Source organism: Ochotona princeps, chromosome 10, assembly GCF_030435755.1.
Source record: "Ochotona princeps isolate mOchPri1 chromosome 10, mOchPri1.hap1, whole genome shotgun sequence".
NCBI classification, from domain to species: domain Eukaryota; kingdom Metazoa; phylum Chordata; class Mammalia; order Lagomorpha; family Ochotonidae; genus Ochotona; species Ochotona princeps.
In genome coordinates this window covers 68,529,605-68,817,962 of record NC_080841.1, presented here as the reverse complement: position 1 = coordinate 68,817,962, position 288,358 = coordinate 68,529,605, and the positions used below count along the sequence as shown (strand labels likewise).

At 43.7% G+C, this 288,358-nt stretch overlaps 2 protein-coding genes, 1 non-coding gene and 1 pseudogene across 6 annotated transcripts; 2 read left to right on the top strand and 2 right to left on the bottom strand.

Annotated features, from left to right (window-relative positions):
• The first annotated feature begins 16,414 nt into the window (after window positions 1–16,414).
• On the top strand, window positions 16,415–60,509 carry KIF5B (kinesin family member 5B). Its single transcript, XM_004588452.3, has 26 exons — window positions 16,415–16,990; window positions 23,068–23,155; window positions 32,731–32,804; window positions 33,959–34,063; window positions 34,567–34,615; window positions 36,069–36,124; window positions 36,213–36,300; window positions 36,477–36,601; window positions 37,605–37,709; window positions 37,970–38,115; window positions 39,349–39,497; window positions 40,206–40,399; window positions 41,363–41,431; window positions 44,554–44,760; window positions 46,243–46,386; window positions 49,358–49,546; window positions 50,482–50,599; window positions 51,150–51,211; window positions 51,292–51,401; window positions 52,636–52,737; window positions 53,367–53,427; window positions 53,528–53,599; window positions 53,687–53,791; window positions 55,440–55,656; window positions 56,423–56,561; window positions 58,456–60,509. Exons 1-25 carry the CDS (start codon window positions 16,865–16,867, stop codon window positions 56,548–56,550), a joined length of 2,889 nt encoding a protein of 962 aa, XP_004588509.1. The 5' UTR covers window positions 16,415–16,864; the 3' UTR covers window positions 56,551–56,561; window positions 58,456–60,509.
• Window positions 60,510–82,594: 22,085 nt separating this feature from the next.
• Window positions 82,595–83,105, bottom strand: LOC101521404 (histone deacetylase complex subunit SAP18-like; annotated as a pseudogene).
• A 30,132-nt stretch (window positions 83,106–113,237) lies between these two features.
• On the top strand, window positions 113,238–225,260 carry ARHGAP12 (Rho GTPase activating protein 12). 4 transcript variants are annotated; one of them, XM_058669570.1, is made up of 18 exons: window positions 113,239–113,429; window positions 140,320–141,079; window positions 182,388–182,645; window positions 189,611–189,751; window positions 190,868–190,948; window positions 195,638–195,763; window positions 198,238–198,312; window positions 201,204–201,265; window positions 206,319–206,400; window positions 211,280–211,381; window positions 214,298–214,396; window positions 217,623–217,725; window positions 219,414–219,530; window positions 220,908–221,006; window positions 222,266–222,343; window positions 222,445–222,579; window positions 222,793–222,895; window positions 223,708–225,260. In XM_058669570.1, the coding sequence occupies exons 2-18, from the start codon at window positions 140,399–140,401 to the stop codon at window positions 223,880–223,882; spliced, it is 2,517 nt and encodes an 838-aa protein (XP_058525553.1). In that variant the 5' UTR covers window positions 113,239–113,429; window positions 140,320–140,398; the 3' UTR covers window positions 223,883–225,260. The 4 variants fall into 4 exon arrangements, with proteins under 4 accessions (XP_058525555.1, XP_058525554.1, XP_058525556.1 ...); XM_058669572.1 differs by lacking the exon at window positions 189,611–189,751 and having other exon boundaries at window positions 113,238–113,429; XM_058669571.1 differs by lacking the exon at window positions 198,238–198,312 and having other exon boundaries at window positions 113,238–113,429.
• LOC118759155 (U6 spliceosomal RNA) lies at window positions 125,067–125,169 on the bottom strand. The gene has a single exon (XR_004996008.2). It is a non-coding gene; the product is annotated as a U6 spliceosomal RNA (small nuclear RNA).
• Window positions 225,261–288,358: the final 63,098 nt, after the last annotated feature.

Genomic DNA, 288,358 nt, shown 5'->3' with positions numbered 1-288,358 from the left:
CTTGCCCAGATCTTGTAGTCCAGCCAAGTTAAAACTTGAGTCCAGATTAGAATGCTAGTACTCCGGGTCAGATCCATCATTGTTATCTTTTTGGACTGAGTCTTTACAGTGAGAGAACTTTGAGGGGCAGCAAATGAGACAGAAAAAAAGACAAACTGAGAGGGAAGTAGGGGAGAAGAAATTCTGAATCCTCCCACACTTTCTGACAATCTTTTCCACCTTTCTGTATCCCGTTCAACACTTGCAGCCTTCCATTGTCCACCCACCTGCTTCTCAGGCAGGAATCCCTAATCTTGGCATCTACTGCTGTGCAAAATTAAATAACCTCAGTAATTAAGAGACACAGCTCTAAAGTTCTGTAATGCTCTCTAGCCCCAATATGTCTAATGCCTCTGCCTTATAGCACCCACTTCCCTTTATGCCAATCTTCAAATAGCCAAGCCTGCACCCCACAGGATACGTGGAAGTCTCCTACTTCTGTTAGGAAGAATGATTAACCTTTATTGAACACCTATTGTGTGCCAGGCCCTTTGATCCCAGTTTAAACAAAACACACAGAATGCACATATACCTCTGCAAGAACCAACTGCTTTCACGACCAGAGGGAAACAAACCTACACTTAAGAAAGAAAGAGTAATTTCCAGAACTGTAACTCTCATCATGAAGTCAAATACTTACAGTAGTGTGTAGAAGAGTATAGCTACTCATTTTCTCGAATCCTTTTATTATAAGATAGGATCCTTCATTGCAAAAAAAAAAAAAAAAAGTCAATGACCATGTTTTCCTAAAAGCTGGGAAACAAGTCTGTCCTAAGAGATAAATTCAGGCTTCTTCTCCAGGCACATACCTGAGTCTTTGAAGTTTCAAATGCCTCAGAGTTTTCAAGATTCCCAGACCCAGATACTGCGAGTATCTGCTCCCTTCCTGCCTACCAGGCTAGAAAGGCAAGTCTGGCTTTGAAAGGAACAAAAGCTGCATTTAGCTCTCACCAAGCAAGGTTTTCCAGCCCCTTTTGTCCCTCATTGTCCATGATCTTAGTAACAAATTACTGAAATATCAAAATATCTGAGCTTGGGCCGGCACTTTGGCTCAACTGCCTGATGATCCACCTCCAAGTACTGTATCCCATATGGTTGCCTGTTCATGTCCCGGCTGCTCCACTTCCACAGCTCCCTGCTTGTGGCCTGGGATAGCAGTGGAGGACGGCCCAAAGCCTTGGGATCCTTTATGCATGTAGGAGACACAGAGGAAGACTCTTTGGGCTCTTGGCTTTAGATTGGCTTAGCTGTGGCCGTTGCAGCCATTTGGGGAGTGAACCAACAGATGAAAGAGCTTTCTGTCTCTCCTTCTCCCTGGTAGTATGTCTTATGAATAAAAATAAATAAAGTTTTAAAAGAAAGAACCAATTCTTACCAAAAAAAAAAAAAAAAAAAGAAGAATTCTGAGCTCTATAAGGGTACTTCCATATGTTCCTTGAAGCTGAATTAAAGAATTACAGAAATTTAGGTTGATGCAGAAAAAATGTTTTGAAACTCATGCACAGTTTTCTCAGAACACACATTTTGTGTGAATGTTATAAAGACAGTCATTTATATGGATAACAAAAATTTTTTTGCACCAAAATAGGTTAATGTCATTTTACATGATCAGTTGGAAGCATTCTTTATAATTTGAAAATCTATTTATGATAAGAATGAAACTATAGGGGTTGCCATTGTGGTGTAATGGGTAAAACCGCCATCTCTGGCAGCAGCACTCCATCACCCCACATGGGTACTGGTTCCAGTCCTAGTTACTCCACTTCTGATCCAGTTCCCTGATAATGTGTCTGAGAAAACAGAGAAAGATGGCCACAGACTTGGGTACCTGTATCCATGCAGAAGACCCAGAATAAACTCAATGCTCCTGGCTTTAATCTAGCCTAGCCCTGGCTGCTACAGGCACTGGGAGAGTGACTAGCAGATGGAACTATGGAGGATATAACACATGTGTCTCTCCCTCTTCCTCTGTCTTCCAAATTAAAAACATAAATGCATAAAGTCTTTATAAAAGAATGAAGCTATACATTAATTATGAAAGTATATTAATTTTATAAGTGGGGTGTTATATTTGGGGAAAGTATATTAGTGCTTGAAATTTAATTGAAAGTGCACAAAAAAAGAAACTGAATCAATGGATACAGTGGTAGAAAGCCAGCTGGAAACATTATAAAACAGAGTGAAACTTTTAAAGCGATAAATTATTTGAAAGGCAGAGTGAAAGAGGGGTCTTCCTTCTGCTGATTTGCTCCTCAAACGCTCACCACAGCTGAGACTGACCCAGGCCAAAGCCAACAGCTTAGAATTCTGTTTCTTTTGTGTGGATGGCAGAGACAAAAGCACTTGGGCCATCACTCACTGCTTTCCCAGGTGCATTAGCAGAGTAGCCAGCACTTGAACTACCATTCAGCATCACCAGATTTCACCTGTTGTGCCACAATACCACCCCCAGGAAAATAAAATGCTAATTGTAGAATCTGTGCTAGGCATACAGGTGATCACTATAAAGTGATTTTGACTTTGTTGTAAGTTTTGAATTTTTTTAAAAGATTTATTTATTTTTATTGGACAGTCAGATATACAGAGAGGAGGAGACACAGAGAGGAAGATCTTCTGTCCGATGATTTACTCCCCAAGTAGCGACAATGGCCAGAGCTGAGCCGATCCAAAGGCAGGAGCCCGAAGCCTCTTCTGGGTCTCCCATGAGTGTGCAGAGTCCCAAGGCTTTGGGCTATCCTCCACAGCTTTCCCAGGTCATAAGCAGGGAGCTAGATGGGAAGGGGGTGCTGCTGGGATTAGAACCGGTGTCCATATGGGTCCTGGCACATTCAAGGCGAGGACTTTAGTCGCTAGGCTACCATGCTGGGCCTGTAAGTTTTCAATTTTATAAGAAGAAATATACAAGTCATCAATAGAGTTTTGCATCTGAGAGTACCCAGAAATAATCCCATAAATATGGGATATTGGTATATGGCAATAGCAGTATAAAATAATGGAGAATGGTAAATTAATAAACAGTGCTGGGAACAATATTCAAGAAATCATGGCATTCTGGTGCAGCAGGATGAACTTGGCTTGTCAAGGTGTCTAGGATGGAGTTCTGCCTCCATTTCCAGTCTAGCTTCCTGCTTCTGTATACTCTGGGAGGCACCAGGTAGTGGCTCAAGTACTTGGGTCTTGCTACTCACTTGAGAGACCTGGATAAAGTTCTGTCTATGAGCTTCAGTCTGGCCCAGCCCCAGGTGTTGAAGCCAATTGGGAAGTGAATCAGCAGAGAGAAGAAATTCTCTCTTGCTCGCTCTGACGCTCTATCTTAAAGATAAATAAGCTCTAATAAGTTCTATTTCTGCCTCAATTAACCTTATGGTCTTTTTCACTGAACTGTAGGTTCCTGGTGGGCAGGGTCTCAGTCTATTTTGCCCCATTCCACTGTAACCCACAGCCCTGGGCTTCCTAAAGTGTTAATGAATTTTTGTTGAGCAAAGAGAGTGGGAATGAAGACCTCAGGCCTGAAGGAGCTGCTGAGGGTTGTGTATGTCCTGTGATCAGGGCTGATGCCAAGGACTGCTGGGAAGAGCCAGGCAGCTGTGTCCTGACTCTACCGCCCTCCCTGCTCCCTGTCAGCTGAGCTAAAGCAACGGTCACAGTGGCTGTTGACTGCTGGAAGCAGACCCGGCGTTGAGTGCTAGGAGTCTGTTCTAGACTTCATTCAGTGGCTGACAGACAGACTTACTGGTAACCTTGGATGTGCAGGAACAACTCTATGGCTGATGGTACCTCCCAACGCTATAACAAATGGGATAGGGGAGGAATATTTTGGAGGGGAGAGAAATAATGACATAGAATTCAAAAAATTGACCTTAAGTTAGAGTATACAATTAGTCTTCAAAAAGATCATGGAAAACACCTACCATGAAAAAACCCATACATGGATTTAAAAAACAATTTGTACCCAAATAAATCAAAAACTAATATTTTCATTCCATTTCCATGAACTTTTTGAAGTACCCTCATCCAGTGTGATAAGTTATATATACATATGCATGTTAGACAAAAAATAGCGCAGATCTAACATTAGCCAGACCATTCATACATGTATATTTTTTCCTTAATGCCCTGAAAAAGGACAGCAAGTTATTTCATAATGAGTCAAATTTGGCAAGATACTTTGAACTACTTTCACATATTGATCTGAAGGTTTTGTAGTCAGGACACCCATTGTACTTCCATCCTGGGAAGCCTTGTGCTTAATTTCAGCATGCCAATGATGAAATGAAAATGTAGCACTTGAATTATAGATTTGCTCCATCTTAGGATAAACCTTGGGGTTTACAACTTAACTGAACAACTTACATGATCAAACTTTCTTTTAAATCAACTAAATCTTCAAAGTGATAAGCTAAATAAAATAGCTCTATAGCTCTTTAGCTTTCCTCAAGAACAGGTAAAGCACAAACTTGGAAAGTATTCCAAGTGTTACTATGTATTATGTAGACTATATCTTATGTAGATTACATATGTAGACCAACAGGAAATGTGTGTTTTCCGTATGCACACAAAAATAGCAGCCCATTTTGTCCTTGCTTGGGTAAACCTTATATATCATATAGAAATACTTCTTTTTAGTTCAATATGCAAATCCAACACCTTGCAAGGAAAATAAAAGATGAAGTGATGTCCATAAAAGACACACTTACAGAGTCCTCCCAACTAAAAGCTCCATTACCCTACAAACATTAGAACTACAGACTGCAGCTGTGCCAAGTACAAATCACTTCAGAAACATCAGTCACATCTATTTTAATATTGTGAACAAAATGGCTGGATGGTGAATAGGCTCCTCTAGCAAGCAAGGTATTATAACACAACTTTACTGCCAGTAATATTCAGTTATCACCCATAAATGATAAATTCACAGTTCCAGAATTTTGAAAAGGACCAGAAACCTTGTTTGGGTTTTTGCAATAATCCCATGTTTACATAGTTTGTTTTCTGTGGCTTCAGTTCCTGGGGTCAATCATGGTTTAAAAATATTAAATGGAAATTCTAAAAATAATACATTTTCAATGGTGCCCCCTTCTGAGTAGCATGATGAAATCTGGGAGGTGAATCATCTGTTTGTCCATGTATCCATGCTATAGTATACATAGGTTAAAAAAAACAGTTCATTGTACTGGATACTATTCAAAGCTATGAACATCTATTGGAGATCTTGCAATGTATCTCCCAGGGATAAGAAATGGCCATAGTGCATATCTCCCGCAGAAAATGACCCAATGATTCTTTGAATCTTCATAGAGCTGAACCAGAGTGAGGCTGCAGTTGCTCTGATGAAGGAAACATACTCTTGCTTAAGGTTTATCTAAAATAGACTTGTCACAACATGATTATGATTAGGATGCAGGAAATTTCACCTTCTTGAATTAAAGTCTCTTCTTTCAGTCATGTCTATAATCTAAGTTTTCCATGATAAAATATTAGACTATATTTTCATGTCACACTTTGGGGTCTCCAAAATGAGAGGAAAGTTCATTAGACAACAAAATAGACTTGCTCCTGGTTTGGCATGCTCTGAAGTGATGGTAATAAACAGAACTGTAAGGAGTGAGGAGTAGGCAGAATGACACACCAAGGTTCAAGGTTCTTCCATGTTAAGAAACACCAAGCAATTACTCTGCCTACTAGTTAGGAAGTCTGGAAGCACCCAGACTTTGGGAAGATGTTCACCAAAAATGAATTTCAAGTCCTCTGCCTTACAATTAAGCTATTTAACCACATGTTTTTCACCTTGTTTAGTTTTCAATAAAGAAAGGAGCAGCTGATTGGAGGGCACAGACTGACAGTTCTTACTATATGAAAAATCAAGCCTTTGCAGACTAAATACAGACTGCTACAGTGTCCTACAACAATAGCGTGGTGGCCACCTTGATGGGTCACCCCAGCTCCAAAATTGTCCAGTCACAGCTGAGGCTGGAGGTGGCCTCTAGCCTTCCCGGGAATGGCCTTCCACGGAAGAGAGCTGCTGCACCCAAAACTCCACCTCTTCCCCAGAGGCAGCCAACATTCCATCGCCAGCCCCATTTCAGAACCACTCAGATGGGTTTTCTTGCTCCACAGCTTCCCTGTAAGATCAGCTTAGGCCTTGCTTGCTCCAGCCTCATCACAGTCCATTTTCTCTGCTTAACTCTGCTTTCTGCATGCCTTTATAGGTAGCCTTGCTGACAGTTTCCAGTTAACTGCCTGCAGGCACATTTCTGCCTTAAAGAATTTTCCCCACCAAACCCAACCTAAGACACATGGGAAAATTATTTGGTTTGATGAAAGGTAACTGTCACCGTGGATTACTGCTGTACTGATTTGGTCTTGGTGAATGAACTGGTCACAAAACTTTGGCTTGTTGCATATGCATTAAACAAGCAATTATTCTCAAATGCATGCCAAATTTAATTTTGTTCTTTAAAAAAACTGAATTAGTACACTTGCCAAGTCATACTAAATACTTGAATAGACAGAAACATTTCAGTTTCCTATCTTCTCAATAATGTCCATCTCCTTTTATACTCTAGTTAATTAATAATACTGGGTGGTTTGCTAAATAGGAATTTAATTTTGATCCTTAAAGGTAGGAGGAAAGCTGTAATACCTGGCGAACGTATGAAACATCCAGTCTAAATCTGCAAATGAAGGGCAGATTTCATGAGAAAGTTTGACTGTCTTCCCTGATTTCCATTGCAAATTATCTAAAAGTTTCTACAAAACAGCCATTCTTAGTGATTTCATGATGTTTCTTTTATAAGACCAAATCCTATGATTTATGCTTTTTCTTTTTCTTTTTTTTTTAAAGATTTTATTATTATTGGAAAGCCGGATATACAGAGAGGAGGAGAGACAGAGAGGAAGATCTTCCATCCGATGTTTCACTCCCCAAGTGAGCCGCAACGGGCCGGTGCTGCGCCAATCCGATGCCGGGAACCAGGAACCTCTTCCGGGTCTCCCACGCAGGTGTAGGGTCCCAAAGCTTTGGGTCGTCCTCAACTGCTTTCCCAGGCCACAAACAGGGAGCTGGATGGGAAGTGGAGCTGCCGGGATTAGAACCGGCACCCATATGGGATCCCAGGGCATTCAAGGCGAGGACTTCAGCCGCTAGGCCACACCGCTGGGCCCGATTTATGCTTTTTCTAACTCCCCTATGAGACTAGGATTTCCTTAATGGGAAACCATTTGCAATCATACTCTTCCACCAAGTAACACAAGGTAATGAATATATTCTCCTTGGAACTCCCATTTTAATCAGTACAGAGGAATTATTAGCACTTCCAAGATCCTGAGCAATATAAACATTGTTGAAGTACATGAGTCACAGTTATTGCTCTCAAGGAGGTTTTTATAGTCTGGAAGTGATAACATATTCAAACAACTAAAGGACTAAGCCAAAGGGGCAGGCACTGGACAGTGGGTTACAGCTTAGCTTAGGATGCCTGTGTCCTAATTGGAGAGTCTGGGATCAAATCCCACCTATGAGGTCCTGTGTGGTAGCCTAGCGGCGAAAGTCCTTGCCTTGCATGCACGGGGATCCCATATGGGTGCTCATTCATGTCCTGGCAGCCCTGCTTCCCATCCAGCTCCCCGCTTGTGGCCTGGGAAAGCTGTAGAGGACAGCCAAAGCCTTGGGACCCTGCATCCTAAAAGAGGCTCATGGCTTTGGATTTGCTCTGCTCCAGATGTTGCGGCCCCTTGAGGAGTGAATCAATGGAAAGAAGATCTTCCTCTCTGTCTCTCCTCCTCTTTATATACCTGACTTTTCAATAAAAATAAAATAAATATTTTATTGAAAGTCTAAGGCATAGACTATGATCATTAAATATGGGATGTTGCATTTTCAGATTTATCTTTCATTTCCCCATGAAATTCCATGCAGTAACGGTGAAGAAATTCAGAAGTCGTTTTAAAGCCCCAAGGTTAGAAAATTGGAAGATTACCAGCAAACAGGACTTAAGCAAAATGCTAGAAATGCATAACTACTGGGCCTGGCGGCGTGGCCTAGCGGCTAAAGTCCTCACCTTGAACGCCCCGGGATCCCATATGGGCGCTGGTTCTAATCCCGGCGGTCCTATTTCCCATCCACCTCCCTGCTTGTGGCCTGGGAAAGCAGTCGAGCATGGCCCAGAGCATTGGGACCTTGCACCTGCGTGGGAGACCTAGAAGAGCTCGTGGCTCCTGGCTTTAGATCTGCGCGCACCGGCCATTGCGCTCACTTGGGGAGTGAATCATCAGACAGAAGATCTTCCTCTCTGTGTCTCCTCCTCTCTGTATATCTGACTTTGCAATAAAAATAAATAAATCTTTTTAAAAAATTTAAAAAAAGAAATGCATAACTACCTAGATGGTCTAAGGGAACTACCTGGATGCTTACAAGACAAAAGATTAAAAAGTAAGGTCCGGACCCAGTGCACAGGCTCAATGGCTAAATCCTCACCTTGCACATACTGGGTTTCCATACGTGCACTGGTTCCTGTCCTGGCTACTCCACTTCCTGTTCAGCTCCTTGCTAGGTAGCCTGGGACAGAAGTAGAGGATGGTACAAAGCCTTGGGCCCTGCATCCATGTGTCAGACCCAGAGGAAGCTCCTGGTCAGCTCAGCTCCAGCTTTTGCAGCCATTTGATGAGTGAACCAGTGAATGGAAGATCTTTCTCTCTGTCTCTCCTCCTCTCCATAAATCTGATGTCTTTTCAATAAAATATAAATAAATCTTTTCTTTTTTTAAAAAAAGAAAATCTATTCTCTACACAGAATACCATAGAGCCTCAGGAAAAAGATGCTAGGAGGTAGAAGGACAGAGCAAAACTGAAATTTAAAGTGTTGCATAAAAGTTCAGCAAGGGCTGCAAAGTGAAATCCCCAAACTTCCCCCCTTATCTGTGCAAGGAGAAGAAAGGAAGCTCAGTCTTTGGAAAAGTTGAACCAGAGGCTGTGGATTCAGTGACATCAGATAGAGCTAAAGAAAGGGAGACAGAGAAACTAAGTTTACATACAGAATGTTAGGTTGCCCAACCCCACTCACCTCACAGAAAATGGGTAGCTAAACTTACGATGACCTTGCAAGAAATTAAACTCCTCTCTGAGGAAACTAGACAGTGCAAAACAGACACTATTTAGATTCTATCCAAGTGACCTAAAAGTTTTGTGCAATCCTTTTCAAAATACCAAGGAAATTTCCTTACTGAACTGAGTAGGTCCTGCCGAATCACACTGTGTTAAAGACATCAATCATTAAATCCTACCAACATGCCCAGAGTTTCCAATAATTCATTCAAATGCCATGTTACAACATTAAGGCCCACTATACAGAATCTCTAACATAATGACAGATTGCAAAATAAACCACGAAGCAAAACTGAGAAACGGAGGACTGAAACAAAATGTATCTTTAGAAAGGATGAGGCTATCTTTCTGCCGCAGAGTCGGCTAAGCAGCCTCCTTCTGCCACAGCGGCACCTAGACACCCTCAGGCCACAGTGGTGCCTAGGTAACCTTGGGGAGACTTGGGCTGGGGGCCAGTGGAGCAGAGTGGGCCTGGGAACCCCCTCATGTTTGGGTCCGAGGAGGGTAGAAGGGGGGGATTGGGGGATTAGGGCCCCAGGCTGGCTTGCTGGCATGGTGTGCTGGTGGATTGGTTTGTGGACTCATTGACTCTAGCATAAACAAAAGACTGTATAAGACAGCATCATAATCATGATTACTGTTTTACTCTCAAATAACTACATTACTTAGAATTGGGCCTGGCTGAAGCCAGAGGCCTGGAGCTCCATCCATGTGGGCAGCAGCCTGGGCCATACTTGTTTTGATTTCCTGGATGCATTAGCAGGGAGCTGTATTGGAAGTAGAGCAGCTGGGACTGAACCTGGTGCTCAAATATGGGATGCCAGTATTGATGGCCCCATAAATAATGATTTCTTAAAATGTAAATATTATATATTGATTTAACTTATAAAAGTGATAGAAATAAATTGGGAAGATGAGGAAAATTAAATCAATGTGTTGATTCAGATGAGGCAGTATAAAGAAGCAATAACTTCATTTCACAACCATAATAATAAAACAAGAAGCAGAAGTAAAAGGAACTTGGAGTAAAAAGAAACATGAAGACAAATGCCAGAAGAAACTGCTAACAGAATCAAAGTAGTTGTCATAGAGTATAGACAGAGACTAGAGTGGGTACAACAAGCAGAGTGCCAGAGGAGTGGTGGGAGGATGAGAGAGATGAGAGAGAGAGCGAGACAGAGAAACACTTGTGTGTGCTGTCTTGCATTTACTGGTTCATTCCCTCAAATGTCTGCAACAGACAGGGTTGGCTGAAGCCAAAGCTAGTAGCCAAACTCCATCTGGGTCTCTCATGTAGGTGGCAGAAAGACCCAAGTACCTGAGCCATCCTCCCAGGCACATTAACAGGAAGCTGAGTGTTGAATAGTTGGGACTCTGATATGAGATTTAGATATCTCAAATGACACTTTAATTTGCTACCACAGTGTCCATACGGCAATAGCCTTGGGACTGGGCCATGCTGAAATCAGGAGTCAGCAACTCCATCTAGGTCTCCCATGTGGGTGTCCAAGAGGTGGGTTTGCTGTGCCACAATGTCAGCTTCTAATAAAATATTTTTTAAATTTATTTATTTTATTACAAAGTCAGATATACAGAGAGGAAAGACAGAGAGGAAGATCTTCCGTCCGATGATTCACTCCCCAAGTGAGCCGCAACGGCCGGTGCTGCACCAATCCGAAGCCGGGAACCAGGAACCTCCTCCTGGTCTCCCACGCGGGTGCAGGGTCCCAATGTATTGGGCTGTCCTCGGCCGCTTTCCCAGGCCACAAGCAGGGAGCTGGATGGGAAGTGGAGCTGCCGGGATTAGAACTGGCACCCATATGGGATCCTGGGGCATTCAAGGCGAGGACCTTAGCCGCTAGGCCATGCCGCCGGGCCCTCTAATAAAATATTTTAAGAAACATGTTCTAGGAGCCAGTATTGTGGTATAGCGAGTTAAACCGCCACTAAGGATACTAGCAGCATCTCATAAAGGAGTGCTGGTTTAGATCAAAAGTGAAGTGCCCACTTTTGGTCCAGCACCCTGCTAATGTGCTTGGGAAGGCAGTTATAGATAGTACCAAGTGCTTGAGTCCCTGCCCTGCAGAGAGTGAACCAGCAAATGGAAGATCTCTCTCTCTCTCTTTTTTGCTTTTACAAACAAGTGTTTAAATAATGGTGTAGGGGTTAGCCACCAGAGAATGGAGTATCTGTCTCTCTTGCTCTGTCAAATAAATCAATCAATGTTTTAAAAATATTTTCAGGCCCAGCGGCGTGGCCTAGTGGCTAAAGTCCTTTCCTTGAATGTGCCCTGGGATCCCATATGGGCGCCGGTTCTAATCCCGGCAGCTCTACTTCCCATCCAGCTCCCTGCTTGTGGCCTGGGAAGTAGTCGAGGACAGCCCAAAGCCTTAGGACTCTGCACCCATGTGGGAGACCTGGAAGAAGTTCCTGGATCCTGGCTTTGGATCAGCATAGCATCAGCCATTGCTCTCACTTGGGGAGTGAATCATCAGACGGAAGATCTTTCTCTCTGTGTCTCCTCCTCACTGTATATCTGACTTTTCAATAAAAACAAATAATTCTTTAAAAAATATTCTAAAGAAATCATAGTGTAGGGGCTATCTATCAGCAAATGGAAGATCTCTCTCCCTCTCTCTGGCTCTTTCAGACAAACAAATAAATAAAAGTTTAAAACTGTTCTAAACAAACTGTGAGTATAGGGGTTATCGACCAGATTCATGAAATATCTGCTGAAAACTACTTGTATAAGGTGGACTTGGAGAAAGATGGGGAGGATTTGGATGAGCACAAAGAGACACAGAGGGTGAGATCAGCCTAACTTTACAATGAGCAGTTACAAGATCGGGGAATTGTGAAAAAAGTAGTTTCCAGGAATTAGGAGAGCAAGTGCGAACCAGTGGGAAAAGCTTGTACAAAAGCACTTCAAAACGTTCATTGAAAATGGAACTGAAAGATAGATATTGGCACAAACATTTTTCAAAATTCATGCATGGCTATTTCATAACATAAATTTTCTAGGTAAATATACGTGATGGTAGACATGGGAATTCAAGCAGGGCCATCTGAATTTGAGTAGCAGAAAAAATTTGTTGTAGATCATTGGGCAATAAAGTGATGCCAACAAAAGCAGTATCTTAGGAAACTCAACAATAACGTTGCCTCTAAGGTGGACATGGGGTATACTGTTCAATATTTTCACCACTATTTCCCTTGCATCTGTCTCATATCCCAATATAGAAACTCAACCAACATTTGCTGAATGATTAAACAGGAAAGAAGCTGACCTCTGTCGTAGTAATCTGAGCATGAAGTGAAGCCCTCAACAAGGAAGAGGAAGTAAAAAAAGGAAAGGAACAGGTATCTTTTACACATTTCAAAAAAAGAGATGCTACATTTTTCTTTTCCAAAAGCCTATTTTTAAAAATTCATTTCATAAGAAAATTTATTTCATAAGAAATAGTCAGGTGCTGCATAAGGGTATTTCTGTCAATGATAGATCACATTTAGATTACAATGCATCTGACAACTTGCCATCTACAGTAGTATGAGAGCTATCAAAATATAACAAAACACATAATTCACATGTTTGTGGGATACTGGTGTAAACAATCCTATTTTGCTGCTAGTTTTAGAAATACAGCACAGGTGTTGGCTCAGTGGGATTGCATGCTGACTCTTTAGTCATGGTGTTGGCATATCATATGGGTTGTTCCCACCCATTCTACTTCTGACTCTGCTCCTTGTTAAAGGTCTGAGAAAGCACTGGAGGACGGTCCACATCCTTGGGCTCCTGTACTCACATCAGTTTCCAGCTTTGGACTGGCCCAGTTCTGCCATTTAGGACCATTTAGGGAGTGAACCAGGCGATGGAAGATTTCTGTCTTACCCTCTCTGTAACACTTCATTTCAAGTAAAATAAATCTTTTTTAAAAAGTATAGCACAGATATGCTGAGTACATAATGTTTGGAATGATAATAAGCTACTACATTACTGGTTTATGTATTTGCAACATCTTTTATAGTTGCTTTAGAGTATATGCCTACTTCTAGGAAAACAGTTCAACTAAAGCCTCAGGCAGGTCTTGCAGGAGGGAGACCAGAGACACTGCTATCATACAACAGGACAGCTCCTACAGGTTCTTTTTCCTGAAGAACTTACAGTGGGACAAGATGTGATGATAGAAGACAGTAAATTGAGGAACTTGACTTTGTGTAGACCTAGGCTAAGATGTATGTATTTCGATGTGTGCATTTTAAATAAAAATTTTCAACTTTATTTACATAAATAAATTTACTTAAATAATGTATGTATTTTAAATGCAATTTTATTTCAATTTTATTGCATTTTAATGTATGTATTTTAAATAAATTTTTTTCAAATATTGAAAACAAGGATCTATAAAGCAAAACACTCTTGGACAGCTATACAGTTTGTATCCATTTAAAATGTTATTACAAAAATGTCAAAACTTTATAAAAGAATAAAACTGCCAAAAAGCTGTTACTGAAGAAACATAAAAATAAATTTAAACACACACACACACACATATAAACATATACAAGCCTAATCGTACGGTGTTAGCAAAGGCCACAGTGATATATGCTTGTGCTAGACCTAAAAAAAATCACTTACTCACTCACTGATTTGCCCAGAGCACCTTCTGGTCCTGCTATTGGAAAGGCAGATCAGTTTACAGAAATATCTTCCAACTGCTGGTTTACTACAGAAATGGCTGCAATGGCCAGAGCTGTGCCAATCTGAAGCCAGGAGCTTCTTCCAGGTCTCCCATGAGCATGCAGGGTCCCAAGGCTTTGGGCCATCCTCTACTGCTTTCCCAGACCACATGCAAGGTGCTGGATGGGAAGTGGAACAACCAGGACTTGAACTGGCGTTGATATGGGATCCTGACACTTAAAAGAAGAATATTTAGCCATTGAACCATCGCTCTGACCCTTTACAAGCATACTTTTAAGTATTTTATATTATACTTTCTCTGTGTTTACAAAATCCTAATGAGTACCTACAGTATTCAGTGCATTGACATCCATACAAGATTGTAATCCAGAAGCCACAGGCTATGTGGTCTTGGTGTCTGCAAGGCCACGCTATCAGAAGTGTGTAAAGACAATATGAACCACTATGTAAATGTACATGACTAACTATTTTCTTTAGTACTAAAATCAGTATTGATTTTATCTTTGACAGAAGGCGAATAGTAAACTGAAAACAATAAAAGTATTTTAAAGACAGGGGATTTACATTTATGTTTCCTGTTTCCCTTCTGAGAAGCTGAGGGGAAAAAAATGATATAAGAAGATGGGATTGTGGCTAGGATCCAGGTTTTTTCCAATTACTTTCAGTGTGGATGAAGATGGAAAAAATTCAGGGTATAAATGAAAATTTAGTTTGAGAGAGAGAGCGCGCGCACATTTTTTAGTGATAATGATATAATCAGACATGATGGGGAAATATAATAGATCTGAAGTGTGAGAAAGTCACAATCTCCTCTTCATTCATCAGATCAGACTAGACTAAGAGGCACATAGAAGGCTAACTGCAAAGTCAGGACAGGAAACAAATATTTCTTTCAAGGACATGTTATATCCATAAAGTGTGATAACAACTTCCTTTTCATCAATTTTTTTGCTGAGAAATTTTGGTCTCTAAAACCACAGACTGTCACAAACCACTGCTTGAAATGCAATCAGCAAAAACAAGCATCTCACTCTGGTCTGAGGAAGCTAAGACCTAGAGAAGAAACCAGAGGTTTCCAGAAAAGGGGTTTTTGTTTATTAACTTGATATCACCCAAGGAACATCCTCTCCTCTACAGTTCAAATCTTTTGCTGATACTCTGACTCAAAATGCTGCTTTGTTTGGAGCCTCTTAAAACACGGATTTGAACTTCACCCCAAACTCCTCCAAAGCTTGTGATATCTCCATCTTACCTTGGCTGAGATGCTCCCAGGTTTCTGTGGTGTGAGTTCTCTCTCAGTGTAGTGGATCAATGAGGGTGAAACTATTGAACCTTGCATTCTTTTTTTCTTTTTTTCAGATTTACTTTATTGCTGGAAAGGAAGATATCTGAGCGAAGGAGACACAGAGATACAGAGAGACTAACATTTTCTATCCACTAGTTCACTCCCCAAGTGGCCGCAACTGTTGTAATTGAGCTGATCTGAAGCCAGGAGCCAGGGGTTTCTTTCTGGTATCCCACGCAGGTGCAATGGCCTTCCTCTATTGCTTTTCCACACACAAGCAGGGAGCTGGATGGCAAGCGGAGCAGCTGAGCTGGTTGGAAAGTGCAGTAGCTGGGATACGAACCGGAGCCCATATGGGATCTGGCGTATTTAAAGTTAAGATTTAGCCACTATGCAGTTGCGCCAGGCCCCGAACCATACATTCTTTTCTTAGGCTCACTTAATGAGCAATGGAGATTTTTGCAGACTAATTTTTCATCTCAACAACGAAAATGAGGGTGCAGAGGAAGAGTTGCTAATTGTTACGGCCGTATTCCTTCTGAAGGCCAGAAGAGACATTTCTTCAGAGATACTTCCACATGATGACCCTTTACATGGTCTCATCTTCCAGATCATCTTCGGCCTTGGTTTTCCTTCCCCCAGTTCCCTTAGCTCCCTTAGGCTTCTTCAGACCCTTAGAGTAACTACAGGGTTTTCTTTTCCACCCATGGCTACCGAGTCTGTAAATAAAGGTTTTCTCTTTCCACACGTGGATACTGAGTCTCTGGTGGTCAATGTCCATAACACATTTTAACATCTCGCATCCGTCCTTCCTAATTCCTCACGTTTTAATCACAGGCCCTGCGACCAAGTTTCTTCAGCTACCTTCTTCCTTCTCATGGGAAACGGCCTTTTCCTCTCAGTTGTGTCTGCTCAACTCACTGGGGAGAAGGGGTAAGGCACAACGACTTCAACCAGAGAGCCAAGTCCCACCCTTTTTTTCAAACCTGTTTTCAGAGCAACGTGTTCTAAAGGAGGACTGCCAGGGAACTTTCAATTGTCCTCCTCAGAACAAAAGTGAAAGGAAACGCTCCCTTAAAACGCTCATTGAAAACAAGCTATAGCAGTAAGACGGAGGTTAGCGCTGCGGGCCCGGAGCCGCCGCCCGGCGTCCCACAACCCTTTCGCGAAGCTTTCCAGTCAAACTTGAATCCGCGACCCCGCCGGCTGACGGCGCGGCCCCGGCCTCCAGCGCGCGCGCTGATTGGCCGACTGGGCCGCGGGGGCCCACCGCGCCTGCGCAGTCGCCGCCCGCGCCGCCCAGTTGCCCATTTGCGGCCTCTGGAGGTGATCGGGCCGCAGCCGGCGAACCGGTCAGCGGACGAACTAGTGGAAAGACGGGTGGGCCGGGCTGGTCTTTCTGAGGAAGCAGGCGGGGTCCGCTTTCCGGGGTCCTTCCAGCACCCCGACGTCTGCGCAGGCCGGCGAGGGAGACGGCTCCTGAGGAGCCGCGGACGCTGTCCCCGGCTGCCGCCATGGCTGCCATGACGGGTCGGAAGTGAACCTCAGGGCGAAGGCTGCCGGTGCTCGGAGCCCCAGCTTCTCCGGTCGCCGCCCCCCGTGACCGCCGACTCTCACGGCTCTCGGGACCCCAGGCGCTCCGCGGCGGCGCCCGCCCCGCGCCCCCGGCTTTTTCTTTTTGTTGCCGAGACTGAGCGGCGGGGAGTGGCCCCCGGCCTCGGGCCCCGGCTTCCACGAACATGGCGGACCCGGCCGAGTGCAACATCAAAGTAATGTGTCGCTTCAGACCACTCAACGAGGCTGAAGTGAACCGCGGCGACAAGTACGTCGCCAAGTTTCAGGGCGACGACACGGTCGTGATCGCGGTGAGTGAGGGACCCCCGTTTCCCCCCTGCCCGGCTGGGTGGGGAAGTGGCGGGGTGCAGACGGAACGAGAGAGCAAGGCTGGGGGGTCCCCAGCCTGCCGGGGTGCACTGGGTGAATTCCAGTCCCCGGGGCCCAGGGAGACTGGAGTGCCAGGGTCGCCCCTAAGCCGGGAGCAGGAAATCGCTCTATCCCAGCCCGGGACATCCCTACCATACTCCGACCTGGGGCGCCGGAGCACCTGAGCTTGCCTATGCTGAATTGGATGCTTGGATGCTCTTTGCGTTGGGGACTAATTACTAAACGTACGTTTCACCACAGCCCCTGAGAGTTCCCCAAAGTTGAGCCACAAAGTGATGGTCTACGAGACCAGTCCTTACCTGAAGTCTTTTACAGAGACAGAAAACCTGGATGTTGGAGCTTTCCTTGGCAGAGGAAGGAAGGAGAAGCTACAAGAGGTAGCTGAGTTGAATTGGGTCAAATAACATGCTCAGAAAGATCCAGAATCTCATTCTAACCAACTAGGAAAACAACGCATACAGCGTTAACTTGATATATCCAAGTATGGTGAAGGGAAAAAAAAGCTTATAAAAAAAAAATAAACCCTAAGGGGGCAGGACTGTGCCTCCTTAGGGTTTACCTATGCAGGTTTTGCAGAGTTCACTTTTACACCGTGAATGTGTGGCTGGGAAAAGCTGTGAGGTCACCAACAGCTTTGAGTGCTCCGATGTGAAGAGGTTGGGCCGGTTTTCTGGTAGTTCCCTGGAAACTCTCTCACTATAAATGACATCATGCGAGGTGGAGAAGTTAAGCGGGTGCTCGTTTTCCTGTAGCCTGTTGTGTTTTGCAGGGAATCAGGAGAAGCTTGCAAGGGCTGGATTAGTTGACAGAAGTTGAGGCCATTCGTTTCTTGTGGTTCAGTCAACCTCACCGGTGGTTGACCCGACAAAGCACCCTCCCTCCCTTCTACACGCTGTGTTAAGCCTCTCATTTCTCCAGATTTTTGTGTGTGTTTACACAAATCTCTTAAGTTTCACTATGGTTCTTTGTGCTGGACTGCCAAAATTTAGGATTCACAAACTGGATTAAGGTTGAATGGGAAGGGAACCTTCTGTTGTGCCCCAAATATAACTAAAATGCGAAGACAGCTATAAGAAAATGAAGCAATTACCACGGGACCCATGCATTTATTTTAGGTTGTTTCCTTTGGAAAAGTTAAATGTGCAAGTTTTGTTTTTGCTTCAGAATTTTCTCTAGTACTGTTGAGCACATTTACAAGATAGTAGAAATAATGGATAGGTGATTGATTTTTCAGCAATCAAAGGTTTGTGAACCTTTAGGTAAATTGGTAAGAGTTTAGTCTGGTGCTTTATAAACACAAATACGTTACTACTAAGTGACAGCTTTAAATATAAGGAAATATGTCTAGTTCATGATTTTCAGAAACTAGTTATGTATATAGCCAGGTTAGTGACATGCAAGTCTGATAAATGAATTAATTTTAAATGGTTGTTTGGGAATTCAAAGAGGCAGTTAGGAGGAGTGAAATTAGAAAATCATCTTTGTTTTGTTCTCTTATTGGATTCTGAGACTGAATTACTGCAATGCAGCTTTTAAAACTAATGATCTTAAACATGATTTCAGAACATTTTGTACAGTCTTCTGGTTTTAAAGTATTTTAGCTTACGCTGTTACTGAATTACAAGCATTATCAGTGCTCAAAGACTTTTGGTTTTCTTCTAATTTCAGTTCTTGATACTTCATTCAAACTTTTTCCTGTTAAGTGATGACATTACGTCTTTTTTTTCTCTGTATTGCATAGCTTTTAACTTATTTGTGATTGACGTGTTTGGTAAGTGCTAAAAATATCCCTTGAAATGAAGCAAATGAATATCCTGAGTACAAATATAGCTCACATATTTATTTTAAATTAGAAAACCTGGTATTCACAAGGCAGAGAAGATAAGGGAAACAACTCATGTAGTTCATATGAGCTTACTAGAAATTGCAAAAATCAGTTATTTATGTATATATGCATCATACAAGTAGTACTTGCGCATTTGACTTTTCAGTATCACTGCTAATCTTTAATCCTTATATGGCATACTGTAGTGGGACTGCTAGAACTAAAAACAGGCTCCTGTAATTCATTGATATTGGAAGGAAATAAAAACTAATTAGATCATCTTGCTCAGTTGCTTGCCCAAAGCAAAATGTGATTTCCCATGTCGGGTTGATATGGATTTTGCGTTGGAGTTATCATCTATAACTTTACAGTTGCAAAGAACTAGTCCACAATCAGTACTTAAGGAAGAAAAATTCTGACAAGACACAGTCTTGTGAAAAGATCACTATTTAGAATTTAGACAAAGATGTGTCCTTGCTGACAGGGTGTCCTTCATAGCCAAATTTGGTGTTGAGCTTGCTCTGTGCAAACTCAAATGCTATCACTTTGCTTGATAAATCTTAGGCATGGCTGCAGTTCAGATGAACTTCACTCCTGCTTGGTCTGTTGCCTTGAAGCCCAAGTGGGATGTGAATGCACGCAATTTGGAGTTTGTAAAATTGAAGTTGGAAACTGAGTGTTTTTGAAGATGCAGATAGTTAAAGAGACATAATGTACACTTCAAGGCTAAGAACAAGGCTTTTAAAACCAAGACACCCAGATACTGAGTTTTTGTTTGTTTATTTTTACAAAGTCTTTTTCAAGCAGTGTTGTAACCTGTAAAAATAGTCACTCATTTCCAGCTTATTTTGTTTGTGTTATCTTTTAATCATTGCCATGTTGTTATTTTGTTTTAGTAAGGGTGTGGTGATTGCTATATTTGCCATGAGGTGTTACTAAACAGCTATTTTTGAGGTGGCTATTGCCCATTATTTCAAGCACATCTCTTTGTAAATGGTTTAGAGGCACTATTTTTTAATTCGTGTAAAAATTAAAATGTGGCAACACTCAGTAGTGTTATTGTTCTTTCTATTTGTTTTTCATTAGTAAGATTTTTGCTTATTTTGGACACTTTGCATTGGTTCTCTTACTATTTTCTGTTGACTAAATTGTTTCTTGTAGACATAATTAGGATTGCCCGTTGTTTAACTTCTACTTTGATATTTTCTGCATGCCCGTTATTCAGTGTATATTCAGGCTAGTTGCCATCGCTTGACTTCTTTGCCAGGTTGTGAAGTCTTTAAGCCTAGATACCGCCTAATTGCAGTTCAGTTAACAGTACTTACCACTTCTAGGCCTTTTGGCTAAGATCAAGTGCAGTTAACAGTACTTGATGAGCTATATTGCATCCTACTATATTATAGCTTCTGAGCTTAGTCAACACTACCCAGCTTTTATCCTGTACTTACTTGTCAAGCCCTACAGTTTTCAGTATTCTTAAATTGCTTTGTTCATCTATAGTATCTGCTATCATACAGTAACGAAAGAAATGTTTGCAGGATGGATAAAGAGGGAAATTGCTTTCTCTTTGCATAGGAAAGCTGTTATTACCTTGGTTTACCTCTGGATGGTGATGGTTATTTTCATGTGTTTGCTTTCAGAATTTTTCACCATATGTAGGCCCTGAATAACCAATGAAACATAATCTTTTTTTTTAGCCACACTTGAATCTTAATGTCTCATAGTCTGTTAGCAAAAGAATACTTGTATGTATATCATAGCTAAAGAGTAATCTGTCATTGATGACAATTTAAATTGATGGTTAAGTGGGTCATCTTAGTATATTCATCAGAAATGTTTTCGACTGTAAAGGGAAAACAAGTAAGAACCTTGAATAAGAAGCTACTTTTCTCACATAACAAAAAACCCTGATTCTGTTACCCTGTGGTCCTTAGCGGAAGAAGCTGTTGACTTTTCATCATCATGTTTGCGGGATTAATGCAGCAGCTCTCCATAGCCACTGTAGGAGCAGAAAGGGCAGTTTCAGCTGAGACAGCCCCTTCCACTGGAAAAACAGCCCCATTCTCAGTGACCTCCCCACAGGCTCCGTGCTATCCAGAGCTGGGTGTTATGACCACTGGTTCCCAGGAGACTACCAACAGTGGGAGGCAGCAGGGGAGAGGGAATTTGGGCGATTATGAGTATTTGCTTCATACTTACCGTTATTCCAAGCTTTGGGGAGGGTAACTAAAGACTTCTGAAAAATATGTCTTCATCCCAGAGCTAGTGTTAAGGTTTTTCTTCCACCCCCAGTTTGTGTCTGTTTGATATTAGGCATGTATTGGTTTTCTGTCACTTCAAGTTGTTTGTGGAGAGGTTGATTTAGTTCACGGTTCTGTGAGGTTAGAGTCCAGACTGCAGAGTGCAGGCTTCCTGAGGTTCCCTCTTGGCAGCATCACCTCCCAGTGGATAGCAACTACAGGAGCAAGCCAGTTACGCCTGGATGCAGGAAGTAGAGAAAGGGGGAGGGGGGGAGTGTACAGACTTAGCTCTGTGTGTAACCAGCCTCTGGAGAGAACAAACTCTGGGGGAATCTCAGGAGAACTGCTCAGTGCTGATGACCTAATGCAACAGCATGTGTAATACGCCATCCTGAGGGACCATGCCCTCCACACAGGGACCCTAGGAAGACAGGATTGGTGTAATATTAGACTTGCTTTCCTTTAGAAGAAACTAAAAAAGTAGACAGAAGCTTAGAAATACTCAGACACCCCTTGCCTCTGGTTTTCTTCCGATGCTTCCTCTTGCCGTCCGATTATTAGATTGTCCTCGCCTGCATTTAAATTTACTAAGGTCTTGCCTATTTGTTTTTAGAAAATTTTAGACTTACAGCCAGATTTTCTTTTCTGCTTGGTTACCTCCCAGTCTTTTGTCAGGCCTTTGCAGTCTGACCTTTGTCATTGGATACTTTTCAGTTGTGTTCTGACCTCCTTAAAAATTCTTTTGGCTTCCATGGAAACTATTCTGATTTTTTCCTTTTTGCCTCTGGTTTCTTCTCACAATGTATCAGTATTTGTCTAAAGGTTGTCCCAGGATCCTTTTAGGGGGTCTGTGAGGTAAAAGCTATTTTCAAAATAAAGTACTATCTTTTTTACTGTGTTGATATTTGCATTTAATCTTTACTTTTTGGACTTGAAACTTAATTTCCTTTGATTTCTTGAATACTGCGAGCTCCTTTCTGCCTCATAATTTTCAGGTATCTTTTTTCTGATGCCTGTTTTTCCATGCAAAATCTCCTTCCTCCTCTTTAATACTGAAGGGCATGACAGAAATCTGAATGCTGTTACTCACGTTTTAAATTTTCCCTGAGCATCCCTCTGCAAGAGTGTTTTCCTGATACTGTTCTCTTCTCCCCTAGATTCTGTCTCATAGACTTGGCAGCGCTGTTTGGTCATACTCATTTGCGTGTGTCTGTTCTAATCAATTGTCTAATTTTGTCTCCACTTTTATTTAGCTTCACAAACGTAAACAGTGAATTTGTCATTCTAGCATTGTGTCTTACATCTGTAATATTTATGAAATGGAAGAAGGAAAACTTGTCAGAATCACCTGAAAAGTTCAGTGGACTAGCAGAAAGAGGCCTGAATTTGAAATTAATTTTACCATTAACAACATTTATGCCTTTCAGGATGCTAGTTTCTTATTGTGAAAATGACATTAGTATTGGAAAATCTCAGGGAACCTAATGGAAAATGAAATTAAATGACACTTTTTTAACCAAGAAAAAATTGAAATCACTGCATTGTGTTTTCATAATGCACATGTTTCATGAGCGTTTGAAGATGCCTTATAGAATCTCAGTGACTAACAGTGGATACTCATTTTAAAAAAGAATGCATTCTGCCATGTTTAAGTGGCTATTGCAGCAGTGTTCATTGTAATTGCTGTTGTAGGCCCTGGGAATATTGCAGAATAAACTAGATTTTCTTGTTTTTGTGCAATTTATCCTGCTGGACTTGTATATGGTGACCCTCAAAATTACATGCTCTCAAAAGAATCAGTCACATGAAGTGATGGTAGTCAATACACTCTTTCTTTTTGAAGATTTAATACCTGATAGTGTATTTTAGGGAGCTTAGAAATACTGGCTTATCTTTAATAATGTAGCTGAAACAATTTGGTTTTTTTTTTCAGTCCAAGCCTTATGCATTTGACCGGGTGTTCCAATCAACCACATCTCAAGAACAAGTATATAATGACTGTGCAAAGAAGATTGTTAAAGGTAAATATGTGTAACCTGTTGTCTCAACAGTAAATAGAATTTCATTAGTGATCTTCCTCCCTCAATAATTACCTTTTTCTCTTAATGTCCCATTCTTCTAAACTAGTTGCAAACCGAAGTTGTTTGAATTATTAAAAGGTCACCACTAGTAAGTGTTGCCCAAATTCAATGATTTGATTATATGTGGGGTCTACTAGAGGTGTTATAGGAATTACATTACTCATTTGTTCTTGAAAGATGCATTTCTGTTAGGTAATCCTAGGAGAGTTGTTAAGGTAGCAGTTGTAGAAATAGAACAGCGTGAAAAATGAAAATAAAATGTCTAGACAGCTTTCTGTGATATTGGAAATTGCCAGTCTATTATTTTTCCATTCTTTTTTATTTGTTCCCCTAAAAACTTTAAGTAAGCAGAGGAATCCTTGCAGAATTTAATAGAGGTTGCTAATGGTGAGAAGGATGCATTCCAGTTAATACTATTCACTTACTGGGATATTTTCTAAAACCTTATAACTCTAGAGCTGGAGAAAGTGTTAAGTAATTATCTGGAGGTGCTGCATAGTTACTACAGAGTTTTCTGTTATTAAAGGAATTTTAACATTTAAGTAGCTACTTATGATTTATTCCATTTTTTGACAGCTCTTGATGTTTAAACATGCTTTTTAGATTGAGGCAAAATCTGTCTTGTAGCAGTCAGTAGATTAGAGGAGTTGGAATTTAGTATAAAAGTATGAGTTAGGGTTAAGCAGGAGCACATCCTAGTAATAGGAGAGTTTCTGTTTGCTTGATATATGCAATGGAGGGTAAATGTAAATGTTCTATTCATGTTGATTACATACTGTCTGTGATACAGAAGAGATAGTCATCCCTGGGTCAGAAGCAGGAAGGAAATAATAGGAAAATATGTGAAATGACGAATTAGGATAACATAGCAGTGCTGTCAGGCAGCATTAAGGACCCACTTGAGGTTAGCTGTCAGAAGAATTGAATCTATCCATTTGGAGTCTTGTTAGGTGCATACAAGAAAGAGAAGGGCTGGAGAATTGAGGATATAATCGAGAGAGTGATTATAGTGGCAAACCTTGGAATCTGAGATGGCTAAGTTAGAAGAGGCATATGGGAGAGGCTGAAGGATTGGTGTTAGAGATTTCATTGGGTTCTTGTGTTGGTTGAAATTAGAGTACTAGAAAGGATTAGAGTATCAGAAGGAGTAATAGATTTACTTGTTATAGAGAATGAGGGACAGAGATGTTCTATCTGTTGGTTCACTCCCCAAATGGCCACAGTGGCTAGAGGTGGGTCAGATCAGATACAGGAGCCAGGCCATCCAAGTCTTCCATTTAGGTGCAGAGGCCCGAACACTTGGCCATCTTCTGTAGTCTTTCCAAACATATTGTCAAAGCTGGATTGAAAGTTGAGCAGCTGGGACTCAGAGTGCCAGTTTGGGATTCCAACATTATAGATAGTGGCTTAACACACTGCACTACAATGCAGGCCCAGAAGGTAAATACTTAAAGTCAGTTCTTCACATAGGAGTTCTAGAATTTAAAGTGTGGATTCTATTTCATTCATTTTAGCTCTTGATTGCATTTTGAGTTTTGTTTTTATAGTTATCTTATGATGGACCCATTAATTTGGGTGTCAGTTTATTTGATAAGTGTATTGTGGTGACAAAGACATTGAAGTGTTGTAAATATTGTTCTGAATCATTTTACAAAATGTTTAATGGGGTATGGTTCCTTTAGCATAATCTTCTAAAAGCTAAATGAGGCTATTGATAATTAATTAAAATCACATTGTCAGTCAACTTCAGGGTTGACTTTGTAGTTGTGTTGTTTGCATAAGTTTGTCAACATAACCACAAAAATAGGGTAAAAAGTTGGACTTTCTTGTGAATTTATGATGCGTGACTCAGATACACCCCCAAAACAGTCCAGTGACTAGCCAAGTAGGAAATGAAGCCATACTTTTGTCTTAGTGAAATTTTGCTATAGTTGTCTGTAGTTCTAGAATCTATAATTTTTCTCCTTTTGAAAATGAGTAGAACATTTGCAAGTCATATCTCTTTGCTTCCTTCAGTCTGTTTGGCTTTTAACAATTAGCTGTTATAACTAGAAATTTGGAGTCATTTAAAAACATATTTTCATTGTGATCCCGCTCGTATCAACTTTAAAGTTTCTTAACAGTATTTTTGTTTTGAAAATCGTGTATGTGGAAGATGGCAACGAAATAGCAATGTCTCAACTTAATATAATCATTTGATTGTCTTCTAGGCAGTGTAAATTTATTCTTTTTCTGAATATGGTTTGAAAGGATCTTTTAGGGCCTCAATTTCTATTTTAGTTTATTTAGCTTGGCTTTGCGATTTATCCTAGACTTTTATTTTCTTATTCTGGTACCTCTTTGGTTGGCTTAAAATAATTAGAAATAAAGAGAATATCCATTTGCTGACTCACTCCCTAAATGGCTGCAGTGGCTAGAATCGGGCTAGGCTGAAACCAGGAGCCTACCCTATCCAGGTCTCTTACAGGTGAAGAGGCCAGGTCCTCGTGCTCTCCACTGCTCTCCCAGGTGCTTTAGTAGGGAGCAGGACCTAAAATGGATCAGCCTGGCCTTGAAACAACACCTTATGGGATCTTGGCATTGCAGGTGGTGGCTTTAACATGCTGCTCAACACCAGTAGCCCCTATTTTGTGATTTTTATCTATCTGTTGTGCATCCTTCGTTAATAGTTTTTTAAATGTATGTTCGTCTCTATGTTTCTTACTTTTTGAAATAATTGTTACCCTGGTGTCTGGGTCCATGCAGCTACTATTTTTCTTCCTTTTTTAAAAAATTACTGTTTATAATTCTAAGATGGCATTTGTTTCCTGAAATTAATTCCCCCTTTTCTCAAAATTTCAGTCCCTTCTAGTTAGTTCATTCACATGTTCCTGCTTTACTGTTTGGAGCCAAGATCAGGATCAGAGTTCCCATCTATTGAATATTAGTTGAGGCCTTGGAATCAGGCAGGTCTACAGTGAAATACTGGCTCTGTTTCACTTTGGGTAAGTGACTTGGCCAGTCTGAGTCCTGTGTCTTCTGCAAAATAGGAAGCAGCCTGAGGATTTAAATGCACAGCAGATACCGGCTACCACCATTTGCTTTATGTGCTGTGGATAAGCTCTGTCTAAGGTATTCTTACGTATAACATTTGATTCCCATCAAATGTTAAAATGGGACATTTCAGTCCATTACCTCTTCCCAGCTTTGCAATTTATTGTAGGACAAGGTCATCTTTTGTCCTCACCCAAATGCTCTCTGCCATTTGAATGGAGCCTTGTGACACAGTTGCCTCTACAAACATAGATTTTTTTTTAAATTTTTTAAAGATTTATTTATTTTTTCTTTTAAAGATTTATTTATTTTTATTGGAAAGTCAGATATACAGAGAGGAAGAGAGGCAGAGACAGGAAGATCTTCCATTCGATGGTTCATTCCCCAAGCGGCTGCTACAGCTGGTGCTATGCGGATCTGAAGCCAGGAGCCAGGAACTTCCTTCCAGGTCTCTCACGTGGATGCAGGGTCCCAACGCCTTAGGCCGTTTTCGACTGCTTTCCCAGGCCACAAGCAGGGAGCTGGATGGGAAGCAGAGCCGCTGGGATTAGAACCAGCGACCATATGGGATCCCAGTGCATTCAAGGTGAGGGCTTTAACCACTATGCTATCACGCCGGGCCCAATTTATTTATTTTTATTGGAAGGGCAGATATATATATAGAGAAAGGAGGAGAAACAGTGAGGAGGATCTTCCATCTGATGGTTCACTCCTCAAGCAGCCTCTATGGCTGGAGCTACACTGATCTGAAACCAGGAGACAGGAGCCTCCTCTGGGTCTCCCACGTGGATGCAGGGACCCAAGTTCTTGGGCCATCCTTGACTGCCTTCCCAGGCCACAAGTAGGGAGCTGGATGGGAAGTGGGACCGTCAGGATTAGAACCGGCGCCCATATGGGATCCCAGTGTGTTCAAGGTGAGAAGTTTAGCCACAGAGCTATCACGCTGGGCCCCAGACATAGATTTAAAGAGAGAGATGGCATCACGGGTTGGTGCTAGGTGCCTAGTCAGGTGTGAGAATAGATGACCCCTGAAATACATTGTTGAAATAGGGGCAGTTGTTAGTCAACACATTAGACGAGTCCATGCTTAGAGACTGACATTGGATTTGATGTACACATTGCTAGAAAGCAAATAGTGTTTTCTGGACCCTTAGCAGTCAGCTGAGGTTGCTTTAGTTTACATATAGGGCTGTTGCTGTCCCCTTTTTGTAGATTCATTAGATCGAATTGTTTCTTTCAAGCAAGGTTCACTACCTGTGTTCTGTTTTGAACTCTTTGTGAGTGATTTCCGTAAGCTTGTTTGCACTGAATTAGTTTTGTCTTTTTTTCAGTGCCTTTCGCATACCAGCCATCCTACCATGCCCTGGTAGGTTCTATGGGTTGTTACATGGCTTCCTGACCTGCGCTGTCTTTCCCTGTATCTGCCTCTGATTTTTCCAGATGCAAGCTGCCATGTATTTATTTAAGGTCTTCTGTTCCTTTAGAATACGAGAGAACTTCAGTTATGGGAAGTGGAATTAAAAGTTTATTTTGCTGCAAACAAATTGAAATCCATGCAAATAGAGGTCTTCACAAAGTTTATGAAAAATGCTTGTGAGGGAAAAACTAAGGATGGACTTCAAAAAATTTTTAAATTTCACTATTTAATTTAGCATTTTTTGAAAAGATTTATTTTTTTATTGGAAAGTCAGATATACAGAGAGGAGGATCTTTCATTTACTGGTTCATTCCCAAAATGGCCACAACAGCCAAAACTGAGTAAATCTGAAGCCAAGAGCCAGGAGGCAGGAGCTTCTTCCAGGTCTCCCATGTGGATGCAGGGTCCCAAGGCTTTTGGTTGTCCTCTACTGCTTTCCCAGGCCACAAGCAGGGAGCTGGAAGGGAAGCAGGGCTGGTGGGACAGAAACTGATGCCTATATGATGTCTCGGTGCATGCAAGGCAAGGACTTTAGTTGTTAGGCTACCGTGCCAGACCCCAATGTTTTCTTTATTTTGTTTGTAGCTACAGTGCAGAGGCAGATAGCTTAATGTTTATCTGCTAGTTCATGCCTGCCCTGAATATTTGCGATAGCCAATGCTGAGCTAAGCCAAAACCAGTAGATTGGAATTCCACCTGGGTTTCTCACAGGCGAGGCAGAGATGCCAGTACAAGAGCCATCATTTGTTGTCTCCCAGGGTGTAGGTTAGCAGAAAGCTGGATTGGAGGTGGTGTCGCTGGGACTTGAAGTAGACACCCTGAAAAGGGGTGTGGGTGTCACAGTTAGTGGCCTGATTTGTTGCCGCACAATGACTGCTCCTCGAACATTTTTGACATCAAATCAAACTTGCTTGTGACATCTTTGTCTTAAGTACAGTGCTTAAGAGTGTGTCTCTGTAGTCAGCGCTTTGGGGTTTGTTCCAGCTCCACCTTATTAGGTGTGAAGCTATAGATCCCTCAGTGTCCTAGTTTGTAAAGTGGGACTCATGGTCAGACCTGGCATTCTGTGAAGATTAAATACATTAATAATAGGAAAGGGATTTGGTACCTGCACATTCGCCCTGCTCCTCACTCCCCTCCTCCTCGCTAGTTTATTTGAAAGGCTAGTTTATTTGAAAGGGCTAAGACCATTTACTGGGTCACTACCCAGATGCTTACAATAGCCAGGAGCCTGGGACTTTGAAAGTTCTCACATATTAGCAAAAATTTTATGTGACAACTTCTTCTTTGTAGTCTTTCCATAAACGTACGCTTTGCTGATGAGGACACTTAAGTTCAGAGACATTAAATGACTATTAAAAGATGACGTGCTCACCAGCTGTTTTGGGGGTTTCTTTCATTTATGTGTTCTGTTTATAAAATTTGAAATAAGTAATGATAAGCTTATAGTTGGCCATGTCTCACAGGAACTACTGAAGTGTGTATTAAGAGGGAAGGAGGTTTTAGGACTGTTCTGTGTTAGTGAAGGCTGTGACCGTGGAATGAGCACTGAGGTCCGTGAGTGCCAGGCTCCATGCTAAGGCTTAGAGACAGTCATGATCTCCAGTTACGGTGCTAAATGTTGTGAGTGAATGCAGAAACATAGAGGATGGAACTTGTTCCCAGGTTTATGTGGGCTGCTTGCTAAAGGGAGCAGCAAAACCTGAGCTAATCTTAAAAGGCCGCACAGAGTAGGATTTATCATTTCCACCATCAAAACAGCAACAATGAAGATAAAACAGTACCTGCTTAAGAGACTTGCATTTAATTATGTAACTTTTGTCTCAGGAAAAATGTCACATTTAGTTTCAGTTAATGATATTGTATGCATAGTGAAGTGTTTAGGTGAAAGTATAATAAAATGATAAAAAGTTAGTGGTAGAACCTTGGTGCTGATGAGCGTGATCACTTACAGTTCAGTTTTTCTGTACATTAGAAGTTTTTAAAGATTTATTTGAAAAGTAGAGACAGAGAATCTTCCATCTGCTGATTCACTTTCCAAATGGCCACAGCTGCCAGAACTGAGCCATTCTGAATCCTGAATCCAGGAGCCAGAATCTTTTATCTGCCATGTGGATGTAGGATCCCAAGGACTTGGGCCATTCTTCGTTGCTTTTCCAGACCATCGGCAGCAAGCTGGATTGGAAATGTAGCAGCCAGGAGACATAATGTACTGTGCCATGGCACCAACTCATGTACTTTCAAATTTTTTTATAATGTAGAGATGAAAACACCACAGAACACCATATGGAGGTGGGGGAAAGTGATTATAGTTGGATCTGTGTATCTAGGGTTCTGCATCTGTAAATATGTACAGTCAAAATACTCCAAAAATGCTTCAGTACTGAACAGGTAGTTTTATTTTAAATTTATTTGCCCTGTTCTTTTAATATTAACCATGGAATGCAATAGAACAAAGGCCACTGACGATCAAAATTAGTGTTTGCTTCTGGGAGCAGGAAGTAACTTTAAGCCAGAGATTGTGTTTCTCCTTGTCATTATTCCCTGAACAATACATTGTGTTCAGTTAAAATTATTTTTATTTGAAAGACAGATTTACAAAGAGTGGAAAGGCAGAGAGAGAGATCTGTCTGCTGATTCATTCTCCAAATGGCCTTACCGGCTAGAGCTGAGCCAATACAATGCCAGGAGCTTCACTGGGTATTCCATGTGGATGCAGGAGCCATCCTCCACTACTTTTCCTGGCCGTTAACAGGGAGTTGGATCAGAAGCGTAACAGCCAGGACTGGAACTGGCACCCATATGGGATGCTGGCTATGCCCCCCCAATCTCCTAGAGATGTATGAGAGATTGTATCTAGAGTGTGTCAATACTGAATAGAGAATCAGTGTATCCAAGGAATTTGATATCCTTAGGGCTTCTGAAACCAATCCCCTCGTGATACCAGAAGATGACCATGTTCCTAATGGATAAAAATGTTACTACTATAAGGATGGATAGTTTAACTAGAAATCAGCTTTCCTAGTTCTGTTTCCTGTACCCAGAGCTGAGCCTCTGTCTTAGTGGGTGTTCAGTAAACCTTTGAATGTTGACTATTGCATAATCTCTGTAAATATTAACGTTCTAAAGTTAGCCTTGAAGTATCACATATGAGCCTCTGTATATAATTTTATATAGCGCAAATATAGTTTGAGAACTTTTAACAAATATTTACTCAATATACCTATTGTAGTAGCAGATTGGGTCTTAGTGTGAATGGACCTTTTTTAAAAAAAATGAAGAGCCAGCTTGTTGGCAGGCTGATCCTTGGCCTGCAGCACCAACATCCCGTATGGTCACCAGTTCTAGTCTTAGCTCTCTTCACTTCTAATCCAGCTCCCTGCTTATGGCTTGGGAAGGCAACAGAGAATAGCCCAAGTCCTTGGGCCTCTGCACCCGTGTGGAAGACTTGGAACAAGCTCCTGGCTCCTGTCCTCTGGCTTTAGATTAGCTCAGCTCTGGCTGTTGTGAACCAGCAGATGGAATACTTCTTTCCATCTGTCTTCTCTGCAAAATCTACAATTCAAATGAAAATAAATAAATCTTGTTTGAAAAATCTAACAAAAATTCGCTTTTTTTATGTTTATATTTTCTGTGACTGATTAAACAATCTGAAGCAGAGAATATGTCTAATACTTTTTTTTTAAAAAGATATTTTTATTGGAAAGACAGATCAGATTTATGGAGAGAAGGAGAGAGAGATCTTCCATCTGCTGGCTCACTCCCCAAATGGCCACAATGGCTAGATCTGAGCTGATCTAAAGCCAGAAGCCAGGAATTTCTTCTGGGTCTCCCATGTTGAATGTAAGGTCCCAAGTCCTAGAGCTGTCCTGGACTACTTTCCCATGCTGCAGGCAGGGATCTGGATGGGAAGTAGAGCAACTTGGACACGAACCTGCAACCAGATAGGATGCTAGTGCTTGCAAGGTGAAGATTTAGCCATTGAGCCATGAGGCCTGGTCTTGCTTTTTTCCCCAGATGATTTCTTCTAAATTAGTGGAAGAACTTGGCCATCATTGTAGATGTGGTTTGTGCTTTTCTTCTTAAAATATTCCCAGGGAAGTTAAGTATCAGTGTCTTTTTCTGATAAGTAACTGTTTCTCTGGGAAATATGGTGTATAGTTAATTGTGGCCATATTGTATTCTCTCTCTTTTTTTTCTTTTATAAATGATAAAAATAGGAGCTAGTTTTCTCTCTGCTTTACTTTCTACTCCAGAGTCTGTTGCAACTCTTATTTTCATTCTTGTAACCTAAAAACGAAAAGCAAAGCAAATCCCCTAAAAGTGGAAATTAAAATGTCACCCTGTTTGGTTACTGTCTTTTTTTTTTTTTAAGGATCTTTTAAAATATATACCTAATGGCAAATCTTGGAACAATAAGTCAGGAAAGTTTAGCCTGCAAAAACTTTGTGAATGATTTGAGATAAGATTGAACATGTTAATATATTTTATGGGTGGGATTAGGAGGAAAGTAGTACAGGTTTATGAAGTTTAGCCAGTCATATCTGTGTGTTAAATTGGCAAAAGATTTTTTTCTTTTATATGCCATAAAGTTTTGAAGTATAAATATAATGACATTTGAGATGTCCTTGATAAGAGAGGGTTGATTATAAACCTTGGGATTTAATTTGCTTCTAAATTAACCACAGAAAGTAATCTGAGCCCAACAGAAAGTGATTGCTTAGATGGGTCATACGAAAATTACTGCTAAAAATACATTCTTTATTTTCTTTATTATCTTCATAAATCCTTTATGTACTAAATTTTGACAAACTGTTTCATTTTAGTATAAAAAAATGTGAATCTGTCCACAGATATTTTACTCAGATTTAAGTTGGCATGAATTAGGATCAGGATTGTGTGTGCGTGGGGGATGGAGGAGGGCAGGAGGATTCTTTTTAAGTTGCTAATGGTAATTGTGACATTTCCCTATAGGGAAATTTTATAAAATTCTTAGGTTATCTCATATGAAACTGTTACTTAGGGGAAAATTCCCTGTAGTATCAAATGTCTATTTGTTTTATAGATGTGCTTGAGGGATACAATGGAACAATATTTGCATATGGACAAACATCGTCTGGGAAGACGCACACAATGGAGGTAACATTTTGCAAACCATACTTCTGTGTGCCGTTTTTTTTTTTTTATTTTTGAAGACTACTAATTTGAAAGGCAGCGTTAGATATTGAAAAAGGGAGACAAAGACATCTTGCAAAAACTTGGTCGGTCTCTAAATGCCTATAACAGTTAGGGCTGGCCCAGGCCAAAGGCAGGGGCCCCAGCACTTGGGCCATCTTCTGCTGCTTTCCCAGGTGCATTAGCAGGGAGCTGGGTCCCAAACAGAGCAGACCTGGACTCTTACTCAGAGGATTCTGACATTGTGTGTGTGCCGTGACACCAGCACTGGGTTTATTACGTTTATACAAATGCTCATGCTTAGTGCTTGTATTTGCTGTTAATTGTTTTTTGTCATATAAATAATATGTAAGTAACTTCGTTATTGGAATCTGAATCTTAAGTTTGAATGCAGAGAGAAGGTATTTGAGAGCATATATTGCTTTATGTTGTTAACCACAAATGTGAACATTTTAAAATTAAATAGAAATGATATATTCCTTTTATTGGAAAGTTTGAATGCATGTCTGTGATTGATTCTATACAGAGTAAAAGATTTTTTCTTCTTGAGTTCTCTCCCCTTGAATGCTAGCCACACTTTGCTAAAAGAATGTTATTACGATGATCAGTTAATAATAGATGGGGAGCTGCTGTTCGGTTTGCTGGTAGAAAACAGCCTGCGATCTTCCACTGCTGCAGAGGTTCTGCTCCATCAGGGGTTTTGGTGTTGTTTTTAAAGTTGATGCTTATTTTGATGTGGCTCCTATTACTCTGTTCACAGAGAGTAAAGACACTCCTAGCAGTTTCCTGAGTTTTATTTGAAATAAAAGGAACAAAGAAAATTTATACAGAGAAAAACTAGAACTCTCAAAACTTACTGTTCCTTTTACATGCCTGGTTAATCCAAATGTAGTAATTAATTGAATAATTAGCAGCACTTGGAAGCCCCAGTGGTTGGCGTATATTGTATTATGTGAATAATGGTTGAATTGGTTCTTTTACATATTCATAGAGCTGTTTCCATGAAAAATAACAATTCCCATCTTCTATTGATGACTAAGTAGCTAGTAGAAATGCTTTGTTTTTACTTCATATTTTTAAAATTTGTTTAAAATTCAAAATTTTATTTTTTTATTCAGGGTAAACTTCATGATCCAGAAGGCATGGGAATTATTCCAAGAATAGTGCAAGATATTTTTAATTATATTTACTCCATGGATGAAAATTTGGAATTTCATATTAAGGTAAGAGTTGCCAGGACTTAAGCTGGCACCCCTGAAACGGATGTTGGCATCCCAAGCAGCAGCTTTACCTGCTGTGTCTCAGTTTTGCTCCTAAAATTATAGTTATGGACATGCATAGTTGGAAGATATTAGTGTTGGTAGACCTGGGTTCTCACTCAGCTACTACTAGTTGGCTAAGTCTCTCTTGTCCTTAACAGACTTTTTCCCAATAAAATGTAGCCGTTTGTTTTACCTCAGAACTAGAAGGTTCTTCCTACTCTGAATTAGTCTGATTGATTTTAGAGAAGCTATGTAACAGAACTACTTTTAATTTTAGTTATTTAAGCAGGTTAACCAATTATGTCCTACAACTGGAATGTGTGGAATGTGAGCTGTGGCTGATTGGTCACTAGCTCTGTCCTACTGGCATTCAAATGTCATAAATATTTAGTGATGAGTGAATAAGATGTTCTGTTATTTTAACTAGATGATCTTTTTTCTTTTTTTATTTGTTTGCCATTTAGGTTTCGTATTTTGAAATATATTTGGATAAGATAAGGGACCTATTAGATGGTAAGTTAAATTTATATTTTTTTATTATTTTATACAGTGCTTGCTACTTCCTTTTTTAAGTAATAGATATGAGATTCTTTCTAATAGCTTAGGTAAAACTGACTTAAACTTCATAGACATTAAATTTTTAAAAATTGCATACTTATTGATACATAAAATAATTTGTCTAAGGCGCATATTTATAACTGCTTGGTAAGAAGTAGTTGTATAAAGAAGGAGTTGGAGAACTCCTGAGCTTTTGCTTCCCCCTGAAGATCTAACTTATATCATTTGTCTGTTAGATACATTTTTCAGGCAAATCTTGGAACCACTCAAGCTTTTTTTTTTTTTTTATTCATTAATTACATTGTATTATGTGACACAGTTTCATAGGTACTGGGATTCTCCCAGCCCTCCCCAAACCCTCCCACCATGGTGGATTCCTCCACCTTGTTGCATAACCACAGTTCAAGTTCAGTTGAGATTCCCTCATTGCAAGCATATACCAAACATAGAGTCCAGCATCTTATTGTCCAGTCAAGTTCAACGGCTTCTTAGGTATACCCTCTCTGGTTTGAAGACAGAGCCAGCAGAGTATCATCCCGATGAATTAAAAGCTCCTACATACCATCAGCAAAAATTTACATCATTATGGAATTAATTGACATAGTAATGAGTAACCAATATGTTAAAAATAAATGCGAGTTCTTAACCACCTTCTGTGACCACCTCATTGACATTTCAGTTTTAGTTTATACACAACATATAATATACATAACATAACATGTTATACATAACATCATATCATCTTAAATTAAGGCAAACATGTAGTATTTAACCTTTTGGGATTGGCTCATTTCCTTTAGCATTATGGTTTCCAGTTGGGCCCATTTGGCCACAAAGAACTGCATTTTGGTTTTTTTTAATAGCTGAGTAGTATTCCATGGAGTAGATGAACCATAGCTTTCTTATCCAATCCTCTGTTGATGGGCATTTTGGGTGCTTCCATGTTTTTGCAATTACTGATTGTGCTGCTATGAACATAGGAGTGCATGTTGGTTTCTCATAAAACAAGTGTTCTGGATATATTCCTAGGAGTGTTATTGCTGGATCATACGGTATGTTGATTTTGAGTTGTTTGAATGTTCTCCATACTGATTTCCATAGAGGCTATACCAGCCTGCAGCCCCACCAGCAGTGGAGTAGGGAACTATTCAAGCTTAATGTTTGTTTACAGAATATAGGTGGCTGAAGGTGAAGGGGACCTAAAACTCTATTGTGCATTCATTGGTTTCTGTTTAAAACTACTAAGATGGTTACAAGGTCTTGCTTTAATAGTGGTGTTGGGTTTTTTTGTTTGCTTGTTTTTCCTGTTGACTTACTATTATTTGACTGCTTGGGGAAGCTTTCAGTTCAGTGTCATAACAAATGTTAAATTTTAGAAGGATTTGCTAATGTTATTTTTCTTTTTCAGTTTCAAAGACCAATCTTTCAGTTCATGAAGACAAAAACCGAGTCCCTTATGTAAAGGTACTTACAAAATAATGATGACTATTTGGAAAGCCCTATAAATATAATTTTTAAAGGATACTGACATGCTTTTTGAATTATTTCCCAGGGGTGCACAGAGCGTTTTGTATGTAGTCCAGATGAAGTTATGGATACTATAGATGAAGGAAAATCTAACAGACATGTAGCAGTTACAAGTAAGTATTGAGCATTTATTAAGATATAATGAAATGGCTTTATATTCTTAAAAGATAATAAAATAACTGGCTATCCTTATTTAGGATTAAGAATTTTACATAAAAAATTCTTTAGGGAAGTGATTGGTAGGGAAGAAGTCCTATTTTATTATACTTCCTGTGTCATTTCATTGCAGATATGAATGAACATAGCTCTAGGAGTCACAGTATATTTCTTATTAACGTGAAACAAGAGAACACACAAACGGAACAAAAGCTGAGTGGAAAACTTTATCTGGTTGATTTAGCTGGTAGTGAAAAGGTAAAATCTTCATATATTCTGATAAGAATATTTAGACATTTTTATAAGGTTACCTTGAATTGAGGTTTACATGTAATCTACAAAAATTTCTAATTAGATTTATCTAGCAGTTATAATTTGTCTGTGCTTTATGATTACATAAACAGAATTACCAACTCCTAATTATTTCTGTTGGCAATATTTGGTTCAACCACTAAGTGCTGCCTTTGACTTGAGATCTATGTTTTTAATTAAAACTTGTTCAGGATATTTGTTAAAACAGTATCTCTTTCCTAATATGTGGTATCTCTCTTAAAATTTATTTAATTATGTAAAAGTTTTTATCATGCTTTTACCATGCTTTACCAAAATGTAGAAGGTTCCTCTTTTCTAACATAGAGGGCCAACAAATTAATGAACTAAAATTTATTAGTAAATTGGCTGTCTTCAAAAGCACAACCAAAAAATAAAAAAACACTGAATGTCTCTAATCTTGTTCTTGTGTACCTGTGTACCTCCAACTATTTGATCAGATTCTTAGAAAAGTAGTACTTAAATGCCAGGGCCCAGTGTGGTAGCCTATTGGCTAAAGTCCTTGTCTTGTATGTTCTGGGATCCCATATAAACACTGGCTTGTTTCCCACTGCTCCACTTCCTGTCCAGTTCCCTGCCTGTGGCCTGGGAAAACAGTAGAGGAGGGCCCAAAGCCTTGGGCCCCTATACCCACATGAAAGACCTGGAAGCAACTCCTACCTCCGGGCTTTGAATCAGCTGTGGCCTTTGCAGCCACTTGGGGAGTGAATCAGCCGATGAGGATCTTTCTGTCTCCTGTCTGTAAATCTGACTTTCCAGTAACAATAAATCAATCTTTTTTTTTTTTTAAAGAGATACTAGTACCTAGAATAAATGCCTGGCAAATAACAACATGAAGCTTTTCATGTTCTTTTTATACTGGTTATTGATGGCCCATGGATCTTTTAGAAAAATGTAATTTTGCTTCATTCTTTTGAAAACCAATGTTTAGGTTAGTAAAACTGGAGCTGAAGGTGCCGTGCTGGATGAAGCTAAGAACATCAACAAGTCACTCTCAGCTCTTGGCAATGTCATTTCTGCTCTGGCTGAGGGCAGTGTGAGTATCCATGCCTTCTGCTTCCTTGTTCAGTGGGGAATTATGTGTGCATCACTGTGTGAAATGGAAGAGAGATTCACTTCGTTTCAGTTGATACATGTCAATTAGTTATCTTTTAGAGAATTTATTTCATTGTATTAGTGTATATGTATCCTGGTTCCCATATTAATAGTAAATAATAACTATAATTAAAGTAGTGTATATTATAAACTCTTATTATATGGAAACCCATTGGTGTTTTATTTGTTTTTTGTATGTAGACTTACGTTCCATATCGAGATAGTAAAATGACAAGAATTCTTCAAGATTCATTAGGTGGCAACTGTAGAACCACTATTGTAATTTGCTGCTCTCCTTCGTCATACAATGAGTCTGAAACAAAATCTACACTCCTGTTTGGTCAAAGGTTTGTTAACAAAATGCAAAGCCTAATATAGACATGCCTTTTGCTAGTTGATTTGTTGATGTCAGATAGTTGCAGTCAGTGCATATTGTTAGTGGATTAAGACACTTCTTTTTAAATGACAGATCGTACAAACTAGGTCCATTTTCTAGATGATTGGATGGTCAAGCATGTGAGAAGCTTTAACATGAAAGAAACAGCATTAGATCAGATGATAAAGCAAAAGCTCAACAAATTGCATCCTTTTTTTTTTTTTTTAAGATTTCTTTATTTTTATTGTAAAAGCAGATGGCAGATACACAGAGAGGAGGAGAGACAGAGAGGAAGATCGTCCATCCGATGGCTCACTCCCCAAGCAGCCGCAGCGGCTGGAGCTGAGCCAGTCCGAAGCCAGGAGCCTAGAGCTTCCTTCGGGTCTCCCACATAGTGTAGGGTCCCAAACTTTTGGGCCGTTTTCGACTGCTTTCCCAGGCCACAAGCAGGGAGTTGGATGGGAAGTGGAGCTGCCAGGATATGAACCGGCATCCACATGGGATCCTGGCACGTTCAAGGAGAGGACCTTAACTGCTACGCTATCTTGCCGAGCCCAAATTGCATTCTTTTTAAAGTCTGTTCACACATTAGAGATCGAAATAATCCATAAAATAGTGTAGGAAAGTAAACATAGTGGCTTTATTTTTGATATGCAATAATAACTTTTTAATTCAGCCTTGCAAATGAATTGGTAAACTATAGACTCTTTGTTTGTTTGTTTTTTAATGAGAAAAAAAGAGAGACAGACAGAGAACTCCTATCTTTTGTCTCTCCAAACACCCACCAGGGCTGGTCTGGGGCCATGCTCAGGCTTGGATTGGAAACTCAGACTGCTTTTCCCATGTGGGTGGCAGGAACGTAAGAACTTGAGCCATTTAACCAAAAGCTGGAAAACAAAGGGAGGCCAGGACTTAAAGCAGGCATTCTAGTGGGCTTTGTGATCACCCCAAGCCATGTCGTGCCTGCCTCAGGCTGTTTATCTTTGATGGATTATTGATCCTTTTTTTTTAGGCCACAGTTTGTGGGGACTAACTCAGATTTAGATGGGTTGTAAATAAGAACTTTGTAGTTTTTATTGTTGAGTCTGGAGACTGAATAACCATTGGCCAATTTAACTTTTAACTATATATACACATATTGCATAGAGGTACTGATGATTAATGGTTTTAGTCACATCCTTGTTTTCTTCCAATTATATCTCAGGGCCAAAACAATTAAGAATACAGTTTGTGTCAATGTAGAATTAACTGCAGAACAGTGGAAAAAGAAGTATGAAAAGGAAAAAGAAAAAAATAAGACCCTGCGGAATACTATTCAGTGGCTGGAAAATGAGCTCAACCGGTGGCGCAATGGTAATCATTCAAGAATTTTCCATCTTAGATTTGTTGAGTACAGACAGGGAGCTATTTTACAAATCTGTGGTTTTTCATATGAATCTACATGAAAACAAGGTACATCCATTTCCACTTTGTTAAGCAATTAGGGATCACCAAATAAAATGAATGAGTTCTTCTGTGGGAAATTTTGATTTTACCTGAATTAAGTATAGAAGCACAGAGGCCAAAAGGAAATCACAGCATGACTAAATGCCTGGCTTAGAGGGGAAGCAAGAAAAGGACAAACTACATTAGTGACTGGATCTAGAAGAATACCAGGGGAGATTAAAGGTAATTCCATCGTTCAAGTGTGAGATCCTGGGCAGGTAGGAAAGTTAATGACAGTTGGAGAAAAGGAGGTATATGAATTCAGAATAAATGTCAAAAGGAAGCTTAGCAAACTTTAACAGAATAACAAACATTTCAGTGAAAAAAGAAAACAGTGTTACCAAGATTAAAAATTTTAGTAGGAATGAAAGTTTTTTTTTAATTCTGAAGTTTATAAAGTACAAATACAATCAGCAAATGGAATTGATTGTATCAAAAACAGTTGATCAAGCAGAAAAAACTGAATGTAGAGTTATTTGGGAAAAGAAAAAAAACAGGAAAAGAGAGATAAAAAGAATAAAATTGAAACTGGGTTTTGACATGTAAGTTTCAGTTGGCTGTCTTATTTTGTTTCAGGGGAGACAGTGCCTGTGGATGAGCAGTTTGACAAAGAAAAAGCCAACTTGGAAGCTTTTGCAATAGATAAGGATGTTACTATTACCAACGATAAACCAGCAGCCACCATTGGAGTTACTGGAAACTTCACTGATGCCGAAAGACGAAAATGTGAAGAAGAAATTGCTAAACTATACAAACAACTTGATGATAAAGTAGGTATTATTTACATTCAGTCTGTTAGGTTTTGGAAGAGGGAGTGGTGACCATCTGAGTTGTGTACCTCATAGGCCTGGGAAATCATTTGGTCTGGTCTTGCCAAGGCAGCCACAGGCGGGTCTCAAAGTTCAGTGAGTTTAGAGAAGGCCAGCTTCAAAGTTGCTAATTGTGTCTGACCTGAGAATGATGTTCTCAATGTCCAGATGGCCCCTGGCGGGACAAAGGTTCCCCACAACTCATAGTATTGTCATGAATTCTTATTTTCGAGGTTTTCTGATTTCAATATTTTGGTTCGTTATGCTCCAAAAACATTTCTTTATTTCTCTTAACCTTTTAAAAATTATTGTTGTCACAAAAATTGTAAAAATCACACTTTGATTTTTCTTTGTGTAAATTGTATGTATGAGTTACCATCTCTTTTAAGCTAAGAGAATTTCTAGTTTATTAGAGAGCTCCTGAAAAAGGATTTGAAGAATCTGTAACTCAATGGATTAGAGGAAATAGAATATAGTGGAAATTATATCTACCTGCTTTGCTTATATCAGTAATGTCAGTAATGTGAAAAATCAAATTGTGACCTTAATAAGAAAGATTGACGTGGTCAACACCAATAAATAGATTAGAAGATAATTAAGCTGCCATTTTCTAAATGTGTTTTAACAGATTAGCAGGATTCAAGGGGTTCTGTAACAATTGTTTGCAGTAATAGCTTTTGAATATGTTATGGACACATAAAATATTTTATGAGTGGCTTTCATTAGACATAAGCCTGTTTTCCTTGTAAAATGACTAATTATAGTTCTGTTTCAACATATTCTTAAGAAAATATTAAAATAAGCTGAATTGAATTTGAAAAAGTAGTTTTTAAATATTTTGAGGAAATTGCTAATCTTAAATTTATAATGGGAAACAGAGCCAGTTGTGAATGTGTTATTAATACAATACTTTAAAAATTCTAGGATGAAGAAATTAACCAGCAGAGCCAACTGGTAGAGAAACTGAAGACACAAATGTTGGATCAGGAGGAGGTGAGTTAACGCTTTTGTTTACTGCTAGAAAAGCTTTATACTTTGTTATCCAGTCATTCAAATATGAAAAATTATGCAGTCAGCAGAACTCAATATATTCAGGTAGCGAAGCTGATATTTAAGCTTTCTGAGTATGTGTGACCTTCATTGTGGATGTCTTCTAAAATTGAAGTATCGTGTGGTTTAAGCAGAAGTAGACATTCTCTTCAGGTTTTGTTTTTGTTTTAAGGTTTGACATTTTATATCCTAGAAGAGAATTGGGAATTTTTAAAAAATATTCCGTAATGTCTGTTGAACTGTCCTACTGTCTTCGACTTCCTATACTTTCAAGAGCAGTGCTGTTATCACCTATTCTCAATATTTCTTACTGATCTGTGGGGGGAGCTTAGGTCATTGGGCTGCCCCCGGGGAGATAGCAGTTAAGACCCAGCTGAAGATGTCCTATCCACATGGCCATACTTGCGGTCGATAGCTGGCTCTTCCTCCCCGTTCCAGCTTCCTGCTTAGGGGACTGCTGGAAAGCATAAGCAGGTGAGTTCTGCCACTCACAGGGGAGATCTGGAGTAACTTCTGCCTCCCAGCTTTACCTTCATTGTAGACATTTGGGGAGTTAACCAGCAGACAAAATTCTTTTTTTTAAGATTTATTTATTTTTATTACAAAGTCAGATATACAGAGAGGAGGAGAAATAGAGAGGAAGATCTTCCATCCAATGATTCACTCCCCAAGTGAGCACAATGGCCGGAGCTGAGTCGATCCAAAGCCAGGATCCAGGAACCTCTTCCGGGTCTCCCACATGGGTGCAGGATCTCAAAGTATTAGGCCGTCCTCAACTGCTTTCCCAGGCCACGAGCAGGGAGCTGGATGGGAAGTGGAGCTGCCGGGATTAGAACCGGTACCCATATGGTATCCTGGTGCGTTCAAGGAAAGGATTTTAGCTGTTAGGCCACACCGCACTAGGCCCAGACAAAATTCTTGTTTGTTTGTCTCTCAAACAAAGATAGTGGGCTGAGTGGGTGTGGCAGAATAGCCTAAGTGGTTAAAGTCCTTGCCTTGCATGTGCCAGGATCCCATATGGGCACCAGTTCATAACCTGGCTGCTCTGCTTCCCATTCTGCTCCCTGTTTGTAAAAGACCTGGGAAAACACTCAAGGACGGCCCAAAGCCTTGGGACCTTGCAACCATGTGGGAGACCCGGAAGAAGTTCCTGGCTCCTGGTTTCAGATCAGCTCAGTTCTGTCCATTGTGGCCAGTTAGCGAGTGAACCAGCAGTTGGAAGATCTTCCTCTCTGTAAAATCTGACTTTCCAATAAAAAAAAAAATCTTTAAAAAGAAACAAAAGGGCTGAGTAGCCCACTGTTACTCGGACAGTAACAGAGTAAAAGACCCACAGAGTAGGCTCTGTCCACAGAGTATTTGCAATTGGATGTGAGGGAAGAAATATAAAAAGCACCACTTTATAATCACTTATTGACAGTCTAAAGGATTTTTAAAGAGATACAGGTTTCTGAATCCTATTATTTTGTCTTTAGTAATTATAGTTTTGAACATAGTTTTGTGAGAATGAGAACACCAATATCAGTAAAATCAATCCTGGTTGATTTTTTTGTTGTTTTTAAGAAATTTTTTTTGTTTTTGTGGTTTTTGTTTATGTTTTTGGTGTTTTGTTTTTTAAATATTTATTTTTATTGGAAAGGTGGATTTATGGAGAGAAGGGGAGACAGAAAAATCTTCCATCCACCGGTTCACTCCCCAAATAGCTGCAGTGGCTGGAGTTGAACCAATCAAAAGCCAGGAGCCAGGAGCCAGGAGCCAGGAGCGTGTTCTGGGTCTGCCATGTGGGTGCAGGGTCCCAATGCTTTGGGTCATCCTAGACTGCTTTCCCAGGCCACAGGTGGGAGCTAGATCGGAAGTGGAGCAGCCAGATCTTGAATTGGTGCCCATATGGGATGCTGGCACCACACATTAGAGAATTGGTTTGCCATAACACCATGCTTGCTCCTAGTTGTATCTTTTTTAAAATTAATCTTGGCTTATTGATTTTCATTTTGTTCGAAAGGTAAAGAAAGAAAAAAAGAGATCTTCCATCTGCTTGTTTGCTCCCCATCTGCTTGTTTAATCCCAGCAATAGCTGAGATTGGGGCTAGGCCAGGTCAAAGTCAGGAGCCAGGGACTAAGGCAGGTTTCCCAATGGGTAGCAAGAGCCCAGACACATGGGCCATCACTGTTTTACAGTGTTTGCTAATAGGAAGCTGAAACAGAAGCGGAGTGAGGACTCGAACCTCATCTCTCCAGTGCAGGATGGGCATCCTAAGCAGCATCTTAACTACCTTGCCCAACACCTGCCCCTTAGATTGATCATCTTTATACTTACCTCATTCATGGAACATGGTTTCTCAAAGGGCGCTGGTGACGTGATTCATTGTTGTTTTGTGTTCTGTAGATTTAGCATCCTTGACCCCTACTCTTAACTGCCATCTACCCTATTAGTTAACACAGCATTTCCAGAGGTTTCTGCCAGAAAACCACTGACCTGAATAATTGCAGTTTCTTCCCATCTGAGCTGTTGGCTTCCTCAAGTTCACATTGGATAATCTGATTCCAAGGTTTTCTAATTCTGCCTGTTGTTGACCAAAGCACATCTGAACTTCAGGCAGCTCTTCTAAACATCTGATTTCTTGTTTCTGTGTACATTATTCTTAGATCTAAAGTGTGTTTTTCTTATATTGCAGTAATTGGCACTTGACTACAACCCACCTATCCTTACCAGCTTCTGCATGCATACTTTCTAGGAATATACCTCTTCCCTGTGCTCCCAAGTACTGTGATCTGTCCCTTTTTGTTTCAAGGCTGTCGAATTCCATCTTGTGTTATCTTTATTTATGTGCCCGTCTTCTCTTGTACTAGATCCTCAAAGTCAGAGGCTTTGTTTGACAGTCTTCCCGTCTCTCACAGGGGGTAACACAAAGCCTGCACGAAGTAAACATTCAGCAAATCTGTGAAGTGGATGCATGTTGGTGTGCTCAATAACATCCACATTTTAAGTCTCTTTGGGTTAGTAAGTGGTGCAGCAAATAGATGAACTTTTAAACACCTGTATACTTTTGTGTTTGTTTATGTAGCTTCTGGCATCCACCAGAAGAGATCAAGACAATATGCAAGCCGAACTGAATCGCCTTCAAGCTGAAAATGACGCCTCTAAAGAAGAAGTAAAGGAGGTTCTACAGGCCCTGGAGGAGCTGGCTGTCAATTATGATCAGAAGTCTCAGGAAGTTGAAGATAAAACTAAGGAATATGAGTTGCTTAGTGATGAGCTGAATCAGAAATCAGTAAGTAAAGTTTGGTTTCTTCAGTGCAAGTATTCTTAGTTGCAGATTAGTTAAGTGACCTGTTTCTGTGGAAGTCAAGATTGATAGTGTCAGAAAGTTCCCTAGGTAATTTATTTGGTGTGTGTAGGAAGCTCTAGGAGGAATTGCCTGCTACTAACAGTGATGGAGGAGACAGTGGGTAGCTGTGATCCACTTCAGTATTTCTAGGGATGAATTATCTTCCGACAATTTTGTTAGTGATGCTGACTTCTTGTGCAGGAATCAGCACCTAGAGAGTTGTGTGTGTACTCGGTGGCTGCCGCTCGCTTTCCTCTGTTCACTTGTCTCAAAGAAAGCAGTCAGCACCAGGACAAAGGCTTCCTGCCCAGATGAATTCCTTTTTCCTTTCTCATTACATCCAGTGTTAGCAGCTTGAAGTTTCAACTTAATACCAAGACCCAAGATGTCATTGTAACTTTGTGTGGTTTTTATTGGTATCAAACCTGACTGCTGTATAGAGAAGCAAGTGTTTCTCACAGCTCAGAGAGATGGTCCTTGGCCTACTGATTGTGCTAATACAGATGTCTTTGTACACATGTGGAACTAAAATTACTGCCTTAGTTGGTGGGAGTTAGAAAACGTTAGTGTTTGGCATTTTTTAAAATCAGTGTTAACTGTTCAATTTGTAGACACAATGCAGAATTGTAGTACAGTTTGGAACTCACCAGGTAAAGATGATGTGTGTCATATTGTAGATTTAACTGAGTGAACATATCCCTCTGTGACATCCAAAAACTTCAGAAAATGCCCATTCACTAGGAGGCAACAGTTGAAATGACAACATATTTACTAAAAGATACTGGCTAAAAATTTGTAGGTTGCATTAAAAATGCAGTGTAATCTGTGATATCAAATAATTTTGAAGTGAGTAAAATTACGTATGACTTTTTGATTTTGATAACTAGGTACAATTTAAATTTCTGATTATACTTGTTAAATACAGATGGTAATATTCATGACTGCATTCTGGATAATTATGTATTTTCAAAGGTAGTAATAATATCATCAAGTGAATTTCTTTTCCATAAGTATAGAAAGAGAATACCAACCATGTAAAAAAACTAATGGTTCCATCCAGCACTGTTTTGGTAAGACTTGATTTCCAAACATAAATTGTAATGTAGTAATAAGTAATAAATCCAGTTTTGAAGTTTTTCAGGACAGAAACCATTATCCAGTCACAAAATGGCCATGAGATAATATAAGCCGCCTGCTCTTAACGCAATATAAAGCAGTTTCTTTACATAGTCCAGGAGGTCTCAGATATTTTTGAAGTTGTGAGCCGGGAGCCAGTCCAGACTTCAGGTTTTATTTCAAGAAAATGAAAATAGAATATATAAGGTTTTCTGAGTACTAGGTAAAAAACTTGAAGTACTTGTGAATATTTGGGCTTTTTTCTATGTCATAAATTTAATCATAGATTTTATTTTTGGACTCTGTTAGGCAACTTTAGCAAGTATAGATGCTGAACTTCAGAAACTTAAAGAAATGACTAACCATCAGAAAAAACGAGCAGCTGAAATGATGGCATCTTTACTAAAAGATCTTGCAGAAATAGGAATTGCTGTGGGGAATAATGATGTAAAGGTAAGTATAATCACAGTATTAAGAATAATGATCTATATGTAACTTGTGATTTTGTTTCATGTTTTTATTTTTATTCAAATTCATCTCCATAATAACCATGTGTGGCAGATGGTATTTCCTCTGCTCTAAGTCGATGAGGAAATAGGGATGGAATAAAGTAGAATTTCCTGGACCTCATGATTGGCTCTTTACTATGTAAAGATTTTGTATTTGGAGGCAGGTGTTTGATACAGCAGCTAGACACCAGCTGATACCCTCACATCCCCCATCAGAGTGCCTGGGTTCAAGTCCCAGCTCTGCTTTTGATTCTAGCTTCCTGCTGCTGTGCACTCTGGGAACCAGCAGCTGATGGCACAGGGACTTGGGTCCTGGCGTGCACCTGGTGGTTACCATTTCTGGAGTTTGTTATATGATTGGAACAGCAGTGAGGCTCAGAAGGAGATGCAAATGAATTGACCTGTGGTTGCTTTAAAACTAAAATAGCAAGACTGCTCAATTAACTCTTCTAAAAAAACTAATAAATTGTCTAACACACAGTATGGAACGATAAAGAACTCAAGGGTCATCACTATAATTTTGCAATATTTAGTTTAGCTGTGACTTTTTTCCCACCTCATAATCTTTCTAAGGATACTAATTCTGTTGTCACTAAACATCTAATGACCTGAAGGCTTAAAGACGCAAACCGAAAAAACAAATTAAGTCTCTTAACTATAAAATATGCACATGATATGAATATCTGTGTTATGGTACTATTTGTTTTGACGTAACCTTTTTTGATTAATAGTAACAAAGGTAACAAGCTTATATTTAAACTTATAGTGAGAGTCTGCTAAGAAGCCCTGTTGGAAATGAAAAATTGGAGAGCATTTCGCATTGTAGTTCACTCCTTGTGTTTCCTAGTTCTTTGGATTTTTAACACACACAAATCAACGGGTCTGACATTATAATCTGACATAGATTAGTTCCACCACCTTAACAAATTGCTGTGTGTTCCATATTCTTCCATCTCTGGAACCTCTGAACCCCACTGATATTTTTTATTTAGTATCTTTATAGTTTTGCTGCTTCCAAGATGTAGTGTAGTTAGAATTACCTAGTATGTAGCCTTCTCAAATTGGCTTCTTTTCACTTAGCAATATGCATTGAACATTCTTTTTTCACTGAATACTTTTCTATTTTATGAATGTGCCAATTTGTGTACCTCATTTACCTCCTCTTGGGAGTAGTTATTGCTATGCACGTTTTTATATGGAAATACATCCTCAGTTGACTTTGGTTAAAAAAAAGTTAGGGTGCTTGCTGCAGCACATGTTCAGATTGTTAGCTTTGAAAGGAACTCCCGTGCTGTCTTCCAAAGTAGCTGTGGCAGCCTGTGCTCCTGCCAGTAATGAATGAAAGTTGTGCTGCTTCGCATCTTCCTCAGCATTTGATGCTGTCAGTTTCCAGTTTGTGTGTTTTCATTCTTTTGACTTTTTTTTTGCTGAATAGAAGGCTTGTTTCTTAATTTTCTTAAGTTCAACTTAGCAGTTTTCTTTCATGAGTTGTGATTTTGATAATGTATTTTATAGCTTGCCAACAAACCCAAAGTCACGTACCTGGCATTATCTACTACATGAATTTTAGTTTTACTTTTACATTTACATTTTGTGATCTATTTGGAGTGAATTCTTCTGAGAGGTGTCAGGTCTGTGTCGGGATTCAGTGCCCAGTTGTTACAGACCATTTGTTGAACACTCTTCCCTTCTTCCTTGGTTTGCTTTCACACCTTTGCATGTTTTTGCGGGTCTGTATAGAGACTGTATGGTGCCTCCTTGTTAGTGGCAGTTTTTACTTTTTGGATTTAGTCAATTGTAGTCCAAAGGAATATGTCCAAAAATTACCAATTCATTTTTTAAGTACCTCTTGTAGAATAGTTTTGTTATTAATTTGTATTAATTTCTTGCTATATCTTAGACATCAAGCTTTATTATTCGTAGATATGTATATGGATGGATAGATGGATGGATAGGTAGGTAGGTAGATGGATGGATGGAGATAGATAGATAGATAGATAGATAGATAGATAGATAGATAGATAAAAAACACATCATGTAGGGTTTAGTTCTGTTCAGGGATTTAGGCTTCCTGGCAGTCTTGCCATGTGTCCCTGTGAAGAGGAGTAACTTGTTATTGTAGCTTTACAGTAAGTCTTAGATGTCAGCTTTCTGACTTTGTTCTTTAGAATTGTATTGTTGTTAAGGATCTTTTGACTCTCCATGTACTATTTAGAAGCAGTTTCTTGACACCCACAAAATGATTTACTGTAATTTTTCCTGGGACTTGTTCATTCGGCATATTGAGGAGTGACTGACTTTTATATAGTAACCTTACACTAGCAACCTTGCTATGATTTACTATTTATAGGGGCACTTTTGTTTGTTTTGAAAGCAATGATATCTACTGCAATAATTACTTCCTATCCAGGCTGCACTTCAGTTTGACACTGAGCATTGGAATTTTGTAATGAAGCCCATAAAAGTCAAGGAATGTGCACTGGCCACAGTTGTTCCTTGTGATGCTTGAAAGTCATCCTTTTCCTACTATCCCAAACATCCTATTACTTACTAAATTGTAAACAGCTCACTTATTGTTAACAAGGAATGTATTGAAGAGGTCTCATGAAATCTGAAAGTTGAAACAGGCAAAGTCGACCATTTTTTTTGTTTTATTTTATTAAGTTTCCATTCATCTTATTTTCTTGAAAGCCATACAGTAATTTTGTTATTAGACTGAAAAAGTAGAAAGAAAGAAACTCAACTTTGCTTAATTATCTCTTATAAACAACAATGAAAGAAAAGCACTCCACCCTTCCTATGAATATTGAATTATTTAACGGTTTCTAAAGCTTTGTTATGAGATGTTAGAACCTGATTTGGAAATCATACTGAACTTTTTTGGCTTTCCCTTTGTATTCTACTTTTTCTTACAGCAGCCTGAGGGAACTGGCATGATAGATGAAGAGTTCACTGTGGCAAGACTGTACATCAGCAAAATGAAGTCAGAGGTAAAAACCATGGTGAAACGCTGCAAACAGCTTGAAAGCACCCAGACTGAGAGCAACAAGAAAATGGAAGAAAATGAAAAGGAGTTAGCCGCATGCCAGCTTCGGATCTCCCAAGTATGTGTTACAGAACAAAGCTTCTTCATTTTTTTTTAAAGATTTATTTATTTTATTACAAAGTCAGATATACAGAGAGGAGGAGAGACAGAGAGAAAGATCTTCTGTCCGATGATTCACGTCCCAAGTGAGCCGCAACGGCTGGTGCTGTGCCGATCCAAAGCCGGGAACCAGGAACCTCCTCCAGGTCTCCCATGTGGATGCAGGGTCCCAAGGCTTTGGGCCATCCTCGACTGCTTTCCCAGGCCACAAGCAGGGAGCTGGATGGGAAGTGGAGCTGCCGGGATTAGAACCGGCGCCCAAATGGGATCCCAGGGCGCCCAAGGCGAGGACTTTAGCCACTAGGCCATGCCACCGGGCCCCATTTTTTTTTTTAACAGCCATGTACAAATAAACAAATCCATTGTATTATAAAAGCCTTCTGAAGAATAAGCCTCTAAAATGTTAGTTTTTCCTGGGCTAGCCAATGACACAACTGAATAAGTTGGATTATTTGTGACAATAGATGTGTACCCTATGTATGGAAATCACTAGAAATATGTGACTGAAATAACTGTAGAAGACTAGAATAACTCCAGAATGTTCACTACTGCAGAGGGCCAATTTCTAGCTTGGGCCACTGAGTGAGTGGGATCACTCACCAGATAGGCACAGTCCAAGCGGGAAGAAGATAATGACCATAAATGCAGAGAATTCTAAGCTTATTATCTCCTGCTCAGCCTTGTGTGCCTTAGTTTCTAAGTGGTTGAAGCTTCACAGATGATCAGTATATTGAAAAATTCTTCAGCATTTTAAAAATGTGATCTCTGAAAATAGTATCTGTGTTTATAATATATTTAGATATATCTGCAAAACTTGCTGTACTCCCAAATATCCTTAGCAAAAAAATGTGTTTGTAAGATTTTTTCTCTTTGTATCTATATTTTTTCCTAAAGCATGAAGCCAAAATCAAGTCATTGACTGAATACCTTCAAAATGTGGAGCAAAAGAAAAGACAGCTGGAAGAATCTGTTGATTCCCTCAGTGAAGAGCTAGTTCAGCTTCGAGCACAAGGTATTAGCTCCTTATTGTTTGCATTACATGTGTATTAATTCTTTCTAGCTTTTATATAATTGTAATAAACTTAAATTCACACTGATAGAGAACAGTAGAGAAATGGGTGACTTGGAATAGTAAACACGATACATTCTTAGTAACATTTCAAAATTTTTTAAAATTGTATTGAATATATAAATAGCTAATATAAGATTTTCCTGTAAGATTATGAAACTGTGTGTGTATATTTGAGGGAACTTAAACACCTCTTGTATATAAATCTTAAAATAGGTTTAAAAGCTAACTCCTTTCCCTGCCGTTCCCTTATCCCTCTGTTCTGGGATTAAGCGAAGAAAAAAAATACGTAATACCAGCCCTACTCAACAAGTTACAGTAAGCCTGGAGAACAAGATTTCCTTGGTGACATTTGGATAATTTAAGGTTGAGTGATCTAAAAACGTATTCCCCAAAAGATCCATTTGTCCTTCTGGCTTATGTGGTTGGTTTATATGAGCAATGTTAATGCTTGCTTTATTCTTCTGTTTTCTCTCCCTACCTAACTAAACAGAGAAAGTTCATGAGATGGAAAAGGAGCACTTAAATAAAGTTCAGACTGCAAATGAAGTTAAGGCAAGTTGGTTGTTACTTTAATCCGTTATTCCTGATTTGGTTAGCCTGATTTTAACATCATTTCCTTTCCAAAATTTTAGCAAGCTGTTGAACAGCAGATCCAGAGCCACAGAGAAACCCATCAGAAACAGATCAGCAGCTTGAGAGATGAAGTTGAGGCAAAGGAAAAGCTCATCACTGACCTTCAAGAGTAAGTGAACTTTTCTGTCTTGTATATGAAACTAACTACAAAAGGTTGGAAGGAACTGGTGGTCAGTATGCCCTTCCTTGAAACATGCTGTTTGAAAGTATGTTTTTTGACTTGGAAAATAAAGTATCTTCATTCTCTGAAGTATGATTTCTAAGTTCCAGATTAAAGTTTTCAAAGATTTGTTAGGTCTTTTGGACTTGCTTTTTAAAAAATTCTTAACTGAGAAGATTTTTATTAGAAATGGTGGCCTTCAGAGTGTTTCCAAACTGCTTTTTTAATAGCAGTCTTTGTGCCAATTGAGCTGGGAGGCATTTTTCTGTGCTTCTGTAACCATATCCGTGTAAACAGGCAGGATGCAATGATCTGAGCAGGCACCAAAAACAACAAAGTGGAAGAAGAAAGTGTGGGCCGTGGGTCTTACTAGTGCTTAGTGATCGGGAATAAGGATTCAGGGAAATGAAAGACATACATGAAGGAAATCAGACATTTTTACCTAAAATATGGAAAATACTGTGTGGCCTGATGTAGCTAGGTCCTATCCTTTTTTTTCACACCCATGCCAACTAGGGTAACAGGTATTTGAAAAATGAGATTATGGAGTTCAGAAAATTGGGACAAGCTTTAGCCTTAGCAATCAAGGCACCTTTGTGTCTTACATCATGAGAGTTCCTGGGCTTACTGCCCACCTTCAGTTCCTGGCATCCTATTCAAAGTCACCTAGACAGAAGCGATAATTCAGGATGGTTGGGTCCCTGCTGCCCCACTGGACATCTAGATTGAGTTCTCGGCTCCCAGCTTTAGCATGGCCCAGCCCTAGCCATTTGTGAGCATTTAGAGAATAAGCAAACGTATGCTCTTTCTCTATCTAATACATTTAAAAATTAAAAGTCATAGGGGCTGATGTGGAATAGCATAGCCACTGTCTGCAATGCCGGTTCATGTCCTGGCTGCTCCACTTCTGATTTGAACATCTGCCACCCATGTGGGAGACCTGGATGGAGCTCTGGGCTGCTGGCTTTGACCCTTGTCATTGAGGCCACATCAGAGTGAACTAGTTGGTTAGAATACCTTTCTGTGTCTCACCTCCCTAACTCGGACTTTCAAGTAAATCTTAGCCACCACCACCCCCGCCCCAAATGGATAGATATACAACTAGACCTTCAGAAATTTTTCTAATGACAGCCTTCAGAAAGCCATGATGCTGATGAACTGTTGTGTTGTTTTCTTTTGTCAGCCAAAACCAGAAAATGATGTTAGAACAGGAACGTCTTAGAGTAGAACACGAGAAGCTGAAAGCTACAGATCAGGAAAAGAGCAAAAAACTACATGAACTTACGTGAGTAGCTGCTTTAATTAAAACTTACAGATCAGAAGACCGTAGGCACTGCCTATGGATGTATCCAGTGGGCCTGTTTTACTTTCTGTGGACTAAAGTGTTTTTTTTTTTTTTTTTTTTTTTTTTTCAGAGAGTCTTTGAAGTTGTTTTCATTTATATCTAAAAACTTGGGATACTTGCTGTGTTTGAAAGGTTTACTTCAGGATGTATCTTTAAAATGAGCCTAAAGTAGGCCTTGGGTAAATGAGATGAGTTTCTGTCAGATTTGATCTTGCACAGGAGAACCTCATTGTTTTCAGTCTTGTCTTTGGACAGAGGTTTTTGTTGCTTTTTTTTCCCCCATTTGCTTTGGTTTTCAGTTTTCTAGAATCACAATAGGTAGAAAACTCATCATTTTTCGTATACTTTGACTCTGTAGGAGACAAACTACAAATGAGTTGCTGGCCTTAAAAGGGTTATACCCTCTAGACTGTTGAAGTAATTGTGTAGGCATTCTGCTGAGTTGTAGCCATCATTTTTTTTAGAATAAGAATTCTCCAGATGCAAGCATTGACTCAGTTCTTGTGCTGAAGATAAAATTTTATGCACACAAAGTTAAAAGTATGAATATATATATTCTCCCATATTAGGGTCATGCAGGACAGACGAGAACAAGCAAGACAAGACTTGAAGGGTTTGGAAGAGACAGTGGTAAGAAAATGTGAAGATAAATAGGGGTTGGAGTTTTCCACCTGGGTTATTGTAAACTTGAAGTCTGAATTCTAAAAATATTGACTGCTCTTAATTGCAGGCAAAAGAACTTCAGACTTTACACAACCTGCGTAAGCTCTTCGTTCAGGACCTGGCTACCAGAGTGAAGAAGGTAACAGAACGGTACTGCGGTGTGGGTAGGCACAGCTCACTGTATGTAATTCATGTTATAATTGTGATTTTCACCTCCTTTCTGCAGAGTGCCGAGATTGATTCTGATGACACTGGGGGCAGTGCTGCGCAAAAGCAGAAAATCTCCTTTCTTGAGAACAATCTTGAACAACTCACTAAAGTGCACAAGCAGGTAAGACAGGTTGTTATTCTCTGGTAGCCGCAACATTACAAAAATCAAAAATGGAAAAGTAGCAAGCCTTACTCTTTTCACTTGTAAGGAACATTTATTCCACAAGCCATTCCATTATTTTACCAAACAGTTAATGCTAGGGAGCCACTAGCAGCTTTTTTTTTTTTTAAACATTTGCTAAATACCGTAGTGTTTTTTTTAAAGATTTATTTTATTTTTATTACAAAGTCAGATATACTGAGAGGAGGAGAGATAGAGAGGAAGTGGAGCTGCCGGGATTAGAACCAGCGGCCATATGGGATCAAGGCGAGGACCTTAGCCACTAGGCCACGCTGCCGAGCCCCACTAGCAGCTTTTTAGAGAAGTTACTGTTTTAACAACCCTGTAAAGCAGACCAGTAGAAACATATATTTTTACTCCCTTTTTGGGATTTCATGGCTGTCAGTTGTCTTAACTTACTCATGGTGATTTTTTGATCTTTAGTGGACAAGTCTTTTGAATTTAAAATTTTTCTGTCCATACCCTCACCTATTTTATTTCTACATTTAGTGGCACGTTAATAGGCTATTGCGTAAAATGCATAATTTAGTGACACACTAACACTTTTTTTAATAGTGTTCTGCTTGTTTAGTATTGCTTATTTTAAAAAAAAATTTTTTAAGTTTGAAAAAAGTTACTGGGTATGGGGGAAGATCTGTCTTCTATCCGCAGGTTCACTCCCAGATGCCCACAGTGGCCTGGGCTAAGCCAGGCCATGGCCAGGCTACAGCCAACAACTTCCTCTGGATGTCACAGGAGGGTAGCAGGGGCCCAAACACTTGGACCATCTTCCCCTGTTTCTCCCACGTCATCAGTGGAGAGCTGGATGGAAAGTGGAGCAGCTGAGACATAAAGTGGCACCCGTATGGGATGCTGGGATGACAAGTGGTGGCTATGCCACAGTGCCAGCCTTAGTGTTGCTTATTTTTAGATTATGTCTTGATGAATGACTTAAGTTATTATGGGAAAACTAATATGCATGCTCAGTTTTTCTTTTTTAAGATTTATTTATTGTATTACAAAGTCAGATATACAAAGAGAAGGAAAGACAGAGAGGAAGATCTTCCGTCCGATGATTCACTCCCCAAGTGAGCGCAACGGGCCGGTGCTGCACCGATCCGAAGCCGGGAACCAGGAACCTCTTCCGGGTCTCCCACTCGGGTGCAGGGCCCCAATGCATTGGGCCGTCCTCAACTGCTTTCCCAGGCCACAAGCAGGGAGCTGGATGGGAAGTGGAGCTGCTGGGATTAGAACCGGTGCCCATATTTGATCCTGGCACGTTCAAGGCGAGGACTTTTAGCCGCTAGGCCACGCCACCGGGCCCGCATGCTCAGTTTTTTAAACTTTGTTACTGTAAACCTCATACTTGGCATCAGAATAAGATTTAAGACAATTTAGCTTTTCTTGTCTTCCATTAGTTTATGTTTACTTGTGTTCTTATTACTAACAGAATGTGTTCCTTGTCACCATAGTGGTTGCCTGATTGAAGAAAGTAACTGTGCCCTAGCACTGTATTGTGGGTTGTCTTTGCCTAGTTAAGGGGAAAGAACAATTTTCTTCACATTATGCAGTTAAAGTTAGAATCATAGTTATCTTTATGTTTCTCTAGTTGGTACGTGATAATGCAGATCTTCGCTGCGAACTTCCTAAGCTGGAAAAGCGACTGAGAGCTACAGCTGAGAGAGTGAAAGCCTTGGAGTCAGCACTGAAAGAAGCCAAAGAAAATGCCTCTCGGGATCGGAAACGCTATCAGCAAGAAGTAGACCGCATAAAGGAAGCAGTGAGGTCCAAGAACATGGCCAGGAGAGGGCATTCTGCCCAGATCGGTGCGTAGGACACGCTCAAACCTGTACACCTTGCTCTGCTTGAATGCTCCCACTTAGTTGAAGCATAATCCAAGTTTTATAAAGTATGATCTTGGTGGTTTTTGTGTAGGCTTTCTTTTTTTATTGGGAAGGCAGATCTACACAGAGAAGGAGAGACAGGGAAAAATCTTCCATCCACTAGTTTACTCCCCAAGTAGCCACAACAGCTGGAACTGAGCCAGCCCAAAGCCAGGAGCCTCTTCAGGGTCTCCCACACAAGTACAGGGTCCCAAGACTGTGGCCTGTCCTCTACTGCTTCCCTAGGCCACAAGCTGGCTGGGAAGTGGAGCAGCCGGGACACAACTGGCGCCCATATGGAATCCTGGCGCTTGGAGGGGAAGGATAAGCCAACTGAGCCTTCGTGCTGCGCCCTTGTTGTATGTTCTCTGCCTTACTAAAGAGTGGCGCTGTTAGGAAGAAAGGGAAATTGAGGGATAACCATATTAATAGGACAGGAAGAAAAATAACTGAAAAGCAAGCAGGAATGGCCAGAGGTAGGAGAAATTATATAGTACGGTGCTGTTTAGACCAAGAAAATTATCAGCTGTTGTTTCATATTTCAAAACAATTGTTGGTGCAAGAATAGGATTTCTAACCAGCTGTGGACTGTGAATATCTGGAAGTGAAGGATATAACCAAAAAGAGAAGAGAAAAAGAAGACATCTGGGAATTTCTTGTAGTCATGTGTTGGCTTTATTCTAAAGTCACTCTCTGTTTTTCCCATTAGCTAAACCCATCCGTCCCGGGCAGCATCCAGCAGCTTCTCCTACTCATCCAAGTGCAATTCGTGGAGGTGGCGCCTTTGTGCAGAACAGCCAACCTGTGGCGCTGCGAGGCGGCAGCAAGCAAGTGTGAACCTACCACCGGTGTGTGGCTGGCAGCTGTGGGCTTGTGGCTGTGTTGGGAGCATGCTGAGCTATATTATTTTTTTTTTCTTCTTAACATGATTATAAAAGTAACTTAATAGTTTCTTCTGTGTTCATGGTTCAAGTCAAATATATGTTCAAAATTATAGTATTTTAAAGATTTCTTAATTTTTATATGAAAGAATTACAAGGAGATTGAGAGAGCTCTTCATCTGCTGGCTCACTCCCCAAATAGCCTGAAAGGCTGGAGTTGGGCCAGTCTGAAGCCAGGAACCTGGGAAGAGGTGCCTCTTTCGGATCATCCGTGTCAGTTCAGGGGTCCATGCACTTAGACCATACTCTGCGGGTTTCCCAGGCCATTGGCAGGGAGCTGTATTGATGACTCAAAGCAGCGCCCATATGGAATGCCAGCACTGCAGGTAGAGGGTTAACTTAAAATGCCACAAATTTGTTTTTTAAACCTGACATACTATACTGATTCATTTTTACTAAATAGTTATCGGTGTTCTCAAAGGAATAGAACATTGTTTTAAGACTTCCGTTTTTATTAGACATGTAATCATATTAATTTCTCATATTTGAAAATTTTCAAAATATTAACCTTTAGATTAGAAAATGTTCTGTCTTTTTTATATTCCCTCAAACTATAGATTATTTGCCCAAGGTTCACAGTGAATTACAAAATATTAGGCTTTTCAAGGCTCCAAGTGAATATTAACACTTGGCTTTCTAGAAAAAATTGCAAAAAAAAAAAAATAGTCTGTGAATACAGCAAAATATTGCTATATTCTTGCTGGCTTTGAAAATTTTAATATTATGTATGTAATAGGCCAAAAGAATAGTATCTGTCTAGTTAATCAGTGAAGTTAAATTTTTTTTCTACCTATGTCTTTTTTTCCTTTTAAAAATTTTTTTCTTTTTTATTTTATGGGTTAACTCTGTTTACCTGTTTTGGATAATTTTTCTAAGTGATTTGTGGGTTTTACTTCTTTCACATTGTTAAAGTTATACCAGTTTCTTTTAGAGGGGTAAGGAATATCACAAAGCAGAGCATGAACATTCAGATACCCAGCCTGTTGACTGTGTCTGCCTTTCATACTCATGTTAAAATTTTTGAAAGTTTAGACTGTTGGTTTACCATTGAAAGAGCAACTTACTATACATACTCTGTTCTTGCTGCTTGGGATCTAATTTTCTGGAATTCTCTTTTATAATATGATGGTAAATTGGTGACTAATATGTCATCATATAGCAGAATCTTTTCAGGTCTTTAGGAAAGCTCATATACAGGTGCTTTGGAAATTAAAAATATTGGATTATTCTGAGAGGGTTAACTGTTACTGTTTCAACCAAATGCTAGAGCCAGTTTATTTACATAAGCTCTGCTTATGACTTCATGCAGAAAGATAAGGCATATTCTAGAATATTCACATTTCCAGCAATTTAATAGCATGTTTTATCCATGTGGTATAGCATTATTCAAAGAGAGTGTTGTAACTAAAAACATGGACTTAAAAATCCCATCTGAGTTTGAATTCTCACTTTTCTACTGTTAAAAACTTGGGGACTTTTTAAAAAACAGTCTCTCATTTTCACTTTTAAAAGGTATGCAGTGTTAAAGCTTTAGGATGAATTTGTGGCTTAACTATTAGTATTTTGAACATGTTGACTTTTTCTGAGTGTATAGGCTAGTAAGGTAAAGGAAGGACTGAATTCGTTTTAAACTATACTTCCTTTTGGGAAGGTGCATAAATGAAAAAGAAATCAAGTACTATAATATTGCTTCTTTGTTTTGGGAGAAAGTGGCCAAAGCCATTGTTGGAAATGTTGATGGTGATCCTATACTTGAGTTTTGTCAAACTAAAAACATTTTCTTGTTTTCTGCCATTTTCAGGTGTTGAAAATAATTGAAGTATGAAAAGGACATAGTATCCGAGTCTTTCAGTGACTATCACCTCTACCCCTGGGATTGTAGAATTAAAACTTTTTTCTAAAAAATGTATAAATGATCCCTGGCTTGTACAGCTGTTTCCTGCCCATTCTTCTTGTAAACTCTGCTGCTTCCCAACACAACCAGAGTGCAGTTCGGGCATCTTAGAGAGGAAAACACCAGTTTACAACTGTGGCCCTATTTATTACACAGTTTGTCTTTCGTGTCTTCGGTTTAGTCTTCACTGTGCCAAGTTAACTCTACCTGACAGGACTGTGCTTTGTGTGTATGCGTGTTGTATGTTTATTTTTTAATCTCAGTTTAAATTACCTAGCTGCTACTGCTTCTTGTTTTTCTATTAAAACGTCTTCCTTTTTATTTTTCTTAGGGAAAATGGAACATTTAGATTAAATGTCTTAAATTGTACCACTTACAACACTACATGCCCACAAAATGTATCAGGTCAGTACTATATTTGAAAAGCCCTTGAACTGATGATGCCTGGGCTACAGTTTCTTGTATCGTTTCTGAAGTTTGCGCACTGAAACTACACTGGCTAACTAGGCGTTTGAGATTGAACAAGGCCACTTTATTGTCATCTCATGAAATGCCTGTTGCTGAGTTTGGAAAGCAAAGTGTCTTCTTCCTGATTTTGTGCTTCTCTTGGTGGAATGAAAATACCTCATTTCATTCTGTTGAGCTTGCTAACTAATGCAAGAATTGGACAGTTACTAATTTGTCAATACAGTAAACTGAGTCAAAATAATTGTAAAAACAGCTTTATGTATTAAAAATTGCATTGATCTATATTCATAGCCTTTGGAAATTGAGGAACAATATTAATAGGACTGATACATGATGTGGATTAAGTATGTAGGTAAATTTTGGTCTGAAATCCCTCAAGTGTTTATAAGTCATACATGATGGTGTATGTTTTGTTTAGTCTAGAATTGTTTGTGAGTCACTAATCCTGGAATTTGGTTGGTCACAGCCCTTAATAATACTAAGTGTATATCTGTTGTTAACCAGTTCCTCCTCAAATGATTAAACTAAGTCAACAGTTTATTTTAGAAAACTATAGACGTAATAGAGATTTCAATATTTGCTTCATCAGTTGGGGGTGTGACTGCAACTATATTGGCAAAAAGTCACAGAGAGTGGGAATTTAAGGTTATTCATTCAGTAGAAGAGAAACTTGGAAAGTTCTGTGTTAGGATTTGGCAGACAGGATTAACTTTTTGAAAAAGTTTTATACATAGATATTTGTATTAATAAATTTGGAGCCATAGTTAGAAGATCTAGATGATAATTGGCTTATTTTTCTATTTCCTTAACTATTGTAATTTCCACTTTTATAATAATTTTGATTTAAAAATAAATTTATTTATTTATTTTTTTAACAGTCGGAAATCTTTGCGGTAGTCTTGAACCTTTAAAATGATTGTGTTGCTTTTCAAATTGATCACACACTCCAAAAACTGAGACGAAACCTTAATGTAGTTAATAATGTGCGATAGCCTCTGTGTGATATGGATCTCTAAGTGATGCAACACTTGGCTGCATTCACATTTATTTGTTTTCACATGAAAACTTGCTTCTTTAGCAATATTCTTAAATGCAGCGGAATTTTTGTTTTCTTTTATCTGAATGTGGTAGTTTGATGTATCCTGGGTATCGGTGCTGTGTAACAATGAATTGTAACTAGCATGTGGTTCCGAGTACACAATGTTAGGTTTTAAGTACCTTAATGGTTCTTTTCTATTCATAATTTCAAACTTTCATAAAGTATACCTTAAATTTCCTAAATTTGTTTTCCATGAACTGCTTTTTGTTGTAATAGGCATTAAACACAGCATTTACTTTTATACATGACAGTTTCTGATCATCTACAGTATCGACACTTCAATTTGCAGTGTCTTTTTTTTCTTTTGGTCTGGATATATTGACATTTATCTTAATAGTATTGGTAAATGGTTCAGAAGACAAACTCAAATAAAAGTAGTATTTATTCATGGTGATCAATTAAATTATTTGCCTAATTTAAGAAAACTAACTACTGTGCATCACTCTCGATCTGACATGAGATGACAGCAGAGAGTCTGGGTCTGCCTGTGGAAAATGTTGGTTTGTTTTCAGTGCTTAAAGATACATTCAAAGATACTGGTTTGGGAAGACACCATATAACTTTTAAGTTAACCTGCATGCTGTAAATTTGTTTTATGTTTAAATAAAGAAAAAAATGTTTTGAAATGTAGTGGCTTTCTTAAAACTTCCTCAAAATATTAGGTTGTGTTTGCACAGTGAATTGTAACCCTCTGTCTTGCTAGCACGGTCATTAATATGTTATCATTCACATAAATTTTGTTTCCTAGTGTGTTGCAGCCCTTGGACAGCAGGTGCTAAAATACATAGGCTGAAGGATTAAGAGGCAAAAAGGAGCCCTCCATCCCTCCTGTCTTGTTTCAGTGCGGTCTGTGTGTCTGCATGCCTGAGTCCGAGTGCTGTGTTGGTAGCCAGCGTGAGAGTAGAGATGGAGTTTGTGCTTCTGATGTCTCCTCAGTGACCGCTCAAGCTCAGTTGCAGACTCAAGACTGTCCCTAAGCCCGAGAGTAATTAGCTTGTTGTTTTAGTGTTTATCTACTTAAATTAGTGTGGGAGATTTTAATCTACATAAAAGCACATCCTGAACACAGCAGTACTCTTCACTGGGCTGCAGCAGGCACAGCTGATCTTGTTTTATCCGCAACGCAGCTCGTGCCACTCCTTGCTTTCTGAAGTAACCCAAGCACCATAGGTTGCTGCTTTCATAAATGTCTCGGTTGGGGTTTTTTAAACGTTTGGAATGCCTTATAACATGACAAATATCATTAAACCATAATCTAATCAAATTTTTAGTTTTTTTGAACTCTTTGAATCAAAATCTGATTAAAGCCCAGAGATTGCAGAGTTCCACAACTGGACTGTTTGCTAGGCTGTTTCCCAGCATTAGCCAATTCATTTTGGCACCTTCAAATACATTACCCTGCACGTTAGCTTTGGGTCCACAGACATCATCAGCTGCAGGTGCTGGTTTTGCTCTGCCAAGGACAGCATTGCCACAGTGGTGGCAGTGGTGGTTTTCCTAGTTGTACTTGGTTGGCAGTCAACACTAGTGATCCCTGCCTGGAACCATTGATGTGATAGGTCACAGAACACCCTATTCTCACTCTGTCGTGTCCTTCATTTGTCGGCTGCAGAGGCGAAAACCATCTTCTGTTACAGTGAGCCAGTGGTGCAGTTTGTAGGTGTTTGTTTCTTTCCCTTTGTTTGCAAGTGTGAGTTAATCTTCCAACAATAACCTGTTATGCATTTTTTTCTCTTTGTCTTTGGTTATCTTTTAATTGGCCTATGTGTCTTCAATTTTTCGAGATTACAAATGGAAACAAAAATTTGCCCGAATTAATAGATAGATACGGTAGATGTTGCAGTGCAGGAAGTTCAAGGTACTGCTTGGGACAGCTACACCCATTGTCAGAGCCTGGCTCATGTCGCCCACTCTTATTCCTTTTTTTTTTTTTTTTAAGGATGTAGTAGGCTGATTTACAGGGGGAACGAGATACAGAAAGATCTTCCATCCACTCCCCAAGTGATTGCAGTGGCCAAAGCTGAGCTGATCAGGAACCAGGAACCAGGTCTCCCATGCGGGTGCAGGGTCCCAAGACCTTGGACCATTCTCTGCTGCTTTTCTCAGGCCACAAGCAGGGAGCTGGATGGGAAGCAGAGCAATTGGGACAGAAACCAGCACCTATAAGGAATCCCGGCATATGAAAGGAGAGGTCTTAGCCACTGAGCCATCACACTGGGCCTCTTACTCTACTTCCGTTACAGCTTACTGGGTTTGGGTCCCTGCCACCCACATTGAAGCTGTGATGGAGTCAAGCTTCACAATGGCACCACACTGGCTGTTGTGTATACAGAAGGAATCAACCAGTAAATGGAAGAACTTGTGTTCTTTCACTCTGTCACTCAGACTTTCAAATATTTAAAAAAAAAAATGTGGAAAGAAAATAATTACCCTCTAAGGGATGGGTTGTGAAAGGACAGAAGGGAGTTAGGTGAGACCTGTGAGGATTTAGGTTCTTAGGCAGACAAGCTATTGTGGGCAGTGGATGTGAGTCCATCCATACAGCCCAAGAGCTTCAGTGTTGCTGGCTCCAGTGACGCATGGAGTAAAGGACTTTACCACATTTGAGATCACAAGTAATGAAAAAGCCAAACCTCCAGATTCACCTTTCATCAGAATGCTTGCCCAGTCAGTCCTCAGTCCAGCTGCAGATGGTACAGCTGTAGCCAAGAGAATTTTGTATCACTCTTTGGGCAAGGTCCAGGCCCTAAGTTAGTTGCTTCATGGTGGTTAAAATGGTATTTAGGCTAACAGTTTTAGTAGAAGGAGTACGCTGTAGTGAAAGAAGTAGAATATGGTAAACAAAACGGAACACAATCACTTGTTCTCCAGTGTTATGTACTATATGGAGTCATCAGTGCTCTACTCCTGTAACCATTGGCATCATAGATGTGTCGCTGTGCATGCTCCGATGTCAAGCTGGCTATATCACTAGGTAAGTCCACTGTAATGTTAGGGGACCTCTGTGATACATGGTGCCCATCGTTGTCCACAGGCCATTGTCCCACCGCCTACCTGCCTCTGTTTAACATTCCTCCTTCATGTTTGGCTTCCCAGAATGATGTTGACATCAGAAATGTTCTGATGCTTCTCCCCTGTAGGTAAAAAGTTAGAACCTAGGACATTTATTTAAAATATTCAAGAAATCCAGTCATTGTTTCACCCACTTAGTTCAAAGCCATTGGCAAGACAAAATCATGTAATTAAACTGCAGCCGGGGCCAATGAATGCTCATTGTTTCCCAGAGTGATAGACAAGACATCAGCAAATAGAAGCGACAGCAAACACCCACATGAACATCTTGGATAGATTCTTTCCTTTCTGAATAAAAAGCTGGACACGCAGCTTTTCTGTACAATCACTGCAATTGTACGCAAGCCCTTGCCACATTGCTTGGAGAAAGAACTTTTGTTTGATGCAGATGTAGGCGAATTAGAATGAACAAAGGCCCGTAGTTTTGGGCTGAGAACATCCAGCTGAAAATGCAAAAAGGAGTCTCCGGTTCTGTTAGGCGGGAACCCAGATGCAAGTGCTTGCAGCCGGCAGGAGAAGGCGGAACTAGGTGGGTCTCTGATCTGCAACAGAGCTGCTGACTGTCAGCGACTTCTCCCCGAATCCCTTGTGTCTCCTGGACACGGCCTCTGCCTGGTGTCTGGCCTGGCACCTGGGCAGAGGACTTCTTCCCACACTGGACTGCTGCAAGAGCCGGTGCATCCTAACTGCTTCATTTCTACTAGACCACTGGACTCGCAGAACTCTGTTGCCTAGCACTTTTCCCAGAACCCTCGCAGAGTGGCAGGACTGGAGATCCAACTTTGGAAGGGTCAAGGAAAAGGAAAGCTGAGATTCAGATCTCAGAGCCCGGACACACAGACAACTGTCAAAGACCTTCCCCATCACATTCTTCCCTTTCCCACCTCTGACGCCACACGCATCTCGAAAACTAATTTCACTCTGATGTCTGACAGCAGCTCCGTGGATCGCTTGGCCTGCAGAAAAACTGGTGGCTTCCCAGCCTGGCATCTTTGGCCACTTTCCTGGCACTGCATGTCTTCTGAAATATACTCTCATGGCTCGGTGTAATGATCACATATATGTGCTGTAGGAGCATAGTCACATGGTTGGCGTAGTAGCACAGCTGGTTAGGCTATCTTCTATGATGTCAACATCCCACGTAAGCACTCATTTCAGTCCTAGCAGTAGCATTTCTGATCCAGCTCTCTGTTAATGCTCCTGGGAAAGCAGCAGCAGATGGCGCAAGTGCTTGAGCCCCTGTCACCCATGTGGGAGACCGAGATTGGGTGCCTGATTCCTGGCTTCAGCCTGACCCAGCCATGACCTTTGCAAACATCTAGCGGAAAGAATCAGTATGTGGAAGACCTTTCTTTCTGTGTGTCATTCTACTTTTCAAGTAAAGAAATATTCAAACATCCACTGGTTTGAAACAAAAAGAAGCAGAAATAGGTAAGTAGAGATTTCCCATTGGCAGGCTCATTTTCAAAATGCCTGAAACAGCTGTGGATGAGCCACGCTGAAAACAAGAAGAAACAAACTCCATCCAGGTCTCCCCGGGGCTGTCAGGGACAGAAGCATTTGAACCGTTACTGACTGCTGCCTGGGTCTACATCAGCAGGAAGCTGGATCGCTTAAGGGCTATTGTAAGCTCCTGTGTTGGGGTTGACCTGTTGCACAGTAACAGGGACCCACAACACTTACTGAATCACTATCTGCATTTTAACCAGATCCTCAGTGTTAAAATAGGAAAAGTGTTGGAGTCAGACTCACATTCGCAGAGTATCTTCTCCAGGACAGAGAAAATTGGCAAATTATGAGGATGTGAGAAGGCTAAGGCATTGTAGAAACTGGTGCCCCTGGAGATGTTACCGGGATAGGGGCTGAGGGTGTGGGGCTAACATCCAGAATCAATGCATACCAAAGACAGTATCTTTTCTGGGCCAAAGTACGGCTCTGAAAACTAGTGGTGGAAGGCCCCAAAGTCAGACGGAGGTGAACACCTGCAGGCGTTTGCTATTGTTAGTGTGTAATGGCAGAGCTAAAATACAGGTGTCTCATCTAGGGTTATGATTTAAAAGGAAAAAGCTGGGAGTGGCTTTGTGGCATGATGGGTAGAGCATTGCACCCATACTGGTGCTAGGTTGTGTCTCTGAGGATACACTTCTGATCCAGCTCCCTGCTAATGCACCTGGGAAAGCAAGAGGATGGCCCAAGTGCTTGAGCTCCAGCCACCCATGTGGGAGACCCAGATGAAGTAACTCTGTCTTTCAAATAAATAAAATAAATATTTTTAATGCAATATTTAGAAACCAGATACTTTTTAAATCTGCTAGCTTGGCAAATATTCTCTGATGAATACAGGGTATGGGCTGAAGGTCTAGAAAATGGGTACTTTGGTGGATTTTCCTCTTTTTTTATATGTATTTATTTGAATGAGTTACACACAGAGAGGGATAGATAGGAGAGCGAGAGACAGAGATCTTCATACACTGATTCACTCCCTAAATGACTGCAATGGCTGAAACTGGGCCAGGCCAAAGTTAGGAGCCAGGAATTCCATCCTATTCTCCCATATGGGTGTTAGGGATTCAAATACATTAGCAGAGCAAGATTGGAAGTGGAGTAGCTGGGACTCAAACCAGGATTCATATGGGATGCTGACATCACAGGTGGTGGCTTAACCCACTGTGCCACAATGCTGGTCCCTAAACATTTATTTTGGGACACATGATTCACCTTCTGTGATTGCTCATTGTGTGTCCGGAGACTGGAAGCACTAAGTGGTTAGGGATGGACTGCATTTTGTTCACTGCTCTATTCCCAGTGCTGAATAAAATTGATAAAATGAGATAACTTTTCCTGAATAACTGAATGTATACGTGGCTGTGCCTAGCATTGTGCTCCACACATCACACAGATGATCTCACTGGGTCTTCGCAACACTTGGCCAGCTCAGCTGGTGTTAGTACCATGCATATGACCCCAAAAGACATCCCAACTGCCTCATTTCATACTCGGGTCTTGGGTTCAGCTGCTCTGAAGAAGAACTTTCCATCTCCTTTGATTTTCTTCATATAACACACGGCCTGGGTTGCAAATCAGATCACCCCCAGTACATGTCCAAATTTGGTGAAAATATGTCCGTTTGTTTCCCCACAATGTCGTAACAGAAAGAAACCTAATGTTGCTACAAGGCGTCTCAATGTTACGCTGCTCAAACAAAATCCTGTGGGTAGGGTAATGGATGAACAGATGTTTATTTGCACCATGGTTCTGGAGGCAAAAGGGACCACATCAGGTAAGGATCTTTTTGCGGCATCTTAATATACCCAAAGGCATCACACTGTGTGAGGGTCCAAGAGTGCTGAGAGGGTACAAATTTGCTTTTCTAACAAACCCACTCCTTGGTTGATAACATGAATACACTCACAATACAGACTTCCTAGCTCCACTGTTGTACTGGGGAGCAAGTTTCCAACAGAGGAACTTCAGGGAACACCTTCAAACCATAGCACAAAGCTCTTACCTTTTTATTTATTACTCAAAAGAAGCCTCTTTTTGTCTTAAGATTTATGTATTTTACTTGAAAAATCAGAGTTACACACACACAGAGGAGAGACAGAGAAATCTTCCATCTATTGGCTTACTCCCTAAAGGGCCACAAGAGCCAGAGCTGGGCAGCCAGGAGCTTCTCCTGGGGTGCTTATGTGGATGCAGAGGCACAAAGCCTTGGTCTATTCGCTACTTCTTTTCCAGGCACATAAGCAGAGTGCTGGATCGGAAGTGGAGTAGCTGGGACTCATATGGGCACCCATATCTGGGCAGTAGGCAGAATGTTATGCTACCACACCAGCCCCAGGAAGCTTCATTTGAAATATTAGCTTCGTGACTCTCTGATTGGGCCTTCAACACTTATACAATGATTTTCTGTACCTCAATAAGAAAAACATGAGGCTGTGCTGTCATTTTTGTTTTGTTTTAGACAATCTTGTGAGAACTTCAGTTCTCATGTCACAAGTCCTTCAAAGCTGACCTGAACATATACATTCTCCAGATTTTGGTAGTGTCCTACTCCTATTGGTAAAAATGCGAATAATTCTATCACCAAGCCTCAGGCCAGCTTAATTCTGGCAACAAGTGTATTACAGGATAGCCTACAACAATGCATCAAACTCTGGCCTGTTGTGAATACCCTCTAAGACATAGTGACCCTTGGGGCCCAGCACAATAGCCTAGTGGCTAAAGTCCTCGCCTTGAGCGTGCTGGGATCCCATGTGGGCTCCGGATCTAATCCCAGCAGCTCCACTACCCATCCAGCTTCCCCGCTTGTGGCCTGGGAAAGCAGTCGAGGACGGCCCAAAGCGTTGGGACCCTGCACCCATGTGGGGGACCTGAAGGAAGTTTTTGGATCTTCCTCTTTGTCTCTCCTCTCTGTATATCTGACTTTGTTAAAAAAAAAAAAAAAGAAAGAAAGAAAGAAAGAAAGAAAGAAAGAAAGAAAAGAAAAGGCAGCATGACCCAAAAAAGGAAAAAGAAACAGAAACTTATATTAACAGTAAATCATAAAGAACTCTATGTATGAAAACACTATCCTTAATCTTTCATCATCAACAATATCTTCTATTATTTTTATTTGCTTTTTGATTTTATTAATTTTTCTTGCCTATGTTTTTTAACTTTTCTGTAATAAAATCTATCAATCTGCTTTATGCTTTATTTCCTTGCTAAGATACATAAAAGTCTTTTCTTCTCTATGTAGACTAGTGACCATATGCTATGACCACTTCCTAATGGAGTTTCCTGGAGCTGGAATACAGACCAAGGGTTTCCAAAGTAGCATTGAACTGGTCACACTCAGAGGACTCCATTTGCATTTCATTGTACCCAATGAGCTTTGCAATAGCTGCAGCGAACCTAGCCACTCTGGGCTTCCCGGAGCTTAACTTTGGGGAAGAGATGAGAATCTATTCTGTTTCCTCTGCAGGTTGGACAAGCTGTTGCTACTCTCTGCAAAGCACCCACCAACACAAATATTACTTCAGTCCCTTGTAGTTACCAACAGGGACTTCTACATGGCGTTGAAGGTGACAGGAAAGTTTGTGTGAATAAGTAACTATTCACCCAGTTTTCTTCATTGCTTTGAAAGGCTGATAGATAGATTCAAAAAAGCTATCTATATATGAAAATTATATAACGAAGGCCAAAAATATTTAAAATTCAGTCAACTGGACCTGGCACAGTATCCCAGTGGCTTAAGTCCTCACCGTGAATGCAGCAGAATTACATATGGGCACTGGTTCTAATCCCAGTTGCTCCACTTTCCTCCCAGCTCCCTGTTTGTGGCCTGGGAAAGCAGTAGAGGATGGTCCAAAGCCTTGGGACCCTGCACCCACATGGGAGACCCAAAAGACTCTCCTGGCTCCTGGCTTCAGATTGGCTCAGCTCTGGCCATTGTGGCCACTTGGGGAGTGAACCAACGGATGGAAGATCGTTCTTTCTGTCTCTCCTTCTCTCTGTAAATCTGACTTTGCAATAAAATAAATAAGTCTTCAAGAAAACTCAGTCAACTGCAATAGATGTTAGGATATGAGATTCTTTGTAAATATAAATGATAATTAGTTAAGATGAAATAATCAGCAACATGTAAATGAGTTAACTGCTAATAAGTAGTAGTGAATTCTAAGTAAAAGATTTTATTTCAAGGCCTTTAAAGGCAATGTGGAACCTATGATGAGGTGAAAGGTATATTTAGAGGTCTTTGATTTGGCTCTGCATGGATTCCATTAACTCCTTGGGCATCATTTTCTCTTACAGATGTAATCAGAAGTGCATCACTGCTCACTGTGCTATGTAGTTCTCGAAAGCACCTTCAGAATTAATCGGGTCTCCTACTTTCATTACAGAAGGCAGATAATCACCATGGCAGAATGGTAATTTGTTGCTAATTGGAATTTTCTGAAATATTAGGACAATCATCCTAGGAAAATCCCACTCAACTTTATGAGTAATTCGTCCCAGGGTAGCTATTAAGTTCTGAAAATAGCAGCAGGTATGAGCACTTCAGTTGAGGTGAATCAACATTTATATTAGCTACTCAATTTTCAGAGTTTACAACTTAGTTTCTTCTGTGTGAAGCTCTGCTACATGTTCATATTCAGATGGTGTATAAAGTGTTTCCTATAAACCTAAGAAGATAGGTTTTAAAGAACTTGGCTTTAATTAGCATTCTTTTCCTACTAGATATGGTCCTTTTTATTTTTTCCTCCAGAAGTTTTTAAAAAAACTTTTCATCAGGAGAAGTAGTTAGGTAACCAAAAAATACCAAGAGATAAACAGATGTTCAAGGCAAAGTCATGTTGTCCTTACATGGACCCTGACTTCATGGTGATCCAGCTCAGATCTTTAAACAACAATTAGTCATCAAAAGGACCTTGGCAAAATGTTTCTTTTCACCTCAAATTACAATTGAGAACCTCATTTGAACCAATACGAAATTAGGGAAATGAGCCAGAAGATAGTCAAATAATGTAATCCAGATTTCACTTAGCTAGACAATGCTGCAATTGCTGTATCCTGATTTAAACTTTGTCTTGAATAAGCAGCACTGCAATTGAGCCTACTTGTGGTCCTTCCTCACGCATGTAATCTTGTCAGTGCCATTTGCCATGACATGACCCAGCCAACACGGTGCCAACACCAATGCCATGTGCTTGAGCTTCCAGAACTGTGTTGCGTTCAAGCAGCCCATTTCAGACATTCTCTTGCAGTCATGTAAAAACCGAATCACATGGTATGATACCCTTAGAAGTTGGCTTTTATCAGGGCAGGTGGCAAGTGAAGACGGGACATGTGCAACCCATGCCTGAGCTTGAGTCCAATCTCCACATCCAGTTCCAACTTCCCACAACATGTATCCTGGGAAGCTGCAGGTGATGACTCAAGTCTGTGAGAGACCTGGATGGGGTTCTGAGTTCCAGTTTTCAGCTTGTCCCAGTTTTGGCTATTGTAGTCAAGCAGATGGAAGTCTGTTTCTGTTTGCCCTTCCAATATGATGAAAATAAACATTTTTCTTAGAAAATTTGTTTTCTTAAGATTTAGGGAAATGGTGCCAGCTGCCTAGGTTGCTTTGTACCTAGGTGAGTGTTACACTGCTGGGAGAAAAGCAGTGAATAGCAGGTGAGTATTCTGGGCCTGGTTAATGCCAAATTGTGTTAACTATACCAATATGCCAGCCCAGTTGCCTATTTTTAATATTTTAATTATTTTATTATTGTTTTTAAAGATATATTGTCGGCGGGCACTGGAATGCTGGCAGACAGGGTCTGGGTGCTCATGCCAGAGTGTGTGTGGGCCCCAGGCAGGCAGGCAGGCAGGGCTCCAAGGCAGCACAACACACCACCAGAGGACTGGAATTGGGGATCTGTGTGCCCATGGGCATGGGGGGCTGTAGATTGCTCAGGGAAATGGGCTTGGGGAGGTGTGGAGCAACCCAGTCCAGGCCAGGTTATGGTATCTGCTGGCATACATACGTGTCAGGTTTGGGGGTGGGCCACTCTGGGCCAGTTCATAACGCTCACTGGCAAATGTGGGAACTAGGACGGGGTGCAGGCCCAGCCAGATTGGGTTGCAGCATCAGCCAGTTCACATTAGGACTAAGACTGGGTGCTGGTTGGACTGTGCTAGGTTGTGAATGGCGAAGTGAGGTGGGCCATGCCAGACTGAGCCACAGCACCCAACAGCACACATAAGACCCAGGGTTGGGGGCAAGCTTTGTAGGGGGCTATGAGGTCTTCCCTCCTTGACCACTGGTTCTGTTGATGAGTGTGAGAGCTGGGATTGGGAGCAGACCAGGCTAAGCAAGGTTACAATACCCTTTGGCTGGCATGTGAGCTGAGTTAAGCAGTGAGCCAGGCTGGGCTAAGTGACTGTGTCCACTGGGACATGCTTGAGCCAGAGTAACTGCAAGCTGGTCAGGCCTTACTGCAGCATAGGCTAGCAGGTGATGGCACTGGGGGTAAGACCTGGCAAGCTAGACCATAGAACCACCTCAAAAGTGCAAGATCCATGGCTGGGACTGGGCCTAGTAGGGATATTGTGGGCACCCCTCTGATAGGCTGCAACTTCTACTGATGAGCATGATAACCATGGATGGGACCAGGCCTGGCAGTACAGGTCATGGCACTTATCATCATGGGTGTGGGCTGGATAGTGGAGTAGGTTGGGCTGAACTAGGCCCCAACACCCACTGATGTGTATGAAGCCGAATGGGACACAGCACATACTGGACCAGTCTGCTGTACATAACAATATGCGCAGGATCCAGGGCTAAGGGCAGACTTGGTGGGGTTTTGGGGGTTGCCCTGACTAGGCTGCAGTTCCTGTCAGTGTGCATGAGGGTCAAGTGCGTGGTGGGCAGGGATGGACTGCACTGAAGCATTCACTGGTTTGCATATGAGATGGGGCTAGAAACAGAACTCCCTGGGCAACTATACTCACTAGTGTGTGTGTAGGCTGATGTGGATGGCAAACTAAGCCACCCTGTACTAGTTGACACACACAGAAGTCAGTTCTGGGGTCACCTAAGGCGAGGTTTCTTTGTGAGACCAACTGGATCACTGAACTGAGAACTCCAACCATGGGGAGAAACACAGGATGTGTGGTCTGTCTGTGTAATGCATGTCAGAACTGGGTCTTCTCAGTTGTTGAAGCCTGTGCAGCAGACAGCATGCCGCGAGGCACTTGGGGGACACACCAGTTCATTGAGGCCCGCAGGGCACGTGCGGTGCCATGGAGGGCAAAACAATTTGACAGCTCTCCCGGCCACACTTTGACAGCAAGTAACCACTTAAGCAGTACCCTCGGAACATGCTCCATACCTGGGACCCTGGGATGAGATTAGGTGGCTGCCCCCATCCCGTACTGATGTGGTTGGGCTGATGAGACCGGCCCTCGTCCCTTTCCCTACTTTCCTCAGATACAAGAAGGAAAAAACAAGATGGGAAACTTGTCTCATGCACTTTCCCTCATTCCTCGACCCTCCCCACCCTAGCTGGTGGTCCTTATGAGCATGCATCCTTCTTAAGTATGTAAATATCATCAAAAATAAAATAAATGTATTATGTATTTAAAAGTTCAGGGAAATGTTCTCGCTGCATTTATATTGTCTAACAATTGCCTTCTGAATTGAGAAGGCAAATTTTCTCCCCAACATGTAGCAAATTGCCTGGTCATTTAGTACATTCGTAGTAATTATTCAATGAATGAATAAGTAAAAGGATCTTCTAATTTAGATTCTTTTTCCCTAAGTTTGGCACCTTATCTTTGCCCATGTGAAGAGCAGTTTGATATATCATCTGTCTCATCACATTTCCTCATACAAACATCAGATTCTTACACAGAAAATTCCTTGAAAATGCTCATGCAAAATGGAAATGATTATTTTGATGCAAAAAATGTTGAAATCTATGCATATTTCAGAAAGTTCATAGGAATATATATTCTGAAGTAACTGCTTGGATTTCAAATTTTTTTATCTAACTTTTATTTTAAAGATTTATTTTATTTTTATTGCAAAGTCAGATATACAGAGAGGAAGATCTTCCGACCAATGATTCACTCCCCAAGTGAGCCGCAACGGGCCGGTGCGCACCGATCCGATGCCGGGAACCAGGAATCTCTTCCAGGTCTCCCACACAGGTGCAGTGTCCCAAGGCTTTGGGCCGTCCTCGACTGCTTTCCCAGGCCACAAAGGGGGAGCAGGAGGAGAAGCAGGACTGCCAGGATTAGAACCGGGGCCCATGTGGGATCCTGGGGCGTTCAAGGCAAGGACTTTAGGCACTAGGCCACCGCGCTGGGCCCTATCTAACTTTATTTTAAAGCAGAGAGAGAGATACCAAATGCCTGCAAAAGCCAGGGTCTTGACAGGCTGAAGCCAAAAGCAAGGAACTCCATCTGGGTCTCCCACATGGTGGCAGAGACCCAGATACTTGAGCACCACGCAGTGCCTTCCAGGGTGCACATTAGGAGGAAGTGGGACTCGGTAGTGGTACCAGGCCTTGAACTCAGTTCTGACATGAGATGTGACATTTTAACCCGTGCACTAAAAACACCTGCCTCCCTTTTTTTTTTTTTTTTTTTGGCAACACAATAAACTTGCCTGTTAGTTCCATTTTGCATGAATTTTCTGAAGTCCCCTCACACTCAGGCTTCTCCTGGCGGAAGCACTTAGAGTCACTGTGCCTTGCCTCCTCCAAGCAATTCGTGAAACCATCACACACCTGATCAGTGCGAGGGAAGGCCAAGGTCCGGTGCACCTTCCTCCCGGAAGTGGCTGATTGTCTGAAACCATTGTTTGTTGTATCTGAGCGACTTCCGGCGTATTCAGCAGGCCCATCACACCATGGTGACTCGAGTTGCAAAGCAATCTTTTGTGTGTCCCTTCGTGAAAGGCTTTTTGAACATCCACACAGAAGCCATTCAACAGCCTCTGCTGTGTGCGCGTGTGTGTGCCTCTGAGAAGAGGGTGAGCAGACCAAGGCAGCCTGATTCCCTTTTACGGAGATCACACCTGCTCCCCAAGCCCTCCCTACTCAGCTCCACACACGGGCATACCTCTGCTCCTCTCCCAGAGAAGCGGGAGGAAACTTCCTCAATTTATTTGCAAGGCAGGATAGACAAAGAAGAGATCTTCCATCCACCGGTTCATTCCCCAAATGACCAGGGCCAAGCCAAGCAGAAGCCACAATGCAAAATCTCAATCTCAGCTCTCCTTGGGGATGGCAAAAATCCAATTACCTGAGTTCGTCATCACCTGCTACCTTCCAGGGTAGGCACTGGCAGGAAGCTGCAAGTGGAGGAGCTGCGACTGGAACCCAGGCACTGCTATAGGGAGTTTTTGTTTTTAGAAGATTTACTCTATTTGCTTGACAGGCAGAGCCCCCAAAAGAAAGAAACTCCAAAAGTTCACACTCAACCAGGGTATGGCTAGGCCACAGCCTGGAGCCTAGAATTCCATCAGGGTCTCCCATGTGGATGGCAGGGGTTCTGTGTATGAGAGCCATCCTCTGCTGCCTTCCCGGGTGCCTTAGCAGAGAGCTGGATTGAAAGTGGAGCAACCAGGATGTGATCTAACTGCTCACCTGGGCTCACCAACCCACAGCAGCGTCTTCACCCACTGCACTACAAAGCTGGTCCCCATGCCCTCATATAATACACATGTCTACATAATTTTGGGCCATCCTTGCCTTTAGTAAGCCATTGAAAAGGAGACATTGCTTCCAATTCTACAGTAGGCAGAGAACAGTCTTTACCACTGATGTCAGAGAATGTTCTGAGTGGTCTTCCATCCTAAATGGGCCATCAAACCCACAGTTCTGTGTTCTCAGGTTCTGGCACCATCTTTGTTCAAATCAAATACTTCTCTGGCCCCATTCACAGCTTGGAGACCGCCAGGATGGTTGCCAGAAGGGCTTTTCTGGAAGGATGCATGTTTTGTAGCCTTCCTTCCAGAAGGTTCCAAATTGTTTGCACACATGTCTGCAGTTTGTTTTGATTCCTTCTATGGAGCGTGAAATCTTTTCGGTGTGTGGCGGATGCTGAGAAAGGACTCAGGAATTTACAGTTCCTGTTGAGAGGGCAGCCGACAGACAAGCCACATTCCTGTTCAACACAGCAATCGCCCACAAACCCTTTGCTCTGACACCCCAAAACTCAGCTGCCTGCGGTAGGGAGCCAGTGTGGAATCTGACATTAGATGTGACGGGAGTTGGAGCTTGTGTTGGCATCAGCTGTCCCTTCTGGACTGTCCACCTTGTCTTACGCTAAACTTTCCTACGCCCCTACCCTGGGACACTTTGTGCAACTTGTGCTTCAACTTAGTTGAGGCCTTAGTGGTTCTTTTTTTGACCCATAGAAACATTGATACAGGTTTAGCATTGTGGTGTCATGGGTAAACTCACTGCTGGCAACACCGGCGTCCCATACAGGCACTAGTTTGAGTCCCAGTTGCTATTCTTCCCATCCAGTTTCCTGCTAATGGCCTTGGCAAATCAGCAGAAGATGAAGCGTAGTCCCCAGCCCACATGGGCAATCCAGATGAAATTCCTGGGTCCTGGCTTCAGCCTGACCCATTGTTAGCTGATGCGGCCATCTGCAGGGGGTGCATCAGCAGATGAAAAATGTCTCTCGTTGTACCTCTGACTTTCAATAAAGGCAGATTTTTTGCTTGGAAGGCAGATTTTACAGAAAGAAGGAGAGATAGAAAAGGTCTTCCATCACTGATTCACTTCTTACATGATGGTAATGCGAGAGCTGAGCTGATCTGAAGCCAGGAGCCAGGAGCTTGTTCCGGGTCTCCCACATGGGTGCAAGATCCTAAGCCATCCTCTGCTGCTTTCCCAGGCCGTAAGCAGGGAACTGGATGGGAAGTGGAGCAGCTGGGACACAAACCAGCACCCGTATGGGATGCCGGCACTGCAGAGAATTAACCTACTGTGCCGACCCCAAATAAATAAATCTTAATAAAGGAAAATATTGGCATAAATAGGTAAAGAGGACACCGTAGCTGCAGAACAAAAATGTGTATGTGTGTGGCTATAAGTAAATAAATAATACATATCACCTATAATCATACCACCTGCAACATCATTATAGTTTTTGCTATGTACCTTCCTGACACATTTGTGACTATTATATGTACTTTTATTTTAAAAATTATAATCTGCTTTCGTCCCCTTGTATCTTTCCAAGTCAGTATCTTTTCAAATTCCCTTAAGCAGTCACATGCAAAATGCAATCTTAGACCCCACTGTTTCTGGGTTCTGAGTCAATCCTAAAGATTCCCAACGCCAGTAACTCTTCTTTTGGAGAACTTCTAATCACTCAATAATGCTGAGCTTTGAACACCTATAATGCAAAAGATAAACCCCGGATTGTCTAGCAGGATATTTTTTTGCCTGACATGATGTTGGTTCAGGAGACTGGTCACATTAGGCAGGTCCATAATTTTAACTAGCACTCTAGAACCTTATACTGGGGTGGACTCTGTGCAGGATGTGTGGGCCACACCCTGTAGAAAGTTTGGCCCCACTGGTAAACCTAAATTTTAGGTGGTTATGGACTAAGCTAGGTGTGACCAAGGAGCCTGCCATCAATCACAGGTAAAGGGATCCACCATAGACTGGACTGGGCAAGGCAGCAGCACCCAAATGTGCATCCTGAATAGGCTGTGGGGTGGGCCGGGCTGCAACATTCACCAGCTCACACAAGGCCAAATGGGAGGCCAGAGTACACCGGGCACTGGCCTAAAAACCAATGGCATGTATGTAAACTGGGTTTGGGAGTGGATCAAGTGGAGGTACTTGGGAAGCTCCCCTGGCGAGTCATAGCTCTTGCTGGTGAACATGCCGTCCAAATCTGGGGGTCAGACTAGCAGGGCATAGTAGCTCCAAAATGTGTAACTTGGTAATGGACCGTAATGTACTGGGCAGGACTGAACAAACCTTTGTTTACAAGCAAAACTAGAAACCAGCATGGAACACAGGTCATACCGAGCTAGGCTCTTGCACCTACTGGTCCCCAGAGCAACCACGGGCAGGTGCATGATTTACAGCTAGGAACAAGCCCAATCGGGGAGGTAACGGGACACCCTAACTAGGTTGAGGTTCCCACCAAGGGGCGTATGTGCTGGAATTGGGGCTGCGTTCTATCTAGGAAACAGTTGCAGTCACCCGAGGCACTAGTGTGGGCTGGGATTGGATGCACCAGGCCAGTTCAGACCCCAACACCATCTGGTGGCATGGAGAACCAGGGGGTAGATGTGGGACTGACTAGGCTGGGTCTCAACCCCCTACTGAGCCATGCGTGAGCTGTATGTGGGTATGGACGAGCCATGGCTGGGCTGAAACATCCAACAACAAGAACCAGAATGGGGTGAAACCCAGCCAGGAAAAGCCACTGTTCCTGCTAGGGCAGGAGGTGAACTGAGTTGGGTTGGCTCAAGGACCCCCTGGCAAGCGCAAAACCTGCCTTTGGGAGGGGATCTGATGGAGGATCCTGGGCAACTCCTCTGGCAGGACACAGTCCCTGCAGGTAAGCGCAAGAAGCATGATAGGAAACAGTCCAGAATAGGCCATGGAAAGTTTCCCACTGGCACACATTCAGCATGGGTCAGGAGCAGACCAGGCTGAATCAGTCCGTATCACCCACTGGCAAATCCGATCACCAGATCAGAGTGTGGGATGAGCCGGGTTTGGTCGCGACAAAACCAGTACACATTATGGAATGCCAGGGCGTGGCTGCCTGTACTGGATATGAATGCAGCACCCAACCAGCACACATGAGATCCAGGAAGGAAGGGAGGGGCAGAACTGGCGGGGGGATTAAGGGGCTGGTTCCCTCGCCGGACAGCTACTCCCAATGGAGAGCGTGGGCTGGGATAGAGACAGACTAGACTATGCAAGGCTACAACACCTGTGCGCTGCATGTGGACTAGATCAGGGAAAAGCCAGGCTGGGCTGATTATTCCTGCTGGTGCAAGCATAAATTAGAGTGGGTGAGGGATGTTTGGGCATAGCTGCAGAAGCTGGCACTGGGGACTAATTCTGTCAAGTCAAATCACAGAACCACCTAAAGAGTGCATAAACCGGGACAGAGACCTGGGAGGGAAAAAGTGGGTTCCCCCTTCTTGGGTCACTATTCCCGTGGGAGGGCATGAAGACTGGGACGGGGGCTGGGATGGCTAGATAGAGAGGCACTCAACAACACCCGTGAGGGCTGGATGGTTGAGTTGGTTAGATAGAACTAAGCTTTAATACCCATTGACACGTACAAGAGCCAAATGGGATGGGGGACAGACTGGTCTTCTGCTACACATACTGGCAAACCAGGGTAGGGGGCGGGCCTGGTGGGGGTTATTGTGGGTCACCCCGACTAGGCTGCAGCTCCCACTGGTTTGTGTGAGGGCCAAGTACGTGCTGGGCAGAACCAGACTGGACTGCAACACCCATTGGTTCCAGTGCAACTCGGGACTGAAAACAGAACCAACCCAGCAATTGCAACCACCAGCTGATCGTGGTGATGGACTGTGCCGGGCCCTGTGCTTGCTAGAGCATACAAGAAACTAGTCTGGGAATACCTCAAAGTTTCTTTGGAGATCTCCCTAATTGAACTGCTGGACTCAGAACTCTAATCAAGAAAAGACAGAAGACAGAGCAGATCAATCATTCATCTCAGCTATATGTTGGCAGCGATATATGGGGCAAACGGAGACTTTATGATGGACCATATCAATCAGTGGACGACCTCATCGAGCGAAACTGGCAGCGATTCATAACCGGAGAACTATTAACACCACTCAAGCACATATCTCAGAGCATGTCCCACATCTGGGACTCGGGGTGGGTGGGAAACCGGGTGGGGCTTCCCCCTCAATATCCCCCTTTACCTCAGATACAAGATGGAAACAATGTGGACATAATAGTAGTACCCACTTCCCTATCCCCCTGAACTTTTTTTTTTTCTTTTCTTTTTCTTTCTTTAACTGTAATTAACTATGTAAAAATTGTCAACAACACAATAAAATAGATTATAAAAAAAAAATGCAATCTTAAATAAACACCAGTTTATGTTTTATTTATTGGGCCCGGAGCAATAGCATAGTGGCTAAAGTCCTTGCCTTGACTGCGCCGGGATCCCATATGGTCGCTGGTTCTAATCCCAGTGGCCCCGCTTCCCATCCAGCTTCCCCCTTGTGGCCTGGGAAAACAGTCGAGGACAGCCCAAATCTTTGGGACCGTGCACCCATGTGGGAGACCTAGAGGAAGCTCCTGGCTCCCGGCTTCGGATCGGCGCAGCACCGGCTGTTGTGGTCACTTGGGGAGTGAGTCATCAGATGGAAGATGTTCTCTGTCTTGCCTCCTCTCTGTGTATCTGCTTTTCCAATAAAAACAAATAAAATAAATCTTTAAAAAAGTTTTATTTATTAAGAAATGTAGGGTGGCACACAGAGAAGTAGATAGAGACAACAGTTATCACCAAGACAAACACGACTAGGAGAGACGACTTTTAGACTTCCAAATGTAATGCTCCTCTATGTCCACTAAGTCTTAAAAGAACACTACTGAAAAATATTTGTTTATTTTATTTTTATTTGAAAGGCAAGGTTATAGAGAAAAGAGGGAGAAACAGATCTTCATCTGCCGTCTCACTCCCCAGACAGCTGCAGTGGCACTGGCTGGACCAGGTCTGGACCCAGTGGACGCCAAGGCAGGGACTCCTTCCAGATCTGACACATCTGGGTCACACTCACATGGTGGCCGGGCTCAAGTCTTTGAGCCATCAGGCCATCCTCTGTTGCTTTCTCAGTTGCACTAGCAGGGAGCTGGGTTAAAAGTGGAGCAGCTGGAACTAGAACCGGCATTCCAATATAGGAAGCTGGTGTTGCAGGTAATAACTTAGTTTATTGCACCATGATACTGGTCTTGACAACTACTTAATTACAACCATGATACCTATGAAACTATACTCTTTAAAGAAGACAAAAAAATGGAACAGGTCAATCAACCACCTCAGCTAAACGTTGGGCAGCGAAATACTGGGCAAACGAAGACTCCATGATGGACTGTGACAATCAGTGGCTTCTTCAATGACCTAATCGAGCTGGGAGGGATATGACTGGCAGCGATCCATAACTGGAAGACTATTAAGACCACTTGAGCAAGTATCTCAGCATGCCCCACATCTGGGACCTTGGGCGGGTGGGAGACTGGGTGGGGATTCTCCCTCAATATCCCCCTTCACCTCAGATACATAAATAATATAATAAAAAAAATATATATATATATATAAAAAGAAGACAAAAAAAAAAAAAAAAAGAAAGAAAGAAAAGAAAGCACCTTGGTGGTTTGTTATCTTGAATATTTTCCAACAGCCTGCTGAAACCAGTGACCACTTTCGTTGGTTTCACTTAATAGATTTTTTTTCATTTAATTTAATTTAATACTTGTACCTTGACTTTATAGCCACTTTCCCCTGTTGTACTGAAAATAGCATGCTTAATCTGGAGCAGGGAATTAATGCAGCAGCTAGGCTATTTCACTTAATGCCCACATCTTGTATCAGAGAGTTTTCTGCAAATTCTAACTAACTTCTGATCCTACTTCCTGCTAATGTCCACCCTGGGGCGGGGAGGGAAGCAGGTGATGACCCAAATACTTGAGTCCCTGTCATCCATGTGGAGATGTGAGTTGAACTCCTGGTTCCTGGAGCCAACAGATGGGAAATCTCTCTCCATTTGTCTGCATGCCAAAAAAGTTAAATGAAATAAAAAGCTTTTTAAAAAATGAAATAAAAAGCTTTTTAAAAAGACTTAAGTAGGTTACTTTAAGTAGAAAATAAATCCTGAGGCTGGTTCCGTGGCATAGTAGGTTAATTTTCCACCTGCAGCTTTGTCATCTCACATGGGCACTGGTCCAAGTCCAAATTGCTCCCCTTCCGATCCAGCTCCCTGGTAGTGTGCCTGTGAAAGCAGCAGAAGATGGTTAAAGTGTTTGGGGTCCTGCCCCCACATGGGAGACCTGGCTCTTGCCCCAGCTGTGCCCATTACAGCCATTTGGAGAATAAACCATCAGATGGAAGATCTTACTGCTAAAATGTTCACAACAGGGGCCAGGGCAGTTGTGTAGGAGGCTAAGTCTCTGCCTGCAGTGCCAGCATCCCATATGGGCACTGGTTCGGGGTCTGGCTGTTCCACTTCTGTTCTAGTTCCCTGCATGTGGCCTAGGAAAGCAGCAGAGGCTGGGCCAAGCCCTTGGACCTCTGTACCCATGTGGGAGACCTGGAAGAAGCTTGTAGCTGCTGGCCCAGTTTGGACTGTTATGGCTATTTGTGGAGTAAAATAACAGATAGAAGATTGCTGTCTCTCCTTCTCTTTTTGTAACTCGGCCTTTCGCACACATACATTCACAAGAGACAGGGCTATGTCAGTCTAAATCCAGGAGCCAAGAGCTCCATCTGGGTCTCCAATGTGGATTTCAGGGACACCTTCTGCTTCTCAGGCTGCACTAGCAGGAAGCTGGATTGGAAATGAAGGAGCTAGGCAGGACTGGATCGAACACTCAGAAATGGCATGCCCTTGTCTCAAGCAGTAGTTTGACCCACTGTGCTACAATTCTTTCCCCAATATTCTTAGGTAGAACAGTTAATTCCCAATGATTCACACATGAATTACTCTGGCATGAGAGATGACTAGTTGTATGATTTTGTAGACGATGTATTTTTTTAAAGATTCATTTATTTTTATTGGAAAGGCAGATTCACAGAGAGAAGGAGAGACAAAGAGACAGATTTTCCATCTGCTGGTTCACTGTAATAGCTGGAGCTAATCTTCATTCTGAAGCCAGGAGCCAAGAGCTGCTTCCAGGTCTCCCACATGGGTGTAGGGACTGAAGGACTTAGGCCTTCCTCTGTTGCTTTCCTGGGCCACAAGTAGGGAACTGGATTGGAAATGGAGCAGCAGGGACATGAATCAGCATTCACATGGGGTGTCGGTGGGAGATTCACCAGCTGAGCCATTGCACCAGCCCCTCTGCTTTGCGTTGTTGCTTCCTGCCAATGTGCAGGAAGGTAGCAGGTGCTGGCTCAAGAACTTGGTGCTGCTACCTGCATGGGAGATCCGGATTGAGATCTGTGCTGCAGCCTTTGGCCTGGCCCAGCCCTGCTTGTTGCAGGCATGTGGGGCATGCACAGTGGATGAGAACTCATTCTCTCTGTCTTTCTACATTTCTACAAATAAGTCAATAAAAAATGAAATTTTAAAAATACACAAGTATTTTAAAAATACTTTTTAAGTACTTGTGGCAGGGTGTCACTTGCAGGGAGTAAGTTAGGTCTGATTTTTTTAAGAGCACTTTTCTGTATATTTTACAGAAGAGTTGAAACATACGGACTGTTAATATTCATACTGTAACACATCCAAATCTTCTAAATGGATGCATTACAATTTGTTCAGAATTTAAAGGCTTACTGGCAATAATTAGGAGGGAGATTATGTTTATTTTATATAGCTGAAAAAAATAGTAAATTGGGCCCGGCGGCGTGGCCTAGCGGCTAAAGTCCTCGCCTTGAACGCGCCGGGATCCCATATGGGCGCCGGTTCTAATCCCGGCAGCTCCACTTCCCATCCAGCTCCCCTGCTTGTGGCCTGGGAAAGCAGTTGAGGACGGCCCAATGCTTTGGGACCCTGCACCCGTGTGGGAGACCTGGAAGAGGTTCCAGGTTCCCGGCTTCGGATCGGCGCGCACCGGCCCGTTGCGGCTCACTTGGGGAGTGAATCATCGGATGGAAGATCTTCCTCTCTGTCTCTCCTCCTCTCTGTATATCTGGCTTTCCAATAATAATAAAATCTTGAAAAAAAATAGTAAATTGCATTTAATATGGTCTCGTGTGCCCTAAAGGGGAGGGGAGGTGCCCAGCTGGAGGGGTAATCGCTATGTCCAAATAATCTGTTTGGAACGCCTGTGACTGCAGGGTCATGGAGTTTTTTGTTCCCTTTGTGCCAGACATGGTGCTGCCAATCTCCTTAACTCTAACTTTTAATATCTGTAAAAATCAATTGTAAAACTGAAATGTGTGCCCTTCTTTCTAGCATCTGGGCAGACTTATACTAAGCTAGTCAGCTCTTTCAAAATTGCATCCCCTCAAGTGTGGATCTGCAGTTCTCCGGACAGCACGTTTTCCCAGGAGAATTCGTCCGTGCGGTGGTGGCAGCGGTTGGCAGAGATGCAGACCCGAAGCAGCAGCAGTGGACATGTCTTTTCGCGGTCAGTTGGCTTCTCTGGCTCCTTTAAAATTTGCTTCAGGAAATGAATGATTCCACAGCCATCTTCCTCCTCCCGCCCACAAGACGTTCGCCCCGACCTCCAATCCCCGTCGCCAGCATGAGCACGAAATAGTTAGGTCTGATTTGCTGCAGTTCTTGTCAGTCCTTCAAGGTAGCCTGATCAAGGTAGCAGATATGTGCTAGTTTGAGTCATGGCTGTTCCACCCCCGATGCAGCTCCGTGCTAATGTGCTGGGGAAAGCAGTGGAGGAGAGTCCAATTGTCTGGGCTCCTGCACCTGTGTGGGAGCCCTGAAAGAAGCTCCTGGGTTCAGATCCCAAGTGCCCACAACAGCCAGAACTGAGGCGATCTGAACCCAGGAGCTTCTTCCAGATCTCCCACACAGGTGCAGGGATCCAAGCATTTGGACTATCCTCCACTGCTTTCCCCGGCCACTTGGGGAGTGAAACAGCAGTAGGAAGATCTTTCTCTCTGTCTCTCCTCTCTGTTATTTGTCTTTCCAAGAAAAATAAATAAGTCTTAAAAAAAAAGATAAGACAAGGTAAACTTATCTGTACTTTTGATTTGTATGTAGAAATCCTGAAGGATTCATACCAAAAACCAAAACAAAACAACCAAAACCTGTTAAAATCAATAAACAAATCCAGCAAAGTTGCAGGATACAAAGGCACACAAACGTCTGTTGCTCTGTTAATAATAAATAATCTGGAAAGGAAATTACGGCACCATCCTACTCAAGATAAAATCCAAAACAAGACACTCAGGAATAAACCTCAACAAGGAGGCCAAATATTACTATGCTGTGAGCCACAAATTACTGCTAGGAGACACTGAAGACACAAAGTCATTCTGTATTCATGCCTTGGAATGCTCAATATTGTTAAGACAGCAACATAATCCAAACTACAAGTGAACACAATGCCTGTCAAAATCCAAACAGTGGTTTTTTTTCTCTTGAAATAATAAAAACATCATAAACTTCATATCGATACTCAAATGACTTGACACTCAGAATGACCTTGAAAACGAAAAAGTTAGAGCCCTTACATTTATTGAATTAAAATAATATATCAAAATTGCTACTGTTACCCATAGGTATGAACAGGGTTGGAGAAAGTAAGAAATGAGATACACACAATATAAAGACAATTAAAGTAGGTGCCAGAGGGCAGCCCCTTTCTCTAAGGAAGGGAAATCAGCCAATAAGGCTTGCTGTGTCAACCTTTTGTTAAACTGCCTGGGGAAGCAACTTACAGGACTTGATGTGGCACAGGCTTTGATAGTTACATCCCATATTGATGTTAACCAGCCAATGCTTGATGATCAGGAAGCAACCGTGTGACTGAAGTACAGAAGTCAGTATGCAACTGTCTCAAGGGTATCCTTAAAGCACATGGTTCTATGGCCTTGGATCATTGTCCAACTGTGGACCTTTGCCTGGACGCCTCAACCTTGGTCTTGGATTTTTGTCCTCCCCAGATTTCAACCTTGGTCTCTGGCATTAGCAGTCTGTGAACTCAAAATTCCAGACCCGGTCCACCCGGCTCTTGTTTATCAAGTCAAGCTGGGTTGTTGTTGTTTGTTTTCACATACAGGACTAATGAACAGAATAGAGTGGCCAGAAGTAAACCCTCTGCTATATTGTCAGCTGTTCACGAAAGGACCAAGACAGTTCAATGGGAAAAGGACAGTGTTGTCAAGAATTAGATCTCTTGGGGGTAGAGGTATGGCATAGTAGGTAAAGAGACTACCTGGGAACCAGTATCCAGGCTGGCTCCACTTCTGATCCAGCTTCCTGCCAACAGCCTGGGATAAGTAGCAGAAGGCAGCCCCAGTGCTTGACCTCTGCCACTCACATGTGAGACCTGGTTGAAGCTGTTGCAGCCATCTGAGGAGTAAAGCAGTAGGTGGAATATTACACTTTATTTTTCCTTTTCTGTCTGTAACTGACTTCCACAAACAAAAATAATTTTTTTAAAAGAAAGGATTACTTGAATTTATACAAATTATTTTTTTAAAGGCAGATCTGATTTATGGAGAGAGAAGGAGAAACACAGAGGAATATCCTTCATCCACTGGTTCACACCCCAAGTGGCTGCAACTGCCGGAGCTGAGCTGATCTGAAACCAGGAGCTGGGATCTTCTTCTGGGTCTGCCATGTAGGTGCAGGGTCCCAGGGGTTTGGAACATCCTTTACTGCTTTCCAAAGCCACAAGCAGGGAGCTAGATAGGACATGAACCAGTGCCCATATGGGATCCCGGCACTTGCAAGGTGAGAATTTACCTGTAGAGACATGGTGCCAGGCCCTACAAATTATTTTAATGTCTCTGTCCATAATTCTATAAAATATGTCCTTTCTAGAGCTGTTTCCATCAATTACAAAAATTGTGACTCACTGTGGGTTGGATTTACCTGCTTCTTTGCCCATTGGGGTTTGTTATGACGCCAGATTTCGTGAATTTTACAGAGCTTGGGACTGGATGATTTCGTTTTGTGTTTCCAGAAATATCTTATGAGCTTTGCCTGAAATGCAATTAAGTAACTTGGGAATCACTTAAGTCTTTCAAACTTTGCAAGTTTGGGCCAAATTAGCTTTCTCCAGGGCTCACCTGACCCCCACACTTTTGCTAACCCTTCCCTGCTCTCTAGGCCTCTTGCTTTGACTGTGAGTTCTTTCCTTGCAGCTGGTGGGAGCACAAGCTATTCTGGCCCTGAGTGGTCTCCAAGGACTGTTCTACTTCTTGCCTCTGGTTATTCTATTCTCTTCTCTTGAAGCTGCCTCACAAACACATGCTAATCCATCCTCGCTGGAAGACAGGAGGGAGGGAGACTGATCCACTATCAATCTTTCTGTGTTGTTCTTTATTCTCTAGTACCTTGTCTACACCTGATCATGACCTTCATTTCAACTCCTCCATTTTCTTTCTTAACAGTTTTAATAAAAGTTACTGTCATTATATCGGGAACGCAGACAGAGATGGACACAGAGAGATATTCCATCTGCTGGTCCACTCCCCAGATGGGTTGGGTCAGACTGAAAAACAGGAACTGGGAACTCAAAACCCGGGTCTTCAACATGTGCGGCAAGGACCCGAGTGTTGAGCTATCATCTGTTCACTTTTCAGGGCATGCGTAAGCAGGAAGCTGGATCAGAAATGGAGCAGCTTGGACTCCAATCAGGCACTCCAAAAATGGATGTAGGATCCCTAAGAGCTATGTAACTACTGTGCCAAATGCAGGCACCAAACTCTATGGCTTTCAGCTCCTATCTCATATGCCATATAAAGCCTGAGAATCATTTGGGCTGGCTCTGCTGAAGCAGCTGCAGGTGGGACTTGAAACTATAAATCTACAGCAGGCTAATCTTTAAGTTGCTAATGGCATATGGTCCATGAATGTTATTAATATCCAATGGCCTTTGGTAGAACAAAGGTTTCCCATCCCGGCAACCCTCTCTGTAGGTTTGCCCCTCCCTAAGTGAGGAGCCCAGACCCCACATGGTTAAGCTGCGAAACTGGTCAGGCTCATCTGATTAGTTTTTCCTCCCATAAGGAACACAGTTCTTAATATCTTATTGGCTGATTTCTGGAAATTTCTTTTCTTTTCTTACTTTTTGAATTTTTATTTTGAATTTTGGATTTTATGGTGCAATTCTATAGAGTCTGGGATTCCCTCCCCCGCAAATTCCTACCCCACGATTGATTTGGAAGCTCATTTTTCATGTATTTTTATCAGGTTCCTGTTTAAGATGTAAAAGGGTAAATCCAGTTCCTGCTGTCCCATCATGTCTGGAATTAACTTCATGCTTTTGATCCTACTGATGGATCTCCTCACAGTCACACATCTGCTAACAAGGCAAACAGGCCTATCTTGGGTACTGTGACTCATGTACTTAGTCGATTACCCATTGTGCATTGGTGACATTTTGTATTATGGTCTGACAAAAGATTACCCAGTTCTCAAATGGTTTTTTTTTTTTAGATTATTATTATTATTATTATTGGAAAGCCAGATATACATAGAGGAGGAGAGACAGAGAGAAAGATCTTCCATCCGATGATTCACTCCCCAAGTGAGCCTCAACGGGCCGGTGCGCGCCGATGCTGGGAACCAGGAACCTCTTCCAGGTCTCCCACGCGGGTGCAGGGTCCCAAAGCCTTGGGCCATCCTCGACTGCTTTCCCAGGCCACAAGCAGGGAGCTGGATGGGACGTGGAGCTGCCGGGATTAGAACCGGCGCCCATATGGGATCCCGGGGCTTTCAAGACGAGGACTTTGGCCACTAGGCCATGCCGCCGGGCCCTCGAATGGTTTTTAAAAGACCATTTCCTTCAGCTGCTTTTCCTCTCCGCTTTTGAATTTGAAAACTGTGCCACTTATATAAAATTAACAAAATGAGAACATTGAAATTCCTAAGCCCTTTGTCTACATTCCCCAGTGATTACTTTTGCCTTATATGCTTTATTTCACTTCTTTTATCTTTCAACCAATTGAAAACAAAGTTCATACTTAAATATACATTCTTCATCTCTCAAGAAAAGGGAATTCTCTTATACAGCTATAATAGCTTTATTCTCCCTAAGGAAGTATTCATTCATTTGAGAGGCAGAGAGACGGGTAGATAGATTGGGTGTTGGGGGACAGAAAGAGAGAGAGAGAAAGAGAGAGAGAATGCCCTGTTTCCCTCCCTCAAATCATGTAATGTCCTTGGCTGGGACAAGTCTGGTCTGGGGCCTGGAACTTTCCAGAGTGCATTAAGCAGGAAGCTAGAATTAGGAACCATAGCCGGGACTCAGTGTGGGACTTGGGAAGCTTAACTGGCATCTTAGCTGCTAGGCTGAAGTCCTCAGCAGATATTTCATATTGCAAGAACAATACTAGCTAATTGACAGCAGGTATTTAAATCTCTTATGGCTCTTTATGACTTTTCCTAGATCCACAATCCAAACAAACTTCACTCCGTCTACTTGGAAAATGACGTTTCTTTGTTACCTTTTCATCTGGAAAAATTTCTGCTATGTTCTGAATGTCTTTTGCTCCCAGCCAAATTCATACCTTGAATGCCTACGCTCCAAGGTGAGTCCTTGTGAATCATCCTAGTGCCCTCATAAACTAGGCACCAGGGAGCTTGAGTGCTTCTTCTGCTTTTTAGGGACCCAGGCAGAAGGTCATATCCATGAGTCATACAGTAGGCCCTCCTCACCAGCCCTTAGATCTGCAGGCAGCTTGTGCTTCGACTTCCCAGACTCGGCAACTGCCAGAAACACACTTCTGTGATTGATAAGCTCCCTGCCTCAGGATGTTTTGTTACAGCAGTCTGACTGAGAAAATACCCCGCCTTTTTATCTGTTAGAACACTGACACTTTTCAGGAACACACAAGGTCTGCTTTCTTGTTTATTTGAGATTTTCAAGAATTGGGATAGCATGAGTAAACTTTATGGCAGTTTGCCAAAGAGGAACCCCTCATTAGTTTGGACTTCCATTCATCCTGTCACTTTGAAGATGGTGCTCCATTTTGAGTATAAATAAGTCTGCTTTTAAGATCACACACTCCCGAAAATGACTCAGTCACTCAAGAGTGCTATTATAGAATTTAGAAGAAGAAAACACCTTAATAATGTATTCCTCCTCCCCCTGACTCTGGCTTGGTAAAGGAAGAAGCAAAGCTGTTTTGACATTTTTGTCTTATGATCACAGATTTGCTAAAAACGAAAACAAAACAAAACAAAAACGAAAACAAAAAAAAATGGGGCCCTACTTTTTCATAAGCTCTATTCTTGTGTGGTTTTGAGAATCCATAAACTGATTTAGTGGCTGAGCTTGCTGTCAATTTCCCTACATGAAACTGAGAAAAACACTGAATGATTTAGAACCCCAGAGTGCACAGGAGACACATGGAGGTGCGTTTCACTCGAGGAAAATGACTTGCAGAGACTTCAATGCTTGCATCTGGTAGTCAGCCCTGCTTTCCCACCAGATGGTAATCATCCACAGAATGGATGCAGCTCCCAGGGCTGGGAGCTACAGTGTGGCCCTGTGAGGAAAGAAGAGGAACTCCCAGGAGAGCAGGGCAAATAATGGATTGTAAAATCTGGCAGGATAGGAGTGAATAGCATTCATCACAAAAGGAGTCAGCCATGCCATTCCTCTTATTTAAAAATTATTTTTGATGATTTTCCCATAGTTGATTAGGATGATTAGGGTCCAGAGCTATAGGAAGGTGGGTGAGATGACCATTTCCACATTCTCTCTCTTTTTTTTTTCTTTCCTGTATATGGGGGAAAGGAGAGAGACAAATACAGAAGTCACACCCAGCCTCTCAAATTCCTCTGCACCCTGGGATTGAGGACAGTCTTGGGACACCCACCCAGGGTCCCCGACGTGGGGCATACTCTGAGGGTCCTGCTCATGAGATTTTGATAGTTCAACAGTTAAAGATTACTGCCAGTCTCACCACTCCAAGCACGATGAAATCTCTCCAGAATCCATTGGCTGACATAGTCCACCTTAGAGTCTCTGTTTGCCCAGATATTCAGTGCCAACACTTGGCACTGTCCTCTGTCCTCTGTTATGGTATCAAGTATCCTCTGCAGACTCCAATGGACTGTCATATCCTCCATGTGCACCTGGATATGCTGTCCACTGCTTCATCTGAGCCACTGAGGAGGCCCAGCTCAGATACATGCACTCCACGGTCAGACCATGGAACCTGCAATTGTCTCCATGGTTGGGGTTATGAGTTGAGTCCAGCAATTCAGTTGGGGGGAACCCCCATAGAAAATTCATTTGAGGTAATCCCAGACTTGATTCTTGTGTATGCTTGTCAATACAGGGTTCAGCATAGTCCATCGCCCCAGTCAGCTTATGCACATGCTGGTAGCTGCAATTACTGGGTCAGTTCTGTCTCCAGCCCTGTCTTCTGTATGAATCAATGAGTGTTGCAGCCCAGCCCAATCCTACCCACCACACACTTGGCCTTGACATACACTACTGGGAGCTGTAGCCTAGTCGGAGTGATCTACACTAACTCCCACCAGGCCCACCTGTTGCCCTGGTTTTCATGCTTACCAGTATGTACAACAGACTGTCTCACATCCCATTCAGCTCTTATACATGTCAATGGACATTAAAGCCTAGTTCAACCAGCCCCACTATCCAACCCACATGCATGCTGATGGGTGTCATTCTGTCTAGCTGTGTCTGCCCCAGTTCTGGTTCTCATGCTCACCAGTCAGAGTGGCAACCCAAGAGGGAGGTGTCCACTGTTTCCCTACTGAGCCCATTCCCACTTCTGGATCTTGCATTCTCCAGGTGATTCTTCTGTTTAGTCTGACAGAATTTACCCCCTGTGCCAGCATCTGCCAGCTCTTTGCCAGCTTTGCTGTGGCAAAGCCCAACCAACCCACACTCACTCTGACTTATGCATGTAACAGTAGGAACAGTCAACCCAACCTGGCTTGAGCCTGATCCAGCCCACATGAGGTCAGCAAGTGTTGTAGCCCTGCCTGACCTAGTCTGCCCCCAATTCCAACGCATGCTTTCCAGTGGAGTGGTGGCTCAGAAGGGGAACCCTCCACCTCTTCCCTACCAGTTTCGCCTCCTCCCCTCTGCATCTCATGTGTGCTGTTTGGGTGCTGCGGCCCAGTCTGGCATGGCCCATCTCTCCTTGACATTTGCTAGTGGGTGTTGTGACCTGGCTGGGCCCGGCCCACTCCCAATTCCAGCTCATGCTGGTGGGGGCTACAGCCTAGACTAGCTCTTTTGGTCCACCATCCTGGCTGTCATGTGAACTGGCTTGTATTGTGACCCATCCTGGCCCGACTCACACTCCATTCTGGTGCTTGGATTCGCCAGTATGTGATATGAACTGGCTCAGCCTGGTTCGCCCTCGACCTAAACCAAGTATATGCTGGTGGGTACTGTATCTTGGCCTGGTCCAGGCTGCTCCCTATTGTGGTTTCTGCATTCACCTGCAGGGACTGTGTCCCCACAGAGGTGTTGCCCAAGCTCCTCTGAAAGAACCTCTCCCAATGCCAGATCACGTGCATACCGGTGGATCCACGGGCCAGCACTAATTAGTCGATCTCCTGTGCTAGCAGGAACAGTGGCCTTTCCTGACTGGCCTTCACACATTCTGGTTCTTGTTGGGTGTTATAGCCCAGCCAAGTCTGGTCCACACAAGCTCAACAAGGCTCAAACAAGGCTCAGAAGGGGCAGAGACCTAGCCTAGCTGGTCCTACATCAATCCTGTTTCTCATGAGTGCCAGTGGGTGCTAGAGTCTAGCCCAGCCTGGTGCACCCAGACCCAGCCCACACTTGTGCTGTGGGACACTGCAGTCATGCCCAAACTAGACAGCACTCCCACTCTGGCTTTCACACTCACCAATGGGAACTACAACCCAGCCAGGGCATCCCTTTTGCTCCCCAAACAGACCTTATTCCAGCCTCAGATCTCGCGTGTGCCAGTGGTTGGTCTGACCCAGCTTAGCATAGCCCTACACCTGTCTTGGCCTTTGCCTTTTGATGCTATAGCCTGACCCGATCCAGCCTGTCCCAATCCCAACTCTCACTGGCGGATGCTGGAACCTGGCTCTGCTCAGTCTGCTCCCATCCCTGGCTCATGCAAACCAGTAGGTGTGACAGCCAAGCCCACCATGACCTGTACTCCAGCTTGGTTTCTGCACTTGCCAGGAGTTAAGGTTTACTTGGCCCTGCCCGGTCTGCCCCGTTTCCAAAACCAACTAACAAATTAGCTAACAGTTGGAGCTACCTTTCCCAGCCTGCCCAACTCCCAGGTCTGGACCCTGTGCTCACCAGTGGGAGTTATGACCCTCTAGGGAAGTTTCCCAAGTTCTCCCACTTGGGCACTCCTCTACCCAGATCTCACACATGCCAGCAGGTGCTAGGCCCTTGCCCAGCATAATTGCTCCTCCATATTGGCATAGTATGAGCTGGTGAATGTTGCAACCCAGCCTGCCCCACACCCTATTTTAGGATGCACATGCGGGTGCTGCAGCCTGGACCTGCCCAGACTATTCTCAGTCCCTGTACCCGTTAGTGTTGGCAGGTTCCATGGTCACACCTAGCTCAGCCCATCACCACTCTAACTCTTGAGCTAACCACTGGGACTTGCATTTCCACAGGGTTTGGCCCACATATCCCCCACAGAATTTACCCCTGGACTTGGATGTCTTGTGTGCTGGTTAGTGCCATGGCCCTACCTAATGTGACCTGTCCCCTATTCTGACACTTAGTCAGGAATTGGGATCTGGTACTGCCAGACAGGCCCTCAGCCCTATCTTTCACATGGGCTGGTGTGTGGTGGTCAGCAATGTTCCATATTAACAAGCCCAACTCCAGATTCCCATGTGGGCTGGTGTATGAGTCTGATCCATGCAGATCTTCCAGTCTCCAGAAGACCAGGTCTCAGTTCCATCGCATACCTGCAAGTACAGTGGCCCTGTCACTGGGAGGGGGGGGGCCCTCAAGATTCATTCCTCACATACACATACAATATCCTTATCCATGGATGTCCCTAGGCGTTAATTCCAGACCTCCAAGACCCCAGAACTGGCTTCCGGGCAGCCAGCAGGCAAAGCCTGTCTCTGTTGTTGTTCTGGTTGCCCACAAGCCCAGGATTTGCCTACTGCTTGGCAGCAGTGGACAGCGAGTTAGGAGCCCCAGCAGGAAGCCTGTCTTGCCATGGGTTCTCCCAGCCACATGATTGTGGCTGGGAGAGTCAGACACCCACACTTCTGAGCAGACTTACCTGGACTCTCACCATTCTTCTTCGATTTATTAAAGTGAGCATTCCGGATCTAGCACTGTAGTCTAGTGGCCAAGTCCTTGCCTTGCATGCTCCAGAATCCCATATGAGCACTGGTTCATATCCCGGCTGCCCCACTTCTTATCCAACTCCCTGCTTGTGTGCTGGAAATGCAGTGGAGGATGACCTTAGGACCCTGCACTCAACTGGGAGACCAAGAAGAAGCTCCTGGATCCTGGCTTTGAATCAGCTCAGTTTCAGCCATTGTGACCATTTGGGGAATGAATCAGTGGATGGAAGATATTTCTCTTTCTGTCTCTCCTCCTCTCTGTAAATCTGACTTTACAATGAAAATACATTTTAAATGAGCAATCTCAGAGCTGAGTATTGTCCCATTTGTTTTGTTTTCAGAATCAACAATGGCGAGACATTTGATAGTGTGGAGAAGTTGATACTGGAGGAGAGTTCATCAGTAGTCACCAACGCAGAGTAATTCAGGCAAAAAAAGAGGAGGAAGGGATGCTGAGGACGTTCGAGGGCTGTTTCTCTTCCCTGCCATCCGGTCCTAATGAGTGTTGCTGACACTTCACGTTTCTCTTTCGAAATCCATTCGCTTGATTGTACTCATTTAGTGGTCTTGATTTTAGGGACTGTAATACTAATCTAATACAGTGCTATGCTATTTCATACAAACAGTTCAGTGTGCTTCAGGACAAAATTACCATACGATTCTCTCCCTTGACAAGTTTATGTAAAAAGATTTTCTTCCTCACTAGCTATTATTTTCTCTTGCTCTGGATTTAAAATATATGTACTGGTTGACTCCACGAATGGCTACAATGGCTTGAGTTGAGCCAATTCAAAACCAGGAGCTAGGATTTTCTTCTGGGTCTTCCACATAGTTGCAGGGGTCCAAGAACTTGGGCCATCCTCCACTGCCATTACAGGCCACAAGTAAAAAACTGCATCAGAAGTAGGGTGGCCGGAACACAAATTGGTGTCCATATAACATGTTGGTGTTTGTAAGTGGAAGATTAGCTTGTTGAGCCACTGCACTGACACCTGGATTTATTATTATTTTTTTAAAAAACTATTTTTGTTTGAGAGGTAGAGACATAGAGACAGAGAAAGATTCTGCCTGCTGGTTGACTCCTCCAAATGCCTGCAAAAGCCAGAGTTTGGCCAAGCTGAAGTGAGGAACAAGGAACCCCATATGGTTCTCCTATGCAGGTTGCAAAACCCAAGTGCTAGAGTCATCATTTTTTCTACTGCCTTCTGGGTGCATTGGTAGGGAGCTAGATAACAACAGAGTAACCAGGACTTGAACTAGCGTCTGTGACACGGGATGAGGGTACCCTAGGCAGCAGCCCACCCACTGAGTCACAGTGCTCACCCATTTCAGGTTTCATTAAATGATTTGTTATCTTCCATGATAAGAGGCAAATTTTCCTATTTGATTAGAATCACTTCATAATTTTAATGACTTCACAATGTTTTGGCAGTATAAGCCATACTGTCATCTATTATTAGATGTTTGTTTACTTTCTTCTTTTACTAGTACCAAGAGCATTGCACCGAGTGGTTCAGTGTCTACAAAACACTTCCATTGTTTAGAGTGGTTTGTAGTGTATTTCCAAAAGTGAAATCACATCACAAATGGCAATGCTTTAATTTTGATTTGTATTACTGCCAAGTTTCCTTTTTCATGATTTTTTAAAAGATTTATTTAAAAGGCAGAGTTACAGAAAGAGAATTTTCCATTTACTAGTTTACCCCCTAAATGGCTGCAATGCTGGAAGTGGACTGGTCCTGAAGCCAGGAGTCAGGAACTTCATCCCACTCACTCACATGGGTTCAGGGGCCCAGGCATTTGAGCTTTCACTGCTTTCCCAGGCACATCAGCAGAGAGCTAGATCGAAAGTGGAGCAGCTGGGAATGGAATACACTGTCTGTATAGGATGCTGGCATCGCCTTTTCTGCTGTGACTCCACCCCTTCTTCCCTTTTTTTCTTAAAGTGTATTTATTTTTATTTAATTAAAAAGAAGAGTGACTCAGAGGAGGGGAGGGACACACACACACACACACACCCCTTCGCCTCCTGGTTCACTCCTCAAATGCCTCAATAGCCTGAAGCCTGAAGTCAGGAAATTCTTCTCGGTATCCCAAGTGGGTGACAGGGACTCAAACAATTGAACCATCTTTGCTAATTTCCAGGGTGCACATTAATGGGAAGCTGGCTCAGAAGTGGAACTGGGCCTTGAACCCAGGCATTCTGTCTGGTATGTGGGAGTCCCAAACAGCAGCTTAACTCACCATTCCGCAAGGCCCACCTCACCGCCAATTTTAACATGGCTAAATCTGCTACACAGATAGCTGCAATATGCAGGAAACCAGGCTATACACTGATGTCTATGGAGCATTAACCACTTTGGGACATGGACAGCCATCATTGTTTTTGTGGATTATAATGGAGATGGGACATTTTCTCTCTGGTTGTTCAAGAACCACATTTCCTCTTTCTGTGAACTGTGCACCCTGTCTTGTTCATCTCTCTGGGGAACGGGAATCTTTGTTAACTCTCTTTGCAGAGTAAGCCAACAAGCACTGCCCAGGGAGAGGCCTTGAGAACTCTTCCCCTTATTAGCTTATCCCATACTTGGCATTTAAACCACAAGGTGAAAGGGAAATACAGGAAAAGCAAGAAAGATAAAGTGATAAGTGGTTTTTCTCTGCTGTACTAAAGGCAATAAAAATTCATGTTGTTGGTGTCGAATGGCTCTGTTCCTTTATCTAGTCCAGCTTTTAAAAAAAAGATTTATTTTTATTGGAAAGGCAAATTTACAGAGAGAAGGACAGAGAAAGATCTTCCATCCACTGATTCATTCCCTAAGTGGCTGCAATGGCCAGAACTGAGCCCATTCAAAACCAGGAAACAGGAGCTTCTTCAGCGTCTCCTACGTGGTGGCAGGACCCCAAGTCTTTGGGCCATCCTTGACTGCTTTCCCAGGTCACAGGCAGGGAGCTGGAAGCAGGGGGGGCAGCCAGGACACAAACTGGTTCCCATATGGGATCCCGGCACATGCAAGGAGAGGACTTTAGCCACTAGACTAACTGTGCTGGGCCCCTAGTCCAACTTTTAAATTTAAAAAAAAAAAAATCAGTTTGAAAGAGTTGCCGAGAGGAGAGTGGAGACAAAACTTTCACACACTGATTCACTCGCCAGTTGGAAGTAATGGTGAGGACTGTTTCAGGATCCACGAACAACTTCTGGGTCTCCCACATGGGTGGAAGGACTCCAAGATTTGGATGACCTTCCGCTACTTTACCCGAGTCATTAACAAGAAGCTGAACTGGAAGCGGAGCACCTGCAACATGAACCTGTGGAATGTCATAAGTAGTGGCTTTACCTGTTATGCTACAGTGCTGGCTCTCTCTCTTGGTCTCCCTTTCTCTCTCTCTCTCTCTCTGTTTTATCTTATTTGAAAGGCAGAATTAGAATAAGAGAGAGAGAGAGAAATGTTCTATCTGCTAGTTCACTCCCCAGGTTGCCAGAACAGACAAAGCAGGGCCAGTTTGAGGCCAGAAGCCAGGAGCTTCTTCCATTTCTACCATGTGGCCCAAGGGTTTGGACCATCTTCCTCTGTCTTTCCAGGTATATTAGCAGGCAGCTGAGTTGGAAGTGGAGTAAGAGAATCCAGTACTTGAAATGGAACTCATATATGATAATGGCATTATAGCCTGAAGCTTAACTGGCCATGTCACCATGCCTGCCCAAGCAGGTTACTGTCTAAGTAGATAATTTTGTATGGTTTGTAAATATTGTAATAAGATTCAAATGGGGGGCCAGCATTGTGGCATAGTAGGCAAAACTGCCTACTGCAATACTGGCATCCCATACAGGTGATGGCTTGAAACCCAGCTACTCCACTTGTGACCCAGTTGCACCTGCTAATGGCTTGGGTAAAGCCACAGAAGTTGGCCCAAGTGCTTGGACCCCTGAGACCCATGTGAAAGGCCTGAAAGAATCTCCTGGCTTTGGCCTAGCCTAGCTCCGGCTGTTGCAGCCATCTGGGGAGGGAACCAGCAGACAGATGATATGATTTCTCTGTCTCTAACTCTTTCTTTAAATAAAGAAGTTCTTTTACAAGAGAAAATAATACAGGAGCTGGTATGGTGACGAACCTTCACCCTTTAGCAACCCTAGCAGGGGAGGTGGTTTGGGTTGTATTATTGTAGACTAAGCCTCATCCTGATGTGCGAGCCTCCCATATAAGTGCCAGTTGGTTTCCCAACTTTTCCACTTGTGATCCAGCTTCTTGCTGATCACCTGGGAAGCAGCAGAGTATGGCTTAAAGCCTTGGGCTTCTATAGCTATGTGGGAGACCATGAAGAAGTTGCTGGCTTCTTTCTTCCAATTAGCTCAGCTCCAACAATTGCAGCCATTTGGAAAGTGAACCAGTGGATAGAAGGATCTTACTTTGTCTCTCCTTCCCTCTCTATTGCAATTTTTCGTTTCAAATTGGAACCAATCTTTAAAAAATGTACTACCTTTCAGGGTGGCTACAGTGCTAAAAAAAAAATTACTACTTTTCCTTCCTTGAGGAGCCTTGGAGTTGAGCCATAGCTGTGGACTCCTTGCTCTGCATGTTACACACAAATGTTTTATATAAGATATTTATTTAAGGCACCAACGTTATGGTCTGGCAGGCTAAGCCGCCCCTTTGGCACTGGTATTGTCCTATGGGAGCCTTTTTGAGTCACAGCAGCTCCACTTCGAATCAGTTCTTTGTTGCTGCACTTGGGAAAAGCATCAGAGGGTGGTTCAAGACCTTGGCCTTCTGCACCTGTGTTGGAGACTTGGAGGAAGCTCCAGGCCCTGGCTTCAGACTAACCCAGCTCTGACTGTTGTGGTCATTTGGGGAGTGAACCAGCGGGTGCAAGATATCTATGTCTCCTACTCGCCCAGTAAAACTGCCTTTCAAATTAAACAACAAGCATCTTCGGAACAGGAAAAAGAAGGGAATGATGTTTTTAGCTTTTCATTCTCTTGTAGGAGAAACTGAGGAGGCTCACTCCAGGTCACAGGTTTTCTTTCCTCAGGAAAGATCAGGTTGTCGGAGGTCTCTGGCAGAGCCTTAGGCGCTCTGAGGAGAGCTTTGGTGGAAAACCGCCCAGGGGTTTGCAGGTGCCAGACTACTTCCTTTTCAAGCTTTCTGCTTTTTGTTTTGTCATCTCTGTAGCTGTTCAGCCAGTGCTGAACAGTTCGGATTCCGTTTTGATTTCATCCAGTTCAGTGTTTGGTAATGCATGTTGATTGGCAGTTTGAAGGTTGTTGAGCAGCTCCCATGCCTGATAATGTGCTCCCAGATATGTGGAGAGACTTGTCAGCATGCCATCTTGACATCTTTCGACATCCTTCCTTTGCACACCTTTTGGCATATATGAAAAAAAGCTACCGATGTCCTTTGCTTGTCCCAGAAAGCAGTCTATCCTGGAGCCTAGGCCACGGATACCAGGCCACGAATTCCGGAGGACATGGCTGTGGATCACTGAACTGGTCTGGAGAATTCAGAAAGTCCAGCTCAGTCAGACAGTCCCACAAAGTGTCACCACACCAATCTGTGCTGGGCCTTTATATAGACAGCTCGCGATGAGCGTTGGTTAGCAACAAACTGTTGCCTGGAAGCATCTGGAACTTGGGTTTGGGTCTTCACCCTGCCCTCTCTGAAGCCCACTAGCTCCTCAGCCGTCTTGGCCCCTTTTCTCTGGTGCCAGATGCAGCTCCCATCAAGCTTGGAAAAGCCCTCAAATACAATAGACTGTGTGAGTGAGCAACGGTATGAAATATGTAGTAACAGCAGAGTATATTTAGCATGTTGTGAACATGAATATGGCAAATTGGCAGTTTCTGTCAGTTGCTGGCAATAGTTTAGAGTGATGACATATTATTTTGATTTTTTTGTGTGTTATTTAGTTATGAGGAAAGTGTATGATAAGCAGTCCATTTGATGGTTTACTAATTTCCTCGTTGTTGAGAAGTCCGAGTTGATTATGTATTTAATATGATAACCATTTGTGTGTTGTGAATTGCATTAAGAGTTATGTAGGGCAGAGTTGATGCTTACTAAATGTACAAAATGGATCGATGAGATTAGCCAATTAAATCTTTTCACCAGTAAGGCACTCAACAGCCCATGAGATATTTATTAAAAATGTTAAGTAAATCCTCTTATTTTTGTATCATAGTGTCAAATAGCAGTAAAATAAACATGTTAAGATCCTTAATCTACTGCTATGTTTCACTGTAAAATTTACCTTTGTTAAAACTTGCTTCTGGGCCCGGCGGCGTGGTCTAGCGGCTAAAGTCCTCGCCTTGAAAGCCCCGGGATCCCATATGGGCACCGGTTCTAGTCCCGGCAGCTCCACTTCCCATCCAGCTCCCTGCTTGTGGCCTGGGAAAGCAGTTGAGGACAGCCCAATGCTTTGGGACACTGCACCCGCGTGGGAGACCCGGAAGAGGTTCCAGGTTCCCGGCATCGGATCGGCGCGCACCGGCCCGTTGCGGCTCACTTGGGGAGTGAATCATCGGACGGAAGATCTTCCTCTCTGTCTCTCCTCCTCTGTGTATATCTGGCTGTAATAAAATGAATAAATCTTTAAAAAAAAAAAAAAAAAAAAAAAACTTGCTTCTGTTCAAATTTGTTGAGACCGCACGTAAAAGTATCCCAATATTACTTTGGCTGGTATTTTCTAATTACTGTATAATATTTTGGGAATGCAAATTTTATTTGAATGTCAACTACAGTTAAGCATGTGCCGTTTGTTTTTCTTACTCAGGTTTTGTAATTTGATGGAATGTTTTTATCACAATTTAATAAATGTTTGCTTTATTTAATTAAAAAAAAAAAAGAAATATGTAGGGACTGGCCTTCTGGTGCTCCCAGCCATACACCCTGAGCTTCAGTTACAGCCAGTGTCAGGGATGAGTCTAGGATCCCCGCCACAGTCCAACTTCCTGCTCCTGTGTGCTCTGTGATGCAGCTGGTGTCGCACTCCTGCCACATTGGTGGGAGCGCAGGTAGGAGTACCTGGTTCCTGGCTTCTGCCTGCCCTGTGTGCTCTGTGGCAGGTTTTGGGAGAGTGAGCCCTTAGCAGATGCCAGCTGGTGCTCTGTCTCTGCTGTGTTGTTGAAATAAGTAAAAGCATTTTTTTCTAAAAAAGGAAAAATCATAAAAATTAAGTTTGAAATTGTATAGCCCTGCAGAATCTTACTAGAGTAAAATTGCAAATGAGGTAGCTACAGGATGCAAAATTGGTATGACTAACTCATAGAAGCTTACCTTTGAGGTTTAGTTAATTGTACACAGTGCATTACTGTTGTGCTTCATTTTATTCCATGTACTTCCAAAACTTACCTGTAGAAGTCTTTAGGTTTGAAGATGTTATGTAAAATTGAGGTCTTATTAACTGTTTTCTTTTAAGATGTATTAATTTATTTCAAAGACAGTTACAGAAACAGAAATGGAGAGAGAGAACAATCTTCCACTTGCTGACTTATTCTTAGATGGCTGGAATGGCCAGGGCTGGCCCAGGCTAAAGCCAAGTGCCTGTATCTATCTGGGACTCCCATGGGTGACACTGATCTCAAGCACTTGGACTTTTGCTTCCTGCTTTGCCAGGTACATTAGCAGAGGGCTGCATGAGAACTAGAGCACGCACCAGTGTTGTGTTCTAAGTGCTAAAGCCACCCAGCAGGGGAGCCCCCAACGTTCCCCTACCAGGTCCACTCACAGCCACAAGTATTGCATACGCCAGTGATTCTTGCTTGCCCCACCCCCCGACTCAGCATTGGTCAGCAGGTGCTGCAGCTTGGCTCATCCTAGTCCCCCTCTAGTCCCAGCTCTTGCTGGGAGTTGCTGTTGCCTAGCCCAGCCCCTCATTGAACTGGTGAGTGTTGCAGTGCAACATAGTCTGGGCTGTTCCCTGGCCCGGCTCTTGCCTGTGCCAGTAAGTGCTGTGTACTGGCTTAGGCTAGACCACCCTAGACCTGACCCATACATATGCCAACAGCTGCTACAACCCATGCTGGTGTGGTCTTCTCCCAGCCCTGACTCTCTTGATCACCAATGACAGCAAGTAAGACACCCATATCCCACATAAACTCAAAATCTTGCTTTAGCTCCTCACTGTTTACTGCTTGGCCCATCCTGGCCAATGTGGACATCTGAGAAGTGAATCTATGTATGCAAGTCTCTGCTTTCCAAAAAATGACTTATTTCATTTGACAGTTACAGAGAGAACACAAAGGCCAGAGCTAAGCTGATTCAAAGCTGGGAACCAGGAGCTTCTACTGGGTCTCCATGTGGGCGCAGGGATCCATGACTTGGGTCATTTTCTGCTGCCTTCCCAGGCCTTCAGCAGGGAGCTGGATGGGAAGTAGAACAGCTGGGACCTGAATCAGTGGCCATATGGCGATGTCAATGCCATAGGTGGAGCATTAATCTGCTTTGCCACTGTGCCAGCCCCTAAATAAATTTAAAAATATGTGTTTTGGGCCCGGCAGCGTGGCCTAGCGGCTAAAAAGTCCTCGCCTTGAACGTGCCAGGATCCCATATGGGCACCAGTTCTAATCCCGGCAGCTCCACTTCCCATCCAGCTCCCCCTTTGTGGCCTGGGAAAGCAGTCACAGATGGCCCAAAGCCTTGGGACCTTGCACCTGCATGGAAGACCCAGAAGAGGTTCCAGGTTCCCGGCTTCGGATCAGCGCAGCACCGGCCATTGTGGCTCACTTGGGGAGTGAATCATTGGACGGAAGATCTTCCTCTCTGTCTCTCCTACTCTCTGTATATCTGACTTTGTAATGAAAATAAATAAATCTTTTAAAAAACAACAAAAAAAGAAAACATAGGAAACACTCTCCAAGAAACAGTAACGTGGAAAGACTTCTTAGAAAAGACTCCAAAAGCACAGGCAGGTAAAGACAAAATAAACAAATGGGACTCCACCAAACTAAAAAGCTTTCTACAGCAAAGGAAACTATTAATAAAGTGAAGAAGCAACTAACAGAATAGAAGAAACTTTTTGCTTACTACACAAGCGATAGGGGACTAAAATCCATGATGTATAAAGAGCTTCAGAAACCCAGGGACAGGAAAAAAAATCCCTATGGGAAAAAAATGGGCAAAGGAAATGAACAGATATTTTTCAAAAGAACAGATTCCAAATGGCTAACAGACATGAAAAGATGCTCAGGCTCCTTAGCCGTCAGGGAGATACAAATGAAAACCACATTGAGGTACCACCTAACTCTGGCGAGGTTGGCCTACGTTCAGAACTTAACTAACAACACCTGCTGGCATGGATGTGGGGAGAAAGGTACCTTCCTTCACTGCTGGCGGGAGTGCAGGTTAGTACAACCAATATGGAATTCAGTATGGAGAGTGCTTAGAGAATTGCAAAAAAACCTGCCAAATGATCCAGCTATCCTGCTCCTAGGAATATACCCAAAAGAAATTAAAACTACATGTAAGAAGGGGATCTGTAATTCTATATTTACAGCAGCACAATCTACAATAGCAAAGACATGGAAATAGTCCGGATGCCCATCCAAAAAGGAGTGGTTAAAGAAACTGTGGTACATCTACTCCATGGAATATTACCCAGCCATTAAAAAAATGAAATTCTACCATTTGCAACTAGATGACCTCAACTAGAGACCATTATGCTTAGTGAAGTAAATCAGTCTCAAAAAGACAAATACTATGTGCTCTTTTTAATATAAGGAAACCATCATGCAAATTGGAATGTATAGTGATGGAGTAATAGAAATTACCATATTCAGATGTAAAGATACAGTGCAACAAACATCCCTACTTCCAAATCAAAGATGGACTCCCAGTGAAACTGTTGGACATATCTAGACAATGGGATGATAAACTGTCTGACACTGCTGTATCAGCAATGTCAGCGCACACTTAAATAACAGACTGATGGAATTATAACTCCTTATGAAGGACGATACTATGTATATAACAATATGGGAAAAATAGTCGGGAGTGGAAGTTGGGGGTGGGGGGAACCCCAGACTCTACAGAATTGTGCCATAAAATTCAAAATTTTAAATTTAAAATAAAAAAATTTAAGTATTTTTATTTGAAAGGCAGATTTAGAGAAGGAGATACAGAGAAAAACATCTTCCATCTGCTGGTTCACTCCCCAGATGGCTGCAACGGCTTCAGCTGAGCCAATCTGAAGCCAGGAGCTTCTTATGCAAGTCTCCCACATAGGTGAAGGGTGCTATAGACTAGGCTTAACTCCCTATGCCACAATGTTGGCCCCCTGACCATTTTCAAGCAACTCACTAGATATTCTATAACACCAGATTGCATCTCACCCTGGGAAGCTGGAACCACAGTGGTTCTGCGGAATGCTGCCATTCTAGACTTATCTTTCAAAGTGATTTAATTAGATGAACCTTTAATCCATTAAGTCCAAGTTTTTAATTCTGTAAGTATTTCAATGACGTAATGTTTACCTCAAAATTACTGTTAAGTTGTACATTTATTGCTCAATATGAGTATTTATACCTGTCCTATTACTAGGCAGAGCATCATGGATTAATAAGATTTGACTTGATAGAGTATCATCATTTATTGTGTAGCTAATTAATGAAAGGTTAGCACTTGCAGGTGTAGTTATTTTCTTTTTTTTTTAAAGATTTATTTATTTTATTACAGCCAGATATACACAGAGGAGGAGAGACAGAGAGGAAGATCTTCCGTCCGATGATTCACTCCCCAAGTGAGCCGCAATGGGCCGATGCGCGCCGATCCGAAGCCAGGAGCCTGGAACCTCTTCCAGGTCTCCCACTCGGGTGCAGTGTCCCAATGCACTGTGCTGTCCTCTACTGCTTTCCCAGGCCACAAGCAGGGGAGCTGGATGGGAAGTGGAGCTGCCGGGATTAGAACCGGCGCCCATATGGGATCCTGGCACGTTCAAGGCGAGGACTTTTTAGCCGCTAGGCCACGCTGCCGGGTCCAGGTGTAGTTATTGTCTTACAGATTTTTTAAAGATTTATTTATTTTTATTGGAAAGGCAGATATACAGAGAGAAGGAGAGACAGAGAGAAAGATCTTCCATCCATTGATTCATTCTCAATGGCTTGTACTAAGTAGTCGCAATGGCTTGTACTAAGCTGATTTGAAGCCAGGAGCCAGCAGCCTCTTCTGGGCCTCCCATGCAGGTGCAGGATCCCAAGACTTTGGCTTGTCCTTGCCTGCTTTCCCAGGCCACAAACAGGGAGCTGGACGGGAAGCTGGGCTGCTGGGATTAGAATCAGTGCCCACATGGGATCCTGGCATGTGCTAGGTGAGGGCTTTAGCCACTAGGCTACAGTGCCAGGTCCTTTCTTAAAAACTATTTTTGGGTTTTAAATATTTGAAAGGAAGAGACAGAGAAAGAGAGAGGAAGGGAGAGGGAGGGAGAGAGAGAGGAAGGGAGAGGGAGGAGAGAGAGATCTTCCAGCAGCTGGCATACTCTCTAAATGGTCACACCAGCCAGGGCTGTGCCAGGCTGAAATTAGGAGCCAGGAAATCCATTTGGTTCTCCCATGTGGGTGGCATGGTCCAAGTGCTTCGGCTGTCTTCTCCATGGTCCAGGAGCATTAGCAAGAAGTTGCTACTGAAATGCAGCAGCCTGGGACTCAAACTGGTGCTCTTTTTTGGGGACTCTGTTATCTTAAGTGGGCTAATTCACTGGGTTACAATGTAAGCCCCAGGTATCATTATTCTTCAGGCTGTAAGAACAGCAAGTTCAAGGAGAGGTCACAGCACAGTTTCCCTGAGTGTCAGGTGGAGGTGGGTCAGCTCAATCATTCTCTGCACTGGTGAGGGTTTGGACAGCAGCTCAAATAGCACATATGTCCACTGGCCAAATGGAGACTAACATCAGCGAACTAGACTCAAACGCCAACAAGGACCCTATGACTGCCTTTATCCCATTTGATCCACTAAGGAGCCTCCCTAAATCTCGCGCTCTGAAAAGTGGGAATGGTCCCAGTTCTTCCTATTCAAGCACTATTTTCAAATTTATAAGAGAAATAGATTTTGAAGATGAAGAGTGTTAAGTATTATCATAAAATGTGCCAAGAGTCCAAAATGTTTATTTTTCTCTTGGTTAAATATCTTGACACCATAAACAGAATCAAGGAAGACTGGGACTCAATATTTGAATCGTCCAAGCCCTTTCATTCAGGACAAGAGGCAATGGAGGCGATGACAGGACTATACGAAGGTGATTCTTACCCAACGGGCACTGCTCATTAATGAAAATATTTGGATGTTAATCTGAGAGTCCTGAAGCTTCTCCTGGGGTCTTCCTCTAGCCTCCCCTTCCACCCAGTGGCTAGAAAGTTAACAAGCGCCCTTGGGGAGGATGTCTATTATATTCTGAACTTTAATAGAAGCTGTTTTCAGCATCCTTCCTACTTTCTTACTCAGTATTCTCAGAAAGTATTCTATAAAGTCTTTGGACAAAACTGTAAAGCACTGAGATCCAGAAGTTTGAGAAATTATGCCCAACAGCAGATTTTCATTGAACTGAGGTCTCTTTTTCAAGTCATCCTTGCTTGCAAAGCAAACAACCTGGAAAGGAAGGTTACAGAAATGAAGAGGAACCAGTCCAACAGAGAGTGTGCAATCTCCTTTCCACAGGCTAGTTAAAAAGGGCAGGACGTACTTTCGTTTATTACCCAGGAAAAAACATTCTGACCTCCTCATGACAAGGGGTGCAGTAAACCACGAAAGGGAAAGAGTGTGGGATGCTGAATTAATAACACGACTGTCAATCAGAAACATCAAGATCAATACCCCTGGGAAAGGCATACAACTTTACTTGTGTGGGAAACAATATTTGCAGATTCTTTCAAAAGGTGACTTCAAAACGTAATTGTAAGTAGAGCTAGTGCAGCTACAGGCTTACAGTGCTGACATACAACTTGTCATAATCAAAAGGCGGGGGGTGTTCTCTCTTTTTTTCTTCCCACAAATTCTGTAACTTACTCTATAATTCTAGCTTCATTTTAATTATTTTTTTCTACAACCTACACAGGACTGTTTCGATATACAAAACTCTCACTCTTTACACATGAACTTCTACAAATAGTTAAAAAAAAAAAGAGTTATTTATACAGAAAAAAAAATGATAGAAAGTTCTGCACGGCAAGAACTGTCTAGTACTTTCTAAAAGAAGCCAAATCATTTTCCTAATTTTAATCCCTCTGTCAAAATTGGTCTTGGAATTTGGCATATTGTGAATACTCAATAGGTATTTCTAAGTCGTAAGAGAGTTCTCTCCAATTTTACGGATCTTAAATCTTAAAGCTCTCCAATCTCACAGATCTAAAGTGAAGGCGTTGTTCCTCACCTGACAATTCTAGATCCTGTGATTATTTTGTCCCAAAATGAAGCCTTTACATTTTTCCTTTTAGCCACTCATTCCCATCTCTTGCTAGCTTTCAGAAAACACCTGCTAGGCAAGATAAAGAACCATTCAATGTTTCTCCCTGTCCTTACACCCCAAAGATCAAAGTGGAGACTGTGTTGTTATGTGTTTGAAAGAACGAAGGAAGAGAAAGAACAGCTCTACATTTGTCACAAAGTGAAAACAGAGCCTAAAAATTGTAGAACTTGACAAGACACTGAGTGAAGCCTACACCTGACTCTTTGGGGACCCTCACAGATGGCATAGTGGCTGCCCTTTATACCACATAGAGCGGTGCCCTTAGCAAGACTGAGTGAGGGCATTGGTATTTTCCTGACTCACCAGGACAGGCGTGTGCCGCCGGCTGAATCACTTCTCCCTACTTCCTGGGCTGCCTGGGTGTTCTAAGTCACTAATGCCGCTCGCCATTATGGTTGCCATGACAACTATCTCATTACTGTCATAATCATATCAACAGATACAGTAGTGCTTCCTGAAAATGGAAACTTTTTTTTTCATATTTCCAAAATCTTAAGTCATCTTAATGATGAAAAGTTCTTCCAGAACTCTGTAAAGCTGAGCTCAAGTCTTTTTGGTCTTGACTATATAGGTTATCATATTTAGATAGCAGTCATCACTTTATGTGAATTTTTTTTTGTAGCCAATGAATGACACATGGTGAAACTTGGCTATATTTTTAGAAATCAAAATGAGAGATATCAAAGGTGAAATTAAAAGCTGCAATACATTTTTTAAGAAGTTGGAATTTGAGGAAACACACTAAAATGTCTTCAGGATGAGCTAGCACCTTGTGGTGGTCGGGGGGCTGGCTTTACATATTTTATGCTTGCCTGGGGTGCATGCCAGCTGCAACATGTGAGGATCTGTCCAAGACAAGAAGATGCCTGGTCTTCGCTTATCATCTTTTCCAGGGATTTCAACCAACCACTGCAGAGACTTCTAGCAAATCTGGATTTTTATTAAAACAAAAAAGTCTCACTTGGGGGAGACTTATCGTGCCTTACAAGAGGATTTCCCTAAGGCCCCAGCAGTGCTGGTGAACATTCTAAAACAGTTCAACAACATCCGATCATTGAAATGCTTTTAGTAACCACTTCAAACTGGGCTTGACTTGAGCCTTTGCTGCTGCCTTTTCAAAATTTACTTATTTGCAAAGGAGTTTTTTTTTTTTAATACAGTACATTTGTCGTTTTTTTTTTTTTTTCATTTGATCTGAAGATGCTTGCTCTGAGTTTTTATGCAGAGAGAATCCTTGGAATCTTCATTTCCAATGCACACTTATCAAAGACTTGTTAGGAAAACATTGAACAAAGTGTATGCACCAAGGTCTTATCAGGAAGTCTACTCCAGTGAGTTTAACACCAGATGAGGATGGAATCATTCACAGCAGCATGGGCAGGCTTGAGGGAACCAGAGACCAGGACAGCATGGAGCCAATCTAGCCATTGGCCTTCAGTGGTCAATGTCATAGACCCTGGAAGGACCAGAAACTATGACAGAGCAACTGTTCCAAGGAACTGTGTTTGTGGAGGTGAGCAGATACTCCTGGACATGCAAGGCAGGCTGTGGAGGTGACAAAATGCTCTGACCTTTCTCTTTTTTCACCCTGTGTCTCATGTCTAATGCCACAGCATGAGGGAGCCTGGTTAATGCATTCCCCAGGGATTAGCTGGGAAAGTACAGGGCAGTGGACGGTGGATAGTGCATTTGAGGACAGCACCAGGGCCAGTGGGAACCAGCAGCCCATCGGCCTCATCAGGATTCTGGATCAAGCAAAGTTTTGGGGTAAACTCCGTTCTTTCCTACTTTTCCTCTTATTTTTTTCTCCTTAGTGATTTGGATCATCTGCATTGCTGAGTCTGACTTCTAGTAGACATGACGGTTCAGCAGTGTTAGGATCACAAGTGGGTTGACAGTGAGAATCAATCAGGTTCTATTTTCTGCAGCACTAAGATGCTTATGCATTTTAATGTTTTAAACACCATCCTTGGGGCCAGTGCTGTAGTATCTTGGGTTAAGCTTCAGCATGCAGTACTAGCATCCCACATGAGCATTGGTTCAAGCCCTGGCTGCTCTACTTCCCATCCAGCTCTTTGCTTATGTACTTAGGACCTTGTGCCTACGTGGGAGACCCTGAGGAAGCTCCAAGTTCCAGCTTCTGATTGGCCCAGCTCCTGCCATTGAGGGCATTTGGGGAGTGAACCAGAGATGGAAGACCTTCTCTCTCTGTCTACAATTCTGCCTTTCAAATAAAAGTATATCTTTAAAAAATCATTCTTTCTCCCTGAGCGTGGAAGAGAGGGAATTTGCAGAGGTTGATTGCACACACCAATCCTACATGCAATCATAATGGTCATAGGCAGTATGCCCGCTGCAAGCAACGGTCATGAAAAAGCAAGACAGGCCTCTGTGCCTGTGAAATTAGGGGAGAGTCACCCAGCATTCCTGGGAAAAATACAAGCAGGGCAGTCAGTTCCATCCTGCAGATATATTTGGAAAATACCGTGATCAAGTTTGCATTTGCGTTTAGGGCTGCCATACTTCATTTGAAAGGATGCGAGGGGTTATTGTCCCTCTGCTCCCGGAATTTCCCTAGCGCGATTCAACTCCAGTTGCCCTCTGCAGCTTTGTGATGCCCCCTTTACAACGACTGTCTCATTTCTTCACTGCCATGGCTTCCTTCACTGCCCTAACTTCCTGATTCTAATCTTGGCATCAAGGTTGACTTCTAGTGGACCAAATAAGGACAGAGGTGTGTATTTGCCTCCTACCTCCATTGTTCTGTGGAGATCCATTCCTTTAAAAACAAATCACCTTCTTGTTAAGAGTTGAAAAATCTCACAGAACTTCTTTTACAAACCACCTAGCGCAGGCCAACTTCTGCTTCTGCGACTATTTCAGCTGTGTGCCTCTGACATCTCTTCCCAAAAAGCTGCTTGTGATGGCTTTCTAATACCCAAGCTGGCACAGGCTGCCAAGAGGAAGCTGTGGCCTCATAGCAGCATGCTGATACCACAGGATCCCATCAGTTTCTCCCCCACTCACAGAGTCACCATGTGGATTTCAATGATTGGCCTGCATGTTACTATTTACTGCCGGGAATCACACTCACTCCCCAGTTTTCTCTGCAAACTTCCTTATTGCCACATACCTGCTAGAACCTGCATTACAATGTTGACTGCCAGTGTTGAAAACAGAGATTCTTGCCCCTCTTGTTAGTGAAACACCTTTATTTTTGAAGTAAAAAATATCATTTCCATTTTAGTGGTTTAACATAGAAACATTGTCCTACTTACTGCCTAATTGTGACAGTGAACTTTTTTTTTGTTTTGTTTTCATGCAATGCAAATAGGTTTAAGTAATGGATTATTACTTACTGATTTTTATTACTTCAGAGGTTATTTCTATAGTACTAAATCTGAGTTACATATGGAATTAAAATGAGTGGGCATTTGATGTGAAAGATACAATCACAACAAATGCTCTGACTGGCTTCTTCTGAATGGCTGACTTCTCACCTAGTTTCAGTTAAGAGGCCAATTACTAAGGGCCAGCACAGTGGCTCAACTGGTTGATCCTCCACCTCCAAGCACAAGCTCCTGGTCCCTGGATTCCGATCGGCTCAGCTCTGGTTGTTGCAGCCATTTGGAGGGTGAACTAGCAGATGGAAGGTTTTTCTGTCTATCCTTCTTCCCGTATCTGTCTTTCTAATAAAATGAATCTACATGGTGAAAACTGAGACTTCACACAAACACTAATATGTTTTTATTGGAAAGGCAGATATACAGAGAGGAGGAGAGACAGAGAGGAAGATCTTCCCTCCGATGGTTCACTCCCCAAGTGGTCGCAATGGCTGGAGCTGGGTCAATCCGAAGCCAGGAGCCAGGTGCTTCTTTCGGGTCTCCCACACAGGTGCAGGGTCCCAAAGCTTTGGGCCATCCCTGACTGCTTTCCCAGGCCACAGGCAGGGATCTGGATGGGAAGTGGAGCCATCAGGATTAAAACCGGTGCCCATATGGGATCCCGGTGCTCAAGGAGAGGACCTTAACCACTACGCTATCACACTGGGCCCCCAAAGAAATAAATCTTTAAAAAAGAGGCAAATTACTGATTTTCTTATATTTGTGTTATACAATTTTGGAAAGATACACCACCTGCTAATTTATGCATTAGCTCTTTAGGACTAATTCTTTTATGTGTATACAGTAATTGCTATGTAAGTTACAAAACTGATCATGAATTTACATGGTGAAAACTGAGACTTCACAGAAACACTAACAAGCTTTTAAAATCCTTGAAGAGATGATGTTACATAAATTTGACTGCTACTGTAATCATGATCTTAATTCTCATGGAGAATTATGGAAATTCAATGAATAAATAAACATGACAGAATACTGAAATAGATTAGCAAAATCATTTACAGGACATTTGTGTAAACCATGGAAATAAGAGGCAGATGACACTACGAAGTAGGCAATTCAACAAATATACACAGAAACACATGCCTTTAGTGTTTTTGCCACAATACAGGGTTTCTCGACCTCAGTAAGAAGACAGAGAAATGGTCCATGGAATTCTGTTTTTAGCTTAAAAAAAAAAAAACACAGTTATTTCCTTTTATTGAAAGACAGTTGACAGAGAGAAAAAGAGCTCTTCCATCTGCTGTTTCACTTCTTCAAACGCCCACAACAGCGAGGGCTAGGCCAAGCCGAAGGCAGGAACCAGAAACCCCATCCAGGTCTGCCCGGGGGTGACAGGTACCCAAGCATCCAGGCCATCATCTGTTGCCTTCCCAGGCATATTAGCAGCAAACTGGACCGTAAGCAGAGCAGTCAGTACTCAAACAAAGCCGACCATATGAGTGCTTTCTGGAGAACCAGCTGCCTGGCCTCTGATCCAGCTCTCTACTAGGGCACCCAGGAGGGCAGGGGAAGACAACCCAAAGACTTGGGCCCTGCCACACAAGTGTGAGACCCGCATGGAGTTCCTGATTGCTGGCTTTTGCTTGGACAAGCCCCAGTCACTGAGCACATCTGGGGAATGAACCAGTGGATAGAAGATCTCTCTGTTTCTGTGTTTAAACTATACAAATCTTAAAAAAAGAAAAAAAACCTCACAAAGGAATTTTCTTATTTTTTTTCTTTTGGTTAACAGATGCATAATGTTCAAATATGCAGATGTGTCATAATTTAATTAGTGTCCTGGCTATTGAGATTGTTCCCAACTTTTCCTCTTCTTAAAAATACTATAAGCAATGCTGCCGTCATTTTTCATGCCTAGAGAGACATCTAATAGATAAATCGCCAGAAGTGAAATTGGAAGCGCTGACAACGTATGCATTTGCAATTTTGACAGATCCTGCCAAATTTTCCGTTTCTCTAATAGCATAGCCAAACCAACCATGCCAGACATCGTTTCTGATGCTTTTTCATTTAGAAACGCACAATGTAAAGTAGGTTACCTATTAAAGAATTAGAAAGTGGGACAAGTTCTTCTGGTCACTTGCAGAGTCCATTTTCACTCAAATATACATTGGGTAGGAATTTCTTTTGCAGCTAATGTATGTCAAGTGGTTCCAGGCACTTAGGACAGTTGTCTAAGTCAGGTTCAGCTTGGGGATGGTGCGTGGCGCTTACACCAAGGAGTTCTGTATTTTGGAACTCCGCGGCTTTTGGAAGTTTAAATGTCAAATCCTGAAAATGATCTGTTGAGTTCCTGAGCCCAGGCGCCAGACATATGCTACAAGTGCTATTTAAAAGTTAACTAGAGGCAGCCTTGCATATGATTTCATAGCTCTCCAGCAGGCCCTTTGAAAACAAGACACGATGGAGAGAGCTCTTTTTATCTGACTCCATCTGCTGTTGGTAGTGATCAGCATATTGTGGGCATTGTGGTATCATCTGAGATTAGGTTGTGCAACAGGAAATGGAGTTACAGGCAGATCAGCCAGTGTATGCACACTGCTTGGTTCTATTTATTGCTAAAACCAAGGGTGCCCATTTCAGGTTTGGGGAAAAAGGAAGATAATGCTATCAGCACATTCCTATCAGGGCACAGCTTCCTTTTTTCTGCAGTGTGTCCTTGTTTTGGCTTTAGAAAGAGATAGCGAAGGGTTCCTGTGGAGAACGGTTTCGGTTGCACACAGTGGAAATACTGTGCAAGCTGAAAAAAAAATGCAGCGGGGATAGTGTTTAGACAGCAGGGAGGCAGAGAAGGTGGGAGTTGAGGAACAGAGTAGCAGGTGCTAAGACAGAGTCTAGCCAGCCTAGGGCTTCCTTTTTGACATTTGCATTTAAAACATCTTTCAGAAAGGATGCAATCTGAAAACTCCTTAGATTCAGTTTCATAAGCAGGCTAGGGATACCAGCTGTCGGAAGTCTAGCCACTATCCCGAGGGGGATTCTGCATCCATTAAAAAGAACACTTGGGAATTCAACTTGGAGAAGCCAAACTGCGTTGTCTTCAAGCATAATGAAACTCTTGGCTCGGCCACCTTACCCTGTTTCTCTGTTACTCTTAACCTTTCACCCTGGTACCGGACTAGGCAACACCAGGAATCAGCCATTAACGAACGGGTGGTGCCTGAAGCCCTCATCCCTGTTCTACACAGCGGGTCCGAGAGCTCCAGGCATGAGGGGAGGCCAGGCCCTGACGGGGTGCGGTGACAATGGCAGCCGCCAAGTCCACTCCCGGTGCCTCTTCCAGGGGGACGCTCTCTAACATGGGCTCTCAAAACAAACCCCACAACCCTTCCCTCCACCTCCCTGCTGCGCCCGTGACTTCCAATATCCCCCAGCCCGGCTGCCTTTGGACAATGACTCGGTCGACACCTCCTCGCCCCCCAGGACCGGTCTTCCCCGGGTCCACGGACCCGTGCCTCCGCGCGCCCGCCTTGGACCGTCACGTGAGAGAGCCGCGCCCCGCCCCCGCGGGTCACGTGAGCCGCGGTCCCGCCCCTGCCCGCGCGCCGGCGCGCTCCGACGTGCCCTGGAACTTACCCTCCCTCGGAGACCAGCCTGGCGGGGACGCGCTGGCCGCGGCCACCTCCGCGGCTGAGGGAGCGCTGGCCGAGGCTGGGTGTTGGGGTCCCGGCAGACGCGGTGCTGCGTGAAGAGAGAGCTTCCCGCCGAGCCGGGAGGCGCCGAGTGCTCGGTGAGGCGGCGCGGAGGGAGGGCAGGGTGGCGGGGCGTCGCACAAAGGCGCACCCGGGGGGCTGGAGGGGACTGTGTCCGCCCTCCTGGCCGCGGGTTGGAGGGGGTCGAGGGCTTGGAGGGAGGCCGGGCACCGCGAGTGCTGAGGGTGGGGAAGAGCCCTGCCGAGCCTCTCGGCTGACGTGGGCGACGGGGTTTAAATGGCCCCAAGTGGAGTCTCTTTTGCCCCTGCCTGGGTGCCCTGACTTCCTGTGTGCGGGCAGCGCCTGGCGCCCCGCCTCCCCGAGAGAGAGAGAGAGAGAGAGAGAGAGAGAGAAAGAGAGAGGGAGGGAGGAGGGTGCCCGGGTGCGCGCCAAGTGCTTGTGTGTGAGAGAGGCCGGCCCGGGGCCGCCCTCCTCGCCTCCCCTGCACAGCGCAGTCCCCGCCGCGCGCGCTGCGTGGGTTCCCTCTCACCTGGGGCTGCCCTCGGAGGTCGGCGCCCTTGAGAGGCACCTGTCTCCGCTTGCATCCCGAAGTCCTCCAGAACCACCACAACAGCCCACCCGGCCCTGACCCCCGCGACCTCCTCCTCTCCTCCCCGCACCCCCGCTGATTGTGTCCCGGGGGACGCGCCCTGTCCCTAAGCGAGCAGGAGCGCACGCCTTCTTGCGGAAGGAAAGGCCCCACGCCCCACGGGCGAGGTCAAAAGGCTTGGCCCCTCAGGTGTGGGAGGCGAGCGGGCACTCAGCTGTTGTCAATTCCTGCGTAGGGGTGGAGGCAGGCCGAGGCTGATGCGCAAAATATTTACAAATGTGGAACCTCAGGGGAGAGGTGTCCGTGGCATTTCACGGGGAAGCTTGCGCCCTCGAGCCCCGGCACTGGGGTTTGTGGTTATTGGGTTCTGGCCGGTGGGGACACGCGGAAGTCGGTGGCATTGATTATTGGCCACGCATTCCTCAAGGGCGGAAAAGTGCAGGCAGGCGCCTGGAAGGCGGAGCCGCTTAGGGCTTCTGCCCGCGGCTTCGGCCGCCCGACGGCCAGAGGTGAAACCTTGGAAGGCTTCCGAGTGTGACACGGAGGTTGTTAAAGAGTTGCTATCCCCCCCCCAGCCACGCCTCTTTCCGCCTTCGGAGTTGGGGCGTGGTGGCCTGGAGCTGTATTTATTCGCTTCAAGCTCCTTTTTCCCTACCTGAAGTCGGAGGTAGAGACCGTGTACTGCCCAGTAGATCCCCCTTTCTGTGCTTGATTTCAGACTCGCCACCGGTGCAGTAATTATTTTTTCTCTTTGTCGTAAAATCGCTTCGGAAATAGTTTTTTTTCGGAGGTCGGGAGCCCTGGGCGGGGGTCTCCAGGCCAGCAATGCGGGGAGGAAGGGTTTGAGTCTGGGTGGGCCACGCGGCGCTATGAGCTGGCCAGGCTGGGCAAGGTGCTTGTTTGTGCGAACGATGGTCCAGGCTGGGCAAGGTGCTTGTTTGTGCGAACGATGGTCCAGGCTGGGCAAGGTGCTTGTTTGTGCGAACGACAGTTGCATGTTGCGCCTCTGCTCTGGATGTGTTTTTTTCTCTGTGGGCAAAAATAAATACAAGACAGTGTGATGTAATAGGCTGCGTGTTATTGGCGTTCTTGGAAAAGTGGAATGAAGAGTAAGGTTGTGGCCAAGCATTCCTGAAATCAGTCGTTTCATCATGTGCACAGAGTTTTAACACTCTATGTGAGATGCTGAGAATTTGACAGGCTTCTCTTTAAATTCTGTTATGGTTGGAGCTGGAGACAGTTGCCCGCAATAAGGCCAGCTGCATAGATTCCTTTGACTGTAGACCACCGTCTATGGCCATACCACCCTGAGCGCCCCCGATCTCGTCTGACTGTAGACCACCAACAGTCTTTTTTGTAGTTTTTCCATTTCTACTTACTACTGCAAACTGTGGGGCACTTACGGAAATACCTGGATGCTGCAGAAAAATGGCATGTTGCTCACACCTAGCTCAGCTTGCCTTTCACTAATTAGGAGTGTCTGCTCAGTGCTTTTTTTTTTCTTTCTTTTTTGTGCAGTTTGGGGAGGCAGAGAAACATAGTTCCCACTCCTGGGTTCCCCAGATGCTTGCCAGGCTGGGCAGGCCGACTTGGGAGCTGGGAGCGCATTCTCTGTCTCCCAAGTGAGTGGCAGGAACTCAGCTGCTTTAGCCTCGGCTCAGGCAGGAAGTTGGAGTCTGCAGCCTGACCAGGTGCTGGGAGAGGGAACAGGAATGGTGCCCGGGTGTCTGTAGGTCAAAGGCCTTCCCCTGCTCCCAGCCAGTTTCCCTAGGTTGATTGAAAGTGGGTCCAGTGCAGTAGCCTAGTGGCTGAGGTCCTCGTCTTGTACGCGCCCATTCAGCTCCCTGCTTGTGGCCTGGGAGGGCAGTTGAGGATGGCCCAAAGCCTTGGGACCCTGCACCCACGTGGGAGACCCAGAAGCAGCTCCTGGCTTTGAATCAGCTCAGCTGTGGTTGTTGCTGCCACTTGGGGAGTGAACGAATGCATGGGAGATCTTTCTTACTGTATCTCCTACTCTGTATATACGCCTTTCCAATTAAAAATAAAAAAAAAAAATCTTAAAGAAAGTGAGCTTTCTGTCTTCAGACCAGAGAGGGTATACCTAAGAAGCCGTTGGACTTGACTGGACAATAAGATGCTGGACTCTATGTTTGGTATACGCTTGCAATGGGGGAATCTCAACTGAACTTGAGCTGTGGTTATGCAACAAGGTGGAGGAATCCACCATGGTGGGAGGGTTTGGGGAGGGGTGGGGAGAACCCAAGTATCTATGTAACTGTGTCACATAATACAATGTAATTACTGAAAAAAAAAAAAAAAAAAAAAGAATGGGAAGGGGTAAAAAAAAAAAAAAAAAAAAAAGTGAGCTTTTCACATTTGAGTACTTATAAGTTCTCCAGGAGCCATTACCGACAACAATAGAATCAAAGATTTTTAAATGGATTCATAAAATAATGACTGGTGGTGACCTGTAAAGTCATTAAGTAGTAGAATGAGTGTTTTATTTACTTGAAAAGGTGGTCAGTCCAGTTTTACCATAGATAATGGGAAAGAACAGGGAAATGAAACCTGTGTCCTATTTTGTATTGAACAGCGTCAGTCGCTGGCACACACAGGCCCTCTGGACAGGTCGGATGTGTGAATGTCGCTGTGCTGTAGAGCATCAGGGTATCTCGCCTCGTTTGTTCCAGATTTTCCTCTTCAGAGGGCCTGAGGCTTTGCTTCTCCTTGGGTTCTGTTGTAATTGACCCAGAACCTTACCTGTGGGTGGTGTTGCCACCTGCTATTTGGTCCTTCTCTTACCTCCTTGATTGCTTCGAGACTTAATGAACATCCTGCAGTTTTGTTTTGCTCTTTATTAGCTTTTAATTTGAGTGGAGCTGCCAAATGGTGATACTGCTGAACTCCTTTGCTCTGTGATAATCTTGTGCTTCTCTAACTTCAAGGCTGGGAGGAATCACAGACTGCCCTCACCCGCCTCCATCACCTCTGTGCTGTGTTGTGCAGACCACAGACCACTGCTGTCCCTGGCAACACATTGCCAGCCACCTGCATCATCTTACAGTTTCTAGTAGTCACATAACTGATACACACCAAATGTTAAGCTTAGCATATTTAAAATGTTTTAACATATAATAATGAAAATTGCGTTTTATGTTCTTTTTAAAATTGTTTTAGAAATACATGTAGTTTACACTTATTGCACTTCTCAGTTTGCACTAGCTATGTTTTAAATGCTCAGTAGCTGTGTTTGGCTGATGCTCAGTAGCTGATGTTTTTGGAGACTGAAATCTGACCCCTCCTACTCATGCTATTCTAAGTGTAGTTTCAGATTGACCCCATAGTCAACCCCGGAAGCATGTTAGAAGTGTCATTAAAGCATCTAGGGTTGAGGGGCTAGTATTGTGGCATAACCAGTTAAGCTGCAGCTTGCTGTCCTGGCTTTCCTTAATGGGAGGGTTGGTTGTTCCCGTTCTCAAACAGTTCCCTGGTGATTCACTTGGGAAGGGAGAAGATTGGCTGAAATATTTGGGCCCCTGTTGCCCACCTGGGAGACCCAGATGGAGTTCCCTGGCTTTCACTTGGCCCTGACGTGGCTACTAGGTACCATAACAAGATGTTAATAGTAGAGTAAACTAGGTTTTAGTGTGTGACAGAACTCTGTTCTATCCTTGCAGTAATTGTACAAACCTAAGATTTTTCTGGAATGGTTACCTGAGCAAATACAGATACTCTTCAAATGACTCCATTGCTCACTCGAAGGATGGGAATCTAGTATGTGGATCAGAAGCCTTGCACTTCCATGACCTGGGTGGGCAGAGTGGAAGCTAGCATTGAATCTGGTAGAGTAATATTATCAGAGCTTACAAAACATCTACCAAGGGCCTGATGTGGTGGTCTAGTGGCTAAAATCCTCGCCTTGAATGCGCTGGGATCCTATTTGGGCCCCAGTTCTAATCCTGGTGGGCCCGCTTCCCATCCAGCTCCCTGCTTGTGGCCTGGGAAAGCAGTAGAGAACAGCCCAAGGCCTTGGGAACCTGCACCTGTGTGGGAGACCTGAAGGAAGCTCCTGGCTCCTGGCTTTGGATCGGCTCAGCTCCAGCTGTTGTTGTCACTTGGGGAGTGAATCATCAGACAGTAGATCTTCCTATCCATCTCTCCTCTTCTCTGTATGTCTGACTTTGCAATGAAAAATAAAATAAATCTTAAACAAAACACCTACCAAATGCCAAATCCTGAATTCAAGTGTTTTACACGTGTTTCTACATCCTTGGTTAATACTCCAGTGTGTGGTGCCATTTGTAGGTGGAAGAATTATCTTAGGTCACATAGCTAGCAAAAAGCAGACACAGACAGGTTGGTGTGATAGCTCAGCTGGCTAATCCTCTGCCTTGAAGTGTTGGCATTTGATATGGGTGTCATATCGAATGGGTCCTGGCTGCTTCATTTTCCAATTCCTTGGACCCCTGCACTGACATATCGAATGGCTCCTGGCTTCAGATTGACTCAGTTCTAGCCATTGCAGCCATTTGGAGAGTCAGCCATTGGATGGAGGATCTTGCTCTCTGTCTTTCCTTATCTTTGTAAGTCTCCCTATGCGGTTGGAGGGAAAAAAGGCAGACACGAGGGGCCTGTGAAGGGACCAGTTTTGTGATTAGTACGTGGGGAGTGTTTTGTTCTCTAACTTTGGTTTCCTTGAGCAAGCAGAGATTCTTAGGAACTTGTGATCCAGCTCTCTGCTTATGGCCTGGGAAAGCAGAGGAAGGTGGCACAAGCACTTGGACCCCTGCATCCACGAGGGAGACCCAGAAGAAGCCCCTGGCTCCTGGCTTTGGATCAGCTCAGCTCTGACCATTGCAGCCATTTGGGGAGTGAACCAGCAGATGGAAGATCTCTTTGTCTCTCCTCTTTCTAACTGCCTTTCAGATAAGAAATGAATAAATCTCAAAAATTGGCTAAAAATAACCTGTGTTGTGCTGTACTAGAGGTCTGCTGTGCCTACACTGAAGTATGTCAGAACTCAACAATGAAAGGAATGAACCGCAGGTGCATGTGGCAAAATAGATGGATTGCAAAAATATTTTTGTTAAGTGGAGAAGTCAGACACAAAGCTACAGAATCTGTATAATTTGTGGCTTAACTTTTCTGTTTCCACTGTCACAATTTTTTGCTATTTTGCATAGTCATGATTAATGTGATAGTACACGGCTGTGTAACTTGGTAACTTTCTGTTCTCTGAGGCGTCTTGTTTCCTGGTTTACAAATGGGTGTGCCTGGGGTTGTCTAGCTGTTCACCAGTTAACAAGCCTTTGGCTTGTTTTTGCTTTGTGGCTACTGTGAATGTTATGCGAGGCCTTGTGTGCACTTGCATTTACATTTCTCCTGGGTAAATACCTAGAAGAGGGATTGCAAGATCATCAGTAAGAGTGTGTTTAGAAGTTGTCAAATTGTTTTTCGAAGTGGCTGTACCAGTTTGCATTGTCATCAGCAACCAGTGAGTTTCAGCTGATGGTGTCCTTACCATGCAAAATATCCTTGATGAGTTTTAGAAGTTGTGGTAGGTGGGCCGTGACATTTGGTGGTTCTGGTTTGCAATATGAGAGTTGAATGTTTTCTGGAGATGCAAGTACTGGCTGATAAGTTGCCCATATTTTAAGCGAGCTCTGCATTTTCTGAATTTTTGAAGCAGATGGAGTCATATAGTATGTACTTTCTTGTCTAGATTTCATTTTTTTCCCACTCAGCAACATTAATTTCAGATTTACTGTTATCAGTTGTTCATTCCTTTATTGCTAAGTGGTAGTTCTGTTGCATGCCTATGTGAATGGTTTGTTCACTTGTTGATTACCCTTTCGATTGTTTCCACCTGTTGGAAATAAAACTTGTCTTTGGGCATGTACTTTTGTTTTTCCTTAGAATCTCTGGTAGATTTGTATTCATATTTTTAAGCGTTTGCCAAACATATTCCAAGTGGTTGTACCATCTTGCATCCCCACTAGCAGTGGGTGAGTTCCAGTTCTCCGTTCTCCTAAATACTGTTTTGGTGAATCTCCACCCTTGTAATAGATAAATAGTGGTATTTCTTTGTGGTTTTATGTTTCCTGGATGATGAAAGATGTTGGACATTTTTTTGTGAGCTTATTTTATCTTCTCTAGGACTTACTTGGGTAAGTCTCTATTTAAATCTGTTGTTTGTTTTATGTTTGGTTATTTAGCTTTGTGTTACTGATTTGTAAGAGTTTTTAATATATTGGAGACATGAATTCTTTGAGATAGTTTTGCAGGAATTTTCTTCAAGTGTGACTTGTCCAAGTTATTTTTTCAAATTTTAATTTGTAGTTATTTGAAGGCAGAGAGAGACAGACACAGATGGAGAGAAATCTTCCATCCATCGCTTCACTTCCCAAGTGCCTAGAACTCCATTCAGGTCTCCATGGGAAGGGTCAGGGATCTGCTGCCTTCCAGCTATGTGAGTAGGAACTTGGACCTGGAAGTAGAACTGGGATTTGAACCCAGAAAATTCCTCACGGGATGCTTGTGTGTATTTGGGATGACTTGAATCACTTCACATGTGTCTTTTGAAGAGTAAAGCTTTAAATTTTGATGAAATCCAGTTTGATTTCTTTTTATCCTTTCCGTGTCCTTTGAAAGAAATCTTTGCAAATCGTTGGTTTTTAGTATCTTGTCTATTCGATTGCAGAAATTATGTAGTTTTAGGTCTTAATTTTTGTGCATAATTTAAGGCAACTAAATCGCTTCTCCCTTGCAATTATGATTATTTAGTTAAGTTACACAGTGTTGAGAAAATTGTCCTTAAAATCTGTTGCTTTAAAGATTTATTCATTTTTAAGAGTCACAGAGGGCCAAGGAGAGACCAAAGGTGGGCCGAGAGTGGCGGGGATAGATTCTATACTCTGGTCACTCCCAAAACAGCCTCAAGGGCCAGGGATGGCTGGGCCACGCCAAAGCCAGGAGACAGGCGCTTCTTCCGTATGTCTCACATAGGTGCAGGGGCCCAAGTGCCTGGGCCATTCTCTGCTGCTTTGCCAGATGCATTAGCAGGAGCTGGGTCAGAAGAACAGCCCAATATTAGTTGAAAAGTAATTGAACACACAGTCATAAGCCTGTTTCTGGACTGTTTTTTAATGGCCTGTGTGCCATGCCAGTTCCATAGTTTTTTGATTACTTTAGTTTCATCTAGTGTACTAAGTCTTTCAACGTTGTTATTTTGTGTTTATTTTAGATAATTTATTTTTTTTTAAAGATTTATTTTATTTTATTACAAAGTCAGATATACTGAGAGGAGGAGAGATAGAGAGGAACTGGAGCTGCCGGGATTAGAACCAGCGGCCATATGGGATCAAGGCGAGGACCTTAGCCACTAGGCCACGCTGCCGAGCCCTAGATAATTTATTTTTATGTATAAATTTTAGAGGCAGTTTGTAATGTAATTTAAAAAAATATCTTCTGGAGTGTGGAATTGCAGATTTTTTTTTTAGCATTTTCTATGTAAATGATCAATTATTTATGAATTCAAGAAACTTTGCTGGTTCTGTATTCTGTAAGTGTCCCTGCCTTCTGCTTTGTCTTGTTAGTCGTCCAGCACAGCCCAGTGTGGAAGGATGAGATGAGAGTCTTGGGAAGAAGGCATTCTGTTTTCCACTGCTAAATGTGGTGTTAATTCTAACCTGGTTGATGAAATGTCCATCCACATTTTTATTATTTTTTTTTATCACTTTTAAAGGTTTTTTCTTTTTTATTGGAAAGGCAGATTTGCAGAGAGAAGAAGAGACAGACAGATCTTCTATCCACTGGTCTGCTCCTTAAATGGCGGCAGCGGCTGAAGCTGAGCCGATCTGCAGTCAGGAGTCAGGGTGTGCTGTGTGGGTTGGTGCTGGTCAGCATGCTGTGCCACGTGGGCTGGTGCTGGTCAGTGTGCTGTGCCACGTGGGCTGGTGCTGGTCAGTGTGCTGTGCCACGTGGGCTGGTGCTGGTCAGTGTGCTGTGCCACGTGGGCTGGTGCTGGTCAGTGTGCTGTGCCACGTGGGCTGGTGCTGGTCAGTGTGCTGTGCCACGTGGGCTGGTGCTGGTCAGTGTGCTGTGCCACGTGGGCTGGTGCTGGTCAGTGTGCTGTGCCACGTGAGCTGGTGCTGGTCAGTGTGCTGTGCCACGTGGGCTGGTGCTGATCAGTGTGCTGTGCCATGTGAGCTGGTGCTGGTCAGTGTGCTGTGCCATGTGGGATGGTGGTGGTCAGTGTGCTGTGCCTTGTGGGCTGGTGCTTGTCAGTGTGCCTCGCCAGCCAGGGCAGGGACAGCCAGCTCTGGACACTCACTTTCTGAGCACACTGCACATGAGAACTGTAAACGCTGAGTGCAGTGCTTTCAGAGATGCTCCCTCTCCTGTGTCCGGCCATATAAACCAAACAGCTCTCTTACTCTGCCCTAATGGCTTCGGGTCTGACCATCCTGCTCCCAGGACACAGTGGAGGCAAATTAGCAGTGATTTCTGTCACCTGTGAATCAGGGTCGTCTTGATTCTGATGACCTCTGGTCTGCACAGCTCACCAGAAATACAGAGCCAGTGATGTAGCAGGAAGGTGGTTTTTCTACTCTTTTGAGTTTCTGGGTGTCCACCCAGATCAAAAGTTGTAAAGGCCATGCCTGCAGTGGTCAGTTCTTCTGAGGTGGGCTGTCACGTTGGGTCCTGCTGTCCAAGTCATCTTGTAGCATTGTTTTCCCCACATATCCAGTTGAAGAAATACCAGCTGACCATTTTTCTTGTATTGTTCTGTAAACTGTAGCACCCTGCTGAAGCCACTGTGAATGCAGTCAAACATGAAGGGCATGTCCAAATCTTACAGGGTCTGTGACTGAAGAGAAGGGGATTTCCTGGCTGCTGCTGGCCCTGTAGCCGGCAAGTCTGAACTGTAAAGTCTGGACATTGGATTTTATCAAATGCTATTTCTGAATCTTAAGATAATGGCTCGAATGTGTTAAAAAATCTGTTAAGAGAGCAGGCTGTTATCCTGGTTGGTGAGGACATCCATGTCCCACCATAGTACTTCCAGGTTTGGTTCCCTGCTCTGACCCCTGACTTTTAGCTTTCTGCTGTTGCAGATGCTGGGAGGAGGTAAGGATGGCTCAAGGTATTGAGTTCCTGGCATCGTGTGGCTGTGTTTGTGGTTCTTGGCTTTGGACCTGCCTGCCCCTACCTCATCCATGACATGCATTTGGAGAGTGAACTAAAAAAAAATAAAAATGGAAATGATGGGCCCAGTGTGATAGCGTAGTGGTTGAAGTCCTTGCCTTGAATGCTCTGCGATCTCATATGGGTGCCGGTTCTAGTTTCGGTGGCCCCGCTTCCCATCCAGCTCCCTGCCTGTGGCCTGGGAAAGCAGTCGAGGATGGCCCAAAACTTTGGGACCCTGCACCTGCGTGGGAGACCTGAAAGAAGCTCCTGGCTCCTGGCTTCGGATAGGCTCAGCTGCAGCCATTGCAGCCTCTTGGGGAGTGAACCATCGGTCGGAAGATCTTCCTCTCTGTCTCTCCTGCTCTCTGTATATCTGCCTTTCCAGTAAAAATAAATAAAATTTTAAAAAAATGAAAATGACAAAATCTATTACTATAATGAATTACATGGATTTTTTTTAAAGGAAATATTTTTGAGCAGTTGTAGACTTACAACAAAATTGTGGAGAAGCTAAGAGATGTTCTATTTGTCTTCTGTTCTCATATACCATAGCTTTTTGTGAGCGGTACATTTATTAGCTGGTGTATGTTAGCAACAGTGTATCCACACTCACACATTACTATCACACAGGGTCCGTCATTGACATTAGTGTTTATTTGATGTGAGGTGTGGTATATGAGTTTGGTAGAATGTGTAATGACATGTATCCACCATGATGGTACCACCGTAGAACTCTGTGCTCCATTTAATCTGCATCTCTTCCCCCATGCCCTACAACCTCTGATTTATTTTCAAGATATATTTTATGTGTTTGAAAGACAGTTACAGGGAGGGAAGGAGAGAGGGGGAGGGAGAGAGTGAGAGAGATTGTGTGAGAGAGGTTGGTTGGTTGGTTGGTTGATTGATTTTCCATTTGCTGTTTTTTTTTATCCAAGCAGCTGCAGGGGCCAGAGCTGGAGCCAGGAGCTTCTTCTGGGTCTCCCAGGTGAGTGTAGGAGCCCAAGGACTTGGATTATCTGCTTTTTCAGGAACTTAAGCTGGGTTCATAATGGAACAGCTGGGTCTTGAACTGGTACCTGTATGGGAAACTGGCATTGCAGGAAGCAGCTTAACTTGTTATGCCCCAGACTGACCCCAGCTATTTGGTCTTGCTGATCTTTTCCTGTTTTGCCTTTTCCAGAATCTCCTAGGGTTGAAATTACGTAGTTTGGAGCCTTTTCGCTTAGTAATCTGACTTGGTAGTTCCTAATCATTGCTCTGTGTCTCTTACCTGTAGCCCTTCACCTACTGAAGGGTTTCTTGGTTGCTCCCAGATGCTGACGTTCTTGGGGAGAGCTGTCACAGACATCTGCATGCAGGTTTCATGTGAACACTGGTTTTCAGATACTTTGAGTAAACACCGAAGAGCATGTTTGCTGTGTTGTGGGTTAAAAGTGTGTTTTCTTTGTAAGACATGCTAAAGTAGCTGTAGACTGTAGAGGCTTTCTTCCCCCACTAGCCTGAAGGAGAGTTCCTTTGGCTCCTCATCCTCACTGATGATTGGATTCAGTGTTCTGGGTTATGGCCATTCTCACGTGTGTAGTGGTGTCTTACTGTTTTTGCTTAAAGATTTATTTACTTGGAAGATGGAGAGATAAAGAAAGGGAGATAGGGACATCTTTTAACCTCTAGTCTTCTTCCAAGATGTCCAAAACAACCAGGACTAGGTCAGGGTAAAGCAAGATCCAGGAACTCTAACGTGTGGAAGGGGCTCAAACATGTGGGCCAATCACTGCTGCCTCCACAGGCCAGCTTTCAGGAAGCAGGATTGCAAATGAAGCAGCTGGGACCTGAGCAGTTACTCCCACACGGGACTGCAACCTAACAGGTGACTTAGTCTTCCGTACTGGAATGCTGGCCCTCCAGTTTTAAACATTTATTTATATTTTTTCTGTTTAAAAATATGGAACGCTTCACAAATTTGTCTGTCATCCTTGCACAGGGGCCATACAGATAATCTCTGTATCGTTCTAGTTTTAGTCATTGTACTTTTAATTTGCAACTTCCTAATGACAGATGGCTTGGAGCATCTTCTCATGTGCTGTCTTGCCATCTTTATCTTCTTTGGTCTCTATCAAAGACTTTGGCTCATTTTTAGAATGAGTTGCTTTGCTACTATTAAATGGATCTCTGTATTTTTTAAATTCAAGAAGCAGGCATTCATTGGTTCACTCCCCATATGCTTGCAATGACCAGGATGAGGTGAGGCTACAGCCAGCAGCCAGGAATGCTCATCAGGTCTCCAGGGTGAGTGGCATGGACCCAGTCCCTTTAATCTTCACCTGTCTCCCAGAGGAGCTAAAAGCCAGATCCAGGGTTGGAAGTTAAAATCAGACCCTTTGAAATGGGATGTGGGTGTCTTAGCTTGTGTTTTACTTGCCCGGACAAATTTTGGTCCCTCTACTGGCCTTGGTCATGGCGCATAACTATTTAAAATATGGTTAAAATACAGTTTGCTGCTACAGTTGAATCAACAACCTTTGTGCCTGTGCTCATGGGGCATATTGGCTTGTGGTTTTTCTTTTTTATAAGGTTTTGTGTGTGTGTGTAAGGATAATACAGCAGAGAGTAAGTTGGACATTTTCTATCTGTTCAACTATCAGAAATTTGTGTGGAATTGATATGAACTTCCTACTGGAGCAGTCATAAATGTCAGGAGCTCTCTTTGGGCAAAGGTTTCTTTTTGTTTGTTTTCCACATATTTTTTCTATACTTGAGGGAAGCGGGCAGATAAAAGGAGGAAACCCCACTAGGCCTCCCAATGATCTCAAGGTGCCCGATATGGGGCATGCTCTGAGGGTCCTGCTCAAGCGGTTTTGAGAGTTCAACAGTTCTGAAATGCTGCCACTCTCGCCACTCCAAGCACAATGAAATCTCTTCAGAATCCACTGGCTGATGTAGTACACCTTAGCATCTCCATTTGCCCAGATTTTCACTGCCAACCGTGGCTGGGGTAGCTGATCAATTTGTTCTGTCTTTCATCCTCCGTTGGTGTCCTCTGCAGGCTCCAGTGGACTGCCATATCCTCCACGTGTACCTGGATATGCTGTCCACTGCTCCATCTGAGCCACTGAGGAGGCCTAGCTTGACACATGGACTCCATGGTCAGACCATGAAACTGACTTCTCTTCATGGTTGGGGTTCTGATATCAGCAGTTCAGTTGGGGGGATCTCCAAAGAAACTTCATCTGAGGTGATCCCAGACCTACTCTTGTGTGTGGTTGCCAATAAGGGGTCCAGTACAGTCCTTTGCCCCAGTCAGCTTACACATACGCTGGTGGTTGCAATTGCTGGGTCATTTCTGTCTCCAGCCCTGTCTTCTATACGAACCATTGGGTTTTGCAGTCCAACCCGATCCTACCCACTACACTTTTGGCCCTCACACAAACCAGTGCGAGCTGCAGTCTAGCTGGAGCGACCCACAATAACCCCCACCAGGCCCGCCCTCTGCCCTGGTTCTCATGCTTGCCAATATGTACAGCAGACTGGTCCAGTCTCCCACGTCCCATTCATCTCTTGTATATGTCAATGGGCATTGAAGCCTAGTTCAACCAACCAGCCCCACATCTAGCCTACACATCTGCAGGTGGGTGCTGCTTTGTCTAGCCATGCCTGCCCCAGTCCTAGTTCTCATGCTCACCAGTGCGAGTGGCATCCCAAGAGGGAGTTGCAAAGCTTTTAAAGACAAATCCATTGTAGCAGAGGTATTCATGTTATCTGCTTCTTCCTTTAATGATTTGTATCTTTCATTAATCCTAAATTGTTGAATATATCTGCATAAATGTGATTAATATTCTCTCATTTTTCTCTTGATGTTGTATCCTAGTGTTCTTGATAGGGATCAAGTGTGTCTTTTCTGTTCCTGATCAGTTTGGTTCTGGGGTTACTAGGTTTACAAATCTTCTCGAAGCACCGGCTCTGATTGCATTGGCTTCCTCAAGCATTTTTCACATTTCTGTGCTGTTTATAGTGTCCTTTCTCCTGCTTGCTTTGGATTTAATTTGCTCTTCTATAATTTCTTAGCCTTGAAGGTTGGATTATGGAGACTTTTTCTTTTCTAATATTAGCATGTAGTATAAATTTTCCCTAAACACAACTTTGGCTGTGTATCTCCATCCCACCCATTTTGAGCTGTCATATTTTTGTTTTCGTTCACTTCAGATTTACTGTTGGATTTTTTCTTTTGATTCCTGAACTATTTAAATGTGTGTGTTGCTTAGATTTTTAACAATGCTATTACTATATGTTTATTACTATGTGCTTTTATTGGGTTATGATTTAACTTCATTGCAGTTAGAGTGAATACTTTGTATGATTTGGATTCTTTTAAATTTATTGAGTCTTGTGACCCTGATCATGGTCTGTGGGAAATTATTTTTATGAGGGAGATAGTTGAACTGGGTGTAGCATGTAGCATTTCCATTAGCAGTTGTTATCCACTTGTAAGAAAATTTTATCTACGTATTGTGGTTGGTGGATAATGGTAACTTGTTTCAGTTTTGATTTACATTACTGGGTTTTTAGCTTTTTATTAAAATAACTTCTATTTGAATAAAATTGATGGATTTGGGGCGTGTTTTTCTCTCTCCCTGGTAGGGAACTTGAGGTAATAGTAGTTAATCATTGGTGTGCTCTCCAAGTATGACTTCATTTTTTGTAAAAGTTTGATTTTTAAAAAATACTTCTGAAGAAATCTGTAAGAGCTAAGTAAGGATTTTACTGACTTGTGATTTTTGGGTAGAGGGATATAAGATGATGTAAGTTATATTCTAGCAGTGACTCTTTTGATAAAATACACATAGCAAAATGTACCATTTTAACTTTTTAAGTGTGTAGTGTAGTGACATCAGGTGAATGCATAGAGCTGTACAGTCATCACCACCATCCATTTCCTGAATGTCTTCAGCTTCCCATACTGAACTTGCATGCCCGTAGAGCGGTAGTCTCCCATGCCCTTCCTCTTCTGCTGACTCCTGGCATCCCTCAGCCTGTGCATTTGCTGCTTTGATGTCTCAGGTTGTAGAAGCATGGTGCTTGCCCTTTTGTGAGTGACTGCTGCCTAAGCATGATGTCTCCTGAACTCATCGACATTGTATTGTGTTATCAGAACATCTTTGTGTTTTTTTTTTTTTTATTTTTGAAGATTTATCCATTTATTTGGAAAGCAGAGAGAGGGAGAGAAAGGGAGAGGGCAGTCTTGTATTTGCTTGTTCATTTCTCAGTGGCTACCACAGCAAGGTTTGGGTCAGGCCAAAGCCAGGAGCTGGAAACTCCATCTTTGTTTCTCCTGTGGGTGATAGGAACCCAAGTACTAGGGCTTCTCTCTGCTGCCTTCCCAGGCATGTTGCAGGGAGTTGGGTAAGAAGCAGAACAGCCAAAACGTCAGCGGGCACTCTGAAATGGGATGCCAGTGTCACAGGTGGTGGCCCAGTCTGTTCTGCCACAATTCCAGCAAACACCCCTAGGCCCACTTTTTTTTTCTTCAAAAATTTTTGGAAAGGCAGAATGACAGAGGAGGAGGGAGATAGGGGGAGGGAGCAGAGAGGGACAGAGATTTGTATCTTTCGTCTGCTGGTTTACACCTGTAGATGGCTATAATAGAGCTGCACCAGGCCACAGCCAGGAGCCAGGAACTCCATCCTGTTAGCAGGGAGCTGGGTCTCAGACTGGAACTCTGATAGGAGAGGCTGGCATTACGATTGGTACGATTGGCAGGTTAACTCACTTTCTGAGGTTATGCAGTATTTCATTGTGTGTATATGACATATCTCCATTGTTGGATACTTGAACTGTGGCAAATAGTGCTGCTCTGAAGGTGAATATGCAAATCACCGAACCTCTGCTTTACAATCTCAACTGAACTTGAGCTGTGGTTATGCAACAAGGTGGAGGAATCCACCATGGTGGGAGGGTTTGGGGAGGGGTGGGAGAACCCAAGTATCTATGTAATTGTGTCACATAATACAATGTAATTACTGAAGTTAAATAATAAATAATTAAAAAAAAAAAAAAAAACATTCAGGCTTTGGGGTATGTGGCCAGTAGTGGAATTGTTGAGAAATATGGTAACTGTGTTTTTAATGTTTTGAGGAACTGCCATACTGTTTTTCTCAGTGAGTATATTGCTTTGCTTTTCAGCAGAAATGCTCAGGAGTTCCAGTGTCTCCTACCTTCACTGGGATATATATATATATACACACACATATACACATAGATGTGTATATATAGATGTATATATGTATATATGTGTGTGTATGATAGCCATCTTATAAAGTGGCTTCTTTGTTACTGTTAGATCTATTTATTTAATTTTATTTGAAAATTGGAGAGAGAGATCAATCTGTCTTCCATCCTCTACCCTCTGGTCCACTCTCCAAGTACCTGCAATAGGCATGCTCGGTCAGGCTGATGGCAGAAGCCTGACATTCCATCTGCATCTTCTCTGGAGAAGGCAAGGACTCGGTTGATCCATCGTCTCCTCGCTCCCAGGGCACACATTAGCAGGAAGGCAGGAACAGGAGAACAGCCTGAACTCAGGATGTGATCTCAGGTACTCTGATGGGGGATTTAGGCATTGCAGTCCAGGAGTTGATGCCAAGCCCAATACTGATCCCCTTCTTTTGGTTTTGCTTTGCATTTCCATAATATTCAGTGATATTCCACATCCTTTCATGTGCTATTGGCAACTTTTCTGTCTTTGGAAAAGTGTTTGTTCAAGTGCTTTGACCACCTTTCACACTTACCACCACAATGCTTATATAATTTAAACATCTTGGAGTTTTTTTTTCTTTTCTCAGTAAGTTCCTGATGTCTGACTCTGTAGTGATAACTATGGTTGTAGATAAATGTGCCTCTTGTCTCTCTGCCTTTCAGAACAATTAAAAAAATTGGACTTGACAACATGGCTTATGAACTTAAGTATATGCAAAATCGGGGAGGGAAGATGTGACAAGAAATGTCAGTTGTGCTGAGGCATAACAATCTCACTGAATGCAAGCGATTGGGAGGGATCCAAATTTCTTTGGAAGTCAGTGGAGCCTGTACAAGTACAGGGTAAAGGAATTGTTTAAAAACGCTGTGTTCTGGTATTAACTTGTTTTACTCAGGGTATATGAGTTAGTAATCCCCATGCTGCATCATCTGCATCCTGGAATTGAACAATGAAGTAAATGGTGGTGGATGGTAGGAGCCAGGGTTCTCAATGTTGGGGCAGGAATTTACAGGTGAACCAGGAGAGGATCCATGTGATACTCAGCTAGACCTGGCGACATCTGTATGAACTCACTTTTAGCTGCCGACAGGTCCAGCTGGTTCAATGTAGAAATATCACAGATGGATATCCATCGTGTGCCATTCACCCAGATTTCCGTGCTGACAGTTTAAAAACGACACCCTGGCAGTAGCGGGTGCACCGAGCGCTCGGGTTCGATTTGTGTTAGTGCTCTTCTGGTAAAGGGAGCCAGACCATGCAGACAGACAGCTGCTTGCTGAGACTAATGTAAGTCAAAAGTGATAGTGTGCATCACTGCCCGCTGCAGTAACCTCTTAGATGTTCTATTCTATCTCTACATTTCTTTTTTTTTTTTTTGGTTTAAAATATGTTATTGGGAAGATAAGGGAGACTGTCCACTGATTCAATCCCCAAATACTTGCAACAGCCAGTGTCAAGCTGAGGCTGAGCCTAAGGAGGTAGGCTCATAATCCAGGTCTGCCTTGAAGGTGGCAGGGACCCAGTATTCATTAAGCTGTCAGCTGCCTTTCGGGGTGCACATTAGCTGGAAGCTGGGGCCAGGGGCCTGAGCTGGGACTAGAACTCAGGAGCAGTCTTAACTGTCAGACCCAACATATGCTCCCGCCAGTGAGTTTTTGAGAAATGCATAATGTTAGTCATCCAGTGTTACACCAAATAGTCTTAACAACCTGGGAAATGCCCTGTGCCTTGTCTGTGGTAGCCTCCTTCCCCAGCTTGTATCCCTGGCAGTAAGTTTACATGCTTTAAACTTCTTCCATATTTGATAAGTTAGAACCATCAGCATGTGGCTTTCTCAGACTGATGGTTTTTCATTAGCAATATGAGAGTACATCAAAAAGTTCATAGAAATAGTGGAGTTAAAACATAAGTTTAGAGGTTAGTGTTTTACTTAGTGATTAAGCTGCTAGTTTAGGAAACCCACATACCATATTGAAATGACTAGATTTGAGGCCCAATTTTAGCTTCTTGCTTATGCATGCTGGGAAGAATAGCTGAAGTAATTGGGTTCCTGCCAACCATGTGGGGACACCTGGATTGAGTTCCCGTCTTACAGTTTTGGCCTCACTGTTGTGGGCATTTGGGGAGTGAACCGGCATGTGGCAGCTTCTTTGCATGTTAACTTAAAAATAAATAAAATTTTTTAAAGATTTATTTTTTATTGGAAAGATATACAGATAGGAGAGACAGAAAGATCTTCCATCTGGTTCACTCCCAAAGTGGCCACAATAGCCGGAGCTGAGCCGATCCGGAGCCAGGAACCTCTTCCAGGTCTCCTACACAGGTACAGGGTCCCAAAGCTTTGGGCTATCCCCGACTGCTTTCCCAGGCCACAGGCAGGGAGCTGGATGGGAAGTGGGGCCTCCAGTATTAGGTATCCTGGCGCATACAAGGTGAGAACTTTAGCACTGACCCTTTTTCATAATATGGATTTCCATGTGCGTTTTGAAGATCCCTTCCACCCATATATATTTAAGAATCTTCTTTGTTTTTCTGTGGCTTTATACCTTGTTTCTTTTTATCACTGAACAATGCATGCATTTGATTGTCGTGTCAAGGTTTCTTTTCTCTCTAGATGCAAGGCATCTCAGTTGCTCCCAGTTTCTGACAATTAGGAACAAAGCTGTCTTAAACATTTGCATGCAGAGCTCTCTGTGGACATAAGCTTTCCACTCATTTGGGTAAATACCTAGGAGTGTGATTGCCAGATCATATGGTAAGACTATGTTTAGCTTTAAGAAGCTGCTAAACTGTCTTCCCACATGGGCACTTCATTTTGCATTCCGCTGGCATTGAATGAGAGTTCCTGTTCTGCATTCCCAGAAGTATTTGGTGGTGTCAGTTTTTAAAATCTTAGTTGTTCCTAATAGGTGTGTCATAGTATCTTGTTCTGATTTGCAGTTCCCATGAGAGGTGTGTTGAGCAATGTTGTGTGTGTGTGTGTGTGTGTGTTCAGATCTTTAGTCCTCTTAAAAATTGGGTTCTTCTGGCTGAGTTTCAAGAATTTTTTGGTATATTTTGGGCACAGGTCCTTCAGTCAGGTTTGTGGTTTGCAGATGTTTTCTTATTGTCTGCTGTTTGCATTTCATTCTGCTCTAAGAGCGTCTTTCACAGAGCAGAAGTTTTGAATTTTCTTAACAAGTGACTTCCTTTCTTCTTGTAAGGATTGTGAATTTCATGTCTAAAAAATCTTCCCAACCCAGTGTCATAGTTGTTCCTTTTTCAGTTGGAATGTTTTCTACATTATTGTGACAGTCTAAGAAAATCTTTGTCTGCTACATTTCTAAGATTTCAATGGCAAAGTTTTTCCTAAAATACCCCATTCAAACGTCATTTCTCTTAAGACCTGAATGCTTCCTCCAATACTTCCTTTGTTGTTTCCTCATTCTTGTTTCAGTTATAAATCTGGGTTTTGCATTTCCCTTACCAGGTTACGCTTGACTGTATTCTCTATTCTCCCCAGTTATCCAGTTAATTGCTGTATCCTATTTTTGCTGCTTCTTTACGATAAAAATGATTTATAATGTTTTGCTCCTTTTCCTTCCTTCTTTCCTTGCTTTTACATTAGCTACTGTTTTTGCTTTATTTGAGAGGTGACTGGGGGGGGGGGGCAGGCAGAGATCTCTCATTTACTGGTTGACTCACATGTCAAATGCCTGTGACAATTAGGTCCGGGTAGATGGAAGTCAGGAACCTGGAACTCAGTCTGGACCTCCACTTTGGTGACAGGGACCCAGTGACTTGTGCCATCAGCTGCTGCTTTCCAGGAGGCACATTAGCAGAGAGCTGGGTTGAAAGTGCAGTAGCCAGGCCTGGGGGCTGGTACTTGCGTATGGGCCTTGGAAGGCCCAAGTGGTGTGATAACCACTGCACCCAAATTTTCTCCTCTTCATTCCTTTCTTTAATTTTATATCTTATGTCTGCTTAGTTTTAGAAGACAGAGTGCATGCATTTATGAAAACTAGTGACTTAAGGACACAACTCTCAAAATAATTTGGTGGAATAAATTCTTCTGTTGAAACTTAATGCTGAAATTGTTTTTTCTTTTGCTTTGTATTGCACTCATTAAGCTTTAATTACTTCTTTTGCAGAGACCTCTATGGGGAATATTAATTTTAAGCAAGTGCTTTTAAAATTGCTTGGAGGGCTTGGTGCCAAGAATTAGTGCTTCAACTGGATTTAAGTTGGTTACTAATTAGGCTTACTGTTTAATTGTTCATAGTATTAGAATTGCTAAGTAGATTGCACCTGATTTTGTCATACATTGGAAAGTTGCTAATTATGCATACTTTTTTATATTTCCTTTCAAGATTGTATTTACCTGTTTACTTTTGTTTGATCTACCTAGTGTGAATCTCTTACTGATAGATGTAGTTGCTGAAAACAGATGTCCTGGGGGAGGAAGATAACATTTGCTGAGCTGTGTCATTTGTTGTAGGCTCCTTCGGAGTTACACAGGAAAGAAAATGTGAAAGCTGCCAGATGGCAAGGAGGAGGAGGAGGCTGTTCACGATAAATAGCATGATCCAGGTTTTGCGTCTAGGTTGGGGGTAGAGAAGTAAAAGTTGTGAGCAGGTGTGTGTACCATTATATCTCTGTTCCTTTTGAAACGTGAGGAAGGAGTGATTTGGATAAGGGAGGAATACAGGGAAGCATGTGGGTGTTTTTGAATCTGCTCAAAAAAAGCAGCAGGGTGTACTGGACAGTAGCTGAACGGGGGTTTTATGTGTATACCGGTGGTTGGCTGTTTAGTGGCTGTAGATGTGTGGGTTGAATGTGGAAGGGGGTGGTGCAGTGATGAGAATAGGGCAGAGTAGGGTCAGGGGAGGGTTTTGCCCTGAGAACAGGCAGTGGAGTGAGCACCAAGTGCTTCCGAGACCAGGACATAGCAGGGCGTGCAGGGCGCAGCCTATGAAGAATCCAGGGGTTTGAAGGGCAGAGAGCTATCCCTCCGCCCCAGAATGAAAGCTGTAAGCGTTTGTTGGAGTCCTCCTTGGTTTTTCACAGATTTTCAGATAATTTTTTGCTTTGATAATACACATTTAGAAGTACCCTGTAATTGTTTTGATTCTGTTTAGATCAATAATTTATAATAAGACTTTTTTAAAAAAATTAACTGTTTCTAACCTTTGGATTATAATATGTAGTTGCTACTGTGTGACTTTTCAGATGTTTCTAATACTTAAGGGCTTCTTCCCAGCTTTCTTCCCTGCCACTCCACAGTATGAACTAGAGCTCTTGTCTCAGCCCTTGTCCTCTCTCCCATGGTCCCCCTCATTCATTCTGCTGGGTGTTTCAGCATTTTTCCTGTGTGCAGGTTTTTCCTCCGCTGTCCTCCCCCTTTTCATCGTCTTTTAAGCTATAGACTGAACATCTGTGGAATTCAGTAATTCACCTCCTCCTTCCTGTATATCGTCTAAGTTACCTGGGTGGGAGGAGCCTGGCAGTGAGGAGGAGGAATGCGGACTGACCCTCAGCCCTCTGTTGTTGCCTTTTTGTGGAGTCCTTGCACCCGCATGGCAGTGGGCAGCTTGCATATTCCCTTTGGTGCCCTCCTGCTCCCTGACCCTAGGGCTGGGTGTCTGGCCAGTGATGGCACGTCTATACTGTGTCACCGGCTGCGCACCACCTGCCCATCTCGATCTGCTTTGCGATGGGGTTTGTTCTCGGCACATCTGTCCTTAGGTGATTCCGTTGTCGCATGGACACCACGTGCAATGAAGTGGTGACCTCACGGTGCTGCCATCATAGCACGGTACTCTGTCTTACAGGATGTTCTCTTTAAAATAAGTAATCCACAATGCTGATTATTTTTGCCAAGTGTTCATGTCCTCTGTGGCAACACAGCAGGTTTATTTGCTGCAGCAGCACCACAGACATGCATGTTACCACATTCTGGACAAGAGGGATTTTTTAAAGCACCATTAGCATCTTATGGGACTGCTGTCCTATGGGCATTCTGCCGTAGACCTAACCACTGGGTGTATTTTGGTGTTGGCATGTGGAAAGGTGTAGAGAAGAACTGCTGTGCATAGAGGATTGCAGCACATGGTTGCTAATGTTTCTGCACTGTATGAAAGCAAAGGCCCAACAGTTGGAAGGCAAGGCTGGCTTTCTGCTGTGTTGGGAAAACCATGAGAGGAGCCTGCTGGGCTGAGAGGAAGGAAGCTTAGGTAGGTTGTTACTGTGTCAGTGATCTTTGTGACTCTAGAAGCATCTTCTTCCCTTTTTCATTTTCTCATGGCACTGATGCTTTTGAAGATTTGAAGCCTGTTGTCTAGTAGACTTTCACATTCTAGGTTTATTTCCTGAGTGCTTGCAATGAAACATGCCAGGAAGCACTCTTCATCCGGTTGTCTCCCTTAAGTTAGTGGTACTGAGTTTGAGCCTTCGAATAAGTGCAGATCTCTGCTCTTCTACCAGTAACGTTACACACATTAAAAAATTTTACTTGTAATTATTATATGTTGGGAGAAAGAGATTGAGAGCTCTTCCATCTGTTCACTGTAAATGGCTTTAGCAGCTAGACTGAGCTAGGCTGAAGCTAGGAGCTAGGAGCCAGGAGCTCAATCCTAGCTTCCCACAGGCTGGCAAGAACCCCAGCACTGCCCTCACTGTTGGTGTTCAGGGTGTGCATTAGCAAGAAGCTGCGGTTGGAAGTGGAGCCCAGAACTCAAGCCCAGGCACTTCAGTAAGGAGAGAGGTGGGGCCTTTCTTTCTCCCTGTCATTTTTTTCCCCCACTCCCCAACTCTGTCTTTTAAACAAATTAACAAATCTTAAGAGAAATGACATGCAGGAAAAAAAAAGTCTCATTTTTGTTATCCTAACAGTATTGCAAAAGTTGTTTTTCCAATAATCAGAAGTGTACACAGACGCTCCAGTCAGCCAGGTAGGAAGTATGGAAATGAGAGGGCTGTGGTAAAACAGCTGTCTTAGGGGCTGTGTGTGTACATGTTTGAAGGGTGGTGCCCAGCATCAGGATGTGTAAAACTGTCTGTGTTCCTGGTAGCTGTTATGTAAAACAGTTCAACACTTCTAAAATTGTAAGCAGTATTAAATGTTTAGTCTTCTTGAACACTTATGGTTAAAATTAATGATTTTTTTTTTTGGTAGGTAAATGTGAAAAAGGACAATCCTTCCTTCTAAGGTAAGTTTTTCATTTTTGTTTTAAATTGTTAACAGTGTTATTCTGTGACTGTAGTAGCTTAAAGCACCAATTATTTTAAGGTGGCTTAAAGTTTTAGAAATTTGGACCTGATTTGTGTGCAGTGGGTTAAGCTGCTGGCTGAAGCACCAGCATCACATGTAAGTACTGGTTTAAGTCCTGGCTGCTCCACTTCCAGCCCGGTTCCCTGCTAATACACCTAGGAAAGCAGTGGAACATGACTCAACTACTTGGGCCCTGTACCCATGTGTAGACCTGGGTGGATAGGTTCCTGGCTTTGGCATGCCCCAGCCCTGGCCATTGCACCTGTTTAGGGAGTGACCCAGCTGATGGGAAGTTTCTCTTGCTCTGTCTTCCCTTCTTTCTGTAATCCTGTCTTTTAAATAGATAAATCTTAAAAAACAACAAGAAAAAACAAAACAAAAAACAGAACTTCATTCTCTCAATAGTTCTGGAGGCTTCATATCCTGTGTTGGAGGATTGACCGGGTCATACTTCCTTTGAAGGCTTTAGGGGAGCCTTCCTTGTCTCCTCCTGGCTTGTGGTAGTTGTCAGTCCTTGGTTTGTAGCTGCTTCAGTCCAGTATCCGCTGTCTTTTTATTTTTTGAAATAAAAAAAAAATTAATGATTGCATAGTTGAGAGAACATGTGGGCCTCTGATTAGGGTGGGGAGAGTTGAGGTGTAGAGGAAAGTTTCAGACATAAGTGTTTTCAGTTCTTTTTTTTTTTTTTTTTTTTGCTTCTCGTGTGTCTGTAGAAGGGGGTTAAGGGAAGGGGACTACTCTTGCTGTCAAACTACATCAGCACCTGGGGATGAGGTGGGTAGTCATTTGATGACGCCTTAAAGACCTCTCTGTAGGGAAGAATGTTTCAAGGGTATTACTTGAGTGGTCATGCTCAGCTTTGCTGCGCCAGGGTTGAGAAAATCTTTCCAAGTCTGTTGGCTGACCAGGTCTACCCCAGTGTATCCACAGATCCAGACACTTGCTGCAAAGCTTTCCTGGCTCTTGAATGCATCAGTGAGTACTGTGGTCCAGCCCAGCTTGACCCTCCTCTCCCAACCCCCCTGAGTCGGCCCACATGCAGGTCAAGGAGTGCTGCAGTCTTGTGTATTGTGGCCTGGTACATTTTCCAATCCCAGTTCTCGCATTCAACACCAGGAGCTGTGGCCCAGCCTGGCATGCCACATCCTCAATCTCAGCATTTGCTGGGTGAGTGCTATAGCCTGACCTGGCCTGCCCCCAGTCCTAGCTCTTGTTGACAAGTGCTGCAGCCTAGCCCAGCCTACCCTGCCCCCAGCCTTGACTCTCCTATGAACCAGCAGATGCTGGGGCCTAGCCCAGCATGACCCACCCCCAGATCCAGACCACATACATTCTATTGTGTGTTTCAGCCTTGCCTGACCTCTCCTGCCCAGCCCCGCCATACCCTACCCCATCTCATCTCACCCCACCCCACCCCACTCCACCCCATCCCTTGCTCTTGAGTGGGAGCTGTGACCCAGCAGGGCAGTCCCCAAAGTTCTAATACCAGGCCTGCATCTAGCCCTGGATCTTGCACTTGCCTTGTTGGCCGGTACTGTGGCCTAGCGGTCTGGCCTACTCCCAGTCTAGGCTTTCATGTGAACCTTTAGGTGCTGAAGCCTTGCCTTGCCTGGCCTACTCCTGCTCTGATACTTGCTGATATGGTGTGATCTAGCCCTGTCCAGCCTGTCCCCTAGCTCCAGGTTTTGTGTGAACCAACCTTTAATGCAACCTAGCCCAACCCAGCTCTCCCATGTGGGTGGATGGCTTGGCCTGACCAGACATGCCCTCTGGATTCCCCTTTTTGAACCACCCCATCTCAACTCCTTCAATTACCTGCGGGTGTAGGTGGCCTGGTCCATGGAAACCCTTCCTTCATCCCCTCCTCTGAGGTGGTGGGATGTACCAGCAGCATGGTCCCATGTGGCGCCCACCCCTGCTGGGCCACCTCAGTACCAGTAGGGTCTGGTCCTGCCCAGCCCCACCTTCTCTGTCTTCATATGACCTTCTTCCCTCATTGTCTCTGGGGTTCCCTCTTTATAATGATATTTGTAATTCGGGCCCGGCACGGTGGCCTAGCGGCTATAAGTCCTCGCCTTGAACGCTCCGGGATCCCATATGGGCGCCAGTTCTAATCCTGGCAGCTCCATTTCCCATCCAGCTCCCTGCTTGTGGCCTGGGAAAGAAGTCAAAGGATGACCCAAAGCTTTGGGACCCTGCACCTGCGTGGGAGACCTGGAGGAAGTTCCTGGCCCCTGGCTTTGGATTGGCATAGCACCTGCTGTTGCGCTCACTTGGGGAGTGAATCATTGGACGGAAGATCTTCCTCTCTGTTCTCCTCCTCTCTGTATAACTGATTTTGTAATAAAAATAAATAAATCTTTAAAAAAATAATGATATTTGTAATTAGACACTGTAGTTAGATGTAACCTCCTCTGAACATGATTTGATCCAAAGACTATTCCTAAATACAGTCATAGCCACACATCCTGGGTTAATTGAGTTGAATGTATGTTTTTTGGGTAGCACAGTTCATCCAGCAACAGTTGAAGTTTGGTTTAAATGGTAGCACTGTCAGGGTGCTGTGCTCATGTTGGAGTTTGAATGCTGTATATTCTTTGATGTGTTGAAATTGTATAGAAATATAAATGAATGTTAAATTCGCCAGCTAATTGAGAGCTGTCTTATTTTACTAAAAGCTTTATTATTTATTTGAGCAGCAGAGAAGAAAGAAGAAAGGGACATAGAGAGAGAGAGAGAGAGAGAGAGAGAGAGATTGGCTGGTGGAGAGGGAACTCTTCCATCTGCCAGTTTACTTCTCTGATGCCTGCAACAGCCTGGTCTGGGTCATCCTTGTGGGTGGTAGGAACTCCAAATATTTGGGTTGTCATCTGCTGCCTCCCAGACACATTATTAGGACGCTGGATTGGGAGAGCAGTGTAGCCAGACTCCAATCCAGGCGCTCAGATCTGTGCATCTTAGGGCTTAAACTGCTGTACACTAATGCCCTTCTCTACGGCTACTGATAGAATTTACATTGGAGACGGTAGTAGATTTTTTTTTTAACCATTGGCAGATGAATAGTTGTTGGCATTTTTAAGATTTATGCTGAAGGGAAAACCAAGTAAACTAGCAGTTTTTCCTTTCTCTGCATGTGTGTTTTGCCTAATTGCGGTTTTATTTTTATTTATATGAGGAAATTGAACGGTAGTAGTGCATCAAAAATGCTTTTCATCTCACTGGTAGTTTTCCTGATACTTTGGAAAACAAGCAGTAAAATACTAATGGGGTGTTACTCTTCAGGTGTGTCTTTGTGAAGGCTTCTGTCTAATGTACGTAATGTATTGTATCTTGCCCTTGGAAGGTACCTAAAGCATATTACCATCAGTGAATCTTTTTGAGAAAGAGCAGGAGGTGTGACATAATCATGAAATGATGTATTTTTTGCAACTCTTAGTTTTGATAATTGCGACTGTTAAGTGTATGCTTCTGCCCTTGGTGTTGGTCTTGGTCCTAAGTTACTGAACAAGTGTAGATTGGGTTAGCGAGAAAACTGTTTTCCTGCACTCTTAGACACATGTTTACCTTCTGAGGTTTGCCATTTGAAGGTAACGTCATCCCAGTGACTTGTACGATATGCTGTTTGAGTCAATATCAAAACCAAATTATATTCACTTTTGTTTTCATTCTCTTCCTCCCCTTAAATAAAAGTTACATCCATGCAAGGAGCCAAGTAAAGCCATAATGTGGCATACCATCCTGTCTGAGAGGTGAATACCACAGAAGAAAAATGGCTGACAGAAGCGGGAGGATCATTCCGGGACAAGCGTACATTGAAGTGGAATACGACTATGAGTATGAAGCCAAGGACAGAAAGATTGTGATCAAACAGGGGGAGCGATACATGCTGGTGAAGAAGACCAATGATGACTGGTGGCAGGTGAAGCCGGACGAGAGTTCCAAAGCGTTCTATGTGCCAGCCCAGTATGTGAAGGAGGTCACGCGCAAAGCTCTGATGCCACCTGTCAAGCCGCCAGTGGGCCTGCCCAGTAGCTCCATGAAGATGATACAGAGCCTGCCTCTGCATAGGTCGACGGAGAACGTGAACAAGCTGCCTGAGCTCTCCAGCTTCGGCAAGCCGGCCATGTCCTCTATTCAAGGCACAGGTCTCATTCGTGATGCCAATCAGAATTTTGGACCCAGTTACAACCCAGTTCAGACTGTCAACCTTAGCCTAGACCTGACCCATAACAACGGAAAGTTCAACAGTGATTCTCACTCTCCGAAAGTTCCCAGCCAGAATAGGACGCGCTTGTTTGGTCACTTTCCCGGTCCCGAGTTCTTGGACGTAGAGAAAACGAGCTTCTCCCAGGAGCTGTCTTGCGATTCAGCAGGGGAAGGCTCAGAGAAGGTACACCAGGACTCTGAATCTGGGGACGAGCTGAGCAGCAGCTCCACCGAACAGATACGGGTAAGCTGGACCCTGACAGAGAAAAACCTGTGCCACCTTCAGTGCAATTATGCCTCGCACAGTCTTCTTGTTCTTGGAGTGCAGTGAAGGACTGCTGTGTGTTGCTTGGTGTTTTCAGAGCATGTGGGTTTTGTCGTGGCACTAACTCATAAAGGGTCAGCTTGTGGCTTTTGTGGTTGTCCTTTTGCCCTTGGAGAAGGGGAGCTGCTGTAATTTATCTGGAAAGCACCTGATGTGTTGAGTGATGGCTTTGCCTTCCCTGGAGAGCATTGTACTGATTTCTGGCTGTACCCAGGTTGGATTTGTTTGCATTGAGTTGTTAGGCGAGAGTGGTGCTGAGGAATGGCGTTGCTGGACTAGGAACTGCTGATGTTTCTTTTCTGGAACTTGTGTGTGCACCTTGAATGTCCACAGAAAAGCTCCCAGGCCTTTCTCATTTCCATGCTGTGCGTCTGAAGTGTCTGCTTCTCTAGACTCAACTGCGTTGAATTAGTAGCCTGGAAGCAGTTTTGTTTTCATGATTTTTATTATTAGTTTTTCTCATTATATAACTGTCTTTTGAAAATAGATCCATGCCAGTTTAGCTCTCAAGTGTTGAAGGAAAGTAATTTTAAAAATATGTGTGAAATGGAAATGAACATATTTGGAAACATCTCCTTTTGAGTGGGTTTAATCATTAGTGACTTTTTGGCCTAAAGCTGTGCTGTCAGATTCTTCATTAGGTTAAGGCTTTGAGTAACTGTGAGGCTGCTCTAGCTATGGCCTGAATGCTACGCAAGTACATTCTTTCCATGGGCTGTAATTTGTCACGTTTAGAGATGGAATTGAGGAGTTTCTCTTGGAAACTGTGACGTTTGCTTGAGATCAAGGCCGTGCCATGAGCTAGCACTTGTTCAAGCCTCATTGTCTTCCCAAGGTTTTCGTCAGTCTGTATGTGGTGCTTTGATGTAGGACACATGGTGCTTGCTGGGTTTTTGTGTATATGGGTCCTTAGGAACCAGGTGGGCCTTTATTGCATCACCACCGTTACATAACTTAAAGTTACATTTGATGTTGACATTCACCAGTAGTCCTGTGTTCTCTCCCTGGTTGCCATCTTAATGCCCACTGCACTGGAGCTTCCTGGCTTCTGACCTTTCCTGGGGCCTTTATACTCTTGAAGGACATCTTACTGGATTTCTCCAGGCAACCCTCTCCCCATCTCTCCAGGGCAGTTGTGTTCAGCCTGGTCCATTTTCTCAGCGTTCTCTTTTTCACTCACTATGCCCTATCTTAGCAGAAACATTGCCAAGATCAGAGCTGTGGGGTGGAAACCCCTTTGGTGTCAGAGAGCGTGCTTTCACACAGCAGTTAATAGGGCTGGCTTTAGATTTGAGTCTGGGTCATACACTTGCCAGCTGTGCAATAATTGGGGACAATTACTTAACCTCCACAGAGCTCATTTTCTCCCTCGGAGTGCAAGGATCACAGGCCCATAATAAGGGCAGCAGGTAGCTATTGCAGCTTAATTACTGCCACATTTGGTGGCTTCAAACAGTAAACACTAATTATTTCTTAGTTTCTGCTGGTCAGTCCAGCAGAAGCAGCTTAGTTGGGTGGCCCCAAAAGCGTGGGGTTGCTCATGGGGTTGCAGTCTCACAAGGCATGGCTGGGCCAGCCTGGGAGCTGCTTCTATGCTCACTTATGCAGTGGGCCTCTCCTGGCCTCTGCATTTCCGAGAAGACAAAGGTAGGAACTGTGCTGCCCGTTATGCCCCAGTCCTGCCTCAGCCTCACATGTGTCCTGGTCTGTTGATCGAGCACTTTGCCCTCCCATGTGTGGGCAGTGCTGTGCTGCCTGGGTGTGTGAACACTGGGGCCCGAGGGTCTGGAGGCCCGGACACGTTGGGTGCTGCCATCACAGTCAGGACAGTGGTATCTTGAACCAAGCATGCTGTCCTAACATGGGTTTATTGCCGTCCTTACAGAGGAGGCATCTTCAAAAAAGGTCATGGCAGGTGTGCATTCATAGATTTTACATGGATTTTCAATATTTTTGCACCAAAGTAACCTTTTTTCCCCTCCATATTTTGAAGTGTGAACTTATTCTGCCTTTATTATTGTAGTTCTTTGTTACTTCCACCTTCATGGCTGTGCGAAGCCCACGTTGTGATCGTCTTCCTCCTTGGCACATCGCAAGCCTGCCTTGTCCGATCTCAGGGCTGTCACCTTGTCCCGAATGTTGTGCTGGGGATGATACCATTGTGTTAGTATGGCTTTGGACTGCTTGCTCATCAAGTCTTTGCTGTCACTATTTAAATTAGCCCGTTTTTCTCATTCAATATCTTTACCTCTGCTTTCCTCATCAGGGATCTCTGTATTGTTCCTTTTCTTCTTTATGAGCTTTAGCAAAGGGCTGTCTGTCTTTGCTTTTCTGCACTTACTTGTTTTCTTGCTTCCGAGATGTCTGGTGTGGTTTTGGAGGTCGCTTTGGCTGAAGATGCTTAGTGTGTCATCACTGATGCAAATTGCAGGCATTCAGAGAAAGGCAGTACATGACCAAGGCAATGGATAAATGCAACAGCATTTTAAATAACTTCGTGTTCAACCATAGCATAGATCTGAGTTGTGATGTGAATGGCGGTTTTACATGTGTGTGGCTGGATGCTTTTTTACTCATCTATTAGAGACCCCAATTGATACGCAGGCCTCCAGCTGCTGTGTCTCTGCTCCATTTTCGTTTGTCTGACTTGCATTGCTGTTGCTCCGTTGTCTTTAATAGAACTTTTCATTTTGAGATAATTGTAGATCCATAAGCAGATAGCATAGAGACCCTGTGTGCCCTCTGTCTGCTTAGCTCAGGTGGATGTGTCTGACACAGCTGTGTTAGGCTGACACGATCATGACATCAACATTGCCATCACCCTGAGGGTACCTTTTGCTGCCCTTTTATAGCTGCATCCTCTTCCCTCCTGTCCCATATAACTTTAACCCTGGGTACCAAATATAGAACACTGATTGGTTCTCCATTTCTAGAATTTTGTCAGTTTCAGAATGTTACTTCAGTGGAATGGTACATTACACAGCTTTTGGCATTGACATTTTCATGATTGAGTGTGATTCTCTGGAGATTTGTCCAGGTTGGTATGTGCATGGGCCGTTTGTTGCTTTGGTTGCTGAGCAGCATTCTGTGGAATGGGTGTGCCTGTGTTTCTAATCATTCTCCCCTTGGAACATCTAGGCTGTTGCCACCCACACTACCAGGGAGCAATCTGCTTTACTCAAAGAACGCTTTTTAAAATGCAAATTACATTCAAAAATACTCTCAGGCCAGCGGTAGCCTAGTGGTTAAAGTCCTCACCTTAAACATGCCAGGATCCAACATGGGCACTGGTTCTAATCCCAGCAGCCCTGCTTCCCATCCAGCTCCCTGCTTGTGGCCTGGGAAAGCAGTCAAGGATGGCTCAAAGCCTTGGGACCCTGCACCTGTGTGGGAGACCCGGAAGAAGCTCCTGGCTCCTGGCTTCAGATCAGCTCAGCTCCGGCCGTTGCAGTCACTTGGGGCACTCCTCTATATATCTGACTTTGCAATAAAAATAGATAAATCTTTAAAAAAAAGTACTCTCACAGAAACATCCAGAATAATGTTTGACTACGCATGGGCACTGTGGCCTAGCCAGCTTGACACGCTGAATTAATCATCATAGAATCCTTAGATTCAGTGTTTCTTTCTGTGTCCTCCCCTCCCCCCACAGAAGGTGACAGTTTCACATTTACATTTAAGTTAGTGCTCTATTTTGAGTTTATTTGTTGTGTGAAGTTTGAGAAATATTTTTTAACCTATTTATCTATTTTTATAATATACTTCATTGAATGAACTTTCTTCCAGTTAGTTGCTTTTTACCCCTATATCGGAAATCAGAAATGTTTTTGAAAGTCTATTTCCATAATCTCTATACTGCTTCATTCATCTCTGTTAACACCAAAGAACCTTAATAATTGTAGCTGTATAATGAACTCTCTTGAAGTCAGGCAGACCGAGTCCTCCTTTTGATTCTTCTTTGTCATAATTGCCTTATTTCATAGTAGGCTGAATAATAACTGCTGAAGATACTGAGTGTTAATGTCTGGAACTTATAAATGAAAAAGGGACCATTGCAGACGCGATTAAGTTAAGGTTCTTGTGCTGAGGAAATTGTCCTCAGCCTTACAAGGAGCGCAGAAGTCCTTCCAGGGGAGGTATGTGGTACCTCCCATCCCCAATCCCAGAAGGTTGTATGCTGGTGAAGTGGAGATCTGAAGATACTGACCTTGAAGGGAACAGCCTTGCCACAGCCAGGACATGCCGCTTGTCACCTGAAGCTGGAGGAGGCAGAGAAAGAACCTTCCAGTGTCTCTATATTGTTAGCGTGGGGTGGTGCTGTGATGCAGCTGGGTAAGCCTGCCATGCTTGCATCCTGCTTGGCTTCAGTCCAGCTCGCTGCTCATGGCCTGGGAAAGCAGTATGAGATGACCCACGTATGCAGACCATTGCCACCATGTGGTTGCCACGGATGGAGGCATCCGGCTTCAGCCTGACCAATCTTCAGCGCTGAGGCCATTTGAACAGTGAAGCAGCAGATGGCAGACACCTCTCTTTGTCTTTCTATTTGTGACTTTCCCTCTTGTGCTTTAACTGTGTCTTCCCTATGCATAAATAAATCTTTAAAAAGGAGTTAACTTTTGTACAGTTTTCTGTTTGGCTTTTGAAAGGCAAAGCCAGACACAGTTTGAAAGAGAGAGAGAGAATATCTTCCACCCACTGGCTCACTCTCCAGACAGCTGATGTCAGGAGCCTGGGACTCCATCTGGGTCTCCCACGTCTGGCAGGGACACAAGTATCTAAACCATCACCTGCTGCCTCCTTGGGTATGCATATGCAGGAAGCTGCATCGGAAGCAGAGGTGGCATGGTATCTCAGGCACTCCAGTATGGGAGGTGGGCATTCCGAATGCAGCATAACTCGCTGTACCACACACCCACCCTCTCCATTGATCTTTATATTTATCCTGGGCCTGTCCTAGGCTGTCATGATTACTTTTGCTTTGTACCAGGTTTTAAAATTGGAAAGTGTTAGGCTTCCTACTTTTTTTTTTTAGTTCTTGCTTAAGAATGTTTTGTCTGTTCTGAGTTCTTTGAATTCCATTTAGTTTTAGGATTAGCTTTGTCAGTTTCTACAAAGGAATCAAGTGGAATTCTGATAGGGGTCTCCTCAAGTTTATTCCTCAATGTGGGGAATAATGCTTCTTGACAGTGTTAACTTTTTTTTTTTTGCGAAGCATGTCTAGGTGCTGAATTCTTTAATTTTTACTTTGTTCGAGATGTTTATTTCTGCCTCATTTTCATGTGTAATTTCTTTGGATCCAGAATTCTGATTGATACTGTTTTTTCCAGCTCTTTAAATCTTTTCACCCCGCTCCCATCTTTGTATAGTTACTGGTGCAGGATATGATTTATTTCTTACCCTTGTGGCTTAAAAGGTGTTTTCCCCCTCCAGCCTCTTGTAAGATTTTCTCTTTATCTTTAGTTTTTTGCAGCTCAGGCCTTCTAGAACCATGTGTCTGTTTTTTTACTATTTGTTCTTTCAGTTTGGACATTTCTATTAGCATAGCTTTAAGCTGATCGAGTTTTTCCTAGGACACACCAGTCTACAGATCATGCCATCAAAGGCATTTTCTATTAGGAGTGTTTTAATTTCTGACATTGCTTTTTGATTCTTAGGTTTTCATCTCTTTGCTAATGTTACTCATTTGTTCTTACATGTTGCTGTTTTTCTTTTACAGGGCATAATATATGACAACTTGAATAATTTTAAATTCCCCTGTGTAGTAATTCCAACTCTTTACCAACTCCGAGTTTGATGCTTGCTTTGTTTCTCCAGTCTGTGTTTTTGCTTGCCTTTTGGTATGGTTTGTAGTTTTTGGTTGAAAGGTAGACATGTTATATCATGTGACAGGAACTGAAGTGAACAGAGCTTTAATGTGCTTGTGTTTAGTATCTGCTGTAGAGGTGGGTATGTGGACGTTTAAATTCCCCTCTGCTCTGTGTTTGGGGGTTCTTTCAAGGCTCCTCTTGGGGGGACATTGCTTTCTTTGGATTGCTGCTGTAATCCATTGGTAATGTGCTGAAGCCTGGCACAGATGTCTCTTGACTTGTGATTTGATTTTTCTTTAAAGATGCGTGTATTTACTTGAAAGGCCTAGTCTTTCACACACACACACACACAGAGACAAAGAGAGACAGAGAGACAGAGAGAGAGAGAGAGAAAATATCTTATATCTATTGGTTTACTCTCCAGATGGCTGTAGCTAGGCCAATTCAAAGCCATGAATTTCTTCTGGGTCCCCCTTGTGGGGGCAGGGACCCATCTCCTGCCTTCCAAGAGCATTAACATGGAGTTATCTCAGAAGTAGAGCAGCTAGCATTTCTGTGACTTTTTGGAAGGTCTCTTAGTGCTGCCCTCTGCCTTCCCTTAGGTGATACTCCAGGGATTGAAACCAGGGCGTGTCCTTCCCTCAGGTCAGGTGGCTGCACCGGGTGCTGCACTGTTCACACTGTGGAGTTTCATTTATCACAAGATACTGCTTCGCTCATAGTTCAGAAAAGTCACCACTTTTCAGTTGTTTTTCTCTATTCCTGTGTTTTTGTTTCTTTTTTTGAAAGTTTTTGTTTTTAAAAGGCAAAGATGAATGTTGACTTTTGTTGAATAATTTTTCTGCTTTTATTGATAATTATCATGTGCTTTTTTTTTTCTTTAGGGTATGAATAGGGTGAATTGTATTGATTGATTTCCAAACCTGAACTAGCCCTCCTGGAATAGCCTGTATTTGTTCATGGTCAAAGGAATCGCCTCTTTGGGTCATTGCTGAGTTCGTCTGTTAAATGTTTTGCAGCTGTGTTCAGGACTGTGCGTTTTGTTGTAAAGGGAAGTGTCTACTGTTTTGTGTGTGATAATCTGTAATTCTGTAAACATTTGATTCTTCAGAAACATTTGTTTTATGGTTATGCCTTCTAAGCATAAAGATTCTTGAGTTTTTAAATTGCAGATTTGGTTTCTTTAATGGTTATTGGGTTATTCAAGTAACCTGTTTCATATTGGGAGAATTCTCATGGGTTGCGTGTGTGTGTCTATTAATGAGATGGCAAATCTCATCTAAGACAAATTTACCTAGGGTTATTGACTGTGTTCCTTTATTATCCTTTCAGTGTCTTCAGTGCCTGTATAGATACTGCAGATTGATACGGTATTTCATTCTTCAAATTGGCAGTTTGGATTTTTTTCTCTGTGTATCAATAGAGATGTGTCAGTTTCATTGATAATTTAAAACAACCAGGTTGTTGTATCATTGCCTTTTTGATTTTTCTGTTGTCAGCTTCCTTGATATTCATTCTCTGTTACAATTTTCTCTTTTGATCTATGTAGAGTTCTCTAGGTGCTTGAGGTGGGAACGTAGGATGATTGGTTGAGACAGTTCCTTTTCTAATGTAGGCATTTAGTGCTTAAATTTCCTTCTCAGTATTACTTTTGTTTCATGTATTTTCAGGTGTCATGTTTAGTGCAGGCAAAGTTAGGGGTATTAGGTTTTCCTGCTGGACTGAAAATTTTACGATAAAATGTTCCTCTATTTCTATCAATTTTCTTTGTTTTGATGTTTCTTTTATTAGATTTTCATATAGTGTTTACTGTTTTTTAAATACTGCTTGTATGATGTATCTTTCCACCTTTTTTTGAGCTGAACTTTTTTTTAAGATTTATTTAATTTTTTTATTACAAAGTCAGATATACAGAGGAGGAGAGACAGAGAGGAAGATCTTCCGTCCGATGATTCACTCCCTAAATGAGCGCAACGGGCCAGTGCTGTGCTGATACGAAGCCGGGAACCAGGAACCTCTTCCAGGTCTCCCACACGGGTGCTGGGTCCCAAGGCTTTTGGCCGTCCTCAGCTGCTTTCCCAGGCCACAAGCAGGGAGCTGGATGGGAAGTGGAGCTGCCAGGATTAGAACCGGCGCCCATATGGGATCCCGGGGCGTTCAAGGTGAGGACTTTAGCTGCTAGGCCATGCTGCTGGGCCCGCCTTCAGAGAATCTTAATGCCAAAGCTAGAGGTCTCCCACACAGGTACAGGGTCCCACGGCTTTGGGCCATCCTTGACTGCTTTCCCAGGCCACAAGTAGGCAGCTGGATGGGAAGTGGGGCTGCTGGGATTAGAACCAGTGCCCATGTTGGATCCTGGCATGTTTAAGGTGAGGACTTTAGCTGCTAGGACCTAGGTTTTTTTTTTTTTAATACATTTCTCAGGTCTGAAATTTGCATTTGTTTCTTAATATCATCATTTTCTTGTGTAAGTCTTACCATTTTTCAGGAGGATTTCTATTTTTTTCTAAGGTCTGGAACTATTGGTTGAAGCATTTTTGTTGTGATTGCTTTAAGATCTACTGAGCAGTTCTAGTGTCTATCACAGTGTTGTTGGCATGTATGAAGTTTTTTCATTCTTTTTGAGATCTTTTCAGTTCTTAGTGTGATCACTTAGTTCATTGGAAACATAAGGAGTTGTGGTCTGATACTCTAGCCTTGAGTAAGTTTAGCTGCCTTCCTCTGACCTGGCCCCCAGCTCTGGGCGGATGCCACAGCCGTGTTACTCCCTAGATGGAGGGGACATCTGTCTGGCTGCTGAAGGAGGGGGTTCTGACTCTACCACCTCTCTTTGGATGACCTCCTTAACTGGGAGAGGGAAATGTCCCAACGGTTGGCTCTGTGACCCCCCCACTGACATCACCTGGGTGGGTGGTGGGGTGGGGGTGAGGAAGAGGTTTGTTTGCCAGCCAAGGATCTGACTCTGCTCTTGCTCTAGGTCTCCTTTGATGTTACCCTGACAGGGGGAGGAAAGGGGCTACTTTTTACTCTCAAGCCAGAGATTCCAGCTCCCAGTGTGATCTCCACCACCACTGTGAGTGCCCTGGACTGTTCTGACACCCCAGTCCAGGGTATGGGTAACATCTGCTATCTTGATGAGTTTATGCTGGCAGTGTATGGGGCAGGTGGTCCTGGGGGATAGCAGATAGAATAGGGCTCTGTGGGGACTTGCTCTCTGTGTGGGTGTTTCTGGCTTGCCACTTCTTCCTGTTGGTATGTGGGCTCTATGAAGCGAAAGTAAACCCAAGAAACTCCCTACCTTGTCTTTAACTAGGTCCCAAGGTCAGAGTTAGCCTGCCTTCTGTCTGCCTTTCTATGTGATTCTTGTGTTTGTTTTCTGCAGTGTGTCCAGGGTTTTTATTTGTGCTTAGTGGGAGGGAGAGGGAAAGGTACATGTAACCTGCTCCTTCCTGGAATCAGAAGTGGTTGGTGAGTTTTCAGGAGTAGTTTTTTTTTTAGTATGAATTTTCTGCTCTCAGCAGTTTTGTTGATTGTTGGCTTCTGTGAGACCCCCGTATCCTAAGCTGCTGTTTTGCCCCCTGCAGTTTGCCTTTCTTGCCCTTATCCTCGTGGCTGTTTCCCCTCACTGCTCTGTAATCTCTAGGCCATGCTAATCTGTGTGTCAGGGGTTGGATCTAGTACCTGGCACATGGTGGAAAGGCAGGACTTAAAAGGTTCAGCTACGAACACGAATGTGTTAAAAGGAGAAGGCCAGATCAGTGCTGTGGGAGATGTGCGTGATGCTGTTTGGAAAGCAGGAATGTGGGCGGGCCAGGGCTTGACACAATACAGGCTGTAGAGATGACGGGTGTTAGAAGGATGCAGCTGCTAAGCAGTTGCCATGGAATACAGGGTTTCTAAAATGTGAGTCAGAAGGTTAGCTTTCCATTGAAGGGCATAACTGGGTAGATTGGGGCACCCACTGCCACCCCCAGTAAGAAAGTGGAAATCGTGCTCTATGTCTGGCTTAGAACAGCAGATATTTAGCTCCTCTCAAAGGTCACACTAGTGACGGGTGAGAACATGGAATTTGAAAATCAGTACGTCAGCTCAGAGCTCTCAGTTTTGCCTCCCATTTCCCCTCGTGGTCCCTTAATGGTGCTTGCATGTATGTGTTACTGGTTGTACACATCAAGGTTCCCAGGTATCTTTAGTTACTGGAGAAGGGGAGCAGTCAGTTTTTCCTATGCAAGGCTGAGCAAACATCCAAAGACGTGGTGACTCCCCCCTGACATTTGGAGGCAGAGCAGTGGAAGATGGCCTGAGTGCTTGGGCTCCTGCACCTGTATGAGAAAGTAGAATGATGTTCCGGGCTTTGTCTTGACCCAGCCCTTGCTGTAGTGGCAATTTGGGAAGTGAAACAGTGGATGAAAGATCTCCCTCCCCCCCACCTCCCCGTAACTGCCTTTCAAGTAGGTAGTAGATAGATATATAAAGAAGTGAATAAATCTTTTTAAAAAATCATGTGAAATTTTCCCCTTTTCTTTTCTAAGTTACATGAACTAGAAGCATAGATTTTTTTTGCATTTAAAAAGGCTAATTTCAGGTGTCAATACATGCATACGTTACAAGTAAGGATCATATTATTCAGTTTCACACAGGAAGTGTTGAAAAAATATGTTATACAAATAAAATTTCAATGAAGAAGAATGCTTGCAGGATGTGATTTTTTTTTTTTTTTTTTTTGGAGAAATGGAGTTTTGTGATGATTTCAGGAATAAATAAAATGTCTTTTTTGTTTCAGTGTCAGGTGCTCCCAGATCTGTTTCCATCTGAGTGATACAGAAGCCCAGAGCAGGTCCAAGGTGGACATTGCCTGAGGGGATAGGATGCCTGTGTCCCACATGGACGTGCTTAGATTCAGTACCCAGCCTTGGTGCCCAGCTCCAGCTGCCTGCTGCTGTGGCCCTAGGAGGCAGTGTAATGGCTGCAGTGGCTGAGTTCCGCCATTCTTTCTGTTCTCCACCTCCAGCCTTAACTCTGCCCAGGGCTGTCCCTGGTGGGCGTTTGGGGAGGGAATTGGCATGTGGGGGCTTTCTGTCTTTTGCTTGATCTCTTTTCTTCTCCCTATTTGCCTCTCAAATAAAAAGTGATTTTAAAAAAATCAGGCCTGAAAGTATCTACCAACAAGTCCTCATGTGCCTTGTCATTTCAACTGCTAACAGATCTTTCTGCTAGGCCTCCCTCCGCCACACCACTGAAAACAGTGGAGTCATGGTTTAGCTTTTATAATGTTTTCTAGAATGTTCTACCTCATCTTAAACTTCCTGTTTAATCCCTTTATTGCTTAAAGCATTTCTAAAGTTAGGAGATTTTGGGTTTTGGTCTGTCTTTAGTACTTGAAATTTCTGCTAAATAATAGTTTAAGCAAATTTTGAGTGATTTTGCCTAAATATCTAATCCTCCATGTGTGTAACATGTTTTTCATTGATAAAATATGATTGACGTTCCATCTGTTTTAGAAAGCAACGTGTATGTAGGTTGAAATTATTTGTCTATTGCATATTAGTACTTGTTTCACTTATTTTTTAAAATTTAGGACTTTTTTTTTTTTTTTTAAGATTTTCTCTCTCTCCCTCTCCCGCTCCCTCTCCCTCTCTCTTAAATTGGAAACGCAGAGTTACAGAGAGGAGAGACAGAGATCCTCCATCTGCTGGTTCACTCCCCAAATGTCCACAATAATCAGAGTTGGGCTGATCTGAAGCCAGAAGCCAGGACCTTTTCCCAGGTTTCTAACATGGGTGCAGAGGCCCAGGGACCTCTGCAGCTTTTCCCAGGCCATAAGCAGGGAGCTGGATAGGAAATGGAGCGGTAGGGACTCCAACAGGTGCTCATAGGAGATTCTATCACCTGTTATACCACTGCGGAGTCCCCAGCATGTGCTGTCTTAACTTGGATCAGGACTGATGGAACTTTCCAGATTTTGAATCTGCTTGCTGCTTTGCTGTGTGATCTTGGACAAACACTTGATCAGTTTTCACCTCTAGAAATAGAACTAAGAATTGTTGCTGTGTTTGAAGGGGAAATCCTGTGTTTGAAATTACCTGTGTACCTGAAACAAATGGAGGCCCTTGGCACAATGTTAGTTCTTTCCACTGCTTAGTAATACCGATACCGGTAGTCTAAGAGATTAGATTAAGTATAGCTATGTGTAGGGCTCTCACTGTTCATTAATATCCTGTAGTTTTTTTTGCCTTTATTTAAATGTAGGAGGTGTAATTTTGAATTTCCCATATTATGAACGATGGAAGATACTGTGTTATTATTTTTTGTTTATTTGAGAGGCAGAGAGACAGAGCTTGCATCCATTGCTTCATTCCCTGAACGTCTGCAACAGTTAGAGTTGGTCTAAGGTTGGTGCTGGGATGTGGGAAAGTACTTCTAGGTCTCCCATGAGTGGCAGAAACTCAGTTACTTGAGCCATCACTACTGTCTGCCATGGCCTGCATTAGCAGAAAGCTCAAGCCAGGAGCAAGAGGTGGGTATTGAGGTCAGGTGTTCAGAAATGGGTCATACGTAGCTTATTTACTAGGCTAAGAGCCTGCTCTCTTAAAAAACGTTTATTCAATGTTCTTAAACACATTAATCACAGAAGATAAAATTTTTAAGTGGCTCCTGAGTTTTAAACTATTTTTAAAGTTTTCAGACAGTAGAAAGCATTTTGTTTGCTTATTTGAGTATAAAAGTGATCTCTTGTTATTCGTTAGAGAAATTATTAATGGAATTTGTGAATGATGTGTTTATTGTACAGAAACTGAAGTAAGGTTAGTCAGAAAGGTGATTATTTTTGCCAGCAGCATACTAGTTACTCACAGGAACTACATAATCTCCAGTGGTTTTGCTTTCCAGGATAGGATAGCTAAATTTTGGCTGGATTCTGGGAGTTTTCAGAGCTGTCTGTTGAATGCCCAATCTAGTATGCATTGGTTGTTTAAAAACAGTATTTCAAAGATGTTGAGACAGCCAAAATGTTACGTGTAGCTGGTGGTTTAGTCTTTAGAAAATCGAAGTGGAAATGAAAGCAAACCACAATTGGGATTTAATTTTTAAATTCCTAAAAAGAAGGAGTCAGTGTAAGATTTATATGGAAGTGAATGTATTTGCAGAAAGCTCTTAGTAATGTTTGTTTATGTTCAGGTAATATATTAATGGGAAATCTGTAGATGGAGTAATATGACTATTAGTTTTTTTAATTTAAATTTCAATTTTTGATGATTACATGGTTGATCAGGGTGGGAAGAATCGAGGGTTAGGGAAAAGTGGGTGAGATCATTGTTTCCAAATTCCTATTTCAGTAGCTACTAGTTTTTAACGTTTTATGTATTTGATGATTTTTTAACTTTATCGTAGTAAGATTAAGTATTGCTATTAGTTGATTGCCATTTTAGTTTCACTTTATTTCCTTGTTTTTTCCTGGTTTGATCATAGAAAGCAGTAAATGAGAGCGAGAAGGGAAGAAAGCGGATTCTAGTAATCTACAGAAATGGTCATCTTTTCCAGCCGACGGAGGGTTGGCTGTGCTCAGATTGCCTCTATTTCAGTGAAATTTTAATTTGTGAAATCCCTGGAGTGACAAAAATCTGTAGAGTTTTTGTGTGTGTGTTGTTGGTTTGATGACTTTTGACTTACAAATCAGTGTAAATATGGTGGATAAATAGGGAGCTACTTCTGGGCAAGTTGTGATGCTTTTAAGCCATTCAGTGTCATTAAACTTTTCTTGTAGTTTCCTCTCTGGAATTTCTGGGAAATTCTGTTATCTATGTAAGCAGGAGTGAATGGTAGTTTTGAAATTTGATGCTATTTCACTTACTTAGGTTTTAAGGTCAAAAATCCCAGAATTTGGTAAAAAGATACCCACATTGTCTTACTTAGAAAACTTTGGGCAGAGCAATAATGGAGTAACATTTTATACAACTCTATGAAAATGTAATCACAGTGACACAGTACAGGGAAGATGGGAGATGGCAGGCCCAGTGTGGAATGGCATTTTAGCCACACCTGAGGGTAAACATGCTGAGGCCTTGCTCTGCTGCTTTCCCAGGTCACTAGCAAGTAGCTGGAGCAGAAGTGGAGCATCATGACTAGAACCAGTGTCTGTATGGCATGCCGTGCCACCCACCAGTCTTTGCTAAATGACCTTCTAGTTCATGTTTCTTAGATGCATTTGACTTTATTTTATATTTGTTTCTTTATATTTGTTTTCCCCTCTAATTCCTACATATTAGAACTCTGAGTTGTGCTGGAAACCCAATGTGACAAGCTTGAGCCAAGGGAAGCTGCTGGTTTGTGAAGTCAGGCTGCCGCAGGGGTTTGTTTAATTGGACGTTTTCAATGAGCGGCAGTGGGTCCCTTGATCACCATTAGGACTTTGTGTGCATCTTGTCTCTCATCTCTGTGACTGCTTCTCTTCCATGAGCCTACCGTGATCACACTCTCAGTATGTCTATTAAGCTGAGCATTTGTTTTTCTCCCCTTAGCCCTAAATGTAGCGATCTTGGAGAAGGATGCTAGCTTGGCTAGGGGCATGCTTACACTTGTGCCCAGGGCCTGACTGGCCCTTACCCAGATTGCAGAGTTAGACAGGGAGAAACATTTCTTCAAGGAAGTGGGATATGTGCTGTTTTCAGAATAAGAAACATGGTGGCTGACTATGTCAGCCTCTTTTTCTGACTTGGAGTCTCTGGGTCTCCCCACATTAGACCTGTGCTGTGTCAGGCCAGTCACTGCCACCAGCTGCTAAGCAGGCCAGGAAGAGGGCCTGGCAAGGAATCAAGTCCCCAGGCTTGTTCTGTTCGCCAGAGAAGTTTTGAAGATTCAGACTTCAAGGAGAAAGTTGTATGTGCTATGAAAGGAGAGCAAGGTGAGAGTTTGTGTATGTCCTTAAGATGATAAAGAGGCCTTACTGCTAAGGATCAGGTGCTGTCTGTCTATGCCAATGGCTTGGCGACAGACCCAAGAGTAAATTATCTGTTGTATAGCGAAGACAACACTTAAAAAGCACCTTGCAATGATGTGTCTGCAGTTGACAGCATGATGGCTTTGTGTGTCTGTTTAGTTAGACTGTGGTGCTGTGATATTTGGTCAGGCAATATTCTGAATGTCTCTGTGAAGGTAATTTTTGGATGTCGTTAGCATCTGGGTCAGTGGACTTCAGGAAACCAGGCCATCTTCCTTACTGTGGAAGCAGGAAGGCATCCTACTGGTGGACTGCCTTTGCATAGAACTGCTCTTCTTCTCTGGGTTACTGTTCTGTGGGCAGTTGTGAGTTTGCTTAAAATCAATAGAAATTAGTCTCTCCCCACCCCTCTCCTCCTCTCCCTCCCTCTCTGCCCCTAGAACTTCCCTCCACTAACAACAAGGGTGGTGAAGTATGCAAGGTAGTATGATGGGTCGTCCCAACCAATCACATTATTTGGGTTGAGAGAATATACCAGAGAGGAGTGGTGATAGCACCTGGGGAAGGAAGCTGCTGGGCAATCAAAATCTCTTATGTATTTATATAACACAACCATCTGTTATACCTTGGGATAGATTGCTCTTTAGGAACATGGAATGAATGTGTGTTTTATGTCCCAGAAATCTTGGATACTGTGTAAGGTCAGTTGTAAATTTTCTTCACATTTTGATAGACTGAAATATTTGTGAAGCTGAAGCTGTGGTTTTCAAACAGATCTGAGATGGAATGTCTAAAGGCTAAGGTCATGGTGTCAGCTGACGCAGCATCATGAACACCTTTCTGTATACATGCATGTGTGCACAGAGGGACACACATGAGTAGTCGTAGGTGAGCAGCAATAGCCTGGTTGAGATGATGGTACAATCTTAATAGAGTCATTAAAAAGTGTGTACATTGAAATGTTCTGTGTTTTCTTCCCAGGGAAGAGTTTGTTAATCTAGGTGACATATCAATAAAAACAACAGATGTAGAAACATTTTTTCATTTGTGTTGAGAAGAATCTCATCAGTATGCGTGGAATATCTTTAGCAGTTTCTTCAGTAAATGCCAGGCAGATGGTTTAAACTCAGAATGACTACTCAAATTAGCAATTCGTTTGAAGCCGGGTGTAATCACACACAAGATCAGAGTGTTTGAAAATCATGACTGTTAACTTGGTGTCCATTTAAAGTGAGGGAACAAGCTTCTCAGTGAAATTTGGGTCGCAGACCCTTTTTTTTATATCTGTGGTTGGATTCTATTTACTAATTTGCGTTACAGTCTCACAACACATTGGACTTTAGTTCACTTAAATGTGGTTGAAAATAGGGCAGGAAGGAGGGGTGACTTAGTTTTAGTGAGGAGCAAGGAAAACAGAAAAACTGAAGGTGATTCCTTGTGGTGATTGCTGTTAGGAGAGAGGGGTATGTGATGCAGCTTCACTTTGAGAGCTGGGTCAGTGCCTCCGTCTGTCAGGTGCTGGGACAGGAGCTTGTGCATGGCATTGCCTCATAACTGCTCTGTCAGGTATATGGGGGCTAATCTCCTTTTTGAAGATTTATTTGTTTTTATTGGAAAGGCAGATATACAGAGAGGAGGAGAGACAAAGATCTTCTGTTTGCTGATTAACTCCCCAAGTGGCCACACTGGCCAGAGCTGAGGTGATTTGAAGCCAGTAGCAAGGCAGTTCTTCCAGATCTCCCACATGGCTGCAGGGTCTGAAAGCTTTGGGCTGTCCTTGACTGCTTTCCCAGGCCACAGGCAGGGAGCCACCAGGACACGAACCGGCTTCTGTATGGGATTCCGGTGCGTGCAAGGCAATGACTTTCGCCACTAGGCTACCATGCTGGGCCCTAGAAAGATCTTATATCTGCTGGTTCACTCCCCAAAAGGCCTCAGTGGCTGGAACTGAGCCAGTCCAAAGCCAGGAGCCTCTTCTGGGTCTCCCACGTGGGTGTAGAGTCCCAAGGCTTTGGGCCATCCTCCGCTGGTGAGCACATGGGATCCTGGCACTTGCAAGAGAAGGATTAGCCAATTGAGCCATCACATCAGGCCCAAACTCTTCGTCGTCTTCTATTTTTTTCTTTTTTAAGATTTTTTTGTTTATTTGAAAGGTAGAATTACACAGAGAAGGAGACATACAGAGACAGATCTTACACCTGTTGTTTCACTCAGATGGCTACAGTAGCTAGAGGTGGGCACTCCAAAGCCAGGAGCCAGTAACTACTTCTGGGTCACTCATGTGCATATAGGCTCCATTGCCTTCCCAGGCCACTGGCAGGGAGCCAAATCTAAAGTGGAGCTGTCGGGACTTGAACTGGAGCCCGTATGGGATATAGGCACTGAAATTGGGGATTTAGCATGCTACCCTATGGTGCCAGCCCCAATGATTTCTTATATGAACAGTTTCCTAGTCCCCTAGTCAGGGCAGTAGTTCTGACTTTCACAAATATTGAAACGATGATCATCATGGCACCACATAAGCTTGCTTGTGCCAGTGGCATTCCATATCAGAGAGCTGGTTTGATCTGGTAGCTGACTTCTCTGCTTCCGCTTCAACTGTCTGCCAGTGTTCCTGGGAAGGCAGGATGGGCTTGTGGGAGATGTGGAGGGAGGTCCAGGTTCCTGGCTTTGGCCTGACCCATATATGGCTTGTGCAATTGAAGGGACAGGCTGAGAGGAGAGTTGAAGTAATGAAGAGATTTGTAAGAACATAGAACAGTGTTATTTCCTATCAGTTTATTGGGGGCAAGGTTATTTAAATAAATATGTATGTATGCAAACTAATTATACAATGTGTTTATTATTTTTAAATGAATGAATTTTTATTTTCTAATACATGTATCAGAAGGATATAAAATATTTAGACCAAAAATCTGAGACCCTTAGTCATGCTTAAAATGTCAAGGAGCTTTGGAAATGAAAAGTTCGAGTTGCTGTTTTAGTGAAACGTCTACATTTGGCTAGAGTGAATTGACATTTAATTGTGACATTGCAGGATTATTTTCTTTGGAATAGAATTCCTTCATGTAGTAGGTCCAGAATAAATGTTAGTGTTCAATGATCATAAAAATGATTTCCTGAAATAATTTTTACTTGAGAGGCAGAGAGAGAGAGACAGAATGAATGTGCTCCCATCCATTGAGTTCCTGCCCAAATGTCCACAGTTCTTGGGAATGGGCCAGGCTGAAGCCAAGAGCAGACAGCTCAATCCAGGTCTGTTTTTGGGCGGCAGGTCCCCAATTATTTAAGCTGTACTGCTGCCTCCCAGGGTTTACATTAGTGGAAAGCTGGAGTCAAGCCAGGAATTCAGCCCAGGCATTCTGGTAGCCAGCATCTTCATGTCCCCTGGGCCAAATGCATGCCCCAATGAAAGAAGACTTTGACAACCATTTTAAAGTTAAAATTTGTCCCAAAATTTTAACCAAATAGTTCTCTTAGAATCATAGAGATAATTGGTAGAAGAATTCTTTGTTAAAATCTGTATCGGTTAACTTGAAAGGCATAAAAAGGCGTTTTAACCATTCCTCAACTTAAATTCAATGTTTGCTGTAAACACAGAAAATGTTAGGAAAAATAGTAATACTCAAGCTAGAATCTTTCAGATTAGAACTAATTTATGCTTATTTTTTGTGCTGAAGTGGGAAAATGAAAAGCATTTTTAAAAGTTTTCCTCAAGTGTAATATGCAGTGTAAGAAGTACCTTTGTGATAGATACTTTTCGGTGATTTGATACAAGATGAATTGATACGATTTTCTCTTTTATTTACCTTGATGAGCTAAAGTTTGAAGCCTGTTGGGCCGGTGGAAGTGTTAAAGGAGTAAATATTTGCCAGTGCAGAACTTCAGTTAGGTCTCCTAAGTTTTGGTCTGATGGATTTTCTCTATTATCTGTTTACTTGTTTAGTTGCAATAGAAGGGTAAAGAAGGGAGGGTGGGAGGAAGGGAGGGAGGGTGGGGGAGAGAGGGGGGAAGAGGGGGGGAGAGAGAGAGAGAGCGCGCGCGCCCGCTTTTCCTCTCTCCCCAGTCTTCTGATTTCACTGCCAGATGCCTAGGAGCTGAGTACTAAAGTCAGGTCTGTCATGTGGGGACAGCTGGCCAGTTCCTTGAACCTTCATTGCCATCTTTCAGGGTCTGGATTAGCAGGAAGTTGGGATCAGGAGCCTGACCCTGGTTTCCTGGTGTCTACTCCAGACATCTGGGTGTGGACTGTAAAGGTTTTAATGTCTTTGTACCTGCTAGCCCCAACACCTGCTCCCAATATCTACTTTTCCATTCACCGCTCATTAAGTAAGGGCTTCTGGGTGCTACATAAGGTAAAAACTTCTGTCTAGTTTCTGCCTGTAAGGAGTCTGTTTCATATGTTTTAATCTATTATGGAATCAGTGAAAGTAACAGATGAAAAATTACTTTGCTTTTGTTTGAAGAAACAAGACTTTTGTAGCCACCATTATTTTTGTTAGATCTCTCTGCAGCGTATGTGTTAGTTTGTACTATCTCCAGCATAGTCTTTGTTACTGTTGGAGAAAAACAGAATATCAGGTGTCACTTGCTTAATTTCCCTGAAGTGGAAATATTGTAAAATTCCAGGTAGCTGTTTTGGTTGAGAACTGACAACTGTAATATGCTGACTGTGGATGTTCATATTTCTTTTCATCTGATAAAAAAATTACACTTAAAAAAAAAACCCCTTGTTTTCTTTCAAGCTCTGTGAAGTCTTAGTGTGTTTACCATTTCTGAGATTCTTTCAAAATTCCATTAATGCAGACTAAATTGTATTGTGACAGTTCTACCAGAGCTTACATCTGGTCTTTGTTACTTTTTTCTAGTAGCTGCTCCACAGTCAGTAATGCCGCGTAAGCTCTGGTAAGCACATAATCTGAATGGCTCACAGAGGAGTTATTCTGCTTCATTTCTGAGAAACTCTGCTTGAGCTGATATTGCTGGAAGGGGTCTTGCCCCCTGCATGGCTGCAGTAGTGGGAAGCCTGTCATTATAGGTAGAAATGCATTCGAAACTGTTGCCATTTTATTTGAAAAAGACAGGAGATGGGCAGACATGCAGACAGATCCAACTGTTGATTCACTCCCCAAATGCCTGCCACAGCCAGGACTGATCTTGGTGTACTTGTTTCAAGTCTCTCCTGTGGGTGGTAGGGACCCAAGTCCTTGAGCCATTACCATGCTTCCCAGGGTGCCCATTGGAGGAAGCTGGATTGGGAGCAGAAGCCCTGGGACCCAAGTGGTGAGGGAACTGCTGTGCTGAACATCTACCCTGGGAGCTCATTTTCCAGAAGTTGGTCAGTGTGCCTGGCAATTACTTTTCCAAAGGTTTTTTTTTCTCTTTAATTTATTCATTTTCCTGTATTTGAAAGACAGATGAACAGAGGTCTGTCTGGTGTTGTAATCCCCAAATGCTCTCAACACCCAAAGTGGGACCAGAGGAAGGAAGAAAGGAAGCCAGGAGCCTGAACTCAAGCCGAAGCTTCTGTGTGGGTGGGCAGGGACTGAAGTAGTTGAGCCATAATCACCTGCTGACCTACCAGAGTGAGCATTAGCAGAGAGCTGGATTGCAGGGAAAGAAACTGGAACTCCAACCCTGAGACTTCCTGTGGGATGTATACATGCCATGTGTTCTAACTGCTGCACCTAACCTGTTCCTTCTTTATGCTTTGAGGAACTGAAGACCCATGGAAATTGATGTTAGGAACTCTTTGCCTTGTTCTGCTTTTGGCTGTCTGGTCTTGTATACTTAAAGGCATTGAATTAGTTGGATGACTACCCTGAGTCAAGGAATTTGTTTCTTAGTGGAACACACTTTTGCATGTTAATCTTTCTAAAATTATTTTGCATAGTAGATTTAGTGGGGAAGTTAAAAAAAAATTTTAGCTTGAATTTTTGTAGTGGTCATGGATGTGGCAAATTCATTTTCCAAATGAAAAATAATAGCATTTGTTGTGATGAATGTAAAAGAGAATTTACTTTAAGGCATAGGAGGAGAGATTATTTGAAATTCGAACTGGACTGAGAGGTTGTCCTGCCTATAGGGTAGAGAGCAGTATTTAAAAGATCTGTTTACCTGTGCTTGTGCCAGGCACACGACAGAAAGAAATTAGAACAATCCTTTCAAATTACTTATTGAAAAGTTTTAAGCTGAAATTGAAGTGGAATAACTTAGCATTTCATATTTGTTGATAGCATTTTTGCAGCTGTACAGAGAAAAATGTCAATAGTTTAAAAAGTGAGAATATCTTACACTGTGCTAATGGCAGCATTTATTAAACACAGCTCTAAGAAATGATTACTGATACTGGAAGAAATAATACAGGTAGTGAATAAAACACCCTGGACTTTGGAATCAAATAGACCTGATTTTGCCAAAACTTCCCCTTGAAGAGGAATGATTAAACTTCTGGGTGCCAAGACTATTAATAAGAACTCAAGTGTCTCTGAGCGAGTGCTAGTATTTGTTTCACACTGAGAGAAATTTTGTTGAAAGTAGTTGAAAATTGTAAACTTGAGATCCTTCCTGAAGTGATTTTTCTTCTTTCTAAAGGTCCTGAATGCGTAGGGTGGGTGCTTGGGGTATGTTTTGTGTGTGTTGTGTCATGCCTTGTTGGCCCGACACTGGTTCCTGGTGTGTAACCCCTTGGGATAATGCTGCTGCCTTTGATGCACTTTTTTTCCCCTTACCCCTCCTCCCCACATCATTTTGCTTATTACACTTACATTTGCGCTTACATTTTATGGCTAGTCCTTTGTCATTTTTAATGTTCTTATGGAAAACTGATGTGCTGCCAGTTTTCCCCTCCTCCTCTTCTCTGGGAATGGGTTGATAAAATCTGGAAAGAGAGAACTTGGCTGTTTTGAAGTCTTTCCATCTGAGTTCTAGAGCTTCTGAAGCACAGGAATGAGGGCTGTTGCTGTGTTCCCCTCGCCACCATCCAAGCAGCAGACATGTTGGACATTCCCTCTGTGAATTAGGGGATTGAAGCAGGACAGAAAACGCCACTGCTGAAATCAGAGCGCCTGAAATGGGCATGGGGCCTACTGGTCAGATACCGTGCTCTGCATCAGAGTGCCTGACTGGTTTGCAGCCCCAGTTCCAGCTCCAGCTTGCTGTCAGTGCAGACCCTGGGAGCAGTAGACTGAGCCTGAGGCTGAGGCATTGATTCCTGCCCAGCAAGTGGGAGGCCTAGGTTGAGTGTCTGATGTGTCACAGTCATTTGGGGTTGGGAGCCTGTTCTTTCTCCTGGCTCCTGCACACTCCTTCCCCAGTTTCTCAGGTGAGACGGTAATGTGCTTCCAAAGATGACTAGTGTTTTGGTATGGCTTATTTTATTTCCTCATAGCTTACAATTATTATTCTTTTATGAAAGTTAGGCACTGAACTTTATATTTTAGAATTTTAATGAGCATTTTACATCTTAGTTAAGTGTGGAGGCAGTGTCTAGAACCAGGTTACCTGAGTTCCAAGTCCAGTTGTGTGACCCTGGGCAAGCAACTGAACTTTTCTGGAACTATTTTCCATTTGGAAAAATAAAGTTCACATCATACAGTTTTATGAAGGTTAGATGAATTAATATATTTACTTAAAATAATACGTGGCCCATAAAATACTTAAGTAGCTTGTGTTATACATGGACTATTCTTACTACCTTTATCTTCAATGTTCAGATTAAAATTACTTATGTTTTTTGATGTTTTAATTGAAAGCAGAAGGAAGGAAAAATAGCTAAAGCCTAAAGTTTTACTGTTCTTACAGGAAGGATAATTTATCTAGCAAGTGAATATGTGACTGCAAAAGCTAGAAGAATGAAACTGTGTTTGAAGTGCTTGACGGTGGAACTTTGTGGATTACTGGAAATTTGGTTATTTTATACGAGGCTGTGCTTTCTAAATAAACATCTGAGACGTTATGAGGCAGGGTATTTGTTTTTCTGCATTTCGGAACAATTAAAAATTTTGAATGGCCTATGCCATCTACAGTCTTCGAGAACTGTTAATTTTTCATACTTATTTGTTAAATCGTGCAATCGTGTTTCATTTGGGGAGGAAGAGAAGCACAGATGGAAAAGAACAAAATGAAACTGTAACTCTGACTTGAAATTTAGTTGGAATATTTCATTCACTTAAAATATGTAAGTATAATACACAAAGTTCCCGGGAAAATGGGATTGAAAGAAAGTGTGAATTCCATAAACCTTTGAACATTCCCCGGCTGTTTCCCTTGCACCATGTTTCCTTGAGACTGGTGGTGAGCCAGCAGGTTTCTCTTACAGGATCTTGCTTGTGAATATACACTAGAAGTCTAGATAGTGTATTATGGTATAATATTTCAGTTACTTTCTCCTTTCTTCCATGAGAAAAACTGGACATTCTATGACATCTGGGGCTTCTCGAAGACCCTTGGAGAATGGTCAGAAACCCTGTAGAAACTTTCAGAAGCCACCGTCACGTTCATCCAAGAACTAGATAGCGCATTCCACAGGATTCTGCTAGTGATGGCAGTGAGGATTTTTTAGTGACTGGGATTGTTCTGATTTGAAAGCTGGATGCCTAGTGGCAGCCTGTTAGTCTGTATTGGCTTCTTTCTTTCTTCTAACTAGACCCAGGTGTGAGCATATTAGGCGATGAGATTCAGTAATTACTAGGGTGAGGTAATGAAAAGGATGATACAAGACCTGAAGTCAGAGGAGAAGTATGCGCAGGAGAGTAAGTCAAATAGCTTAAACGTCATTAAAGCTGGAATCTTTGCATTAAGTTTTATTAAGATTTTTTTTTTTTGGTCTGACTTGTTGGGCTAGCTATTAATGTTTTATATGAATGTAATAAAATTATTATTATTATTATTGTAGACAGATGGAGGGAGATCTTTTATCCACTGGTCCATTTTCTAAATGCCCACACAGTTCTCTGCTGGGCCAGGCCTAAGCCGGGAGGCCAGAACTCTGTCAGAGTCCCCTACATGAGTGTGGCAGAGACCTAGGACCTGGGTCCTTGAGCCTGTGCCTGCTGCCTCCAAGGGTGCAGATCAGCAGGAAATTGAATTTCAACTAGAAGAGCATTGTTTAAGGCCCTCTGGCATGGAATGTGGGCATCCAAGTTGGCTTTAAGCAGCTGTGTCAGACACCTACCTGCAAAATGACATGATTCCAAATTAAACTATCTAGTTGTAAGGAAAGCAACCTAAGTCCTTTCTGAAATTTAGCTACCTACATTTTGTCCTCATTTAATTCATCGGTTGAAACTTAACATTTAAAAATAAACTGAGGGCCTGGCGTGATAACCTGGTCCTCACATTGCATGTGCTGGGATCCCTTATGGGTGCCATTCAAATGTATCCCAGCTGCTCCAGTTCCCATCCAGCTCCCTGCTTGTGGCCTGGGAAAGCAGTCGAGGATGGGCCAAAACCTCGGGACTCTGCACCCGTGTGGGAGACTGGGAAGAAGTTCCTGGATCCTGGCTTCAGATCGGCTGAGCTCCGGCTGGTGAGGCCACTTGGGGAGTGAACCAGCAGATAGAAGATTTTTCTGTCTGTCCTGCTGTCTGTAAATCTAACCTTCCAATCAATCAATCAATCAATCAGTCAGTCAGTCAGTCAGTAAATCGTTTTAAAAAAAAATCAACTGAAACAAAGCCTAAGTATGGTAGTGGCTCACTGACTCCAGTTGTATGTTTGCAGAGCTGAGGAGGATTTTCTTTTCTGTTCATCCTTTCTGATGGTGTGGGTAATAGAGAGAGCACATAGACGTCGGCATGGAAGTGTCCTTGTAGCTTACAGGCAGCCCTAGCCAACATGGAAACAAAGGAGCGTTGCTGGGCTGCGGGAAAACCATTGACAAATCCAGGTAGTGAACTGATTCATGACTGCTTGCTCCTGGACTGCATGGAGTTCTCTAGAGGAAAAATGCTGCCTTTTTTTTTTTTTGATTTTTCACTTTTTCCTTCATTTTAGCAAGTGTAAAATAGGATAAAATAAAATATTCCGGTGCAGAGCTGAAGCAGCTCTCCTGTGCAGATGGTGTCTGAGGCCTCTGCTGGTGTGAGATAGCCAGGAGATTTCTTACTGTGGGAGCTTTAGGATTTTCGGGATGAAATAAGAAAAATATAAGGTGTTTGCAAGTGGGAAGTTGTATCTAAAGTCTCAGCCTGTACCCATTAAGATCACAACTTCATTTAAACTAACTGGGATTATACTTAAGTGGTACATTTCTGGATTTTTAAAAATTAATTTCTTCCTTCCTTCCTGTTTTCTTTTTTTTAATTAAGATTTATTTTATTTTTTAAATTACAAAGTCAGATATATAGGGAGGAGGAAAGATAGGAAGATCTTCCATCTGATGATTTACTCCCCAAGTGAGTGCAATGGCTGGTGCTGTGCCAAACCGGAGCCAGGAGCCAGGAGCTTTCAGGTCTCCCACGCGGGTGCAGGATCCCAAAACCTTGGGCTGTCCTTAACTGCTTTCCCAGGCCACAAGCAGGGAGCTGGATGGGAAGTGGAGCTGCCGGGATTAGAACCGGCACCCATATGGGATTCCAGAGCGTTCAAGGCGAGGACTTTAGCCGCTAGGCCATGCTGCCAGGCCCTCTTTTCTTTCTTTCTTAAGAACATTACCTTTTTGTGTTTATAATTTGAAGTTGTTTTAAAGATGTGTTTATTTTTATTGGAAAGTCAGATTTACAGAGAGAAGGAGAGACAGACTGGTCTTCCAACCACTGGTTCACTCCCTAAGTAACTGCAACACCTGGAGCTGAGCTGATCTGGAGCCAGGAGCCAGGAGCTTCTTATGGGTCTCCCACGTGGGTCCCGGATCCCAAGGCTTTGGGCTGCTTTCCCAGGTCACAAGCCAGGGAGCTAGAAGGGACATGGAGCAGCCGAGACATGAACAAGCATCCATATGGGATGTAAGGCGGGACTTTAGCCAATAGACTACCGCACCATCCCCTGTAATTCTTAATTTAGGAAGAGTGTGTATAACACTTCGTGCAGCTTAAGACATCAGTGTTCTGTTATGCAAAGTAGAATTTTAAAATTGTTCCCTGCTGAAAATGTTCCCTAACTAGGTTAGATTATGCTTTGCTTTCTATCATGCTTATGCCAAAAAACATTAAGCAATCATGCCATGTGGATAGTATTGCTCAACACTCACGTAATTTATTTCCAAGTTGGTTGTTTTGATACGAGAACCATCTATTTCATTTACTTTATTTTGTTTGTTGATATTTTTATTAATATTTAAATGAGTTGTGGAGAAAATCTGTAGGTTCATCAGCGTGGTAATGCACTAGTCATCTGTCTACTTGACACAGTCAGGTGGGAAGGAGTGCTTGCATCACTGATTGGCTCCTCAAATGCCTGCCACAGCCAGTGCTGGGCCACGCTGAAACTAGGAGCCAGGAACTCCCATCTGTGGCTCCCGCATGGGTGGTGAGGACCCAGCTACTGAGTTATCTGCTGCTTTCCAGAGTGCACGTTAGCAGGGAGCTGGAGTCAGAAGCAGGTACAGGAGTGGAACCCAGGTACTCTGATAGGATGTGCATGGCCCAAGCAGTGGTTTCATGTCTATACCACATCACCCTTCTTTAAAAGGCTTTTAAACTTACCTTCTGGTTGGGTACCCTTTTCTCTTTGGTTTAACGGTCTTCCGTGTATGTATATAAGCTATTGAAAAGTAGAAAGCATGTGAAATGTTACCATTCTTTCTTAAGAAACCTTTGAAATTGGAAGTAAGCTTTATTCGAAAAAATTCAAGAGAAATAGAAGATTTCAAAAGAATCAGTAGCAGGGATTCTAACTTACAGTTGTGTATCCGTGTTTCTAACAGTACATCTCATCATAGCCAAAAGGCAGAACCTGACCAGGTGTCCTCTGATGGATGTTACACGAATAAAATGGGGCATGCCCGTGTCGTGGGATGTTATTCTGCCTTTAAAAGAACAGTTTTAATTCTTGCTGCACTGTGAGTGAACTTTGAGGACCTCATGAGAGGTGCATCAGCCAGTCATGAAAAGCCAAACAGCGTACGATTTCCTTTATAGGAGGCACCCACAGTAGTTAAATTTATAGATCTAGAAGCTAGTACAGGCAGGAGTTTCAGGGACAGTATTGGTGTGTGGGTGTGTGTGTAGGTGGGTTGGTGGTTGGTAGGGTGGAGGGTTTGCTGTTTTTTTTTTTTTTTTTTTTGCAAGATTAAGTTCTTGACATGGATGGTGGTAATCACAGTTGTGTTAATGTAAGTTCATGGCATTGAACTGCGCACTTGAAAGTAGTTAGAATAGCAAATTTTATGTATGTATTTTATGTGTTTTTTAAAAGAGAGTGAGAACACTTGGTGTCGGGATAAACTTTGCTTTGTGGAATTTGAAGATGAGCTGATCTATCAAAGAAGGGTTAGACTTGTGAGTTAGGTCTCTCCAAGCAGTCCTGTTCTACTCCAGCCATTTCACCCTGTCTTGTCCAGTAACAACTTGGAGAACTTCTCCTGAGAGCTACATCTTCATGTGGATTGATGTGAGGATTAATTCTAAACTCAGTGACTCTTTCTGGGTTAGAATGAAGTCAAACTCTACCTACCATTGAATAGGCCTTTCCTCCCCACTGCTCTGGATTTCCTAGGTAAACTTGAAGTTTGAGTATTGACCTTCATGACTCATAAGCATTCTGTTTCTGCTTAATTTAGCCATGGAACTTAGAAATATTATAGAATTGGCACATAGATTTTAAACTAAATGACCACTTTCCCACAGATTTTTTTTCTTTTTCATTTCATTTCAGAATTAATGGACTCCCTAAAGAATCAATTAGAAGGTACACATAAACAAACAAGCAAGCAGAAAAACTAGCAACAGGGTGGGTGTTTGACCCAGTCACAAAGATACTTACTGCTTGGGACATTTGCCTAGTAAATGGGAGTGCCTGGGTGTGAGTTGCAGCTCTCCCTCCAATTCCAGTTCCCTGCTAGTGTGCACCTTGGGCAGCAGCAAGCGAAGGCTTAAGCTTGGGTCTGTCACCCATGTGGGAGACCTGACTTGTCTTCTATGTGTCTCAACCCTTGCTGGTTGTGGGCATTTGGAGAGTAAACCACCAGTTAGGAGTGTACATTCTCTGTCTCTCTCCCTCCGACTTCAGTAATTCTGGGAGTTGTCATTTATCAATGCTTACATATGGATATTTGTTCTTTATCTTGCATATATGTATGTAATGTTTATGGATTTACATATTTCATGTTTGTAAACACGTATTCTGAATATATTTTTGTTTAAGGAATTCTGGGCTTGAATGTTTCTTGGTTTGGTGTCAGTTGGCCCTTAAAGTGATGGAAAAAAAAAAATCACTTGTTTTCTATTTTCTCTGTGGTAGGCATAAAGTTCTCAGGACAGTTTTAAGGAAGCAGTACCTTAAAACTCAAACTACATGCTTGGTTTGGAATTTATATAATGATAGATGGTCCAAGCAGCTGTGTGATTATGTCCTCATGAAAACCTGCTAATGAATCGGTCTGTGAGATATGTTACAGACCCCTTTATTTAGCTGTGTTCATTTCAGGTAATGACCTAGAAGTTCTTTCCTGCAGGTAGTGTTTCTCAAAAACAAAATTGTTTTTTTTTCAAGATCTTCTGGGAAAAAAATGCTTAGTTATGAAAAATTAGAGGATGATAGGCTGACCATTACCATAGACGAATTGGGAACGTACGGATTTTGATTTTGTTGTTATTGTTGTTGTTTTTCTTTTTTTTTTTCTGCCAGAAACCTTAGCTTAGACCTACTTCTGAAGCTACACTTGGGCTTGATATGCCTTCATCTCAACATACTTTTTTTTCCACTTGTAATTTTGGTATTGATTTTATAATCTTGAGAAATTGCAGTGGCAGAGTATTCTTTAGTAGTTTTGAGCTTGCTGACGTTGGAGTTATCATTGAGTCCCCAGGGAGGAGATTTGTGCCACTGAATGGCCATGCACTGGGTCGCTGGGCGTTGCTTCATCAGCATAACATAGCAGCTCAGTGTTGCTGTCTCAGCATAAAACCCATTGAAGGATTTTGTTTGCTTTGCTGACCAACCAACAAGGACACACATATTGTATCAAAAAATTTTTTTAAAATAAGGGTTTTTGCATGTGTGTTTTTAAAGATGTAAACATTTTATTTAAAAGGCAGAGTTACAAGAGATATTTTCCATCTGTGGTTCCCTCCCCAAATACCACCATGGCTAGAGCTTGGCTTAAAGCCAAGATCCAGGAACTTCTTCAAAATCTCCCACTTGGGTACAGGGGCCCAAGCACTTGGGCCCTCTGCTGCTTTGTCAGGCGCTTTAGCAGGGAGCTGGATCAGAACTGGAGGAGCTGGGACTCAAACCAGCACCTGTAGGGGATGGTGGCTTTACCCACGATGCCAAAGCACCAGCCCCGTAAATCCTAGTTTCTAACAGCTATGCCATTTACCCTTCTCTTTATTGAATGTTGTCTGGATTAGGAAGCAGTTACTGAGACACACAGATCTTTTAGAGCTCGGGCTTGAGAGATCTTCAGTCATTCTTTTCCAGACTTTGAGAATGCACACTGCTTAAGACCTGGTCTTGTTTTTAACACCGAGAGAACTTAGAGTGTGTGGGAGAAACCGAAGAGTGATTAAGTATGATGTAGTGGGACACTCATGCAGGTGCATGTACAAAATGCTGCAGCTTTGAAGATGTCTGTCCAGATGTCTACTGGCTGCCCATGTGTGGGTCTCCAGCCCGTGACCCTGGCCAATGGCATTAAAAAACTGAGTATTTAATTTCATTTAATCTGTTAATTCCATACTTGATTTTCTTACTGGGAAACTGAGACTGTTGAATAATTTGGACATGTAAATCTACTTTTTCAAGTTGGAAACCATTTATTTCACCGGGAAGAAAAAAAGTGATACCACTTATAGGTCTAGTCTTTAGTCCAAAAAGAGACCCCAGGAGCCGTAACACCCTCACAAGGTCATTCCCTAAATGCTTTGACAACTGTCAATTTTATGAAATTTCAATTAGAAATGTTCCCAGTGAAAATTTAGGATCTGAATAAATGACCTGTTAAGTAAAACACTGGAGTTTGAAGACTTGTTCCAGGAAGAAAAAATTGTTCTTGCATTGATTATGCAGTGAGGTAATAATATTTTAGATATTGATGGAATAAATATCATTGTATGCCTGTATTTGTATTAGTGCTGCTCTTGGTGCCAAGGGATCTTTTGAATCCTGCCTTGGGCAAACAGAGTATCTCAGGGATATTCTTTTATGGTTTTGTGTGTGAGTTGGTGGTTGGGGATAGGTTAATTCAGAGAGAGGAAGAAAATAAGATTTCAGGTTGTGATAAAAAAAAACCCAGCATGACATTAATAATAAAATTCTGAGTAATCCAGGATTTTGGAGCAAGGAGAATGGTAACCAGTAGTGCAGAAAATGTGGGTAGAATATATGTGTCAGAGCTTGTAGCTCTGTTGTGCCACGTGGACTTGCGCTGCAGTTGGCGGAATGTTGATTGCTGCCTTTGAACAGGTGGATGATAAGGTCAGACTTGTGATTTCATAGGGGTAATTACCGTTTGTATGGAGGGCAAGGCAAAGAGGTGGGGGCAGTAATCATCCTCAGCAAAGGAGAGGAAGAGGATGTAGACTAGGTAGTTATCTTGAAAGGTGAGGAAGGACTTGAGGATTTATTGGGACAAGAATTAGTAAAACTTCCATTGGGATAAAGCGACCAAGTGAGTTTGCAGTTTCCGATTGAGTACTTGATGCTACTTACTGTTCCATGGCCTGTGGGAGAGATGTGATGAGTGCAAGTTCTATGTGAAATGTCCGTGCCGCTGCTAGTGTATGTCTGTTGTTTGAGGGGAGAGGGAGGTGTTTGGCCGAGAGATTCTGCGTTTAGGAAACCAATGGACTTAAGACTGAAAACAGGAGTAGAATTAACGCTGTTAATTCTATATTACTCCTATGTTAGCGTTATGGATTTCATGATAGCTCTTTTAACTATATAAAGGTAGTCGTAATGAATGCTTTTTGTGCAGTTGGTAGACCAGGCTCTGAAGATGAATGGATACAGAAGACAACTGTTTCTGCCTTAAAGACTTGCAGGTTCTAAGAGGAAGGACAGCCTTCCTGGAATTATGGTCGTGTCGAAAGCGCTGGGGTGCAGAGCTGCAGGGTGTCCAAGCAGCAGTGGAGGCTCCATCTGAGGGCTTTTCAGGAAGGGGAGTTTGGAAGAGCAAAGTTCTCTTCAGTTCCTTGTTGGCAAACTCTCTGCCCTGATGAACTTCCTCACTGTAAACTCTGTGATGCTCTATGGTGACTGTGACTTGGTCCCGGTTACCCTTGGCTATCAACTCATTCTGTCTGTCTGTCTGTCTGTCTCTCTCTCTCTCTCTCTCTCTCTCTCTCTCTCTCTCTCTCTCACACACACACACACACACACACACACACACGTGTCTTGGCAGTGTGACTCTTGCACTAGTGGTCTGTAGCCTGATGGGGTTGCTGCAGATAATGAGGGGTGGTAGGTTGGGTTGTGGTTTTCCAGATTTGTGGGCCTCACAAGGCATTTCTGTTTGGGACTTGCTGTATTATATCACCTGTGTCAGGAAGCTAGCAAGAAAGGAAGACTTGGCCATGATGCTGCAATGGGCTTTTCTTGATGTTGGCTAAGCTGATTAAAGGCATAAGAGGAACTGAGAGGCAAGGGCTCTGTTCGTTGTTAAACCCTAGAGTAATGGAGCAGCCTTGGGCTGCAGAAAGCAGAAAACTGCCTGAGTAAAGAAACCCCTGAGGAAGATCGAGAGTTTACATGAAAGCTGGGAGTTAGGAAAGACCACAGTTCTGAGTTGTTGCAGTTTGCTCCTGAAGTCTGTTATTCATTGCTTTGTGGTAGCCAAGAGCAGCAAGACGCTGCAAGTGCTGGAGTGTTCCTGTCCCTTCTGCGTCCATTCCTGCTGCCCTTGGGTTTCAGTTAAGGCCATTCCCAAATGTCACACTACGCCCGTTCTGCCTGTTGAACGCACACTTCTCCCTTTAGCTTTTAGCTATGCCTTGCTTGTTTGTTTTTAGCCTCTCTTCCTGTTAAGCTGCTGCCTCTCCTGCCTAGCTTGTAATTACTACTTAAAGGTCAGTTTAAATAAGTGAGCCTTTAGACAGTATCAGCATTGGCTGTAGTGCTGAAACTCTCAGCATGGTCATTCTGTAAGCAGAGGTGGGGAAGCTTTTTATTGCCAACGCCTATTTGGGTGTTTATAGTCTCATCTGTGGGCCATCCACAGCTATCAGCTTAGGAATTAGCCTGCTGGAGGTACATTGGTTTGCAGTTCTCGCCTGTGGTTGCCTTGCTGGGTCAGGCCAAATGATTTCATGGGCTGGTACAGTCCATGGGTCCAGACGCTCCCTACCCCTGATTGTATGAATTCTTGAATTTCAAGGTTTTTACCTTTCCAAATGACAAAAAACAGTATGTATTTTTTTCCCCTAAATATTGTCTTAGAGTATCTTTTTGAAAAGTTGCCATTTTCAATTAAAATTGACTCACAGTTTTTAGTTTTGAAACTAAAATATTGGTCTTTATTTGAATATTGGCCTCTTGGTGATTTTTTTGTTTCTTTATTCTTTATTATGCCGTTAAATGGCCCGGAGCTTTAAAATAAATAGTAATGATAAAAACAGCTTGTATAGCTAAATTTCAAGGTCACAAATGTCTTGTTTCTGCATAAATTAAGATAGAACTTAAAACAGAATTTTATATTGTTTTAGAGACTGATATTTCAGGAAATTTCCATATTAAATCAGATGTTTGATTTGTGGTTGTAGACATTTAAACTATTGAAGGATTTCAATAAAGTTCTGCCATTCATAGTGAGATGGATATTTAAGCATTGATGCTGAGTAGCATGTGGTGTCCATAAACAAGAGGAGCAGTTCTGAATTTATATGGATTTTGGGAGGGGCGGGGTTGGTACAGAAGTTAAGCCTGAGGTTAGGACACTACATCCCATGCGGGAGTTTGGAAGTTTGAGTCCTGGTCCTGCCTCTGACTCCAGCTTCCTGCTGGTAGGTAGCAGCCCTGTGGGAGATCTAGGTTGAGTTCTGGTGCTGGCTCTTCATGGGGAGTCTTCCTGAGGACCAGTGCTTTCTGTGCCTCTCAGTGGGAGGATAGGAGGCGTGAGGGGGAAAGGTTGTACTGTTTTCTCAAGTTTATTATAGAAACAATTCTTACATAAATATGAAGGGTAAAATGGCAGATTTCAGTATTTTTGGTATTAAAAAGATTCAGGTACAGTTTAATGTTACCTTCTTCTGTGGGTCCTCAGTTTTTCCTTCCTGTGGATAGTGGGAGGATTATTTTAGTCTGCTTCTAGATAAAAGTGGAACAGGCCAAGTCTTTTTTTAAATATAAAATTGGGTCATGTACAGAGGTACTGGCCCTAATTCGGGTGTTAATTAATGACAGTTATGGCCCATAAAATAACTTTCTCTGTTGTTCTTTTAAAGAGCCTCTTTCCCCATGAAAAATTAGTGTTTTTGTTGGTGACACATGAAGAAGGTTGTTCTTAGAAACATTGGTGCACTTTTTTTTTGCATGTTGAAAGTATACCTTGTCACTTACGCTTTTAACTCTTCCTCCCTTGATTTATCTCTGGAGCAAAAGGTAGCTAATACTGTGGACTTAAAAATTGTCTTAAGCATTTAGGGTTTTTTTTTTGAAGCTTGCTTTATTTTTGTTGGAAAGTCAGATATACAGAGAGGAGGGGAGACCGAGAGGACGATCTTCCGTCCGATGATTTATTCCCCAAGTGACTGCAACAGCCAGTGCTGTGCCAATCTGAAGCCAGGAGCCAGGTCTCCTCCTGGTCTCCTACACGAGTGCAGGGTCCCAAGGCCTTGGGCCGTCCTCGACTGCTTTCCCAGGCCACAAGCAGGGAGCTGGATGGGAAGTGGAGCTGCTGGGATTAGAGCCAGCGCCCATATGGGATCCAGGTGCGTTCAAGGTGAGGACTTTAGCTGCTAGGCCACCGTGCCGGGCCCAAGCATTTAGGTTTTTGACAACCCAAATTTGTTGGTTGGGGATCATGTTCTAGCAGGTAGAGGACTTATTGCAGATTACTAACTAGTGGCCCCTAGAACCCTGCACATTCAAGATCGATCTGGTTCACTCCCCAAATCTAGGGCTAGGCCAGGCTGAAGCCAGAAGCCTGGAGCTTCTTCCGGGTCCCCCATGTGGGTGTAGGGGCCCCTGGACTTGGAACCATCATCTGCTGCCTCCCAGACTGGATTATCAAGTTGTTTTGGAATCAGAGTCTGTCCGATAGAGAACGTGGGAGTCCCAGGCCATTGTGTCACGGTGCCTGTCTCACAAACACCAGCTCATGGAGTGTTAATGCTGTTTGTGCTTTTGAGTCCAGTGGACTGAAACTGTCTGAACTGGTCCAGATTCTCATCCCTAATCAGACTCTATCATTGTCATTATTTATAAATCTGGGAAAGAAAAAAAAAATCATCCTATTATTCACGGAAAATTGATAATGTGGATTTTCTTCATGTTTTAAACTTTTTAGTTGGGATTTTACTGTGCAGTTTTGTATCTTTTTTTGGATAGCCTTGTAGAGTTGTTTTTTTTTTTTCCCCTTGTCAGTCATGTTATTGAGAATTCATGGGATCTGAATTACAGCACAGTCATCACTGACCTGTTGCCTGCAACACTGGCATATCATATCGGAGTACTGATTGAGTCCTTGCTGCTCTGCTTCTGATCTGGCTCGCTGCTAATGGCCCTGAGAAAGCCGCAGGAAATGAACCAAGTACTTGGACACCTGCACCCACATGGGAGACCCAGACGGAATTCCAGGCTCCTTGCTTCTACCTGGCTCAGCCCTGGCTGTCAGAGCACTTTTGGGGGTGAACCAGAGAATGGAAAACCCCTGTTTGTCTCTCTGCCTTTCAAATAAAATGAAAAATTAAAAATCTTTAAAAAGGAGAATTCAAGGGAATTTATTTACCATCAGCAACGTTTTGACCTTTTTGAAAATAAATATTTATGTAGATGATATTTAGCATAAACTATGCTGAGGTTTTACATACACATAAACAAATATTAACAACATGGATAGTTAAGAAATGCCTGCTCCACTTCCCTGTTTTAAAATATGAGCTCTTGAATTTTAAAGTTTCTACACTTAAAAACTGTTGACAAAATTATTATAATCATTGTACTTCAAAATTGTTTGTTTGCAAATGGAGAATGCTTTTTCCCCCTCTTTAATGAGCACACTCAGTGCCGGTGAGAGTGAAGTTTAACAAATCTGGTTACTGCTGGCTTCTTTCATCAGTGGAACCGCTTTGAACAACAGCTTGGCAGTGTGCTTCAAGAGCTCTTACAAATATTTTTAGCGCCCTTAGTAGAGGAGAAGAAATCCTAGATTCAGTAAAATGCTTTGCCAACAGCGAGGCTCATGCCAGTGTTATTCATGAGAAGCAGAAAAACAAACAAAAAAAACCCCCTATGTAAATAGGCAACAAACAGGATTAACTAAATAGTAGTTTATGGTCAGTGAGGCCATACTACATATTACAGTGAATGATTAATTTTTAGGTTTTTTAATAGTTAATTTTATTTATTTGAAAGGCAGGGAGTGGGGGAGAAAATGGATGTGTTACATCCACTGGTTCCCTCTGCAGATGGCTGGCAACAGGCCAGGAACTCTATCCCTCTGCCCACATGGGTGGCAAGGATCCGAGTATATGAACCATGGCCTGCTGCCTCTGCCTCCTGAGACTTGCAGAGGCCTGAACCAGTCACCCCGATGTGGGGTGCGGGCCTCTGAAGCTGTGATTTGGGCTGCTGTATCAGACACCCACCCCAATCTGGCAGTTCCCTTGAGCTTTCCCTGTAGTTTGGTCACTTGACAATAAACATGTTACAGTTTCTTTTGGTCAAAGATCAAAGTTCAGTTTTATCTGAATATTGAGTCAACTTCTGTTCCTTCTGCACACTTTGAAAATGAAAGATTGAATCCCACTTTCAGCGTGAAATTATTAAAAAAAAAAAGATCCCCTTTTCTGCTAGACAATACTGACAGTCGGCTAACACCTTCTCAAGTGAGCATGTGTCAAGAAAAAATAATAGCAGTAATTTAGAGTGAGAAGTAGTAACGCTTTTATCTTTGCTTGTCAATAAGCCTTAGTGCTTGGGGTTTCTGTTAGTCCCCACACTGTAGCCCCACGCTTGCCTCTGCTACTGTTATCGGACCTCAAGAGCACCATGTCACCTTGAAGATTTCTTGATCGAAAGTTAAGTCAGACAGCCTACTCTTTCCCCCTTGGCATTTGATAACTCATTATTTTCAGTCCCTGCATTATTCCCAGAATCTCTTTGTCTCTGTGCAGTGCACCCACTGAGATTGCTGGGCTCCAGGTGACCGACCTCACTGGAATCAGAGTGGCAGAGTTCACCTGCTTGCCTGCTTGCCTGGGTCACAGTGCTGTGTGATGCTGTGTGCTTGTACAATGGCCCCTCAGTACTGCCTCTCTGGTTGCCTTTGCCTTTGGCAGGAAGGTAAGGTCTGATTCTTGGGGCTGCAGTCTTCACTGTGAATCAGCTACTCGTCCCAGAGCCCCTAGAATGCCATTATTATTTGATCCTGTTTCACCCTCTTTGTGAACTTCCTTGTTCTCAACTTTGACATGCTAACATGTCCTGGAAGACATGTGTGTATGCAGATTTCTTTCTGCTTCCTTTCTTGGACCCTGTTTTTTGGAAAGGTGGGGATGGCCCCTCGAGGGAACTCATTACAGTAATAGTAATTTTAATGACAGCAAAAGTCATGTTGCTAGACAATGTGCCAACTTTTTTATATCCTATTTAATTCATGCAGCCAACTGTTAAGTGTTTTCCTGGGCACTTGTTTCTTCCTCTTCTCATTCTGTATGTTCTCTCAAGCTGGTGGCCCCCTCAATATTCAGATGACTTCTGCATTTATAGTTTTAAGCCTTGCTGTCTGTACTGAGTTCCCAGTCCATGTATCCCACACACTCAGCACCGAAGGCTCTGATTCAGTTTAACTGAGTCAACACATACCACAGAAACCAGTCGTTGTTCACAGAAACACACATAAATCTGCATGCTAATTTCACCTTCTCATCACTTCTCAATCTGATCCTGCTCATCACTCTACCCCTACTATCTTGTTCTGAGATAACTTCATCCTTTGTGTGTCCAGGGGTGCCAGCTCCCTCACTGACTTCTGCCTCTGTGGCCTTCTGAAATCTAGAATGTTTCTCACATTGAAGTTACATGGCACCTCCGGACTAAGAGTCTTGTATTAACCAGTTGCTTCCGGATGACATCAGTGCTTTATACTGTGGCTTGAGGACTCTTTGTTTTGCAGCTGGCCTCTCCTTAGCTCTCTCTCCATAGTCCCTTTTGCAGGCAGCATTGGTCCCTGACCTTACCCTAGCTCTTGTTTCGTGCTATCTCTTGTCTTTCCTGCCTCTGCCTGACTAGCCTTGATTTAATCAAGATGGCTTAGTCATTTTGTTCCCCTAGTATCCCCTTTGTAGCATTGTGTCTGTTAGGCATTTCTTTCATTTTTCTTCACTGTTTTGTAAGGTCCTGGAAATCAAATTTGAAACTTTGTGTTTGTACCTGTACAGCCAACCACAGTCTTCAGTTCGCCTGTGGATTGTTTCTATCTTAGAAAGACATCTAGTTGTTCGTCCTTTTCCCCCCACTACCAAGTAGATATTTCCCAGGTGTCTCCATTCTTTAGCACATCTACCCAGTTCTAGGTCCTTAATTTTTCTTGTATGTGGGCATACTTTTGCTCATATTTGTTTGTTCAGCAAGTTCACTAACTGCTACTGTGTGGTAGAAAGTGCCCTAACTAGATTGTATGCTTAATATCGCATTGAATTTGTAGATAAAGTTGCAGAGAATTAACATGTAGGTAAAATCTAATGTTAGATACTTGGAAGCTTTTAGGTATTTTCATTTGATTTTCTTACATTTCTTTGAAGGGTTAAATTTAAGTGAATAAGATTTTTTTATTTCCCATTACCCTTTGTTTTGATTTGTAACTGCTCATGTGTGGGAAACTGGTTATATGATTCCAGGCAGACCAATTTATTAGACTCTTAGTAGTGTTTTCAAACTTGGGTTTTAGAAATTTTTAAAATTATATTCAACAGGTAGAGAAAGAGGTAGACAGAGATGAGGAGGACAAAGAGAGCTCTCATGTGCTAGTTCATTGCTTAGATGTCCAGAACAGCCAGGGCTGGGGATAGGAGCCAGGTCTCCCATGTAGGTGACCCACATCACAGCATCCTGGGCTGAACATTAGCAGGAAGCTGGGATCAGAAGGGGAGTAAGAAACTCAAACTGGGACTGAAAATGGGGTGTGACTTCCCAGTCAGCATCTTAACTGCTAGGCCGAACAACCACAGGCAGTTGGGCTTTTATGCATTGCTTAACTCAGTGACAAATCACAGGATTTTTTTTTCCTTCTGGATAGGTATAAATTTAATTTTTCATGTTTTACTACGTCAGGATCTCAAGTTTAATGTTGAAGAGATACTTGACATCCTGCTATTAGCCTTGACTTAACCATGAAGTTTAAGTACTTATAAAACTAAAAAGTCACAGAAGCATCACCTGTTCTTGATTTGTGAAGTTTATTGTAAAATCTGTGTTGAATTTTATAAATACTTTCTTGGAGTCTGTAGAGGTGATCATATTCATTTGTTTAAAAAATAACTGGATGAGATTTCCTCAGACTGTGTAACATCTCTGCTTTATTTAATGTTGTACTGGATTAGATTGCTGGTATTTTATTTGGGATATTTTCAGCATTGTTTTAGTAAATGAGATGTAATGTTCTTTAATTCTTATTTGTTCTTGTGTCAGAATTCTACTAGTCTTATAGCATATCCTGACATATTTCTGTTTTTTCCCCCAGTTGGAAAAGCTGTTTAAATTTGAGCTGTTTAAACAATAGGGAATTAGTCATTTCTTAAGGATGTAGTGGAGCTTTCCCATAAACATTTTACAGAGTGGCTATTCCCTGGCATCTTGGATTCCCTGAGTTCTAGTCAAGTGTCAGGGACGAATTTAGAACTTGGTTCATGCTTGTTGAATCAGTACTCTCTAGATAAAGTTCTGGAAAATGGCTCACTGGGAGGAGTTGTTTGTCCTAACAGATTTTCCATTTGGCAGAGGCGTTGTTGTGGCTGATTCACCAGGACATGGGATTTGTCTGTATGAGAAAAAAAGGGACTGTTTTATCTCTGTGGGTTCAGTCTTCGTAGGAAGATGCTGTGAGGTGATGGTCTAAAGTGGCAGCTCCCCTCAAGGAAAGCAGTCAAGTTTGCATCATTGAATGTGCACCTCTGTGGGTGAAAAGATCATAGTAGTCTTTAACACCATGCATTTGTGTGTGTGTGTGTGTGTTTGTATTTTAAAGCTTATTCTGTGATTTAGATGTGTGAAAATCATATAGGCAAATAGTAGCTTTTAGAAGAATTAGGAGTAAGCTTTTTTTTTGATGATTTTTATTGGAAAGGCAGATTTACACAGAGGAAGAGAGACAGAAAGATCTTCCATCTATTGAATCACTGTCCAAGTGGCCACAACGGCTAGAGCTGAGCCAATCCGAAGCCAGGAGCCTGGAGCTGCTTCTTGATCCGGTCTCCCACACGGGTGCAGGGTCCCAAGGCTTTCAGCCGTCCTCAACTGCTTTCCCAGGCCACAAGCAGGGAGCTGGAGGGGAAGTGGGACATGCTTCCACATGGGATTCTGGTGCATACAAGGGGAGGATTTAGCTACTAGGCCACCATACCAGGCTCCAAATACTACTTTCTGAAAGCTGAAGTTCTTTAATTTCAGTATAGCTGGTTTAGTGTTTCTATTCATATATCCCGTTTTTGGTCAACATTTTAACCATTTATAAAACCCAGGAATTGTTGCAACAGTAGCTGACTATCAGGTGCAACTTTGAGTTTAGTATGCTCCACTGGGAGTAGTTCTGTCCCTAGGGCACATTTGCCAGTGTCTGGAGGATTTTTGGTTGTCACAGCAACAGCACATGTTTGCATACTTGTGTGTACCCCTGTCACTTAGCAGGTGGGGGTGAGGCATGCTAGTGTACATTCCACAGGACTCATCATTTCCTGTACCACCAAGACTTTCAGGTCGGAAAGGGTGAGTGGTGTCGAGCCGGTGATCTCTGTTGTCAGAGGAAGACGTGCGTGTGTGTTACAGATACATATATGGATGAATGCATGATATGACCGGGAGTTCTCAGCTATGCTTTTCCCCTCAACAGAAGTCCCATGGAATCCTGTGATCAGCAGCAGTGTCCCTAGACAATTATGTGAAGTCTCTTCTGCTCTCTACTGACACCTAGTGAGACATACAGGAATAAAAACGAAGACGCTGCTGAAGATGAACTATGTAAACGAAATAGTTACTGCCGATTCTTATTTTTTCACTGGTAGAAAATTTACAAATAGGAAATGTAGGATTAAATGATTACTTTTATGGCTGAGGAATTATCACTCAGAAGGAATAGAACATATGAGTTCTCAGTTCCTGTGTCATTCTTCTGTTTTGTTTATATTCCTGACTTAATATTTAAAATATATTTCTTGCTAAAAGCTGAGCCCTCCATGTGTTAGACTTTTTGTATATTTTAGTGTCTTTAAAGATTATGTATTTGAAAGACACAGTGGCAAGGGAGAGAGAGGGGAGGAGAGTCTGCTGATTCGTTCCCCAAATGGCTCAGTACAACAGCCAGGGCCAGGCCAGGCCAAAGCTAGGAGCCAGGAGCTTCAGCCCGGCCTCTCCTGTGGGTGCAGGGCCGCAAGTACTTGGCCATCATCTGCTTCCTGTCAGGATGCATGTTAGTAGGAAGTAGGATTGGAAACTGAGGCAGAGCACAAGCCCATGCTCTCTGATATGGGATGTAGGTGTCACCAAGAGGCGAGTTAAACAATTGCACAATGTCTACTCCAGACTTGTGGTGCTTTAAAAGATTGCCCAAAATCCTAGAATTTTAATGCTGTAGAAGATACTGTTGGTTTAGATCACCTCCTACATTTGTGGAGCTTAAAAATCACAGAAATGTGTCACACAGCTTGTCAGAGGCAGATCCTGAATGAGGACCATCAGTTCCTGACATTGGAGTGTTTTCTCAAGGTGAAGGAAAGTTTTAAAGTATGCTGTGAATTTTGTGTGAAACTTTTGTTTGCTTTTCAAACTGTAAATTTTAAAACTTACATTGATTATTTTGTTCAAATATATGCCCCTGTGCATGTGTTTTTAAGTGAATTAATGTGTGTGTTCCTAAAGCTGTTTTGATTTGTAACTGTTAATTTGTAGAGTCTCTGATTTGCTAAAGGGACCTTTATAAACCAGCCTTTTCAAAATTTCTGTCTTGTAGGCCACTACACCTCCCAGTCAAGGAAGACCTGATTCTCCTGTCTACGCCAATCTCCAGGAGCTGAAAATATCCCAGTCGTCTCTGCCTCCTCTTCCTGGGAGCCCTGCCATTCAGATCAATGGGGAATGGGAGACGCACAAGGATGGCTCTGGGCGTTGCTACTACTACAACCGGGGAACTCAGGAAAGAACCTGGAAGCCGCCCCGCTCGACTCGGGATGCCAGCCGAGGAGACTTCCACAGCCCCGGAGAGCAAGAGGTAGGAGGGAGCCGGCAGTTTTAGACTCAGAAGCTTGGAGTAGCGGAGTGTCTTGGTAGAACACTTGCAACTCTGAGATGCAGCAAGTGGTCTCCAAGTGTGTCCTATTGATGCTGATTGTTTCCTAATCTCTGACTAGTATCTGTCCACTAACCTGTATGCCCACTGGTTCCAGAAGTGGAGGAAGGCTGTTCACTGCTGCTCACTGATAGTGCTCTCAACGCCTGTGCTGGAAGGCACTAACTCAGTCGCTTGGTCTGTGGAGCCAGGGACCATTTTTAGACAAGGAAGATGCAATGCGACCCAGCTCGATAGAAACAAAACAGATGCCTTCCTCTGGTTTCATATTCCTGTCAAGCTGCTTCACAGTTTGTCTGTGGGAGGTACAAGATCCCTCTGTTTACATGCCAGAAAAGTCATTACATACAGTTCTTCTCTTATGGTGGGATCCCGCTGTCATTCTGACAAGTCATGCACAGCAGTCGCTCTGCTGTCACGTGTGTTTGCAGTTTCATTCCCCCGGCTCCCCCTCCCCCTGACTTCTTGTGAGGTGGTGTGGAGAGGTGGGCAGCTGTGTTTTGAGTTTGTGGTGTGAGGAGATGCTAATGGACTGTGTTGATGTGTGGCTGACACGTGGGTAGGATTGAGGGGATGGAGATACATCCTCTGATTCCAGGTAGAGTGGGGCACCTGCACAGGACACCTGCTTGTGTGAGGGGCAGGTAGCTCGCACAGCTCAGAGCAGGGTTGCAGATAGGTGGCAACCGGCAGGATCAAGTGACAGGTCATGTGGTTAGCAGAATGTAGAAAAGCTTGTTGTTGTTAATAAACCCCCATGTTCCATTTTTCAGTTGGTTATGTTTAGCTTTGGTTTGGTGGTGACTTACACTGGTAGTGTTCACAAACGAAAAAAGAACTAGAGAAGAAATCGGTCATACTTAGCTGTATAAGAATGTGAGGAAAATTAGATTTGTGTTGTAAGTCAGTCATAAAGTGATAATTGATGATTTGGAGGAAAGAGAGAAATGACCAAAGTACAGATGTAAACGTAAAGTGTAGGCAGGAACCTTTGCCATGTTTTTTAGCTCTCTGTGTTAGCATATAGATGAGAATGATTTGTCTGCCAGGGGCTCGGGTCGCACAACCTGTCTGGGCACTATTGGTGTAGAAATGCCTGTTCCCAGAGCTGTCCTGAGGCTGACCACCTAGGGCAAGTGCAGCCAAGTGTGTCTGTCTGCTGCTCCCAGTATGGAAGTGACATTGTGCCTGGGCAAGGGGCTGCTAGTGGGAAATTATTTTTCTGCCATAGTTGCAAGGCATCCTGAACTTCATGTGAGAGAATTCCGTTCAGTTGGTGGTGGTCTCCAGTATGAGAACCTTCAGGACTGGTCAGTCTCCACAGGAGTCTTACTTGGTCCTTCTGCCTGAAAAGTAAGGGCTGCCTGCCTGTTGTGCTGTCTCCCGCTCTGTTGGTATCCTGTCCTAATTATATATGTTGTCTTCTAACCTAGAATCTTACAATCTGTCTTTGCTCAGAGGGAATCGATTTCCAAGGGCCTTCTGGGGTAGGGGAGGGTACATGCATAGTGACAGGCACAATGAGATCCATCCCTGGGACCAGTGCTTTAGGGTAATGGATTAAGCACCCATCTGTGGTGCTGGCATCCCTCCTGGGCACTGATTCAGGACCTGGCTTCACCACCACGGATCCAGCTCTCTGCTGATGCACCTGGAAAAGCAGCAGAGGAGGACCGAAATGCTTGGAATCCCCTGCACTCAGATGGGAGACCCAGAAAAAGCTCTTGGCTCCTGGCTTTGGCTTTCCCCAGCTCCAGCCATTACAGCCATTTGGGGAGCGAGCCAGCAAATGAAAGATCACCTCTCTTTGCTTTCACTCTGTAACTGTGCCTAATAAATAAATCTTAAAAAAAAAAAAAAGCAATTCTTGAGGATTTTCCTCCACCTTGTTTTGCACCAGTACCTTCTCTCCCTCGTTCCAGAGGTGCCTCATCTGTTCCTGAGCTGTGTGCAGGTTTGCTCTGCAAGCTTGGTGCGGTCCTCTGCCCCTCACACCCCGTGTCCTGTCTGGTTGGATCCTTCTGTCTTGTGTCTGGATCATTAAGTCTTTTGTTTGTTTGCTTGACTGTTGTCTCATTTTATGCTTCCCCTATTCCTTTGGATTTCTGTCTTTGTAAGCAGCATTTCACTGCTGCTGTTTTTGTGGAGCTTGAGAGGGAGTAAACGTTCACTCTTTGATCTTAGCACAGAATCTTAATGTTGTAGTGGTTATCCTACAACCATGGTGCTTTGCTGGGATTGGTATGTACCTTCCGGGGACATATGATAATGTATGCAGATTCTGTTTGTCACAGCAAGAGGTGTGCTGATGGCACAAAGCAGGTACAAGCTAGAGATATTGCTGAGCCCACAGCAACATGGAGAACAGCCCTCACAGGAAGGGTCCACTGGTATGGACCTGGCGTGATGTCTAATCCTCCCCCTTAAAATGCTGGAATCCCATATGGGCTGCTCCACTTCCCATCCAGCTCCCTGCTTATGACCTGGGAAAGCAGTAGAGGATGGCCCAAAGCCTTGGGACCCTGTACCCATGTGGGAGACCTGGAGGAAGCTCCTGGTTCCTGGCTTTGGATTGGCTCAGCTCCAGCTGTGGCAGCCACTTGGAGAATGATTCAGCACATGAAAGATGTTTTTGTCTTTCCTTTTCTCTGTAAATCTGCCTTTCCAATAGGAGTCAGCTTTTTTAATTAAAAAAAAGGGGGGGGGGGGCGGGGAGCAGGTTCACTGGTGTCTGTCGTGTCACTGCTGCTGAGAAACCTTGCCCTAGAAGTCTTGGTGTATCCACCTGCAGCACAGAAGTTGGAAGTTGTTCAGTGTCTACTTGCTACTGAAAGCCATGCGGAAATGACACAAAGGCACTTTTCCAAACTTTCATGGAAAATAAAATTAGAAAGCAGATTTATTTTGGCATTAAAAAAAAACCACTTGGAATCCATTTGTAGTTTTCTCATAATACTCATTTTCCATTGGCTTCCTTAATGAAAGATATATTTATTTGAGAAGTGCAATAACAGGGACAGAGAGAGAAAGAGATCTTTCACTTACTGGTCCAGTCCCAAGCCAGGAGCCGGGAACTCCCCCTGGTCTCCCATGTAGGTGGCAGGGACTGAGAGGCACTCGCACCATCTCCCATAGCCTTCCTACTTACATTTGCTGGGTGCTGGAGTAGAAGTGGAGTAGCAAGGACTTGAACTGATGCTCCGATATGGGTTGCTGACATTGCAAGCTGTGGCTTGTACCTGAAAGAAACTTACCTTTTGATTCCATTTTCCACAAAAGTTTTGAATTATCCTTTTATTGTGTTATATCCTGCTATTGTGTTATTCTCATATACTTTCGTTCTGTTTTAGCTTCATTTTCTTCATTTTATCTTCATTAGCTTCATTTTCTTTTTTATAGTTTCTTCTTTAGTGGGTACATCCTTTTAAATTCTCTCATCTGGACCTGACATGATATGGCAAATAAAGCCATAGCCTGCAGTGCCAGTGTTCCATATAGGTGCTAGTTCAAGTCCCAGCTGCTCCGTTTCCTATTCAGCTCCTGCTCATGTGCCTGGGAAGGCTGCCGGTGAATGGCCTGACCACTTGGACCCTTGCGTCCACATGGAAAACCTAGATGGAGCTCCTGGCTTTGGCCTGGCCCAGCCGCTGGCCATTGCAGCCATCTGGGAAGTGACTAATGGGTGGAATGTGTCCCTGTAACCCTGCCTTTTCAGGAAAGGAATACATCTTACAGGAAAGAAAAAAAATCTATTTTCAGTGTCTGTTAATAGCAAAGTCTTAGAGTCTTTTTATTTGGCCCTTTATCGATTTTGTCAATGTGTTTTGAAGAACAGTTAAAGTGAATATAGGGGCCTAAGTTGGCTGTTCCTTGTTTGATTTTTCCTGGTTCTTCGGTGGAAGATTTTGTTGCCAGGTTTTGGCAGCTTCTGTTGTTGAGGCTGAAGTCAGATGTCAGTTAGCTTGTCTTTTCTTTGAGGGGCAGTTTGTTTGTAGCTTTTAGCACCTCATCTCTGCATTTTGACTTTGATATAAAGGAGCAAAAGCATTTTTTTCCCTTCTTATTTCCAGCTGGGACTTTGTGGTTAGAACTCTTGGATTTGAGGCTCTTCATCTTTGATGGGTTCTGGAAAAACCTTAGCTATGATCTGTATAGAAGCCCTGCCCCATTTTCTCTATCCTGTTATGTGGGAACTTTGATTAGATGGATGTGTGATCCGCTGAATGTGTCAGTGGCTGCTTTATTTCCACATTCTCCAATTCTAGCTCCTGTTCATTCTTTTTTTCTCTGTCCACATCATTATTTGATGTTAAATCAGTCCTTAGATTTAAAAAAAAAGTATTATTTTTTATTTGGAGGAGTTTCAATGTCTTTTTACTTTGAAAACTTTTAGACTTACACAAAAGTTGAAAGGCTAGTCCTGTGAACCTCAGAAACCATAGAACCTTCACCCAGATCTGCCAGGTTTCAACTTTTGACCACATTTGCTTTATTTTCTCTCTCTCTCTCTCTCTCTCTCTCTCTCTCTCTCTCTCTCTCTCTCTCTCTCTCTCCCCCCCTCTCTCCCCTCCCTCCTTCCCTCCCTCCTTCCCTCCCTCCTTCCCTCCCTCCTTCCCTCCCTCCTTCCTCCCACACATATACCACCTCCAAATGGAATCTTGAACCGTTTGATGCAGACAATATATTTTTTTCCTGCATGTATAAGGACGCTTTCCAGCATGATCACGAGATCCTTATCATACTCGAGATTTAATATTAGTTTATGATTGAACACACACTAAATATCCAGTGTTTCTCAGTTGTTAAGTAGTGTCCTTTATGATTCTAGTCCCTTGCAGTCAAGGATCCTGCGCAGTATCTGATACAGCATTTACTTCAGTCCTAACTTGTTAGTCCTAGCTTTTGAGTATTTTTTGAGAACCTGTTTGTGTCTCTGTTTGTCCTGATTCTCATACACAAGGTAATGCAGCATGTATGTTCTCTCCTTTTCAACGTGGGGCTGTGGTTCTAGGGAACTCATAGGGGGAGCCATTCTGATATTGAGAAGTAGTCTTTGCAGAGAGTTTTGGCATGTGCTTTTGCCAGGTGCCCAGGGAAATGTGTGTGCCATGAGTATGTGCAGCTGTGCTGTCAGCTTCAGTTTCACAGGCTGCCTGAGTAGCATTGACTTGGATTGGGTGAAGACTGTGTGGTCTGGGTAGGTTTTCCTTGATTTCCCTCATGTGGAATAAACAATGTTCTAGTTTGAGATTTGGCAAATGCCTTGGAGAAGAAGCTGGCTTTCTTATTCTGTTTAGCTCTCTGGATTCTTGTGTCCACTTACTGTGTGATCCCTGGGTATTTCTCAACTAATTTCTTGCTCATTGATGATTAAAAAAATTACTTTTTGAATGTCACATTTATAGCTCTGTTCATCCAGATGATCAATTGACATACCTCCTGTGAGCAGCTTTCTCACATTTCTGCTGGGGTACGTTTGCTGCAGAATATCCCCGAGTTACGGGGCCAGTCACCCTCCTGAACAGGTTGTTTGATATAAGACAGTGAACATTTGGAGAGTGCCGGCCAAAGATAGTCCTAATTTTTAAATTTAATTATTACTAATTATTAAATAAATTTTAAAAATGTTTGCTAGCAGTAGCTGTCATGATCTCAAAGCTACTCTAGGTGAATCACCCCAAGATACAGGAGGTTATTTTTCATAGTAGAAGAAGACATCTTATTGCACAAATTGTAGTAAACCTGGTATCACTATCAAGTTATTTTTATGAAAAGATGTATGTTGTTTTGATTTTCTTAAATTAATCTTACTAATTGCATTGCCTTTTATTTAGGTTCTGGGATATTTTGTTGTACTTCTACATAGACTTACATTGTAAGGTGCCACAATTAAATGAGAAGAAATTTCAAATTCTGAATTAGGTCTTCCATTTTTTCCCCAAGTGCTATATTGCAAAGCACACAGAGCTCACTTTGCTGTAATGCTTCTGCAAAGCTGTCTTGGTCAGGTTTTGTGAGCATACTAATAATAGCCTCTTTGTGTTTTAATATGCAGTGTTGGAAATCTCTCCATCCTAAGCATTCAGAACAAATTACAGTGATATGGAATCAGATGTAGTTAGAGACACTGTTTTACCTAAAGTGATAGGAAGGGCCAGTTGCCCATAAGTGTTAACCAAATAACTAGTTGTTGAAAAATGTGCAGTGGTAGATTGCTATTTCAAGGCAGGGTGGTGTTAACAAGCATTGACAATTGTGAAGTTTCCTTGGTCTCCCAATGGACAAGGGTACAGCGTAGCTTAAAAGTTCATGGAATATGTGTCTAAGGAAACAACTATTCATGGACTCCAAATGTCAGAGTAAATGTACTTTTTAACCCTAGTTTCCATGAACTTTCTCAAATCCCCCTAATGTCTGAGGTTTTCCATGAGAAACTCTATTCAGTGTCCCTACTCAATTTCTGATCTAACTTACGGAATAATCAGAAAGAGAGTTTTCAAAAAACTCATCTTGTCCATATCATGGTGTTCTCTCATCTCATTTTGTTTACACACATACACACATCTGCCTGTTGTTTATTAGCTTGGGTTCTGTGGGCAGTTGCATGGAAGGTAGCAGCTTGCTCTCTTTTCTCTGCAAGCATTGTTTCTTTGTGATAGATGTTTCTAGGATTGCATTTATGTTTGAAAATGACCATTATCAGTTTTACCTCACCACTTACAATAATCAAACACTTAAAACTAAGTTAATTTGTTTTGAAAATGATCCAGATGTATTCAAAATGTCTCAGTACTTACAGCTAAGCAAAGTTGATCTCTTAGATTTTTCATTTGTCTGCATATTGATGTTCAAAGAAGAAAAATCCTTGTGTTTCTGACCATTTATAGCTGCTTTCGTCAGAAGAGAACTACCACAGCCTTTGTTACAGCCAGTCAGATAGTCAGTGTGGTTCTGCTCCAAGGGGTTGGTCAGAAGAGTTGGATGAACGTGGGCATACCTTATATACCAGTGACTATACTAATGAAAAGGTACATGCTTTTTTTTTCTCTCATCTAGTGTTTGTTGACAGAGAATCCTCTTGTAAAAAGTTTTAGTAATATAAAAAATTTATGAGAATATTTTTTATTGCAATTCTGTAATTATGCTGAGTGACCACATGATAAGTCGGTATAACTACTGATTCATGGTTTGAAATCATTCGCGATCACGAAATTTTTGTGGTGTTGATTTCCATTTCAAACAGACCTGTGACGAGAAGACCTGCTGTGGGTTGCATTTCAGTTTCTTCAAGAAGCATGCACGTTTCTTCATGTTTTTCTTACGGAATCGTTTTTTTTTGGGAAATGTTTTCTGTCAGTGAGCATTGGCTTTGCTCTTTCTTTATTATAACCAAATTTGCATGAAACCAAAACCATGAATCTAGTATTTTGTGATTTATTCATTTGGAAATGAATGTTGTGTATGTATTATATCTGGTGTCAAATGGGTTGATTGTGCTGCTTTAGAGAATAGACCTGGGGGAATAAGTGGGTGCAGATTTGTGCTTCTCTTAGCTTCCTGCCTCAGTTATTTGACATCAGCACACAGGCAGCAGTAGTTTCCTTTGTTTTATAATCAAGATCATGTTTGTATTTAGTCTCCCACCCCCACTCATGTCCCCAGTATTAAATTGTATGAAGTTCTTGCTGTTTTTACTTAAATTGTGTTGATAAAATATTGGCTAAAGAAGACAGTTCCTAAGGATTTTAATGATTAAGACTTCCCTGGATTGCTTAGTGCTGTGTTTAAAAATTAAAAACAGTTCTATGTTAATTTTTCAAGCCTGTCCAGGATGGCATTGTATCTGTGTACCAGTGCATTTGAATGCCTGTATGTCATATGTTCCTTGTTAGGATGTTAAGTGATGCTTGGATCACTAGCCCAACATTATATGAAAAAGAAATAAAAACGAACATTTAATATTGAGTAACAAACCTTCTTACCAAATTGAAAATGCAAGTCTACTAATATGTGAAGTTTATCAAATTGTTTTGCAATAGTCTTATGAAAGTAGTATAAAACTTATGAGAATGATATCTGCTATTCTATCTTTGTAGTAGTGACTTAAACTCACTTTTATTTAAACACCTGTTATATTTTTATAGTGGCTCAAACATGTTGATGATCAAGGTAGACAGTATTACTACAGTGCAGATGGATCTCGGTCCGAATGGGAGTTGCCAAAGGTAATAAATCTGAATGTTGAATTTCTGTGAATAATTAGCAGATGAAACGATGTCACAATATAATTACAGCAGATTTGTTGTTGAAGCAAGAAGATAATTTGTTTCAGAATTCATTGTGAAGCCCATAACTGACTAAACTATACTAGTAATTTATATTCAGTTATTGTTTGGCTTAACTTGGAATTGACATTTCATCATTCCAGGAAATAACACTTGTCTTTATGCCAGTAATGCCATCTTACAATAAAGATTCTGGAGTTTGAATTTTCTATATGAAGCCTTTCATGTAATTTTTTTAAGAGGAAGATAAATTAATGTTTGAGATTGTCTTGAATTAAATGTGTTATAATTGAATTAGTCATTTTCTGGGATAGGCAGCATATGGTAAGATCTTTCAGGACCTGGATATTTCTTTTCAGACAAGCATGCACATGATGGCTGAGTTTGGCTAAGGCAGTATGTTTCAGATTAGTCATGTACATTTCCTTATTGGTACTTGAGCTAATTTTACATACTAGCTGAGCATTTAGATTCTAATTGATATTCTGTTTCAGTATTTGAGAAAAACAGCTATAGGCAGCAGGCAAAATTATGATGTCAGTTATTCCATAAACTTAAATTTTAAAGAAGTTCAAGTATATGCAAAGAAAAATGTCAGTAGTGTAAATGATTAGTGAAGAAAGGAAAAACCACAATGTATTACTAATTGGGTCAAGTTCACTGAAAGTTACTAGGTGTTAGAAGAGCAGTGTGGTGTTAGTAATTAATTCAAGCACACACTGATTTTTTTGGTTCCTGTTGATGCATGGAGTTATGGTTCCAGTCAGCACCTCAGCTCCTCAGTTGAGTTAGGTTGGAGTACATCCTTCTGCGGCATAGTGCCTGAATCCTGGAATCAGGAGATGAGTCACAGGGCTTCTATTACGTGATTTGTTCCATGTCAATGTCCTCTGAAGAGCAGAGGCTGCCACAGGGGGACTTCAACACTTGCCTTCTCATCATACACTGCATCGAGTTCCAGGGACCTTTGTTAAGAATCATGCTAGAAAAAAAAACAAAAACAAAAAGAAAACAAAAGAACGAAAAAACCAGTGATGGTTCTGGACTTTACCGTGTCTCTGCAGTCTGTTCTACGTTGTTAGCTGCAGAAAAGTGGGTACACTTTAGAGGTTTTGTTTTTTCAAGATTAGGAAACAAACGGAAGTCTGAAGAAACCAAATCAGGGCTGTAGGGGAGATACCTGATGGGCTCCAGTTGACTCTCACCAGTTTGCCTTTGTTGGATGAGAGGAAGGAGCAGGAGCGTGGCTGCTATGGGGAATGGCTGCCAGGGGAAGCCTCCCCTAGGCATTTTTCTGTTAAAACACGTGGCTTGCTTTTTCCCAATAGACAGATACAACTGCTATTTGTTGCTGCAGGAAGCGAACAAGTAGAATACCTTGAGCATCCACCCCAGAATGTCCTCTCAAGCACTGGCTTGTGCTGTGACTGGACCAGTTCTGTGCCTTGGCAGGTGTCACACTGACTGTACTTCGTCTTCTGGACCATACTGTTACAGCCATGTTTCACCTCCTGCCACACTTCTTTGAGCAAATGTTTCAGAGTCTTGATCCCAATTGTGTAAAATTTCCATTGAAGAAATTCTGTTCTTGTCTGCACCTACTCTGGGTGCAGCAGTGTGGACACCCATTGAACAGAAAGTTTGCTCCATTTGAATTTTAAAGAATGAATAGTGTAAGCTGAACTGATTGAGGTGTCTGAATTTGACTCTTGTTTCTTCTGCAATTGTCAAATGACGTTAATTTTGTGCTCACAAGTACTGTGGACTGACTGCCCTGCCACTGCAGGCTTCCATCTTCAGCATCATCTTGTCCCATAGAATGAGGAACTCATTTATAAGTTGCCAGTTTCAGTGGTCCGTTGCTCCTGTGAAATTTTCACACAGCATCAAGGATGTTGTCACTTTTCCACCCAAGCTTTACCATCAAGTTAATGTTCATTCTTAATGCTCAGGGTTCTTTTCACACCAGTGTCTCATTGTTCTTAGTGCCTCAGGCCACATCCTGCCCAGACAGAACAAGTTAATGACAAATGTTTTATTGCAAAAGATTTCTGAAATCTACATACTATTTTTTCACAATATGCATTTTCGTTGAACTATTTGGAGACCCCCTCATATATGAGGAGCAGTTGGGAGTCTTAATGGTGGCTAACTATTCTGTAGGATTTCTTGTTAGCTTCTGTGCTTTCCTTGGTCAAAAGAATCTCCGATTCATTGTTTGGACACTTAGTCATTTCTGGAGATCGGTGAGAGAGGAAGAGAAGAAAGAATCTGAGTTACATCAGAATCTCACAGGAGTATTTCATTAGCACCAGAAGTGGATGTGCTGTCATATCACCATGACAGGTCCTTACTTTCAAATATGATTTCTGCTTCTGCTGCCATTTCCCACTTGGTTAAAAGCATTAGGTTTTGGCAGTTTCTTAGCCTTCCAGTTAACATGGTTGTGGAGAGGAAGTTTGAGTTGCTTAAAGTTGAAATGAGGAACTATATAAAAATACCAGAACTACTATTTAGTGGGTTATTACTGGGTGATTGAAAACAATTGCTAGTTAAATTCTGTATCCTAGGCAATTTAAGACTTTAGATAGTTCTTGAGTAAATTCTAGAAGACTTAGAACCTCCAGTACAGGTATTAGAGGTTTAGCTTAGCTCCTGTTTTCTGAATACTTATTTGTTGTTCAGTACTTGTGGGTGTTCTGGTGAATACGAGTCCATAGGGTATGATCTTAAGCCTTAAGAAGTTGCTGTGAATTTGGAAGAAGCATGTTCTTGTGACAGTGAAGTGGATAGAATATGTGCATTCATGCATGTATTTATATGTGAATTCCTGCCATTGACTGACTTCAGTCATGTAACTTGCTTTTGCTGATGAGATGTAAGCAGACACAACAAAAAGGAGAGAGTTGGAATGGGCTGGAGTGTCAGGGACTACTCTCATTTTGACCATGGCAGAATCATGCCCAGGCTAGCCTACTGGACACAGGAGGAGAGGGAGAGACCCATGGAGCAGTTATGCAGAATGGGCTGTTTTAGATAAGCCAGCTTTTTTTTTTAACCATCCCACCAGTGTGTGGAAGAAAATGATTGACACTTCAGTAAAGCTAGTTCTTTCTAGTCTTCTCATTATTCCTGCCTTATTCCTGGTGACCACCACTAAAGGCAGCACATCTTTTTGTATTACGTGCTGTGCAGAATGAGACCTGGATTCCTGTCAGCCAGCCACTCTTCACTAGCATTCAGGAAACAGCCGCTTCTTCACCTCTGCCCAAACCCTGGGGAGGCTGGAGCTTTATTGACCAGCTCTGCCCCCACACGGGCAAGGAGCCCTGTGGATCATGCTCACCCTGCACTGAGTGAATGATAGCGATACCCTTCCAATGAGGGGATGGCAGGAGGGATGAGATGAGAGGGAGGTGTTCAGACTGTACGTGTGGCTTAGGCATAATTCTGAGGGGGCCGAGCAGGAAAAGAGCCAGAATCAGCACAGCAGGAGCCTCAAGAACTGAAACATGATGTGGAGTTCTGCCAAAATGTCAGCTTGGCCTGTGGACAACATTCAAATGGCAGAGCAGAATAGCACAAAAAAAAGATTCTAAAACCTACGTTGATATTTGAACTGTAGACCATTAAAGTGGCGCAAGATGTGTATTCTCAATCTTAAACAGTTTGGCTGATGGCCTGCTGCAATGGGAAATTTAAGTAGAAATCAGAGTCTTCAACTGTTCACAATGCCAGAATATATCCCACAATTAGATTTTCTACAGAGAACCAGGAAAATCTCCACTTCCGTGAGAAAAGACAATAGTGCTTAACGCGGAGATGGCCCATTTAAGGGAATCCTCTGATAAGGATTGTGAAGCAGCTGTCACAGAAAGCAAGAATGAACACCTTAAGATGATTGAACATGTCTAAGTCTTGGCAAAGAAATAGAGGAAAAAGGGCCCAGAAGTAGTTACAACTGAGATCCCTAGCACCCTTGAGGGAGACCTCATTTTGTAGGTATTTCTTTTGTATATGACCTGTTCTTTATATTCTACTGATGGGTTCGGGAGTAGCCTTTAGAAACTTGTCCCATTGCAGAGGAACAGTCATAATATGTTCAGCCTTTACGTAAAAGCACACACAGATCTCTTAACCAAGAAGAGTGGTCCTTCAATAAGAAATGACTGTTGAGTAGATAAGTGTTATTTCTAAAATCTAAGCCAAGTTAAACTCATGCAGATTTTAGAAGTAGAAGCCATGTAAGAAGATTGTTTATACCATGGGCTAGTTTTAGAAATTATGATGGTTAATAGTTAGTTGCCGGGAACCTGTGAGGACATTGATTGATGGATTTTAGGCTTCTGTGATAGATTTTAGACTCTCTGAATGAGTTGGTATTTCTATTACCTGTGTTTTACACCTGAAGAGATTGAGTAAATATTTTGTTGTCCATCACTTGAACTGTCTAACACCAACTCTGCCATCTCCTCAGCTGTGTCACAGTGCTGGTGAAAGATGAGAAATACGGGTATGGAAAATTTATGTGGTATTGTAGGATGAACTTTGCACAACAGCCGCATCTTTGGATGGTTTAAAATCTGCTTCCATTTCTGTTACTTACCAACTGCGTTTTGTTTTCTTTAGTATAATGCATCATCTCAGCAACAAAGAGAAATTATTAAAAGCAGGAGCCTGGACAGGCGGCTGCAGGAACCAATAGTGTTAACAAAGTGGAGACATAGTACCATTGTGTTGGACACCAATGACAAGGTAGGACTCTTGCGAAGGATTTGCCAAGAACTCTGGCAGGTTTTCTGTGCAGCAGCGTATTGTATGGTGATTGTCACCATCTGCACTAACATCTCACTTCGTATAGCATTTCTATTATTATAAGAGTCTTTGCTAAGACAAAGGATCTTGAACAGTTTAAGCATTTGAACTGCACCTGTGATGAATGTAGTTGTATTATTTATGCTGTCCTTGCTTCTTTTACTAAATATGGAGGGTGTGTTAAAGCAGTGGTATTCTGGAATCTGTGCTTTTAAAAATAGGCTTGAAAATACTTGGGCATTGAGTCCTCCCCAGGCGGGGAAGAGTCCTGGAGATTTGTAATAGAAAAATTCATCCAACTCCAAGTACCAGGCTGTTATTTAGGATTTAGAAAGCTCCTAAGTACAGTATGAATGTATTTCAAAAAAGTTTGTCAAATGGATAGAAATGAATTTGTGTGCAGAATTTTTTTTTAGTTTGTTTGCCTAATTTTTCCATCATGTATGTTTTTCATGAACTTTCTGAAGATTCCTCATATTTTGAAGACTTCTACTGTAGGGTAAAAGTCCGTATTGAATCTAACCCACTGTTTGTGCTAGAAAAACAAGATAATTTTGGTGAGATGTTAAACTGTCTTCCTCCTTTTTAATCTCTTTTGAGCTTCATTTTCATGTGTTTTTTTCCCTTATTTTTGTCTTTTTTTGTGGGGGGACTTTGTTTTCAATCTCTTACTAAAAACCATTTGCATGAACTTCTTAGTTTGATTTTCTTATTCATCTGATTGTCCCTGAGTGGTGAGAATATAACTTTCTTGAAACCAGAGGTTCATTCATTTTCATTAGAAATATCTCCCTTACTCTCCACCTCACTGATTTTTAGTCAATCCAGAGGGAACTACTTGATCAACTAAACAATTTTTATAACTTATTATGTTCCTTAAGATAAACCTGTCTTTGAGGTTATGTAAAAGGGACTGTTGCAGAATAGATTACCTGGTATGTGATAAGGTGTGAAATGTTTATTACACACATTGTAACAAAAGAAAGCCAATATAAGCAAGTGTTGTTAATGATGAATCCTATTTCATTTGGTTGATAAGATCCTATTTTATTTGAAAGAGAGAAAAGGTGTGTGTGTATCTTCTTACTGAAACTAATATTTGTAAGTATGTATGTGTATACATTTGTAAGATACATAAATGTAAAAGTATAAAGTTCTTTGTTTATAATAGTTATGTTTATGATACACTATTACTCCATTGTTGCTTCTGTGAGATTGAGCATGCTCTGAAAAACAAATCATAATTACCATTATTCATCTGATACAAGTTTTCAGAAAAGCTTGGATGAGGCTTAACTGGAATTAGATGTTAATTTCTTCTTGTAAGGATATTTTTGGATAAGATTTTAGTAGAGTCTCTATGAATAATGCTGGCCTTGGATGTTTCATCCCAGACTTTGCCCTGCCAACATTTGTCTTGTAACCTGGTTCCTGGGTTTAGCAAATGGATGATTGTAAAACTAAAGACTTTTTTCCCCAAGTGAACATATGTTAAGTTAATGGTTTCTGCATTATTACTGAAAAGCAACTCCCACGCTGACAGAAGTTTCTCTGACTTAATAAACACTATAGTGACAAAGGTGTGGAGTTAGTTAGATGCTCAAAGGAATGATTTGATAGGGAAATCCATAAGTATTAGCACGTTTTTTCTCTTTTTCCTGATATTATTTGAAACATCTAAGAGAATGGGGACAATTTAAATGGGGCTTGGATATTTGATACCAAATTCTTTTCAGGAGTATCTGCCATGAATGGTGTGATAGACCTTTGTACTAGCAATTATGTACTGTGTTGATGGCCTCAGACACACTGTGGCTTTGCTCTGATAATATTCTTAGAGGCTTATTCATGAAAGCATTTTTTCCCCTCGTGAAACATGAATATTAACAATCCTGGTTTCTTCCTTACAGTTAAAATCTTACTTATTTCTAATCAGTGTAGACTTAGCCATAAATTGCCTGTTACAATAACAACAGGTTAGTTTGTTTTCTTCCCCATGGCTGTTGGATAATTGGAAACCCTGCTTCTTCCAGTTGCTAGGTCTTGCTCCCTGCATCCCAAGAGCAGGTTGGTGAGATGACCACTTGCACATTGCTTCCAGGGACAGATTTTGTGTATTTTGTGTGTTTAAGGCACGATTTTAAGGCAGCGTTCATCCTTGCTTCTGAGTGATTCTGTGTGCATTTTTTAAGTGTAATTGTGGTAGGATATACTGCATTTCTGTTAGCTTTTTTTATGACACCTGTAGTTTCAAAGTCAGTACGGAGTTCATTTTGGAGCTGAATATAGATGTCAAATGATAAGGAAAGCATTTTTCTTAGACAACCTTAATTAAGTTCTCTTGCTGTGAGTGGAGGGAGAAATGGAGTTATATATAAAATAGAGTAACTGTTTTCATTACTTATTTCTTGTAGGAATCTCCACCTGCCTCCAAACCATGCTTTCCTGAAAGTGACTCTTCTCCCTCGTCGCCCAAGCTCCAAGACACAGTTAGTGTGGTGGGCGCTGATGGGCTGGCATCGACCCCTTGCCCTAGTCCTTCTCAGCGGATTCACTTTCTCCAAGTGCAGTGTTCAAGCATTTCTTCTGTTACAGTCCACCAGTCTTCTGTTGTTGTTTCTTGACATCATGATTAAAAATAGGTTGAAATCAAGAATTAGCTTTGAAGGGCTTAAAGCATTGTACTTTTTGCCAGATTATGAGTAATGAATGTACCCTATATTTGAAGTGATGGATTCATCTTTGCTTTTTAAAACCAGAAAGATAACCCGGAAAAAACTGTCAAGTCAGGCTTTGCCTCCAGCCCTCAGGCCAGCCACCTGGAGGGGAGCAGCTTTCCCCTGCTTCCTAGCGAGCAGGTGCCCTCCCCTGGCCCAGTGCAGTGTCCTTCAGTCTTTTCCTGACACCTGGGACTTCTCTGCAAACACAGTGGTTCACTTGGATGGTTTCCTTTCTTGTCTGTGTGTGCTTCCAGCCTGCCTGCCCCTCTTTGGCTTCCCTGTCTTGCAAATGAGCACCATTCTTATGGGGCCAGGCTTTGACCCAGTCAGAATACAGCATGGAGCATGCAGGGACCATGGGGAGGACAGCTGGAGCTGGGCAGCCTCGCCCACCAGGGCACCTCTGCATGGCAGTGTAACACCGTCCTCGCTCTTAGCTGTCACATCCAGTTACTGTCAGTTTTGACTTATGAATTTTTCTTGAAATTGGTGCCTCTTCTCTTTCTCTCACTGGCACTTCCCTGGGTCAAACCCCCTCATTTCTCTGTGTCCTTCTCAGAAGAGCACTCTGTTTGATCTCTCTTACTGCTCCTCCTAGGTGCATCCTCTCTGCTGGTCATTTCTCGCTGCTTCTCCAGCTCGGCTCACACCTAGAGGCAACTTTAGACCCTCAGGTGGCATATCCAGTCTTTAGCTCCTGGGCCTGGGGTTTGTTTATTTTCACCTCCTACTGTTGTACTGTCAGCTGCGTCCTATTTCCTGGTTTGCTCCATCTCTGATCCTCCTCTTTCTATCCCCAAAAAGAGTATCTTTTCCCCTTAGCTGTAGGTTCCTCATAGCACTGAACTCAACTATATGATGGTAGATTTTTGTAGTTTTTTAAAGATTTATTGTATTTTTATTCCAAAGTCAGATATGCTGAGAGGAGGAGAGATAGAGAGGAAGTGGAGCTGCCGGGATTAGAACCAGCGGCCATATGGGATCAAGGCGAGGACCTTAGCCACATACATTTTGAGTGTGGCAGACTTTGTTCTTAGTTCGTTTTCAAGTTAGAGTGCTTCATGTGTAGAACACTAGTGCTTGGGTGTCCACCTCTTCCTTTGCACCAAGCATCCACGTGCACAATTCTGTGCCATTTGGAGGCCATCACAGCCTCAGATGCGAACCCTAACCAGACTGGGTCCCTAGGCGTGGGACCATCCACTGCTCTTATTTTTCATTCCTGGATTCCCTCCCTACTCCCCCTCTTCTGCTTTTAAAAATTTTTCCCCATACAATTCCTGTTGGGGTGTTTTTTTATGGGCTTACTTCCCGCCTGTGTGCCCCTGCAGTTTCTGTGCTCAGTGTCCACTCCTGTAGCAGCCTGAGCTACATCGCCATTCCCACAGCATTGGAAAGATTCTCTTCTCATAGTTTCGCATTTAGTGGGAATGGGGTACGTTGGGGTGAGTGGGGGGACAGAAAGTTGAGAGAGCTCTTCTTTAACATCCTGTGCATGCGTAGAACTGTGTAGTTTTTGTTGAGGGACCACGGAGTTCTTAGGAAAAATGGCAGTTTTGCCAATGTGTTAAGTCTTAAGAGAACAGTTATTGTTAGACTTTATGTGGAGTTTTCCCCAAGATCTCAGTGTACTAGAAATGTAAATCAACACAATTTTTCAGCTTTGTAAATAGATGTGAGTTTTTATCAGACATAGCATAACCAGTTGTTATCTTTTGGGCATTACAGAAAAAATAATTCATTATTTTGTATATTACACAGAAAATACCTACATTTTCTAATAATGTACTCCCCATCTATATTTTCTGTGTGTGTTTATTAGAAAATGTAGGTATTTTCTGTGTATTAAGTAATCAGGAATAAATTCTGATTGGAAATGTTTTTCTTTGTTTCTACTAAATTAAAATTGACCACTGTCTCATATACTAATGTACTGTGCTTACCAACGTTGATGAATGTGATGGGCACAGACTCATTCTGATTCAATTCATTTGAGTGGAGGAAGACAAAGCAGTGAGAAAATGTCTGCTATTTACATCTGTGAAACTTTTAAGGTGACATTACCTTTAGTGCTATGGTTTTTGCCTACATAATATTGGCTGGTGAAGCTTGTGTCATCGTTTTAACATCAGCAGCCTAATAAATATTTTTTGCACAGTCCATTTTACCATCTGACTATATGCTTAATGAAGCACATATTAAGTCTTTATGCTGCATTAAAACTAACCGCTTAACAGCAGTTACTTTTGAGTGGTTATTAACCAGTCTCTGTATTTGTCCTCCCTCGTTATTTTTACAGTCAGACAAAGTAGGTTAGTATACTGAATAATGTTCAGATTATGTAGTTATAATAGTGGAGTAAATAATTCCTTTTGTCTGCTATTTGCACATAAGTAACTTTCCTGGTGTTGAGTCATTTATGTGGAAATCTAATTCCATAGCAAAGCGCCTAGTAGCTGCTGAGGCTGAAGAAGAGGAAGCATTTGTAACACTGTAGAGCGTAACCCTGTCTGCTGTGGAGCTAAGCATGCCCCCATACTGACTAATCCTTTCTCATGAGCTAATTTCTAGGCTCCGACCATTTTGCTTAGGCCTGTGTTAGCACTTACACTTCATTGTCTTCACTAATCCCACATAAACTGTGTTACTCTGTTCCACAGGGGCAAGAGAAATATGGATTATTAAATGTAACAAAGATAACGGACAATGGGAAAAAGGTTCGGTAAGTACACAACTCTTTAAAATTCTTATGCAATTCATCTAATTGAATTGCTTAATATATTGCAAATATATGCTAGTAGAGATAATTAAGAGTTTCAGAAGAATTTTTTTTAAAGATTTATTTATTGCAAAGTCAGATACACAGAGAGGAGGAGAGACAGAGAGGAAGATCTTCCATCCGATGATTCACTCACTCCCCAAGGGAGTGCAGCGGCCTGTGCTGCGCCGATATGAAGCCGAGAACCAGGAACCTCCTCCAAGTCTCCCATGCGGGTGCAGGGTCCCAAAGCTTTGGGCCGTCCTCGACTGCTTTCCCAGGACGCAAGCAGGGAGCTGGATGGGAAGTGGGGCTGCCGGGATTAGAACCGGCGTCCATACGGGATCCTGGCGCATTCAAGGCGAGGACTTTAACCACTAGGCCACGCCGCCGGGCCCCAGAAGAATTTCTAATCAGTTGTTTTCTAATATAAGCAGTAGGTTATGAATTGTATGAAAATTTCATTTGTCTTGACGTGGTCTTAGGTAAAATAACATTCAGAAGCGATCCAGGAGTGGATTCTCAGCAAACCTTAACTTTCAACTTAGCTTTACAGTTATTTTTCTTGTTACTATTTGCAGTAAGCAGCAGATGCATATGTTAAGAAACAAGGTGTAGTCAATAGTGCGCGAAGAGTTGGTTAGCTAGCCACTGGTTCCCCTCCCCAGAAACAGTGGATGTCAGTTTCCGGGATTTTTCTGCTTTTCCCCATAGGAGGATATGCCCTTGTGTGAAGACACACGGGTGACTGTTTTCAGCAGTCTTCTCTGTCTGGCTGGGAGCTGTCACTTTGCTTTTAATTGTTGTATAGCTGCACATTGTATGTAGTTTATAAGTATGAGGAGACCTGTCTGTTGGTAGGCATTTAGGATGTTTACAGTGTTTGCTCCCTCAGTGTAGATGTGTTACTATGCCTGTGTCGAATCAGTTTTGCAAAAGTAGAATTGCTAGACCTTTTACAAGGTCATTTTGATAGTGTTACAAATTGTGCTCCAACATGTGGAGACTGGCCTGCCTCCGGTAGCGCTGCATATCCACAGCTTTTTCCAGTGCAGTGTGTTGCCAGTTCCCTTGATCTTGGCCATAATAGATTGGAAAGAAAGTGATATTTCATTTGTATTCCTTTTTTAGAAGGGTAGAGTATCAAAAGCCATTTGTATTTATTTTTTATTGAATTGTCTGTTTAGAACCTTTATTTTTCTGTTGGATTATAAAACTCTTTGGTTAATTTGTAACATTTCCTGAGGAGTTAAGGAAATCAATTGTTTGTAAGTCACATTTCCTGCAGCTTTAAAAACTGCTGAATTGCTGCAGTTCATACTCAAAATGAGATATGTGTGTTAAAAAAAGAGCTTCAGCTTTACACATAGTTTATTTGTAGTATTTTTTCTTATTTAAACTGAAAAATTTTGGAATTTGGAAGTTTTGCTTCCAAGTGCTCTGAAATAGCATCACAAATACTGCAGTTCTGTGTTCTGTTGGCTGGTGGATTGGCTCTGTGTTTTTCCCCACGTCTGTTCTGAGGGTGTGCAGTGCAGTTAGCCATTTGGCCACTCCCTGCTTTTATTATTGCTGTTTTCCTATGATGAGCAGTAGTCTTAGCGACTCAGACTTCTTTTGGACTGCTTCTTGTTTCTCTGGGAAATCCTTTCTATCTTCAAACTTATGTACATAGAGTTCAAATGAACGGTCTTGTAATTTAAAAGAATATTTTTTTTATTAGGCAGATTTATATAGAGAAGGAGAGGCGGAGAGAAAGATCTCCTGGTTCACTTCCCAATGGCCAGAGCTGAGCTGATTGGAAGCCAGAGCCAGGAGCTTCTTCTGGATTTCCCACGTTGGTACAGGCTGTTCACTGCTTTCCCAGGCCAGAAACAGGGAGTTGGATGGAATGTGCAGCAGCCAGGACACTCATATTGGATGCTGGCCTTTGCAAGTAAAGGATTAGCCAATTGAGCTTTAATTTTTTTCTTTTTTTTCCCCAGACTTGTAATTTTCTAACAAGTGATCTCAATTTTTTTTTTAGTTAGAGGACCTGTTTAAACTTTTAAAAATTGAGCATTCCAAAGGCCTTTTGTCTATATAGGTTATTCCAGAGGGACTTACTGTGATAGGATTGAACAGAAATTTTAAGTATTTATTAATTAAAAAAACAGTAACTTCTTGCAAACATGAATAGTGTTCTTAATGAAGAAAGATGCTTGTATTTTCCATGATGGATGTTTTGAGGAGAGAGGCGTCTCTGCAGCCTTGGGCTAGACAGAGGCAGTGGATGTCACCTTGCTTCTGCTCAGTGTGTCGTGATGTGTGTCTCTAGGCCATGTGGTGAACAGTCCTCCCTTACAGTAGCAGTTGGAGGATTGCTCCAACGGCCTTTCCAGGTCATTGTGCAGTTCTGTCCTCCCAGAGCTCCACAAAGGGTTGTGCAGTGAAGACTGAAACACTGCAGCGAGCTTTCCATGTGTTTCAGAGTCTTCACCATTTAAAAACCATTTGTGTGTTGTACTTGAGTGAATCTTCACCCACCCATAACTTTATACTATTTTGTGGTTCACTTGGAAATTCTGGTTCACTGAGTTTGCTCAGTTTTCCAGCAACTATGTGTTTTATAAGTGACAGTTAGATAAACTACCAAAGCATCACGCATCAGTAATACCACAAGTCATTGCTGTTTTTACGTGTGGAGAAATTCACAAGCAATGACAACTAATGCAAAGTTTTTAGACATTCTATTTTGTGTTTGAAATCCTTTATTCATTTTTATGGGAAAGGCAGATACACAGGAGAAGAGACAGAATGATCTCCCATCTGCTGATTCACTCCCAAAGCAGTTGCAATGGCTGGAGCTGAGCCAATTCAAAGCTTCCTGTGAGTTCTCTAAGCGGTTGCAAGGTCCCAAGGCTTTGGGCCATCCTCCACTGTTTTCCCAGGCACAAGCAGGGAGCTGGATGGGAAGTGGAGCAGCAGGGACACAAACCAGGGCCCGTATGGGATCCCAGAGCGTGCAAGGCGAGGACTCTAGCCAATAGTTATTGTGCTGGACCCTAAACTTTTACATGTCTATTTTTATTTTTATTATTATTTTATTATTATTTCTCCCCTGTGCCTTCCCAGTACCCTTCCCTCCCTCTCTTCTCTTCAACAATATTTGCAGTCATCATTTTTAATCCACTCTATATTCACAAGCTTAATTTCCCACTAACCATAAAATTCAAGAAGTAAAAGGGCCGCAAGTCCACATTTCCACCCGAATCTAAATGTGCACTAGAGATGACCATCCTGCCTTGAAGTGCGTGTTTCTTCCTGCGCTTTTTGTGTGTTTTTAGAGCTTTTGTTAGGGTGCAGCCCGGCAGTACGAAGTGCGTCCCCATTGTGTGGCAGATCTCCTGAACATTTCCATTTTCCCGTACTGTAACTTACCCACGAAACATGAATTCCCTTCTCCCCTTCCCTACTTCCTTTGGCAAAAACATTTCTGCCACTTATTCCAGTGAGTTTGACTATTCTAGATGCTTTCTAAGTGAAATCTGCTGTTTTTGTGTGCTTAATGTTGTGCCTTCAAGGTTCAGACTTGCTGTCAAAAGCTTTATTTTTCTCCTGTCAACAAATGCACAACCAACAAAAACAGTTTTTCTTTGAGATGACAGGCTCACTTGGTTTCTTTTTAAGATAATGTCTGTTTGCCACATAGACTGAATAACTACAGTATATTGATTAGTCATTTTTTCAGGAAAAAAAAATTGAGTTCCATGGAGGAAAACGTAACTAATTTAGCTTGCAAATGAGTCACATGGGTGCTTCAGTTCTGAAGGCACCGCTGGTTGTTTCAACATTCACGTATTGAAATACATATTTATTAGTCCTACCATTTTTCTCATTTTGAAAATTAAACTAAAAATGTTATTTAAAGTGGGAATATGCTAATTTCATAATGGAGAGTCAATAGATGAGTAGCAGACTTACAGTATAAAATAAATTTAAAAGTAAGAATAAATCCTTCCAAAATGCCCTGAATTCCATATAAAATGGAATAAAAAACACATAGCAAAATGAAGGCAGAACAAGCAGCATTATGTCACATTGTCATGTTATTATCAATAAATGTAAATGGACTGAATGTGTTAATCTTTTGAAATAAAGTGGATCATAAGGCAAAGACCAATAATATATTATACAAATAAGAAAAAAGATCCAGATGAAAAGATTCTTTTTAAAAGCTCAGTAAGGTATGTTGTTGTATGGAAAGTAAAGCAGGAATAGGAATTTTTTTTAAAGATTTTTTTTTTTTTTTTTTTTGGAAAGACAGATTTGCAGAGAGAAGGAGAGACAGAAAGATCTTCCATCTGCTGGTTCATTCTCCAATTGTCTACAATGGCTGGAGCTAAGCCAAGCCATTCTGAAGCCTGGAGCCTATTCTGGGTGTGTCTCACGGGTCCAGGGTCTGAGGACTTGGGGCATCCTCCGCTGCTTTCTTAGGCTACAAGCAGGGAGCTGGATAGAAAGTGGAGCAGCTGGGACAAGAATTGGTACCATTTTGTATTTTATTTTAGACTTACAAGGAATCAGGATCAACTGTGGGTCTAGGGCAGCCCTATTGGGAGAAGGGAAGTAACAAAGAAAGAAAGAGAAATCTGTGTTTATTTGGCATTGGGGAAATTGAGGAAAGCATGTTTGTCCTGTTTTTGATTGTGATTAAGAATTCTTGCCACACACAGCGTTCCGTTTGTGTGACTTGCACATAAGTTAGTGTGCAAGTGCACTGTGTGCTGGGCTGGTTCCAAGGGAGCTCAGTGAGGCCACCACCCCTAGCTTCTCCGCTCTCTGGTGTCTCTAATTCCATTTCTTGTGGAGTCGTATGATCAGGTCGGGGTTGTCCCAGTGAAAGGATTGCTAGACTCAGGAATTCCTTTGCGTTGTAGATAATGCTGAGACCGGTTAAATTAGCTGGGTTTTAATTTCTTAATAGTTGAAAGAACTGAGCAAGTAATGCTTTAACTGGCCATCTTTGTCCTTACAGGAAAAACTGGATGTCTTCATGGGCTGTGTTGCAGGGTTCCTCTCTACTGTTCACCAAAACTCAAGGAAGTAGCACAAGCTGGGTGAGTATTTCTCTTCTCTGGAGGCTTAAATCATGTGGCTGGTATTAGGGTAAACCCAAATCTGCACAAGTAATTCCCAAGGACCTTCTAGTTACAGTGAATGTGCAAATAAAATTGTTTTTTTTTTCCTTCTAGTTAAAGATGACTTTTGAGTCATTTGAAAATGTGTCATATTATTAAGATCAACAGGGTGTGTTTTATCTGTTGAACTAAAAGGTGGACTTTCTCCTTGGGCACGACAGAACAAATTTCATTCCTTGAGTTGTTTTCAGGATTTTAAAGCTTTTGTGCGCGCGCGTGTGTGTGGGGGGGTGGGGGGGGGCCTCTGCTGTCTGAGATGTTAGAAAATAAGCAGTAGTAGGGTGAGCCTGTTTGAGCCGTGTTCTTACCCTTGAGGATCAGACGCAGTATCCTTGTCAGCAGCTTTTAGAAGAAAAAACATTTGAAAGATTTTTGCGTATTTGAATGCTTGAGGAGTGTCCTTACTCTTCAGTTTATTTGCAGTAGAAATAGAAGTCCTTGGCATTGGTGGATCCAGTCACTCAAGTTTCAAGAGTGCTGGATGCACACCAGGTGCAATGTGCACCTTTTCCTCTCCAGGAAGTCGGAATGCTCAGGAACGTTCCGTGAACCTTGCAGCTTCATCAGCAGGCGGAGCTGGGCTTAAAAGTTTAGCACTTTGGCCTCAGAGTCCAGGCTCTGCTCACTTCTTAAAAGTTTTAGCAGTCGAGTTTGAAGTGTCAATGTGCAAATAATGTTTAAAAACGACACTATTCTAGACTGACTTAGAACTGCTTTATATCTTATCTCGACCAACGTTGTTTAGAAGCACTGAGTTCCTTTTGAACTATGGGACCAGCAGACTTTAGGTTTGATGGAAGGGAAATCCCACTGTAATGTCCATGCATGTGCCAGTGTGCTGAATCACAGGTGCCAGCAGAGTGGGACAGTCCTCAGCTTCTGGGACAGGCAGCCTCAGGAGTCCACATGGATTGAGTACAAATACGGGTGTTCTAGGACATTGCTTTTGTTTTGCTCCACCAGTTTGCTTTTCTCCTTGTTTTGTCAGTACAGTGAAAATGGCCTGCAATATGCTTTCGCTTTAAAAGGTTGAGATTTGGATTGACCTTGACTGGAAGCAGGCAGAAAGCATGTGCTACGTTTGTGCTCACCCAGTGCTAGAGGAAGGCCTCTGCAGTTCTTCGTTCGTGTGGCTCCACTTTTATTTGGAATTGAGTAAAGAAGATAATGAAAGAAAAGGGATGGAGCTAATACTCTGTCTTAATAAATAAGAACACCCAAAGAAAGCCGAGTAACAAATATTTGTCAATTGCTGAACTTGAGGAAAATGGAAACTACTTTGTAACTTGATTTTACCCCTTGGTGTAGCCATTCCAATAGAGCAGTGCATCTATTGAAAGTTGCAACTCTAGAGAACCTTAGGGAGTTCTGAACTCAGAACTGCCACTGACGTCACGTGTGATGTGTTCCTGTTGGTCAGCCACAGTTGTGTTACTGTGTGACCACATGGCAGGAGCAGAAAGGTCATTTAATATTTACTTTATATGTTGCAATTTTGAAATTTTAGAATTGTTTTTAAATTTTTAATTTTTGGAGTTCAGTATTCAAGTTTTTGCCTTTATATGAGATTTTAATAACATTGCTGTATTAATTACATTATTTCAGTGAGGTATAATTAAGTAAAATACAGCCACAGTGTTTTATAGTCTTCACCAAAGACGAAACAAATCTTGGATATGGTGAAATGCTTGGTTAGAGTCAATTCTTCATTCTCATTTTATGACTAATCTCAATCTGTCTTGCTTTCCCCATTCCCACATATTAATGTGGTAAAACCAATTTAGACAGCCTCCATAACAGCAAGTATTTTTTTAAAATTTAAGTGTGGGGTTTGCTGAAATACACAAGATAGTCCTTTCTGGATTTCAGATTGTTTAAAAGGGGGGGCGGCTCGAGAGCAGTCTAGCTGTTTGTCAGTTCAGACAAGAGCAGGTCTGCTGGTGTTCAGCCGTCTCCTGCTTCACAGTGACACCTGCAGCCGGGCTGGGCGTTCAGCAGTCCCCTGCAGGGAGCTGCCCTGTCCTCCCAGGGAAGGTTTCCAGTGTGATGGGGCTGCGTTCTGGCAGAGGGTTCTTTAAGCACTGGCTTCATGGTACCAAAACAAAGAGGTGCTTGGGCAGAAATTGATTCCCCTCCACCTTCACCTGAGGGCATGAGCCTCCTCCCCCTGCCTTGCGGCTCACAGCTGGATTCTTGTCCTCCCCTGTGCTAAGGATGACTAAGTGAGGTGTCTGTGCAGCATGCCGCTGCCCTTCAGACAACAGGCCCAGAGAGCCTTTTCCTGGAGGAGGCTGCTCTGCTGGAACAGGATCAAGGAGCTACAGGTTTTGTTCTTTTGCCTTTCTATTCCTCACCACCTTTCAGCTCAGACATTTCAGTGTTTGTTCAGTGGACAGAGCAGCCTGCTGTGTTCTGGGCGTTGTGTTCAGCTCAGCGGTTTAGAAGTAAATAAATGATCCATATCTTCAAAAGTGACATTTTCTAACAGAGAAGAGGAGACAGGCAAGCAGTCATAATGTGACCCAGTGATTGTCCATTATATCCCTGGAATATTTAAAAACCCACCCCATGGCTACCATTCATCTGAGGCCAGTTTGTTCTTGGTTGTGGGGGAGTGGTTAACATGTGACTAACACCCCCACCACCAGTGTGACAACTGAAAATGCCTCCAGACATTGCCAGAGGTAGATGGCGGGGCCATTCCTGAGAGGTGACTTAAAAAGGCACTGTGTAGACAGGGCCCAGGAGGAAGGTGGTCAGGGACTTGGGAGCCACAGGTGAATGGTGTGGCAGAAGTTGGCTCCCTTACCCCTCAAGGCTTCTGCTTGCGACCGTGGGCCAAGACAAGTCTGTTGGAGCCAGATTCTCTAAAACAGTTCATTTAAAAATAAAATTGTATAAACAATTGCAAAGTCAGAAAGTATTCCAGACCAAATTATGAGGTCTTCAATAAGTGCCTGGAAGCCTAGCTGTGCTCGTGTGGTATGTCTGCATGTGGAGAAATTTTTTTTTGTTTGTTTTGTTGTCCTCTCTAGTGCCATGATGCTTTTCTCTTGTGCCTCATTTTACCATTGTGCACTGTGATGACACCATCATTTTCTTCCCTTTTCCCATCAAGTCACTCTGCCAGCCGGGCTCAGTCTCTGAGCTCTTGCTTTCGCTGCTTTCTTCTTGGAAAAGTTCTGTCAGTCGCCGGCCTGCTGTCACATATGTCAAGTGTGCTCCTGTTTCGGCTGTCACTGTATGTGTTCTTGTTGCATGCCTCTTGCCATTGTAATTCCGTTTTCTTTGCCATGAATCCATTGATGGGGAGGTGACTGCAGCCAGGAAAAGCAGGACCAAATTTTGGGGATGTTGCCATCTATCACATTATTTGTGCAGTTTATAACTTTGTGGTTCATTAAATGTCTTTTGAATGACAAAAGATACGAATGCAAAGTGGCATACAGTTAAAAATTTTACTGTGATTTTAAAAAATTATGATTTCCCTGGTAAAGTCAGTAAATTATCCTGAAGTTTGCATTGATTCCTTCGATAAATTTGATGGAACTCCTAAATTTAGTTTTGTTTTAACAACTACATCATGTAAGTTCACACTGCTAACCTGAAGGGATAAACAGGAACAGGTGCAAACAAGCCATTCCCGAAATGTCAGGCTGATCAATACAAATAGCACCTGAGTTCTCGTGAGGTCCGCGGGTAAGATCACTTCCTGTGACAAGTATAACTGAACTGGGAAACATTTTAGCAGATGTAGTTTGCTGCAGCAAGTGCAGGAGATGTTTTTCACCTGTCTCTGTGACTTTGGGATTGCAGTACAACAGCACTTGGGGATTTCAAACTCTCCAAGCCTTTCACAAGCCTTTCAGTGCCTGAAGAATGCTACCTTTCTGTTCCAAGTGAACTGACCAAGTAGAAGTTTTAAGTTAGAGACGGCAAGATATGGAGCAAGTGTATGTTTTCATATACATTTCCTACTGTTTGTTCACCTTTTCCTTACCTAGCTGTGACAAGACAGTTGGGTTCTTTCTTCCCTCAGTCTCCCGTGGTCCGTCATGCTCCAGTTCCTCTCGTAGTTGCCTCACAGAGTTCCTGAGGCTTCCTAGCGTCCGACTATGGTTACCATTCCCCGATAGAGGCCGAGTCAAACATTTGGAGCTTCAGTGTGTGCTTTTTCACAAGTGGTTGTTGTTGGTGACATGAACAATCGATCAGGAAATAGCTCTCGAAACACATAATCAGATTTAGAAAGGCTTGTCAGGTGGAAAATTCACTTGGTAATGATTTATCCATATGTACAAATAGTGCCTGATCTTTTTAACCTTTGCGTTTTACAGTAGTCATGCATAGTTTAGGATGAACTCCAAAATGTAGAACTACAAAGCTCCAAGCGTACGTGTGTTTACTTGTGTTTGTAGATTTTCAAGGGTAATGTCAACTTTCTCTCTGCGGGAGTTCTAATTTGTGTCCTGTTTGCATATAAAGGCCTGTTCACATAGAACCTCACAGAGTTGGGATGCTTTTCACCCACTTGTGGGGGTGATAAAGGATTTCTGTGTGACTCTGTAAGCTTTATTTTGATGGTATTTCAGCCATGTTACTTCTTTTTCTGTGTAATGCATGTTCATAGCTTGTAAATGTTTTCCAGGTTTAAAGTAGGTGTTATTTTATATAGAGAGAATGGAATTTGAAATAGCTATCATATATTGTTAGCAACATTAGTCTTGCATGTTTTTTAATATACCCACATGTTGCATGAATGGTCTAATAAATGCATTTCTCTTTTTCTCAAATGAAGTTTGGGAGTAATCAGTCCAAACCAGAGTTCACGGTGGACCTCAAGGGGGCAATGATTGAGATGGCCTCCAAGGATAAATCCAGCAAAAAGAATGTGTTTGAGGTAATGAACAGTTTCCTAAGGGTCCCTCCCTCCCTCCCTCCCTCCCTCCCTCCCTCCCTTCCATCCATCCATCCATTCATCCATCCATTTTTATTGCAAAGTCAGATATACAGAGAGAAGGAGAGACAGAGAGGAAGACCTTCCATCTAATGATTCACTCTCCAACTGGCTGCAATGGCCAGAGCTGAGCTGATCCGAAGTTAGCAGCCTGAAGCCTCTGCTAGGTCTCCCACGTGGGCACAGGATCCCGAGGCTTTGGGCTGTCCTTGACTGCTTTCCTAGGCCACAAGCAGGGAGCTGGATAGGAAGCGGGCTGCTAGGATTAGAACCGGCACCTATATGGAATCCCAGCATGTTTAAGGTAAGGACTTGAGCCAGTAGGCTACCATGCCGGGCCCCAGGATCAAATTCTTAACTGTAGTAATTGGATGGGCTGTTTCTGAGTTATTTTGGAAATACTTCTTTGCAGTGATTAGTTAGCGTGGAGGTGATGAGATCAGAGAATCATAAAGTAAGAGGGGAGAAACTTAGGTAATGCAAAGCTCAACTGTTAGGAAAAATGACTGACTCTGAACTGGACCCCACAAACCTTTCCCCATACCTCCCTTTCCTCAGCAACAATAGAAAGATGTTGTTTTCCCTTTACCTACCAAATTTAGCATTAAAAAAATAAGGAGGATTTTGACCATTTGCAGAGCGTATATGTATGGAGGTGGAGCTTCAGGGAACATCTGTCTTGGTGCCTTCCTCCCTCTTTGCTCTGATCCCTAATGAACACTCCTAGGACAGGCATTTGGTGCAGCAGTTAGGACACCACATGGGATGCCCAGATCCCGTGTTTTGAGTGCATAGTTTACCTTTCAGCTTCTTGCTAATGAATATCCTACCTGAGTCCCTGCTGCCATGTGTGAGGCCTGGATGGAGTTCAGGGTTCTGGCTTCAGCCTGGCTCAGGCATGACAGCTGCAGGTGTTTTGAGGAGTGAACCAGCAGATGGAAGCTCTGTGTGGTGGGATGGGAGGAGGGAGGTCTTTCAAATAAAATAATCAAGGGATTTCTGAGCTGGAAACCTTTCTGTTTTGTCCTTGAAGTCCTGCCTCATTTCCATTGCATTCTCTGAGTTCACACAGCTCAGAGGCCACTCAAGTCATAAGGGTTCCAAGGAACTGAAGCTCACCATTGTGGAGAGTGCATGTGCAGAGCTGGGACTGGCTTCTGAGATCCCACCTACTCTCCTGGCCTTACATTGCTGGGCTTGCGCATCTCCTTATCTGGGTAGATAGGCTTTGTTGCTATTTTCCATGCCGAGCCCTAGGTCTCCTGCCTGTATGGGGTTTTACTCTCTTGAGTGCCACCCCATGTCAGTTTCTACCTCTTGGATGTTACATGTCTTCCATACATCACCACAATCATGATATTACTTCTTGAAAAAGATTCTCCCTTGGTTATCATCACTTGTGTATCAAAACTTCCTGCCCGATGATTTGCATAGATTTTTGGTTTCCCACACCAGAGTATCCTCAACATGGGTTGATTGTGCAGCTCTCTTAAGAGATGCATGCCAGGAAAGCAGCCCTTTCCGAATGAAGAGGTGATGCCCCAGTGAAAAGGGTTCCCTGGTGAGATGAGTGTGGGAAACAGTGTTTATTTACTCTCATCTAAGAAGAATCATGGAACACCCTAGAAGTCTTGGAGGGCAGAATCTTGTCATATTACATAGCTCTTATTTGAGGCAGTATCATGTAATATTGGGAGAGCACTAGCAGTACTTCAAAAAGCCGATGGGAAAGTGAAAGTAAAAGGTGTTTATTTAGGTGCTTTGCTTTTTTTGGGGGGGCCTACAAAACTTTTGAAAACCCCCTAGGATGTTTGAGGAATGCGTTTCTCAGAATGTTGCCTGGAAAATAGTCATGTGTGTCTCTAACGGTGGGGGGAAAACCCAGTTATAAACCAGAAAATAAGAGGTATACTTGGGTGAATATTATGATGCTATGGGTTAAGCCTCTACTCAGAATGGCTGCATCCCACGTGGGAATGCCTGGTTCAAGTCCTTGCCACTCCGATTCTGACACAGTGTTCTGAGATGTCTCTCAGAGGCAGCAAATCATGGCCCTTGTTCTTGGGTTCCTGCTACCCACATGGGAAACCTGATTGGAGTCCCTGGCTTCTGATTGCAACTGTATAGCTCTGGCTCTCTTGTTCATTTGGGCAGTGAACCATTGAATGGAAGGTTTCTCTCGCCTGTCTCATTCTGCCTTTTAGACAAACCTATGTTTTTGTTTAAAAGGGAGAAATACTTCCTGCAATTGCCACAGAACTCCATCAAGTGTAAAAAGCTTTGAACAAAGAGATTATCTATGAATGAGTCCTTCATTACACTCATGCTTTGGCACTTACTTTAGTAGGTTTCTGCTCTATGGGATGGAGTACGTTGTCTGTGCTCTCTCTTTATACCAAGCTGTTGCATTTGCTTAGTAACTAGGAAATTGTGAAGTTTGCACTGTTCATATTTTTTCTCTCCACTTATTAATCAGAGAGAAAATTCTCAGGCTTATAAAGATACTACATTTCATTTATTTATTTATTTTTGCAGGTGTATCATCATGCCCTAATTCTAATTTTAAATGTACACCTGTGAACTTATTTTTAAATACCTGTGGTAGATTTAGAAAGTTTTGTGACACAGAATTTGGGATCCTGAGTTAATTGCTTTTCATTGAAAATTTCTTAGGAAAAGCAACTTCTGGTTTTATAAAGTAAATCATATTCCATAGCTGTGCGGTACTTCTAGCCTTTTATTGTTGATATAACTTACAGTACCTAATCTGGCTGGTAGTTTTTAAACCTTAAGTTGAATATACTTGTTTGTTTTGTAGAGTGTACTAATCATCCTGTTTTCCTCCCTTTGTCTCTAAAGCTGAAAACTCGTCAAGGAACAGAACTGCTGATTCAATCTGATAATGACTCTGTTATCAATGATTGGTTTAAAGTTCTCAGTAGTACAATCAATAATCAGGTATGTGTTTCAGTTAGGTAAGACAAAGTTTACTTCAGAGGTTTTTTTTTTTTTAATCTAGGTTTTTTCAGGTGGGCAGAAGTGGTAAACACAGTAACTGATTCAACAATCCCCAGAGGCTAATGATCTAAGTGATGCAAAATTCTCATTTATGTACAGTTGCTGCCAGTGGATTTGAAATGTTTGCACTCAGCAGTGGCTGGAAAGGAAGTGGTCTGAAGGAGAACAAACAGCTCCTCACGCCCTCATCCTGTGGATGGGTGGAGGTTTGGCTCATGGCCTTCCCCCGGGATATCCAAGTCAGTGGGCCGGCAACTCTCTTGCATAGAATGATAGGGCCTTTGCATGCATCTACTCATATGTTCCCGTAGACATGACATCTCCAGGTTACTTAGCAGACCTGGTACAGCGTACTTGTAAATTCTGAGTAAATAGTCATTATATTATATTGTTTAGGAAAACAGTGACAAAAAAAAATGTTCAGTACAATTGCAATTTTTTTTTTCTCAAACATTTTTAATCTATGGCTCGCTGAATCCACAGAGATGCAAGCCAAGCCAGCTGTGCACACCAGCCACAACTGGACACCCTGGAAATTATATTGCCTAGTGGAGAGAGGTGCCAGGCAGAGATGTGAGGGAAAGACACTGTCCCCTGCCTCGCCTTGGTATGCAGTGCCTTGGTGTACCTGGTCCAGTTCTTCCTACTTACCCACCACCACTAAAGCCCAGGTCCTTCTCAGGGGCTGCATTAGTAAGAAGGGTCATGAGCAGCAGGACTGTCCATTTTCAGACTCTGTTTTCCTAATTACCTTTTCACTTGTGCAGACCATGTGACAATGACACATGTAGAAGATAGTACTTAGGGGAAGTGAAAGGGGAACTTTTACCTGTTGAAGAACATCGCTTATATGTATCTTCGCCTTCTCATTGGTAGGGTTGTATGATATTTCTGAATCTGGCCCTTTGCCTTCTGTCTGTTCTTAAAACCATGACAGACCTTTGCACCCTAAACAGCTTTGCTTGCTTCGTGTTGTCTCCTGCTGGAAGACTAATGTCAAGGCTCTGTGAAGCTTCCATTTCAGTTCTCTGCTCAGAGCACTTTTGTGCTGCCCATGAAAAGCCAGCACCCATGGTTGGCATTTGGTCCAGCAGCTGTTCATGTCCTGATTGGACACCCACATCTCAAGTTAGGGTACCTGGGTACAAATCCCAACTCCACTCTTTTTTTTTTCTTGTTTTTAAGGAGACTATTTATTTGAAAGGTAAAGTTATAGAAAGAGCTGGAGAGAGAGAAAAATCTTCATCTGCTGATTCAGTCCCTAAGTGGCTGCAATGACCAGGGCTGGGCCAGTCTGAAGCCAGGAGCCTAGCACTCCATCTGCTCTCCCGTGTGGGTGGTACAGGCCCAAGGACTTAGGCCATTTTCTGCTCCCTCCCCAGGAGCATTAGTTGGGAGCCGGAGTGGAAGTGTAACAGCCAGGACTTGAACTAGTGCTCACATAGGATGCTGACATCACAGGTGGTGCTGGCTTACCTGGCTGTGCCACAATGCCAGCTTCCTTGAACACAGTCTTGATTCCAGCTTACTGCTAATGTGTTTTCTGGGGTGCGTGAGACAATGACTCAAGCTCTTAGGTCCCTGCCACCTTTATGGGAGACCTAGTTTGAAGCCTAGGCGTCTGACTTTGGCCTTGTGCAGCTCAAGTTGTCGCAGGTATTTAGGTATCAAGTCAATGGGAGGTCTATCTGTGTCTCTTCCCAGCTCTCCCTCCCTTTCAAATAAATAAGGCAGTAAATTTAAAAATATGTATATATATATATTTTAAATAAGTGTAACAACCTAAGCTTCCTGACTTTGTAAAGGTACCTTCTGTTCTGCTCGTGGTTTTTCTGCTGTAGTCCCTGTCCTCTGACTTTACCTTTAAAGCATACACATGCAATCGTTTACCAGGAATACGAGCACCTTACATTGGGGTGTAATCTCTGCATTCAGAGGTTACGGGGCAAAGCAACAGGGAACTGCTGAGACAGGGTGATGAAGTTTGGGGGATGTGATGACAGCATGGTCCTCAAACTGACTGGGAGAGTCTCACCTAGTGTGAACACAGGAATGCCAAGTAAAGAGAGAAGAGTCTTACTGTCTGTGAAGCTGTAAAATAACATCAAAGGATACCCAGCACTGCATGCGGCAAAGAGGTGGGAAAGACCTCTTCAAAAGGAGCTTAAAAACTTTGTTGACAGACAACTGAAGAAAGTAAGAAACGAATTATCCTGTGTTCATGGACATAGTTATGATGCCTGTGTCCCGCATTGGGAGTTCCTGGTTTGACTCCTGGCTCTGGTCCTATTCCCAGCAGACCCTACACGGCAGTCCGTGATGCCGAGGTTGTTGGCTTTCTGCCACAACCTGAGTTGATTTTCTTGCTCTGGCTTTGTTCTGAGCTGGCCTCAGCCACCGTGGTGTGGACATGTCAGGAGAGTGAGCTAGCACGCGGGGGTTCTGTCTGTTCTTGTGTCTCCCAAGAAATAAAAAAGAAGACTGAGTAATGCAAAGGTACAGGATTCTTGCAACAGTGTATAAATACGTAGATAGCACTAGTGCTATCATAGATTATGACTTTTGCAAAGCTGTACTGATTAACACAGCATGGCACTGAGCAGGCATGAGGATCAGGATAAAGAACTGGAGACAGACGCGCACACCTCTAGATGTGTGCTGTCAGCCACCCCCAGTAGAGCAAGAGGAAGGACGTCATGTCAGTTGTCAGTGTTGGCATGGTCGGATAACCCGGAAACCTGGCACCCTTCCCTGCACCAAGCACAAGCACCAGTTCCAGGCACAGTGAGGCTGTCAGGATGCAGAGAAAAGTACAGCTTGAGAACTCCATGCAGTGTTTAAGCCTTGAAAGTGTGTGTTCCAGGACCTCGCTCCATCCAGCACCTGTGAGTCTGTGACTCACTGTTGTCACACCCCCTGAGTCTGAGCCTTAACTGTTATGGGATCAGCCATGCCCGTGATCAGATGAGACAGCTCGTGGTAGCCTCCGTGGAGGAGACTCGGTAGCCTGTGATTTGTCAGCAAGAGTTAATGTCAGTAGAAGACTGTTTTTAAAACACATGACTAGTTTCCTAAAATTGCTGGCAAGAGTCATTTTATTGGTCATTCTGAGATATATGTGCAACTTAAGCACAGCAGTAATGATTGGGCAATCTCTAACCAATAGGCTGTAGAGACGGATGAAGCCATTGAAGAGGAGACACCTGATTCACCAGGAATAGAAAAGCATGATAAAGAAAAGGACCAGAAAGAACTGAAGAAACTTCGCTGTAAGTCTTGGGACTAATGTTAACTGTGCCAATGGTTTGAGTGAGCTGTGCTCTTAACTTTTCAAAGATTCAAGATACATATGTGCAGAAAATCTGAATGCAATCTCCAGTGTTACAGAAAGAGCTGAGCGATGAAGCAGCTGCCATGTCAGCTTTGCACTAGCTGCTTCTTGGCGCATCCTTGTGGTTTTTCAGCTTCACTGTATGTGTTCTCTCACATCATGTTCAAATAGCAAATCCTGCACGTTTTGAGACAACAGAAGTTGTCTTAGTTCCTCCCAGCCTGGTCTGTACATGGAGGTGAGTGCACAGATTCCCAGCTCACGCCTGCAGAAAGAGCAGAACCAAAATGAGAGGTTTTAAGAGAAGTATTTTTTACCCCAGACCCCTGGTCAATTACATCAGAATGGGCCATTAGTCATGACTCTATTTAATCTTTTTAAACAAATCCACATATTTAAGGATTTTGTGGGGCCTGGCTAAAGTCCTTGCCTTACATGCGCCAGGATCCCATATGAGTGCCAGTTCGTATCCCAGTTGCTCCACTTCCCATGCAGCTCCCTGCTTGTGGCCTGGGAAAGCAGTGGGAGACGGCCCAAGTCCTTGGGATCTTGTACCCATTTGTGAGACCTGGAAGAACCTCCAGGGTCCTAGCTTCAAATCAGCTCAGATCTGGTTGTTGCAGCCACTTGGGAAATGGACCAGTAGACAGAAGGTCTTTCTCCTTCTCTCTCAGTATATCTGCTTTTCCAGTAAAAAGGAATGATTCTTAAAAAAAAAAAAAGAATTATGGGGGTTCAAAGTCACTGGACAGTTACACTGTCGGTTCTGCATTTTTGCTGTCCCCTCTTCTAATGAAGTATAAACCTATTTGGGATATTGTCACCAAATAGTGTCAACACATACAACTTTGGTGATTTTTATACTTGATTAAATATGTTCTTTGTATCCCCAGTTTCCCCCAGCTACAGTTATTTTCAAGAAATAATGCTTAAATTTTTGCAATGGTTTCTGAAAAAGAACCCAGGACTAAAAACAACATAAAATACTTTCCAGGTATTCCCATTATTAGCTGGGAGTATAATGCTAAAGAGTTAGTCATGCGGAATAAGTATTATTTAAAAACTATGAATTAAAAAAACTTTGCATCAAAATAAACAATCTTTAATTCCATTTTTCATAAACTTGTTGAAATTCCCTGTCATATTTCTGAACTGCTAATTCAAAAGAACAGTAATTTTAAAAATATTTTTGTAGTGTGGGTTTTTTGTTTTTAGTATTTATTTTTTCTGTCTAAAGCTGATTAAGATGGGTAAGGATTATTTGTGCAATAATGAATATAAATTAGGCTAACTTAGGAGTGGCTTGACATATTTGCCAAATGAGTTATATTTGTGGCTAGTGAGGAAAGTGGAATGTTGTGCTTGAAGTTGGGTCTGAGGACATTTGGTTCCTCAAGTGTTACTCTGAGTACATGCTGAAGCTAGAACAACTGAATCTGTACCAGTACCTTGACCCAGGCTGTTGATAGGAGGGGGGCTCAAAAGTTTACATGGTAACAGAATTAGAAGATAAAGTTCATTTTTCCTAAATTTTCCTGCAGCTACCTTGTGTGCTTGCAGTGCCGGGCAGAGAAACCGCTTCAGAGATCATTTTGTGAAAAGCTTACTCTCTCTGTTTTTGTTAAGCTATGAAAGTATCCAGCATAGATTCTTCAGAACAGAAAAAAACCAAGAAAAACCTAAAGAAGTTTCTCACCCGACGCCCCACACTGCAAGCTGTTCGTGAAAAGGGGTATATTAAAGGTAGGTGAACCAAGTGTGGTAGTCTGCACGGCCAGGTCCAGGCGGTCCACATCAGACAGACAAAGTGTGGCAGTCTGCACGGCCAGGTCCAGGCAGTCCACATCAAACAGACAAGCTCCCGGCTGCTCATGAACTTCGCAGGGACACACACAGTTGGTAATGCACATGCCAAGTTCAGCTGAAGCATTGGGTCAGCATGAAACGCCAGGCTCGGCCTTTGGGAATCCTGTAAGAGGAGATGTGGATGTGATCGGTAGCAGACTTTGAGAATCATGAATGACAGTGAAGCGTTGCAGTTTAGAAATGTGGAGATCAGAAGAAATTTGAAAGTTTGAGCTATTGCTGAGAAGTAGAAAGAAAGAAAAAATGAATAAATAATTTTATTACTGATATACCTGCCTTCCTCTGTCACTGAAGGTAATTTTGACATTGATCAGAGGTTCCTCCCTAATTTTATACATTTTAATGTTATCAGTTTATCAATACCACTTTGCATTAACAAGATCTCAATGGGAAAGTTTATTGTATTTTTTGTTATTACTGAGGTGTTGCAGTGGTTGAGCCAGGCCACTGCTAGTCTGCCTGCTTCCCAGGCACAGGCTCTTGGCGACGTGCACCTGCTGGGAGGCAGCAGAATGCGTCTCTCCAGCTCACGTGGAGTTCCAGGCTCCTAGACAAGTGAACCAGTGGATGGGAAGTGGCTCTTTTTTTTTTTTTCTCTGCTATGTCTCTTTCTTTTTGCCTCTCTAATAAATAACTAATTAAAAAATAAAATCACGTAGTTTCCACAAGTAAGCTTCGTTCCAGAGGTAACCCTCTGTTACTACATGCCTCAAAACAGTGATGTTTACTCTCGAGTGAAGATAATTTGCACATCTCTATGAATGATTATAGCCTTGGTAGCAAAGACCATCGCCAGAGCATTGAAACTAAAAATACACAAATGTCATACTGAAAAGATATCTAAGACTTATCACACGAGTTTAAGTGAATTCGATTAGAAGCCTCAAGAGTTAGAAAGGGGCTGGCATCCCACATGGGCACCGGTTCGATACCTGGCCGCCAGGGCTGGGAAAGCAGTGGAAGTGAGTCCAAGAGTTTGGGTCCCTGCCGCCCACAGTTCTCAGCATGCCTAAGGGGGATGGTCATGGGCAAGGATGGTTGAGAACTTCTCTAAGTGGGGAGAGGAGCCTATTTAAGTGAAAGTGGTCCTCTCTGAAGGCATTGAGAATGTAGAGGGACCCTGGCAAGGGTGATTCGGGGAGCTCTGTGGAAACCTTCCGAAGTGCAGTTGAAAAAGCAGGTGGGGCATGACCTGGGCATTTGTGGAGCAAGCGGTAGCACAGCGGTTTGGTTCTGACAACACATCTCTTTCAGACCAGGTATTTGGAGCCAACCTTGCTAATCTGTGTCAGCGAGAGAACGGCACGGTGCCATTGTTTGTGCGGTTGTGCATTGAGCACGTGGAGGAACATGGTAAGAGGCCAACCCACCCCTGGGTTCCCCAGCAGAAGAACCCCGACGGTCCTGACAAAATGGCAAGACAGAGTAGGCATTTTGTTTGGGGGAAAAAACCCCAGACCCCCCAGAAACAAACATAAAACCCCACTGCACTTATGCCTGTCTCCGAGTAAGGTCTTGGTAGGTACCAAGTGCGTGTCTAATACTCATGAGCAATTGAGTGAGTGGTATTCTTGGAAGCCCTTTGAGAGCTGGCGTATGGTGAAAATGAAGAGGTGGTGATTGTGAAACTGGGTTTGCTAGGAAACGATGGTATGGATGGGCTGTGTTTGCACTAGGGTGGTTTCTCCTGTTATGATGAAGTGAGGTGATGCTGTGTGCGTGTGCCACAGCCTGTAAATATGTGCAAGTACTGTTAACAAAACACTTGGAGAGGCTACGTGGACAAGTCGTTTATGTCATTTCCTATGGAACATGACAAGCTCATTTCTGTTTTGGTCAACTTCAGTGTTTACACTATTTGTACTAGTTTTATGTAACTTTGACAGCGTGTTAGCAGCAATCACACTAACTTACATCTGTTTGTCATCAGAAACATGTTGTGCAATTGAAGTGCATAATTTAATTTCCACTTTCTGCTGGGTTCAGGTCTCTTGTCTCTTGTCAGCATGACCACAGTGGCACCATATCACTTCCTTGCATTTGTTTGAAGTGAAGTGGGAAACGCATGTTAGTTCATGTGCATGGCACTGTCAGTCAAGGAATATTTGAAAATTCTGAGACTCACTTGCACAAATGCCTGATGATTCTGTTCTGTGTATAAAATTAATTATCTACTGATCATATTTTTTTTTATTCGCTTGTGTTGAGGTAATTGCAACCACTGTTGCTTTTAAGAGGTTTCTTCCATGTATGATTTTATGTGATAAAATGGTGTGCAAAAGAACAGGCTGCAGGCTTCCTCGACTTTTTTAAGTCTGCCAGGTGTTTGCAGAAGTTTCTCTTAAATCATTGGCATTTCTTCAGCGTTAGCATGCGTTCCTGGACCCTGATGCGTTGTTTTCATAATAAACAAGTTGAGTTCTTTATGTTTATTAAACAGAACTTGGAGTGAATTTCCAGTCCTCTTCCCCTTGCCAAGGTCATATGCAGAGCTGTTGAGAGGAGAGGAGTATTTGTGCGTTGGTTTTAGGCTTAGATTAAGGAGTCACAATGCCCAGGCAGGCAGGCCACCCAAGACCCCTCACCGTCAGCTGCTGTTCACTGTCGCCCAGGTCTGGACGTGGACGGCATCTACCGAGTGAGTGGCAACCTTGCTGTGATCCAGAAGCTGAGGTTTGCAGTCAACCACGGTAAGGGGGCACCCTCTGCTGCTAGAGCCGAGAGCTTCCCCCTGCACTTGCAGGTCTGGATAAGGGTTACTCAGAATTGTCTGGTTCCTTCTGCTTTTCAGATGAAAAATTGGACTTGACCGATAGTAAATGGGAAGATATTCACGTCATCACCGGAGCACTGAAGATGTTTTTTCGAGAATTACCAGAGCCTCTTTTTACATTTAATCATTTTAATGATTTTGTTAATGCTATTAGTAAGTATGTGCTTCCGCTCAGCTTTTCCCCTGCATACTCACATACTTAGATAATGCTACATTTTCAGCAAGATAGTTTTGATGCCAGAAAAATTCCATATATGACCACCAGATGGCACTGTGTATTACCAAATAATCAACTTCCAAAGCATGTGCTGGCTTTGCATATCCTAGCACTGGCTGCCAAATACTTACTTGTGTAATTTGTTTCAGAGCAAGAACCAAGGCAGCGGGTCGCTGCTGTTAAGGATCTGATCAGACAGCTACCAAAGCCAAATCAAGACACAATGCAGATTCTCTTTAAGCATCTCAAAAGGTAAGAGGGAAGGGCAGGCTGAGACTTGGCGGGGTGCCGTGGGACCCGCAGTGGTCAGGGCCTCCGAGACCCGGGCTTGGATTTAAGCCACGCCACCTGCTGTCTCTCTGACTGGGGAGAGGATGCTCGCCCAACTCCTTTTAGTCCCAGTTCCTCCCAGGTGAAACCATGGGAGTCAAGAATGCATTAGATACTGTGTATGCAGTGGCATCCTGTAGTGGCTGACACATGGCAAATAACAGGGAGATGGGATATTGAAGTGCGATGCGTTAAATTACCCTCAAGTGAAGCTGTTGTGACTTTGTAGATATTTGAATAACTGACTTTTTTCATCTTACAGAAAGACCTTTTACAGTACTAAAATAAGCAGTCCTAATAAGGAGTGTTTTTTTGTCAGCCCCCACCACCCACCTAAGGGAGTAACCATTGAATTCTAACTTAATTCCAGAAGTCTATGTTCTATCTAAAAAGTGAGTTAAAACTTTACACTTCTACAGTTAGAGTGTGAATGACACCAGAAAAAATTGTGTAGTGTGAAAAAAGCTGTGCCTCGATTTCAAATATTGTAAAATGACGTGTCCTGTGGACTTTTTGAAAGGTCTGTGGTATAAGCAGCCCCTTTCCTCCGTGCACTCAGAAGGCGAGCTTCCGTCCGCCCTCGGGGTGGGCGCGCCTTGGGGGCACTTATGTGCTAGGAGACTGTGCTATCTGTATTCTGCATTTCTCTGTGCAAGCAGCTGCGTAGGTTTGTGATCCAAACAAGGGGGTTTGACTTTCTTTTCTAACCACCTTTTTCTCCCCCTCCCCCTCAGGGTCATAGAAAATGGAGAAAAAAATCGGATGACCTACCAGAGCATAGCCATTGTTTTCGGTCCCACTCTGCTGAAGCCCGAGAAGGAGACGGGCAACATAGCAGTTCACACTGTGTATCAGAACCAGATCGTAGAGCTGATTCTCCTTGAGATCAATGCCATCTTTGGACGCTGACACTTGGTGCAGACGACCGGGGGAGCCAGAGCCGACTCCGTGGGCTTGCGCCTCTCTGTGCACAAGGTGTTTGAGCTTTGGACCAAGCAGTGACTGTTTGATTTTGCACTTTTTTGAGGGATCGGAAGGGAAGGGGAGCGTCAAGATGCCTGGTAGGCCCTCGTGTTTGCTGCTCTATTGCGAGGTGGTGTAGGTGTGTAATTTTGAGTTTTTATCCTCAAAGTCTGCATTTCATACTCTGAATTTCAGTAAAACAGCAATCAAAGCTTATAATTCTAACCAGTCAAACACACTGGATAATTTGATGAGAAAACTGTGTTTCCCTCCCCACTTCACCCTGCCCACCCCCACAACTGGACATTGTAGAATTTCTTCTCACAGTCTGTGGGTTCATCCCTTGGTAGAAGGACATTTCCTGTTGGTCATTTTGAAACCACTCGTGGGCATTTTAAACAGAATGAAGTATCCCTGTCCCGACATGTGTGTTTCCTTTTCAGGGTTTGTGCACGCAGTGGTGGGGACATGACCCCTCAGCGAAGGCTGGCTGCCTGCCCCGTGTCCCACCGCGTCCCACTTGGGGAGCCCGGTTGCCTGCTAGGGCAGCACACTAATACTACTTAAAACACTGTGATGTACTAGAGTTCTAGTTAGCATCAGTCGGTTCAGGGTATCTCTTTTTTCTCCCCCTTGGGCTGTCTTGCTTATCCTGAAATTGTAGCTAGCAACCCTAATGATACCTAGTGCCATACTGACCCTGTGGACATGGACATTGGTGTAAATAGAGGCTGGAGACTGGGCGTCCTTCAGCTGTGTATATACTTGTATTGTACAGTCTCGGAGTCCACTCTGATGCTGCGTTCCTAATCGTGCTGTTGGTGACCTTTTCCAGGAGCATTAGTAGGTTCCTCCAGAATAGGCCGGTACTTGGGAAAGTCAGCCGTGTGCACTTTTAGGTTGTAATTACATTCACAGGCAAACCACTATAATGCGAATGGTACTGAAAAAGGAAAGTGTGGACTAGACCTGTTTAATGGTAAATGCACTACAAGAGAAATCTTAGTTTATTTAACATGTACAGAGTACGTTAGAAACAAATTTATAACAGAGTTCTAACTCTGAAGTTTGAACAGTGGAAACCCGTGTGTACATTAGATGGATGTTGGGTAGGAGACAGCATTGCTGTGTTGGTGGAATTTCTTTTTACATTACTAATGTAGATGGATTTGTACAGTCGAACAGGGTTTGGAAGGTTTTGTTACAGGGAGCATGGTGTGTTGAAAATTTTTTAAATGTATTTTTCTAGATTAACTGCTGTATATGAAATGTCTAATCTAATAAAGAAAACTATAAGAGGTTTAGAGATTTTTCCCATTGGAAATGTGCATTTGCGCTTTTAGTTTTTTGTTGGTTTGGTTTTGCATTTACTGCGTATTCTCATACCTCATTTAAAAGAAAAAAAAATCAGCCGAATCCAATGTTTCCTGTGGCAAATATGGTTTCCTCATATTATGCCCGTTCTGCCACTTTCCATGCCAACACCACCCTCATCCCCACACGTGCTTTTTTTTCTTTTTTTAATTTCTTCATTATTGTTTGAAAGGGAATGATCTGTGGCCCTGATTCCTTGAGATTGATTCTGTGATTTACAGATCGCTTTCCTGGGGAACAAATATTTTTTTGTTTTGTATAATCTGTGTAGAAAAAAAACACCTCTCTCTCACCTGTGTCTTGTGGTAAAAAATAATCCTGTGTGTGTGGTTGTGATCTTGTCCAGTGGGTAACCCAGCTTTGCGTCCACTGGGGCCGATGTGCTGGTTCCAGAGGCAAGGCCCACGATGTGCTTCGGACCGGCTCCTGCAGCAGCTGGTTCCTGCTGAGACGCAGCTCTGTGCCCTGCTGCCTCTTGGCAGTCAGGAACATTTCAGAGGTGAAAATGGTCCTGTGTTTCTTGTTTTGGAGTACCTGTATGTGTCTGTGGAGTCTTTGGTGTCGGGGGAGGATCCAGCTAATCACCTCCTTGTAATCCTGTGTGTACAGTGAAATCAGTGTCTTGTGTGTTCAACCTCTGTGAACTGAAATACCTCCCCTGTTTTTGTAATAACAAAACCAGTAATATTTTCCTGTCTCGACACTTGATTTTTTTTTGGTAGAAAATATATTAAAAGCTAAAATAAATGATCTGTAGAATTTCATTTTATGAATAGACTTTCCTTTAGAATGTCATAAAAGATGGCTAGTTGGGGGCTGAAAAAGTGTGCTCGGAGTGTAGAAGAAAAACTCACTCGAATTTTTCACCTGTAAGAAATTTTTACTCTACTCTGGAAAAAGTAAGGTAATTAATAACTCTGAAAAATGATACAGATAGAGCAAATCTCTTTTTCCTTCTATGCAAAGCGCAAATGATATCAGTCAGACAGACTGTGGGCTGAGGGGCCAAGAGAGGCTGCGTTTGTGACAAACACGTGTGTGTGTGTGTGTGTGTGTGTGTGTCTGCTGTTGCTTGTGTACAGGTAAAACCCACAGGCATGGTGGCAGCTGCCCCCGTACGATGTCTGTCTCAGACCTGTAGTAATGGAGATGAACAGAGCAGTAACAGCAGATATAGGGCCCCGTAATTGTGCCAAGAAGTGGTTTCCCAGCACAGGAGCCGACTTCTAATTAAATATTGAAAGTAAACATTTAGTTTCCCATGACACTAATTCTCAAACATCTTTAAGCTTTTTTTTTTTTAACACAGGAATCCACAGCATGTCATTTTAGTAAAGAGGAAGATAAAAATAGTCCGGTGGGCGTCACGCTGTCACCAGTTTAATAGAACACAAATGTTCCAATATTGCATTCCTGTTGAGACTGGGTAGAAAATAAAGACATGATCGCATTTGCTGTTCAAACTCCAGCCATCAGCTGCACTGATACTATTTCGCCAAAAGCATACCTCCAGTGTGAGACCAGAGGGAGCATTTAGCGCGATCCTGAGCCTGCCTCTTCCAGCCTCACATGTGGGCAGTTTTTAAAATGACATTCCAGTCTAACAGGGACAGTCCTCTGATATGCAGCATTCACTTGAGTCTAGGAATGAGAGCAGGTACTCAGTGATGCCCAACAGTCTCGCCCTTACAACCAGGGTGTATGAGGACCTATTAGGGTCAGCTGGGATGCCCTGGCAGAGCGGCCGCTGAAGAATACCTAATAAGACCCCTGGAACTGCTGGCGATGGTGCTACCCTGCTGGGGAACCTCAGTGAGTCCGCCCAGCAGAAGGCACGTGACCCCATCGTGGTCGTAAGTATATTCAGTTGGACCAAGTGATCACAAATGAGCCTCCTGTGAGTGGCTCCTAAATGGACTCTCATCACTTCCCTTCTCTCACAGGAACAAGAGGAAAAAAGAACCACACACAAAAATAGGAAAGGGCACTTTCATACCATTCTCAGAAGCAGAACACTTGTAGAACAAGGTACCTGTTTAATCAGCCATTACACTGTGTATTTAGGAAAGTGTAGGATGTGGATTTTTTTTCTTACCAACTCTTTCCCCCTTTTCTGTCCTACTAGAGTTTTAAGAAAAGCCATCTCTGGGAGACATTTCCCCCAGTCTTTTGGGTAGTTTGAAGGTTGTTGCTCCTACTACAAGTAGCGTAAATAGCATTGAAACTTGCCATGTCATCTTGAGTCTTAGCAGGTGGGTGACATCCATGGAGACACTGGGCAGACGGATGATACCATCAGAGGCCATCGCCCCCCCGGACCTTGGCAGAGGCCTGGAGAAACCAGAGCTCAGAGCCCCAGGGAAGTGCTGCATCAAGACTTCCTTGTCTTCCTGGGCATTTTGGGAAGTGGTTTATTTCTAGGTAGGAAAGATGGGAGTCATTCACTGTGAAGTTTGAACTCATTGGAGCTGACATGATGGTGTAGTAAGCTAATCCTCTGCCTTGCGGCACTGCATCCCATATGGGTGCTAGTTTGCGTCCCAGCTGCTCCACTTCCAATCCAGCCCCCTGCTGGTGGCCTGGGAAAGCAGCAGAGGTTGGCCCAAGTGCTTGGGATGTGGAAGAAGCTCCTGGCTCCTGGACTTGGATAGGCTGAGCTCCAGCTGTTGCAGCCATTTGAGGAGTGAACTTCTCTGTCTCTCGTTTAACTGTAAAATCTTTCAAATAAAACTCTTTAAAGAGATTTCATTGATGAATAACAGAAAAGAACCATGGAGGGACCCTCACATGCACAGCTTGTAGCTGTGGGGTGGAATAGCGTGTGCCCAGCTTGCTAGTAAATCCTGAAGCCCTGTGGTTACTTGTGGACGAGAAGCCTGAAGTTTGTGACCCCATGGTGGTTGATCTGGTTCCGACGACAACGAGTACATGACTCACAGGTGCTTAGTGTATACACTGACCGTGCTGCTCGGAAAGGTGATTGGTGTGCTAGGCCAGGCGGTGGGGTGGCACAGAATTACATTACACCACTCGGAATGTTTGGTTCTGGAATGTCCCACTAGTTTCTGGCAGCAGTTGAACACAGTTCAACATTACAAAGTGAAATCGTAGAGAAGAGGTGTCTGGAAGGAAGGGTGACAGCGTTGGTGGTGGGGTTCCTTTAAAGCATATTCTAGAACGTTCAGCAATATAATTTGAGGAACAAACAAGTATCCTGTTGCTTTCAAGCCGAGTTCCTATTGATGAGACAAGTGGAAGCTTTCATGGGGGGGGGGGGTGGCAGGGATAGGTAATTGCTGTGTTCTGACCTCTCTGAGTTCTACATGTCAAGAAAATAATCCATTTCTCCCTTCAGGGTGTAGAATTGGGCTTCATTGGGTCTGTTACTGTCCACTGGCATTGCTGGGTAGGCTCCTGTGCCCCTGAGTCTGTTGAATGTTCTGCTTTCACTTGTGCTCTAAAACGAGGCTGTCCAGCTATGAGTCTGCAGTCACATAAGGCAATGTGAAGCTTCTTTGGGGGTGGTAAGGCACTCAAGACAGAGTCGTATTCTGGTGTGTGTGTCTAGCGGGTTATCCACCCAACAGTGGCAAAGGGCAGTCCCACATGTTGGCTGTTGTGAGAAATGCTGCTCTCAACAAAGGCACTGATGTCTCTTCAAGATCCTCCAGGCTCGACTGCGTGCCTGGATGTGGCACCAGAGGCGAGGCAGCAGAAATAAAAGCACTTCCGTCTCATGAGAATTAAACGCTGTTGCGCATTAGAAGGCATCTAAAGGATGAAAAGGCAACTCGGAGAAAATCATAATGGAGGGTGCTATGGGGGTTCAGGGGAAATGCAGCGTTAGCTTTTCATCTTTCTGCTTTTTAAAAAATTTATTTATTGGAAAGTCATATACAGAGAGGAGGAGAGGTAGAGAGGAAGATCTTCCATCCATTGATTCACTGCCCCAAGCCTCAGCCAGAGCTGAGCCGATCCAAAACCAGGAGCCAGGAGCTTCTGGGTCTCCCACGCAGGTGCAGAGTCCCAAAGCTTTGGGCCATCCTCAATTGCTTTCCCAGGCCACAAGCAGGGAGCTGGATGGGAAGTGGGACTGCTGGGATTAGAACCAGGGCCCATATGGGATCCTGGCACGTTCAAGGCAAGGACTTGAGCCACTAGGCTACTGCTCTGAGCCCAATCTTTCTGCTTTTTTAAAGTGCTCTCATATCTGACAGGGAAATGTTGCTCAAAACAGAGAAAATGACTGAAATGCAACACTAGAATACGCTGCTTGAAAAAAATGGGCTTGACTAGACTTTTCTCCAAAGAAGATGGGACAGGAAAAGATGCCCAGCACCACTCAGTGTAGAGAGATCATAGATCACAACCATAAAATACTGGGATGAGCATTTGGAAGAGGCATTTAAGAAGCCAGGTTAGATGGCTACAGCCTACACTGGAGCACTGGGTTTGAATCTCAGCTTCTGACTCTAGCTTCCTGCTAATACAGACCTTAGGAGGCAGCATGTAATAGATTTCAAGTAGGTGGGTCCTGCCACCCACGGGGAGACCTGGATTGAGTCCCCAGCTCTTGCAGAGTCAGTGTTGGGCTATGTCCCATCTCTGTCCCCATCTCTCCATCTGTTACATTAAAACAAACATGCAAAAACTGATGCTGCCCAGGATGGGTGCGATACACAGCAAAGCAAAATAAATGTTGGCAAGAATTTGGAGAAATTGGAACGGTTGGGAATGTAAAAAATGGGACAGCTGCCGTGGGAAACAGTATGGAGGTCCCTTAAATTAAAGATAGAATAACCATCTGGTGTAGTAATCCCACTTTGGGGCATATCCCCTAAAGAATTTAAACTTTTAAAATTGATGTACGTTTTGTTGAAATGCAGAGGTAGAAGCGGGCGTCTTCCCTCTGCTGGGAACCCTCCCCTAAAACCCATGACAGCAGGGACCCGGCCAGCCAAAGGCAGGTGCCCTGGATCGACCTGGGTTTCCCAAGTGGTGGCAGGGCCCCAACTACCTACACCGTCGGCTGCTGCCTCCCAAGGTGTGCATTAGCAAAGACTGAAATTGAAAGCAGTCCCAGATGGCATGTGGGTGTCCTAAGAGATGTCTTAACTACTGTACCTGGGATTTGGTTAAAAGTTCAGTTATGAGGGTGCAGTGACCGCCCTTCTAGTGCTCGGTAGCACATGCAGTTGATGGCGGCCGTGTGGGACAGCGCAGATGGGATGTGTCCACTCTGGGCTGGACGGGACTCTTCAGGAGGTTCATTCCAAAATATGTGTAGTAGAGAGCTATTTTATTTTTGAATTCTCCTTCGTGTGTGCCTAAATGCATGGTGCTCTACTAGCTCAAAGTGAAGGAGAGGAACCTACTGCCAGGACTTTCACTCACGCATGTTTGTCCTGCTCCACCCTCATCATGGAATTGGAAGGCTGTTTCATGGACTGAATTCTGTTGCCAGTTCTGTGAAGATGCTTGCGGTCTGCTGAGAACAGCTTTGGAGAACGTGCCTTGCAGGAAGCCTCCTGGGACACTGACAAATATCGGAGTGTTATACTGGGAGATACTATTGTAGAAGTGTGTGTCGGGACCTTCTTACATATACATTTTAGAAATGTTTCCTTTGGAAATATTTTCTAGAACTTTGATTTAGAAACTATATCTCTTAACAGTTGGTGGAAGAAATAGTTCTAACCGGAGCATGGCCTTGGGACCCAAACTACTTTGTTATTTATTGCAGACTTGTAATAATGTCCTGTGTGCGGCAGTATGGATCTGTGACTGAATCCTCACCTTGCAAGCACCATTCTTGCACGAATTGCACATGGGTGCTGGGTCATGTCCTGGTTGTTCCACTTCATATCCAGCTCTTGGCTTGTGACCTGAGAAAGCAGTAGAGGATGATCCGAGGCCTTGGGACCCTTTGCCCACGTGGGAGACCCAGAAGAAGCTCCAGGCTCCTGACTTAGGATTGGCTCAGCTCTAGCTGTTGCAGCCACTTGGGGAATGAATCAGCAGGTGGAGACCTTTCTCTCTGTATCTCCTTCCTCTGTATATCTGCCTTTTCAATAAAATAAAACAAAACAAATAAACAAAAAACTAAAAAAAAAAGGTAATATCCTGTGTGAAATAGTTAAGATCTCAAAGGGTGGGCCCGGTGTGATAGCCTAGCGGCTAAAGTCCTCGTCTTGCATGGTACTGGGATCTCATATGGGAGTTGGTTCTATTCCTGGCTGCTCCACTTTCCATCCAGCTCCCTGCTTGTGGCCTGGGAAAGCAGTTGAGGACGGCCCAAAGCTTTGGGACCCTGCACCCGCGTGGGAGACCCGGAAAAGTCTCCAGGCTCCTGGCTTCGGATTGGCTCAACAGCTGCCGTTGCAGCCGCTTGAGAGGTGAATCAATGATTTGAAGATCCTCTGTCACTCCTTCTCTCTATATCTGACTTTCTGGTAAAAATTTAAAAATAAATTTTAAAAATCTCAAAGGGTGTACGTAATAAAGTTTCTATATTTTTTAGAAAAGATTTCTTTTTATTTGAAATGCAAAGAAGGAGACATATTTCCATCTTCTGATTCACTCCCTAAATGACCACAATGACTAGGCCTGAGCTGATCCTAAGCCAGGAGCTTATTCTGCATCTCCCACGCAGGTGCAGGGTCCCGGGCTTTGGGCCATCCTCTGCTCCTTTGCCAGGCCATAAGGAGGCAGCTGGCACAGGAACCTACACTCCTATGGGATGCCGACCCTGACAAAGCTTCCCTTTAACAGCAGCCTAAATCTGTCCCAGACAGAGGGAAGGTATTTGGGAGTCTCAAACCAAGTCTGTAAGTGCGCACGTGGTTCCAAGGTGAAGGGTCAGGGCAAGTGGTCAGACAGGGCACACACAAACCGTGCAAGAATCCCCAGGAGAAGCCTTGTGGTCAGGATCTGGGGAAGAAGGTGGTGGCACCAACTTTCCAATTCCCACTCTCAATGGGTGACAAGGTATTCTCACAGAAACAAGCATGTGAAAGCAGCAGGTCAGCTGTAAGATCGCCTGGGTGCGGGCGTTCATGAGAGACGTTCATGAGAGAAACTTGGAGGCCATGGAGGCGCCCTGGGCTGGGCCTGAGGACAGCAGGAACGGCAATGCAGCCAGCAGGTGAGGGGCAGCTGCAGCACCTCTGGGACTCCTGAAGCCTCCCCAGAACTCCCTGCTAACAAAAAGGGACCGCAAATGGAATGAGGAGTGACCGGGAGAATGGTGCCATACGAGAGGGGTTGCTTAGCTGCACGTGGGGCAAGGGTGGTGGAGCCCAGGAAAGCCCAGAAGGGAGCTGCATGAGGAACCTGGGAACTCCTTTCTGAACTTGAAACTTCAACCCCGTCTCATTCCAGGAAAATGCTTGCTCAGGAAAAAACAAACAAAAAAATGAGCATGATGGTGTCAAGGTTAAATCGCGCATAAAGTAGACAACTACAAAGAGAATGGGATGCAGAATAACACCCCCCTGGAGAAACGTGTGTCAGAAACATGCCCACGAAAGAGCACAGCTGCAAATGCACTGTGGTTGCAAAATGAGCTACAAGTCGCTCATTTTGTATGTGTGTGTGTGTGTGTGCATGTTAAGACCTGTTTGTTTGAAAGGCAGAGTTGCAGAGGCAGGGAGAGGGCAAGACAGAGCAGAGATATCTTCAATCTGCTGGCTGCATAGGCTGGGGCTGGGCTGGTCCCACGTCAGTAGCCGGGAGCTTTCATGGCTCCCAGGTGGGTGCAGGGGCCCCAGCACTTGGACCATTCTCCATGGCTTTCCTGCATGTATTAGCAGGGAGCTGAATCAGAAGTGGAATAGTTGGGACTCAAACTCATGCCCTTATGGAATGCCAGCCCCATAGGTGGCAGCCTTATACAGCCAGCTGAGCTACAAGTTTGTAAACAATAATCCACGACACTAAAGAACAGCATAAATCAGTGCTGGAAGAACTGCAAAGTAAGATTACAAAACTTACAGAAGAATGAACAAACATTTGAGAATTATAGACAAGAAGGAATATAACAGATAAAGAGATGGTGCTTAAAACATCAGGGACAGCACTGTGGTAAAACTAACTTTGCCGCCTGTGGGGTTGGCATCCCACAGGGGTGACCGTTTGAACCCACTTGTGATCCAGCTCCGTGCAGATGTACCTGGAGAAGCAGTGGAGGATGGCTCAGGCACCTCTCCATGTGTCTCTTTTTCTGTAACTGTCTTTCAAATAAATAAATGGATAATTTAAAAAGATGTAAAAGAGGAAGCTTTAAAATGAAAGATTTAGCAAAGTTTCAAGAAATATGACAAACAAGAGAGTCAAATCAGATCACATAAAGAAAACCAAGACAGTGTCTGGCACGGTAGCCTAGTGGCTAAAGTTCTCAACTTGCATGCACCAGGATCCCATGTGGTTCATATCCTGGCTGCTCCACTTCCCATCCAGCTCTCTTGTTGTGGTCTGGGAGGGCAGTCGAGCATGGTTCAAAGCCTTGGGACCACTGCAACCCATGTGGGAGACCTGAAAGAAGCTCCTGGCTCCTGGCTTCAGATGGGCTTAGCTCTGGCTGTTGCTGCCACTTTGGGAGTGATCCAGCAGGTGGAAAATCTTTCTGTATCTCCTTCTTTCTGTGTATCTGTTTCCAGTAAAAATAAATCTTTAAAACAACAACAAAACTAAGATAAAGAAAACATTAAGTGTTGTATTTTAAAAAGACTTTTCTGAAATTAAGGAAAAAATGATCTATTTTCTGAAAGACCATACGAAATAACTAATATTGGCATGAAACAGCCAAGAGCAAGAGAGCATCTAGAAAAATTCCTAAATTATGTAGTAGAAAATGAAAAGAAAATGGATATTTGTAAGGTGTTCAATTTCTATCATTTCCTGAATCCTTGAAAATCAGGATTCTAGGGATTGCAGCTTTACAAGGAAATGCTCTGTAGGGGATCGCTGGAATTGGAAGTGGCACAGGACACCAGGAGGTATGTGAGTTGTGTGTCTGTGTACGTAGATGTAATTTATTAACTGCCCACTGAAAAGCCCTGAAAGAGTGGCTGAGAGAAGAGGTTCCTTAGCTAGTAGATTTTGACCTCAGACTGTAACTTATTCAAAGGAACCAAGGCTTTTGGGGGATAGTGCTGATCCCCAGCATGGGACATGACGCGTACAAGATGATCCTGGACGATCCTGTCAGGCCGGGAAGCCATGGGGCGTCACTAGGATCTTGTCAAGGGTCGTAGAGGCCACTTGAAGGAGAGACAGTCTGCTGGCACAAAGTGGTTAGTTTGAGGTTCAATAGTAAGAATCGCTGTGACTTGGAACCCAAAATACACAACAATATTTGAAAATTGTCCAGAAGCTGAGAGGAAACCAATCCATATCTCTTTGAAAACCAGTAAACGGAATGAATCATTTGTCTTGCTCCCTTTCTATACATTTGACCTTTGAGTAAACAATCAAGTGGTAGATGAGGCAAAGTACCTCAGTCTCGAAGTTCCAAGTTCCCAATTAACGGTTGAGAAAGAAATGGTGCAATATCATCCATTTTAGAGTTGACAAGTAGCGGCTTTAAGCATCCATGGCCACTGTCTTTCTAAAAGCAGAAATAACCAGGTACAACATGCACTGGTGGAAGTCAGCAGGACTCCTGAATGTGGAATGTGAATCCTTCTCTCAGTCTGGCTTCCCACAAGTACGGAGGACAGACACTGACAGGTATCCCCACTGTGGGAAACTCAGTAGGATGAAAGATCTGCTTCGACAAATAACACTGCAAGGGGAAGAAAGGGGTGGGAGGGAACCCGCACATCTGTACATTTTTTCCCAGTGGAAACATGGGAATCATTTAAAAACACAAAAATTGGGGCCCGTGTGGTGACTCAACCAACTAATCTTCAACCCATGGTGCTGGCATCCTGTGTGGGCACTAATTCGTGTCCCAGCTGCTCCACTTCCTATTCAAATCCCTGCATATGAACTGGGAAAAGCAGTGGAGGATGGCCCAAGTGCTTGGGCTCCTGTATACCCATCTGGGAGGCTGGAAGAAGCTGCAGGGTCCTGGCCTCAGACTGGCTCGGTCCTGGCCATTGTGGCCATTTGGAGAGTGAACCAGTGGGTGGAAGATGTCTCTCTCTGTCTTTCCTTTGCTCTGTAAAATCTGCCAATGAAAAATAAATCTTTAATAAGTAAATAAATAAAAAATGAAAGCACACAGTCAAAAGTCAATTCTTCATTCATTCATTACATTTTTCTGTTCCCTATGCCCTGAATATCCGTATGGTAGGAATACTATGCCACGTTTTACAGCTTATGTATTATGCACATTTTTTACTAAATCCTACAGTCAATAACTCATACTAATTTTAGAATGGCTGCAGAGATAGTATTTAGACCCAATCAGGGAATGTTTTATTATTATCTTGTTGATTTTTCCAAACGTCAGAAACTGATGGAAAAAATGGTAATGCAAATTAATGTGCCTGTAGCGGCTAATTCCATCAAAACCCGAGGCAGTATCATTCTGGAATTCACAACTCTTCTCCATCTCGGCAGAGAAGTCAGCGAATATCACTGACATGTGGATAGTTCTCTTCCATCTCATTAATATAAATGAAAGCATCAGCCAAGATTGGAGCCAGATCACACTCATTTATCAGCTTGTAGCCACGGGATGGCTGCGGATACAAGAACTAGGGGGAAAAAATCAGTGAAATTCTTCGAGAATAAGTGGGTCATGTGCAACTAAGAATACGGAGTACCTTGTGATTACCATAGAGTTAGCCATGGGTATCTTGTGTCAGTTATTAAACAGCCACCACGTGCCCTGGGAGACAGTGGCTCTGTAACCAGGACTAGTAGTGTTGATTCTTAGTATGGTAGTAACAGAACGAGGGCTTCTTGGGAGGGGAGGATCAAGGCACATCAGACTAGAAAGAAGGGGTGGATGGTGACTCCCCACTGAAATGTCCCCTTTCTGAGCAGAGGACCTAAATTTGTGGGTAGCTCTTGCTTCCAGCTTTCTGCCACTGTAGACCTTGTGACTAAATGGTGATAGCTCCATGTGAGAGACCTGGATTGAGTTTTTAACTCCTGACTGCCACCCTTGGGCCCAGCCTCAGCCGTGTGGAGTATTGGGGGAGTGAATAGTGAGTGAGAGTGTCTCTCTCTTTCTCTCCCGTGGCTCACCATGCAGCTCCATCATTGCCATTCTCTATTAGAGCCAAACTAATTGTTCCACCTCATCCTGAGCTAAAACTCTCCAATCTAAGCTTCTCTGTTACTTGAGTTCAAGGAATGCTAGGCTGACTGAGACAGCGCCCACTATTTGGCAATGTGCAGGAATATTGGTCCATTAAAGGTTACTTGGGAGCAGCGTTCTGCTTGCAGGTGTGTGTGCACAGACTGCATACCCTGTAGACATCACAGCAGCTCTCATCCAGCAGGGATGATATGTTAGTGCCAGAGGAAATAGATGGAGCAGGAGAGGCAGATTCTGTGATTCCCAAAACAAGCATTCCTTCGTGAAGAAATACAACGAGGAATGTGAGGATTGGAGGTACGAGGAGCATTTAAGTGAAGGAGCTTGGCCTGCTGTGCACACCACTAGCCCTTTTTGCTTTTTTGTTGTGTTTCCAGAAGCATTTTAAGATTTAGTAATTTTTAACACTTTACCATCTTCACTTCATATGCTACAGACACATATCTACCCTTTTTTTTTTCTTGAAAACAGGTATGTTACTATCCTATAATGTGGATTTTCTGACAATAATCACAGAGTGTGGAGAGAGTATTGTTATGTAGCTGGTATAATTTACTGAAGATACTGTTATAGTTCTCAATATGCCAAATAATATGACAGCCACAGCAGCTTTATATTCTCTCTTTAATAACTGCCACATATGAGAAACAATGTGGCATTTGTCCCTGCCTGGTTTATTTTAGTGCCAACACTTACTGCGAATGTCAGAATCTTATTCTTTTTTTTTCTTATGGCTGAGTGATATTCCATTGTGTATGTACACCACATTTTCTTGAGGTATCTCCCAACGGGCAGCTAGGTGGGATTCCATATGCTATTGAGAATTGGGCTGCTATAAACATGGGAGTATAAGTTTGGACATGTAAACTTTTTAATGCACATTTCCATGAGCTTTTGAAAGACCCCCTCTATGACATATGCAGAAATCACTTACAGAATCCTACAACTGAGTCCCACCTTGCTGATGTTTTTAGAAGAGGAGCAGCTTTGTGTGTAATCTTATGAAGGAAGGGAGAGCTGGTGGCCTGGGAATCATGGGATTGCTTGGGAGAGAATGCTTTCCTGACCTTGAAGTTCATAAGAACAAGGGTTTATTCAACCGTGCAGAGAATCTTATTCTTATGAACTCAAAGATACATGTTGTCTTGCTTAGAACTTTAAAAACTGAATGGTCCTGGTGACTTATTGGGGAGGTAATTAGAAAGTGAGATTTCACAAGTCTGATGACAGTGACTCTGACTGGTGTGCTTGGCTGGGACGCAGGCAAAATCCATGCAGAATTTTTCATCATGTTCATTTCCCATGACTGACCTATGTGAAGATCCCCTAGATGGGTGGATTTCTAAACCTTTTGCAAGAGCATAAACTTCTTTTAAAAAGATTTATTTTACTTTTATTTTGAAAGGCAGAATTATGAAGAGAAGAAAAGACAACGAGAAAGCTCTTCCATGGTTGTTTCACTCCCCAGTGGTCCCAACAACCACAGCTTAGCCTATCTGAAGCCAGAAGCCAGGAGATTTCTTCCAGGTCTCCCACTCAGGTTTAGGGACCCAAGCACTTAGACCATCCTCTGTTGCTTTCCCAGGCTGTAAGGCAGGAGCTGGATGGGAAGTGGAGCGATCCTGGCACTGCAGGCAGAGGCTTAGCGTACTACACCATGGCACTGTCCCCAAACCTAGCTTTTGATTCAACTTTGCAGAAGCTTGTTGGAGTCCCCTTGTTGATTGAGAGCTAGGAGCACAAGAAGGGCCTGTGTCCCCAGCAGCAGAATCCTCTTCATGCAGGCAAGGGTACAATGAAGAAGGCAGAAGTGGGTTGGCAGAGCCAAGCACAGCCAGGTGAAGAAGGGAATCACAATCCAGGCCAGGCCCTAGCGACCCAGGCAGCTGCTCCTTGGAGCACCTCCTCAAGAAGCCCCAGGCATGCATCGTACACATAACCTCACGATTAGCAAAGCCGTTAGCAACCTTGCATATGATGCCTTATGGATTTACAGAGAAAATTATGTTAGATTCTGGAACTATTTTTGTAAGAAAAATGCACAACTGTTTCATGACTACTAGCAGTGTTAACACAGCAGTGTCCACTTATAAGGAGAATTGAATGACCTAAGACTTCGCCACGATATCATATTGTTCAAGATTTTTCAAGAATGATGTATCACCTCAAGATCTGCAGGTGACATGGCCCCAGGAAAACTGAGTGGTGTAGTGAACATTGGCACAGTTCTTTTAGTAGACTTGGGCTTCTGGTTGCAGCAGATTAGTTTATGTCCTGTGAATTCTCCAACCAAGAACGGACAAGCTATCCTGGATAGCGTGGTCATAACTAGAGGCACAAATTACATGAGCAAAATAAACCCATTTTTAGAAGTTTGTATTATAATGGGCCCGGTGCGATAGCATAGTGGTTAAAGTCCTCGCCTTGCACGTGCTGGGATCCCATATGGTCGCTGGCTCTAATCCCGGCAGCTCCACTTTCTATCCAGCTCCCTGCTTGTGGCCTGGGAGAGCAGTTGAGGATGGCCCAAAGCCTTGGGATCCTGCACCCACGTGGGAGACCTGGAAGAGCTCCTGGCTCCCGGCTTTGGATTGGTTCCGCTCCAGCCGTTGCAGTCACTTGGGGAGTGAACCATCGGACGGAAGATCTCCCTCTCTGTCTTTCCTCCTCTTTGTATATCTGCCTTTCCAATAAAATACATAATTTTTTTTAAAAGTTTGTATCATTTTTCTGTTGAGAAGGCAGATCTATGGAGAGGAGATACAGAAAGAAAGACCTTTCATCCTCTTGTTCACTGCATGGCAAGTGGAGCATCTGGTACACAAACCAACACCCATGTGGGATCCTGGCGGATGCAAGATGAGGATTTAGCCATTAAGCTATTGCAGTGGAACTAAAATGCACCAATTTTAAATGTACCCTTACATTAGTTGTGATAGGGCAGGTGAGGTGAAGTAGTAGGCTAAGCTTCTACCTGCAGTGCTGGTGTCCCATATTGGCACTGATTCAAGTCCTGGCTGCTCCACTTCCCACCCAACTTCTTGTTTATGGCCTGGAAGATGCCCCAAGTGCTTGGGTCCCTGCACACCAACATGAGAGACCTAGAGGAAGCTCCTGGCTCTTAGCTTTGGCTCAGCTGAGCTCTGCCATTTGCAGCCATTTGGGGAGTGAACAGAAAATCTCTGTCTCTCCTCTCTTTAACTCTGCTTTTCAAAGAGAAATAAATAACTTATTAGAAAAATTAGTTTTGATAAATATACCACTTAAGCAAACTATAGCCACAATATAGAACATTTCCATCTGCCTTTAAAGTCTCTCTCTCATTCTCTCTCTCTCTCTCTCTCTCTCCCTCCCTGGTCCCAGGCAGCCAGTAATGTGCTTGTTAGGACAGATAACTTACCTGCATAGCATGCAGTTCCTGTCGAGCTTTGACTCAGCACAGTGCTTGTGATGCGTTTGGGGTGTGTGTGTTCCGTAGTCTTCTGCTTTCCTTGTTTAAAGGAATATTCAAGTTCAGGGTTTCGAAAAGCAGCAATACAGAAACAGCTTCCATCAGCTTGTTCACTCTCTCAGAGCCTCAGGGCTCAGCAAGGATGTAGCCAGAACCCTAGAATGCCATCTGGATCTCCCACTCCAGGTACCCCAGGAGTTGAGCCGTCACTGTTGCCTTCCAGGGTGCATGTCAGTAGGAAACAGAAGAGCCAAGACCCAGGCCAGGGACTTCACTAGGAGCTGGGTATCCCAGACAGTGTTTTAAGCCACTGTGCCAAGTGTCAGTCCCATTTTCCTTTTGAGTGACTGGGTGAGATTTTGGGTGTGCCTGTAACACAGCTTATTTATACATTCACCTCTTGGTGTTTATGTGGTTAAGGGAAAGAATTTAATGGGAAGGAGGCATTTGAATAGATAAAATGGACAATTTTTTTAGAAAGATTATTTGGGAAGGAAAGAGCAAGATTGAGAGTGAGAGCAAGTGACACAGAAAGAGAGAGAGAATCTTCCATCCACTACTTTGCTCCCCAAATGGCCGTATCAGTCAGATTTGGGATGTATCCTGTTCTCCTACATGGGTGGCAGGGCCCCAAGCACCTAGGTCATCCGCCTACTTCCCCAGGTGCCTTAGCGAGAGCTGGCTCACAGGCAGAGTAGCCAGGGTTGGAACCAGTACTCTGATATTGCAGGTAGTGGCTTGATCTACTATGCTACAATGCTGGCCTCACAATGCATCCTTTTAATATAAGTGTGGAAATGCATTTGTCAAAGGTCATCCATCCATTTAAACACCTAAGGCCTTGGTGTTTATCCACTAAAAAATAGATTAATCCACTTAAAAACTCCAAACATTTGACATTTCTGGAGGACTAGATGTTGTGTAGAACACCTAAACTAACTCACTTTTGTAGACATAATGTTGGGCATTTGATTAAAAACAGCAGCAAAACCCCAGACATAGAATAAAACAAAAGACAGAAAGAGAGAAAAAGACAGAGAAACTACTACACAGCAGATCCAGATATTGAAGTCAACAGAATTTACAAACGCTGTTATTACCACCCTTGATAAAAATTAAATGAAAAAAATCAACAGTTTCAGCAGACAGGCAGAACAACACCAGGAAATTCTTGAGATGGAAAAAATTGCCAGACGGAAATTCAAAACCAGCAAAGAAAAAAAAAAAAAGAAAGACATGAACCAAAGAATAATATGGGATCTGGTTAAAAATATAGCATCCTTGTAGTAGCAGGTTCAGGAAAAATGAGAGACTATGACAGGGACAGTGTTGCGAATTTTGCAAAATAGATGAGAACTCAGCCAGCCATCATAGGTTGATTGAACAAGCACTACAAACCCAAGCAGGATGAATCCAAACAACCATCTCTTCAGCTTGCCCTAGGAAAACTCCCAGAGAGTAAAGGCAGAAGAAAAGGACAGATTACTTTCAAATAAGCGATACTTTGCTAAAAGCAGCAAGATGCTGAATGTAAATTGCCAAACTAAAATTGCACACCAGCAATAAGAAAGGTAATTTTCAAAGGAATTACACCAGAATCTGTCACTAGTGGTTTCTTGATGGTTGAGATAGTAAATGAGGTTCCTTAGGCAGGAGAAAAGTGATCCCAAATGAATTATGGGGCCAAGTGTGTGTGTGTGTGTGTGTTCACATGGCAACCCTACATAATGATCATTACACAAGTGCCAAGTAACAAGTAAATCGATTCAGTATGTTCTGGGGTATTGGCATTGCTGCAAAAACATTAATTTGTATCAGATTTAACATGTTAAGACATGTAATCTCCAGGTTAATCTAAAAGAATACATAGCCAACAAGCTATAGCAAAGGAAAGTGAAACATTGAACGGCAACAAGATTTAAACAAAACAGAAAAAGTACCAAAAAGGGGTGGGGGCTAGGGGCAGTGTTGTGGTAGCGTTGCTTAAGCTACCGCCTGAGACCTATATTCCAGCCTGAGTCTCAGCTGCTCCACTTCCCATCTGCTCATGAACCTGGGAAGGGAGCAGAAGATGCTTGGACTCCTGCCACCCCTGTAAGGAGAACCTGGCGAAATTCCTGGCTCCTGGCTTCAACCTGACCTTGCCCCCCTTCCCTTGTGGCCATTTGAGGAGTGAACCATTGCACAGAAACTTTCTCTGTGTGTTTCCTTCTCTCTGTAACTCTGCTTTTCAAATAAGTAAATAAATATTTTGTTAAAGGGGGTGGGGTAGGGTTGAGCACGAACATTAAGGTAGGTAAGAATAGCATGGTGTTAACTCTAAAGCTAAGAGTAATTACGTGCTTTATCTAAAAATGCACCTATGGGACAAAATCAAATTTCATCTTCTACTCATGCTGTGTCTACTAGAATTGTAAAGACGTACATTGGCCAGATGGTAAAGCTGCATCATGTAAACAGAAGGAAGCTGCTGGAATTAGAGGGAAAAAGAGTCTCTAGACAGGCCAAGTAACCCTCAGCACCCACAGCAGATCTGGTCTACCAGAAGACCCGGAACTTTCAAAAAGCAGGCACCTGTGTCCATGGCCTCAAAACACAAAGTGGAGAGAACTAAAAGACAGCAAATTAAACTCCCAGGAGAGAGGTTAAAAGTTAAAAGAAAGAAAAACAGTTGACTAGAAGATCACTCTACGATAGAAACTATTTGTGAAGCTGAAAGAGAAAAAAAAATAGCGAAATGGGTAAATCCCTGACTACACCCACATACCCAATAACAAATATCAAGAATGAAGAATAGGAGTTGACATCATCACAAACTCGAGAGACATCTCAAAGGTGATAGAAATACGGACATTGAGAGAGCATGGACAAGATTCTGAGGACGAAACCTATGAGGCAGGCACACAAGAATTAGAAAATATGAATAATATTTAATCACAAGAGTGAATTCCATAGTTTCCACTACAAAAATTGTCGGTCCAGATGACTTCAATAGAGAACACCAATTATGCACAAAAATTTTGCAGAGACCTGCAAAAACAATTTCCTGCTTCAGTTTTGAGTCCAGCGAAGTCAATATTGGACAACAAACATTACCAGAAGGGAAAATGACAATCTAATCTCTCCCATAAACATAGGTGCAATCCTAAACAAAATATTAACAAATAAAATCTCACTGTTTATATGGAGCATATGACCAACTAGATTTACTTCAGGAATATAAGTTGGTTTGACATTTGAGAGCTCCCAGTCTAACATACTCTGTTTACATAATTAAAGAGAGAAGCCATATGTTCATCCAAGCAGACCAGAAATAACACTGACTCATTAAATACCACACATAAGGAACTCATGGCTGGAACTTCCTAATCCAATATAGGACATTTTTTGGAGATTATTTTTATTGAAAAGGCAGGTTTACACAGAGAAGGATCTAGGGACATATTCTGTGGGGGCTATGTGGGCTCACCCTTGCTGAACTGCAATTTTCACTGTTTACTTAAGAGCTGGAGTAGTGACGGGCTGAGCAACGCATGACCATGGAACCCTCCACCACTCATGGGTACTGGGGTTGGGTACAGGCAGGGCTGGTTCAGGCTGCAGCACCTGCAGGAGCAAAAAGAATAGGGTATGGGGTGGACCAGGCTGCAAAATCTACCAGTTCATACAAAGGCCGAATCGGAAGGGGCAGATGATGCCAGGTAAGGGCCTAGCACCTGCTGACATGTGTAAGATTTGGGTCTGGGAGTGGACCTGGTGGGAGATCTTGGGAAACTCCCCTTGTAGACTGTAGCTCACGCTGGTGAGCATACGATTCAGGCTTGGTTGTTGGTCAGACTGGCAAAGTAGCTCCACCCATCTGCAAATGTGTGGGTTAGTTCTGGAGGGGGTTGGACTTGTCAGGGCAAGGCCAAAACTTAGCACACTGGCATATGTAAGAGCCAGGATGGAGTGTGTGCCATCCTTGGATAGGCTATCAACCCACCAGTTTCATGAAAGCCAGGGATGCGGGGCAGAATGGGCTGGGTTCCAGTACCCAGCAGTGAGAGTTGGGAATGGGGGCGGGCTGGGACAGGCCAGGCTAAAGCATCCAATGGCAAAGGCCAAGGCAGGAGATGGGCTATGCCATCAGAGCAACCACTGGCATGCACAAGAGCTGTTGCTGGGAACATGCCTGTTTGGGAAGCGAAGGGGAAGCCCTGTGTTGTGGTTCCCACTGGTGAGTGTGAGAGCTGGAATGGGGGTGGTAGACTGGGCTGTAAATGGCTGCAGACCCTGATCATGTGGAGAATATGGCAGCCCATTTGGTACTGTTGCAGAGGAAGGTGACCTGAACAGATTGGACAACTAGCCCAGCAGACGATGACAGCAAAAATCTGGGTGAATGGAGACTTGAGGTCGACCATGTCAGCCAATGGACATTGGGAGGGTTGCCTCATGCTTGGATCAGTGAAATCAACAGCATTTCAAAACTATACAAACCGCTTGGTCAGAACCCCCAGAACATGCACTATAGTGGGACCCTGGGTGGTCCTCATCGTGGTTCCTCATCCCTGGGTACTGGGACATTTGAGAGGCTGGGTGTGGCTTTCCCGTTTATCTCTTCCTGTCCTCCAGAGACAAGAAGAAATAGCAAATTTGGAAACAATGATTTCACCCACTTTTCGCTAAGCCTCGATCCTTCCCTCCCTGGTCAATCATGTAATCATCATACACACACATGAAGTATAAGGCTAAAAAAAAACTTGGGTCAATTGTAGATTCTGCCATGATGAGACTGAATTGGGTCACTGCCATTTCTAAACACCTCATTCCAGTGGAACCCAGGCAAACCAGAGTGTCCAAGAATTGGCCAGTGTGGGGAAAATCTGGAGACTGTGTTGGGAATGATTGATGGAAGATGATTGAACATGGCTATCATTTCTATCTTCCCAAGAACTCATGAAAAAGTTACAAGGAGATGAAAATTGTTTCAGAAAGCAAGATCTTTGTCATGTCATGGCTACCCACCAAGTCCTCTGGAAGTATGACAAAGTGATTATTTTACTGAACAGTGAGTCATGCATCAAGGTAATAAGTGTATTAAACATGGAAGAACTTGGAATATTGTTTTAATGTGCTTCTGTGATTATACTATCTTTTTTCCTAATAACTTCTTTTTATTTTCTAAGTTATAGTTAACAAAATGCAACTTTTTAAAAATGATTTATACATTGGTGATTAGGGCGCAAGGGGTCAAGAGCTACAGGAAGGTGGGTGAAACCATTAGTTCTACAATCTCTTTTTTTTCCTTCCTGTATCTGGGGAAAGGGAGGAGATCAGGTGAGAAGCCACACCCAGCCTCCCAACTGCCTCCATGCCCTGGGATGGGGGACAGTCACCTGACACCATCCTAGGGTTCCCAGTGTGGGACATGCTCTGAGGGCACTGTTCAAGAGGTTTTGATAGCTCATCAGTTCTGAGTTACTGCCAATCTCTCCGCTCCAATCATGATGAAATCTCTTCAGAATCCACTAGTTGACATAGTTCACCTTAGAGTCTCCATTTGCCTGGGTATTTACTGCCAACACTTGTCTGGGGCAGTTGATTAATTTGTTCTGCCCTCCATCCTCCGTTATGGTACCAGGTATCCTCTGCAGGTTCCAATGTACTGCCATATCCTCCAGGTGCACCTGGATATGCTGTCCACTGCTCTGTATAAGCCTCTGAGGAGGCCCAGCTCTGACACTTGCACTCCGTGGTCAGCCCATGGAACCTGTAATACTTTCCATGATTAGGGTTCTGAGTCCAGCGGTCCAGTTGGAAAGATGCCCAAAGAAACTTCATCTAAGGTGATCCCAGACCTGATTCTTATGTGTGCTTGCCAATAAAGGGTCCGGCACAATCTCTCACCCAAATCAGCTTATGCACATGTTGGTGGTTGCAATTGCTGGGTCAGTTCTGTTTCCAGCCCTGTCTTCTACACAAACCAATGGGTTTTGCAGCTCAACCCAATCCTGCCCACCATACACTCGGTCCTCATGCAGACCAGTGGGAGCTACAGCCTAGTTGGAGTGACCTGCAATAACTCTCACCAGGACTACCCCTTGCTGTGGTTCTTGTGCTTGCCAGTATGAATAGCAGGCTTGTCCAGTCTGTCCCACATCCCATTCAGCTCTCTAACTTGTCAATGGGCATTGAAGCCTAGTTCAACCCAACCAGCCCCACTATCCAGCCCATGCACATGCCAGCAGGTGCCACTCTGTCTAGCCATGCCTGTCTCAGTCCCGGTTCTCATGCTCACCAGTCAGAGTGCCAACCTAAGAGGGTGGTGCACACTATTTCCTTACTGGGCCCATTCCCACTCCTGGATCTATATTCTTAGGTGGTTCTGCAGTTTGACTTGAAAAAATTTGCCACCCCCCCTCCCCCCACTTGCCAGCATCTGCCAACTGCTGTGGCAAAGCCTAACCAACCCTTATCCACTCTGGCTTATGCATGTACCAGTAGGAACAGTCAGCCCAGCCTGGCTTTCCCCTGATTCAGCTCACATGCAGCCAACAGGTTTTGTAGCCCTGCCCAGCCTGATCTGCCCCCATCCCAACTCTCATGTTCACAAGTGGGAGTAGTGGCTCAGAAGGGGAGCCCCATGCAACCCCCTTACTAGATTTGCCCCCTCCCCCTTGGCACTGGGTCCCATGTGTGCTGATTGGATGCTGCAGCTCAGTTTGGCATGGCCAACCTCTCCTCGGCATTTGCCAGTGGGTGCTGCAGCCTGGCTGGGCCTGGCCCACCCCAAATTCCAGCTCATGCTGGTGGGGGCTACAGTCTAGTCCAGCCCAGCTAGCCCCCAGACCTGGCCCTCATGTGGACTGCCTTGTGTTGTGGCTCAACCCGGCCTAGCACACACTCCATTCTGGTGCTGATTCACTGGTGGGTGATATGAACTGGCCTAGCCTGGTTTGTCCCTGACCTGAACCAAATGCATGCCAGTGAGTCCTGTTACCTGGCCCAGTCTGGGCTGCTCCCTGTCTTGGTTCTTGTGCTCAAACAAAGCTCCTCCATCCAAATTTCTCCCAATGTCAGATCTTGTGCACACTGGTGGTTTCATGGACCAGCCCTACTTAGTATACCTCCTGTCCTGGCAGAAACAGTGGCCTTTCCTAACCGACCCTTGCCCATTCCAATTCTTGCTGTTGGGTGCCTGATCCACACCCAGAAATAGCTCACAGATGGCTCAGCAGGGGCAGAGACTTAGCCTACCAATCCTATACCCACCCTGGTTCTTATGAGCACCAGGGGGTGCTGATGTCTAGCCCAGTCTGTCATACCCCAGACCCAGTCCACACGCCAAGGGATACTGTCCACGTTCAGACCAGACCACAGTCCCCAACCCGACCCTCAAACTCACCAGAGGGAATCACAACCAGCCAGAGCATCCCCTTTACTCCCCAAACAGGCTTATTGTCAACCTCAAATCATGTGCGTGCCAGTGGCTGCTCTGACCCAGCTTGGCATAGCCCCCCACCTGTCTTGGTCTTTGCCTTGGATGTAGTAACCTGGCCTGACCTGGCCTGCCTCAGTCCCGGCTCTTTCTGTTGGGTCTTGGAAATTGACCCCGCTCAGTCTGCTCTCATCCCTGGCTCATGCAAACCAGTAGGTATGATAGCCTTGCCCTACATGACCTGCGCTCCGCTGGCTGGCAGATGTTGTTAGTTGATTTCTGTATGTAGGCCATTCTCATTGGAGTTACATGAAACTTCAACGTGGTTTTTATTCATATTTGCTTTATAGCTAGGGAGCTTTAGCATTTTTTTCGTGTGTCTACTAGCCTTATAAATTTCATCTTTTGAAGGATATTTGTTCATGTCCTTTGTCCATTTCTTAGCAGGATTGTTTGCTTTGCTGTCATCGAATTTCTGAAGCTCTTTGTAAATCCTGGATATTAGTCCTCTATCTGTTGTGCAGTGTGCAAAGATTTTCTCCCATTCTATTAGATGTTTCTTCACTTTGTTGATTGTTTCCTTTACTGTACAGAAGCTTAGTTTGATACAGTCTCATTTGGTTATATTGGCTTTGACTGCCTGTGCTTTGGGTGACTTTTCTAAGAAGTCTTTACCAATGCCTCTATCTTGTAGAGTCCTTCCTATGTTTTCCTGTAATAGTTTGATGGTTTCTGGGTGCAGATTTAGGTCCTTTGGAATGTGTGTTTTCATACACCTGAAACGCAGAGCAGCAAGGTAGACGGGTGGATGGATAGAGAGGATAGATAGATAGATGATAGATAGATAATAGAATGTCCATTCTTGTTTCACTCCACAAATGCCTGCGATAGCTGGAGCTGGGCTAGGCTGAAGCCAGGAGCTTGGAACTCAGTCTGAGTCTCTCATGTGGGTGGCAGGGAGCCACATATTTGAATCATCATCTGCTGCTCCCAGTGTGTATTAGCAGAAAGCCAGATCAGGAGCAGGACTGAGACCAAAGCAGCTGGGCAGACAAATATGGAATGTGGGTATCCCAAGCAGCGGATGGATATTTTGCACAGGATACCCATCATAGATCAATCCATTTTAAGATCATCTAAAGATCATCATTTAAAGATCAAGACAATAAAAATCACATAAGAATCAAATAATCCTAAATATCATAATTGATAGAGTAGAACTATGTGTGTCTGTGAATAGAAAACCTCCTTCCTCTTTTTTTTAAGATTCATTTTATTTTATTAGAAAAGCAGGTATACAGAGTAGGAGGTACAGAGAGAAAGATATCCGGTCCACTGGTTCACTATCCAAGTAGTTGCATTGATCAGAGCTGAGCCAATCCGAAGTCAGGAGCCAGGAGCTTCTTCTGGGTCTTCCACGTGGATGCAGGGTCCCCAGGCTTTGGGCCATCCTCCACTACTGTCCCAGGCCACAAGCAAGGAGCTGGATGGGAAGTGGAGCAGCTGGGACATGAACCGGCACCCATATGGGATCCTGGAGTATGCAAGGCAAGGATTTAGCCAGTAGGTGTTGGGCCCCAAAACCTCATTTGTTTTTAAGTGGTTATAAAACATTCATTAAGGAAGGCTTTGACAAATTCTGAGTAGCAGGGAATGTAGACTTTCTTTGATCATAAGGCACTCAAGTAGACAGTAGAACCCAAGCCAAGAATATCCTCCTACTTTTATGCCAAAAAAATCTCTCAAATCAAAACGGAAAACTTAACACTTAAAAAAATCATGCTAAGAAGACACTTTCAGACCATGTAGGTACTCAGAGGAAAATGAACAGCCTCATTTAGTTATAAAAAAGAGGACCCAGCTAAAGAAGACAGTAAAAAAAAAAAAAAAATGTGCTGGAATGTGGGACTGGCATTGTGGTGCAAAGTTAAGCCACTTCCTGTCAAGCCAGCATATCTTTTATGAGTGCTAGTTCAAATCCTGGCTGCTCCACCTCTGATCCAGCTCCCTGTCAATGAACCTAGGAAAGCAGTGGAAGATCATACATGTGTTCGAGCCCCTGCCACCTGCGTGGGAGACCTGAATGAAGTTCCAGGCTCCTGGCTTCTGGGGCCTACCCCTAGCGGTGAACATCAATAAAAGATCTCCCTCTGTAACTCCAACTTTTAAATAAATAAAACACTTCGTTTTAAAGGAGTACTAGAAATAAGCCCATAGTAAAACAAAGCCAATAATCAGTAAACATAAAAGCTATGATAGTCATTTAGAAAATAGCACAATGAGCTATAATGTAGTAAGTGACATGAAGAGCCAATTCTTTAAAGGAAAACATTAGCCCAGTAGGATTCTTAAGCCATCAGCTATGATCTGAGCCAATGCAAAATGTAATATCTGTGTGCTTCCTTATTATTTTATTAGCCTTTTGGGGCTATTTGGCATCAATTTTCTTACCTCTAGCAAAATTACCCAATGCTGTACAACTGACTTGTTCTGGAAGAAGGGAGACATATCTGGATCCAGTTCTAGTGGTCAAAATCACACTTTCAAAATGAAATTTTTATGACACTGACTTTTTAAAAAAACATGCAAAGGTCAATATTGCAACAGATCACTACTGTAATACTCACAAAGTACTCCCACTCCAAGGTGGGTTTATCTGTTGGCATCTCATGATTAGATTCAGATCACGCTCAAATTTCCTCTCTCGGTGAGGTACATCACAGGGCGTGGGAAGCCAGGTTGTCCCTGGTTATTGAAGTCCACTTTGATCAAGTACTGTTTGTTAAATTCTTCCACTGCAAAGCTACTGGTTTTTCTTCTGCAGCCGAGGAGTGTGCGAGACTTCACTGCTATGTAAATAGGTCACTTCTCACATAACTTCCGCTCAGTTGTTTATCAGTCACTGATGATAACTTCTCTGAATCTTATTTCAATGATTTTTATTCTCTTCCTTCTGTCTGTTTTTCTGTTGGATCGTTGACCTTTTACTTCTTAATTTCCAAGAATTCTTTCTATCTTAGGGGGATTAGTCTTTGGTGACAGCCAATCTACAAATGGGGTCACTGGACCTCTGGGGACTCCGTGAACCAGTCAAGGGTCCACAGATTAAAACCACTTTCATAATAGGATGAAGATGCTACTGCCTTTGTTTTTTCAACTGTGTCAAATATTAATACTAGTGGTATAAAAGCAATGGTGGAAGGGCCCGGCGTTGTAGTACACTGGGATAAGTTGTTGCTTGTGTTACTGGCATCCCATGTCACAGTGCCACAGCCCCAACTGTTCTACTTCTGACTGGCTCCCTGTTAATGTATCTGAGAAGGCAATGGAGGATGGCTCAAGTACCTGGGCCCCTGCACCCACTAAGTAAAGGAGACTAAGATGGAATTCCTGTCTCCTGGCTTCAGCCTGACCAGGACTGGGCTACTGAGGCCATCTGGGGATGAACCAACAGATGCAAGATCTCTCTCACTCTGTCTTCCAAATAAACAGGTAACTCTCATAAAAAGAGTGATGATGGGTAAAACTGTTATCATCATCATTAATTAAGGAAAAGGCATCAAACCAATAATTACAGGGGGTTACAGAGAAAAGAGAGAGAGATCTTTCATCTGTTGGTTCGCTCCCCAAATGGGCCCAACAGCCAGGGCTGGGACAGGCTGAATCCAAGAGCCCTGGAGCTTCTTCTTGGTCTCCCACAGGGGTGTAGGGGCCCCAGATGCTATGCCATCCTCTACTGCTTCCCCAGGCACTTTGGCAGGGGGTCGGATCTCAAGTGGGGCCCATAAGCTTAACCTGCTATACTGCAACGCCAGCCCTAGAAAAGCACATTTTGAGTTGCAAATTGAACTGGCCATATTTTCATAGAATAGCATTTCTACTGAAAAGAACTACCAACAATAGACCCAGTCATTGATTGTGGCCACTTGGGGAGTCATTCATTGGACCGAAGATCTTCCTTCCTGTCTCTCCTTCTTTCTGTATATCTGACTTTCCAATAAATATATATAAAAAAATCTTTAATTAGCTGGTTCACAGGGCTTTAAGTTTGTTACTCTTATTAATATTTTACACTTTCTTAGTTTTTCATTCTAGTAGGAAAAATATCAATATATAAAAATCCACATGAACAAAAATGTTTGAAATTCCTCAATAATTTTTCAGTGCTAAGGGTTCCTGAGACCAAAAAATTAGAGACCAGTATTCCATGATGTAAGCTACAGATTTTTCCCCTATTACTTGTTTATTTATCTTATTTATCTGAGGAAGAGAAAAGAGAGAGAGACAGAGAGAAACTCATGCTTCCATAAGCCAGTTTACAAAGGATGGCACTGGATTAGGCTGAAGCCAGTAGCCAAAGACTTGATCTAGGTTTCCCATGTCGTTGGCAGGGATCCAACTACTTGGGCTGTTTCTATTGCTTCCCAGGGTGTGTTAGCAGGAAGCTAGAGTCAAAATTTGAACATTAAGTACTCTAAAGTAGGAAGTGGCACACCAACTGGCAGCTTAACCACTGTTTTTGGATGCTCATGGTCCCACTGGCGAGGATGGAGGATGATACTGGTGGAGTGGGGGCAAAGGAAGCAGAGAGGTAGACAGCCTGACTCAAGTCTGTATAACCAGGGCTCTCAACAACCTCCCAGGACACAACCCCAACAACACAAGGATCTCCCACAAAGCCAACTCCAGGACCCTCCAACTGCTATTTCCATCCTGTTGGTATTTTCAATCTGTGATGTTGGGACTTAGCCCTGTACTTGAATTGGGAAGCCAAATTGTGCGCAGGCTACAGCATGCAAGCTTTTCTCAAACCATTAGCCTGCGTTTCAAAACTTATTTGTTTATTTATTTATTTATTGGAAAGGCAGATTTGCAGAGAAGTAGATACAGAAAGATCTTCCATCCACTGGTTCACGCCCCAAATGGTCACAACAGCTGGAGCTGAACCAATCCAAACCCAAGAGCCATGAGCTTCTTCTTAGTGTAGCGTGCCAAGGGTTGGGGCTATCCTCTACTGCATTCCCAGACTACAAGCAGAGAGTGGGATGGGAAGTGGATCAGCTGGGACATGAACCGGCACTCAAATGGGATCCCAGCATGTGCAGAGAGGATTCAGTCACTGAGCCATCGTGCCAGCCGCCCAACCCCAGACTCAATTCCTGACAGGTCGCATACCACATCTGTAGAGACTGTGAAAACTCTTGTCTCAGTCATTTTACAAAGGATTTATACCCAAGTGTAGGGCATCAAAAGTATGTGTGACTACTGCTGACAGATTCTAAATGGACGTATGATTTTCAACCGTTTCGTCCGATGTTCATTTGGTTTGAGATAACCAACAGGGAGCCATCAATTTAAAATGACTATCTTGTGCATGGCATTCAAAAGCAAAGTGGACAAGCATCTTTTACTAAGTGAGTATGGAAGTTGTTTGTCCAGATGACATCCTATTTCCTTTCATTTCTCCTCAATGTAGTGATTAATTTGTGTGATTTTTTTGCTTGTCACATAGAAGGCACACGTTTTCTCTCTCTCTCTCTCTCTCTCTCTCTCTCTCTCTCTCTCTCTTTTGCCGGTCTACTGGAAAAGGTAGCACATTGTTTTTCATAAGTTGAGCTGCTTAAAATTTTTTCTCTTATATTTTATTGAGAATAATTGTGCTGCCAGGCAATGGAAACTAAACATTAAACACTGATACTATCATCTCCTGGACTTGTCTAATTTTCCTGGTTCCTAATGCACTGTGGCTAGACTGATGGAATCAGAAGCAATGGCAAATTACCTGTCAGGTTGATTTGTCTGCTCTGTTCATTATCTTTGGTGAAAATATACTCAGGTGTGTGTGTGTGTGTGTGTGTGTGTGTGTGTGTGTGTGTGTGTGTGTGTGAAATTCATCAAATCTCAGCATTGGAAACTACTTGGTAGAGAATAAACAGTATACAATATTCAAAACAGAATAGCTCCCCAGTCCGATGCTCAAAAGGCAAGCAGCAATCTGGTTTGTTTTTTTTTTTTTTCTTCTTTCCTGTGACTACCCTAGGGTCTCAGTAGAAAACAGGGGAAATTCTGCTGTCACTCCGCTTTACTATCTGAAAGAATTGTGGCATGTCCTCGGCCACACACTGTATACGGACGGTTGCCTTGCTCCGTGGGTGTTTATAATGGGTCACCACTCTGATCTGAAGATCTTCCCCAAAAAACTGAGATGTGCAGCTCTGTTCCCAGTGGGGCCAATGCTGTGCTGAGAGGCTGTGACTAATTTTAAAGCTAGGCTTTTTTTTTTTTGTCTGAAATTGAATGCTTACTTGAAACACCTCTTCTGCTTGGGGCAGGTATTTTGCGCCAAAGTAGGCGTCTGGATTTAAGTCCCAGATCTGCTTCTGCTCTCTTGCTAGTGCAGCCCCTGGGAGGCACTCAACGGGGATGGCTCCATTCTCTGCTGCCAGGATGGTCCCTGCGGTACATGTGGGAAGCCCAGTTTGAGTTCTGGGCAGGCTCCTGCCTTTGGATTGACCCAGTCCTGGCTGTTGCAGGCGTTTGAGAAGTGACTCACAGATTTTGCCTACCAAATAATGAATAAATAAATTTAAAAGAATAAATTAAAAAATAATCCTGAGTATTTCTTATGTGTAAGACTACAGAGCTGCTGATGAATACAAAGTTCATGGAAAATTAAATTAAAATCAGGTTAGTCTGATGTAAAAACACCCCCTTGAAATCCATGTATATACAGGCTCTTCTGAAAGCTCGTGGAAAACGTTGTCTTATGAAAAAAGGTGTGACTTTCAAAGGTTTTTTTGGCACTTAACTTTAAAATTATTTTTTGTTTGAGAGTCTAAGGGAGAGAGAAAGAAATCTTCTGTTGGCTGTTTCACTCCCCAGATGGATGTGATGGCCGGGGCTAGGCCAGGTGGAGGGGAGTCAGGTTCATCTGAGTCTCCAACAAGGGCATGGGGTCCCAGGCCTGGAGCGGCCCTCTCAGGCCGTGTATTAGCAGGGAGCTGTGATCAGGGGTGGGTCTGGATCCAGGGTATTCTCGTATGGGGTGTGAGCATTCCGAGGGTCTTAGCTCATGTGCCATGTGCCTGCCCAAATAATTTTTTTCTTTCTTCCCATTGTTTTCTTAGTGTTTTTAAACAAGATGGTAAAATACACTTAAACTAAAATTGACTGCGTTAACAATTTTAAGTGTCCATTTAATGGTAGTGGGATTTACCCACAGTTACCTAACAAGTTCTGAAAAACAACAACAACAAAAACTCAAACCCACAAAATTTGGTTAAAAGAGAATTTTACTTTCTAAATACCAAAACTCCTTTCCAAATACCAAAAATACCTTGTCGCAGAGAAATGCAATTGGCGAGAGCAGAGAGAGAGAGAGAGAGAGAGAAGCAAGCCCCAACTTGGAGCCCTTCTCCTCGTGTGTGTGTGTGTGTGTGTGTGTGTGTGTGTGTGTGTGTGAGAAAGAAAGAGAGAGAGAGCGCGCAACTTGGAGCCCTTGTCCTGCCCATGGCTTCCATGTGGTTTTCTCCTTCTCTTCCCTGTAGGCTGAGAAGTCCTGGTGGCTGCAGGATGGAAGCTGCTGTGTGAATAATGGTGACTAATCCTTGCTTTTGTCTGCGGCAGGTGAGGAGGGCGCAGGCAGAGGAACAAAGCCAGTCTGAAGAACTGGGGCTACAGGCTTTATTTTTATTTTGTATCTTTTATTATGCTTTCTTACCTCATTTTATTTTATCACTCATTTTCATTTTTATTACTTTATGTTTTATTCTACTAGATATTCTTCCAGTGCTACCCTTGCAGGTAGCAGGTGCCATGGCAGAGTCACATGGGGCCCTGGGCACAGTGCTGGCCACCGGTCACATGGGGCCCTGGGCACTGTGCTGGCCACCCAGGGACTTGAGCCCTGGGACAGTGGATGAGTTTGGTGCCGTGAACCCGAGCTTATGTTTGTGTGTGCTGTCTCTCTATCTTCCTTGCTCCAAAGGGGGACACTGCTTCCTACCGCCCGGCCAACTCCATCCTCCGCTCAGCCCTGCACTTTTACAACCTGAAAGTTTGGGGGAACCCCAGCCTGCAACCCTTTCTTTCTACAGGAGAGGCCAAGACACAAAGAAATAGCAGCAGGCTGCCAAAGGCTGGAGCGGGAGGGGGGGTGGGTTAGGGGAGATGGGGAGGGGGAGGGTGGGTCATGGGGCGGAGCCCTGTATTGTGCAGGCTACCGGGGCGCTGGGTTGGCCTATTCCTAGCACAGCGGACAGGTTCGGATCTGGGAGGAGGTCCCAGGGATGCCTGCCCCACACCTGGCCTCGCTGTCCAGGCTTTCCTGCAGGACAGTGCCCCTTCCCTTCCCTTCCTCCTCTTCCCAGGCCTTGGCAGTTGGGAAGGGATCCCCAGTACGGCAGGAGACCTCCCAAGCATGGGGACCCCCTGCTGTTGATTTAAGCATGCAGGGCCAGGCTTCCTAGGGATGAGCGCGCCCTCCGCATAACTTACAGGGATCTAGGGCCTTCAATAGGCCTTGCACAGCTGCTGCGTCGTCTGAGCAGCTGCCTCCCTGTCTTTGTTTGGTCTCCCGTGACGCAGCAGCCTTGAGGCCCTCCGGGGCTGCCAGCGCACCCCTCCTCCCCCTCCCTGATGAGCCCCGACCAAGCAGCTGCCCACCGCCCAAGTGCTTGCTGCCTGCGTTGGGGCCATGCGTGCGTGCGCCTCGCACATAGTTTATGCGAGAGGGGGCAAGAGCAGAGGCCCTCGGTAAACACTGAATCGTGGGTGGCTGTGCTGGCGCGGAAAAATCCTCCTCCGCTCTGCAGGTGGCCTCTTTAAATCTGTGTGGCTCTTCTCTTCCCAGCCCTAAAGCAGACTCCTGCAAGCAAAGGCGCACACTCCACCTCCTCCGCCCCCAAAATAAGAAGCTGGCAGGAGTGTAGAGTCCCAGCACTCCCAGCCTTGGAGGGGGAGGGTGGTCTGGGAGCTGGAACACAGTTTCCCAGCTTGGGCTGGGAACGGGGGTCAGTGCCTTTCTGACCCGCATGCACGGATAAGCTCCCGCTCAGCCATCTGTGAGCGTTGGCGTGCACCCTGCAGGGAGTCACTTATCCTGGGGCCACCTGGGAACTCAAAGACACTGCCACCCTGCTCTGGAGACCACTATGGGGTCTGAGCGCACACGTGGAGTTCCTGGCCCTGTCTATAGTTTCTCATGTCGGTGGTGCCTACCACAAGGCTTAAGGGATGATGATGAGGATTTGAGTTGTGCAGTGAAGTTGTGGGGTACGCTGGGTTGGGGGCACCCCAGTTGGCCTCACTCCCCTGTGCCTGTGTTGTGGCTGGTGCCCTTGGTCCCCGATGCTAGGTCTGTCTGCCACCAGGCACCTTCTTGGCATCAGTCTTCCAAGTTCTATGGCCCTGAGGGGACCTGCTCACAGACCAGCTCCTCAGCACTTCTGCCCCGAATGGGAGCACAAGCATGGTCACAGCTGTCACAAACACCCAGGGGTCCACCTCCTGGTGGAAGGAGGGAGAAATTATTTCCGCAGCCTTTCTGACTGTTTCTTCATCTATCAGAGAGAGCTTGTGAGGCAGCATTGGTCCAGTGGTCATTAGATGTCACCTGGGGGGCCTGCATTGCTTGTGTGAGTGCCTGGGTTCGAGTCCCAGCTCTGCTCTCAAGTGCAACTTCCTGCTAATGTGCATCCAGTGTTCGAGTAGTTGGGTCCTGGGCCCAGCGTGATGGCTCAGTGGCTAAATCCTCACCTTGCAAGGGGCGGGATCCCATAGGGTTGTTAATTCAGGATCTGGCTGCTCCACTTGCCACCCAGCTCCCTGCTTATGACCTGGGAAAGCAGTAGAGGATAGCCCAAAGCCTTGGGATCCTACACTCATGCAGGAGACCCTGAAGAAGCTCTTGGCTCCTGGCTCCTGGCTTTGGATTGGCTCAGCTCTGGCTGTTGCACCTATTTGGGGCATGAACCAACACATTAAAGATCTTTCTGTCTTTCCTCTCTGAAAATCTGATCTGCCTTTCCAAAAATATATATCACATTATTATATTAATACATTATATATAATATTCTCAAACATTATATATATATATATATATATTTTTTAAAGTAGCTGGGTCCCTGACACTTATATAGGAGACTTGGCTGGAGTTCCCGACCCCTGTCTTGGGTTTCCATCTAACTTCAGCTGCAGTGGGCATTGCAGGGAGTGAGCTAACAGAGGGGAGCTCTTTCTATCTTTCTCAAATAACAGGATAATAAATAAAAATGGAAAGAGAAGGAATCCGAGTGGTTGTCTTATTTGTGGCTCAACATGTAGATGATTATGCTTGTTTTATCTCTTGGCTGGGAGGAGTGGGGTCTGCATGGTTGCAGCCACTCCAGCATCTGGGGCTGGTATCTATGCCAGGGACAGTGAGAACCTCAGCTTTTTGAGCTTCAAAGGAAAGGGCATGGGGTAGGCTTCTGGATCCTTCCATAACTCTGAGGGTGGGTGGATGTGGGACTCTGATGGTGCTTGGCATAGCCATGCCTTGGTCCAGCAGAACAGAGCTTCAAGTGGTCAGGGCGGGAGGAGTTGGGGCTGTGTGCATGTGGGCTGGCTTCTGCCAGACCTGCAGACACCTGCTGCAAGAAGGCTGAAGAGAGGGAGAGGTATAGCTGTGTGGAGTTGGTGTGGGTCAGAGTTCTTCCAAAGAGGGAAGGGGATGGAGCTGAGGCGTTGCAGGGATCTGAGGGGAACCTGAGCTGACAGGGAATGTGGAGTCTTGGACCAGGGAACGCCTGGCAGGCTCCCCTGAAAGGAACTAAGCGATAAGGACTCTGTGCTGGCGCAGAGCTGCAGGCTGGGATGAGAGCCTTTTGGGCCCATCACCTGGCCTTGTCTCCTGGAGCACAGGCCCGCCCCCCGCCTCAGCCCTGCTGGCCTGTCACGTGGGAGTCTAGGACATGGTGTGTGTGTGCACCCAAGGCCAGTTAGCCCAAAGGGGAGCAGGACAGGCACAGGTGATGGTGACAGACACTTCCATTTGCCTCTGCCAACTAAACAAATAGATGTGTTTGTGTGTACACGCTGCTTGGGAAAGGCACAAATTCCCACAAATCCATTTTTGAATCTTTCCCATTTCATATATTGTAAAATACTTTGCCTTATATGTATGCATGCACTATAATAAAAAAATAACTATTTTATTTGAAAGGGAGAGAGAGAAAAAGATCTTTCCCATTTGCTGGTTGAGTCTCTGAACAGCTGGGGCTGGGCTAGGATGAAGCCAGTAGGCTGAAACTCAACCCGGGTCTCCCGCATGGGAGACAGGGACCCAAGTACTTGAGTCAACACCTGCTGCCTCCCAGGGTGCACATCAGCAGGAAGCTGGAGTCAGGAGCAGAGCCAGGATTCAAACCAGGCACTCTGAGGTGGCCTGGTGGATCCCAGGCAGCATTCCAAGCTGTACCAAGCACCTGGCCCTACAAGGCAACTTTTAATGACTACAAAACTTTCTCCATGGTCTGCAAAGCAAGGTGCATGCAACATGACCAATGGGGTCAAGGGAGAAACTATTATGACTTTCTTTCATGTTTTTAATCGGAAAATAAGGAAGAACTTCACATTTGCTGATTTTTAAAAAAACATTTTAATGGAAAATCAGATATGCACAGAGGAGGACAGACAGAGAGAAAGATCTTTCATCCACTGATTCACTCCCCAAGCAGCTACAACAGCCGGAGCTGTGCTGAACCGAAGCCAGGAGCAAGGAGCTTCTTCCAGGGTCTCCCATGTGGGTGCTTTGGGCCATCCTCGGCTGCTTTCCCAGGCCAAAGTAGGGAGCTGAATGGAGAGTGGGGCCACCAGGATTGGAACTGGTGCCCATATGGGATCCTAGTGTGCAAGGCGAGTACTCTAGCTGCTAGGCTACTATGTCAGGCCCATTTATTGATTTTTAAATGATTCACTATTTGAAAGGCAGAGATACAGAAAAAGAAGAAGAAATAAACATACATAGCAGAGAATGAGAAAGAATCTTCTATATACTATTTCACCTCACCTCACCCTACCAAATCAAGATGCCTGCAATAGCCAAGGCTGGGTCAGGCTGAGACCAGGAGCCTGGAGCTCCGTCTGGGTCTCTGATGTGGGTCCAAGAACCCAGGTCATCTTCTGCTGCCTTCCCAGGCACATTAGCAGAGAGCTGTATTGGAAACATAGCAACCAGGACTTGAACTGGCATTTATATGGGATGCCAGTGTGGCAGGCATGGTTTAACCTAAGGTGGGATAGCACCTGTTCCAAGATTTGAAGATAGTCTACTACCTTCTCTCAGGCACGGGCTGTTCCCCAGGCTGTGTGTACCTATGGTGCTTCAGGGTTCGGTAGAGGGCTTGGCAGTGGCACCCACATAGTTTTGCTTGATTTTTACTTAGTTTCCTGCAGTTTCTGAGGTTCCCTGAAAGGATTCCCAAGTTGTATTCCTTTAATTCATAATTGGCACAACAGAAAGGCAGCTCTAGAAACTTCCTCTGCCAATAAAGCACAGGGCAGGAGACACAATGATGCTGGGGGTGAGCTTGTCACATTCTCACACACTCTTAGAATCACACTATTGGGCCTGGCGGCGTGGCCTAGCAGCTAAAGTCCTCGCCTTGAACGCCCCAGGATCCCATATGGGCGCTGGTTCTAATCCCGGCAGCTCCACTTCCCATCCAGCTCCCTGCTTGTGGCCTGGGAAAGCAGTTGAGGACGGCCCAATGCATTGGGACCCTGCACCCGCGTGGGAGACCTGGAAGAGGTTCCAGGTTCCCAGCTTCGGATCGGCGCAGCACCGGCTGTTGCGGCTCACTTGGGGAGTGAATCATCGGACGGAAGATCTTCCTCTCTGTCTCTCCTCCTCTGTGTATATCTGACTTTGTAATAAAATAAATATATCTTAAAAAAAAAGAATCATACTATCATCAGATCTGGAAAGCTGGCTACTCAAAGCACCTGAACATGTTGAGATTAGTCAAACATTGGACGGGTAAGATGAATATTGTAATATTTGTGAAACCATTTTATTTAGTGATAGCCTTACCTTAAGGGTACACTGAGACATAAGTTAGTGAGAATATTACTGTAGGGGAGACACTTAACTAACTGACAAAAACATAGGCAGTTGGTGCAGTGATAAAGTTATCACTTGGGACACTTGCACCCCATATCTGAGTGCCAGTCAGGCTCCTCCAACAGGTTGGTGGCTCATATGGAATACCTGGATGAAGTTTCAGGTTCTTCGCTTTGGTCTGGCCCTGTTTTGGCTATGCCAGCATTTGGGGAAGTGAATCTGCAGATGGAAAATCTCTCCTTGGCTGTCTCTCGCTGTCTGCTTTTCAAATAAGAGGGAAATGTACAAATTCTTTTTTAAAAGAGGATTTGAGACAAATCTTAAACTTTTCCACCAGTGATGAAAGTCATGCCATATTTCAGCACTTAAAACATTTTTACTAAGCTAATAATAATAAATGTTTAGAAGCCTCAAAGCCAAATGTCACGGGAGAACTGGCCAAAATAATGCCTGGGAAAAAAATATGGGGATGAAACTAAATGTAGTTTTTTGTAATAAAATACTGTTGAAATGCATACTGGGCCGTTGCTGACTATTTGAAGAAACAAATCTTAGAATATGTTATGCAGTCTGGGAGTTCTGCCATGCATTTGGATCAAAGTACATGTGTTTCCCACATGACGCAGTTACCACATGTGCTAAATTGTTTTAGTAATTGAAACACATGACTTATGTTTCTGCAGGCCACTTGAAGAAAGATAATTGAAAACTCTTAACATTGAATGATTTTCCAATAATTGCTAAGGAAGAAGACACGAGAGTGGAGCACACAGTATCTGGGCTGGCTTCCTGACCCTGGCTGGCTAGGCTTTCTGCTAAGGCTGACCCTGGGAGGCAGTGGTGAGGGCTGAAGCAAGAGGGTGTTTGCAACCCACATGCAAGATCTGGGTTGAGTTGCCAGCTCTCAGCTTCTGCCTGGCCCAGCACAGGTACTGTGGGTGCCTTGGGTCAGTGAACCAGAAGATGGTCACTCTGTTTCTCTCTCTCTCTCAACACACACACACACACACACACACACACACACACACACACACACACACACAGTGTTTGAACTGTGGCTAGGGCATAGTAAATGCTCAACATATATCAGCTGCTAATCAATACAACAGGCAAACTGCTACAGCAAAGAGTAGGAAATTGAAAGTGCAAAGATTTGGTTTTCAAAACCTGCTTCCCTTCACTGTCCATCCAGAACACTAACATCCTCTCACCTGCAGCTGGAAGCTTGGGGACTCCATAGAGTGGGGACTTCACTTTGCCCATTTGGTTCATGGTGACATCTCTAGTGCCAGCACAGCATTGGTGCACAAAGTGTCTCTCAAATAGATAAGACCAGTGCCAGCTAATGATGGAGGGGATTCTGCTTTGAAAACTGGGGGGAAATGATGGTGGGCTTTGTTCTCTAGGCACTGACAAAAGAGCTTCCAGTTCCCTGCGGGGAACAGAGGTAAGAGCTAGTGCCTGCAAGACAACGGAAAGTAGGTCTGGGCTTGTGGACAGCAGGACACCTGGGACACCACATGTGGGATGCCCTGCCTCTCACGGTGACCCTGCAGGGAGTGCCACATCTGGATTCTTCAGGGGTTCTGCAGCTCTGAGTCCCCAAAGCCTCCCCAGGGCATGGCTAGGCATTGACTGGAGCCAGGCCCCCAGGGACAATGAGAACATGGTGATTGCATGTGATGTCTAAGGTCCTGGACTGCAAGTAGCTGCAGAGAAAAAGTGCAGGAGGATTCCAAGCATGTGGGCATGAGGGAGGGAGATGCTGAGCCCAAGTTTCTGCAGCATTGCCACTGGGGATGCTAAGTCATCCAAAGCTGAACATTAATAGATATATATTTTTCAAATACTTGCTCTCTTTAAAAAAATGTTAGCTTCTAAAGATTTATTTATTTAAATGTCAGAATTACAGAGAAAGAAAGAAAGAGGGAGAGGGAGAGAGAGAGACAAAGAGAGAGGATCTTTCATTTGCTGATTGAGTTCCCAAATAGTCACAACATCCAGAGTGGGACCAGGCTGAACTCAGGAGCCAGGAACTTCTTCAGAGTCTCCCATATAGGTACCGGCACTCAAAGCCTTGGACCATCCTCCAGTGCTTTCCCAAGCACATTAGTAGGGTGCCGGATCAGAAACAGAGCAGCTGGGGCTCTAACTGGTGCCCATAGGGGATGCCAAGCATTGCAGGTGGTTACTTTGCCCACGATGCTACAGTGGTGGCCTCTGGGCATGAGTATTGCTGTGACCTCACTTCCATCTACAGGCTCATACATACACATTTAGAGAATCTCCTGTGTGGACTTGTCCTTAAATACAGGTGCTGCGTCTCATTGTCAAGTGTAAGCCCTCTGAGGACCACTCCCTCCTTGAGCTCGGCAAGTGGCTGCAGAATCCCATGGATTCAGTAAATGCCTGATGTTGGGGTTGAGGAGGCCACCCAAGCCACAGGTACAGGGAAGGTGGGGTGGCTGGTATTCTTTGGGTGCCTGAAAGTCTTTTCCGATATCAAGTCCAGTGAGTTCTGTGTTGTGGGGCTTGCTCACTTGGAAAACCAGAGACTCTGCTGGTCATTCACGGTGGCATGAGCCCTAATGCTTCATCCTTTGGCTCCGGGAGGCTCTGGAAGTTTCTGGCAGCAAGTCAGCTCCAAATGGAAACTCCAAATCACTAGGCTGTTCCCCCCTGTGTCAAGATCAAAGGCAGCTTTCTCCAAGGAGCCCACCTGGGCTGAGCAGCTCCAAACTGCTTGGTCCTCGGCCCCGGGGTTCCCAGAGCCGGACACTGGCAGTTACCAATGGATAGTGTGAGAGTGGGAGGAAGAGGAGGAAAGCATGGGCCCGAGCCATTCAGTGGTGGCGTAGCAGGAGGATCACTGACGTCTGGCCTTGCCCAAGTCCTGTCGTGCCTCCCGGCTTGAGATCGAGAGGTCTGGACTCGGTTATTCATTGCCCCTGCTGCTTCCGACATCTGGAAGTTCCATCCATCTTCAAAACCCGCCCCCTACCCCATCGCCTTGGATTCGATGGGAAATTCATCTCCCTTGCAGATGAAACACCTATTGATTTTCTCCTCTGGCAAAGCAGGAGACAGCTCTTTTTCTCTGTACGCAGAGGCCAAGTGGGGGAGGAGGAATTGGAAGGCAAAATCAAATCAGTCTCCCATTTGGGGCTGCTGAGTTCAGGCTTGAATGCTAAACAGAGTTTGGCTTCCAGGAGTGACTCAGTGTTTGAGGCGCATGGACAGTCGGAATGGGAAGGCTCCTGACAGACTAGCCTGAGGAGATTGCCCCAAGATGTGACCCAAAATTAGGGGGTGGCAGAGCTCCTCCACTAAGTCTAAATACGGACCCCCAGGAGGGGCAGCCCAATGGCTCTGCGATTCCAGACCCCTTCAGTATACAGGATTAGGTCATCCGGTTGGCGTTTTGCCTCCCGGGTAGGGGCTTCCATGAACTTCAATTAAGCTATCAGTCTGGCTTCTCGCGGCTGAGGCCAGGAGGCGTCTCTCCACCCTTTGTCAGGAGACGCGGCCCGTGATTGGTGGTTTAGGAGAGCTCCCGGGCCGCCGGCCAATAGGGAGCTCGGGGAGGCGGGTCGGTTGGATGGTTGCCTTGGTTACGACGCCGGCAGCGACGGCTGAGGGACCGCTAGACTCTGGCCGCCAGGTGCCTGCGCGGCGCGCAGCAGGCCGCACCCCGCGTCAGGCGCCGGGCTCTGCTGTGACTGATGATGGCTCAGCCCACGGTTCCGCCTCGGCCCGAGAGCGGTCGTGGCTTGTGGGCGATTTTCCCTCAGCCCCGGCCACGGCTGCTTCTTCGCTCGGAGCTTCGACCTGGCTTCCACCGCCTCACGCGATTTAGTTTTCTTAAATGAGTAAAATTTCACCTGCATCCCTTGCAATTCCAGACCTGCGTCTCCATTCTCTTCTTGATGTTGAAAGCGTGGCCTGAGTGTCCACTGCACCGACTTGGTCCCAATTGAAAGACGGCCATTTGGTTTCCTGAAATCTCCGGAGGAAAGAGAAAGCGGCTGTGTGAAGCGGCGGGAAGGGCAGGAAAAGTGCACCTGAGACATTTGCTATTTATTTTTAAAATTATATGTGTTTGAAAGACAGAGATTTTCCATCTGCTGATTCACTCCTCAAATTGCCACAGTGGTTAAAGCCTGGCTGGTCTGAAACCAGGAGCTTCTTCCCTGTGGCCCCATGTGGGCTCAGGGTCCTGAGGTTTTGGACCATCCTCCACTGCTTTGCAAAGCCACAAGCAGGTAGCTGGATGGCAAATGGAACATCCAGGACATGAAGTGGTGCCTATGTGGGATGTTGGTACCACAGGTGGCGGCTTTACCTGCTATTGCCACAGCGCTAGCCCCCTAAGATCCTCTTGCCTATGATGGATGAGACAGGCAGAGCCTTGAGCTCCCTCCCATTCTTTCCCTCTAAAGAAATACATGTTCATGGTCAGGTCTACATCCTCACACCTCAAGCTCCTGTTCCCTCTCTGAAGCCATGTTCCCTGTCCCAGCTGCCTGAGACCTGGCACGCACCAGAGGATCAATTCAGTCCTGGGGAAGCTTTGACTTTGGCCTTTGACTCTGGTCAGCCCAGTTCGTTGTGACCTTCCCCTGGATACTTTGATCTGTGAAGTGGTCATGGACAAAAGCAGAAAGCCCATCTGTGAAATCCCGCAGCCAGGCAGGAAGAGGAGGTGGGAGGGTTGAGAGGTGCCAGTTCCCGTGGGCATCTGGGGCAGCTGAGGCCTTGCTGGGAAGCGTTCCCATCCACCCAGAAGCCCTGGGGACAAGGCCACAGAAGGAACTGTTGTCCCTGCCACTTCAAAACTGGCCGAGAACAAGGAAGGGGAGGAAGCTGGCCAGGAACGACCTGCCAGGCAACTCAGCAAAGTGTGAAACCCCGGCAGGCCAGAATGGCAATTAGCTGGGAAATGAAGACCTTTTCAGCAGGGAAAATGGCCTAGACTACTGGTGCTCTCTACTGTCTTTCACTGGCACCCACCCAGACAGCATGGAGACAGCCTCTTGGCTCACAGACTGGAGGATGCTGGACGAGGTGCCTGTGGGGAAGAGACTCCCAGGCCTTCAGAGGTGGGAGATGGGCAGCTTGCCAGTAGGGGCAGAGCCAAGTGCATTTGGGCAGAGTTGGCTACAGAATCCTAAAGACGTGTGTGTGTGTGTGTATGTATGTGTTGTAAAGATTTATTTTATTTAAAAGTTACAGAGAGATGTGAGGTTGTCCATCTGTTGGTTCACTCCCCAAAAGAGCTACGATGGCCTGGGCTGTGCCATGCTGAAGCCAGGAGCCAGGAGCTTGTTCTGGGTCTCCCATGTGCGTGCAGGGACCTAAGAACTGGGCCATTCTCTGCTGCTTTTGTCAAGCTAGGCAAGGACATGGATGAGCAGTGGCGCTTCCGGGACATGAACCAGCGCCCATATGGGATGCCAGCACCACAGGTGGAAACTTAACTTGCTATGTCACAGTGCCAGCACTCTTGAAAAAAGTTTTTTTTTGTTTTGTTTTGTTTTGTTTACTTATTTCAAAGGCAGAGAGAGGGCGAGGAAGACAGGTCAGGGAGGAAGAGCTGAACTCAGAGGATACAAACGGATTTACCTGTTTTGGTGGTAAGGAGGATGGAAGGAGCATGAGGAAAAGCCCTGGGCCCCCACCTGAGGCTCCAAGTGATCCCACAGCCTGCCAGGTTCTGGGGCTGTGTGTGGCAGCCTGGGCGCACCCTTTCCTCTGAGGTCAGGCTTCAGTCACCTCTAGCTCCTGATTTCAAAGGCTCAGATTTGGCCCTAGGCCTGTGTACATCCCCTGCGGGGGGGAGGTTGGGGGTGTGGAGCCCAGAGTTTCTGTCCTATGGGCCATCCTCCACTGTTTTTGCTAGGCCATTAGTAGGGAGCTGGATTGGAAGTGGAGCAGCCAGGACTCAGGTCAGTGCCCCTGTGGAATGTCAGCCTCAGAGGCTTTACCTGAGGCAGAGCCAGTCTTTTAGTGGGTGGTAATTCGACCATGCAGTAAAGAGAAGAATGGGGTTTGTGCACAGTGGGAGGTGCTCCATGATAACAGCAGCAATGGGGCAGGAGCAGGGGTGCTTGGAGGTGGAGGGGGAATTGGAGGTAAAAGGCAGGACGGAATGCTCACTCTTAGCCTTGGGCATGTGTGCATGTGTGTGCACCACACACAAGCTCTTGCCTGGTCTGCAATCTCTGTGCTCCCTGGCACCTGAGCAGTGCGGCTGGAAACTGTGTAAGGTGCACAGGATACGCAGACGTGGGAACCGGTGGGCAGCAGGTAGCTGATGAACTGAAGGAGTTGGAGAGGTCAAGGGACAGCCAACTCCCTGGCAAGGCCTTTCATTGGGGGTCTCTGAGTCACCGGAAGAGCTGGCAGGAGGAGGTCAGAGGCCAAGCTGCAAGAAACAGGAAGCAGCAGGCAGACAGCGATCACAGACTGAGAAGACAGCCGTGTGCTGCGTGACCATCTTATCACCATGGCCTTATGCTCTGGCTCTGGGGACTTCCTAGCAGGACTCTCCGGGAATGGCGACGGGCCAGCAGAACAGTCCCTTCTGCCAAGACCTGGGTGGCACAAGTGGCTGGGCTCAAGACCTCCAGGCAGTGAATGGGCTGGGCCATCTTCCTTGGATGTCATTTTCTGGGCACCACTAGCAAGGAACCTGTGGCAAGACCATCCTAGGTGGCCTGAGACTTGTATGACATCAACACTTGGGCTTCTGGGTTTGTGATCTGTGCTTTCCCCTGTAGGGCTGTAAGCTGGAGCTGCTCATGTGTTTCTATTTGAAATCCTTATGTTGTTTGGGGGCAGGTGGGTGGGAGGGAGGGATGGTGGTTGCTTTTTTTTTTTATTATTAACTTTTTTGTTTTAAAGATTTATTTGAGAAGTAGAGTTAGAGAGAGAGAGTAAAAGAGAGAAAAAAAATCTTCCATCCTCTGCTTCACTGCCTAAATAGCCGGGTTGAAGCCAGGAGTCAGGAGATTCTTACAGGTCTCCCATGTGAGTGCAGGGGCCCAAGCACTTGGGCCATCCTCTACTGCTTTCCAGGGTCTATTAGCAGGGAGCTGGGTGGGAAGTGGAGCAGGTTAAGATTCGAACTGGTGCCCACATGAGATGCTGGCACTACAGACAGAAGTTTAACTTGATGTGCCACAAAGTTGATCCCAATGGATGCTGTCTTGCTTGTAATCAGCCTTGTTAACCAAGGCTTTGGGCTCTTGAAATCGCTGTCATTCCCCAAACCAACTGCCCCAGCTGAAGATGTCCCAGCATCCAGGGGCATGGGCCCAGAGCCTACAATGTCTCAACCTGTTCCAACCAGCTAGACCTCTGACAGGGCGTGAGACTGGCAAAGGAACAAGAAACAAGAAGGTGTGTTATACTGCCCTGGCCCAGGGCTGCCTAGGGGCTTGGGATTAGCACCCTAGGAAGGCCCAAGGCCCAAGTGGAGCTTAGGGGGCAGCCGGGCAGGCAGCAGGGGCGCCAAGCAGCAGGCTGGGATGGCTGCCAGCATGCAGCTTTGTTTTCCGTGGCAGTTTGCTGTGACACTTTGCTTTCCTGAGACGCCAGCTGACGTGGGAAGGGGGAGGAGGCAGGCATTGAAAGGGACCAGGCTGCGGCCACTTCTAAGAGCTGAGCCAGAGCTTGGCAGAGTTGCCAGGGGAGGGGGGGAGGTGGGTGCCACTTTGCCTTGGCTGCCCGGTCCCCTGCATCCGCCCTTTAGATCTTGTGGCCAGGGGAGCAGATGTCTCACTGGAGATCTGCCCCTACCCTCACCGCCTCCCCCCCAATCAAGAGCCTCCTCCCTGAGTTAGCCCAGTGGGGCAGGTGGGCTGCCGGGGGTGAGGGTGGGAGCGAGGGCTGGTTGCCAGCTGTTAGGCTGCCTGCTTTGTGTGTGCCCAGAGCCAGGTGCCAGGCAGGAGTGCTGGGGAGATGGGGAGGAGGAGGTCTGTTGGAGGGGCAGCAGGTTGCTGGGACAAAGCAGAGGCCACTTCAGCTCTGGAGGCGACTTCAGGCCTTTGGCCAGCAGTGGCAGCTTGAAAATGCACAGGATGCCAGGTGCACAGGAAAAGCAAGACTTAGATTCCAGAAACTCTGTTTTCACTTGGAACACAACAAAAAGTAAAAAGCAAAACCAAACCAGCCAACTGAGGTCTCTCTTCCAGGCCTCAGGGACTTTCCCAGGGCCAGCAGACCTGGGGGTGGGCGGGTGGGGACCTGTCCCAGGCTGAGCCTACTCTTACAGGGATTCTGTGGCTTCTATCAGAGGGGGGAGCCCCAGGAGTGATGACAGGAAGCCCAAGGTTTTGCTAAGCAAGTGGCCAGGACTTCCCAGGGGCTCTGGCCTCATCTGGCACTGCCCACCGCCCACTGACTTGCCTGGAAACCACTCAACCCCCTGGCTCTGGGGCTGGGGAGAGCAGCTGCTGGCTGTGAGGTCACCATGGTGATCAGGCGACAGCCGGCAGGCCCCTTGGCCTCCTGGGGGGCAGGGCAAGGCGGAGCAGGGGCTCCACATAGCGCCAGCTCTCCCTCTGGTCTGGCAGCACCAAATGTAAGTCATTGTCACAGTTACAAATGCAACTGGGGGTAAAAACGGATGACGCTCGCGAGAACCTTGCCTGGTGAGAACACTCCAGTTTCCGCCTGGGCCTGGGAGCCATTCGTTGATCCTGTTTTCCTGTTGGGCAGCTGCATGCAAGTCCTTTGCTTCCATTTTGGTTTCAGAGAAGAACAACGGATAAATTCCTCTCCTCAATAAATTCCCCTGCTAGAAAGCCCTTGGCTGTTTGAAGGCCATCTTTCCTGAGAGAAGCAACCCCATGATTGATTTTATTCAGGATTTAAACATTTTTTATATTATTATTATGACCACATGTCTTTGTTCTTTTAGATCACATTGACATGTCTGCTCCGGAAATTAACATCAGCTGACTTGCTCAGCTCACATGAATATATTTGTTGACAAAGAATGAGGAAGGAGAATTTGAGGCTGGGGCAAGTGGAGTTGATCCACTGATTGAAATCAGAGAAGCAGTGTCCATTTTTTTTTAAAGATTTACTTTTATTTGAAGGACAGAGTTACAGAAAGAAGGAGAGAAAGAGACAAAAAAAGAGAGCGAGAGGGAGAAGAGGCGAGAGAGAGAGGGAGAAATTTTCCATCTACTGGTTCACTTTTCAAATGGCTGCAGTGGCTGGAGCTGGGCTGGTCTGAAGGCAGGAACCTGCAGCTCCTTCCTGATCTCCCATGTAGGTGCAAGGGCTCAAGCACTTGGGCCATTCTCTGCTACTTTTCCAGGCTACAGGCAGGGGCTGTATAGAAAGTGGAGCAGCCGAGACTGGAAACCAGCACCCATATGGGAACCTGGTGCCACAGGTAGAAACAGAGCCCACCACATTTTTTTTCAAGTGTGCTACTTTAAACTTTAAAAACAAGCATATACCAAACATAGAGTCCAGCATCTTATTGTCCAGTCAAGTTCAATGGCTTCTTAGGCAATGGGGGAACCTCAACTGAACTTGAACTGTGGTTATGCAACAAGGTGGAGGAATCCACCATGGTGGGAGGGTTTGGGGAGGGGTGGGGAGAATCCAAGTACCTATGAAACTGTGTTACATAATGCAATGTAATTAATGAATTAAAAATAATAAATAAATTAAAAAAATCATTTCCCATCGCTTTAATCAGGTTGATGGCTCTTTTCTGAGTCCCTTTTAGTTTTTTTTCTTTTTTCTTGAAAGGGTGTTACTCAATTTTGTCCATGAATCTAATCAAGGCTTGATCTCAACTACTTTATATCCTAAAATAATTACTTCCTGCTCTATGAAAGCCACATAGGCTCTCTTAGGCATACCTGGTAAACAGGCTTGCTTGCTCTTGTTGCTTTTTGTAATACCAACTTGCCATCTCCTTACTCAGCCTACATTGATCCAGGGTCTCTCGATTTTTTTCCCTTAATTTTTAATTTTCTTTTTAATATTGTTTACATAGTTGAGAGGGATGCATGCCCATGTGAACCTCTAATTAGGATGGGAAAGGTCAGGTGTGGAGGATGGTGGGTAGGACAAATGCTTCAGGTTTTTTTTTTTTTTCTTTTTCTCCTATGTTTGTATGGAAGAAGGAGGTTGCTGGTTGCTGTCAAACTACACCAGTGCCTGGGGATGGAGAACCGTCATTTGATGATGCCTTACAAACTGCGATGTGGGGAAGAGTATTCTAAGGGTGTTACTTGAATGGTTTTGGTAGTTCTGAGAAGTTGTTGGTTTGCTTCAGGAATGAGAAAATTTTTCCAAGGTCTATTGGTTGACAAAGTAGGAGCATGCTGTAAAGGTTGGCCAGGTGAATTGTCCAACCTGTTCTGCTTTCCAACCTCTGACAAGGCAGTTATGTGCCTGTTGGCCTAGATGAGCTGGCCATCATGTCCCTCGTGTGCATGTGGGCATGCTGTTTACTGCATGGGCATCAACAACTGAGGAGGCCCAGTCCTAATACATACACTCCAACGTCAGACCACACATCCTGTGATTTTCCTTGAGGCCACAGTCTGAGCCCAGTGGTCTAATTGGGAAGTTCCACAGGAAACTTTGCCTGGGTGTTCTCAGACTTAACTCTTGCAGTCAATAGCCAGTGCATGTCAGGTGTGGCCCATTACCTGCACCCTGTCAGGCATATTCCCAGCCCCAGATTTTGCACCTGCCAGGGGGGATTGTGGTCCAGTCTGACATGACTTACACCTAGTCCCAGCACTTACCAGCTGGTGCTGTAGCCTAGCTCAGCTGGCCTGAACCCATTCTAGTTCTTGTGAGGGCCAGTGGATGCAGCAGCCTAGCCCATACTGGCCCGCTCCCAGTCCCAGCTCTCATGCTTACCAATTCTTTCAAGTTCTGGTGGGTGCTATGGCACAGCCTGAAGTGGCCTACCCCTGCTCTGACACTTGCAGGTGGATACTGTGGCTAGCCTGGCCAGGTATGGCCCACCCCCCCCCCCCCCAAGCTCCAGCTTTTGCCTGTGCCACGAAGTGGCGGGCAGTGCTGTTTAGACCAGCCCAGGTATTCCATGTGGGTGGGTGCCTTGGTCTGACTCAGACATGCCCTCCAGTTTTCCCACTCTAAAGCACCCCATGTCAGCTCCCTTCGTACCTGTGAGTGCCGTGGTCTGGTTCATGAAGACTCCAGAAGTCACTCCTTTCCTTTCATACATGTTCTTAGTTGCTCCCGCTCCAATACATCCCCAGATTGCCTTTCCTGGACAATCTGCAGCCCTCACCCCCGCACTCCACCCTGGGGACTGGGATTGGGTGTCCACAAATTTAGCATTAAGCAGGCCCAAAATGCCTGCCAGCTACTGGCAGCTTTTCCCTTAATAGTGTAAGACTCGCCTGGGTGCAAGGCAATCAGGGCAGTTGCCTAAAGCTAGGGGAAATTTTGTTTTCTGCTCTCTATCTTAGGACCTTGTTACAAAGTATCCTAGTATTTGTGGGAGCTGACTTCTATTTCATTTAAACTTTCTTGAGGGTTGAGTAGCACACAGCAGTCAGAACCCTGTTTTCGGGGGAGTGGCTTGTGGTGACAGCTTGTAACCTCTGCACCCTAGGATTCTGAGTAGAAAGAGATTCTGACTTCCAGAATAAGTATGCTTTGTTGGAGCCACTTTTTGGGACTCCTCTAAAAGTCGCTTTACCCCAAATCCATGATTTTAAGAAAGAGACGCAGAATGGGGAGAGAAGTAGGAATTCACAACCACATTGAATTTATTATTAAAGAGCAGTGAATTTGGCAGGGATGGCCAACTGCAGGTGTGCAGCGTGGAGGAAGCACATGGCAGGGGCCCAGTCATTCCACAGTGGGCCTTCTACAGCTTGAGGGACTTGGGGTGCTTGGAGCTGGGGTGACTTTTCATGCATGTTTCAGCCTTGGTGGATTGGCCTTGCCCTTTGGGGGCTAGGTGGCAAAAAGGAATGCAGATGGTGGGGAGGGGGACCAGGTTAGGCTGGACTTTGGGAATGTAGGAGCAAGTTCAGGGAGGGACATGGCTGAGGCTTGTGTCCTGGCTCCATCATATGAAGGAGGCACATTGTTGTGCCCACCTCAGTATGGCACTTTGCGCTTTATGTATGCCACATGCAAGAATGGTGGTGGTGGTGGGCGATAGTGCAGTCCACGTCTTCAGACCCCACTGCTCTGGCTGCCCTCCAAGAAATCTTAGCTGAGATGCCTCCCATTGCACTGAATGCTGAAGGTGTCACCCAGTGTGGTCTGCTCAGCCTCAGGAACATTCGTCCTAAGGCTTTCAGTGATGGCAACCAAATGTTTTAGACCCTTTTAGCAAGCAAGAAAGCATTTGAGCCAGCTGGAGCCAGGAGAGCAGCTCTCTGATTCTCTCTGTGTTCAGAAGGCTGGTGGTGAGGGGTCTGAGTGTGTGTGAGGCTGGAGACTTTCATACAGGGTGCAGGTGTGTGAGAATCAGGGGTCCAGGAAACATGGGTCTTCTGTACCGGCTGCAGCCTGGCCCCATCCGTTCTGATTCTGTCCGTTCTGATGTCAGCTGCCTTGGGGAGATGGGCAATGGGGATGTTTACAGCAGTGCAGGGAAGGAGTAGGGGACAAATACAATAGTTAGGGGAGCAGCTCAGGAGTGGAGGCCATTATCAGTCATGTGAGCCTGAAGAGAAGGAGTGAAAGAAGGCTTTCTTGCCTACCTGCCTGTAGCTTCCTGCCAGTACCTCTCCTTGGCCAGACCTGAGGGGATGCTGAAAGCAGAGGAGCCTGCAAAGACTGTCCAGCGCTCATGGCTGATTTGCGCTTCACCTTGCTCTAGCGGAAGGACTCCTGTCCCCAACGCAAGCTCAGATCAAGTCCCCAAAGTTGCTGAACAATGACGTGCTGTGGTGACATATCTCCAATGTCCAACCTCAAACACAGTCACAGCGCCCTCCCTAAGGGGCTTTGGAATGGAAAAGGAGGGGGTGCTGTGATCCCCAAGTCCTGCACCAGGTCAGGAGGCCCAGGCTGAGCAGGCGCGCGCGGCCTCCCCCTTCCTCTTCACCAACACCCTTGCAAAAGCCCTTCCTGGGTGGTCCTGTCTGTATTCCTTTTTTCTTTTGCTTGTTTGCTTGAGAACATCTGTCCTTCCGTTTTTCATGCCAAAGCCACTTCTTTAAATATTTGAGTTACAAGCTCTGAGCAATGAAGACAAGACTGGCCTCCCATGCTGGGCCCCTCCCCTCCCTTCAGCTCCAGGCTGACGGTCCAAAGGGGTGCCTTGCACTCTCCAGGGGCCCCGTGTGTAGAGTAAAAAGTCCCGGCCCAGCAGCTTTCTTCTTGCTCCAAGATTCAACATCAGGAGGCAGGCTTTTGCAAGGTTCCATCTGACCCTCATCCCTGGGTTTACATTCTTGAGGGGACTCCCTACTGGCCACAGCACAGGAAACAGAGAGCTGGGGGAGGGTTCTGGTCATGGTCCAGGTTGGGACTTTTCTAGGTTCTTGCTTCTTACTTGAAAAGTGTTTTAAGCACAGGAAGACATGCAGCTTACCAAGTGATAAGGTTTATTTCAAATACAAGGGACGGATTCACAGATACATGTTGAGGGACAGGGTGGGCTGCGAAGGGAAAGGGCGAGAAAGAGAGAGAAGTAATTACCTTCTGTCGTCTTTGTTCACAGGGAGAGAGATCATGTGTGCCTCTTCCGAATGGGCTCTTATGGGGTCCAAAAGAGTGTGGTTACCTGGCACCTCCCCAGGTCCCAAGTGGAGGAAGTACATTCCTGGGGAACGGGTGTTTGATTCACAGGTAGGCAGATAGGGTTACAAAAGTCAAGGGGGCTAGTTAATTACCTATCCCATATCTAGATCAAGTTGTATGCAACAGCTCAAGGTCTTCCGAGTGAGACTTCCAGGAAGTCTCGCCTCTGACCCCACCAGCATGGCATGCCCTGAGCCACAGCCAGGATGGGTTCAAATCTGCTCTTGCTAAGATCCATATGCTGGACCACTTTGCAGCAGTGATGAGAGAAGATGATGCTGAGAGGTAGCCTGGGGCATCCCAGAACTGCCCATCTTCACTGGGTGCTGGTCGTACCGCAGTGTGTATTCCACAGCTCGGCCAGACACCTAGGTCAGTAGGATTACCCCTTTGCTGCCTTTGAGTCAGAGCACGGCAGCTTCAGCTTCTGGCTGAGCAGAACCTCAGCTGTGTCTGTTGCCTGTTTTTTCCATGTGCTTGGGGACCTGTAGGCTTGCTGGAGAGTTCAAGGTGTGAGGACTGGAAGCATGGCTTCTTCCTGAGGATGCACCTGTGAAGGGCCACTCTCACATCGACCCTGAGTTCCCATACTCGGGCTTTGTGGTACTGCTGGCTTAGGGTTTGTGTCCGATCTCATAGGTCAGCACCCAATCCTTGCAAATCTTCCTTCTTTTCCAGTAGGCACCAGGATGAAGCCTTCAGTAGGCCACGCCACTGTCACTTTAAGCCATCTGTGTCTGAATGACAAGACATGTGGAAAGAGTCTGTGAATTTAATTTAACTAAAACTCTCTGCTATCCTTTATTTCTTTTCTTTTAAAAAGATTTATTTACTTATTTTATTGGAAAGACAGGTCTGATTTATGGAGAGAAGGAGAGACAGAGAGAATGATCCTCCATCTGCTGATTCACTCCCCACATGGCTACAACAGCCAGAGCAGAGTTGATCTGAAGCCAGGAGCCAGGAGATTCTTCTGGGCCTCCCACACAGGAGCAGAGTTCCAAGGTTTTGGGCTATCCTCTAATGCTTTCTCTAACCGCAAGCAGGGAACTGGATGGGAAATGGAGCAGTGGGGACATGAACCGGTGCCTATACGGGGTCTCTGTGCTTGCCAGACAAGGATTTAGCCATTGAGCCATTGTGCCAGGCCCTATACTTTATTTCCTTTAAAATCTATTTATTTCTTGAAAGTTATAAAGAAACAAAGGGAGAGATAAAGCAAAAGAGAATGAAAGAAAAAAAAAGAGAGAGAGAAAGGAAGTGTTCCCCTTCTGTCTGGTTCAGCCAGGGTTGGGTCAGGCCAAAACCAGAGGCCAGGAGCTTCTTTCTAGGTCTCCCACATGGGTCCAGGGGCCCAAACACTTGCATCATCTTCTTTGCTTTTCTCAGGCCCAGCAGCAGGGAGCTGGATCATAAGTGGATCAGCCGGGACCTGAACTGGAACCCATAGTGGTGTTGACATGGCGGGTGGTAGTTATACGTACTGCATCATGAAGCAAGCCTCTGCATTTTCTTCATGTTTAAAAGATTCCCAGCCCAGGCTATGGGATCCACAGTGATGAAGCAGGCCTTCTGTAGGGAACGGTGAGTAGTGCTCGTAGAGTATTTCATGCCAAACCACATGGAAGTGGGTCCAACAATACTGTGGTTCTATTCCCATAAAGGCAAGTCTTTGGCCGGCCTTCGATGTCCTTGGCCTCCATCAGGTGGCTGGGCTGTTCAGCTCAGTGAACAATATCTTCCGGGAAACTGACCTCATTGTGGCCAGTAATGACCGCTGCTGCTGGCTGCACATTGTTGAGCCTATCATAGGCTGCATCCTAGAAGGAAGTGGGGGTGAGCTGCTTTGCACATAGCCTGGTGAGTAAGCTGGGGTGCGCCCTTGGCAGGCATTCACATGGCATAGAAACATCTCCAGCACCTGTGACTGCTGAGTGACGTCAGTCCCCTTACTCTCCTCAGTCCACCCCAAGTCTGGCTCCTTTTAAGTCCTCGACTGGTTGCCCATCCCATTGTTGTCTGCATGTGAGTCTGTGCAGACTCTGCATCAGGTCCCTCTCCTCCTGTTCCCTGCTTGCTGTGAAAGTGCCTCTTCCCCAGGCTCGTTCAGAGCCCTCTCGGTGTCAGCAATGTGCTCTTCTGCCAGTGGCTGGTGCTTGTGTATCCTTAAATCAGACCTGGCTGTTTCCTCTCATCCATTAATGAGTCATAGCGGGAGTTTCCCATAAAGTCAAAAGCACAAACTGAACAACGGGCAGGGAACCAGAGCAGATTCCAAGCCTTGGAGTCACCTGCCACCTGCTTAGTTCTCCAGAAAAAAAAAAAAAAAAAAAGAAAGAAAGAAAGCCAGCAAGTCATCCCTGGGCATCTGTAGGAAACAACTTTCACGACTTTCCATGTTTACACATGGCTAAAGAAAGGAGATTGCGTCTACAAAGAACCTCCTCCCATAAGCTTTAAATGATTTCTAAATTATATATAATCCCTGAGACAATGTAAATGCTGTATAAATAGCTGTCCCACTGTATTGTCTAGGGAATGATGATTCGTACATATTCGCTATGAAGACAACTGCTTAGCAAAATATTGTTGGTCCACAGTTGGTTGGATCCACGGATGATAAGCCTGCAATTCTTGAAGCCAACTGCAGGTAAACATTAAACAGTTGGCTCCTGCAGTTACAAAGGCTTGGAGAGTCCAAAAGCTGAGGGGTGGGTCGGTAGGCTGGAGGCACTGGAAAGAGCGGCAGTTACCTATCAGCTTAAATGGGGACAGTCGACTTTTCATTCTGTCTAGACCTTCAACTGATGACCCACTCCAAGTCCACAGACTTAAATGTAATGATAATCTAAAAACACCTCCCATGGAAACATATGGAATTCTAGTTAGTCAAATATCTAGGCACTATGAGCTGGCCATGCTGACATAGAAAATTAACCAGTGGACTGTGAATGCAATTTGAGTTTACCCAATCATTTCAGTGAGGTCATTTTTGTGCCACAATGGGTTGTTCTGGTAGCATAGTCAAGAGGTGTCCTGTGACCAAAGGGATATAGTGTCTGTCAGACTTTAGCACCAAGCAAAGAGCTGCTGTTCAAAAGTCAGCCAGGGCCTGGCACGGTGGCCTAGTGGCTGGAGTCCTAGTCTTAAATAAGCCGGGTTCCCATGTGGACACTGGTTCGTATCCCTGCACCCCCACTCCCCATCCAGCTCCCTGCCTGTGGCCTGGGAAAGCAGTCAGGGATAGCCCAAGGCCTTGGGACCCTGCATCCACGTGGGAGACCTGGAGGAAGCTCCTGGCTCCTGGCTTTGGATCAGCGCAGCACTGGCCATTGCGGTCACTTGGGGAGTGAATCATCAGATGGAAAATCTTCCTCTCTGTCTCTCCTCCTCTTTGTATTTCTGACTTTGCAATGAAAACAAAATAAATCTTTTAAAAAGTCAAAGAGGCCTTAAATCCAGACCCTGGAGATCTTCATGTAATTGTGGTGGGATTACAGAGGTCACAGGCTGTTCTCTAGAGGCTACATAAAAATGTTTCCAAAATAATGAATGAGGAAGGAAAGGGGACCCTAATATACAGTTGGTAGGAATGCAAATGAATGAAACTATTATGGCAAGTGGTGTGGGAATTCCTCAAAACCAAAACTAGATGTACCATGTGATCCAGAGTTTCTGCTTCAGGGTACATATCTCCAGAGGAAGTGAAGACAGAGTCTAAAACATACCTTCACTCCCATGTTCATGGCGTTGCTATTCATGATAACAAGGACACACGGTAAACCAAGTTGCTCATCAGTGGACAAAGAAAATGGGATGTATCCATGGTGGAAAACTTCTCAGTCTTCAAAAGAATGCAGTCCTGGCCTTTGCAACAAGTGGAGTCAGAGATTGTTGCGCCAAGTCGATTAAACCAGGCACGTGAAGACGAATGTTCCGGCTTCCTTTCATGTGGGGACTTTATATAGGACATATAAGGTGCACGTGAATAAAAAATGTGGAGGCCACATTATTTGGTATTAGATACTGAAAAGTGTCATTACTTTAGTATGCCCCTTCCATAGGAATACACCCATCTTTCTTCATTTTATGAGCTTTAGGTTGAATATAGTGCCACCCTTGCTTTTTTGGTGTTTGTGTTCCCATGGAATGTATCTAATTCCCAAATTTCCAACACACACATATATATGTTGGAAATTTGGGAATTTATATATATATATATATTTTTTTTTCTTTTTCTTTTTGTGGATTAATCTCTTGCACACAGTGTAAGGCTGGATTTGCCATGTGGTCCATTCAGAAAATCATTCTGTCTTATTAAATGTTTATTTTTATATTTAAAAATATGTATTAAAAAACAGGTGACCATCCATGACGAGAGGAACCTGTGGACACAGGATTGGTCTCTAATACAACACAGTTATGATAAGCCATAATAATATTAGAGTTTGAAAAAAACAATCACAATGGGACGCACAGTTGACCCACTGGCTAAGATGCCTAGTTCAATGCCATCTTGGAGATCCTGAGTCCAGTGGCTACCTGGCTCTGCTCCCCACTCCGGCTTCCTGCTTAGTGCAGACTTGAGGTATGGTGATGATGGCTCAGATAATGGAGTTCTAGAAAATGGAGACCTAGATTGAGTTCTGAGCTTGGGGTGGAACAGCGCTACTGTGGGCATTTGAGGAGTGAACCAGCAGATGGGCGCTCTCTGTCCATCTGTCTGCTGTTTCTTTCTCTCTTTGCCAGTAAACAAATACTAAATAAATAAGTAATAAATGAAACTCTTGCTCTTTTGCTAGGTCTGTGGACTCATGGATCCAAGAGCTAAAGCAGTCTGTACCACTACCAGAGAAATTTTCCAACTGCCACACCCTTGAACTTGGCAGCTGACAGTTCAAAGTGGCACACTCAAGTGCAGTGTATGTGACTTCTGAGGTCTTTGGGTATGCCTGCTGTTAATCTTTGTACCGGAAGTACAAGATATTGCTGGTGGTCACTCACCCCTGACAACTTCCGGACCCCTGGCTCTCTAGACATTTCTCAAGATGGAATGGCCCTACATTTCTATGAGATTAAGCTTCTGTGCCCTGAAATGCATGTACCTTCCTAAGGCATCTGAACTCTGCACCACTTCCTGCTTAAAACTACCAATGAAGTTTTGTAAGATATCATGATGACCCAGGCCCGTGGGCCACATTATGACAGAGAACAAGTTACAGCCCTCACATGGTACCTCAAGTGGATGAATGATGCTGTCCCGGCTGTGGAGGCAACCAACTTCCTTGGTTAAAATTTGACTACAGATTAATACCAGGTTCCAAGGTCATTTCTTATGTGTGCTAGGAGAACACGTGGCACTGCAGTTGCCATTGGTGCCATCATGGGACTCAAATCTCTGTGTTCTACACTCATTCTCTGCGACCCATTTTGTTTTTGCATTTGCTGAAACTGTGAGTTAAATGTCAGTGGGGTTGAGATCACCCCTTATGTATCTTTTAGTCCTTTGGGGGCTATGAGTTCCCTTGGCTTGTTGAATTTCTCTGGGTTCACTCTCTTGGCAATGGGAGAGGAGGCAACTCACACTTCGCTGGAGCAAGTGAGAGTCTGTGTTAGCAATGTGTCTGTTGCTATGGTGTTTTCTAGAACTGGGAGAGGTAGACCTCCAGTGCCAGACTTAGGTCACTATTTCATGCATTGCTTGTTCTCCAGAGGTCACCCCAACCTGTGGATGACAGTGGCAATTTTAGACTCATGATTAGCACGAGTTCAAAAATGGCACCTGCTGGTTCCTGGAAGGTTGGCTTGCATTCCTTCTTGCATTCTGTAGAGTAATCTCAATTCTCCCTGGAGGACTGCAGGGAAAGCAGGCAGCATATGCCCATGACCACCTTGCAAGGTGCTTGCCCACACTGTGCCACCTTCCCCCAGAGTCCAGCAATTCTGGACTCCTGGGCTTTGGGGGTCTGGGCATTGGGTGAATTCTGATTCCCAGTGGTGACTTGGTCCATGGGATCCAAATCTGTTTGTTCCTATTTGCATATGTCAGACAGTCCATTAATTGTGTGCACATTATAATGGTGAGGCCCCCAACTGGGCAGCCAGAGCCTGCAATCCCTGTGAGCCAAAATGCCCCAATAATCATAGCAGTGCACGAGAGGAACTGTGTCCAGTGTGCCTTTGAGGCGTTTGCCTCTGCTCCTCTGGGGTCCCATTAAAACCAGGGAGCCTCATTCCACTGCAGCCTATTCCCATGATTAGTCAAGGAGAGCTTTCCCAGGATGCCTGTGAACGTTTCACTGATGGAATTCTGATGGTTTTTGTAGGGAGTGAAGTTGACTCCCACCCTAGAGAGTGTGGATAAGGTGTCGTCATCTATGCTGCTCAGAATAGAGCCCCTCCAATGCCTTCCCTCATTTTCTGGAAACTTTCACATTTTTTACTCTTCAGAATGCTAAAAAACGTCCTTATCAACTACCACCCACTGTTGAATCCACGTTGGCATTGGCCAACATGGCTCTGCTTACCATTTGCAGTTGCTCAGGCTGGCATTCAAAACCTGGATCTTAGAGTGACCCCACTTTTGTATTGGTAAATTCTCCCTGGTATAATTGTATATTTTGTTCTTGTTCATCTTGCACACTCAGGATTCCCTCCCATGCAAGCTCAGCTGCCCCATGGCTGCTTTTCCTGCCACTCTTGGGCAGACAGGCTCTTCCTTCCGGCACCAAGCTTTGTCCTCCGCGGTCTGGGCTATTCTAGGCTCTAACTCTTGTGAACCTGCAGACAGTGAGGGCTGAGGAAATGGGACCTGAGCTGAGTTGGCAGACACATTTGTGTTTCCTCAATCATTTCAATATGTGAAGCAATGGTCTATCACTTGCAACCAGCAGAAAGCATAAGCAATCTGGTTGTTATCTGTGTTTTATATTCTGTCTCTGAGTTTGCCCTTAGTCTCAGCTGTTCCAGGGGGAATTCCGGTGGAGGGGACTTCTTGTTTATATTCTGAGTTAGACATTCAGGGACCCTCCCTGAGTCCTCTCTCTAGGCATCCCATAGCCAGGCAGTGTTATAGAGAGAAGGAAAGAGAGAGAGATATTTTCCTTATGCTGGTTCATTCTGCAAATGACAGCCATGGGTGGAGTTGACTTGGCCTGAAGCCAGGAGCCAAGAGCTTCTTTTAAGTCTTCTACTTGGATACAGAGACCCAAGGACTTGGGCCATCCTTTGCTGCCTTCCCAGGTTCTCAAGTAAGAAGCTAAATGGGAAGTGGAGCAGCCAGGATGCCAACTGGCTCCCATATATGATACCAGCACTGTAGGTATGAATTTAACTTACTATAGCACAGCACAGGGCCCGGGATCATTTGCTTAAGTACATGCCACCATGGTTTATATAGAGTACCTGCACCTTGTGTCCCTTTGGCATGAAGCTTATCCTCTTATGTCTGCCGTAAGTGAGCAATTCAATCCCCGCTGAAAAGTATTTTCCTTTGGGACCATCCTTGGTGCCAATTACTTTATCCATCGGAGTCCTGGTGGGAAATGGTTGACACATGGAAGAAGGGGAATTGGAGAAGGTTTTGCAAAGAGATAATTATGTATTCATGAGTAGGCTTCAGGGAAATGTTATTTGGGCTGGTGTTGCTGTCTTGGGCTGGAAAGAGCTGGGATCCATTACTGGCTGTAGGTCTGAGTGATTGCCAGCCACTAGAGAGACTGCTGTAGCTGTAGGATAAGGGTTAATATTCTGGGGAAGGCAGAAGATTTGACTGCAGGTCCCCAGCTCAGCATGGGGGAATAGATAGCCCTGGCTCTGCTCCCTGCTCTTTAGTTCCCATAGGTACTTCTTACTGATTGGCCTCAATAGAAGTAATGAAACAAGAGAATTGGTCAATAGATTCAGTCCAAATCCTTCTCCTGTGTCATCTTGTATCTTAGGGACAGTTGAAACATGGTCAGCACCTGCCTTTCAACTGTTTCTAGATTCTAAAGTTACTGAAGTTGCTGGAGGAAGGAAGTAGTCTGCTCCTTCCATGAAGGAGAGAGGTGAAGACCATGAACAGCTATTGCAATGATTTTCTGGCCAAGGCTCTGAGAACTCCAAATCTTCTCCGTTGGACTTCAGGCTTTTGGGACACTGGACCTTCCCTTTCATTAGGCTCCCTTGAAACTGACATTAAAGGCAGAGAATTTATTTCCATGGATAATTGGACACTCACTCTCAGCTACCAATGTTGAGCTGCAGTGGGTACAGAGGAGTCCACTTTTGGAAGACAGCTCTGAAGGTTGAAGTTTACTCATGTAAGGTCAAAGGGCCCGGAAGCTGATTCCATCAGAACAGGGTCATTTTGAGCCAGGGGTTTGCTCCTTCTGTGTGAGCTAACAGGGAGTAAGGATTATGCATCTAAGGAGATAGAAGTGATTGGAGTTCAGGGATGGAGAATGACTTCTTCAGTGATCCAGTGCTCCATGTACTTTGACATCTGCAGGTGGATCGAGCCTCCATAGGGCAAGAAGAAAACCTAGAGACCCTCACAAAGATTGGGTACTTAATTCCTTGTGGTCCTCAGTGTGGATCCTCTTTACCAGCTCCATGGTCAGAGAGAACACTCAGCTCAGCCTGGTGCTCCCCTGGGAGATGTGATAATGGGTGCACACTTCCCTGGAAGAACACTGAGGGTTTGTGAGGTGGTCAATCCAACCTCCAAAGTTTGTTCACTTTTTGTGTCCTATGGGATACTTTGAAGGCAGGCAGTTTTTAAAAGTCCTGGTTCTGTATGGGAAGGAGTATTGAGGAACAAAGATATCAGGACCCCAATAGTTTCTAATCTATGTTTACAAGTCTATCAGAAAAAGGAGGCCAGATGCAGTCAACTGCCACCAAGCTTCCCTTAGATGTCTGTCCCTGTGATTGATCCACAAAATACAAAAAATTTGAGCTTAGGAATGCTCTTTTATTTGAAGAGTGGAAGAAATTTTCTTCTCTGGGATGGGTCATGATTCAGGAGCAGATAATAGAGTTGAACTCTATAAATGTTGATCATCTGGGAAATATCTAGAAAAATCCCCCCCATTTTCTGAAATTCATGTGTGAGGGCATACAGGTAGTGGTTGTATGACCCTTGTTATTGCCAGTGTGACAGTGCTGAAGAATTCTGTCTCCTGCTCCAATTAGACGTGTAAAAAAAGCCACTCTCCTGGATTGTGATATTTGAGAGGTTGGGCCATTTGCGTGTGGAGGCTGTGACTGTCGGGACTCCCCGTGAGAATGAGTAGTGTTTGCTTGTGATAAGGGCAAAGTGGAAATTTCCCATCTACACTATGGGAAGACACCCTCAGTTCTCAGATCTCTCCTGCTAAGATTTTCGTATTGATGAGAACAGTTTGGAGACAATTATCTTGACATCTGGGCTTGGATGATTGGAGTTTTCCTGTCTCCCTTGCATCCACAATTTCTTTAGGTTCACAGAATCCCTGGACTGTGGGTCTAAGGTTATCCTTTGGGAAACGGGGTGCTGCCGATGCCCAGGGAGGTGCTGGGTGCTTTGTTTCCTTGGTGGGATTCAGAGAGGACAACCCAGAGAAATAGTTGGGAAATGAAGAACTGAGGAGTGTGAGGAATAAAGGGAGGGAGTGATGAGGAGGGAGCAGGGGAGGAGACAGCCAGGGGATTAGGGAGGCAGATGAGGAGTAGTCATGTCAAGGGTTTGGAACTTGTCCTCGGTGTGGTGGGTGGGAGCAGGCTGAAGTGATATATGAAGCATGCATATGCAAAAATAGGAAGAATTTGCAGGTCTGGAAGACTTCTGTGATTTGCTTTGTGGAAGACTGATTGGAACGGTCAAGACCAGAAGTAGGAAGGACAGCTAGGATGTTAACATATCAGCCCAGGCCTGAGCAGGGCTGAACTGGTGCTACGGCATTGACAGCACTAAAACCAGAACGAAATCAGAAGTTCTTCAAAGAGTGAGACAGGCAGGACACAGTGGTGGTTGCAATGGTGTTGATCCATGGAAGAATGGAGGAAAAGAAGTGGTAAAAGATGGCTCTAAGGCTTATGGCTTGAGCACTTGATGGACAGTGTGCCATTCTCTGAGCTAGAGGTTATCTGTGAGGGAGCTGATTTGAAGGGTGCAGCTGAGGTTGAATCTGTTGAGATTTTGGTGTCCAGGCACTTTAAATAGAGATGATCATTAAGTAGGTGTATTTACATGTGTTCAGGTCAAGAGAGAAGACCTGTAACATGGAGCTGGAGGTTGAGAACCATTAACACTCTCATGGGTGTCTGAGATGTGGATGTGGATGACCTGAGAGTGGGCATAATACCAAGAAAGGAGAACAAAAGCAGCCCAAAGCCCATCAAAACCTAGTGCTTTTGCCTTGCTTCAATGACGCTGATGTTAGGGCAGTTCTGGGCATGGCACACAGAAGCCCACCTCTGCGTCTTGGCTTGAGGTACACCTGTTGCTTAGCACATGGTATCTTCTCTTTGTTGGTTAAATTCTACTCTCTTTAAGGCTCTCCCAGCTACCAACTATTCCCTACTCCTCACCTGAGCTCTGACAGCACAGAGCACCCAGGAGCCCTTTATTGGAACACCTACCTCTTCTACCAGACTGTGCTATACCCCCAACACCATTCTTTGTGCTACTTTCCACTTCACACGCCCTGTTCCTTCTGCCTAAAATCCCATCTCTTCTAATTCCGCAGCTTTCCCAATGAATGAAGAGTCCAGAAGAAGGAGGCAGGGTCTGGAGTGCCATGTGCTGCAATTTGGCCTCGCCTCTGCCAATGATGGGAAGCCATGGAAGATTCTAGAACAAAAAGGGTGCCATGTGAGATGACTGTGGCTGCAGGGAGGCTGCAGAACTCTCTCCTATCTTTGCTATTGAGTCAAGAGAGATAGTTGTGAGTCTGGAGATTGTCTCCCTGGTAGTTAGGTTCCTGCACTCACAGCTCTCCAGGGCATTAAGGGAACTGGTGCCTCATGATGCCTTCTGTCCTCACCACTAACAGCAAGAGGGACTTTCTCCTGGGAGACAAGGAGGCTGAAGAGCCACCAGGGCAGACTTAAGGGGAAAACCAAACTTTGATGTAAGAACTCATCAGAGTGAAGAAAATCTAGGGGACTCGCAGCAGCTCATCATCCTGGAAGTCATCAAGGTGGATCTAACAGACTGGTCCCTGCAAAAGTAACAGAGCATGGTTCCTGGTGTTTTGTAAATGCTACAGGTTAAAGCCAGTTGGGAGGGAAATTGGGGGAAGTTTGAATATGAATTGGTGTTAAAAATGGTAGGAAAGCATTTCTCTACTTTTCATATGTGTTTTAAGCAGTGTCAGGGTATTTGCAATACGTTTTAAGATGGTTCAGCCCCAAAGAAAACGATGTGAATTTCCACAGTTACAGCAAATACGACAAAATGTTAGCAGTGCCTTTATGTAAATGATGACTATTTGAGTGGTCACCGATGTCATTTTCTTCCTGCATGTGTGAAAATCTTGAAATAAAATGTTGGAGACATTATGGGCAGGCATTTGGCATTGTGGGTAAGACACCACTGGGGAAAACTTGCAGTACCTGTCAAGTCCCTGCTCTGCTTCTAATTCCAGCTTCCTGCTGACATTACACCCTGGGTGAGAGCAGGTGATGGCTCAAGTACATGAGTACCAGTTACACATTTAGGAGATTCTAGGTGAGTTCTAATCTGGCTCTGACTTGGTACAACTCCAGGTTTTGGGAACTGAACCAGGGGATGGAAATGGGAGTGAAATAGTGGGTGAAAGACGTCTCTTTTTGTATCTTGCCCCTTTGTCTCTTGCTCTTTTTTTGTCTCTATGGCTTTCAAAATAATCAGTCCATCCACCCACCAGTCAGTCAAAATTACAATGTAGTAGAAGAACTTCTTCAAGTAAGTGGAAGCAAATGGTCCAACAAGTATTGGACAACATGAGGTGGGGCAGAATTTCTCAATGTGGGGTGAGTCTGCATGAAAATAATTAGGGAACTTGATAAAATGCAGATTCCTGGGCACCACCTCATTGTCCATCTGTGTCAGGTTTTCATGTCAGTGGGAAACAGGTATTTTTGTATTTCATGGATTGGCTAGCTGAGAATCACACATCTGGTAAATTATGCATCCAACTTGGAGTAGATATTTCAAGAATGTAACATTTTGATTACATTTGCACTGAAAAGTTGTGTGGTTTTGGATAATCAACATAACCTCATGAACCTTCACAGTGTCATGTGCTTACACATGTAGAGACTTTCAGGAGCACAATGGGTTAAACCACTATTTGTGATTTGAGTCCCATTGTGGTCCTCTTCTGATCCAGCTCCTTGCTGATGCACTAAAAAAAAAGACATCCTACATCCCTACATCCATCCGCATGGGAGACCTTGATTAACCTCCTGGCTCCTGGCATTGCCTGGCCCAGCCATGATTAATACAGCCCTTCAGGGAGTGAACCAGTGGATGGAAGTGTGTGCATGCTCTCTCTCTCTCTCCTCTGTAGCCTTTCAAATAAACAAATCTTTAAAAGAGGGAGGCTGTGATGAGCATCACCTAAGCTGCTTTAGATTACTGAAGACCTTGAAGGAGGCAGACACTGTGCTGGGGGCATCTATGATGCATTTCCTGCAGAACTGCAATGTCCAGGACCCTCCTTTTTTCCCAGTCAAGCTCTTCATCAGCCCTTGTCAGGAGCCACTGACCCAGTCACTCCTTGGCCCCCTGCTCTGTGACTTTTCTAGAATCCTGGCCTGAGCTGACCCCAGAAAGCTGCTCCACGTGTAGTGTGGAAGAGGCCAGGCTGAACAGGAGTGATGGCCATCACAGGATGGGTTCTTCCCTAACCTGCCCGGGCCAGGGTGCCAGGACTTCCTGTTGCAATCACTCTGTACAGCTGGGTGACATAGGAAATCAGACTGTTCTCACTGCGTCTTAACCCCCTACTGTAGGTGCACACAGACCTTTGTAGTAAAAATTAATGGATTGATTTGAAAGGCAAAATTATAGGAAGGAGAAAGAGAGGTATCTTCCATTGGCTGGCTCATTCCCTAAATTACTGCAATGGCTGGGGTTGTGCCAGGCCAAAACCAGGAGTCTGGAACTCTATCTGGCTGTCCCACATGTGGGCCCCAAGCACTTAGGCCATTTTCTACTGTTTTCCGTAGACTATCAGCTGGAAGTTAGATCAGAACTGGAGGGGATTTGAATTAGTGCTCATATGTGATGTGGCATATACAGACCCAATCTACTCCCCACAATGTCATCTCCACATCAAACTTTCTTAATGTCTTCACTAAACACCTTCCTTCCAAAGACCCAGGTTAAAGGGGAGATCTCTACTACTACCCCCAATAGCCCCTGTGACAAATATGGAGCCCACAGAATGCAGTAAGTCTGAAATAACTTCCTTGCAAAATTCACTCTTGGTTCACTCTCATTCTTTCCTTTGGACCTAGGGGGAGTTCTCTTTGATTTCTGGTGTTTTGCAAGATTTATGTGTCTAGTGAGAGCTCTAGCTGCCTGGAATTTTTCCAGCAGTTTCTCCCAGGGTAACTTCTTGGCTTTCATCTCTTGGCAGCTGAAAATCCAGTATCTTATCCTGATCATTCTCAGCTCTTCTACTCTGCTCCCATCCCTTCACAGTCCTTCCAGCTACTTTGAACTTGGTAGAAGACCCATACACCTCTGGCAGTATACCTTCCAGCTATCCAGCTCTTCCTCTTAGCCGATTGTCATGGAGCTTTTGGATAAACTTAAGCCATTCATATTTATTGTTGTAGTTTGCTGCATAGTATGACTTTTATTTACCTTTCTGGAAGCATGGACACAGCAAAGCAAAACCCTTGCTATTTGTGAATTCAGTAAGAAATAATTCACTAATGGTAATTCTACCCAGGGAAAATAAAACAGAACAAAACAAAAAATAAAAATGAGAGATTTGATTCCAAAGGAAAAAACAGAAGCTTAACTTCTCATCTACTATTTGGTATATTGTGATACACAAAAAGTTTTC

Coding starts and splice junctions, on each gene's coding strand:
- KIF5B (XM_004588452.3), top strand. CDS start 16,865: ATGGCGGACCCGGCCGAGTGCAACATCAAAGTAATGTGTCGCTTCAGA. Junction 34,616..36,068: donor GATAAGGGACCTATTAGATG/GTAAGTTAAATT, acceptor TTTCTTTTTCAG/TTTCAAAGACCAATCTTTCA. Junction 49,547..50,481: donor GCCAGCTTCGGATCTCCCAA/GTATGTGTTACA, acceptor TTTTTCCTAAAG/CATGAAGCCAAAATCAAGTC.
- ARHGAP12 (XM_058669570.1), top strand. CDS start 140,399: ATGGCTGACAGAAGCGGGAGGATCATTCCGGGACAAGCGTACATTGAA. Junction 206,401..211,279: donor AAGGAAGTAGCACAAGCTGG/GTGAGTATTTCT, acceptor TCTCAAATGAAG/TTTGGGAGTAATCAGTCCAA. Junction 221,007..222,265: donor TGAGCACGTGGAGGAACATG/GTAAGAGGCCAA, acceptor ACTGTCGCCCAG/GTCTGGACGTGGACGGCATC.